This window comes from Notamacropus eugenii, chromosome 2, assembly GCF_028372415.1.
Source record: "Notamacropus eugenii isolate mMacEug1 chromosome 2, mMacEug1.pri_v2, whole genome shotgun sequence".
Classification (NCBI taxonomy): domain Eukaryota; kingdom Metazoa; phylum Chordata; class Mammalia; order Diprotodontia; family Macropodidae; genus Notamacropus; species Notamacropus eugenii.
Window position 1 is genome coordinate 493,848,470 of NC_092873.1, and position 254,701 is coordinate 494,103,170.

The 254,701-nt window shown below is 39.9% G+C and overlaps 1 protein-coding gene across 1 annotated transcript; it reads right to left on the reverse strand.

Annotated features, from left to right (window-relative positions):
• Window positions 1-105,764: 105,764 nt before the first annotated feature.
• LPAR3 (lysophosphatidic acid receptor 3) lies at window positions 105,765-225,464 on the reverse strand. Its single transcript, XM_072648903.1, has 3 exons — window positions 225,244-225,464; window positions 190,741-191,497; window positions 105,765-107,862 (listed from the first exon to the last, which is right to left on the reverse strand). The coding sequence occupies exons 2-3, from the start codon at window positions 191,474-191,476 to the stop codon at window positions 107,531-107,533; spliced, it is 1,068 nt and encodes a 355-aa protein (XP_072505004.1). The 5' UTR covers window positions 191,477-191,497; window positions 225,244-225,464; the 3' UTR covers window positions 105,765-107,530.
• Between the last annotated feature and the right edge of the window lie 29,237 nt (window positions 225,465-254,701).

Here is a 254,701-nt window from a genome sequence, read left to right on the forward strand (position 1 = left end):
CAAATCACTGTCCCTTCACTTAGACAACTATGTAACAGAATTAGAAATTCCCAAGAACCTTCTGAGCTTGTCATTCAGATGAATGTGAGGTATAACAAAAATTGAACATTACATCTCTGTTCGCCATCCACCTGACCTAAGTCTATACCTTTATTTCTCTGTCAGCCACAAAAATCTTGGCTTTTATGCTCTATTACAGTCAACAAAAATCTTCCGTGTCTCCCAACCTAAGGAAAACTTCAAGGTGGGCTGGATACTAGAGGACTATCGTAAAAATAAGGTCAAAATTTTTCAAAAGTGAAGGGATTTGGTACTGTCTCCTCAGACAAATAATTTGGTCCAGACCTATGATGTCATCTGTCTTGAAATCACAGGGCAAGTGAACAATTATGCTATATCTGGAATTTTAAATTTGATCAACTTAAACTTACAAGTGATATGAATTTCAATATTTCAATTACATGGAACTGAGTTCAATATAAATTTGCATATGCAGTATGATTGGAAAAGCATTTAATTGATATTGGTTGGTAACAATTTGTACATGTTAGTGCAAATGATGCTAGGTGGGAACAGTAACTGTGGAGTTACACCTTGGCAGCTGTCACATCTATATTAATGATTCAACCCTATAGTGGTTTCTGAACCCAAGCAACAAGCTAAGGAACATAAGCTGGGAGTATTTTTATCCATATACATGATTTAGAGATATTTTTAATGGCACTGAACTTATTACATTGATTATCATAAATCTTTGTTATACATTTTAATTATTTTTATGTTTTAATGAAAAGACCCACATTCCAAAATGTTATAGATTCACACAACATTAGAACTGGAAGAAACCTAACCATCAATCTAATTCAACCCATGTTCAAAGTGTTATAGGAGCACGGATCGGTGAAGTCTTTGCACAATATTTCCAAGGAGGCTTTGTGAGCCTTCCTCCTGAGATGCATGATAAAGGGCCTCTTTCCCATCCCACTTCAGAAAATGTAAAGATATTCTCTAGTTGTTTCATGTCCATTTACTGCATGGTGACAAAAAGACCTACAACTGGCTACTGAGCTAGAAATGAGTACACACAAAAGGCTCAAACAAATTAAACTCTCTCTCTTTCCTTGGGGTGAGAGAGGCAAGAACTGCCAGACTCTTGGTGGGAGAAAAGGTAACAGCAGCAGAAATGGCTGTTTTTGCTTCTGCTGTTTGCCACCAAGTTCCTCATCTTCCAAGTTGGCCACCACGTGTCGTTGAATACGTAGCATCTCTGGTTCTTCTGTCCCTATAGTAATGATGCATTTTTGACATTGGGTGAATAAATTTTGGAGATGGAGCAGTCCAGCTTATGACTTTGTCAATTTCCAAGAAGTCACAAGAGCCATCAGAGATCTAGTAACCTAAGGCAATTAAAGGGTCTTCTAGTGACCCTAACAGCCAAATCCAGAGAGGAGCAAACTATGAAAAGCAGACTGCTCTATCCAACCTAGCAATGAATAAACCCAGAATCCATTGCATTGTGTCTTGTCAACATGAGAGTGACTCATTCATCAACTATGTCATTACCAGAAGGGAATTTGATGGGGAAAATACTTTGTAGAAACTAATTTAAATTTGAGACTACTGTCCCCAGGGATTGAGGTTTGTAGAGGAAATTGTTTTCCTGATTTTGGATGCTGTTGTACTTTAGTCCTTGCTACATTGTATCAGTAAATATCTTTTTGTAAAAGATAATTGATGTTAACTGGTTAAGTGTTGGGGACTTGTTAACTGATACTAGGAAGAGCCCAGTGGATAAGGGCTCATGAATGATAATATTCAAGAATCCCCAGTCCTTCAGGGTTATCATGCGAAGTTTTTTGAAAAGTAAGAACCATGAGAACCCACAGAATAATGGAGTGAAGCAAATCTTCAACCCAAGACAAACCTGGAAGGTCGACAGGAAATGTTTATTGCGCCACACAGGGGGCAGGGGGCAGTCCAGTGTGGGCCGCACCTGCACAGACAGGACCTGAGCAGGCCTTGGGGAGACTGAATCTTTCATACTTGTGGTGGTTTCCAGATTTCATGACCCCAAAATGCTGAGGATCGCTTGGAAGGTCAGTGGGAAAAGCCTGTGGGATCAGTGCAGGAGTGGAATGATCTGGCCCCAGCCCCAGAGTAGCAGAGTGGTGAGAGGCAAAGGAGCGCACAGCAGCCACAGAAGCAGCAGGGGCAGCTGCAGCCACTGCTTCTGGAGCTCTAGGCCCACATATTGTGGGGGAATCAAGTGGCTGACAGTGCATGTCCCGCCCCACTGAAAACCGAGAACTACCTTGACAAAGAGCTCAAAAGTCAAGTAAATAGCTTGGAAAATGAGCAAAAACTGGAAAAAGTGTCAGCAGAATCTTATTTTGGTGACAGGGAAGATGAAAGCATGCAAACAGAAGAAAACAAAGTCAAAGCTCCTACATTCAAATCCTCCAAGAAAAATATGAATTGGTCTCAGGTCATGGAAGAGCTCAAAAAAGGATTTTGAAAATTAAATAAGAGAAGTACAGCAAAAGTTAGGAAGAGAAATGGGAGCAATGCAAGAAAATCATGAAAAACAAGTCAACTGCTTACTAAAGGAGACCCCAAAAAATGCTGAAAAAATTAACACTTTAAAAAATATACTAAACAAAATGACAAAAGAGATTCAAAAATCCAATGAGGAGAAGAATACACTAAAAAGAAGAACTGGCCAGATGGGAAAAGAGATCCAAAAGTTCATTAAAGAAAAAACTCCTTAAAGATTAGAATGGAATTGATGGAAGCTAATTACTTTATGAAAAATCAAGAAATTTTAAAACAAAACCAAAGAAATGCAAAGATAGCAGACAATGTGAAATATCTCATTGGAAAAACAACTGACCTGGAAAATAGATCCAGGAGAGACAATTTAAAAATTATGGGACTACCTGAAAGCCATGATCAAAAAAAAGAGCCTAAATATCATTTTTCATGAAATTATCAAGGAAAACTGCCCTGATAGTCTAGAACCAAAAGGTAAAATAAATATTGAAAGAATCCACCAATCACCTCCTGAAAGAGACTCCAAAAGGAAAATTCCTAGGAATATTGTTGCCAAATTCCAGAGTTCTCAGGTAAAGGAGAAAAATACTGCAAGCAGCCAGAAATAAACAATTTGAGTATTGTGGAAACACAATCAAGATAACACAAGATCTAGCAGCTTCTATATTAAGGGATTAAAGGGCTTAAAATATGACATTTCAGAAGTCAAAGGAGCTAGTATTAAAACCAAGAATCATCTACCCAGCAAAACTGAGTATTATACTTCAGGGGGAAAAGTGGTCATTAATGAAACAGATGACTTTTAAGCATTTCTGATGAAAAGACCAGAGCTGAATAGAAAATTTTACTTTCAAACACAAGAAGCAAGAGAAACATGAAAAAGTAAAGAGCAAAGAGAAATCACAAGGGACTTACTAAAATTGAACTGTTTACATTCCTTCATGGAAAGATAATATTTGTAACTCTTAAGGTTTTTCTCAGTATTTAGGTAGTTGAAGGGATTATATACATATAGACAGAGGGCACAGGGTGAGTTGAATAGGAAGGGATGATATCTAAAAAAATAAAATTAAGGGGTGAGAGAGGAATATATTGGGAGGAGAAAGGGAGAAATAGAATAAGGCAAATTATCTCTCATAAAAGATGCAAGAAAAAGCTTTTTCAATGGAGGAGAAAAGTAGGGAGGTGAGTGGGAAAAAGTGAAGCTTACTCTCATCACTTTTGGCTCAAGGAAGGAATAACATGCACACTAAATCTGATATGAAAATCTATATTACACTATAGGAAAGTAGGGGAGAAGGGGAGAAGTGGGGTGAGGGAGAATGATAGAAGGGAGGGCAAATGGGAGGAGGGAGTAATTAGAAGTAAACACTTTTGGGGAAGGACAAAGTCAAAAGAGAGAATAGAATAAATGAGAGGCAGGATAGGATGGAGGGATATAGTCTTTCACAATATGACTTTTATGGAAGTCTTTTGCATAACTACACATGTATAACCTATATTGAATTTATTGCCTTCTCATTGGGGATGGGTGGGGAGGGAGGGAGGGAGGAAGGGAGAGAAGTTGGAACTCAAAGTTTTGAAAGCAAATGTTAAAAAATTGTTTTTACATGCAATTAGGAAATAAGAAATACAGGTAATGGAGTATAGAAATCTATCATGCTCTACAAGAAAATAGAGGAGATGGGGATAAGGGAAGGAAGGGGTGTGATAGCAGGGAGGTCAGATAAGGGGAAGGGGTAATCAGACTGCATGGTGTCTTGGGCTGGGGGGAGAGGAGAGATGGGAAGAAAATTTGGAACTCAAAATCTTGTGGAAATGAATGTTGAAACTAAAAATAAATAAATAAATTTAAAAAAAAGAAAAGCAAGAACCATTGTCTGTGGTTCCAAAATGCTAAGTCTTGAGTGTGGATTGGGATAGTGAGCCCAAAGCCCATGAGCTACATTTATTTTATTTTAAACCATAATTCTATAGCAGAGTTTTATTTAGAGCTAGATGACTAGGACTTTGTTCCAATCACCCAGGCCATCAATCCTCCACAAACATATGATACACTTGCCCACATTTCTCCCCTTTTCCCTCTTGCTAAATAATGGCAAATGATGTTTTTGAGAGCAGGGAAAAATCAAAGAGTATTTATTTATCACCTACTATATGCTACATACAGTAGGGATGTACTAATAAAAATGAAAGAGTAGTTTTTCTCAAAGAGGTTGCCATTCTATCACGGAGAATTGTGTAAGGGTGGAAAATTTACCACATGGTAGGTAAGAAGTTTAAATGGCTGCTGATTAAGCCAATGTATTTCTCCAAAGAAGGAAGCAATGAAGCCTAATTGTGGGCTAGGACCACATGGAACTAATAACAAGATGGTGAAATTGGAGGTGGGAACATCTTACTCTGGGATTGCAGCTTGGATTTTCTCAGAAAAAGGTCAAAGCCAATGGAACCTAAACTCTGGCCTGGCCTCGGAGTGGGAGGGAGGCTATTATTCCTCCTCAGAGAGTTGGTACCCTAAGTGTAACCAGTGGATGACCTCAGTTTATCTCATCCACCAGGGAGATTAGGCAGCCCAGGCACTAGGGTTAGGATAGGAAAGGGCATCCCTCCCATAACTAACATGAGTCTTTGGAGATAATGTCTCTTTAGGGAGGGTGAAGGAAGTAGAGGGAAGAGAGAGAATGCTCCTGACCATAACTTTCTAGACCTACCTCTATATCCTGAACCCTGGATTGCTCTGGACTGATGTTTTGTCCTACTCATGTTCTCAAACTTTCCCAGGATCCAAAAACTAAGGTTTGGACAGGAGCAGCAAATTGTCTTTTCTATAGAGAGGGAGGAATCACTTTAGTAACAAAGAGACCCTGTGGAACTGGGGTGTTTGAAAGAAGGGAAAATACTTCCCTAAGTCTAACCTTTTGTCATGGTCTTCCTAGTGTTTCAGGTGTTGTAAGCTGGCCCCTGATTAAGGACCACAACTTTCTAGGAAAGCCTCTACTTATATCATCACTAGGACTTTTTTCTCTTGGCAGCTTTGCCTTTCCAAACTGATAAAAAAATTTTTTAAGGTCATCAGGGGAAAGGTGAGCTTAGCACAATGGAATGCCTAATAGATCAAGAGCTCTTTTCCTGCTCAGCTGCTTGGACTGAATCATGAAACCAAGTCCATTGCTTTAAAAGTTACAAGACTTCTATACCCCTGAAGGGACCCCAAATTTCAGCAAAGTAGCTGAAATATCATTGGATTAGGAGTCAAGAGACCTGGATTTTAGTCTGTATTTTGATACTGGGTCTTTGTTTCCTTCTCTGTAAAATGAAGAAATTGGATAGGATGTGTTCTAAGAGAGTAGTGTCAAAATCAAATGGAAATGGATCTCGGTGGCCCACATAGTGACCCAGTAACTAACTACAAATTAACATTGGCTATCCTGCATTGTATTTTTGTTTTGCTAAACATCCCTAATTACATTTTAATCAGATACTTCACTCAGACCTTCCACTGTCCCCAAGTAATCTGCCTTTTTGGATGTCAAGGTGAAGAAGCAATTAGTTTATTCTTGATAAGGTAACTAGGAATTTATTAACCTGCCCTCTTTAATCCAGAGCGTCTATTGTCATATAAAAAATGTTCTAAATCACTATTGATTAGAGAAATTTAAATCAAAACAACTCTGAGGTACCACCTCACACCTATCATATGAGAGAAAAGAAAAATGACAAATTATGAAAAGGATGTGGGAAAATTGCACTAACACATTGTTGCTGGAGTTGTGAGCTAATTCAATCATTCTACAGAGAAATTTTGAACTGTGCCTAAAGGGCTATAAAACTGCATATGTGACCCAGGAATGGCCTGAATCTGAAAGAGATCAAAGATAAAGGAAAAGGACACACACACACACACACACACACATATATATTTATACACACACACACAATCTTTATAGCAGCTCTTTTTGTGGAGGCAAAGAATTGGAACTTAAGATGTCCATCAATTGAGGAATGACTGAACAAATTGTGGTATATGATTATAATAGAATATTATTGTGGTATAAGAAATGATGAAGAGGATGGTTTCAGCAAAAAACCTGGCAAGACTCATGTGAACTGATACAAAGTGAAGTGAGCAGAACCAGGAGAACACCGTATACAGTAACAGCAATATTGTAATGACAACAGAAAGACTTAGCTACTCTGATCAAAACGATGATACAAAATAATTCCAAAGGACCCACTATGAAAAATAGTATCCAATTCCAAAAAGAGAACTGATGAAGTATGAGTGAAGATTGAAGAATAATGTTATACTATCTTTATTTTTCTTGCTTTTTTTTGCAACGTGGCTAATTTGGAAATATGTTTTTTATGATTCATGTGTAAAATTGATATCACATTGTTTGTGATATCACAATGAGGAAAGGACAAGTGGGAAGGAGGGAGAAAATTAAGAATCAGAAGTTTTTAAATGAATGTTATAAATAAATAATATTTTTTAAATTGTCCTATTTCTGGAGGATTAAGGGAATAGTGTAACAAAACATGTCCTTCTCATCAGTGGCCTTCAGTGTACTGGGGCATTTTGCTCCCCACTGGGGGAAGCATGCAACTGAAGGCAATTCTTATTCCACTTACCTCAGGCATGGTTAGAGGTGCTTGTCCCTCTACAAAAATTCCTTCTGAGTTGTGGTATATAAATGTAATGGAATACTATTGTTCTATAAGAAATGATGAGGGGGTAGATTTCAGAAAAAACTGGCAAGACTTACATGAACCAATGCTGAGTGAAGTGAGCAGAACCGGGAGAACATTGTACACAGTAACAGCAACATTGTGGGATGACCAACTTTGATATACTTAGCTCTTCTCAGCAATGCAAATGTAATTCCAAAAGACTCATGATGAAAAATGCTATCTGCATACAGAGAAAGAAGTATAGAGTCTGAATTAAGATGGAAGCACTCTATTTTCTCTCTCTTTTTTTTCTTGTTTTTTCCCCTTTTGTTCTGATTCTTCTTTCACAACATAACTAATGTGGAAACATGTCTAATGATTTTGTACATGTATAGCCTATATCAGATTGCATGCCATCCTGGGGAAGGGGGTGAGGAAGAAGGGGGAAATTTATTACTCAAAATCTTATAAAAGTATATGTTGAAAACTATACCTAAATAAATAAATTTAAATTTAAAAAAATTTCTTCTTCTTCTTTCTAGGATGTAAATCTGGGGGTAGCTCTTGGAGGTTAGCTCTTTCTAACCCAAAGCAATGTGTGAGCTCACTTTCTTTCTTCCCAGTTCTGACCAGCCTTGGCAGTTGGCTTCCCCTTTTGGCAATCATTACTCACCAAACACAAGAGACACATCCACATTTCTCCCCTTTTCCCTCTTGCTAAATTATGACAAAGCCCTTTTGATGCACGTTGGTTTTGTAAAGCAGAGCAAAAGGTTTCTAAATCACCGAACCAAAACCTTGGAAAATGAGAACAAGGAAAATAACATCAGAATTAGGGGTAAAAATTAATTAACAGTGGAGAATCTGGGATAATGAGTTTAGCTGACAGTAAGCCCTCCATCAGCAAATACAATAGGCTTCTGGTGTTATAAAAATGTTGCTGAGTCCTCCAGCCTGACGTCAACATATAACACAATGAGCTTGCTTGGATCTGAACAAAACCACACAGCCACATTCTTAAAACATTTGGCTATTCCTTGAAAAGCCCATTTACACTTCTCTTAAAGATGGTTCCAGAGGGGTCAGGCAGGGTTTTCTTTTCTTAGGATCACACATCTAGAGAGAAAAGAGATCTTAGAGGCCATCTACTGCAATCTTTTCATTTTATAGATGAGGAAACGGAAGCCTAAGTACAAAGTCATATAGTTAGGAAATACCTATTCCACAACAAAGATTCAAATCCAGCACCTATGATTTGAAATTCATTATTGTTTCTTATTTGACCAAAGGCTGGAAGGGATTTCAGAGGTTTTATAGTCCTACCCCCTTATTTTATGTAAGAATGAATGAGATCCAGAGAGATTGTCCCGAGGTCAGGCAAGTTTTGGGCTTTAGAGACAGGATTTGAACCTCTTTCCTCTGACTACAAAGCCAGTGCTCTCTAACGTTGTCTTATTTTGCCAAAGTTCACAAACTTCTAATTATGAATATTATATATGTATGTATGTATGTATATATATACAAACACACATATTATATTTATATCTATATATATGTATTAAAGAGAGAGAGAGTTGTGGAAAACCCTAACTGTATAGGACCCTAACTAGGTAACTAGCTAACTACATATCTATGTATATACTTTTTATTTATAAAAACCTTTTAGCTCCTGAAAATCTTTTGGATGTGGACAGCCAGACAGAAAAATTGGGAGATAGAGACAGCTTGAGGAAAAAACCGAAGAGTCTGAAAACAGTTCCTGAGGAGAATAGGAAAGAAAGTCATTTTGAGATGAACAAGAGGATTCCATGTAGCACTGATGGTCTTATTAAGGCTAGAAAAGAAGCATTTGTACTAGACGCCATCAGCTTGGATCATGGCATTTCTAGTAGTGCTTAACAGCAGGGGAGCAGCCATGGAGGGGATAGGTGGCAGGGAGCTGGGGTGGGTTGCCCAGTAGTAGGGAAAGGGGGAAATGGATTAAAGAGTGGAACACAGCATATAACTGAACATCAGCTTATGGGGTCAGGGCTGTGTATAAAGGAAAGTGAAATTGGAGCAAAGATTACATATTGAGGGAAGAGACAGGGAGGGAGCAACTGAAGATCTCAGTGAGGAAAGAGAAGAGAATTAGGAGGGAGAATACAGATGGAAAGAGGACAGGGTGGAAGAAATTCTTATAAAAGAGGGGAATTTTCCAAGGCACAACTACTACTGTAAGAGATAGATGGGGAATGAAGATGTAGGTCATGGAATTAGTGAGATCAAAGCAACGAGAGATCAGGGTTTGAGAGAACAGCAAACCTGAAGGCCCTAAGTGTGAATGCTGGAAGTTTTAATTTGTTTTTAGATCATAAAATCATCAATTCAGGATTGGAAGTAGTTTTCCAGGTCACCTAGCCCAAATCCCTCCTGTCCCATATGGGGAAGCAGAGGCCCAGTCATACCCAATGTTATCTTGTTAGTACATAGTAGAGCCAAGCCTGAGGGTGGGAGAGCCTCTGTCCAAATTCAATGCTTTTTCTTTCCTTTGTCCAACACTGCACCTCACGCCAGGCTGTCCGTTCCCAGGAGTCAGAGGCCTCTGGGTAATGTGTAAATCACACAGATCCCCCAATTTGAAGATAAAAGGTGGTGACGTCACAAGACCAGCAGGTCCCACGCTCTCCATTGACTTACCTTAGGCTGACCCCGTCTGATGATATGATTGGATGTTAATCATGGCCTTGACAGAAACATCCAGGATTGGCCAGAGAGATGTAAACCTCTGCCCCGTGTCTCAGAGTTTAAGAGCTTAAAAGCTTCATAGGGTATTGTGCTGTGCCTCTCCTTCTGGTCTTTACACAGATGGGCTGACTACTCAGCTGTAAGTGTGTCAGGCTTGTTCAAGAAGAAAGGGACCTCTCTGAGGCTGGGCAGGCTGGCTCTGGGTTGTAGTTTGACTTGTAAAAGTCTTTGTGTCTCCAGCTCTGCTTTAAGGGGTCTATACAGTTAGGGCTTCCCAAAAATCTAGCCTTGGGCTATTTGCACTGTGTTTACTCTTTTTGCCTATGGGCTACTGCTTATGGGATATTTTCAGTGGGTAATTTCACATGTCATAGTTCTGTATTTCACAGAAGACTCACAAAATCTGAGAGTTAGAAGGAACCACAGAGGTCATGCAGTACAATCCATACCCCAAAAAGGATTCCCTCTATGACATATCAGACAAGTGGCTATCTAACCAGTTTTTCTCCAAAGATCTCCAGTGAGAGAGAGCGCATCACCACCTGAGGTAATTCATTCTACTTTCCAATAATTCCAATTGGTAGGGAATATTTTTTCTAAATAATCCCACATTTATCCCTTTCTAATGCCTACTCATTCTTCTGGGATCCAACAGTACAAGAATAATTCCTTTTTTACACAACAGACCCTCAAATACTAAAAGACAACTTTCTTGTATCAGCCTTCCCTTCTCCAGGGTAAATACTCCACCACTTCCTTCAGCTGAGCCCCTTATGATCATCATATTGCTGTGAATAGCTAAGGCATTCATGGTTCTTCACCCTACATTACTGCTATTACTGTGTACAGTGTTCTGGTTCTGTTCACTTCACTTTGCATCAGTTCATGTTTTGCACAGAGTCTTCACATAGGATCTACCTAACGCATTGGAGGCTTTATATAGTCCAGTTTTTGAAGCATATCGACATCGTCATCATCATCGTTGTCGTCATCATAGCAAGAATTTATATGGTGCTTTTAAGGTTTACAAATATGATTTCATTTGATCCTCACAACAGGTAGGTCCTATTATTGCTCTACTTTATAGATTAGGAAAGTGAGGCTGAGAGTGGTTACCTTGCCCAGGGTCACACAGATGGTACGTGTCTAAGGTCACATTTGAACTCAGGTCCTCCTCACTCCAGGTCTAGCACACTATCCATTGTATTATCGACCCCCCCTCCATCTCTCCATCTCTGTCTCTCTGTCTCTCTGTCTCTGTCTCTCTGTCTCTGTCTCTGTCTCTCTCTCTCTCTCTGTCTCTCTCTCTCTCTCTCTCTCTCTCTCTCTCTCTCTTTCTGTCTCTCTGTCTCTCTCTCTCTCTCCCCCATAGTTCCTGAGAGCATTAAAAGAGAATGCGAATCTCTAAGACAAATTGGAGGGATGTGTCTTTAGTATTAATATAAAGTCATGATTTTACACCTCTGAGCCTATATGAATTTTTTGGTGAGAAGTATTTGAAGTATACACTGATTACCCCAGTCTGACCTGTCTACAGGAAGCTTCCATCCCAGGATTAAAAGAACCTTTGACATAAGCAATGTACACTGACTGGATAGAAAAGTGCATCTCTGCAGATAAATATACCCTCCCTTTTACTCTGGTACTGAGGAGGTAGGGGAGGAAGGGAGAGGAAGGGAGAAGAAGAGAGGGAAAGGGAGAGAATGTGTGAGAGAGACAGAGACAGAGAGACAGAGAGAAAAGTGGTGGGGAGAGGGGAAAGAGACCCTTGGGAAAAGCCATCTAATGGAGTACCTGGATCCTTTGAAAACTGGGATATTGTGAAAGGTGAGGCCCCAGATTCAGGCAAGGAGACTGGCTGTTTATGATTATCATTTCATGACATTGGCTGCTGGTTGTTTTCTGTTTCTGTATCATGCACTTTGCTGCTTGTTGGCATATTCATGGAATTTCATGGACTGATATATTGAGAATTGTTTCTGGGGATGTGGGAATGAATATCAATGATCTCTCTGAATAAGGGTGGGCACATTTGATGAGAGCTATCTGGGAATGGTGCCCTGATGTTTTAATTCATGGACCCTGCAAATGCACAGTGACTGTAATGACCAGTTCAGTTCCCCATTGCTGGTGGTCTAAGCAGCCCAGCTTTTGAATCAAAGGAGCTGAGCCTGGGTCTTACCTTTGACATTTCCTCTCTCCTGGATATTGAACATGTCACTTTCTTTACCTGAGTCTCAGTTTCCTCATAGGTAATAGGAAGGGGGGTTAGACCAGGTGACCTCTAAGGGTCCTCCGTTCCTGCTCTAGACCTACAATCTATACAATGTAGGAGAATGAGGGTTCCTGAGATCCCATTTCCATTCCACCCGTGCCTGATAGTCAGTCATGTCATGTGGGAAGTCAGATGGACCATGTCCTATTTTTCTATTTATTGTTTAGTCTCTTAATGTATTTGTTCAAATGTGGGCGAGTGTTGAGGGCAGCTAAGAGGTTAAAGCTATTTCAAATCAGAAGCAAGCTGGGGGCCAAAGACCAAACAGTCAATCAACAAGCCTTTATGAAGAACCTACTTCGTGCCAGGTACTGTGCTGAGCCCTGGAAAAACAAGGACAAAAATGAAACACTCCCTGTCCTCAATAGTTTTCATTTAAAAATTAGCATTATCTCAAATGGGTTATTCAAGGATAAGAACAGCACCAGTAAAAACAAGGAGTCAGGATGGGAAAGAGGAATGGAAGCCTTGGTCTTGATAACTGAGATTCATCGGAATCAAACAGGGGAAAGATAGTCACAGGGGGAAGAGAAGGAAACAAACATTTATCCGTCACCTGCTACAATGTGCCAAGCATGTTTCCAATATGATCTCACAACAACCCTGGGAAGTAGTCACCACCATTGTCCCCTTTTTACAGGTGAAGAAACTGAGGCAGATAGAGGTTAAATCACTTAACCAGGGGCACACAGGTAGTAAGTGATTTAGACAAAATATCTGAATTCTGGTCTTCCTGACTCTAGACTGGGTAGTCTAGGTCTGCATTACCTAGCTGCCTCTAAAGCCCCAAGGCCACAGGAATGGTAGAAGCACTGGGTCAGTATAGCTAGAGGGTGAACAGAAATGCAGGCAAAGTAGAAATATTACCAAGTCAATAAAAGGTTTATCCCTATGACTAGAGAGCTCAGTGGATAGACCTGGATTCCTCTTCCTGAGTTCAAATACAGCCTCAGATACTTACTCACTGTGTGATCCTGGGCAAGTCCTTTAACCTTGTTTGCCTCAGTTTCCTCATCCATAAAATGAACTGGAGAAAGAAATGGCAAACCACTCCAGCAACTTTGCCAACAAAACCCCACAAGGGGTCAAGAAGGGTCCAATATGACTGAGAAATGACTGAATGACAACAACCCATCCTACTGCCCCTGAAGTTTGGAACTGGCCACATGCAGGACTCTAGCAATGTATTCCAAAATATATCCTAATAATTCTAAAAAAGCAATTGAGGCATGACATCCAGAACCAAAGCTTGAATGACATTTGGCCAGGGTCAAAGGAAGGGCTATGCTCTTTAGTGTCCAGAAGACAGGAGGAGAAGGAGATCACCTTTCTAAATATAAAATCTTGCATTTCTTGGGGGAGGAGATCTTAGACAATGAATGCTCAGCCAGCTTATGCCTCATAACTGCTAGAACTATGCAGGTGCAATAAGTGCAAGTTTCTTCAGTTTTACTCTGGACACCAGACTGTTATGATGGAAGGAGGGATGGGGGGAAGGAAGAAAGGAAGGAGGGAGGGAGAGAGGGAGGAAAGGAGGAGAAAGGGAGAAAGAAAGAAGGAAAAAAAAGTCTATTAAGTGCCTACTACGTGCCAGTTACTGTGTTAAGCTCCTTACAAGCATGATTTCATTTGATCCTGACAGTGCTGGGAGGTAGGTTCTCTTCTTATCCTCATTTTATAGTAGAAGAGACAGAAGTAAACAGATTAAATGACTTCCCCATGGTCACCCAGCTAGTAAGTATCTGAGGCTGGATTTGAACTCAGATCTTTCGGACTTCAGGCTCAAACCTTTATCCACTGTAAGACCTAATTGCCTCTAACAACAGAAGTGGAAGGGGGCCACATAGGGCTGAGGGTCATTTTAAATATTTCTTTGTTTTCAGAATTGCTGTTGCCAAAAAACCCAACACATCATCTAGTGGCCAACTTATGAGCAGCTAGCCTTCCTGTCCTTAGTTGAGTAGCAAACAAAATCTGGGTAGGGAATATTCCCCCATGTTCTGTGGGCATGGCCTCTACTAGCCATAGGACACTGCTAGGCCAGGAGAAGGATTTTGGAGGGGGCTCCCATGCAAAACAGCAAGTAATTCAACCCTAGCAGTACTACTGGTCTCTATGGATCTCATTGTGTTCTGAAAGATTGACAGTCTGCAGTACCTCCAACGCTGTTGTTGATTCTCTGCATTTTGAAAGCTGTATATCATCTCTCCTACCCTCAATTAAGAAATAGCTTTGGCTGATAAACAAACAAAAAAAAGCCATTGTTTGTTCAGAAACCTAGAGAATGGAATGTCATAGGATCATGGATTTAAAGCTGGAAGGAGCCTCAGAAGCCAACAAGCCCAACAGTCTTGTTTTACAAATGAGGAAACTGTGACTTAGGGAGCTTGTGTGATTTCCCAAAGCTATGTGGGTAAAAAGCATCGAAGGCCAGAGTTGAACTCAGGTCCTCGGTGTCACACTGGGTTTTTGTTCAAGGAAGCTATTTAACAGTCTTCTTATTGCTCTTATATCATTGGGTGTGATTTCAGGGAGTGGCAAATAGATATGAATGCTATTTGGCCCAGACTGTGATACCACCCTTTCCACCTCTGATCCAAGGAAATCCTCAGTTAGATTTCTGACCCAAATGGGCATCTATCATCAACACCAATGAAGAGAAAAAGAAGAAACTGGTTGATGCAGCAAGCCTACTTGGTACCTTTCTTAAAATGAGGTGTTATCTATTCCCAGCCCCTCCAGCAGTTCTGAAAATTATTCAGTTCACGATCAGCAATGAACGGCTGCATAGGCAATGCAGATTTCATAAAGGTCAAGGGTATGTTGATGTCTCTAACCAGAAGCACTTGCTCCTGGAGCAGAGCAGCAGTCTGGGAGGCCTTCAAAGCAGAGGGTGCATGGGAGCCCTGGGTGCTGGAAGAGAGACTTGCCATGCCAGTGCTGATCAGCGGTCATGTGGCTGCCACTTGAACTAATGCTTTTCTGATTGCCTGCTGCGGGGAAATCAGTGGAAGTGCTAATGGACCTAATGAGCCAGCATTCTCAGAGAAGAGATTGAAGCCCCATCAGGTGAAATCATTTACAAGTAGAATGGGAAAAACACTTGGGAAGAGAATGTGGGGAGCCATCCAGCCCAGCCCAAGTAATGGACAAGACCTCTTTAATTTCCTTGAGTTACTGAATCCACAGGCTATTAAGCCAGCTCTCTAGCCTTGAAATACACAGAAATTAGAGCCAGAATGGACCTTAGAGATCATGTTAGTCCAACACCCTTATTTTGCAGATGAGGACACAGAAACCCAAGGTCACATAGCGAGTTTGTGTTGGAAATGAGATTTGAACTTGAGTATTTGACTTCCAACCACTCTTTCCAAGCATAAGTTAGTTTGTGGATTTCTGGCATAAGGAATATTAGCAGTTAGCCCCAGATTCTTCCCCAGAAATTAGAATTCTAGAATTAAAAAAAGAACTGGATTTATGGAAAGCAACTCCCATCATCTACATTACTCCATTTAAGCCTCACAACAACCATTTGAGAAGGGCAGCCAATCAATCTATCCTTCAATCAAGAACTATTAATTAAACTCTTAGTATGCCATGTACCATACTAGGTGCCACGGATACAAATCCAAAAATGAAAGTCTTAACCCTGCAAGAACTTATAGTCTAATAGGTACTACAAATATTCTGACCTTCATTTTTTAAAAGATATCAAGAAAAATTTATTAAAAATGGAGTTCAGCGGAGGTAAGGCCTTCTATATTCCTTCTCCTGAAGGAATGGGTACCTTCCAGCATGGCCACCAGAAGGTCTATGACCAGGTTATGACCTTCATTTTAAAAACAATAAGACTGAGACTTGGAGTGGTTAAGCAATTTTTCCAAGGTAATATAGCTACTAAGTGCCATGAATCTTCTAATTCTAAGTACAGACCATTCTCTACTCTGCTTTATATTCCTAAACTCAAATGAAAAAGTTGGGAGCAACAAGGAAGGAAAAAAGAATACATATTTTATATCTTTCATATTTCCTAAAATAAATAAAGCATAACAATAATTCACATTACTTTCCTTGCAACAACTCCCTGAAATAGGTTGTATAAACATTACTTTGGTAGATCATTCTCATGGAGATTTCATAAAGTGTGCATAGATATTGAATGTAATTGATATTTTCTAGAACATCTTAGGGGATATTAACAATGTTGATGATTTTTCTCGTTCTCCATAGCTTCGTCTCCTTCAGCTACGTTGTAAAGTGATCCCCCATGCTTTCAAGACTCCATTACCTACACATAGATTTCCTCAGGAAGCACTGATGTAGTCCTGTCGCTCTTCCCAACTTTGCCTTCTTAAGGTTCATTTCTACCCCTTCCTGTAGCATATTTGAGAGGCTGAAGTCCAAAGATAGTGGTGCCTCAGTCATTCGTTGATGGCAAAAATAGCTCTTGAGAAAAGTTAACAAATTTGTTCCAGTTTCCATCCGTTTGTTGTCTTCCTTATAGGTTTCATCTCAAAGGGCTCTTGGGGATGCTGTGGTTCAGTTGGGTCTCACACTAAGCTTTCAGAAGACTTATTTATGTTTCCAACACTTTGTGCTGTGTTATGAGGTAATATGGCTCATGATCTCCTGCCATCTCCCTCCATCATCCACCAAAGAGTTTTACAAACGAGTTTCTATTCTAAGCGGGTGTTGCCTTTGGCTGCTCTATCCCTTTTCTTGGCAGGGGGAGCAAGTGTTTGTTGGCATAGGCATCTAGGAAAGGAAGCATTATCAAAAAGACCTAGCACAGCTTCTTTAAGAACAAGTTCTACCAGACTTACTTCGTTTTCTTCTTTTGACAGTTCCTGGTGGATCCATAGACTGTCTTAGCGATAGTTTACCTAGATTTTAGCAAAGCATTTGACAAAGACTCTCAAATCATCCTTGTGTAAAAGATAGATGTGGGCTAACTGATAGTACAAGTAGTTAGCTTTGAAATTGATCAGATGACAGGACTCAAAGAGGAATCATTAATGCTTCGACATCCACTGGGAAGGAAGTTTTCTAGTGGAGCATACCTGATATCTGGCCCTATATTATTTAATATATTTTCAGTGGCTTAGATAAAGGTAGAGATGGCAAACTAGGGTAACTAATGCATTGGATTACAGAGCTTGAATCCAAAAAGGTTCTGACATGCTAAAACATTGAGCTCACTTTAATAATATAAAATATAATAGGATACACACATTTGGATTAAATATATTTAATTAATATTAAATTAAATATTAAAATTAAATATAATAGGACATTGTAATAGATACAATAGATGTAATGGAATATAAAAGGATAAATATACTTGAATTAAAAAAATCAACATCACAAATACAGAGGGGAGATGGGACTATATAGAATTTGAAAACCAATCTGGGAGTTTTTGCAGATTTCAAGCTTAAAATGAGTCATCACTATGTATGATGGTAGCCCAAAAAGGCTAATGTAAACACTGGCTACCTAAAGAGAGGCCTGGGACTGAGGTCTAGGAATGTGCTAGTCCCACTGTACTCTGTCTAATCAGATGATCTTTAACAATAATGTGTTCAGTTCTGAGAACTGCATTTTAAGGATATTAGTAAGCTGCGAAGTATCCAAAAGAAGGTGACCAAAGGACTTTCAGATAATGCTATAAGAGAATCTATTGAAGGAACCAAGGATATATTGCCAAGAGAAGATTTAAAGGAACATGATAATTTTCTTCTATTATTTTTAGGATTATCATGGGGAAGACTTGTCCCCAGAGGGTCCTATGAACTCAGATGGAAAAGATCCATCAGGAATTGCTAATAAGCTCATATGCAGTGCTCAGGGTCCTAGATGACTCTCTTTCCTGGTCTCACAGTTGGCCCTATAATTCTCAGACTCATCCTCTTCACAAGTATATGGGATTTACATATGGCTATATTCTGCAGAGTTGTTGGTTTTTTCCTTGATGGTAGAGTTCATATGTCATGGACCTTTCCTTATCCTGTTCATTCATTACCTGTCCAAGTGGAATGGGTTTGCTCATGTGTTGTATTTCATATTGCATTTTCTGTGAGTTTCTTTGGATAACCCTTCCTTAGAAAATTCACAAGAATATACTTTGGTGGTAGTTAGGGATGAATTTTTGCAATACCAGTTTTCTCATGGACCCCTTTCATGGCATGAGAATGAGCTAACAAGGTCTACTGAGTTGTTGCAGCTTGGTGATCAGTTTGGTGCTATAGTATGACTTGGGGACATCCTTAATTCAAACAACTTTTGTAGCTCATTGACTACTTGGATGAATGAATGAATAATTATTTATTAAGCACTTAATATGTGTTAAGTGACAGAGAAAAGGAAGACAGATCCTGGTCTCAAGGAGCTCATAATCTAATAGGACATAGCCCATACAGAAGGTTCTGGTTGCAAGTTAGATGGAAAGATACAATGGAAAATTCTATTCATGTATGTATCTTTAAGGGGTATTACCCCCTGTTGGGGTAATCTGGCTAAGTGGCTGTCCATCTGAGACAAGAATTCAGTGGTCTGGTTAAGTGGCTGTCCATCTGAGACAGGAATTCAGTGGTCAGTTCTCTTTTGTGTTAAAGTATATTGCCAAACTTGTTATCAATACTATGGTCTTATGTCTAAGATCATGGAACAATCTGAGTCTTTCCATGCATTGTAGACTTGTAAATCCAGAGTTTCATGTGCTCAGACCCTACAGATGTTCAAATTCAGTGCCTAAAATTAATTTTATCCCTATCAGAAGCCCACCATCCTTGTGAAAGTATAGTTGCATGTCTGACCCAGACCCCTACCGAGTCCTTATAAGAGGGCAAGTGTACTTTACTAAGAAAGTAACTCTACCTTTGACTGGTCTCCTTGGTGAGGTATAACTTTCTGTCCCAATTAATTCCTTCTTCCTCCACTTCCCCTTTTCCATTGGAGTCCATATGAAAAGCCCAGGATCTTATTACAATCATCTTTAATACCCTTGCCTTTTTCCATTTCCCATCTTGTGGCATAAGTCAGTCAGCCATAGCAACTGTTCATAGTATCTACTCATCATTAGCCTTTCTTCTAATTTGATGTTGATTTTGACATTTTCTCTGAAGAGTCTGTGACCTTACTGCAAATAATTTACTCTGACATGACTCCCACATCAAATAATCAGTCATATCTTGCCTTTTAATATATAATTAATTTTATGTTTGGGTGGGGGACTTTTGGTGCTTATGAGATTCTTCATTTCTTCTCCCCCCATCATTGTGGTAGTGTTAGAGAAACACATACAGGTGAAGGACATTTTTAAATTTTTATTTTTAATAGGTTTCCATATCCAAGAAATTCATCACTTAGTGGGCAATATATTATTGGTGATGAATTTATCTATTCTCAGATAGGCTGGTACTTGGACAACAGACTCTGTCACAGGAACTGTACCTGAAGACTTCTCATAATGTTTTCAATACTCTAGAACACAGCCTTTGAGAACCCATGGTAATTTCTATAACGTGATGAAGCACTGGAATAGGACTTTGTGAAGATGTTATCCCTATTCTAAATATGAGGAAACTGAGTCTCAAAGAGTCTGGGAGGGTCACTTGAGTAAAGAGAAATGGAATAGATTAAAAGGGGAAGAAGGAATGAAATAGCATTTGAGAAATTCAAGGATCAGAAGAGAATGGTAGAGGGTATCTGGGTAAATAACTTTCTGAGAAAGAAGTAGTTGCAATATTACCTTGGGACTAGTCTATGGAACACTTGGACATAAGGAAGAAATAAATGGGGATTTAATGAAATAGATCATTGGGAGCATGATATAGTAATGATGGGAGATCCAGTTATCTGGATTATCTTTCTCTGCCCAAAGTAAAAGAGCTAATGAATTCTTTTCCTCCTTAAATTATGGTTGCATCTTTTGGAAGGCAAGAAAAGTCAATAGGGGAAACTGATATTCTAGGCCTGATTCTGATGAAAAGCAATCCTTTGCTGAAGTAGGAACAAAGAATCTTGGGGGATAGATTATATTTCTCAATCTCAGGATTGAAGGTAGAGAAGAAAGGTGGGTAGAATCCAATATAAATTTTAGCGATTTGGATAATGGATTGCACGACTCCAAGAAAGAATTGGTTGGCCTACAACTCTGTGATTATATGTCCATGATCACATAGCTAGCAAGCAATAAAGCTGATACTGAAACCCAGGTCTTTGGAAAAATAGATGAAGCATTCTTTCTATGACAACATATAAACTATAACCAATGCATAATGTCAATTTTTACTACCCAAGAGCCACCATCCAAGAGAAGAAAGAGTTAAGAGTTAACCGAAGGTGTTTGCCAGTAAAACTTCTGTGTGAACAGGCCAGATTATGACTATGGCTTAAATTCCATAATTAGAGGCAGCCTTTATAATCATGAGCACTTGAATTATGAATTCAATTCAATTTAACAAACATTTTTTATATGCATAAGGGACTGCGCAAGGTGCTGGGGATAAAATGACAAAAATTAAATAGTTCTTGTCCTCAAGGATACTGATCACACTGAATTAAATACCCATCTATAAGAATGGGCAATGGGGAAAGGTATGCTAGTGTGGAATTATCTCAGAAGGGTCAACTACTGTATGGTCCCCATTTCAAAATGCCTAGAGAGTGGCCAACCTATGGAAGTAACTTCTTTAATGGAGATACAAATTAAAGAGATGTTTCTTTCTTGTGCAGTCACCAATAGATAATATATTACTAGTGTCCAGTAGCAAGAGTGGTACGGAGGAAATAATACTGAACTTGGAGTCACAGGACCTGAATTTGAATCTCAACCTCTCCATTCACTCTCTTTGGGATCATGGTCAAATTGCTTAACCTCTGTAGGCCTTGGTGTCCTCATGTGTCAAATGAGAAAGTTAGGCTTGATGACCTAATCTAGATGGATGATCTTATGAATTAAAAAAAAAGTTGCTTGCTGAAACCTCTACATCCTCTACCCAAAAAAGCCTCTGCTTGCCTCTCACCAATCATCCATCCACCATCTTGGTATCACTGATGGGGAAAGACCTGTTTCTGGCATTCCAAGTTTAAACTGAGAATACATTTTCCCACATATGTAATTAAGGTTAAATAACGATAAGAGGAAGTTGAAATAGGATTATACTTAATATATGTTATGAGATAAATAAACTATAGTGGGATTAGTTCTAGATATAAAGATTTTGGACTCTGCTATGTTGTGGTTATTGCTGTTCAGTCATTTTTCAGTTGTGTTTGACTCTTCATGATGCCATTTGGGGTTTTCTTGGCAAAGACACTAGTGTGGTTTGCCATTTCATTTCATTCTCCAGTTCATTTTACAGATGAGGAAACTGAGGCAGTGATTTACCCAGAGTGACTGTGAAATAAGGATAATTAAACCCATGGGAGTCAATGAAGTCATCAAGAAAGGGCAGAGGGAAAGTGAGGGAGAAGAGAAGAAGGCATAGAAGAGAAGAGAACTTGTACTCCTTAGGTGGAACACCCATGATGATTCAGCAGAGGAAACAGAGAAGGATCAGTCCTAGGTGTAGAGAAGAAGGACCAAAGAGAGAACAATGTCTTACAAAACAAGAGAGAAGAGGGCAACCAGGAAGAGAGGTAGTCAGCAGCATCAAAAACTACAGTGAAGTCAAATAGATTGAGCACCGAGAAATACACAATAGATATTTTTCATTACTTGCTATGGGGGAAAAATCACTTTGTGGACAAATTTCTGGTGACAAGCCTCTCTATGCCTAGGCTGGTCCTTGAGCTCATCAGTCAATCCTGTTGTTGGGACCAGCATTGCTTTACCATTCTTTGCAATATCTTAGTTCTACTGGATCATGGTTGAAGAATGTTGCCTACCTCCTGACAATGGAGTGATGGGGATAAGTTTTGCCCTAGGATTTGGGAATTCTCGGTGTCTTCATGGTAAGCTAGACCCAATGGAGTCTATAATGGGCTACATTATGTATTGGCATTCTTTTTTCAGAAAGAATTATGGATCTCCTATGCATCTTTAGGGTTTCAATGACTAGAGGATTCAATTTTCAATGTATAGGAGCTGCTTTGGAAAAATCTGTACATTGGTGCTGAGTTAAAAACTGTCCCAATAATCCATGGACTCATTAGCCCCCACTTTGCTCTGTTCACCAAAATTGTGTGTTTATTCAGTAGGGATTCAGCCCACCAGAAATCCTATTTCTTATTGCCAAAAAGGATGTCACCTTGGACCGAGGGCTGGTCTTTAATGGATTTGGGGTTTGCAGCCTCATTAACAGATTTTTGGTCAAGGAACAAGTGTGGGCAGTGTCTCCTCCAGTGTCCATGTTCTGCAGTGCTCATTACAGATAATTGGTGGAGAAAACTGGGCGGTCTCCACAACAATACTCAGTCTTTTGGGTTTAACATTGAATTGAACCTAATTGATAGGATCTGCCAGAGTCTATGCTCAGTCACCATGACCTTTTAGAAACCAGGATCACCTCCATTCTCTGATGATAAAAGAGAAGGACATTAGTGGAAGTTTCTACATTCATACTGAGGAAAATAAGTTATTTTCCTCACCTTGACTTTAATAGTGGTGCAGAAAAGAGTACTTGAACTGGAGTCAGAAGAACTGGGATTTGCATCACATATTTGTTACTTACCACCTCTGTGACTTTAGATGAATCATTCTGTGGGTCTCAATTTCCTCACTGGTAAAGAGAAAGGATTGAAGTAAATGAACTCCAAGTCCCTTTACCTCTCTAAAATCTACTGATCGTATGGATTCTGCAATAGCAGAACTTTAGAATTGGAACTCCCAAGGCTCTCTAATTCAACCCATGCACGAAAGGAATCTTCTTTACAATACACCCAAGGGGGCATCTCAACAGTCTATTTTGCAGAACTCTGTTTAGGGGCTTTCTACTGTCTACCAAGGTAAACCATTCCATTTACACTAGCTCTAATTTTTTCTTTCTAATTTCTTTTAAGCCAAAATCAGCCTCTATGACTTCAATCCATTGTTCCTAATTCTGGTATCTGGAGATGAGGGAGAGCAAGTCTAAACTAGTTTCCATATGTCTGAAGACCCCTGTCACATCCCCCATGTCTTATTCAGATTCAATATCTCCCTTTCCTTCCTTCATATGGCGTGATCTTAATACCCTTTGCCAATCTGGTTGTCCTGCTCAAGATGTTTTGCAGATCATAAGTATCCAGTAGAGTCAATAAGTATTTATTAAGCATCCACTATGTGCTAACTGGATATGATTTTGGAGGAATGCACTCATTATAAGGAAGACTGAGAAAGGTAGGACATCAGCTGAACTTTAAAGGACACCAATGAAACACCAAGACTGAACACAACATTTCAGATATTATCTGACCAGAGGACAGTATAAAGAAATTCTCACAATTATCTTGAGCTCACACAGTCACAGGATGTGAGCTTCAGAATAGACCTCTGGGGCTACCTTGTCCAACCCACGCCTGAATATGAATCCCTTCCATGACATACCCAACAAGTGGTTATCCAGCCTTTTCCTTAAAGACCATCCTTGTAAACTGCTTGTGGATCAAGGGAGTGATTCCTACATTTCTAGGAATGTAAGCAGATCCTTAATACCTAAAGAAGGGTGATCCTCAGAGTTCTCAATCAACTTGATAAAATTTACAGGATGCCACCCTTTGTTTGGAGGGTTTGGAGGGGACCTTGGCCTTTTTAAGCAAAGGTCTTTCCCAGGTCCCAATTTGACTGAGGTGATGCTCATTCATCCAGGACCATCTGCAGTTATCCGGATCTTACTGCTGGACCCAGATGGCTCCAGAGGAGAGAGTGATGTTGGTGACTTCCCATAGCCCTACTTCACAAATCCAATTCACTTGCAAATCATGACATGATCTTCCTGATGCCCTAGTCCTCTTTGAGAATGAAGGACAAACAACCCATAAACAATCTGAATGTTACCTCCAACATTCTAACTCTTCCTTTTACTTATTCCCACCCTTGACTTTGGCTTCCTCCATCAAGAGATGGGCTGGCTATGTACACTTCTCCTCCATACTCAAGTTTTTTTGAGGGGTTGAGGTCCAGGTGCTCAAGTTGCTCTTAGGAAACATCCAAATCTGCTATAAGGTTGATAGTTATAGTGATTTATTTTTAAGGGGAAAGAAGAAAACACCATGCACATATAAAATTTACAAAAATCATCCATCTGCAAAGGAAAACGGTCATATTTTTGCTATAAAACAGGAAAAAAAATTGTTCACAGCAGCCAAACCCAGTATGGGAAGGGATAATCTGATTTCTGGGAAAATATAGCTTTTTAGTACTGTCAATGTACTGATGATAAGGGAACAGATGTTAAACAGCTAGCATGCTCTACTGAGGCTGCACAAACATAGTTGGAGCTGAGAGAGTTACATGGCATGCTTTTGTTGTATGTTTAAGAAAAGGGTATATTTTCTTCCTTTCTCCCTAGATCAGGTATAGCCTTCCCTTTTCTGGAGCTGATCTCACCCTCCACATCAAAGCCATTTGTAAGGGATGGACTCTTCCCATCCACCTCAGGTGATGCTCTGATAAAAAATTGTCACAAGTGCTGAGGGTTTAATGTGTAAACAAGATGCTTTTGTACTCTGATTCCCTTATAAGGTACAAATACTTCTCTGATTGGGTCAAGAATGGAACGGCCAATTGGCTGTGTAAGCAGGTTAGCCATACCTCTTGGGGTCTTAAATGGCTGGACTCCGGACAAGTTTCATAGTCTGAGTATTGGAGGCAAGTATGGAAGAAGACTCCTGTGTTTGGACAATATTCTACCTCTCTTTTATTTTTAATTTATGAACTAAACCAAACATTTCCATAACATAATATAATAAAAGATAATTGCATATGAAACTGCATATCTATTATGTACAAGTTGCTATTAATTTTAAATATACAATAAAGTAATTGTGTACATTTTTTTCTTTTTCCTTTTTTTCTTCCCTCTCTGCCCCGCCCTGCCCTAAAGATGGCTACCATTAGACATATATATATATATAAAATTATTCTGTAAATACTACTATTTATCATTTTTTTCTCTGGATGCAGATAGTCTTTCTTCATATGTTCTTTATTTTTAATTTGTGTATTTATGATAGTCAAAATGACTTAGTCCCTCAAAGTCTTCCTTAAAACAATATTGCTGTTACTGTATATATTTTCCTACCTTCTCTTTATCTACACCTACATCCCTTTGGCCAGGTCATCAGAGCAACTAGACCAGTAGGAGTCGCTACATCCAAAGGGATGCAGAGACAATTCCAAAGAGAGAGAGAGAGACAGAGAGACAGAGAGAGAGAGACAGAGAGAGAGAGAGAGAGAGAGAGAGAGAGAGAGAGAGAGAGAAGGAGGGAGGGAGAGAGAGACAGAAAGACAGAGAGCGAGAGAGAGAATCACTCAAGAGAAAAAACAGCTTGGTATGACTCCAGACAGGCTGGGGAGACGAGACCTTGAAAATTCTGCATAGGACTCAACAAAGAAAGAAAAACTTATCAGGTAGTCCCGCAGTCCCAGGAACTGAAGCTGTCTTCACCATACGTGTAAACTACCCATGTACCTCACTACTATTATACTCAAAGTTGGTGCCCTCACTTTCCATGCACAGTGTGCATGTCTACAGGACAAGGTGTCCTAGTATTACAGCAGAAATGTTTTATCATTATTGGTTTTGCTGTATCATTCGCTAAGAATAAAGTTGATTAATAGATCAGCAGGCAGAAAGAACTAATGGGAAGGTGACGTTTGTCTTATTTACTTGGCCTGACACAGAACCAATCAACAAGCACCTACTATGTTCCGCTGGGACACGGTAATACTATGTCCTACTTTGCTAAGCAATGGGGATGTGTAGACAAACATGAGACAATCCTTGTTCCCAGGGAACTTATGTTCTATCAGTGAAGCACAAAAACATTAAAAAAAAACCCACAAAAACATAAAACAAGGTTGTTGTTGATGGTTTTGCGGAGTATCACTAGTAGGTGAAAGTGATCAGAAAAGGCTTAATAAAGAAGATGGCAGCACTAGAGCCAACCTTTGAAGGCCACTAGGATTTATAACAAAGATTAGGAGAGAAAGCTTTCTAGGGATGGGGGAAAGGGTAGGGAGACAATGCAAAAGCATGAAGTTTAGAGACACAGCACAGTCAGTTTGGCTAGACCATAGAATGGCCAAAGGAGAGGATCATATCACAAGCCAGGAAAGGTGAATTGGAACAAGGTTATGAAGGGCTTTAAACTTTAAACAGAGCAGTTTATGTCTGACCCTAGGGCAGTTTATTGAATGGGAGAGTAACATGATCAGACCTGTTCTTTAGGATAAATCATTTTGGCAGTTGAATAAAGAACTGATTTCAGCAGAGAGAGACTTGAAAACTTGTATGATACTACTTGTCTGACGCCTCCTGATGAAGCCCGATAAACAGAAACTACTTTTTGATTGCAAAGAACAAGAGCTAATAGTGTCCTTGAGAGACCAAACCAGACCAAATCACTTTCCTTGGAAAATTATTTCCTTTCCACATTATTTCTTTGTAGAATAGTCCCATTCCTTCTCTATCTCTCCATTTGCCCTATTGACAGTTCCATAAGCTATTTTCAGAGTCTATCATGAAATGGGGAGTGGCTTTTGGGGGGATTGTAGCAGAAAGGCGACTCGATTTGAAGTCAAAAGAGACCTGATTTTGATTCCCACCATAGACAAATTAACTGTGTGATCATGAGAAAGGGAACAAGCATTTATTAAGCTCCTACTATTTACCAGGCATTATCTCATTTGATCTTCACCATAACCCTGTGAAGTATCTCTAACATTATCCACATTTCACTGTTGAGGTGGTTAGAAGATAGAAGTTAAGTGATTTGTCCAGGGTAACATAACTAGCAAGCGACTAAGGCCAGATTTAAATTCAGGACGTTCTGATTCCAAGTCTAGCACTCTATCAACTGTACCCCCTAGCTGCCATGATCATACCCTTTCTGACACCCAGTTTCCTCATCTGTAAAATGAGTGTCATTGTATACTCACCTCACAAGGTAGCTGCAAAGGAAAAAAATAATGTGCATAAAATACTTAATAAATTTATAAACTTATTTGCACTAAATAAATATCAACCTATTAACACTAAATAAATGTCAGCTATTAACACTGTAACTTTTTCACTCATATAATTCACGCAGATTTGGGTCCAATTCATGAAGGTTTTTTAAATTTTGTAATCTAGTCAGTTAATCAACTCTCTTGGCTTTCTGGGTCCACTCAGTTCAACTGGGATGTCTAAGATCAGCTAACCTTAGTTTTTCTACACTAATAGACCAAACAAGTAATGTGCTTGACTCCCCTGGTTTCCCTTAAGACAGCTCAAACCCCACATTCTGAAGGAAACTTTTCCTGGTCCTCCCTGCTACTCATTCTTTTCCTTTAGAAATTATCTTTCATCTACTTAGTACATACCTCATGATTACCTACTTATTTACTTGCTGTCTCCCTCATTCAAACGTGAGCTCCCTGAGGGTAAAGGCTGTTTTTGCCTTTCTTTGTATCCCCAGGACTGAACACCATGCCTGGTCCATGGTACAGCATTCAATCAATGTTTTGTTGCCTTGACTGAACACTCATCGAAACAGCAAAACATTTCATTGATACTGAAACAAATAGTAAAATAACAAGGAAAGGAAAGGAAATACACATATATAGGTATGTATGTACACACACACACACACACACACACACATATATATATACAATATTCTTGAAGAATTAAAATGCCCTCCTTTCTCTCCTCATCTCTGAATACTGGGGAAACACTATCCTCCAAGATTCATACTATAGCAGTGGAGAGAGGGGCTTAGTTCATAATTCCAATAGTCGACAATAGAAGGTTAAGAAGGCCCTGCTACCCACCAGCAGCCCACTCTCTTGTTCCATGTCTCCAAGCTTTACTCAGCTTGGATGATCCTTGGCACTGTTCATCCAGGCTGCTCTCGTCTCAGTGTTCCCAAATGGACCTCTTTTCCTCATGACCATTAGCCTTTGTCATAGATACTTCATCACCAGCCATCACTTTTCAATCACACCGTATCACCTTGCATTCAGGCACACAATCTCATGGGAATTGAAGTCCTGGGATGTCCCCTAGGAAATGTTCCCATTCTGGGTCTAAGAATGCTGAGAAATTGCATTCTCTCATCATTAGACATGCTACACCATTATGTGCTAATTTTTAAATTACATTATCATGTCATTATAATTTGATTATCATTATAATTTGAAAATAATCTCTAGAGGTTCACAAGAGACCCACAAACTTTTTAGGAAAAAAGAAATAGTTGGTGCAAAAGTATTAACATTTAAAATCCTCCACCAAATCTTTGTATTTTCTGTCTTTCCTAAAAAGTCATCTCTTCACTCCACAAGTATTTATTTGTTGAGCATCTACTATACGCAAGGCAATGTGCTGTGTGATTTCAAAGATACAGACCAGAAGAAGACAGAATCTCAGCAGGGGAGAGAAGGCATGTCCACAAACAATTCCAATAAAAGGTATGATGCTAAAGTTGGTTAAGCAAGGTGCAAAATCCTAGGAAGTTCAGAAAGTCAGAAGCTAAGAGACACTATCGACAACTGACGGTCTGCCAGAGATCTAATTTGGTCATGACTGAACTACTGAACACTTTGTTGTACCCCAGCTACTTAGGGGAGTGCCCATGGTGACAGGCAGGCAGGAGGAAAGGTCTCAGCATGGCGATATTCAAGGAGTGTGACTAAACTAAAGAAACAGCTCTTTGTATGGCAGGACTAGATATCTGTTCATTTCAACTGGCTTTATTCCTGGAGGTTAACCTGACTGATGGACCACAGGCCTAGTATGGTGATCAAGAGCTTGAGGGGAACCAAGGAAGTAAAAAGTAAAGGAAAAAAATAATGATCAATTAAATCTTCCTCCAGAATCAGAAAATGAACAGACATTTTGACTTCTCCTTCTCAATGATGACAACATGAGATGATGGGAATTGGCGTATGTGGAAAGCAGGAGGTTCTGGGCCAAAAGGTTGAGAAAGGAATATATGTGCTGTGTGAGTGTCACCTTGAAAGATAGTGTTAGGAATAAAACTGGATAATATAAGCAGGGTCTTTTTCTAAGATAGAAACATCACTTGGGTGTCTTCTGATGTCCCTGACAACTTCTTTAGAGATATTCCTTGAGTCTATCTGGCCTTGTGGTTGGCTTGAGCCCATGGAAAATGTAGGACCCTCATCCAGGCATCCACATGGTTCACTGGAAAGATAGCATACACTTTTGTTACCTTTTATGTGCGGATTTGTATGAATGGATATGATCAGGTAGAGCACTGGACTTATCATCTTCATGTGTTCAAATCCAGCCTCAGAAACTTACTAGCTGTGTGATCCTAGGTAAGTCATTTACCTCTGTTTATCTCAGTTCCTCCTTTGTAAAAGGAGCTAGAGAAGGAAATGACAAGCCACTTTGCCAAGAAAACCCCAAATGGGGTCATGAAGAGTTGGACACAATGAACAACAAATGGATGAAGGGTTGAATTAAATTATTCAGGGAATTCAGGGAATTGAATCATAAGAATTATATGTAAAACTTAAAATTCCCTATTCAAAGAAGTCATTTGATAGGTTGGCATGTTTACTTTTAAATTTTTTTTTAATTTTTAAATTTTAAAACTCCTTTGTGTTGAGTACTACCCTGTCTTCAGGAGAAGGGTGTCTATGGATGATTAACTGGATGAATGCAATTTCCACAATAGGCTATTTATTTCCAGTTTCTGCAAGATCCAAGGATTTACAAGAGTAGTCTTGCTGAAGAATTTAGAGAGGAGTCTTCCGAGTAGTTCTGGGAGAAAACGCTAGTGTCTCCAGGAAAGTACAGTGCTGGTATGTGGAGCTTCTTTAGGGAACTGGACTTGAAGAAGACAATATATTTCCATCTTCTCAACCTGGAAATTCCCTTAGGATCCTCTAGGGTCTTTTCATCCTGGAATATCGTACCCTCCAGAACCTCCATTTTAATAAAGGGACCCAGGCCAGCCATCCCTCGTTCCTCTCTGACTTCTGATTCTGATTTTCCAGACTTTACTACCATCTCCCTGCATGGGCACCCTTCCCCCACCATCACCCAGTTTCCTTTATGTCTTATTTTTTCCCATTCGAAGTAAGCCCCTTCAAGACAGGGACTAACTATCCTTTTGGTTCACAGTTGCATCTGCAGTATGGAGCATGGTGCCAGGCATGCAATAAGCTCTTAAACAAATTTGTTGACTTGACATACAGATTTTTCTCCTTTGGTGGTCACAGGAACAAAGTTTACATCCTCCACCAGTCCCCTTAGGTTTCCTATACATATTCCACAAGCTGAGGGGAAGGCTCAGTGGGGAAATCTTACAGCTGATGCATAGCAAAGGAAGCATTACAGCAGCTGGGGACTGATGAAAATGCCAGAGGTATTTTTTAGCTGATTGTTTGGTCAAATGCTAGGAAGACAACTACACAGAGGAAAACACATTTAGTACTTTGTGGCAGATGGTGCTGGCCCAGCCACAGAAGTCCCCTAAAAAACAGTGAGCTCGGAGGTTGCCAGCTGTTTTAGGTTGATTAATTTAGGCATTCCTTAAGTCAGACCAGAAAATAAAAAGCTCATCCTGGAAGGAAAATGAATCAATAAGAGACTTAAAGAATTCTGAGTGACCTTCTCTCCTTCTAAGTGTTGTTACGTATCCCCCATCCAAAAGAATCCAACCTAGCAGGCTTTTAGACATCCAGCGCAGGATGCGAAGCACTGAGATTCAAAGACAAGATGAAAAAGTCCCTGCTCCCGGGGCATTCTTTTTCCACCATCATAAATCATTTGCAAGGTGGTGCAGTGGATAGAGGCAGCTAGATAACTCAGTGGTTAGAGCATTGTATCTGGAAGGAGGAAAACCTGAGTCTGCATCTTGCCTCCAACAATTTTAGCTGTATTACCCTTAGCAAGTCATTTAATCTTTGCCTCAATTTCTCTATTTTAAAATGATGATAATAGTAGCACCTGCCTCATAGGGTTGTTGTGAGGATCAAATAGAATATTTAATAAAAATCATAATAATGACTAATATTTGATAGAGCCTTCTATGTGCCAGGCACTATCCTAAGAGCTTTGCACGTGTTATGTTTCGAACATAAAACACCTTTCAACCTTTAAAGAGCTATATAAATGCTGGTAACAATTATTATCTAAAAATGGGAAAATGAATTTAGCTAGTAACATCCAAGTAGGCAATTCTTGGCTGAATTGGACTTCAGATTTCATCATCACTCCCTCCTCTGATGCCTACATATGTCATATATGGGCTCTGATGCAGAAGAATCAGTATAGCATATTTCTCATACCAGAATGTGATCAATCATTCCCTAAAACATGGAAAACCATTTTGCTTTTAGTGGGTTTTGAGCTTGTTTTTTTGTTTGTTTGTTTTTGCTACTACAAAGCATGCCACCATGAATATTTTGTTGTAGAGGGAACCTTTCTTCCTGTGACTGATATCCAAGTGGCAGAGTTAGATCAAAGAGAACATATCTGTGGCTTTTCTTGAATGATTCCACACTGAGTGAACTGGTTAATAACTCCATAAGCAGTGTATTATTATACCTATTTATCTTCTAACATTAGCTGTTTCTATCTTTTATAATCTTTGTTAAATAATGACTGTAGGTGAAATCTCAGACTCCTATTAATTTGCATGTCTCTTATTAGTGATTTGGAGCATTCTTTCATACGATTGGTGATAAATGGCAACTCTTCCTTTCAAAACTGTCATATTCTTTGACCACTGTTCTCTTGGCTCCTGTTCTTTTGCATTTCTGTTCATTCCCTCAATCTTGGATATCAGACTTTTGTCGGACATGTTTGACGGAAAGATTCTTTTCCCGTCATCTATCTTTTAGCTCCCTGATCTGGTCCATACAAAACTTTTAAATTTTATATAATTGAAATGGTTGGTTTTATCTTTTATGATCAATTATATCCACTATTTGCCTAATAATTCTCCATCTAGTCAAAAGTACCCCCTTTCATTTTCTTCCATTTTTATGACCTTTTATATTAAAGTTGTGCATTCATTAGACCTTATTTTGATATATAGTACAAGATGCAGATTTAAACCTATTTTCTGCCAAATTGCCTTCCATTTTATGGATTATCATTTTTCAAAGAACACTATACTAAAGACTGAATATAATTGGACTTTTCTTTGATCATTCCAAAGACACTTCAGGATGCTATAGTGTCTCTTGTTCATTACAATGACCATCAATTATCACTGGGTTGGCGGAGCACCAAAATGTTGGTTAATAGAGTTTGATAGCATGCTTGATAAAAGACTGCACTGGTCCAACTATAGATGAACTTTTCATCCAAATCTGGCTTGGATGAAACTTGACTGCAGCCTATATATAACTGTATTCCTAGGAAGAGAATGACAGTGAAAGTGATGAGGACAAAGGAACAGTGATGACTAAAATGAAAAGCAGAAATGCAGCAAAGTATAATGGAGCAAGCTTTGCATTAGAAATCAAGACCTGCCTTGGATACTTACTACATGTGTGATCTTGGACAAGTTAATTAATTCTATGAGACTCAGTTTCCTCATTTACTAAATAACTCTAAATCTCTGGTATTATAAATAAAACCTTTATCTGAATTGAAAGAAATACCAAAAAAAAGCTTTCACAGTTAATATATTTTCTGTTTATGGTAAATTGATACAATTAGTGACACTTGCATAAATGATTATAATAATTATTAAAATATAATAATGATGATTATAAATAATTCTAAGTGCAGTCCCTTGTTTTCTGTCCCTTCTCTCTCCGTGTTCTTGTTTTACATTTTTTCATGCCTCTTTCATCTCTCCCTTTCCATTGGCTTCTTCTCATTGGCTCATTCTCATATCCAAGTGTCTCCAATCCTTAAAAATCCCCCATTTCACATTTAGCTATTGTTCTACTTCTTTCTCTACTTCAAGGTCAAACTTCTTGAAAAAGTTGTCTGCCCCCTAAGCCCTACTTTCTTTTACCATCCACTCAAAAAACTAAGAGTTGGAAGCCATGCGGTCCAGAAGCCATCAAGTCTAGACCATACCAGACCAGTAATCCTTTCTACAATATTCTCCCAAAGTGATCATTCAACCTCTGCTAGAAAACTTCCAAGTAAGAGAAACCCATTCCACTTTTGCATAGCATGGCATACTAGATAGAGCTAACTTTGGAGTCAGGAAGGTCTATGTTCCTGTCCTGCCTTGGATACATACTCATTCTGAGGCTCTAGGCAAATTAATTCACATCTCAGTGCTCCAGAGTAATTCTCTAAAACTGTATGTTCGAAAGCAGGTACTAGTCTGTATTGGTAAGAGGATTTTTCTCACCAGGAGCTTCCCTAAAGCAATGAAATCATAGGCATGAACTGAAAAATAATCACTAGGAAGTTTTTCCTCACATCAAGTTAAAATCTCTTTCCCTTCAGCATCTACCCATTTCTCCCAGTTCTGTTCTTGGGAGCCAAACAGAACATCTAATCCTCTACCACGTGACACCATTTTTGAATACTTGGTACAGCTGTCATATCTCCACAACTTTTCTTTTCTCTGAGTTAAACATCCCTTGTTTCTTCCAGGTCTCCCAATGGGATCACCTTGCTACCCTTCGCCATCCTGATTATTTTTATCTACAGCACCTCTAAATTACCCAGGGAACCTCTTCTCAGAAAAAAATGTTGTTAAAATCATGAAATGAAATATATAAAATTGCAAAGAAAATCAAAGGTTAGGGAGACTAAAGATGTGATTTTTTCTCCACTTTTTTCATGAATTCTAGTGGTTTCTTGACTTCTTTCATAATCTGTTTTAACAAAACCAGACACAGATAATAGACTTACAAGATATAGACTTATCATTGACAAAAGAATGTATGAGTGGAGCCTCTATTCAATGAAATCTATCCACAAATGCACCCCGTTCCTTCGGACTCCAGTTTAAAATCACTGTCCTAAGGTATGGCCATTCTTAAGTGTGGTTGATGTAGGCTAGAGAAAGGTTTAATGGGAACTAGAGATGACAAAGAACTGGTAGACTGTGGTGTTCAGTGAAGGCGGAGAGACTGGAGTGGACAAGACAAGGAGACAAGTGCCGAAAATATTGGGGAGGAGGGAGGGTGACCTGGAGGCTCATAGTTGACAGCAGCAAGTATATTAGCAGAATGTGGTAGACTTTGCTATCACTAAGCAATCTTCTGCCCTGGGTTCTAATCTTGCTTGTACCCCATGTGCTTCACTTCCCTCACCACTCAGTGCCGTATACTTCCTTTTACTAACATAGTCCCAGAATTACACCTACAACCTCTCTTCTCAATGCTCACACCATGATCTCACACACTGTCTTAAGTTGGATAGTTGATTATGTAACAATGGGAATGGGTTGCTAAGGGATACTGTGGATTCTCTTTCCCTGGAGATCTACAAAGCTAAGAGACACATCTAACTGAATGTGTGAGTTTAAACTGAGCCTTACTTTGAGGTAGGAGGAGATATTTAACGAACTCTATGGGTCCTAAACGCCCCAGGGATTCTAGCATGTTCAATCAGGCAGTCCTCATCATCATCATCAACACTGGGCCTATCCTTGAAGCATTTCCAGCTTGATGGGAATTCACTCTTCCAGCAAAGCCTTTGAGAGCTCCAGGTCACAATTATAGATTTTACACTGAGCTCAGGAATTCTTAACCTTTTTTTTTTTTTTTTTTGGTGCTATGCACCCATTGGGAGCAGTCTGTTGAAGCCTATGAACTCTTTCTCAGAATAATGTTTTAAATGCATAAAATAAAATTAAGAGGATTAGAAAGAAAACCAATTATATCAAAACACAGTTATCAAAATATTTTTAAAAAAATAAACAAACTTCCAGACCCCAGATTAAGGACCTTATGGACCTGAGAGGTAGCTAGGTGGCACATTGGTCTGAGCTCCAGGCCTGAAGTCAGGAAGACTCATCTTCCTGACAAATCTGACCTCAGACACTTAATAGCTGTGTGACTCTGAGCAAAAATCACAGGTTATGGAAAAATGGAAGCAAACATTTCTTCTGTTAAGCCCTAAACCATTTCCTATAATTCACTGACAGAGATACAATTTTCTGTTCCCATGTCCCAATGTCTTAGTGATGAACATAATTAAAGCATGTTGAAATAATGAAAAAGAAGGAAAGAAAGTTAGATCAAAGGAATCTCCACAACTTGAAACCTGAAAGAGAATGGACTTCTCCCTTAATGAGAGTGTTTCCTAATGATTTGGATAACAGATGAAGAAGTCACCAGTTTCCTTCTCTGTGTCATCTATCTCAATGAACATTTAGGACCAGTTACTTCTTTGCTAATTTCAGTTTCTCTACTGATGGATAAAAGAGGGATGAGATTCATTATTTTGCTCTTTACATAGTAAGAAAAAAACTTAGCTGCTGATGTGTCATTTGATAATTTATTTTCATTCATAGAACAAATATTCATGCAGTATCCACTAGGTATGAAGCCTTTCCCCACTACTTACAATTCAGAAACAAACAAACAGCCAAAGGATGGGGCAACCCGTGGCAGGTGCCCCACAAACTGAGGATTGTTAAGAACAGCACAGAGCCAGGATTAAGGTCATCACTGGATGGGAGGGACCTCAGAGACCACCTAATCCCACCCCCTCATTTTACAGATGAGGAAACTGAGGCCCAGAGAAGCTGTCACTTATTCGAGGTCAGCAAGATAGTGTCCCAGTTGGGATATGAATCTAGGTCTTCTGGCTCAAACTTCATCTTTCTTTCCACCACACCATCCTCCAAGTTGACTGTAAGCTCCTTAAGAGTAAGGAACATTTTATCTTGGAGTCCCCAGCACCTAGAGCACAAAATAAGTACTTAATGTGTATTTGTTAGATTGGACTGGAAGAGGGAGGAGTTTGTTGGAAGTAGAATGGGTGTATAGTACCATTTGACTGTAGCTCCCATCTCTAAGTGGTCCAGTGATGAAAGAGTTTGGCTAGTTTTCCCAAGCATTAGGATAGTAAAGAGAATGAAGCAGACATCTGGGTCTGTAAATATCTGCTCAGTGGGTCGCCAGAGGTCTCATTGCCCTCACTTTCAGCATCACTTCCATCTTGTCTCCTTACATTGTCTATAGATGACGACTTCCTAGACAGAAGACTCATTGAAAAGAATGCTGTATCTAGAGACAGAGAACCTGAGTTCAAATCCAGCCTCTGACACCTATTAATTGTATGTGACTTCAGGTAAGTCAATAAACCCTTTGGGCCTCAAGTTCCTTGTCTATAAAATGGGAGGATTGGACAAAGTGACCTTGATGGTCTCTTCTCCCTTCTAAATCTATGATCATATGATTCTTCAGATTGCATAATAATAAGTAATAGCTAACATTATATAAGGCAGCTAGGTAGTGCAGTGGATAGAGCCCTGAGCCTAGAGTCAGGGTTCAGTCTGGCTTCTGACTCTATCTAGTTGTGGGATCTTGGGCAAGTCACTTAATCCTGTTTGCCTCAGTCTCCTTATTTGTAAAATGAGCTGAAGAAGGAAATGGCAAACCACTCCAGTATCTTTGCCAAGAAAATCCCAAATGACATAACAAAGAATAAGACCCAACTGAAAATAACTAAACAACAACAGAAGCAACATTTATATAGCACTTATTATGTGCTAAGCACTTTACAATTGCTCTCATTTAATGCTCCCAATAACCCTGAGAGGTAGGTGCTATTATTATCCCCATTTTAGAGATGAGAAAACTGATCACATGCTTGGTTTCTGGTCAAGCTTGGTGTTTAAGATCTTACTCCTGCACAAGGCCTTGGCCACAAGAGCTAAGTAAGGTCTGAGCAGAACAATTTTAAAAGTAAAATGTGGAATTTATTTTGTACTTTTTTAAAAAGTAAGTAGTATGAAAAGGAGATTCATTGTTTCATAGGCTACCATGTTTTCAGTTGTGTGAAACTTTTCTTTTTTGGATTTTCAGAATTTTTGAAGTGAAATCAAATTAAAAATAAAAAGAGATCTGGTGTCATTTGAGGCCTCTGAGCAGGGTCCTGGTGATGAGAGGCCTGGAACCCGGGTGCTTAGTAGTTGCAGAGGGCTGAGGCATTGCTATTTTTTTGTTGGTTTTTTATTGCCTTTTAGGGACTAGGTCTCCCTATTTCCCCTAGGTTGGAAGTACAGTGGCCATTCACTGCCCCAATCCCAATAGTGATCACAGGAGTTATGAGAGGCTCTATTTTCCTGACCTGGGTTGGTTTACTCTTTCTCAGGTAGTCTGTTGATCCTCTTTTCCCCAGGGCTCACCACGTTGGTGCTGGAGCTATACTACAGCTCAAGAAAGAGGAACTCAAGCCATTCACTAGCCTCCCCCTCCCTGGTCACAGGGATCACAGAAATGTTTCACCACTCCCTGTTAGTGTTGTTTTTCTCCCATAGTTTCATGAATTCAGGAAAAGTAAGTAGCACCTGGGCCCACAGCAATCAATTCAGCCTCCTGGAATCCAGTCCCTGAGCACAAAGTTAGTAAGACCAACAATAGACTTGTGATGAGGCAGAGGAGAAGAGATGCTGCCTCCATATTTTTCCCCAGGTGGCTGAAGTCCTTAAAGGTTAAAGTTCATCCATTGTACTCTCATTCAAGTGCTGGGTCTGGATGCTTCTGGGCTATTTCTTCAGATGCAGTCCCATCACGTAGTCCTTTCGTTTCTGATTCTGCTCCATCCTTTACCCACATATCAATGTCGCGTGTAATATTGTATATCTAAGTTATCTCTGTGTCTTATCCCCTGTTTACTTTCATTGTCTCCTAGATAATTATCAGAATGAGCAGCCAGGGTACATTTTCATCAACTCCACCTTTCCAGATAAGATGAAGATCCTACGGTGAATGATTCTCATTTTTTCTTTGATTTCCTGTATGACTTAGTAGAGGATAGTGTTGGTCCCTGAGACACACAGACACTGTTTGGGCAGCCCAGACAAGAGGATTCCTTTGCCTGCTTGGGTACTTTTTTTATGGGGTAGTCTGGCAGCATAAAATCCCAGGTTAGTGACTTGCTTCCCCTGCTATGAATCCCCCTGTGTGTTGTGAAAGGTCATCTTTGATCTTTTCTCTCTCCTTCAGCTCTAACATCCAATCTAATATAAAGTCCTATAAAATCTACATGTTCTCCATCTCTTACATCAACTCTTGCCTCAATCAATCTCTCTACCAGCATCATAATCCAACATGTCATTAATACCCACCTGGGGAGGGGGGCAGAGCCAAGATGAAGGAGTAACAGCATGCACTTGCTAGTGCTCTCCCCACAAACCCATCCAAATTTCTGTAAAAATGACTCTAAAAAAATTCTGGAGCTGCAGAACCCACATAATAATGGAGTGAAATAAATCTCCAGCCTAAAACAGCCTGGAAGGTCACCAGGAAGTGTCTAACACTCCCACGCTGGCAGCAGAGCACAGTCTAGTGAGGGCCACTTTGGCACAGGCAGGACCTGAGCAGGCCTTGGGGGGACTGAATCGGGTATCTGTGGCAGTCTCCAGACTTCACAACCCCCAAATGCCAAGGATAAATTGGAAGGTCAGTGGAAAAAACCTGTGGGACCTATGTGAAAAAGTGGAGTGGTCATGTCCCAGCCCCAGGGTGGCAAAGGGGGTGGAGGAGCCCGTGGCAGTGGCAGCAGCACTAGGGGCAGCAGCAACTTTTTCTGGAGCTCTTGGCCCATAGATCATGGGAGGATTGAGTGACTGCAGTACACCCCCCACCCCAACTGGAAGCAGAGAATTACCTTGTCAAAGAGTTCAAAAGTCAAGTAAATAGCTGGAAAAATGAGCAAAAACAGGAAAATGAATCAGACTGTAGAATCTTACTTTGCTGACAAGGAAGACCAAAGTATACAACTAAAGAAGACAACAAAGTCAAAACTCCTACATCCAAGAAAAATATGAATTGGTCTCAGGCCATGGAAGAGCTCAAAAAGGATTTTGAATATCAAGTAAGAGAAGCAGAGCAAAAAATTGGGAAGAGAAATGAGAGTGATGCAAGAAAATGCTGAAGAAAATAACACTTTAAAAAAGACTAGCCAAAATGGCAAAAGAGATCCAAAAAGGCAATGAGGAGAAGAATGCCCTAAAAAGTAGAATTGGCCAGATGGGAAAGGAAGTTCAAAAGCTCACTGAAGAAAATATTATCAAGGAAAACTGCCCTGATATTCTAGAACCACAGAGTAAAATAGATATTTAAAGAATCCACCAATAGCCTCCTGAAAGAGATCCCAAAAGAAAAACTCCTAGGAATATTGTAGCCAAATTTCAGAGCTCCCAGGTCAAGCAGAAAATATTGCAAGCAACCAGAAAGAAACAATTTGAGTATTGTGGAAATACAATCAGTTAGCAGCTTCCACATTAAGGGATTGAAGGGCTTGGAATATGATATTCCAGAAATCAAAGGAGCTAGGATTAAAACCAAGAATCTCCTACCCAGAAAAACTGAGTATAATACTTCAGGGAAATAAATGGTCATTTAATGAAATAGAGAACTTCCGAGCGTTCTTGTTGAAACGACCAGAGCTGAATAGAAAATTTGACTTTCAAACACAAGAAGCAGGAGAAGCATGAAAAGGTAAACAGGAAACAGAAATCATAAGGGACTTACTAAAATTGAACTGTTTACATTTCTACATGGAAAGATCATATTTGTAACTCTTGAGACTTTTCTCAGTATTCAGGTAGGTGGAGGGATTATATACATAAAGACAGAGGGCACAGAATGAGTTGAATAAGTAGGAATTATATCTAAAAACATAAAATTAAGAGGTGGGAGAGGAATATATTGGGAAAAGAAAGAGAGAAATAGAATGGGGCAAATTATCTCACATAAAGGAGGCAAGAAAAAGTTTTTTCAATGGAGGGGAAGAGGTGAAAGGTGAGAGGGAAAGAGTGAACCTTACTCTCATCAGATTTGGCTTAAGGAGGGAATAACATGCATACTCAATTTGGCATGAAAATCTATCTTACACTACAGGCAAGTAGGGGCAAGGGGATAAATGAGTGTTGGGAGGGATGATAGAAGGGAGGGCAAATGGGAGGAGGGGTAATTAGAAGTAAACTCTTTGAGGAGGGATAGGATCAAAAGAAAGAATAGAATAAATGGGAGGGGCAGAATAGGATGGAGAGAAATATAGTTAGTCTTTCACATCATGACCGTTATGGAAGTGTTTTTGCATAACTACACATGTAAAACCTATATTGAATTGCTTACTTTCTCAGTGGGGATGGGTGGGAAGGGAGGAAAGGAGAGAAGGTGGAAGTCAAAGTCTTGAAAATGAATGTTAACATGCAACTGGGAAATAAGATACAGGCAATGGGGTATAGAAATCTATCTTGCCCTATAAGAAAATAGAGGGGATGGGGATAAGGGAAGGGAGGGGAGTGATAGAAGGGAGGGCAGACTGAGGGAAGGGGTAATCAGAATGCATGGTGTCTTGGGCTGAGGAGGGGGGAGAGATGGGGAGAAAATTTGGAACTCAAAATTTTGTGGAAGTGAATGTTGAAAACAAAAAATAAATAAATAAATTTTAAAAAATACCCACCTGGGGAGTTCACAAAGGAAAAGATATTGTCACTGAAATCAAATCATGACTCTGCCTTATACTATCTACATGACCTTTGGAAAGTCACTTAAATTCTCTGGGCTTCGATGTCGTCGTTTGTAAAATGAAAGGTTTGGACTAGCTGACCTTTAAGGTGCCTCCCAGCTTTAAATGGCCTTAGAGTAACATCCTAGGAGATCCTGCCTCAGTTGTTACCATCTCTATCCATCCTTCACATCGATGCTAGGTTTATCTGTGTTATGATTTCAGTTGTACTTACTTATCAAGTTCCTGAAACTACTTAGAAAGCTGTATTTTCTGCACAATCCTGTAAAACAGATAAAATATTATCACCACCATTTTGTAGCCAAGGAAATTGAGGCTTAGAGAACTGAAATGGTTGGTGGCAAACAGCTGATAGATGGCAGAGCTATAATTCGAATCCTGGTCTCTCCTAGCATCAAATCTAGTTGTCTTGTTAACATGTCTTGTTGCCAAGTTATCAGATCTATGGGTTGCCTCAAGAGGTGATGGACTCTCCCTCACTAGAGGTCTTCAGACAAAGACTAGCTGGATGTCTGGTATATCAGAGAGGAGATCCTTTTGGGGATATGAGCTCTTCCATCTCTGAGATTCTGTGAGTCTTTTTGTGAAATAAGGAAGTATGAAATGTGAGATTACCCACTGAAAGTATTCCATAAGCAGTAGTTCATAGGCAGAAAGAGTAACACAGTGCAAGTAACTCAAGGCTAGACTTCTGGGAAGCCCTAACTGTACAGGCCCCTAAAAGCAGAGCTGGAGACACAAAGACTTTTACAAGTCAAACTACAACCCAGAGCCAGCCTGCCCAGCCTCAGAGAGGGCCCTTTCTTCTTGAACAAGCCTGACACACTTACATCTGAGTAGTCAGCCGGCTCCATGAAGTCCCACCATCTGTGTAAAGACCAGAAGGAGAGCCACAGCACAATCCCCTATGAAGCTTTTAAGCTCTTAAACTCTGAAACACGGGGCAGAGGTTTACATCTCTCTGGCCAATCCTGGATGTTTCTGTCAAGGCCATGATTAACATCCAGTTACATCATCGGACTGGGTCAGCTTAAGGTAAGTCAATGGAGAGCCTGGGACCTGCTGGCCTTGTGACTTCACCATGTTTTGTCTTCATATGGGGGGATTTATGTGATTTACACATTACCCAGAGGCCTCTGACTTCTAGGAATGGGCAGTCTGGTGTGAGGCGCAGTGTTGGACAGAGGAAAGAAAAAGTATTGAATTATCAGGACAGCAGTTTTCCCACCTTCAAGCTTGGCTCTGCTCTTTACTAACAAGATGATGTTGGACATGACATTCTGCTTCTCTGGACCTCTGATTCCCCATGTGAGACATGAGGAATTTGGGCTAGGTGATCTGGAAAGCCACTTCCAATCCTGAATCAATGACCTTTTGATCAAAAAGCAAATTAAAACTTCCAACATTGGGACCTTCAGTTTTGCTGCCCTCTCAAACCTGATCTCTCATCGCATCAGTCTCCTTAGTTCCCCTGATTTGGGAACAAATCATTTACCTCTCTGGACCTCAGTTTCCCCATATGGAAAATGAAGAAATTGGACTAGATTGACCTCCAAAGTCACTAAATTGATGCTTTTGTGATTCCATAAACAAATAATGTCTTCCAACATGACTATTTCCAGTAACCCCTTACATGTGTTTCTTCTTGAAGATCGGGTCTAATTCAGTCACCCAGAATTTCCAGTCACCTCATGATGACCACATTTCTAGCTGCCTTGTGTTTAAAATGCAAAGTATAGAAGCTGAAAATACTGCTCCAAGTACCCAAAACCTACTCAGCATCCCAGGTCCCATAAGGATAAGGGCTCCAATGGTTCTTTCCCCTATCCAATGACTGGTAAATCCCCAACTTCTGCTTCATTTTCCCTGGGACTCCCACTCATGGCCTACTGAGTTGAAAATCCATTGTTACCATGGCCATTTGGTCCACCCTCTCATCTTTGGCCACTTCAACTCTGGCCATTTATCATCTTGTCATTGTGGCCTCTGGAACCCCTAAACCCTTGCTAAACGATTTCTATCCTACATCTCTTCATTTCATTATGTTTCTGTCCTCTGGGGTTCACCAAAATCTGGTTGTTTATAGAAACAATGCACCCCTCTTTAGTGTGGATTTCTCTGTCTTTCAAGATCCTTGACACACCAGACCAGGAGGATGAGCTATGTTACTCCTTCACCAACTCCTGCTACACCTCACCCCCAACAGTTCCAGAGGTTCCTCTGGTCTGTCCAATCACTCTGCCAATTTCTCTTGGAGGTTCATTTCAATAATCTCAGTGATCCCATCTAGATCCTTGTTGCCATAATATAGGTCACTAATGTAACTAATATACAGATATAGATGGATACACACACATACACATATTACATCTCAGATATTATATAAACACATATAATACACTATATACATATACATTGTATATGTATGTAAGTAAATTCTATGTGATATGTGTGTGTGATATGTAATTGTAATATATGTACATTATATGTGAGTATATATGTATAAAATATATGTATGCACACATATATACATGTATATGTATAGATGGATGTATACATACACACATACACACACCTACACTGTTGTCCTTAATTTCTGAGTTTCTGCTCGTTTCCTTCCTTAACATATTTTTTTTCCCTAGTGGTTTCTTTCTAATGTTACCTTTCACTGTCTCCCTCTACATGTGTCAGTTTTGAGGACTGTGTTTCTCCATCTCTGGGTGTGTCTCTTTCAATGTGTCTGCCTCTCTCCCTCCATGTCTCTCTTTCTCTGGGCTTGTTTCTGTCTCCCTGTGTATCTGTCTTTCCCTGCATCTGTTTCTCCATATTGTGTTTTCCTCTTTCCCTGTGCCTCTCTGTGTCCTTCTTCTGTGAGTGTGTATGTGTGTATGTATAACTGATATTGCTTGCCTCTCTCTCCTTGTCTTTGTGTATCCATCACTTTCCCAGTGTAGGTCTCACTCCCTACATGTGTTTCTCTCCCTGTGTGTCTCTCCTTATGTTTATGTATGTCTCTCCCTGAGTTTGTATGTGTTTTTTTCTCTTCTGCTTGTGTGTCTTTCTCTTTGTGTATTTGTATATGTCTCTACCTCTGAATTTCTGGATCTCCCTCCCTGTGTTTGTGTGTCCCTTTTCCTGTGTTTCTGAGTCTGTCTTCCTGAGTTTGTGTTGTGCGTCTCTCCCAGTGTGTACTTCTTCCTCTTCTCCATGAGTCTCTCTTCCCCTCTATTAACATCTCTTGGTAACACTGCATTTCCCTGTCCCTATCTACATCCCACCCTCTTTCTCTTTGTGCCTACCACCCTTGTGCTGTGTGCCTCTCTCCTCCTCTGATTTATGGATATCTCTCTCCCAGTGGGCATCTCACCCTAAATATGGGTCCCTCTTTTACCCCATGTTTCTGTCCATGAGTCTCCTCATATCTCTGTCTCTGTCTCTGTCTCTGTCTCTCTCTGTCTCTGTCTCTCTCTCTCTCTCTCTGTCTCTATCTCTCTGTCTCTCTGTCTGTCTGTCTGTCTGTCTGTCTGTCTGTCTCTCTCTCTCTCTCTCTCTCTCTCTCTCTCTCTCTCTCTCCTGTTTATATCTCCCTCCTTCAAAAAGGAAACTTTCATCTTTACATCCTCAGCATCAAGCACACAGAAATTAATGGAAGGCTTGTGGATGAGTATGTTTACCCAGCTTTCTTTACCCATGTTTGCTTGTCTTTCTTTTCCCAAGTACATCTATCCTCTTCTCTCTCCATACGTCTCCCTCTCCCTTTATATCTCTTTCTCCCTGTATTTCTGTGTATCTCTTCTTCCTGTGTCTGTGTCCTGGTTTCTTCCCTCTCCAAACCATTCTTCACACAACTGCAAAATTGCTAGTTCTAAATGCCGGAGCTAATCATGTCATTTCTCTGTCCAAACTTTATTCCCCATGGCCTTTAGGATAAAGAACAAGCTCTTCTGTCCAGCTCTTAAAGCCCATCACAATCAGGCTCCCACTTATCTTCCTAGACTAATTCCCTTCATGTCCACTGCTCTCTAGTCAAACTGTCTCACTTACCCTTCCCCTTTCCACACATTCCATCTCACCTTTACATATAGAATCCCCTATTCCTAGCACTCTTTTCCTCCTCACCTCTGCCTCTGCGACCCCCTAGTTCCAGTGCCCTCTCCTTCCAGAGGCCTTTTCTTATGCCCTCCACTATTAATGCCTCCCCAGTCACTCTGTAATTTTGTGTCTCTAACCTTTATTTATGTATTTCCAAACTTGACAGATACCCTTAAGAGAATGGAAACTCCTTGAGCTCATAATAAATGTTTATTGATTTACTGATCATTTGCTTGAGGGCAGAGGTAGTTTGTTCCAGCCTTTGGGTCCCCTAGTGCCTAGCACAGTGCCTGGCTTCAAGCAGGAGCTGGATAGATGTTTGCTGATTGATTGGCTCCTTGATTGAGTCAGGAGACCTGAATTCCGGTGCGACACTGATTTGTAATTTGACCTTGGCTGAATCACTTAAACTCCCTGTGTATCTTTGCTCATCAATAAAATGTGGGGGTTGAGTTAGTTGGTCCCTAAGGTCCCTTCCAGGTGAAATATTCCTTGGTTCTGTGAATTTTATGATGCAGTACCACGTCCCTTTGCGGACTTGGCTGCCATAGAAGATTTCTGGAGCACCATCGCCCCCTAGTGCACATTTCACAGAGGATTAAGCTTTTTAATCCTTCTAGCAGTTTCCTGAACAAGCCCTGGGAAAAAGGAGAATTCAGACCTCCAGCTTTCAGAGGTAGCCAGATTTCCTTTCTGTCTGAGAACTGCAAACAGGATAGTTGGACTTTTATTATGTACAGCATCTTTGACTCCCCAGTCTGGCAATGGTCAGGGCAAGGAATTTCAAAGCAGGGTTCCTCATGTCAGGGGGCACAGCAGAGATGTGAAATTTGGGTTACTTCCCTGGTTCTAATCACCATCCATGCTACTTCTTCATGCTTTCAGCTGCTCCCCAGTTAAGACTCATTAAGCATGCATGCCATGTTTCCAACCCAGGCAGTTACCTGGGTGCTAGACACCTCCTGGTTAAAGCTAGAGCAGAGAGAAGGTTTCAAAATCCCAAAGCCTAAAGGCCCACCTCCACCTCTGCTTCTCCCCCCCCCCACCCCACCCCCCGTCCCTAGCTCCCAAAACAACAATAATCCAATATGTTAATTATATATATCTATGTATATTAAAAATCTTAGATTTTACCCTGTTCCCCAACTTTTCCATCTAACTCTCTATCTAAATTAAAAACACTTCTACCCTGTCTCTTCCCCTAGATTGGCAGCCTATGACTCATCTTTGACTCACTGTTTTGCATTTTGTTTCATCCATGCAGCCACTTGTCAATCCTAGCCTCTGTTCCCTGAAGGCCAGTCCTTGTGGGTGGCTCACCGTGTCTGGGAATGAAATTGTTTATGGGGTCGTAAGAGGACACTACTGCTTTATTCTCAACTACCTAGCAAACTCAAACAGGCATCAAAGACCCATCTGGCCGATAACCAGATACCTGGATTGAGCATAGGATCTGACAGTCTCTTATGCCATCCTTGTAAACAAGATACAGAAATCTAAACTGGTTAATAGTCCTGTTTAGAAGATTCTGAGATGATTTCATGACCAGATACAAAGCATACTGGATAAGGGAACTGGAGTTAGCCTAGACTAGAGAGTGGTCTCCTCTGGAAGGGTCCAGGCATCTGCCTTTTGCTTTACAACATTTTATCAATGATAAAGATGGAAGCATGGATGGAAGGCTTATTCAGTCTTCGTATGACACAAAATTGAGAGGGATAGGGAACACCCTGGACTATAGAATTGGGATCCAGAAAGGAAGGAAAGAAACCAGCATTTATCAAGTGTTTGCTGTATACCGCACATTGTGCAAAGTGCTTCACAATTGTCATCTTGATCCTCACAACAACTCTGGGAGGGAAAGTGCTATTATGATCCTCATTTTACAGTGGAGGAAACCGAGGTAAGCAGAAGTTAAGTGACTTGCCCAGGGTCACACAAATAATAAGTGTCTGAGGACATAATTTGAGCTCAAGTCTTCCTGACTCTAGGCCCAGCTCTCTATCTCTCTATCTGTTGGATCAACAAGTAGCCTTAGAGAAGGCATCTAAAAAGACCTTGAATGTTGAAAAGAATAAACTTAGCTGAAGAAAAAATTAAAAAGGGACAAATTTAAAATATTGCCCCTGAGCTCAAGAACCCAGTTGGACAAATAATCAGTCCATCAACAAACATTTATTAAATACCTACTGTGTGCTAAGCACTGGGGATATAAATGGAGTAGCATAAAACTTAACAACATTTCATGTGGAAAGGATTGGGGTGGTTTTCATGGGATGTAAACTCAATATGAAAAAAATATGGTTGGCCTTGAAGCCAGAAAGACTTGAGTTCAAATTCTGCTCTACCATAAACTAATAACTGGGTGATCCTGGGTAAGTCACTAAACCTCTCAGTACCACTTCCCACCCCAGGCATGTCTCTAAGATTATTTTATTTCCACTAGTAGAGAGTGTTTCCTCCCAGGGAATTCCTTGCATCAGTGTAATTTTGGGTCCAGTCCAAAAGAAAGCCCTGTATGAGTCAAGAACACCAGAGCCACAGAGTTAATCCTATCGTAGGCTGCCCTGAGTCCAGGAATTTAGAACAAATGGCAGGGATAGTCCCCGCCCTGTTCTCCATATCTGCAAACATGTGCTTCGTGTTGCCTAGCACATTTTAAAAAAGAAATAGATTAATCAGAGAGTAGCCAAGACAATGGAAGAGTTGGGAATCATATCCCAGAAGCATGGCCTGAGTAGAATTGCAGATATTTAACCTGCAGAGAGGATTCAAGAGTGACATGTTTTTACTGTCTTCATATATCTGAAGAGTCATTGCATAGAAAAGGGATTAGCCTTGGTCTCCTTGGCATTAAAGAATTGGGAACACTGGGTGGAAGTTAGAGATGTAGATTTAGGCTCAATGTCAGGAAAAAAATCCTAATAATTAAACCTATCCATAAGGGAAATGGGTAGTTTGGGGAGGTAATTAGTTCCCTATTACTGAAAGTCTTCAAGGATTAACAAAATGACTACTTATTAGAAGATGGTATAGAGGGTATGGGGGGGACCAGATGAGGGGTTCTCAACCTGAAATAGTATGTGGAGAGATTTCATGTTATCCATGGACTTAGATGGTAACATACATACTTTCTCTCTCTCCACACACACATATACATATATATGTGTGTATAGATATGTATACACACACATATACATATACATATATGACATGCATATATACCCACTCATGGTTCATTACATGTATGTATATATGTATGCATGCACACACATACACACATACATATGTATATATACACAACTAGGTAGTATAGTGCATACAGAATATTGGGCCTGGAATCAGGAAGACTTGAGATCAGATATGACTTCAGACATTTACTAGCTGTGAGACCCCACTTAATCTCCACTTGCCTCAGTTTCCTTATCTGTAAAATAGGGATAGTAATAGCACCTACCTCCCAGGGTTGTTGTGAGAATCAAACATCATAATTGTAATGGGCTTAGTGCAGTGCCTGGTGCAGAGTACTATATAGTTAGCTGTATAAACGTCAACTATTATTGTCATTATTATTACATATACAAATACATATAAACATATATATTTCAGGATAGTTATTTTCTGAATTTCGTTTTATTTCTGTAAAAACATCATTGTGAGAAGATATCCATGGGCTTCCCCAGACTACAAAGGGGTCCAGGACACACAGAAACCCTGGAGCAGATGACCTCTCCCCTTGGTCCCTTCCAACTCTGAATCTGTGATTCTGTGATAAGTATGGAGAAAGCAGCAAGCTTTTGTACAAATGCTCCTTGGCTAATCCACAAAGTTTCCCACGGTCTCTTTATTCCCCCACATTCCCCCCAATGTAAAGGGAATAAATGCCAACCCTTTGTCCATGTCCAGTTCTACAGGGTCAAAGCCTGTTCCAAACATTCCATCTGGTCACTAAGTCCTTGTGTGTATGAGACAAGAGCAGGTGATACCAGTGCCCATTGCATGGAATGGAGAGCCAAGGCACAAAGCTGGTTGGGCAACTTTCCTTGGGTATCAGAAAAGGAGGAGTGTATTTGCATATCGAAAAATTCCTCATTCAATCATGCGATGTTCAGGTGGTTGTTGGTTGTTTAAGTTCTGCATGAGGTGACATGGGCTCATTAATTTTCTACATGAACAGAAACACTGAGGAAGCCATTAATTAAATTGTTCATGCTTTAAATAGTTATTTCAGGTTTTGTTTTGCTCTTTGTTTTGTTTTGTTTTGTTTGTCCAACCAGCCGAAGAGCAGCACCTCATTTTCTGATGTTGTTCTGGATCCGATATTCAGGAAACACAGGTCTGAACATGTCACCCTCTTGCTTAGGAAATTTTAGTGGCTCCCCATGGCCAGTAGGATTAAATAAAAACTCTTTTTTTTCTGACCTTTACATCCTTTCACAATCTGAATTCAGTCCCTATTTCTAGTCTAATTGTACATTACTCCCCTTCCCTCCCCTTACATTCAAGTCAAACTGGACTGACTACTTGTGGTTCCCTATCCTCAACACATCATCTCCTACCTCTGTGCATTTGCCCTGTTTGTCCCTTTCCTAAAATGCTCTCACTCTTCATCTCCATCTCTCTCGGAATTCCCGGCTTCTGTCAAGGCTCAGCTCAAGTGTCATACAGACTTTCTGGCTCTATCTCAGTTGCTAGTACCCTCATTCCATCACCTCCTACTCACAAATTACCTTGTATTTCCTTTGTATCATTTTTTCCATGTACAAAGGAGAAAGTAAAGTCCCTGAGGGCAAGAGCTATTTCATCTTTGTTGTTCTGATGCCTAGCATAGTCTTCTCTATTAGAATGTAAACTGATAATGAAGAGAGATTATTTCTTTCTTTGTGCTAGTATCTGCAAGGCCTAACACAGTACCTGGCACATAGTAGGTATTGAAGAAATACCTGTTGGTTATTGTTTTTCCTCTTCCAAGAGGACCAAAATAATATCACCACGATCAAATGAAATTTCAGTGTATCCAACTGTGGCTGATCAGATCAATACGAACTCAGAATGCTCTACCACAGGTTGGGCACAGATAGTCTGTGTGAATATTTGGGGTGGATACTCCAAATTTGCACATCCTGCATTACTTTGTGCTGTCTCAACTCTGCTTTGCTCAAAGAGCACAGTACCCTTTCTGATGTGGACACGCCATGCTGAGCGGTCCTGTGCCAATGTCTCCCATGTTGCATAGTCAAATCCAAAGTTCTTGAAAGAGGTCTTGAGAGTGTCCTTGTATCATTTCTTGTGGCCACCATGTGATCACCTGCCCCATGTGAGTTCTCCATAAAAAAGTCTTTTTGTCAAGCTTACATCATGCATTTGAACAACGTGGCCAGCCCATCAGAGTTGTGCTCTCTGAAGCATAGTTTGAATGCTTAGCAGTTCAGCTTAAGCAAGGACTTCAGTGTCTGGTACCTTATCCTGCCAGGTGATCCTCAGAATCTTCCTAAGACAGTTCAAATGGAAGCGATTCAGTTTCCTGGCCTGGTGCTGGTAGACTGTCCATGATTCACAAGCATATAACAATGAAGTCAGCACAACAGCTCTGTAGACCTTCTGTTTGGTAGTCAGTCTAATACCTCTTCTCTCCCAAACTTTTCTTCAGAGCCTCCCAAACACTGAGCTAGCTCTGGAAATGTGTACATCAACCTCATTGTCAATGTGCCTGGAAAGTACACTACCAAGGTAAGTGAATTTATCCACAACATTCAACACTTCTCCATTTGTTGTAACCAATGGTTCCACGTATGGATGGTGTGATGGTGACTGATGGAGCACTTGTGTTTTTTTGGTGTTAATTATTAGGCCAAAATTAACACAGATAACAGAGAACTGATCCATAGTTTGTTGCATCTCAGCTTCAGAGACTGCATTGAGTGCACAGTCATCTGCAAACAAAAAATCATGCACCAATACTCTCTCCACTTTGGTCTTGGCTTGTAGCCTTTTCAAATTAAAGAACTTGCCATCAGTACGGTAGTTGACCTTGATGCCATGTTCATCCTTATTGAAAGCATTTGTCAACATGGCTGAAAACATGGGAGCAAGCACACAGCCCTGTTTCACTCCTTTGGTGACTGGGAAGGCATAAGAGCTTTGTCTATTATCCAGAACCTGGGCAAATATGCCATCATGAAATTGACATACAATATTGATGAACTTCTCCGGGAAACCAAATTTTGACATAACTTTCCATAAGTCCTCATGACTAACGGTGTCAAGGCCTTGGTCAGATCCACAAACGTTGTATACAGACCTCTGTTCTGCTCCTGGCATTTCTCCTGGAGTTATCGGTCAGTAAACACCATATCAACCGTTTCTCACCCTTTCTGAAGCCACACTGGCTCTCAGGTGTATGCCCATCTTCTAGGTGAAGGATCAGCCTATTAAGGAGGACTCTAGCAAGAATTTTGCCAGCAGTGACTAAGAGAGAGATCCCCCTGTGATTGTCTCAGGACAATCTACTCCCTTTACCATTATAGAGATGGACAATGGAGACATCCTTAAACTCCTGGGGGATAACCTCCTCTTGCCATATAACTTGGAAAATTTCAGTCAACTTTTTTATGAGCAATGGTCCCTCTACCTTGTAAATTTCAGCTGGTATAGAATCAGCACCAGGTGCTTTGCCACATGAAAGGAGCCTAATGACCCTCAAAACCTCTTCTTCAGTTGGAAGTTCAGCTAAGGAGGGATTGACTTCAACCTGAGAGAAACAGTCAATGGCCTCACCATTGATTGATGACGGTCTGTTGAGAATATTATGGAAGTGTTCCACCCATCTCTCTAGGATCATGTCCTTATCATTAATCAACGTGGCTCCATCAGCACTGAGTAGTTGTGATGCACCATAGGTTTTTGGTCCATAAATAGCTTTCAGGGAATCATAAAAGCACTTTGGATTGTTACTATCAGCATTAAACTGAATTTCATCTGCCTTCTTACTGAGCCAGGAATCCTGCATCTCTCTAAGCTTTGTTTGTACTTTGCTCTTGATGGAATTAAATGCTTCCTTCTTAGAGGTGGATGAACTATCCTGCTGGTAAATCCTGTGGAGTTCTACATCAAACTAATCTTGGTGTTTGGGAATGTTCTGAGCAAATGCAGTGGTGTACACTAAATCTCTGAAAACTGCCCATTCCTTTTCTGCTCCACTGTTGCCAACTGTATTTTGGCTCAATTTTCCCTCCAAGTTAGCAGCAAACTATTCACACTCAGAGAAGAGCTCTAATTTGTGGACATTAATTCTTCCGGTAGTCATTTTGCCTGGGGGGCAGTGCTTTTGATGAATGGGAATACTTAGCTTGGAAAGGATAAGTCTATGATCAGTCCAGCACTTTGCACCACACATTGCCTTTGTCACTCTAACAGCTTGTTTGTCTCTTCTCCTTACAATCACATAGGCTGTTAGATGCCAGTGTTTGCTGTGAGGGTGCATCCATGAAGTTTTGTTGCATTTAGGTAAATAGAAGACAATGTTAGTGATGAGATCATGTGACGGCACAAATCTTCAGCAGCAAATGACCATTGCTATTGCTGTTTCCAACTCCATTCCTCCCTGGGACTCACTGCCAAGTCTGGTAGTCTGAGCCTACTCTAGCATTAAAGTCACCCAGAATTATAAGTTTGTCCTCTTTTGGCACCTTGATGATAAGAGTCTCTTAAGTCTCATAAAATTTTTCTTTGATTTCATCAGGGTTTGTCATGGTGGGGGCATAGGTACTGATGATGGTGGCATGGCGTTTTCCTGTGAGTGGCAATCACATTGTCATGAAATTGTCATTCACTCCTTTTGGCAGGCATACCAGCTTACTGATTAGATTAGTTTTGATTGCAAAACCCATGCCAGCTTCGCTGTGCTCCCCTTCACTGTGTCCACTCCAGAAAAAGGTGTATCTAGCTCCAACTTTAGTAAGCTGGCCTTCGTTTGCCAACCTTGTTTCATTCAGGGCTGTTATTGAGTTGCAATGCCTGTTGAGTTCTCTTGCAACAAGAGCAGTTCTTCTTTCAGGTCTACTGGATTTTGTGTTGTCTATCAGTGTGCATACGTTCCATGTGCGGACGGTGAGTGGAATCATCTTTGCAGATGTTTTCATATATTTTGTACATATTTTTATGTTTCGACCACACAGTGGGATTCCCCACCTGCTGAGGTAATCAGGGCAGGGTTAGGTAAGTAGACAACGTTTAGGGTGCTTTTTCTAGCTCCCTTCCTTACACCAGGAGTTGAGCAGTGTGATCCTTAAAAGGCTGCTCAGACACCTAGGGGGCTGCCTGGTCCTACTGCTGCTTTCAGTGAGAAACAACCCTATGGCCTAGGCCAGCTGTGTGCAGGGTTGTGACTACAGCTCCCAGTGTATTCACATCTGCTGCTTCATCATTTGCCTGTTGCCACAGCACTTTGAGGCATAATAGTGAAATGGTATGGGTGATGTCTTTTGATTCATGCGTAAATTGGATTTAAGTGAGGCAGAGTTGCACAAAGTCATCAGTTTCACTCTCTCCTCCAGAGTCATCACAGTCCAATGGCAGGGCATAGTCAACACAGCTGAAGATGGCTCAGGATGCAGTGGATGACCTTGGCGTCTTTGATGTCTAACCAAGCTCTAAGCGCTCTACATTGCCTGCTTCATCTGCCTTCATGGCTGTTGGAACAAATTGTTCTCATCTGCCCATTCCACCAGATGAAGTCTTTACATGCTTGGGGTAGACACCCCCCTAACTCACCAGTGGGTTTGAGAACCCTTGGTTACCCTCAACCCCGTTTAGCCTGTCTGCTGAAATGGTTTACTGGGGTGTGGCCACTGAGCATGCTGCAGCCTCTTGGAGCCACAGGTGAGAATTAGGTGGAACAGGTAGACACCAAAGGTGGAAAGAGCCCCCAAAAGGGCTCAGCAGCCACCACATCAAAGGTACTGGTCCTCCCTGAATACACCCTACACCCCATACCTGTTAATTGATAGTTAAATACTCATTGAATTGAAGGAAAGTACATGATCTATACAGCCAATTTAGTTCACTTAAATGGTTAATTAATTAACTAATTAATTAGTTAATTAATTAACTAAATTATCTTAATGGGACTTTATAAGAAAAAAATTCCTTTACTTTATATATGGGGAAATGAAGGCACAGAAAAGCCAGGTATCTTGCCGAAAGTCATGCAGCTAGTTAGTGGCAGAGGTGTGTTATTTTGTATGAAGGAGGTGAGGAACAAACAGTTATCAAGTGATCACAATGTGCCAGTCACTGTGCTAGAAACTTTAGGAATATTATTTCCTATGACCCTCACAATGACTTTGGAAAATAAGTGTTTTTATTTGCCCCTTTTTATAGTTGAGGAAACTAAGGCAGAGGTTAATTAACTTACCCAGGGTAACAAATCTTGGTATATGTTCAAGGCAGGATTTGAATTCAGGTCTTCCTGATGCCGGGCTGAGCACTTCTTCCAATGAACCACCTAGCTGCCCAGTATGACAGTTACCTGTGTCTGACCTGGACAAGTGATGTAGCATGGAGGGGATCCTGGGTTTGCAAATGTTATGCCAGTGGAGGTCAAACTCTGACAGATTCAACCAAGATAGATATGCTTAGATCACATATGGGCCAGGGATGAACTGTGCACCTGCCCTCTGCAGACCAGCTAGCTAAGTCAAGAAAGTTCATCAGTAGGCTGGCCACAAAGTGATGGGTTGCCTTGTTTTTATTTTTGGTTTTTTTTTTTTTGGACACAGTAACTTTCAAAGACCATCTAACAAGTTGCAGAAATTTGTATACATGAAAGGAGTATGCAACTCAACAGCAATCATTATTTTTGTTCAGTTTTCAGTCATGTCCTACTCTCTATGACCCCATTTGGGATTTTCTTGGCAAAGATACTGGAGTGGTTTGCCATTTCCTTCTCTAGCTCACTTTACAAGTGAGGAAATGGAGGCAAACAGGGTTAAGTGCCTTGCCCATGGTTATACAGTTAGTAAGTGTCTTTAAGACTGGATTTGAATTCCTGAAGATGAATCCTTCTGACTCCAGGCCCAGTACTCTATCCACTGCACTACCTAATTGTTTATATATAGTTTCTCCCTTTCAACGTGAGCTCCTTGAGAGCAGGGATTGTTGGTTTTCTTTTGCTTTGTTTTAGATTTGAACTCAAGTCTTCCTGACTTTAGGCCCCAAACTCTATCCATTGCACCAACCACTGACCATTGGACCAGATGATCTCTCTATGTTCTAAAGTTATGATCTTATAATCTCACCAAGTCATAATCTCACCAAGTCTCATCAACCTGGTGTGGAGCTCATAGGCAATTCTGAACAATGGTGGTTCCCAAGTGAACCCCAGACCCTTGCCAAGGGGCAACCTGAGGTGGGAATCCCTCCACCCAGATGGACTTAATGTACTATGAAAGAACACTGTTCTCTTCCCTGTCAGAAACTGCCAAGCCGGCCAGTGTCCCCTGACTGGACACATTGAGTGCTTTTGTATTCTCCCTGGTCACCTGTGAGCTCTTCTCACCCACACAGGTCATTCTGCTTTTATTTTCTCTCAGAAAAGGCATTAACCTTTTTCATCCAACTATCTCTTTGTCATCACCTGGAAGACAACAGTCCCCGCTCTTATGGAGTGTGCCCCCTCGTAGCCCTATGAAGTAATGAGAAACCAGTACAGATGGCAGGTGCAAGCCAGGAAATTCCCAGATCCTCCTTGAATTGGACTATTTTTTATTTTTATTTCATTTTTGTGTGGAAAGTCAACACAACAACTCTCTGGCCCCAATCTGCCCACCCAAAGCCTGAATGTCACCTTTTGTGAAAGAGTCAAATTAAGTGAATTCTTTAGAAGCCTCAGATAGAGGAGGGCAGTCACCAAGTTGCTCAAAGCTGAATCCCTATAGCCTTCTTTTGCCATAAAGACTTTGTGTCTGAAGAACAGCTTCGCTTTGCCCTTAAATTCTGCTGAGTGATGGGTTCCCCTTCACAAGAGATCTTCAAGTAGTGGCTGGATAACCATGGTTGGGTAAACTGAAGTCCCTTGAAGACTCAATTCAAGGCCTGAGCAGGCCTTTCTGGATTTCCCCAGGTGCTAATGCCATCCTCTTTTAAACTGCCTGCATTTACTTTGTATCTGTCTTGTGTGTTTGTTGTTCAGTCTCTTTAGTCACATCTGACTCTTCATGACCTCATTTGAAGTTTTTTTGGCATAGATGCTGAACTGGTTTGTCATTTCCTTCTCCATCTCATTTTACAGATGAGGAAACTGAGACAAACAGGGTTAAGTGACTTTCCAAGGTCACACAGCTAGTAGGTGTCTGAGGCCAGATTTGAACTCATGAAGTTTCTGACTCTAGACCCAGCACTCTGTCTACTGCAACACGTGATTGTTTATATGTTTTCCCCCTTAGAATGTGAGTTCCTTGAGAGCAGGGACTGGGTTGTTTCTGTTATTTGTTTTGGGATTTGATTGTGGCCTTTTTTTTGAGGGGGGGGAGCTTTCCTTTGTATCCTCAGTGCTTAGCACTATGCCAGGCATGTAGCAAGTGCTTAACAAATGCTTAATGTCTGACAGAATGACTAGTGGGATAATCCTATGAGTATGAGCTGGACCAGACGGCCACTGAAATTCTTTCCAATTCTTAGTTTGGTAATTTAATGGAAACACTCCTCAAAACAGGCAAATTCCTAGACGTTATTTCTTTTTAAATTTGTTTTAGTTTATCATATTTTTCAATTAAGAAACAATTTAAATTAATCCATCCTTCCAATTACTGAATAAATTAAAAAACAACCTCCCACCTCCCCCAAACGGAGCCCTCAAAACATTGCGGAAGCTGTATCATTTGGTAAAACAGTTTCCTACCTTGCCAGATCCAGAACATCTTATTTCACTAAAATTTCCTTCTTCCCTCCTACCCACCCCTGCCTTTGGAACTAGAGTCTTTGTGAGTTTAGAAAGAGTCAAACAAAAGACTCTAAAAGCATTTGAGAAAGGAATTTGGTTTCTTATTCGTATTTGGAGAAGCTGTCTCCTTTCTAGAGCAGACCATGTTCCTCCTCCCCATCCTGACTTTATGTCAGTCAGTCAACAAACAGTGCCTATTCATCTCCATCATCACCCACTCTCATTTCCATCTCCTCAACATCAACTCTAACCAATAAGGACAGTCTCCCTCTAGTCCAGCAGAATCTGCATGATTCTCCTGTGTCCTCGCCTAGTCCTTGCCTCTTTAATCAATCTGGCAAATAAATACCCTTGACCAGTCTGTTTCCTTTGACTAGCTCACCTAACCACCAAAAGAAGGGCAATGAGAAAACAAAAAACAGAAACAGAAATCTTAAAACTGTTACTTACATTTGTGAATCAGAAAGTAGAGGCAAAGAGGTGTGTTTGCCTTTTCTCTGTGGGTCGGTTCCCCTCTTGAACATCCTACCCAAGACATTTCTCAAACAAAGAAGAAACCAGGTGGACAAGAATCAGTGAGATGTTTGCAATGTTTGTTTCTGTACCATGGTTACAACGGAGGTTTCTTGAACTAAATAAGGCTCTGGGGGGCTCTAACCCATTATTTACAACCAACTCTGGAGGTTACTGCCATCAACTGAAAAGCAGAACTGGGGATTCCACCTGGGAGGAACCTCTCTGTTTGGCTAAAAGGAATTCCTCAGTCTAATCCAACCCTAAAGACCTTTATTCAACACCAACTGTGCCAACCATCATCCTATATATTTGGGATACAGACACGGAAGTGAAAATGGAGCCAGTCTGAAAGGAAGTTACAATCCACTGTCTGTGCATGTGGGTGTTTGTGTGTACATAGAAGAAATACAACCTATAAACAAATAAGAATATATACTCAATTGAGGAAAGAGGAAATGCTAATAACCATGGGGAAAGGCCTCTCCTGGCACCTGAAATCCCTTTTCCCAAAACCGAAATACTTTGTGTTGTATTTCATTAGCTACAAGACATTCCAACAAGAGAAATCATTCTGGTGTCTTCTGAATAAAGGATACTCCAGCAAATGTAAGTGATTATTGATATTGTCGATAGTGGTAATTAATCATAACAGTGTCCACTGTTAATCATCCGTGAGACATCTAGAATGACCACAAGGAACAAGAGAATACATTTTGCTATCCTAGACACTGAGTAGAGCACCCATTAGGTACTAAAGTCTCAGGAAAGGGGTACTCAGGAGTATAAATGAGTTGATACACTTTTGGATAAGTCAGGGCAGGATACATCTAGTTTCCATTGTTTTTTTTTTTCCATAAGAGACATGACCTCAAAGGTAGGGAAGTGCAAATTCACTCAACGTCCTCAAGGAGGAGCTAGAGAGCCTTGGAGGAGGGAGATAAGGCAAGAAGGAAAAAGGGTAAGGCGTCCTAGTCATCCTCTTTGCCTCTAACAATCCGTTTGCCTAAAGTGTATCCACTGTTGGAAATGGGTAACCTTCACCAGAAGTCTTCAAGCCAAAGGCTACCTGCCAGGTGTGGTGTCAGAGAGGACATTCTTGCTTTAGTGAGATTTAGACTAAATGGTCAATGAGGTTTTTTTAACTCAAATTCTGCAGTTCCATTTCCTCAACTATAAAATACAGACATTCTAAAAAATTAGACCATTTGAAAAAATAGATCATCCAATCTCTAAAATATAGAATATAAAACAACCCATGGTTTTTATAATAAATCAAGGTCAGTCCTGGAGTCCACTTCCTGATCTTTTTTAAACTGAGAATTCTGAATGACTGATGGCCATGACTGGTTCCCACCCTCACCTCACTCTGACTTTGTTGGTCATTTCTGATTTGACAACTGAACAGGCTCCCTCTACATCATTATCACCTCCTTCCTAGCCAACAAGGGGTCAGGAACTGGCTCTGTGAGGTCAACAGGGTACGAGGAAAGGGGTAGGTAGTAGGGCGAAATCTTCAAATAATCCATATAAGGGTGAATTGAAAGAACTGGTGATGCTTTTGCCTGATGATGAAAAGGTATGATATGACACGGTGTGATATGATATGATGGTTTATGTTATTGATTTGATGTAATTGATGTATGACATGATGTGATATATCATATGATATGATATGAGCTATAATAAGTTTATATGATTAATATGATATGATAGTTGTCTTCTGTTACCTGAAGAGAAGTAAAATAGAGGGATTAGCCTTGCTGAGCTCAGATGGCAATGGGGAGAAACTTCAGAGAGGCAAATTTCAGCTTAATGTTCAGACAAACATCCTAATAATTTGATTCAACCAAGGGTGGACTGGGTTGTTTCAGGAAATTGTGGGTTCTCAGTCATAAGAGGTCTCCAAGAAAAGGCTGGATAACCATCTGCCAGGAATGTTCTAGAGGACTCTTGCTCAAGTATGGGTTGAACTACATGGTCCCTAAGGTCCCTGTGAAATATAACTTCCAGGAAGACTCCTGTGTATCTCCACTCCCTATCACAGTGCCTGGTGCATAGTTGGATATCGCCCTTCATCTTCAAAGAGGACCAAAATGACATCACCATGATAAAGTGAAATTTCAGTGTGTTCAGCTGTGGCTGATCAGATCAATATGAGCTCAGAATGCTCTACCACATGTTGGGCACAGATAGTCCGTGAAGACATGTGGGGTGGATATCCCAAATTTGTGCATCCTGCGTTTCCTTTGTGCTGTCTCAATTCTGCTTTGCTCAAAGAGCACAGCACCCTTTCTGATGTGGGCACACCATGCTGAGCGGTCCTGTGCCAATGTCTCCCATGTTGCATGGTCAAATCCAAAGTTCTTGAGGGAGACCTTGAGAGTCTCCCTCTATCATTTCTTCTGACCGCCATGTGATCACCCCCTCACCATGTGAGTTCTCCATAAAATAGTCTTTTTGGCAAGCTTACATTTTGCAATCGAACAATGTGGCCAGCCCTTCAGAGTTGTTCTCTCTGAAGCAGAGTTTGAATGCTTGACCATTCAGCTTGAGCAAGGACTTCAGTGTCTGGTACCTTATCCTGCCAGGTGATCCTCAGAATCTTCCTAAGACAGTTCAAATGGAAGCAATTCAGTTTCCTGGCATGGCGCTGGTAGACTGTCCATGTTTCAGAGCACAACAGCTCTGTGGACCTTCAGTTTGGTAGTCAGTCTAATACCTCTTTTCTCCCAAACTTTTCTTTAGAGCCTCCCAAACACTGAGCTAGCTCTGGCAATGCTTGTATCAACCTCATTGTCAGTGTGTACATTCCTGGAAAATACACTACCAAGGTAAGTGAACTTATCCACAGCATTCAAAATTTCTCCATGTGCTGTAACTGTTGGTTCCACATATGGATGGTGTAGTGGGGACTGATGGAGCACCTGTGTTTTCTTAGTGTTAATTATTAGGCCAAATTTAGCACAGGCAGCAGAGAATTGATCCATATTTTGTTGCATCTCAGCTTCAAAGGCTGCATTGAGTGCACAATCATCTGCAAATAGAAAATTATGCACCAACACTCCCTCCACTTTGGTCTTGGCTTGTAGCCTTTTCAAATTGAAGAACTTACTATCAGTACGGTAGTTGACCTTGATGCCATGTTTATCCAAATTGAAAGCATTTGTCAACATGACTGAAAACATCATACTAAAAAGCATGGGAGCAAGCACACAGCCCTGTTTCACTCCACTGGTGACTGGGAAGGCACAAAAGCATTGTCCATTATCCAGAACTCAGACAAACATGCCATCATGAAATTGATATCAAAATTGATGAACTTCTCTGGAAAACCAAATTTTGACATAATTTTCCATAAGCCTTCATGACTAATACTGTCAAAGGTCTTGGTCAGATCTACAAGCATTGTGTACAGACCTCTAGTTTGCTCCTGGCATTTCTCCTGGAGTTGTCAGGCAGCAAATACCATATCAATTGTTCCTCAGCCCTTTCTGAAGCCACACTGGCTCTCAGATATGTGACCATCTTTCAGATGAAGGATCAACCTATTAAGGAGGAGTTTAGCAAGAATTTTGCAAACAATGACTAAGAGAGAGATTCCCTTGTGATTGTCCTAGGACATTACCTTTACGATTATAGAGATGGACAATGGAGGCATCCTTGAACCTCCTCTTGCCATATAACCTGGAAAATTTCAGTCAGCTTTTTTATGAGCAATAGTCCCCCTACCTTGTAAATCTCAGCTGGTATAGAATCAGCACCAGGTGCTTTGCCACATGAAAGGAGCCTAATGACCTTCAAAACCTCTTCTTCAGTTGGAAGTTCAGGTGAGGAGGGATTAGACTTCAACCTGAGAGAAATTGTCAATGGCCTCACCATTGATTGATGATGGTCTGTTGAGAACACTATGGAAGTGTTCAGCCCATCTCTCTAGTATCATGTCCTTATCATTAATCAACATGGCTCTATCAGCACTGAGTAGTTGTGATGCACCATAGGTTTTTGGTCCATAAATAGCTTTCAGGGAATCATAAAAGCACTTTGGATCGTTACTATCAGCATTAAACTGAATTTCATCTGCCTTCTTACTGGGCCAGGAATCCTGAATCTCTCTAAGCTTTGCTTGTACTTTGCTTTTGATGGAATTAAATGCTTCCTTCTTAGAGGTGGATGAACTATCCTGCTGGCAAATCCTATGGAGTTCTCGTTTTTTCATTTAGCAGCTTCTGAATTTCCCCATAATTTTCATCAAACCAGTCTTGGTGTTTGGGAGTGTTCTGACCCAGATGAGCAAATGCAGTGGTGTCCACCAAATCTCTGAAAGCTGCCCACTCCTTTTCTGCTCCACTGTTGCCAACTATGTGTTGGCTCAACTTTCCCTCCAAGTTAACAACAAAGTGTTCACACTCAGAGAAGAGCTCTAATTTGTTGATATTAACTCTTCTGGTAGTCATTTTGCCTTGGGGGAGGTGCTTTTGATGCATGGGAATACTTAGATTGGAAAGGATAAGTCTATGATCAGTCCAGCACTCTACACCACACATTGCCTTTTGTCACTCTCATATCTTTTCTGTCTCTTTTTTCTTACAATGACATAGGCTGTTAGATGCCAGTGTTTGCTGTGAGGGTGCATCCATGAAGTTTTATTGCATTTAGGTAAATGGAAGACAGTGTTGTGATGAGAAGGTCATGCGATGCACAAGTCTTCAGCAGTAAATGACCACTGCTGTTGCTGTTTCCAACTCCATTCCTCCCTAGGACTAACTGCCAAGTCTGGTAGTATGAGCCTACTCTAGCATTAAAATCACCCAGAATTATAAGTTTGTCCTCTTTTGGCACATTGATGATAAGGGTCTCTTAAGTCTTCATAAAATTTTTCTTTGACTTCATCAGGGTTTGTCATGGTGGGAGCATAGGTACTGATGATAGTGGCATGGAGTTTTCCTGTGAGTGGCAGTCACACTGTCATGAAACTGTCATTCACTCCTTTTGGCAGGCATGCCGACTTACTGATTAGATTAGTTTTGATCGCAAAACCCATGCTAGCTTCACTGTGCTCCCCTTCACTGTGTCCACTCCACAAAAAGGTATATCCATCTCCAACTTCAGTAAACTGGCCTTCATTTGCCAACCTTGTTTCACTCAGGGATGTTATTGAGCTGCAATGCCTGTTGAGTTCTCTTGCAACAAGAGCAGTTTTTCTTTCAGGTCTACTGGATTTTGTGTAGGCTATTAGTGTGCACACATTCCATATGTGGATGGTGAGTGGAATCATCTTTGCAGATGTTTTCATATATTTTGCACATAGTTTTATGTTTTGACCACATACTGGGATTCTTTGTCTGCTGTGGTAATCAGGCTAGGGTTGGGTGAGTAGACAACATTTAGGGCACCTTTTCTAGCTCCCTTCCTTACACCAGGAGTTGAGCAGTGCGATCCTTAAAAGGCTGCTCAGACACCGGCTGCTGCCTAGTCCCACTATTGCTTCCAGTGAGAAACTACCCTATGGCCTAGGCCAGCTGTGTGCAGGGTTGTGACTACAGCTGTGTATCTGTACCTGCTGCTTCATCATTTGCCTGTTGCCATAGGACTTTGAGGCAAAATGGTGAAATGGTATAGGTGACGTCTTTTGATTCATGCATAAATTGGATTTAAGTGAGGCAGAGTTGCATGAAGTTGTCAATCTCACTCTCTCCTCCATAGTCATCATAGTGCAGTGACAGGACAGAGTCAAGACAGCTGGTGATGGCTCAGGATACAGTGGATGACCTTGGCGTCTTTGGTGTCTAACCAAGCTCTAAGCGCTCCACATCGCCTGCTTCATCTGCCTTCGTGGCTGTTGGAACAAATTGTTCTCATCTGCCCATCCCACCACAGGAAATCTTCACATGCTTGGGGTAGACACCCCCCATAACTTACCAATGGGTTTAAGAACCCCTGGTTACCCTCAACCTGGTTTGGCCCATCTGCTGAAACAGTTTACTGGGCTGTGGCCACTGGGCATCCTGCAGCTTCTTGGAGCCACAGGTGAGAGTTAGGTGGAACAGGTGGACACCATAGGTGGAAACAACCCTGAAAAGGGCTCAGTAGCCATCATATCAAAGGTACTGGTCCTACCTGAACACACCCTATACCCTACACTACACTGGTTCATAGTAAGCATTTAATAAATGCTTGTCTGTTGATTGATCTGAGCTCTGAGATCTTGAATGAGCTACTTGCCCTCTCCAGGCCTGTTTTCTCATCTATAAAAGAAAGTTAGAATAGGTGAGTTCTAAGTTCTTTTCCAGCTCCCATGCTTTGAGCCTACCATTCTAGTACATCTTTTTTCTAGGGTAACATCATAAGACAGCAGAAGGTGTGCCTCTTGGGTCACAGTTCTGCTCTTTTCTTCATGAATCCCAAATATGAAGGCCAAAATCTGGCAAGAGAGAAGGTAACTTATGGCATACAAAAGGCACAAGGTTTTCTAAGTGGCAAATCAAGACCAAACCTCCCATGTGGCTGGAGAGAGTGCTTTGGAGTTCTTGGTACCCTCTGAATTCCTCCTCCAGGCTCCCAGTGCCTCATGGGGGGAGGAGGGAGACTTTCTCCAGAATCTAGTCCCTCAAGGCTCCACTTAGAACGTTTGCAATTGTGTAACACCCTTCCCCATCCACTCTGCCATGGTCCACCTCTGGATACAGTGAGTGTCCCCTCCAAAGAAGCTTTCAAGGGCAGAAGAGATGGCCACTTGTCAGATATGATGGATTCAAAGCTGGAAGGGACATTGCAAGCCCTCTGGGACCCATCTCCTCTTTTTTTTCAAATAAGAAAATGGAGGCACAGATCAGTGAAAGGACTTGCCCAGAGGGTCAGAATCAGGATTTAAATCCAAGTCTTCTTTCCTCCAAGCCCAGGTCTTTATTTTGTGGAAAGAATTCTAATGTTTACAGGTTGGGTTTGAGAACTTGTGAGGTAACCTCCTACTCTGAGATTCTTTGAGTGTGTATGGAGCCCTGGTTTGCTGGATGTAGTGGAAAGGGCACAGAAACTGGAGTCAGGAGAAACCTGGGTTTAAATTCCACTGCTGACACTTACTCCTGAAGTCTATCCCTCCCTCCTTTTGTGAAACAGAGGATATAAAACTTTACAGGACTGTGCTAAGTCTCAGTTTTCTCATCTGTAAAATGGGAGTTAGATTACATATTCTCTTAGGTTCCAGCTCCAAAAGAATGACTGAAAAAAGCATTTATTAAGAGCTTACTGTGTGTAAGTTACTGTCAGAAGTACCAGAGAAACAAAGACAAAAACAAAACAATCCCTGCCCATAACATCATCACCCTCATCACCATCATCATCACCATCGTCATCATCATCATTTCTATGGTGTTTGAAGGCTTGCTTTACATACATTACCTCATTTGATTTTCACAACAACCCTGTAAGATGTGATAGATGAGGAAACTGAGACTGCCCAGGGTCACATAGCTAGTCTGGGGCAGGATTCAAACTCAGGTATTCCTAACTCCTCATCCTACACTCTTGCTGTACATCCTATTGATCATTTTCAGACAAGGTAGGACTGCCTCCATATTCAGTATCCTAACATCTGAGCCCTGCCTGGACCTACATGGAGTGTGTCTCCAGCTCCATGGATTCTTAATACATAAGTGAATCGATGAAAAAAATATTTATTAAGCTTTTATGAAGTGCCAAGTGCTAGGTAAACAAATGCAAAAGTGGGATAAGCCCTGCCTTCAAGCAGCTTATATTCTAATAGAAGGAGACCATGTATATATGGGAGTGGTGGCCAGACAAAGGTGTTTTAGTCAGAGAAGTCACAGATGGCAAATAGAGCTATGGTAGTGCTGAATCAGTGCTCCTTTGATCTTAAATGAGATAAAGTATGTGCAACATTTTGCAAGCCTTAAAGGACTGTATAAATGTCAGCTATCATTATAAATGAATGGTTACAATTTTATTTTAGAGTTAAAAATTCCCTATGCAAAAAAAAAAAGGTATTTGGCAGATTGGCATATTTGTTTACACACCACAATTTTGCCCAAGTAATAAATGTGGGCTTTAGTCCTATGCAGTTGATAAATACATGCTTCAGTTTTCAAGAAGAAATCTGTGACTGTGAGATTTATCAGGCTATAGTCTGTCAAGATAAGTGCTTTCCAGTGTCTTTGAGATCCAGAGCTTGCTGACTAGTTGTGCTGAAGAAGGAGGGGGGCCAGTCTCTGTGATGGGACAGCTGCTGAAGCTGAACATGGATGCCTGCTTAAGTCAGATTATCAGTTTCCAGAAGCTCTGGCCTCCCAAGCAGGCATGCTCTTAGGGAAAGGCCAGTAACCTCAGTACAAAGCTTCCAGCAGACTGGGCCTTCAGGCATGCATCTGGCAATTGACTGATTCCCACTTGACAGTCTGTTTGCCAGAAACCCTATAGTACCTACATCCACGATCCCAGACAGGCAAGATGTGCCCCTGGCAGGAATACTCACAGAGGGACATATTTTGGCTTCAGATAACAGGAAAGATGGAGCAAGGGCCACAGAAAGCTAACAGGGGAGGAATAGGCCATGGGACCTCAGGATAACTGTTACCATGGCAGCTTGTTGGGAGGGAGAATTGCTCAGCTCTCTCTCACACAGTGAATGACATTGTCCTTCATTCAGGAGATGGAAAGATAGCAACCAATTTAGAGAGGGTATAACAGGTGGATGATCACTGCTACATGCCTCAGAATCGTAGCATTGAAGAGTTAGATAGGACTCCAGAGACCATCTAGCCCACCCTGTACCAGAGAAAAACAAATCACCTCTGTAATGTACCCGGCAGGTGATCATCCAGGGGTGGGGAAAGGATTTGCCCAAGGTGACACAGCAGAAATGACAGAGGCCAGGATGACTCCAAAGCTAGCACCCTATCCACGGAACTCCTTTGCTTACCAACAACTGATAATTCTAATCTTTGTTTACAGACCTCCAGTGAGGGAGTGGGGATGGGGGTTGCCCTTTGCCCTTTGGGATAGCTCTAAATGTAGGCAGCTAGGTGGTGCAGTGGATAGAGCACCAGTGCAGGAGTCAGGAGGACCTGAATTCAAATCTCCCCTCAGACACTTGACACTCACTAGCTGTGTGTCCTTGGGCAAGTCACTTAACCCCAATTGCCTTATCCTGGGTCATCTCCAGTCATCCTGATGAATATCTGGGTCACTGGATTCAGATGGCTCTGGAGGAGAAGGGAGGCTGGTGACCTGCACAGCCCTCCCTCACTCAAAACAAAGTCAAGCGCAAGTCATGTCATCATTTCTCCGATGGCATGGTCTTCGGCAGCGAAGGACGAACACACACATGCAAGCTCTAAATGTCAAGAGGACCTTCCTTCCACCAAATTCGTTTTCTTGGTGATTTCTGTCCATTGTACCTGATTGTATTCCCACCACAAGATTGCTATTGATTACACCCCACCCCCACTCCCACCCCCGGTCTGAATACTGCAGGTGCCTAATGAATATTTTTGGAATTTAATTTGGTGACTTGCTGACGGAATAAAAGCTCTTTGAGAACAAATGCTGTTTCATTTTCTGCACTCTGGTCATGGAGCCCAACAGATCAAGAGTCTCCTTGGTCAGATGGGACTCAGAGCTCACACCAGTCCAACCCACAGATAACTAACTGGTTGATAAAACAGCAAATGTATTGTTATCTTTTTTTTTCTTTGCAGAGAGGGTTGTTTCTGTCTGAGAAATAGCACAGCCATCAAGAGATACAAGGTACTGTCCTCCACGTCCTGACTGTTCAGACATACTTATGTTTCCCAAAGCAAGAACTAAAAGACAAAGAGCCAAGTCCCGTCTCTGACACATACTGACGGTGAGACCATGGGCAAGTTAATCAATAAAATCAACCCAATCAATCAGCAACCATTCACTAACCACCTACTATGTTCCAGGCACAGTACTAGGAGCTAATCATTTAAAGATGAAAATGGAAGAGTGGCTACCCTCAAGGAGTTTAAATTTCATCAGAGGAAACAATGTGTACATACATAAACATATAAAAAAATGATTTCAAAGTAGTTAGGAGGAATCAGGAGCTTGTGGAACCTGAGCTGAGTCTTGAAAGAAGTACTTGATCCTTTTCTGTCTCAAGGACAGTCATTACCCACAGTGCCAGTGGGCTCTCATTCTTGGTCAGGTGTTGTACACTGAAGATCCCCATTAGTTAGATTTCCTATCATGCCGGTCACTTTCACATCACATAACCATGTACTGTACCCACCAAAAACATCTTCCCTTTCTATCTGTTCATGGCTATGATTTCTACCTCTCCAGAGGTTGCTTCACAGCCAACTCCTAATACAATTTCCTCCTTACACCAGTGGCCTCATGACCAATCGCTGATGCACAAAGATTGTCCATGCTGGAGATAAAAACATCCATGTGAATTATAAATAAGGAAATGGCTCCTTCACCAGATGCTACTCCTCTGCCTTTTCTTTTTTTGCTTGATATCTGCTCTTGGTCCAGGCTCGCAGGGCCCAGGTGTTCTGTTATAATATCAAAAAGGACTGACCAGGTGTAAGCATTTGGAGAAACCAGGGGCTCCTCAGAGAAGCAATGAAACAAATCACCAGTGGAAGGCCCCATGATTCTTGAATGGGCAGCTTTAATTGCTTTGAGTCCAGTTCCCTACCTCTCAGGATTTAATGGGGCATGTGAAATTCAAAAGCCAGGGGAATCAGTGCCAGGCTATCTATTTGGACATGGTGGATGGGTTAGAAGACCTCTCAAATCCCAGGAATTTAGAATTGGAAGGGGCCTCTTTAAACCTGTACCTGAAAAAGATTCCTCTCTACCAAATCCCTTACAAATAGCCATTTCAGTCTTTGTCTGAAAACCACCACTGAGTCCAAGCCCCTCACTCCCAAAGCAGTTCATTCCATTCTCGGCTAGCTTAGGAAGTTTGCTCTTGTGCCAAGTTGAACTTTGCCTCTGCAAATATTTCCCATTACTCCTGGTACTGTCTTCTAAGGCCAGACACATTTAATCCTTCCTCTATATGATAGTCCTGCATTTATTTGAAGATAATTACCAGCCTAGAGTCAGGAAGACCTGAGTTCAAATGTGACCTTATGAGGCTTACTAGCTGTATGACCCTGGACAAGTCACTTAACCCTCTTTACCTCAGTTTCTTCATTTGTAAAATGATCTGTTTAGAAGAAAATGGCAAACCACTCCAGTACCCTTGCCAAGAAAACCCCAAAAGGAATCACAAAGAGTCAAACACAATGGAAAACACACACACACACACACACACACACACAATAATAAAATTAGCATTGCCCCACCCTTCCAATCATCTCTTCCCCAGGTTAAAAATCCCCAAGTCCTCCAGTTGTTTGGGTACATGCTTATAATCCCTTCTACTTGGGAAGGCTGAAGTGGATACATAATTAGTTCCTGAGTTCTGAGCTATAGGGCTAAAACCAATTGGGTGTCCACACTAAGTCTGGCATGAATATGGTGAGCCCCAGGAACAGGGGACCATTAGACTTCCTAAAGAAAGGAGAACAACCTAAGCCTCCGTGGAAATTGTCAGTGGGGTTGGGCTCACGAATATCTAGTCTAAAGAAAATAGACAAAAGCTAATATCTTCTAGAACAACAATAACAACAGCCAACCAACACATGCCCAGCTACTTTAATCTGTCCATAGGCATGAATTCCAGACTCTTCATTATCCTGGTAAACCACCTCTGGTTGGTCTCCATTTACTCAACGGTCTTCCTAAACTGCAACACCTGAAACTAAACCCAATCCTGCTGACGTAGTATGACCAAGGCAGTCTTCCTTATACCTAAAAGTTATGCCCCACAAGGCAGCCTATGATCACCATACCTTCTTTGCCTTCCATATTTCACTGCTGACTTCATATTAAGTTTGCAGTCACCTAAGACCCCCAGCTTCTCCTCAGGAACTTCCATCTGGCCACATCTAGCACAGTGCCTGGTACATAATAATTACTCAATTAATGTTGATTGACCCACTAACTCGAAAGGTTTTCCTGATAACCCCCTGATACGACTGCCTCCCTCCCCCCAAAATTACCTCATTTATTTTATGTATGTTTACATGTATTCATCGCCTTTCCTGACAAAATGTCATCTCCCCAAGGGTAGGGATTGTTTCACTTTTGTCTTTGCATTCCTATTTCCAGCACAGTGCCTGGCATATATTAATAATGCAACAAATGCATGACGATTGATTGTGAGTAGGCATGATGCCTCTTTGTGGGAAAAAATCTGAACAATTAGAGCAAACTCAAAGGGGAGTGGGGTGCCCGAGGAAGTGCTGGGTTCCCCCTCCCCTAGGGACAGGGACCAGCAAAGGTTGGGTGATCACTCATCAGACATGGTTTAAAGGTAGATTCTTGTCTCTTGTGTGAGTCAGACTAAAGAATGTTCTCTAACATTCTCCTCCAACTCAGAGGTTCTGTGAATTGGGAAGAGAACAAACTTTTCATGAGAGCTGGGGATGGGGGTATCAGCTTCTTGTTACAAATTTCACTGGGTGACTGTGAAAATGAAGTATGGGGGGAATATTGGCCAGCTCTTGGCAAGCTTCTGTTTTTCTCATTTCCAGTATTAGAGGGCAGGAGGGGCAGGGAGGCACCCAGCCATGCTGCACTGCAGGTAATCAATTTCTCAAGGACCGCAATAATTAGGAGATACATTCATAAGCTTGAGTTTCCCTTTCTTTTGGAAGGATGAATAGTAGTAAGTACCAGTGCACTAAAAATAATAAAATACGTAAGGCCCCTGGAGAAAAAGAAGAAAACTCTGGTTAAAAAAACAACGCAAATAAAACAAAACAAAACAAAAAGAAAAGCCCCAACGCAGAAGGGGTTTCTTTACTCACATGAAAGAGTGACTCCGTCTCAAGCAGCTACAGAGCTCCCTGTGGCTTTTCAAAATCCTATCATCTGGACATGGGTTTTGTGATTTCCTTGTCTAATCTGTGAAGAGGACACAGGCCATGTTTCTCTGACTCCCCTGGGGAGCTGAACTTGGCAAATCCCACCATCCTAAACCTGGTGCTGGTGGTTTAAAGGGCAATGAAGGAAGGATTGATAAGCAGAGAGGAAAAGTGAAAGGCCTGTCCAATTTCTGCCTGCCAAAGGTCACTTTGTTTTCCTCCTAGACAGTAAGGCCATGGCCTCTGGGGTGAGGGACTGTGGCGAGGTCTATAGCTGCTCCAGCTGCAAAATGGCGGCTTTGAGATGACTTGCTCTCTTCCTTCTTTGTCTTGGCCACCCCGCAACAAGAACAATTGGCAGAAATGCCTCCAATTCTTCTTCTTCCACTCTGACCCTGTAAAATGCTGTCTCAAAGGCAGTCTCTCTCAGAAACTGATCTGTGCTTTCCCTGCCATTACTGTCAAATACTAACAGATTAAATGGCTTTTTTGGTTGGACACATGGGGCAGTCTAACTATCATCATCATTATTATATCATTTGACACATGGTCAGCCAGGCCAAGCTGCCTCAGATTGGGACTGTATCCCAACTCACTACAATAATAACAATTAACATTTTCTATATAGTACATCTTTCTAGCAATCCGAGGAGGTAGGTGCTATGATTATCCTCATTTTACAGATGAGGAAACTGAGGCAAAGAAACTTGAGTGATATACCCAGCTCAGAGCAGGTAAACTCAGCTCTTTGAAGGATAAACTGCTAACATATTTACAATTAGGTAATACATTAATACCTAATTATTTCTTTTATCTGTTCCTTGCTTCCTGTAATTGTCTGGTTTATGGGAGAGAGCACAGAAAGGATTAACTGGTCAGAGAAAAATAATCATACATACTCTCTCGCTTATGTATATATGTATATGTATATGTATTTATATATGTATATATGCATTGTGCATGTCTACATGTATATGTATATGTATGTGCAATGTATATATACAATTTAGACATGCATATACATACAATGTAAATGTGTGTATAGATATTCAATGTGTGTGTGTGTGTGAGTGTGTGTGTGTGTGTATACACACAATGCAAAGTTTTTTCCGTTTTGAAAGTGGCACAAATGACTAGGGGAATCAGGAGAGACTTTCTGGAGGAGGCAGCGCTTGAGCTGAGTCTTGGAGGAAGTTAGGAGTTTGCAGAGATGGCAATATGATGGAGAGAACTGTACCCCTCTTCACAAGGCATTCCAAGTATAGGGAAGAGACAGGAGATAGAATGCCAAGGGAAAAGAAGAGCACCTGGACTTCGGGGTCACATAAACAATAAAATGGGGGACTAGACATTTTCCCTGCTCTCTATAACATCTCAAACTGTCCAAAACATAAATTGCTCACCAACGATAAAGCAAATTCAGCTGCTTGCATGGTCTAGGGCACCTAGAATTCAAAAGAAGATAAACCCACAGCCCTGCAAAACTCAGGAACTGACCTTGACCTCACTCAAACCCCTCCCTCACCTCCCGCCCACTGAGGCCATACTAGCAGATCCGAGGACACAATATGGACTTAGATCAAAATCCTACATAGTTTTCCCTCCTCTCTCTAGTGCTATTAAGATCATGCCTCCAGGATAGGGAAGTTTGCTCAGGCCACAACAATCATCTTGACCACAGTTGCTTAGGAATAAAAACCTAGGAAGCTGAAATGCCTGTGTCTGGGAAAGCTGGCTCTGAACTTCAGTTGCCTGGCCAGAGAACTAAGGAACAAGGGGAGTCAGAAATACAGGACACCCTGTGTGTGGGGAGCTGGGCAATGTAAATGTAAAATCAATGTAAAATTGATTTTTTTAAAAAAATCTTGAGCCCACTCTAGCACAGCCCTGCAAAACAATTTCATTTTTGGTTTTTCCCATCACTATAGAGATAGAGTGACAGAGAGCCAACCTTGGAGTCAGGAAGATTCAAGACCAGCATCCAAATGGAACTGGTTATGACTACCCAAGAGTCAGCTGGGAGTGAAAACCTAGGCTGGTGAGCAACAAATTGACCAATGTGGGAGGAAGCTGAGATGCTTTAAGATCTAACCCCCAAGAAAACCATAATCAGAGGGGAGGGAGTCAGGAAGTGAGTGATAAGGAAAATAAGGGGGGAGGGGGAGAGAAAATTCAGAAAATACCAAAGATTTTAGGAAGAAGAAATCTCAAAGACAATGAACATGAACACTTAAATCTACAATAAAAATAGAAGGAATATGTCCTCCTGATCTAATAAATAAGTTCAGGAAGCTAAGGCTAAATACTGCAAAACAAAGGGAAAAGATGCAACATTTGAAATTTGAGGAGAACATGGAACCACAACTCAGTGTTCCCGAGTGTTTTAAAAGAGCAATGAGAATTAGGAGAGCTGAATTTATGGCCTACACCAAAAATAATGAGCAGAATAGAACCACTTAAACCTGCATTGGCAAAGATACAAAAGACAGAATAATAGATCAGGAATACAGATGTACAGAAGTAAAAGAACCTGGAAAAGAAGCAAAAAACAGAAATATTAAAAGAAAATATATTTGCTACACAAGCAAAACACGGATCTCAAAGATAGAATGCATAGAGAAAATCTAAGGATCACAGATCTATAAAAAGCTGCTGAGAAAACTAGTAAGCAGTCTGGCAGAAAGTAGGCTTAGATCAACACCTTACACAGTATTTTACAATACATTTATAATGGATGTGTGACCTTAAGATTAAAGATCATACTATTAAAAAATCAGAAGAGAAATAAAAGATATACTTCTCACAGCTGTAGGTAAGACATGTATTCTCAATGAAAAAAGAGGTAGAGGCAACTACAAAAGATGAAATAGATAACTTTGTTTACTTGAAACTGAAAAACTTCTGCACAAACAACATTAATGAATCTAGGATAAAAAAGAGTGGTTGAAAGAGGGAAAATCTTTGTATCAAATTTCTCTGATAAGGGTTTGGTATCCAAGATATATAAACAACTGATAAATATATATTAGACTAACAGTTGGCAGGCCTCTGCCACTGAGATGGAGGAAGACCGTCCTAGCTTTAGGCAGGAGATGGTAAGCAAGCTGCTGTTCTTATACTTTAAGGATGACTGATGTGGTCAGTGCAGATGCTCTGCAGCTCGTGGTGGAGATGCTGAAGATCTTTGTCAAAGAAGCTGCAGCCCAAGCAATAAGACAGGTGCAAGCTGAAGACCAGGATAAAGTTGACATTGAACGGTTCAAGAAGGTATTATCCCAGCTGCTTCTTAATATTTAGAAGCAGCAGTGATGGAAAAGATGAAGGTTATTAGATCAAGCTAAGCTACCTGAACCTTTTCAAGCCGTCTACCTGCCTCTCACTGTTCCAGGACAGGGAATCAACCTCATACCAACATTTGGGGTGGTGTCTTATTTCAATAAGAGTCCTAAGAGGCCAGATTATGTTTACTTCCTGACATGACTGAACCAAACCAAACAAGTCTGTAGCTGCTGTCTGCCCGAGAATTTCTACCACATCCACTTAGCATTAGGATGCGGAGTCCCTTTCTTTCCCCTCTGCCTGCATTGGAGAATAAGGAAGCCTGTGTGTTATCTTCCTGGAAATAGCTCAAGGTGGGAGGTGAGGGAGGAGAACAGGGATAGTGGATGAAGCACTGAGATCAAGAGTAAGAACTGAGAGGGGGCAAGTCAGGTCAGTCTGGAACAAAGTGATATGCTCTAGTACCAGCACATTTGTATTTCCTGCCCCCAGGGGCTACTTAGTTAAAGATCTAGGTGCTGGTGCTGCCATCCGTTCTCAGCTCCCTGGAAAACAAAGGCTGTATGTACATGGGGCTGAGGAGTCACCAAACCCCTGCCTTATCTCCTGCACCACCAGCCTTTGGCCTTAGCTGAGTTCCCCCAACTATGGCCCCAGGAGAAGCTCATCAAGCCCTCCAGACAGAGAGCTCTGAGTTCAGAGCCAGGTACCTGATCTTCAGTTTATACACAAATAGAGTCTGGTGCTTGCTTTCTCCCAATATTTTTGCTGCCATCTGATATCACAGCTAGTTTGTAACCTTTTAACCATTTGATATTCCTCTCAGAAGATGCTTTCCTGAGCTATAAATTTGTTCTCACAGAGCAATATCAATAAATAAGAGCTGTTGCCCCCTCCTTCAGAAAAAGACTAATAGTCATTCCCCAATAGATAAATGGTCAAAGGATATGAACAAACTATTCTCAAAAAAAACTGCAGAATATTCACAACCACTTGGAAAAAATGTTCTAAATCACTAATAATAAGAAACACAAATCAAACAACCCTATGATTTCACCTGAAACTGTGCAAATTGGCCAAAAATGACAACAACCAAAGTTGGAGGGATTGTGGGAAGAGAGGCACACCAATACATGTTGGTGGAGCTGTGAAATGGTAGAACCATTTTGGAAAGCAATTTAGAATTATGCAAATAAAGCAACTAAAATGTCTATACACTTTGAACCAGAGGTTTTATTACTGGGCTTATACCCCAAGTCAACCATCAATAAGAATTAAGTCCCCACATGCTCCATAACATTTATAGCTTTTTCTGATAGCTAAGAATTGCAAACAAAGTAGATGCTCACCAACTGTGATATATGAATGTGATGGAATGCTACTAGGCTGTAAGAAATGATGAATATGATGAACACAGAGAAGATGGAAAGATCTATATGAACTGATGCAGAATACAGTAAGCAGAGCCAAGAAAACAATATACATAGTAACTACAATGTTGTAAATGGAAAGAACTAACCACACACCAAAAGAATCAGAAGTAAATGAAACAAAATTATAAAGATCAAATGAGACTCCCCTTCAAGGAGGTGGAAGGTCAGGAGATATTATACAATGCATGTGTTTTTGGACTTTTTCAATGGATCAATCAGCTATGCTACTTTTTTTCTCTCTAAAAAAAATACTATTTATCATATGGGGTTGCTCTTGGGGAGGGGAAGGGAAACATGGAATACTCTGATGATGTAAGAAATAGAATTTTCAATAAAAAGTTATTTTTGAAAGAGGAGAGCAACTAGGCAAATTTCGCTGAAATGCGTAGTACGTAAGGGAGAAATCAAAATAGCTTGAAAATATAAACTAGAGCTAATCTTTCCCATTGCCCTTACCACTTTAGTCAGTGACACCCAGTTCTACCAACATTATTTTCCAAAATATTGCCTGTGGGAGGAGTGGACTCCCCAACTGCCATAGTTTTCATTTGTCCCTCCCTAGAATTTCGTGGTTCTAGAAAATAATCACAGTCTTAACCCCATCAAATTCCAAACACTTTCCATGTTATAAGGAGATGGGCAAAGGCCAAGGTGATATACAGTGGGGGAACTCTGTGTACTCTGAGATTATTATAGTAGCTGTGAAGGTCTGGCAAGAATCCTGAAATGCTGGCCAGTGAAGAGCACCCAGGCTATTGTAATGAAAGTCCTTCTAGAAATCCAAAATATAAATCAGGTGGCATAGGATTGTAACTTGGCTCTATTCAAAACCTATGTGATGATCAGCTTGGAGAACAGCAAAACAGCTAGTGTTCATTAGTGTTCCAATTCTACATTCTTTATTCTACATTGGAATAAATTAAAAACCCCAGAGTTCCAGCTACTGGAAATGCTTTAGTCCTGATGTTACTGACCACTAAAGTGGACAAACCAGAAATACACATGAAATTGACTGAAGGAATGAATAATTACACTACATGCCAGGATGATATCATTACAAAATTGGAAACAGATCCCATTGGTATTCCACAATACATTCTGAGGGGATTTATGGTGCCATTAGTAATGTGTCCTCCAGTCTTAGTCACACAGCAACACATTATTGACCCATGAAAGCAATCATTTAAAAAAAATCACATTATTCTTAAATCTAGATTAAACAAAATAATAGTTGAAATCAAGTAGCTTCTAAAAACCAAACAGACAAAACTTGAAGGGCGTAAGGCTGATGAAGAACTTAACTTACTGGAAACTTTAAAAAATATTATGAATGACAAAAACTGCACTGATACCTCAAATGATTTTGGAAAGAGATATATATATTTAAAATAGAACTACAGGGAGATTTCTTTTAAGTTTGTTGGCATAAAGCCATCTAGAAGACTTGAAATCAAAGCTGAATGAACAGAATACATTCAAAACAACAGACACCTAAACAATATCAGTTCTACGTATACTTTTGGAACTATAAAATAGACCATAACAGATTTGAAAAGCATCCTAACAAAACCCCTTATTCTGTCAACAAGACAATATTAATGACATCCATACAAAACTTTGCACTTTCTTGGCAAAAAGGAGGAAAAAAATTAATAGATATTTCTAGACCACATGGTAAATATGTCAAAAACCTACAGAAGTGCTTTTGGAACAAACATACATCATTTCACCAAGCAATAGGGAAAGCTGATGACAGGAACAGACCATTGGAGTTGTCAAGCACAACCAAAGGTGTTTTTCCTCTGGATGAAGCGTCTGAAATGATTAATATCCAAGACTGGAATCAAAAGGTCCCCCATGGATGACAGTTGTGTGACATCAACCAACACTATTCTGATAATGAAGCATTCAGAAAATAGCTGAATCACTTGGATTTGTTTATAAAGTAGAGGAGGACTTATGACAGCAATTCAGGACCAGGTCATTAGTGCCACTGGAAATTACAGAAGGATTATCTTTAAGAAGCCCCGGATTAGTGATCAATGTAGATTATGCAAAAAGTAGAAGCTACATAATACATCCCCAAAGACTATAAAAACTTAACACCTAACCAACACCCACCAAGACATGTCCTGCTGACTAAAATCACAAATGAAGAGTTCATTGCCTTCACGAATTAAAGGACAATAAATTTTCATATTACAAATATAGACCTTAAAATATTTGGGGAGATATGGACCAATAAATCACGCTTGAAGGGACCATTATCACAGACCAAACTCTTGACCACAATTGTCCAGTCATAACACTGATTCACAAAAAAAAAAAAAACTAAGAAAAACTTTTTAAAAATATGTAAAACCAAAACTCTTTATTACAGATAGCTTGCTTTCATACACACAGACACACGCAAATGAATAGATATAGATATTCAACAGGGCACCTTCAAAGCCGTCCTCCTTGTCTCTCTTTGTACTTCCTTCTGTTCTGTGTATTTAAAAAATGATTCAATGACCCTCCTTTGTTTCTCTTTCCTTTTTTGTTTTTCACTCTTTCTTTCTTTCTCTTCCTTTCTTTCTTTCTTAATTTCTTTCTTTCTTTCTCTTTTTTGTAATACCACCACTGGGCCCTCTTCTCTTCTCCCTCTATACTATTTTATTAGGTGATCTCATCAGCTCCTGTGGATTCAATTATCATCTCTGCACCAAAGATTCTCAAATTGACTTACCTCCTTGGTAAGCCTTGGGGAGCCTTTACTTCTCCTACCTATTTGACATCTCACACATGTTGTCCCACAGACTTCTTAAACTCAACATATTCAAAATTGAACTCATCATTTTTCTCCCAAATCCTCCCTCTTCCAAACTTCTCTGTTACTACTGAGAGTGCCACCATCCTCCCAGTCACCCAGGCTCACATCCTAGGTATCATGCTTAATTCCTCACCACAACTATATGGTTCTGTGGATAGAGCTCTGAACCTGGAATCAGGAAGACCTGAGTTCAAATGCAGTCTCAAACACTTATTACCTGCATGATCCTAGGCAAGTCACTCAATGCTGTCTACCTCAGTTTCCTCAAATGTAAAATGAGGATCATAATAACACCAACCTCATAGGATTTTTGTAAGGATCAAATGTCATAATATTTGTAACATCTTTAGCACAGTGCTGGTCATAAATATTCGTTCCCTTTTCCACTCTTTCCTCTCACCCCTCATAGCCAATCTGTTGCCAAGTTCCATCAATTTTAACTTTATAATATTTCTCATATGCACCCCTTTATCTCCTCTGACCCTGCCACTTCTCTGGTTTGGTCTCTCTTCATCTTATGTCTGGACTATTACAATAGCCTTCTAGCTGGTCTCAAGTCTTTTCCCATTCCAATTCATGCTCCATCCAGTTATCAAGGTGATCTTCCTAAAGTATAGATCTGATCATGTCGTTCTCCTCTTCAATAAATTCCAGTGACTCTTTACACCTCCATTATCCAATATAAAATTATCTGTTTGATCTGCAAAACTTTTCCTAACTTGGCCAAATCCTGCCTTTTCAGTTTTCTTATGCCTTATCCCTATGTCCTCTAGGATCCAATGATCCTCCTTTCAGTTCTTCAAACAGGACACTCCATCTCCCAACTCAGTGACCTCTCCATAAAGCCTTCCCTGGTTCCATCTTACCTCCTAATTCCAGGAAACAATAAAGGCCTGAGCTTTATTATTCTGAATCTGTATTTTAGGCAGTAAAAGAAACAAGACTCGTAGGTAGATAATTATCATACAAATTGGAAGATGAAGTGATCAGAAATGTAAAGAATGTGTTTTAAGAAATTTGAAGGGAGAGGTTTCCTTTTCAGCTTGGAAGTGGGGAGGGAGAGAGATATCAAGGAAGGCTTTAAAGTAGGGTGACTGAGTTGAACTAGAAAGGAAAAGAAGGGTTTGTGTGTAATGGTAGCCATCCCAAAGTGAGGGAGGGAGTGGAAGGAAGAAAAAAATTTACATGATAACTTTGTTGTAGATTTAAAAGGGATAGTAAGTTACACATAGTAGATCTGCAGTTTCATGTATAATCATCTTTTTAAAATTATACTGTTATGGAAATGCTTATTTTATTCCATAAATTAAAAATAAAATAAACAAATACAATTAATGGGGACTGGCAGAAGAGAAACAGGGAGAACATTCCATACGGCCAGCGGAATAGCAGAGTGGCTGGAGGAGACGAGGAGATTATAGCTAAAAATGATTAAGTTCAGTTCTCCTCAAAGTATTGCTTTGTGAGATCAAAGCAGGGAGTTATGGGGAAGAGGAAACACTTCGAGACTGTTCATCCAACACAGATGCTAGAGTAGGCTTAGTGTATCATACAGGGTATTGGATTTGCAAACAGAACACCTGGGTTTGAATTTCAGCTCTGTTTCTTGTAATTGTGTGGTTTTGAGCTACTTTGCCAGGCCCTATTTTTCTCACATATCAAACAAAAGAGTGTTGGAATGGATGGTCCCTTCTAGCTTCAAATCCTACTGAAACCTGTTTTCATTCACTTCAGTATTCATATGCACAAAGGATTCAGTGATGGGGTACTGATGATGATTAATTATAATTTTATCCTCCTGAACAAACCCTTACCCTGTCTTAAAGTGTAACCCATATTCCATTCAATTCTAGATTCATATAAAGTTCAATGTGAAGAAAATAGGGCTGATTTTATTTACCTAATCTAGATCAAGTCTCAATCCAGTTTTCAGAGTACTATTAAAAGTGATCTAAATTCACCTTTCATCTTCCTAACACCATGCAGGAAACATAGGTCTAAATAATAAAATATTTAATCATCATAGAATTGGGAACTAAAGCAACAGAAACACATCTCAACACCCATTCCTGATGATAAAATGAGATCATATTTGTAAAGCATTTGACATAGTCCCTGGCACATAGTAGGCATTTTAAAATGTTTGTTCCTCCCCTCGCCCTTATGCCCACCAGATTTTTCTAGGAATAAAACTACTCCAAGACTATGAATTGAGGAACGAGGGAATAGCTCTAACTTGAATGCCTGGGTTACCAGATCATCAGCCAATCTCCAAAACTCCACCAAGTTTAGAAGAGTTCTCCTTGTACTTTGGGATCTCAAGAACATCTAAGACTCTTGGTTTCTTGGATATTGTCATTGGAGCTGGTTTCTTTTTTTTCTGTAAGTCCTTCTCTCACCATCATCTTCCTATAAAAAAATTATCCCGTGCCACAGGCACACAGTCTCATGCGAAATAGAGTCTTTGGATCACTCTCCAGAGCCAGGAATTCTGAGAAACATAGTCCAGTCCTAAGAGATATGACTACATCATGCTGTGAACTATGTCCAATGTTTAATTAGAGCTGACATGTCTTGAATTATCTTTAGTGTTACCATTTTCCTTACACAGATCCCTTTGTTTCACATGTATGAAATGTGCCTCTGGTGGATTTATAACATAATATTGAGAAACTCTGACATACTATCCATAGAGTCAGGAAGATCTAGAAAGACCCAATTCTTTAAGACTTTACAATCTTTGTGCCCTTTCTGTGAGTTGCTTTTACATATCTGGGTGGGACAACTCTGCAGGAATTTAGGAGCTTAGATTTAGAGCTGGAAGGGAACATAAAAGCTGGCTAGCCCAACTCCTTCATTTTACAGATGGCTTAGAGATGATTTCGCTACCAAAACATAGATGATTATAAACTAAACTAAAATCTGCATTGGTCAAGGAATTTCTTACCTCCATGAATCTACAGACTCTCCTTCGAGGTTGTCTGCTAAAGTTCCATCCAAGCAGATACATTGTCTTCTCTAAACTTTGGAGCTCTCCCAACACTTGTAGCAGTGTACATCGAATTGAATTTCATAAGTTTTATACATTATCTCTCCAACCAGATTGTGAGCTTACATGCCACCTCATGCCTTGCACATAGGAAATGTTCAATACATGTTTTGTTTTTCATTGAAGGCACCATTTGTGTTTAGCCAGTATATTAACAGCTGCTATACCAGTGGTCAAAAGCATCTTTTTCCCCTTGGAGCTGTGGCTTGTCAGTCCAAGTGAGAGAAATTCAAGGATACACCCACCCCTTGGCTCTTTTCTCTCCTACATGTAGCATAGGAAGGGGTGTCACATGAAGGGACATTGTAAAAGACATTGTAAAAAACTAGGCACTTCGAAGGGTAAAAAGTCCCATATTTAATGTCGCCAGCCCTTGTAAGATGGGGCTGGTTCTCCTTTCCTCATCATTTTCCTTTCTTTCCCTTTCTACTCCCAACCCCAAAATCTATTTTGAACCTCCATAGACTACATCCTAGAACTAAATGTAACATGGGCTGCCTTGAGCTGTTTATTGATAGCAAAATCCAAATCACTCCAAAGTTCAGGTAAAGAACTTCTATAGTATCCCCATCATTCCCCAACATGTCAGTACAGCAATGGGCTGGCTCCATTCTACCTTTCAAATAATAGCTTATTCACACTGGGGAAAGGAATGAATCAGGGTTCCTTCAGGGCAATTTCAGAGCCCAGCACATCTGCCATCTGGGCAGCCCATTTCAAACAACCAATTAGCATGAGCCCCACAAAATGATGTGATCCAGTCCCAGCACCTGCCCCCACAGGAGCCAGAAGGGCAAGCATGTCTACATGGCAAGTGGGCTTGTTTTTCTCAGCAGCTTTGTTCCACTCCAAGGAACACACTTTGTTTCTTCCCTCCCAAAACTTGGCTTCACTTGACTTGTCAGATGAAAATGATGTGGAATTATAGAAACCAACTGCAGAGGAGAGAATGAATCTCCTTTAGTGCCTGTGAGGGAACAAGGTGGTGGTGGGAGAGATGGAAGGTGCTTGTGTACAGGGGTTTTGCTGCTTTTTCTCTTTTTTTGAAGCAGATCACTCAGCCTACTTGACATGCAAAATAGACTCTTATTCTGGGATAAGACAGTCATCATTTCCCAGGAGCACTGGTATTAGGTATAGAAAAGAGTAATACTAAAGCTTGCCCTATGATTCACTGCACCTTGCTAAGTCTTTCTTTATTTTTCTAGCTAAGATAGAGAAATCCGAGAATGAGACATAGTACAGCTCCTGGGACAGCTCCATTGTCTGAGGTGCAGGGTAATTTTTTTTAAGTGTAGTTTGAGTGATTGTGGGTGAGTTACTGAATCATCATGAATCACTCACTCTCTGAGCAAGAAGCAACGTGACCCCAGGAGAAAAGGAAGACCTAGAATTTATTATTCTGAATCTGCCTGCTAGTAATACTGTGGACCCATAATGTGGTCCAAACATGGTTCTCCCTGTTGCCATCTTGAAATATGGGGATACTGCAATGCATTTTGAGGAGTACTGGGAATTTGTGGGAAAAACATATTAGAGGATTTTATTCATTTTCTTTTCTTACAAATAATAAAGAAACTTCAAGGTATATATTTTTATTCTGTCTGATATCATGTATTGAAGGCTGACCTTAGGTTCAGGAAAATCTGAGTTCAAGTCTATCTCTGATACATTCTACATGTAACCATGAACAAGTCATTCAATGGCTCATTGGTCTAGGGAACTCTCAGAGATTCTAATTCACAATGGAGTTGTCAGTCTGCATCTAGCTTCTTTTAAGATTAAACTGAAGTGCTACCTTCAAGACCTTCCTGATTCCCCCTGTTATTAGTGCATCATTCCTCCCAAAACACTCAAAAAATCATTGTGTATTTTTTAAAAATCTTACATTTACTTATCTGTTACTTCCCTTGTAAAACATAAAGTCACTGAGGACAAAGATTCTCACACTTTTGTGTTTGTATGACACCTAGCGCAGAGCTGGGGATGCAGTGGGCATTTAACAAATATCTGTGGATTGATCCTTAGTGGGAGTTTCCACATCAGAGTTTTCCTACACTAAAGAAAACATAAATTCAGTCAAAATTTTCAAATTTCTTCTACACTTATTTCCTTCATATTTTGTTTTGATATTTGTCTAAACCTTGACTTCAGCTCTTTAAAGATTAATCTTTCATCAGTATGGGTATTTCCCATGTATCAATGCAGATCTCAATCCCTCCAGATTTTGTAAATGATGTTGAAGGGGCACTGGGGCCAAAGAATTCATGTGACTGACCTGGTAAGGAGTCTATGCAGTACGGGACAGTGAAAGGAGTCAGATGACATGTGTTCAAACCCCTGCTCTGCTATTGATTCACTGTGTGATTTTGGGAAAGTCACCGGACCTCTCTGGTCCTCTAGTTCTTCATCTGTAAAATAAGGGGTTGGACAAGAGGGCCTCTAAGTTCCCTTCCAGCTTTAAGTATGATCCTATGATCATCAAACTTAGCCAGATGGGTCCTCGGATGACAGACATACAGCCCATCACTGGGTCCAAAATGGAAGCCTTTATAGTGGGTTTGGTGGCTTCCTATTGACTGTCCAGAAGAAAATAAAAAACATTCAGCCTAGCATTTAAGGTTCTCCACAATCTGGATCCAACCTATGTTTCCATCCTTGTTTCATTTTATTTCTCTTGAAGAATTCTGCATTTCAGCCAAACCAGACTACTAGTTACTATGCAAATATGTTGATCTAATTCTTACCTCCATGATTGGGAATAGGTTGTCCCCATGCAAGGACCATATTCTGTCTTCTTCTCTACCTCTCAAGATCCTTATCTTACTTCAAGGTACCTCTTATTTTACATAGGGTGGTAGAAGTCAAAGGAGAGCTAGGTGGGGCTTAGAGGTAGGAAAAATCTTGCTTCAAGAACTATTTCTGAAACATAATGGCTATGTGACCTTAGGCAGCCAGGCAGCACCATAGTGCATACAGCACTGGGGCCTGGAGCCAGCAAGGCCAGTGTTCAAATTTGGCCTCAGCTGCTGTGAAACCTTGGACAAGTTACTTAATCTCTGTTTGCCTCAGTTTTCTCAACTGTGAAATGGGGATAATAATAATAGCTATCTCCCAGAGGTGTCATGAGGTTCAAATGAGATATTTGTAAAGTGCTTGGCATAGTGCCTGGCAAATAGTAGGTGATACAGAAATGCTAGATATTATTGTTACTTAACTTCTAGACAACTCTCCATGACTATAATTTATAGAGAAAGTGCTGACCTAAATTGGTAGAGAAAACCACCTCATTTGCAAGCTTCTTGTACCAATAAAATCACAAGAACAAGCCCTGACTCTACTTCTACACATGCTGTATCCCACCAGGAGAGGGTAAACTCCTTAAGAGAAGGGCCTGTTTCGTGTATATTCAGTCACTTCAGTCCTGTCTGACTCTTCATGAGGCCCTTTGGGGTTTTCTTGGCAAAGATATTAGAGTAGTTTGCCATTTCCTCCTCCGTACCATTTTATAGATGAGGAAAATGAGGCAAACAGGGTTAAGTACCTTGCCCAGGGTCACACAGCTAATAAGCATCTGAGACCAGATTTGAACTGAGGAAGATGAGTCTTCATGAGTCCAGGCCTGGCACCTGTAAGCACTTAATAAATGTTTGTCGATTTTGCTGTACAATTATGAGCCATGCCAGTCTGTCAGGCGCCAGATGCTTCTCAGTCAGTCATGGTTCGATCTAATTGTTTCAAACTGTGCTTTCTTCTTAAAGCTTTTTCCAGTCCTCTTTGCTAGAAATTGGCTCATGTTTGCTTACTCTACAGGAATTGTTGGAGCATTCTACAATGGTCTACTCTACCCCTGATCAGGTCTGGGCAGAGATTTGCTTTAGTCATGGTAGACCTGTTATGTACCAAGACCTTGCCATTATGAATCACTTTTTGTGATACACAGGGGTACAGTAAGGCTGCCAAAAACAAGCTGGAAAGTAGTGCTAAAGATCATAAAGTCTTAGGTGAAATGTTAAAAGAAAAATCTAGGGGCACAAAGGGCATCACAACTACCAGTTAAAGGCAAGGGTTTCTAAGAAGAAGGACAGACTTGGAAAATGAACAGCAGGTTAAGATAATGTCATATAAGAACTGGACTTGGATTCTAGATTATGACTTAAAATATAAGAATATTAGGCTCCTGCACAGAGATAGAGTGCTCCTAATAAAGGTTTCTTAGAATGCATCTACAGCATACTCAGAAGGAAGGAGAAGTCCTTAAGACTGAAATCCTGAAAACACAAGAAGAAACAATTTCAATGAGGAAGAAAACAGGGACATGGCTAAAGAGATTGATGTGGATGCACCAGGAGCTCACAGGTTGCCTTAGATTTTTAAAAGACATGTACAAAAGATAAAAGCAAGAGCAAATAATGGAATAAACAGAAGTGTGGCACAGCCTATAGTCATAATGTTGGGAGGCTAGAACTTGGAACAAGTTGAGACTGGCAAGGAATTAAACAGGAATTAAAGCTGTATTAGAGAAGATATGGTGCCCACATCTAACCTGGCATGTCTAAATAAGCAATAGCTTATTATTGTTGTGGTGGCTGTTGTTATTTAACAGAAGGGTTATTTCTTAGAGAGGAACTAACTTCATTCTGGGTGGCCCCAGAGAACAGAACATGTATAATGGGAAGAAGTTTCAGAAAAACAAATTCAAACTAGATATGAGGAAAGATTTCTAATATTTGGACCATCTAATTTTTACGAGTTTCTGAGCAAGTCAATTCACCATTCTAAATCTATTTCTTCAACTACAAAATGGGGGCAATGTCCCCAACCCATCCTTTTGTGGAGGGAGAAAGTCCAGAGATGCTACATATTTTCAGACTTTTTCAAAGTATTAATCGCTTGTACTGATTGTTTCCTCATTTCCCTTTTCTGTCTCTAAAAATATAATGTTTATTATAAATAAATATTTGTTATGTTTAAATATTTTGTCTCTAAAACATTATATTTATTAATTATTTGTTATATGGGATGGCTCTTTGAGAGAGGAAAGTGAAGAACACTGGGGAAACTACAGTGGTGTAAAAATAAGACATCAATAAAATTTTTTTAAAAAAACAAAACAAAATAAAATGGGGGTGATATCTTCAACACTTTCTTCACAGGGTTGTTGGGAGGCTCAATACACTATTCAAATCTTAATGTATAGCAAAAATATCTTTTTGTTATTACTATCGTCATTATCATCATCACCACCATCATCATCATCATCACCACCACCACCATCATCATCACCACCATCATCATCATCATCATCGTCATCATCATCACTAGCTCCTGACTCTGGTTTTCAGAATAGTGAACAGAAGCATCAGGCTGGGTCACAAGGAAAGGAACACTGACAACCAGCCCAAGTGCCATGTCAAAGGTGACATGGTCAGTTCCTGACCTGAGATGTTTGTTTGTTTTAATTTTTTAAAGTACTTTTCCTTTTTCCCCCTGTGCCATTACCACTCTTCAATGATGTCTCCCCTCCCCCCCCCATTCTCAAATAGAGCCTTCTCTTGTAATAAAGCAATATAGTTAAGAAAAACAAATCAATATATATGTCAGGTCTGAAAACATACATCTCACTATGCACCTACAGTGTCTCTGCCAAGATGTGGAAACAAGCTTCCTCATCAGTTCTTCGTAATCCTGTTTGGTCACTGCATTCAAGTTCTGAAGTCTTTCAGTGTTGTTTTCCTTTATGTTACTGGAGACAGCATATAAATTGTCCTCTAGATTTCTTCCAAGAACCTCCCTACCACCTTCCATCTTCTCACTTTGTGCTGTCTTCAATCATTAGAATGTAAGCTTCTTGAGGATAGGGACTGCCATGTTTAGTGTATTTGTATCTCCAATGCCTTGCATAGATCCTGGCATATAATAAACACTTAAGAAATTCTCTATGTATCTATCTACTATCTCTCTATTCATCCATCTATCCATCCATCCATCCATCTATCTATCTATCTATCTATCTATCTATCTATCTATCTACTCTACAGTTGAGGTAGTATTGTCATTTTTACAATATTAAAACTTTCTCCTAGATCTCTTCTTACCTGTGTAACCAATCTTCCTGGGTCCATTTCCTATGTCCTAAGAATGTGTCCCCCAAAACTCAGTCCTTGCCACTCTTTTCTCTGTACTCCTTCAATGAATGCACCTGTTCCCATGGGTTCGATTGCCTCTATTTCCAGATGGCTCCAAAATCTGTATCTGTTCCCTCAATCCCTCCTCTAATTTCTACTCACACATCACAAACTTCCTACTAGACATCTCCACCTGGGCGTCTAGTTGGCTTCCCAAGTTTAACAAGTCCAAAACAGAATTAATCATTTCCCCGTTCTAACTCCCAACCCATACTTACCTCTTATCAAGCTTTTCAATTTCTCATACTCCCAAGTCACCCAAGTTTATAGCTTCCAAGTAAGCATTGACTACTCTCTCCCTGGCCACCCTCTTCCCACCTCCAATCTCATATACAATCAGTTGTCAGGTTCCATAGATTCTACCACCATGTTTGCCATCTATCTTCTTTCCACTTACAATGTCATCATTATTCTAGTTCATACCTTTTCACCTTAATTCCTAGAATAGTCTAATTGGCCCTCCCAACTCCAATTTCTCCTTCATCTAAAATCCATCTTCCATACAACTGCAAAAATGATTTTCCTCAGGTAGAGTTTGGACCACATTGCTCTCCCTGATTAGAAACCATCTAGTGACTCACTGCTGCCTCAATGATACAATACAACTCCTTAGCCTGGTGTTTAAGGAAGGTCTCCATGATATGTCACTACCCTGTCTTTCCTGTTTTATTGCACATTACTCTCATTTTCATCCTCTCAGTTTCAGCAAGCTGATCTAGCATCTTTTCCCCAAATTCAAAATTCTATTTCCTAATACTGGGTTGTGTCCCCACCCCACCTCTAATCCATGACCAGAATGTATTTCTTTTTCAGTTAACCTTTTCAAAGTACTTAATCTCTCTTCAAAGCTAATTGTGGGTACCACCTCTGCCATGAATTGTTTCCTCATCCCCTTTCCCCAATTATCTTGTACATTCTATTATTTTTTAGTCATTTTCAGTTGTGTCTGAAACCCTATTTGGGGTTTTCTTGGCAAAGATACTGTAGTGGTTTGCCATTTCCTTCTCCACCTCATTTTACAAATGAGGAAACAGAGACAAACAAGATAAAGTGACTTGCCTAGGATCACACAGCTAGTAAGTGTCTGAAGCCACATTTATCCTTAGGTCTTCTTGACTCTTGGCCTGGCACTCTATCCACTGAGCCACTTAGTTGCCCTTGAAGCTGGGTATCTGGGCGCTAATCTTGCACACAGTAGTAATAAACGTTTGCTGAATGTATTCTTTAACTTTTCATTGTTTTCTTTTTTCACCGTATAGAGTTTAGAAGTGGAAATGCTCAGGCCTCATATCTGGTTCCACTTTTCTAAGCAAGGCTTTCTCCCTTAGACCTGGATGACCTGCCAAACTTAAAACAGACAGACATTATATGACTAATAGCATTACATCAATTTTAAACTAGTCACATAAAAGAAAATCCATTGGCATACTGGTAACAAAACACCTTGGCCATTGGTTCTAAATGATCGAAATTCAATTACTCTCCACCACCCCCACATCTCAGGGGAAAGTAATCACTGCCTACTCTGGTCTCACAATGCTTTTTCCTTTCTTACTGCCCCTTTACATTCTGCCCTGTCTTAGTCAACAAATTTAGCATTTGCAATGTACAAAACGCTGGGAGAAGTGCCAGGGGAGGTCTGAATAAATAAGACGTGTCCCTGCCTCCCAGGCACTTACAACGGCCATTTACGTCTTGCCAGACAATAATAATAATTGACATTTATATTGAGCTTTCAAATTCCCAAACTGCTTTACATCCATTATCTCATTTGAACGTCCTAATAACCTGGTGAGATGGGTCCTGGAGTTGTTACTATATGCCACATTGCTGCCTGGCACAGTGGATAGAGGCCTCAGTTGGAAATCAGACTTCTACCCAGGCCTAAGGCACTTACTTGCTGCATAAATTCATCTTTGTAAACCTCAGTTTCCTCATCTGTAAACCAAAGCACTGACTTCATAAGGTTGTGGTGAGGATCAAATGGCATACTATATGTAAAATGGTGCCTATATGTGTATACATATATGTACATGTACATATATGCATACATACACACATATGTGTGTATATGTGTATATATATTATATTTATATATACAATACTGTTATTGGCTCCATTTTACAGATGAGGAGACCAGGTCAGAGAGGCAAAACGGTAACATATCTACTAAGTGTTGGAGGCAGAATATGAATACAATTCTTCCTTGACTACAGATACAGCACTCTAGCCATTAACATCATGCTCAGAAAGGGCAATATGAACTGTAGGTTTCACGATTGTAGGGACTTTGCCTTCCTCTTCAATACGGAACCAGCGATGCTTTTGTGAATGATTTATGCCTTGTCAAGACTTCTTAGCGGCGTGTTCACAATTCCTTTCAAAAGGAAAGGTTTTCCTTTTACTTTTTAGAAGTCTAAAGATGCTCACTTACTAGGGAATGGCTAGAAATTGTGTTATGTTAGTGTAATGAAATATTATTGTGCTCTAAGAAATAATGAATTTGAAGAATTTGAAAAAGCCTACAAAGATTAATCTGAACAGATACAGAATTAAGAATGGAGAGACATGAGAGCAATATATACAAATGAAGAAATGTAAATTGAAAAATAAAACACATGAAACAAAGGTGTTAAATTATATTGACTTTAGGAAAGAGCTGAATGAATGCAATCTTCCCCTTTCTTTGCAGAAATGAAAGAACATGGGTGTGGGATACTGCTTCTACTCTCAAACATGGTTGATATGTTGGTTTTGCCAAACCACTTGTTATCTCATTCTTCTCTTTCTTTTCTAATCTTTTTGATGAAAGATAACTTATTAGGCAGGGGAGGTAGGTTAAGATATATTCAGAAATGTAAAATAAGAATGTAAAAACAAGATGTAAAATAACATTTTAAAGAGACTACCACAGTCTGCATTCTATTTCAGATCTGTGTTCTCCAAAATGTGGCTCATGGGCCATTAGTGGTCCAGAAAATGCCCATTGTGACTCATTTCATTACCACTGAAATTTCTTCAGTTCTGTGACTCTTGTCTTTTTGGTATATATTTAAGCTATAAAAAAGTTTGGGTGGATATTAAAGTAAAAAGAATAGAAGCATAGAGTTGAAAAGGACCTTAGAGGTCATATAATCCAATCCCTACCTATCATCAAAGTATATTTAATTGAACTGGGGAAAGTATACATTTTAAACTAAAACTAAATATTTTATTTTTTCCAATTATATTTAAAAACAATTTTAACATTCGTTTTTAAAAATTTTGAGTTTCAAATTCTCTTTCTTCCTAATTCCCCTCCCCTCTCCCAAAGATGGTAAGCAATTTTATATAGGTTGTACATGTGCAGTCATGGAAAACATATTTCCATATTAGTCATTCTGTTAAAGAAAACACAGACAGAAAAAAATCACAAGAAAAACCAGGAAAAGTAAAAAAATGAACCCATGCTTTTATCTGCTTTCAGACTTTATCATTTCTTTCTCTGGAAGTACATAGCATTTTTATTACAAGCCTTGAATCATTGCATTGCTGAGAAAAGCTAAATCATTCACAATTGCTTGTCATACAATACTTTTGATACTGTATACAATGTTCTCCTGGTTCTGCTCACTTCACTTTGCATCAGTTCATGTAAGTCTTCTAAGCTTTTCCAAAAGCATCCTGCTTATCATTTCTTATAGCACAATAGTATTCCATCACAACCATATACCACAACTTGTTTAGCCATCGCTTTAATTTTCAATTCTTTGCTATACAAAAAGAGCTGCTATAAATATTTTTGTAAAAAAAACTTATTTTTTATTTTTTAGGATATAGACCTAGTAGTGGTATTGCTGGAGCAAACATAGCTTGGATTTTTTAAAATGGTATTTAGGGAACGTTTCATGCTCTCCAATAAGTTGGAGGCTAGAGAGAAGTGTTCCTCAAATTCTTTTTTCTTCAAGCAAGGAGCTGTCTCATATTTAATACAAACATAACTGTTGAATGCTTCCAGTAGGAGGACAGCTTTTGTATATGCCTTGCAAGTCACTGAAAATATCACTGCTATTATTATTATAATTAATGACTAACATATATATGTATATATATGTTTGTATGTATAATGCTTCTACATACATTATTTAATTTCATCCTTGGAACATCCCTCTGAAGTAGATACAGTTACAGAATCACCACATAGAGAAATGCATATTGGCTCCAGAGAAAGAGGGCCTGGGTTCAAATCCCTCCTCTGATGTTTACAACCTGTGTAACTTTGGGCAAATCACTTAACCTCTTTGGGCTTCAGTTTTCTCACCTTTAAAGTGAAAGGGTTAGTCCAGATGCCCTCTGAGGTCCCTTCTAGGTCTAAGTCAGTTCCTCACCTTTTTTGTGTCAAGGACTCCTTGGTCAGTCTAGTGAAAGCTATGAACCTCTTCTCAGAATAAATGCACGATTACAGAAAAAAATAACAAAATCAGGACTTCAGTTTTTTCCCCATACTGTTCAGGGACCCCCATTACATTTATTCATGAAGCTCAGATTAAGAAGCTCTGCTCTGTATCTATGATTCCTGCTCTACCCCTTCTTTTTACAGATTAGTAAACTGAGTCCTAGAAAGATGACCCAAGTAATGTGGCAGAGTCTGGATTTGACCCCAAGTCATCCTGCTCCAAGTCTAGCCTTCTCCACTGTGCTGTAGAACCCCAGAATTTTGTGAGTGCCTCTGTAACATCTCACAATTAACTAACCATCCCGTAGCCTTTATTTGCCCAGATATTGTTGTTAAGACTATCTGTGGATTGAAGTTTTCTTGTATTTATTTACCCAAGTGAGAGTCATGAGCAATTAGCACTCCTCTTCTAATCACTCATCACAAACACTCTACATTATTAGCAAACATCAACTAAAATTTTTGAAAACCATGGACAGCTTCCTGCCTCTTCTCTTATTGTCACCCCCTCATCCCTGGGTCCTGGTCGACCAAAGAAATAGGAAAAATGATAGGAAAAAATCAGAAATGTTAAAGCTCACATGTAGCAATAAAAATATAAGATAAAAATAAATATAAAAGCGAACAAATATAAAACGAATAGTAAATAGAAATGCAATACTATAATAACAACATGCATATGTATATAACAGAGAAATGACATGAATAATCTGCACCATTTACAGAGAAAGATGGGAATCTCCTGTGAACACCCTTGCAGCCCACCTACCTTTGTGGTTTCTGGGAAAATGTTAATAAGCATCCCTGCTTTGCTGTTTGACTATTTTGCCCAAAGCAGTGCAGATCATTCATTCATTCATCAAGCATTTATTAGCTATCCCTTTGCTCAAAGTCTCTTCATAGTTGGTAGTCAAGAAATATTTATCAAGTTCCTACTTTGTTCCACGCACTTGGCTATATTCTTTATTGTATTGCCTCATATCTAATGAACTGATACTTTGATGGATCCATAACATGGATATTCATTCCAAAGGTGTAGTTTGCAACCTCTTCATACCTCATCCTGTTTAGGTCTTATCCATGTCCTCCTTTAAATTTTCCATATGGGATACACCAAATATACTGAGAAACTCCCTCTAGATCAGACAGAGATTTTTAATTTAAGGATCCACAGCTCCCCAAGAGGTTTATGAATCAATTTCAGAAGGTCCATGAATTTTGATGGGAAAAAATTACATCTTTCTTTATATCATCACTATTCTCTAACTGAAACTTAGCATGTCCTTCAATTACCTGAAAACATTATTCTAAGAAGTTCTCCATATTAGACTGCCAAAAGGGTTCAGGTCGCAAAAACATTTAAAGACCTCTGGTTGTGATGATGATGATGGTGGTAGTGGTGGTGGTGCTGTCATTTCAGTCATATCTGAGTCTTCATGATCTCATTTGGAGTTTTCTTAGGAAAGATACTGGAGGGCGTTGCCATTTCCTTCTCCAGCTCATTTTACAGATGAGGAAACTGAGGCAAACAGGATTAACTTGCCCAGGGACACTCAATTAGTAAGTTTCTGAAGTCAGTTTGAACTCATGAAGATGTCTTCCTGATGACATGCCCAGTTCTCTGTGTACTATGGCACTACCTAACAGCCCTCAAAAACTCCTGGTCTATATCTTTTTAAACTGCATGAATTCCAGTGAAGTAAATAGGCTGTCCATTCCTCATTCCTTAATCTAACTACATTTCTAATTTTAAAAGGAAGTTTTTCTTGCTCTTAAAGCAGAGTAGAATTATGATTGATATTTATTTAGGGTAGTTACCTTATAGCTTTTTAAAAAATAAATCTCTTGTTTTTATATCACCTTCATTTAAAAATATATCCCTCCTTCATCCTTTCATAGATTAGATTTTAAAAAAGGCTAAAAAGGAGCAGGGGAAAACAGCAAAGTTAATGAAAATTATAAAAGTATCTTGCACTGTAAGGAGTGTTCTGCACCCTTAGCCACCCTTCTCTGCAAAGAGGTAGAGGAGGTACCTTTATGTACCTTCTTTGGGGCCAATCTTGGTCATTACAATTTCACTGCTTTTCACATCATTTTGTTGTTGCTTTTTCCATTTATATAATTAAAGTCATTTTCATATTGTTTTCCTAGCTCTTACTTCACTGTGTCATTTCATATAAGCCTTCTCATGTTTCTCTGTATTGATCATATTATCTTTTCATGGTTCAGTCTGACTCCTTGTGACCCCATTTGGGTTTTTTTTTTGGCAAAAATACTGGAGTGGTTTGCCATTTCCTTCTCCAGCTCATTTTACAGATGAGGAAACTGAGGCAAACAAGGTAAGGTGACTTACCCAGGGTCACACAGCTAGTGTCTGAGGCCATATTGGAACTCAGGAAGATGAGTCTGATTCCAGTCCCAGATCTGTATCTATTACACCACCTAGGTGCCCCATTTTTTCTTACAGAGTAGTAATATTCCATTATAACCATGTATTACAACATTTTTAGACATTTCCCAACTGATGAGCATCTATTTAGTCTCTAGTTATTTGCTCCTACACAACATGCTGCTACATTTTCATGAAGATGGCACCTTTCTTCTGTCTTTGACCTCCTTGACGCATATGCCTAGCAGCAAGATCTCTGGGCCAAAGAGTATGGACACTTTAATCACCTTCTTAGCATAATTCTAAATTGCTGTGGTTGACTTGAATCTTGAAGAAACAAAGTTGTTTTTGATTGGGAATGTTAGCTTTTTAAAATGAAAACAAAGTTGGATATAAGTACATAGAAGTTACAAACAAAAGACAATGAGAGTTTATGGGAGTATTAAGCTTGTACCAAAGGAAAGGTATATTATCAGTCCTAACTAAATATACATTAAAAGAAATAGCTATAGGAAAGAGGGGAGCAAAGAGGAGGGAAAGTTCTCCAATCAGCAATAGTGGTCTATAGACAGATGGTACTTATTTGTCCTTTATCATCCATTATTTCTTTCACTGCTGTTGCCATGGCTACAGAAATTAACATTTTCTCTACTGGAAGAGTAAAATAAAGCCAGTAAGCATGAAAATGAAAGAAAGCTCATAATAGAGCATGCTATACAGGTACACAGGCAGGAAAAGATGCATCCCATTGGCCAAGGTGGCGTAAAACAGAGCTGTCATTGAGTGCACAAATCAAAAGTCCTATTTCCAAGAGAGACCAACTTACGAGGTGTGAACCATCAACATTCGAGTCTCTTTCTGAGAAAAGAGCAAAGAGGACGCAAATTAATTCTGTTGGAGTGTTCCATTTTTCCACATGTATCTTAACTATCTGCAGTAATTTTTCAATGCTCAAATAGACAGCTGTAAAATCGATTGGGTTGGAAGCCAAATAAAATAAAATATAGCAGCGCACTTCATCACTTAATACTGACTATTTATTTCCAGGCAGCCCGGTGTTGGGATATCGACCTTGAGATTAATGCCGGAGAAATATATATTCTGAGCTACTATAGACACATAAACACCACTAGCCATGGTGACAGATGATAATGAGCTTGCATTCAGAGGCCATCTTTTATCTCAATGGATCCCAACAGTGATCATTTTTTTAAAAAAGAAATAATGAATTGTACAAGCATTGCACAGATCATTTTGCCTAGCATTTCTCAGCACAGTACCATAGCCTTAGCAAGAAGTATAAACAGCCTCTAACCCAGAGTTATTATTTATTTCTTTTTTTAATAACCAGTTCACATGGTGGGTGGGAGTGGGCTGCTGCATATTACTGATGACAGTTTGTGCATTGGGAGTGGCGTGAAAGAAAAGGAAATGTATAATCAGACAGGGAGGTGAGAAAGTCATGTAGTGAAAGCAAGGAGTAACAGATGGGCATCTTGAATATTGCCTGGGTACCCACAGAATGTTAAAAGACCTAGAGGAACGTTTCCATCATGGTGAATAGATCCTCGAGGAAGAATCGGTGGACAAGAATGACACAGTTTAAGAATGTCGGGTTGGGTTGAAATCTGAATGTGTGAAGGAGAAAACCATATTAATGAACTTTTGGGTCCACTCAAGTGTTGCCTATAAAAAGTAGTATTCTTTTTTTTTGTTTATTTGTTTAGTCATTTTTCAGTCATGTCTGACTCTTCATAACTCCATTTGGGGTTTTCTGGGCAAAGATACTGGAGTCCTTTGCCATTTCCTTCTCTAGCCCATTTTACAGGTAAGCAAACAAAGTTAAGTGAGCTAGTAAGCCAGCAAATGTCTGAGGCTGGATTTGAACCCACAAAGATGAGTCTTCCTTATTCCAGGCCAGACACACTATTCACTGCACCACCTACCTGCCCTGCACCACTTTGCAGCCTCCGAACCTTCCATTCCTTCACTCACTAATCCTCTGCCCTACAAAACCCTCACCATCTTCTTCTCTAGCAATCCAATCCTTAAATATAGTTGGTGCTTTGTGGAATTGAATTGAATTCCTTCAATGCCTAGCCAGGTCATACCTTTTCCATAAAGCTACCAGTGACTACTTGAACTCACAAGGAAAATTCTTACTCTATAAAAAGGCACGTATTTCAGGGGTCTGGATCCCTTTAGATCCTATGGACCCTTTCTCAGAATCACAAGTTGTTTTTCTTTTAACATACAAAATAAAATACATAGGAAAAGAAAGGAAACCAATTATATTTAAATACAGTGATCAAAATATTTTTTAAAATGTTCATGAACATCAGGTTAAAAACCCTTACTTCTGTTATGTAATATACTACGTTATACTATCCTGCACTATTTTAACATATTATATTATACCCCCGCTGCAGGAAGAGACTATATCTTCCTCTTCTTTTGGAAATGTCCACTCACTTGCCCAGTAAGAACTTAATAAAGACTTGTTACAAAGGTAAACTCCAAAAGGAGACTGACCTAGATATAAAAGGTCACATCATAAACAAATTGGAGAAACATGAAAAAAAAACCAACTTATCAGATACATGGATAGGAAGGATGAAAGCATTTATTAAGCATCTACTGTATGTCAAACAGTGTGCTAAGCCCTTTACAAATACTACCTCATGTGATCCTCGCAACAATCCCGTGAGGTGTTATATATTATAATCCTCATTTTACAGTTAAGGAAACTGAATCAAACATAAGTTAGGTGATTTGTCCAATAGTGTCTGAGACTGAATTTGAACTCAGATCCTCCCAACTTTGGGCCCAGTGCTCTATCAATAATGCCATCTACCTACATAAAAGAAAATTCATCAACAAGAAATAGAACTAGCTAGTAAAAATAATAATAATAGCTTGCATTTATATAGTGCCTGCTGTGTACCAGGCACTGTAGTATTCACTTTATAAATATTGTTTTATTGAATACTCGCAACAACCCTGAGAGAGAAGAGCTATTATTATCATCCCTATTTTATAGTTGAGGAAGCGAAGTCAAACAGAAATTAAGTGATTTGTCCCAAGGTCTCACAGCTCAAAAATCTGAATTTGAATTCAGATTTTCTTGACTCCAGGCCCAGTCTCTCGAATCACTGTGCTACCTAGATCAAGAACATATAAGATAAAATGGATGATTTTGATTATATAAAATTAAAAAAGGCTTTTAAAAAAACTTATAAAGCTAAGATTAAAAGGGAAACAATTAACTGGGGAAAAAATCTTTGCAGCAAGTTTCTCTGATAAAGGTCTCATTTTTCATAAAAGGAATTGCTTCAGATTTATAAGAAAAAGAGCCATTTCCCAAATGATAAATGGTCTAAAGAGACAAACAGTTCTCAAGAGAAGAAACACAGGCAATTTATAGCATATGAATAAAGACTCCAAATCATTACAAATTAGATAAATGTGAATTAAAGCAATTCTGAGATTCTACTTTAATCCCTCAGAGTGGCAAGGATAACCACCACCACCCCCCTAAAAAGAAAAAAGATAAATGTTGGTAAGGCTGATGGAAAATAGACTCATTATTAAACTATTGGTGAACTGCTGAATTGGTACAACTTCTCTGGAAAGCAATCTGAAATTATCCACAAAATGCTAGAGGTATGTCCTTCGACTCAGCTACGTCTATACCCAAAAGAGATCAAAGAAAGAAGAAAAAGTCCTATATGTACAAAAAACATGTAGCAGTTCTTTTTATGGTGACAAAAAACTGGAAACCAATGGGAAATCCATCAGTTGAGGAATGGCTAAGTAAGTTGTGGTTATGGGAACGTGACTGAGTACTACCATGTTGTAAGAAATGACTTCAAAAAAGACATAGAAAGACTTATATAAACTGATGCAGAATGAAGAAGAAAGAAACAGAATAACTTGTACTATAACATCAATACTATAAAAATGAACAACTTTGAGAACTTCTATAAACTGATGATGAATGAACAATTTATATAACAATAACGGTATAAAAGCAAAACACTTTGAAAGCTGCAGGAACTATGATTAATAGTGACCATTCATGATTCTGATGATGAAACATGCCCTCCGTTACAGAGAGATGATGGATTCAGTGTACAGAAAGAGACATAGATATTTCTGTGTACAGCCATTGGGGGGAATTTGTTTTGCTTGACCAGGGATATTTATTACAAAAAAAATTTTGCTTCATTTTTATTTTTCAGTGCTATTGCAATGGGGAAAGAAAATCAATTTCTCCTTGTTTTCTTTTTTTTTAATTGAGGGGCTACAACAGATGTGAAATGTTGAATGAACTTTTAGGTGAATTCACTGTATTATTTTTACCTAATTGTTTTACTTTGATATAAAAAACCACTTGTGGGAATGATCTGTGGATATTTGTAATAGAAAAACAGTATATAAAGAAAACTAAATGTATAAAAATGAAATAAATTAAATGCTCTCTATACCTTAAAAAATAAAATAAATGAATGAATAAAAAATACAAATGAAATCTCTATTTTCCTCCCTACTAACTGGACACAGGAGAGGCAGCATTGCATAATGTTTAGAAAACTAGGCTCTGAGCCAGGAAAATCTGGTTTCAATCTTGTCTCTGACATATACTGGCTCTATGACCTTGGATTTAACCTTAACTTTTCAACGTCTTGGGTTATGACTCAAAATGGCAGAGTAGGTGCTAATACGTATTGAGAATGAGAGATCCCTCCTTGGAAATGTCCTTTACCAATAACATCACAAGGCGATTCCTCCCTTCCCTGTTGCCCCCTCAAATTGGACATATAGTTAATTGCTTTAAACAAATTAATGAGTGGCTCTAACAAGGCCTTCTCCTTAATAATATAATGGGATGAGAAGAATACTATTTCTTGAAGTAATTCCAGGGAGAGGATATGACAATATGATTCAGTGCGCCCTGTTTGATTCCAATACTAGGCTAGGACTTTTACTGACAGGCAGAAAGAAGACCACATAAACATTAAATAGCTTAACTTCAGTTGGATTTCCCCTGTTAACAACCAAGGTATCAGCTGCTGCCTTCCCACCTTGAGTGACCTGGAACTACTCTGTTCTACACTGACCCTCCCTTGACTTATTTTTAGAAAGGACCTCATGTTCAACCCAATGAAAGTACTTTTCACTACTTCCAATGTACCTCCTTGGCTTGGGAGCTTTGACAAGGGCACGGCCTGAGCATATTTTTAATCTTTAAGAAAGCTCACTTCTGGTGAATACTAAGGGGAAGTGAGTTGCAATCATTAATTAAGAAGCTGACACAGCTACCTTTCTCTTTTTCTCTTTATATGGCACAAGCCATATTGGAATAAATGTAGGCTGTCCCCCTATTCTGAGATTTCCTTGAAAGGAAAACAAAATGCATGTGTACATTGGAAAACAATTACACAAAATTGCTGCGTAGTTAAACACTGATCAATTTGGGAGAACCTTTTTTTTTTAATAAAAGTAAAATAGGAATATTTATAAGAGCTAGCATTTATAGAGTGCTTTACGTATATTATACGATTTGATCCTTATAACAACCTAGTGAGATGGACACTATTATTATCCCATTTTACAGATAAGGAAACTAGCTCTATAACTTACCAGATGAAGTCAACAAGCATATATTAAAGACTTTGTGCCTAGCACTGTACCACACTGAAGATCCAAGTAAAAGCAAAAAAGAAAGACAGTGCCTCCCCTCCAGGAGGTTACATTGTAAGAGGAGAAAACAACACACACCAGGAAAGGGGTGGGAGAGAATGTACCCAGATAGGGGAGTGACAGAAAAAGTCCAGAGAGTCAGGAACAGGGACTAGAGAGGGATGCATTGAAAAGTTATTATAGAATCACTTGCCTTGTCCATTCTTGAACAGGGAAGGCCTTCATCAGTTCACCGAATCTCTAAGTTGGAAGGGACTTTGAAGTTCATATACTACAATCCATATCTAAACAAGGATTTCCCCACCTACAACATATTTAACAAGGGATCATCTTCTGACACAGCCCGTTCTCCTCTGGGTCAGTTCTAATTCACACATTCACTGAATCCCAGAGTGCTAAGGGGCATTAAAGAACATTTTGTTCCAAGGTACACCTGAGCAAGAATCCCCCTGGCAAGTGCTCAGATAATCTTTGCTTCAACGCAGTGACAGGAAACTGGCTACCTCCCAAGGCAGCATATTCCATTTTTAAATAGCTATTTGGAAGTCTGTCCATACCTCAAAACCTACTTCTGTTTCTATGCAAAGTCTACACATAATTCTGCCTTCTGGGGCCAAATGGAATGGCTAGTATTTGAAGACAGTTATCCTGCCCTCCTTCACCTCCAATCTTCTCTGTCCAACTGAAAACATCTCCAGGTCTTTCAAATAATTCTAATATTTCACTGTTTCCATCTCTCTCAGCAATATAGTGTGTGGCTTCCCAAACTGAATATAATATACTTTATGTAGTGTATAAGCAAGGCAAGTATCATTGGCGTCATGCCTCCTTTTCTATTTTCCCCTGGATTCTATGGCTCTCTCAACACAACCTAAAATGGTGGTAGGCTGCTTGGGTGGAAGCCACACTGCTTAGAAAATCACAGACCCTATAGGTAATGAAGCATGCCACGCTTGGCTCATAGGCAAATCACCAGTTCACTTTCACATGAACATCAGTCTTCTAGGCGGACCAGAGGATTCTTCGAACCAGAATGTGGAACTCTACATTTATCCCTATTAAAATGTATTGTATTAGATTTGGCCTGTCTTTTCTGCTTTGTCTTAATCTGTTACACGATTCCTTTTAACATCATTCTTGGGACACAATTTATCAAGAAAAATACAATCTTCACCCCAAGTATTGGAAGATTATCCAGTGTTATTTTTTCCATTTCTGAAACAAGAAAATGAAAAGGCCCCCAAGTCAGGAAGGAAGGCCAAGGATCCAAGAAGCTCTCCTTCCATTCCTTCTGCTTCCTTTTATAATCCTCCTTACCCAGCTTTGCAATTCTTTGTTCAGGAATCCTATGTCCTTAGAAGAAACAGAACGCGAAAGTGACATGACCAGCATACTGTCTCTGCCCCAGAAGTCATAAATTGATGCCAGTGCAGATTCGAATCCAAAAGTTTTATTTCTTCTATAAGACATCCTCTTCTCTCTCTCTCTCTCTCTCTCTCTCTCTCTCTCTCTCTCTCTCTCTCTCTCTCTCTCTCTCTCTCTCGGAACTAGCAGCTATTAGATTTCAATCTTCAATCTTCTCTTGGACAACCCTCTGAAGTCAGTTGTCTTCTTCATGTTTAATGATCAAGGTAGATAAAAGCTCTCATCATGCTTGAAACTTTCTTCTGCCTGTATTACTGATAGAAGTATTCTTCTCGTTTCATAGACCATACCTATCGAACACCTACAGGCAGGGTCAGAGACTGAACAAAAAACTTAGATAAATTTAATAGGTCACAATCCACCTACCTCTTTCCCCCCAAATATCAATTGGCAATGTGTGAGACACAGGGTGATACTGAAATTCAAGATACAGGATTCACATCTTGGAGATTACATGAGTTCTCAGAACTGGCTGTGATTTGTTGCTGTTTGCTTTTGAATAAGATAATGTAGAGAGAGAGTAAGGATCTTTACTGGACAAAATACTTCTCTCAAAGCCAAGTTACTTTGTTATTATTGCTAACATACACACACACACATACACACACATGTATACATATAAAATAAAAAGAGATTGTGGTCTTGATGAGCAAAAGAAGATAGCCTTGCTTCCTTGCTCAGCTTTTGTGAGGACTTTTATTAATTTGCATGCCAAGCTGGAGAGAATCTTGGGAGTGAAGTAGACATCCTATCCTAGCTTTCACCTAGCTCTCGAGGGTTATCTTTAGCAGACACTCCCCCAAAATCATGTGGAGGTTAAACAGAATAATTTCTAATCCTAAATCATATAACTGTCCAAGATAACAGACTATGGATTCAGCACCACACAGCCAGACACAAGAGAAACAAAATAAAAACTTAATCATAGTCTGGGAAAATATTCTATATTAATTTTGCTTCCTCCTTACCTGGTGTATTAAGGTATGCAGCCAATGTTAGGGACTAAGGAGCTTGCAATTTGCCCTTAGCTATCCCCTGTATTAGATTGGAACTAAGATGGCACACAGATGACCCTAAAGAGACAAAACCAAAATGTGATAACGCAGAGCAGTTTAAAGAGCATGAGATCAGTAACTGTACATAGTAGAGTCAAGGGAACATTCCAGGGACAGTATAGTCAACATACTCAGTACTCTCTACCCTCTATCTCCCAGAACACAGTCAACTATATCTTGACCTCACAGTTCTAGTATTCCTTAAAAAGTTGCAGGGATACTCTTTTTATGGTGGCAAAGAATTGGAAATTGAGGGGATGCCCATCCATTGGGGAATGGCTGAACAAGTTGTGGTATATGAATGTAATGAAATGATGAGCTGGCAGCTTTCAGAAAAACCTGGAAAGACTTACATGAACAGATGCTGAGTGAAGTGAACAGAACCAGGAGAACATTGTACACACCAACAGTAACACTGAGTGATAATTAACTATCATACATATAGATTTTCTCAGCAATACAAAGATCCAAGACAATTCCAAGACCCGTGATGGAAAATGTTATCCACCTTTAGAGAAAGAACTGTGGACTCTAAAAGCAGATTGAAGCATGCTATTTTATACTGCTTTCACTTTGTTCTGATTCTTCTTTCACAACTTGATTAATGTGGAAATATGTTTAACATAACTGTACATATATAACGTATATCAGATTGCCTGTTCTCTTGGGGAGGGGAAAGATAAAGGAGGAAGGGAGAAAAATCTGGAACTCAAAATTTTAGAAAAAGAATGTTGATAACTATCTTTACATGAAACTGGAAAAAAATAAAATACTATTAAGAGAAACCCCACCAGAAAAAGAAGTTTCAGGGCCTCTTCTCTATATCACCTTGAGTCCCTCACTATAAACCGTCAGTGAATAATAATTGCTGACATTTATATAGTGTCTACTATGTGCTAGGCACTTTACAATTATTATCTCATTTACAGTAAGTGCTATTATTATGCCCATTTTATAGATGAGGAAACTGAGGCAGACAGAAGTTAAATAACTTGCCCAGGATGACACAATTTGTAAGTGTCTGAGGCCAGATTTGAAGTCAAAAGTTCTATCCACTGCACCACCCAGCTGGTTGGGATTGGGTCCTCATTTAACCAACTAATACTCATAAACTTTTACAAAGGGACACTTACTTCAATTATATGGCAAGAAAAAAAGTGCAAACATTCCCCTGTGTCTCTGGGGAGAGCACGCTCAAACATCACTTTCTACTAAGTTCACATCCAAAGGCATCTTTGCTACCAGATGAGTCCCCATCTCGGCCATTGCTGGGAATGCCCCTAAAGTCAGTTCTTGTTCCTCAGGCCATAGAGGTTTGGCTGGTAAAGCCTAGAATGGACTAGGCCCTCAGATCTGCTGGATCTCAATTGTCTCATTCTCTTGACCTTTTGAAATTTTCAAGGTCACAGCTTCCAAAGTAATCTCCTTCATCTTAAACAAAGGAACAAACCCAGAGGAGATACACCAAGACTTGTATTCGTAGGGTCGAATATTGGAGTGCCCAAGTCACCTATCTTTATAGAATGTCTCTCACTGGACAGTGTCAGTGGGAAAAAGTTACCCATAAAAAAGAGGCCATACCAGGAGAGAGAAGCCAAGGCTGTCCTTGGATAGTACATTCTAAATGTTACTCTTGGTTCTGCCTCCAAACTGCATTTAATCAGAGGGACTGCTATTCACCATGTGATTAGCTGACCTGAACCAGTTATGCCTTGTCTCCACCTGCTCCAGAATCTCTCTTCTGTGTACTTTCTCTAAATAGCCTCATAATTCTCCCACAAGCAGGCTTTTCAGAATTTCCCATGCCATGGAGTGGCATCTGCAGCACTGTGTGTGTCCTCCTTAGGTCTAGGCTCAGTGGTTAGTCCATTACAGAGGCGATTGGACCATGAAGCCAGTGGAACACCATCCTCATGAGTCCAGATCCAGCCTCTTACTAGCTATGTGACCCTCAGCAAGTCACTGAACTCTTTTTTGCCTAAGTTTCCTCATCTGTAAAATGAATTGAAGGAAAAAAAATGGCAAACTACTCCATTATCTTTGCCAAGAAAACCTCAAGTGGAGTTGGGAGGAGAATTGGACATGACTGAACACCAACAAAGTATTTTATCTCCTTTGAATAATGATACATTGTGGATAATCCCTACACACACACACACACACACACACACACACACACACACACACACACACACACACACACACACACACACACACACACCTTAACTGCAATCCAGATTGATAAATTCTTCGCTTTACTCAGAATTTCAACAAGCTCCAATGACTAATTGTTTTAAGTCTTTACTTTCAATTAGCCAATCTATGCTATGGACCAAATTCTACTTATCAGTAGACATTTATGGGAATTCTCCTGCACAGTTCTCAAAATTCTGAACAGAAGACAGCCAATCCTCAGGCTTGGATGAGGAGTAACAGGTCTTCTGGAATATGAGTTATTTTGAAGGTGCCAAAAAATATTTTCTACTAGAGTTTGAATAATAATATCATCTTGAAAACTTCAGGGTTGGTTAAGAATTCTGAGATCTGAAGGGAATAAACCTTCTGTTAGTCTTATACCTACACATGGAGAAGTGCTTATTAGTTGATTTGTTGAATGTTCCTAGTGGTTTGTGAGATGTTTTAAACAGAAGGAATGCTAGATTTAGAATCAGAGAATCTGGATTCAAATCCTGCCTCTCTTATTACCTGTGAGACTTTGGGCAAGTCACCTAAGCTTCTTGAACATCAGTTTCCTCATCTGTAAAACTGGAGTGGTGGGGGTGATTAGATTATCTAGCCTCTGAGATTTTTCCCAGTCCTAAATCTAGGCACCTACGATCCTAACACCTGTCATTACTCAAACTTGGAGGGACCCAAGATCAGAGAGAGCTAGACTTAGCGATGAGAGGAAATTCAGAGGTTATTAAATCCTACCCTTTCATTTTATAGATAAGGAAACTGAGACACAGGGAGGTTGTGACCTGCCCAAGGTTATTATACAGGTATTAAGTGTCAGAATTGGGACTCAAACTCTATGAACTTCTTAGTTAATGATCTCTCACTACTGAAACCCAAGGAGGCTCACACACACTCAGAAACACAAACAAAGAAGATCATTCCAGTTCAAGCCACCATGCTTTGAATCCTCTCCAGACACCAGCCTAAATATGACATGGTTGTTGCTGGAGGGGGGAAAAATGGTTGTTTCCTTGAAATAAAACATTTAAAGATCCCTTAGTGGCTATTCAGGGACTGGAATTCAATTTCCATCCTCCACCCTCTGGCCAGCTGCAGCTCCAAAATGCCAACATAAAACATCCCGAGACTGCATTTTGTGGGAAGGATGGATTTTTCTTATGCAGTGGAAACGTGCTGTCATTAACACCGATACATTTTCATTCCAAAAACAGACAGAAAAAACAACAATGACCACTAACAAAGGAAAATGGCACCTGGCTTTGAAGAAGTCATATTTTATTAGGGGGTTGGGAGGAGAGCAAGGAAGGGTAGGTTTGTAAATGATCTCACAAACTCTGTACCTGTTTTTTGGGGGGAGAGGCAGGTTGGGTGGTGGTCTACACCACTCTTTATTAGATAATCTAAGAATGTCACTTTTCAAATCTTCTTATTCAAAGAAGTTTTTGTTCATCCATGCCAAAAACAAAAAAGTAAACTTCTTACGCAAACCACATAAATACTAAGACAACTAATTTGACATCACACTTTTAAAAAACTGGAATGCTTTATATCTAAAAAATTGTGCCTATGGCCTACCGTATCTTAAATGCTCTAGACTTTGTAACAAACTTCCTTGGTACAGGACATACAGGGATCATCAAAGGAGAAAGCTCAGAATCTAACTCTGATTGGAATTCAGTCCACAGGTAAAGCAACCACTTGAAGCCTGTCTGCAGTCTACTGGAAAATGGGAGGGGCAAAGAAGTATCCTGAGAGACTCAGACAGGATAGTGATTTCAAAATCACCATCTGGAAACAGGGCCTTCCATTCAGGGAGCATGTCAGACCTAAGGCCTTGAATCAGAAGGCACCCTGCAAGTAATGGATTCATCTTGATTCCCAATGTCACTTCTATTCTCTTTTCCTGAAGTCACATCATTGGGGGGTCTACTGGTTACAGCCCTTGTTGCTGTAACCTTGTTCACCAAGGGTGAATCGTGCTGAAGAATGTATACAGCCCCCTAAAATTGGTGGCCTGGGAATGCATCCCAGTGTTTAGATTAAAGAATCTAAATGCATACATATATATGTACAAACACACATGTGCATGCTAACTGAAGATAATTTCTATTTTAAAAGATTTACTATTTCAGCTAAGCAATCCATTTGGAACCCAGCAATTACATTTGATTATAATTAAAACGAAGAAAACAAGCTTGTACCTGGGGTCTACACTGATTCTCACGGCAGGCAGGGTTCCTATTAAAAGTTCAGCTGTTGGTACTAGTTTCATTTGTAGAATTATGTTTCAGCACTGAAGCATTTTTTAAAATGTTAAATGCATGCATTTACATAGGTCTGGCAAGCAGATAGAGAAAATGGGTCAAGAATCATCCTTTGGCCTGAAGAACAGATTCTTCATTTCGTGTGCATGTGTGCCATGAACGCCTTTGGAATTCTCCTAACACTTATGGACCCCTTCTCAGAATCTTCTTTTTAAATGAATACAACAAAATACATAGGATTACAAAGGAAATGAGTTATATGGATAGAAAGATGTAATTTTTTTGCCATCCAAATTCATGCCCCATGGGCCCCTGAAATCTAAGGGCCGTGGACCCCAGATGAAGAATTCTCAGCCTAACATCTCTTGATTTCATTCTTTGAAAACATAAAAGAAATTAGTTTAAAAGAATGACTTCCCAGGCAGGACACAAGAATGCACTTGATGGGAAAAAGAGGCAATAGAAGCACAATTCTGCTATATCGTTTGCTCCTCTTGGGGTATTTTCTAAATGGCTTGTGTCCTCTCTTTATGGCATACTTTGTATGCTTTTAAAACTACACTGATTTATTAAGACTTCAAATGATATTGTCCTTGGTCTCTATTAAAGACAAATAACCACTTATAACATCTATTTTTCTAAGGAATTTCCTCTGTGCAGTGACTTTCATTCACGCATTAGAAAGAGAGAGGGGGACATCCCTGGAGCCAGGATGGTGAGGGTTTCCCCACACGTGGCACGCACAAGGTGAGTTCCGAGCTCAGGAGGGTCCTTTGTTACATATTGTCCCTTGGTTAATACCATCTTCCATGTACTGACTTGAGGTGTCGGTACTCCTGCTCAAGACAGTGGATGGGATCCTGGAAGATCGCCTCTCTGGGGTTTCACCGGGAGCACAACAGCAGATCATCCGCTTCATGGTGCTGTACATCTCTTCATCTTTGTAGGAGTAAATGACTGGATTCATGACAGAGTTGAGTAGAGCCAGCAGCAGAAACCACCTTTTGACGTGCTGCACACCACAGCGAGTGCAATTTAGACCATCCAGGAGCAGGACTACTAACCCAGGAGTCCAACACACAACGAAAGCTCCTAAAGGAAGAGAAGAAATGGTAAGATTGGAAAACCTGGGTCTTCCCATTTCCCAGCTCAGTTCTATGCACTTCTCTATGGGGCCACACTTGAAGTCACACTGGATCACAGATACCTGGTTCAAAAAACTCTGGACAAGCAGGAACTTTGGGTTGATATTAAGTCTTACACTTGTATCCCCAAACTTGACTTTCCAAGTGAATTTAGGAGAGGTATGGTCAGGCAGTAATTTCTCTGAAAAGATTCGGGGGTATGTAAATAGGGGAAGAGGAATAAAATAGAGGAGAAGGTTAGGGAATTTTATCTCACATACTCAGGGTATATAAGTAATTATCTACTATACAAACAAGGAGGAAGGGAAGCGGGTAGGCGTGAGGGAAGCTGACTCCTGGACCTCATTCTCATCTGAACTGGTCAAGGAGAAATGAATATTCAAACATACAGACACACACACACATATACACAGGTGGATATAGCTGTACATTTTATGGCAACAGAGAAATAGGAAAAAAGGAGAGAAGAGGGAATTAAACAGAGGGTAAATTAATGGAGGGATTAGCTCTAAGTAAAATAAACTCTGGGGTAACTAGGTGGTGCAGTGGATACAGCACTGGGGATGGAATCAAAAAGACTCAAAGGTCAAATCTGACCTTAAACCCTGAGCAAGTCACTTAACTCTGTTTGCCTCAATTTCCTCATCTGTAAAATAAGCTGGAGAAGGAAATGGGAAATCACTCCAGTATCTTTGCCAAGAAAAACCCAAAGGGGGTCAAGAAGAGTAGGGCACTACTGGAAAATGACTGAACAACAAAATAAACTCTAAGGATGGATAAAAATATTTATTGCAACTCTGTTTGAGGTGGCAAAGAATGGGAACCTGAGGAGATTCCCATCAACTGGGGAATATCTGAACAAGTTGTAGTATACAAATGTGATGAAACACTATTGTGCTATAAAAAACGACTAGTTTCAGAAAAACCAGGAAAGACTTAGATGAACTGATGGAAATAGAAGTAAGCAGAACTAGGAGAACAACGTATACAATGATAACAATATGGTAAAGACAAACAGCTGAATGAATTAGGAACTCTGAGCAGTTTAATGACCAACCACAACTTCAGAAGACTCATGATGAAACATGCTACCTACCTTTTAACAGAGAGATGAAGTGAGGATTCAGAGTACTGAATGAAACATACTGTTCTGAACTTGGCCAATGCAGAAATGTGTTTTCTTGACTATACATATTTGTGACAGGGGTTTTATTTTTCTTTTATATTTAATTGGGGGATAGAGAGCTGAGGTGGGAGGGTTAAAGAACGCAGATTTTTGCTGATTAAAAAATTACGTAATTTGTAAAAAGGATCTGTCAAGTTTAGTAGATTGTAAACTCATTGCCTACAAAAACAGAAGAGTTCTTACTTTGAAAGGGCTTACATTTCATTTGAGGAGAACAGCATGAACATGGCTAAGTCAAATGTGGCGGGGGGAGACACTAACAACTGAACAAAATGTACACAACAAGTACATAAAAATTACAATGCAAGTTAGAATGCAATCATGACAAGAGAGATCAAAAAGAGTCGTGTGAGAGAGAAGGGTTATGCCAACTGGGAGGAATCAGGCAAAAGCACCATGGAAAAGGTAGCCCCAGAGCTTGGAAGGATTTGAATAGGCAGAAATGGGGGAGGGGGAGACTCTTCCAGGCCATGAATGCAGAGAGTGAAATTCAGAAAGAGCTTCAGGTCAAGTCAATAAGTATTAATTACATTTTTTTTTCCTATGTGCCAAGCACTGTGGATACAAATATAGGCAAAAAAAAAAAGGGGGGGGGGAGCTTATATTCTAACGGTGCAGAAGACCAGACCCAGAAGAGAGCTGAAAAGGGGAAAGAGCAACTGATAGAGCAGTATGGTGGCAAAGATTGGTACAATGGTAGCTCTGGATCCGTCCTCAAAAAAGAGGTTTTGAGAATTCACCAATGAGAGAAGGGGTCCAAACGGGCAGACATCAAATGCTTGTCCATAATTTAGGAACCTCCAAGGGGGTAGAATACCATGAAATGGGGGTAAGAAGGTAGGTCAGATCTAGATCAGGTCAGTCAGTTCATTTTTTCTTCAGTAAGGACAATAACGACTCACATTTACAGACCACTTCAAGGTTTATGCATCTTTTTCAGTGGACATTTGGGAGCTATTGAAGATTACTGAGCAGGGAGGTGATACATTCATCCTGCCTTAGTGGTCACGTGATGGACAACTTCAAGGAACAAGACATTTAGATGGAAAGACCAGGTAACAGACTATTTTAACAGAGAATTGAAGGAGCCTTCATACACTAGCTAAGCCAGCCCTGACTTGACCAACACTGGCCTCTTTCTCAAGGTCACAGAGCTGGTTTAGAGGGACAACTGAGATTCTTTTCCTAGCACCAAGTCTAATACACTTTCTACTCAGCAACACTGACTCCTCTACACCAGGCAAGACCAATGTTATACTTTTTCTGCATAGCCCATATATAACATCTCAATCAATACCTTTATTCACAATTGGAATTCAATAAGTATTTGACTCTCTGATTAATATTCAAAATAGCAGACTCAGCAGACTCATCATCAACTCAGAGTACCCTACTTCCCAAATATTCTGCTTTGATGAAGTTTTACTTCAGTTCATTAGGACAAGAAAAAACAAACATATTTCATCTACAAATGCCAGTAGGACCTGCTTTCGTTGAGAAAAAAATTTCCAACAGGATGACACCCAGGAAAGGGGTATTATTTATGATGTCAGGAGAGTAAAAGAACTAGATGAGTCAGACTTTAAAAGCTCTGGTTACTACAGTTGATGTTAAGGGTCCTTCACCCCCACTACCCCCTTACAAATTGAATAATTCCTCAAAATCCCTATGGGAAAAGAGTGCATTCCCTGCGCAAGCAGCTACTTTCCAGATGTCAAAATGTCAGACCATTGTCTGGAGACAAGGTTTTTACTAAAGTTACCAAACTTGGAAAAATTAAAATGTTACATAAGGTCATACAACTAACTCTGAATTGTCCGGTAATGGATTGTACGGGGCCCCTGTTTCCTGCTTCTGCTTCCTACTTTCAACCAATCAATCCATCCCATCCATCCTTCCATCTATACACATTGAGAGTTCCCTAACTGTACAAAAACAGTCACAGCTACAGCTTCATTTGTAATAGCAAAAAAAAAATAATGATAATAGCAATCACAACTGGAAACAACCCATATGTCCAACAATTGGAGAATGAGTGAATAAATTATGATGCAATGGAATTTTATGGTGCTGTAAATACCCACACAGAGTATATAAGGAAATATGGAACAATATGAAAAACAAGTAGAACCTAAAGAGAATAACCATATTAAGCATAATTATATGTGTGTATATAATATATACAATATACATAAATGTATGTCTGCAATATATAATTACATACGTGTAGCATATGCAATATACATAACCAAGCATAGTTCCTTGGACATAGTAGGTACTTAATAGATGCTTGTTAATGGGAAAATGACTCCATGTTTACCCCAAGGTTTACCCAGTAGGATGTTTGCTTGCTCATTGAGTGGTGTTGCATATTTTGAGTTCACAGGACTGATATGTTTAAAAAAATATATTTTTATCCAGTCCCATTGATGTGCCTAGTCATGTCCACTTTTAACCATCTTAACTGCAGTTTAATACTTAGACTAACACATGGGTAGGTTTAAGAAGATAGCAAAGTTGAGCTTACTGAATTTTCAGTATTGATTTCCATTCATCTCATCATCACATTGAACCATGAATACACAGTCTGGAACCAAGAAAGGAAATAAAATGAAGTCCCGCTGTCTATCAGTGAACTTCTACCAGGAGTGGGTAACCTACAGCCTTGAGGCCACACATAGCCTGCTAGGTCCTCAAGCATGACCCTTGGACTGAATCCAAACTTCACAGAATAAATTTAGGGTTAGGATTAGATTCAATTAAAGAGTTGCCCTTGAGGACCAAGAGGGCCACATGTGTCTTTGAGGTTGCTGGTTCCCTACCCCAATCTACTCTATAGTAATGACTGTAAGACCCCAATTTTAGGTAATAGTATTTTATGGGAAGTGATTACAAATTGAAAATGACAATGGGAATAATGAGTCCAAGTCTTCTCTGGAATTTTCAGATTCAGTTGCTATGTAACCTAATTCTTAAATATGAGTTTGCTTAAATGAATATGTACTCTCTTTGATTTACATTATGTTCCCTCCAACATACAGATCTCAAGTCCTTTTATGCTTCTTCATCTTGAAAACTCTTTTCTGTAGCCTTGTATACATTTCCCAGAAGGGGTCCACCCAGAGTACTTGGTGCCTTCCTTGCTCTCTCTTAATGTAACTTGGATACAAATGGTAATGTCTACCTGGTATTCCCCCATCTTCTCTACAGTGGTGCAGTGGATAGAGTGCGAGCCCTAGAGTCAGGAAGATCTGAGTTAAAATCCAGCTTCAGACCCTTCCTAGCTGGGTAACCCTGGGCAAGTCATTTAACCTCTGCTTGCCTCAGTTTCCTCAATTGAAAATGGGGCTAATAGCACCTACTTTGCAGGGTTGTTATGAGAATCAAATGAGATAGAATTTGTAAAGTGCTAAGCACAGAGTCTGGCACATAATAAGTACTTTAAAATGTGTGTTCCCTTCCATATGACCAGCTCAAATTTTATACCATAGATTTCCCTAATGACATCCTTTTCCCCAGTTTTTCAAAGTTCCTCATCTGTTATAAGTTACCGTCAGTAGTGCATCCATTATGTGCTTCTCCATGTGATACCCATTTTCAGTTCATTTCTCCATGTGATACCCATTTTCAGTTCATTTTAGGTGCTATAATTATTTGGAAAGGCTTTGTTTTCATTAAAATCCTAGTTTCCAGTAAAAAGTAATTTTCAGGAGCAGTGTAGATAATAGTCAGAAAGATCTGGGTTCATATCCTGCTTTAAACATGGACTAGCTGTGTGACACTGGGAAAGTCACTTAACCCTGTTTGCCTCAGTTTCCTCATCTGTAAAGTGAGGGAGTTGGTTGACCTCTGTGGCCCTTTTCAGTTCTAAATCTATTACCTTGTAAGATATTGAAAGTAAATCAACAGAACTCAGAATGACCTTGGAATGACCTGATCCATTCTCAAAATAAGATTTTTACAGGAAAGTCAGTTTTAATGACTAGAGCCATTTTGAAAATAATTTACACAAATGATAACTTTTTCCTTTGCTAACTTTATAGAGTCTATTAGTTTCAGCAGGGATCCTAATAAGTGCTAAATGGTGAAGCCTAAATTTAGCATAATTTCACAATTCTCTGTTTAGAAAAATCCATAGTGAGTCTTTTTTTTTCTTTTCCTCTTTACCCTGAAAAAACAAAGAGTTGACTAGAGTTCTGGTGATCGATGAAAGTTCTTGTTAATGAAGCTTTTTATGGTTTGTTCTTCCAGAGGGTATCAATCAATGCTATTTGAACAAAAAACTGGATCCTTGCCAGTTCATTCCCCGTGTGATGTCTGTGTATTCCAAACCAGCTCTTGACAAACAGTTCTTGAGTCAGGTTAAAAGAATAACTTATCCAGCCTGAAAAGGAAGAAGGCGTTTGTCCTATCCATTTGTCCCACCTTCATCCTACCCAAGCCAAAGGTGGGCCTCAGGGTGAGACCAGACTGACAAAGTGTTGACCTTATCACTTCAACTTTATCATTTTATCTTAAAAATCATAGGATTTTTAACTGGAAGTTCCCTAAGATAACATCAGACCCTTCTTCCAAAGAGAAACAAAAGGCCATGCTGACTGTACAGAACTGCCCTATTAAACAAATGAGCAAAGCTCTTTGAGAATACTGACTTTGAATGATCCTTACACTTCACTGCAGAGTTGGTGCTCCTATGCTACATTGTCTTTGAGACAAAGCTCTAAACGGATGGCACTATTTACCTGATAGGCCATCCTTTCACTAAATGCCAGTATATAGCTTTGAGATGTATAGCTCTGAGCCCCCTACCCTTCAGCATAGAAGGGAGGAAAGGAAAGAAGGGATGGATGAAGGAAGGAAGGAAGGAAGGAAGGAAGGAAGGAAGGAAGGAAGGAAGGAAGGAAGGAAGGAAGGAAGGAAGGAAGGAAATATGATTTCATACTGTTTAATATTTTTATCAACTTTGAATGAAAACTAGAAATTAGATTTCTCAAGGTCACAGATAATACAATAAACAGTTATTAAGCACCTACTATATTTTAGGCTCTATACTAACTGCCCTGAGGAAGCCTACAATCTAAAGGAGGGAGCACAGGAAGGGCAGCCTCCTGGGGGTGGAGGTGGGGGACCAGAAGGTACCTGGAGCACAAGGAAGGAAGGAAGGACAGAGGGAGAGAAGGAAGGGAAGAAAAAGGAAAGGAAAAAAGAAAGGAAGAAGGGAAGAAAGGAAGGAAGGAAGGAAGGAAGGAAGGAAGGAAGGAAGGAAGGAAGGAAGGAAGGAAGGAAGGAAGGAAGGAAGGAGAGGGAGGGAGGAAGGAAGCATCATGATCATAATTTCATTATTCTTTAAAAATCTTTCCCCCCTCATCACACCAATATCTCTCCACAAAAATTTTTTATCAACAGGCATTTTGAGTCCACCCCACTCCCAGGTATCCTACAGTCTAATCAGAAAAGAATGAGCCTGCTGTAAAATGAAAAACCTGAACTCCTCTCTAAATCTTTGTCTAGAGCCAGCTCACACTTTAATGGTTTATGTATTTTTGTAGATAATAAAACAAGTTCAGAGATATAAAGTCATTTGCTCACAGTCAAAAGCCACCAAGTATTGGACATGGAATTAGAATCAAGCCCTATCTTGATTTTACATGCAGAATACTTTCTGCTAAGTCAGAGCTGGGACCTATTTGGTCCTGGTAGATCAGACGCAAAGCCAGAGACAAGGTGTATATCGGTTTCAGCTAAGCTTTTAAAATTTAGTTTGCCATAATAATTCATAGATAAAAGTGTGAAATGTAGGCTATGTGATAGTACATTTAGAAAGATTTATAGAAAATGGGACAACCGTATTCAACAAATGTGGATGAATGGAAAGTTGGGAGGGAGGGTATGCAAGGTCTTGAGTAGACTGCCAGGGCCCTCTGTGCTTGATTTCATATTGTTTAATTTTTTTTATCAACTTTGAATGAAAACTAGAAATTAGATTTCTCAAGGTCACGGATGATACAATAAATACAACAAACAGTTATTAAGCACCTACTGTATGTTAGACTCTACACTAACTGTCCTGAGGAAGTCTACAATCTAAAGGAGGGAACACAGGAAGCGCAGCTTCCTGGGAAGGGGAGGGGGGGGGGGGAGGACCACAAGGTACCTGGAGCCTAAAAACAATTTTGGAGTCAAAAGCAAGCAGAGCAGTTGGTGGTAAATAAAGAAAGAGCCAGGTGTTTTGTTGGGTTTTTTTTTTTTTGCAACCACTATGAAAAGAGGTTATGGGAGGAATTTTTTTTACTCTACCCTCCAGCCCTTTAATCACAGGGACAGAAGCTAGCATTTATAAAGCACTTCAAAGTGTGCAAAGCATTGGATAGATGTTATCTCCTTGGGTCTTTACAACAAAACTGTGAGAATAGAAGCCATCGTTAAAAGTATTAACCTACCCCAATGCCTGGAATATTAGGCACCAGTAGGCACTTAAGAAGTGTCATTTGATCTTCACAACTGTCCTCTCATATCAGCACTACAACAATCCCCTTTTTATGGATGGTGAAACAGAGACATGGAGAATTAAGTGACTTATCCATGGTCACAAAGCTAGTAAGTATCTCAGGAGGGATTTGAGCCCAGCTCACAGATGGTCTTCTCAAGTCATAATGTACTCTCTCCTCACCTTCACCTCTTGGAATCCATAGCTCCCTTGAAAACACCACTCAGGCATCACATCCTATAGCAGGTCTTTCCCTATCATCATATTACTATCACCACCCCATTTGTTAATGCTCTCTTTCCTTTAAACTGTTTTATTATTGTACATTACTTCATATTTACTTATTTTTACTTTTTACATTTTTATGTTTACTTTTAGATGTGCATATAGGTCTTAAGATCATATATTTAGAATAGGAAGGGATCTTAAAACTCACTGAACCTGATCCCCTTCATTTGGCAGGTGAAGAAAATGAGAGTCACAGATTAAGTGGCTTGCCAGGCTTTCATAACTAGTCAGCATATGGAGAGGGAACCAGATCTTCCTGACCTCAAATCCAGAACACCATCTATGACACCCCTCTGCACCTGATCTCTCTCAGTCTCAGTTTCCTTAACTGTAAAATTAGAGAGTTGAACTAAATCAAGGGTTCTTATCTTTTTTGTTTTAATGTAATGGACCCTAACCCTTTGGTTGTCTCGACTTGTTTTCAGAATAATATTTTAAATGCATAAAATAAAATATATAGTATTTCAAGGAGATCAAATATATTGAAATACAGTTATCAAAATATCTATTTTTAAAGTTCATCAACCCCTGAAGTTACTGCACAGGAAGGGTTCAGGGACCGCAAGTTAAGAACCCCTGGACTAAATGATCTTTAAGGTACCTTCTAGTTTGAAATCCCAAGAAATGCTTGAATAAGTATCATCCAGACAAAGGAAAAGACTCATTCATTCTCAGCCCAAAGGGGTATAAGTTACTAAAGGTAAAAGTAAGGGAAATCTTTTCTATTGAGTTCAGGTGCCCGATGGCGGAATAGGATGCCCTGGTACAGAGTTCCCTCCCCTTGCCTGGGGGAATTTAGGTAAGAGGTAGATGGCTATCTGTCAGGGACACAGTAAATGTACTTTCTTCTCAGGTGGGATGTGGAATTAGATGCCTTTTACCAAGTCTTCCAAGTGTACAATTGGACAATTCTATGAATCTATGAATTTCAACCCCCACACACAGCTCAGATCCTTTTGAGTTATTCCTCTCCAAGTCACAGGGTATATTTGGAGGAAGATTTATAAGGTGCTAAAAAGCCAGAATTGATTAGAATAAAATCTCTACATCCGTCCAAAACTGCCTGATGCAGCTGGCCCTGATTACTGATACCCTGGAGTCCTCACTGAACAGACTGAAGAGCTTCTGGTTATTTCTATGGACTCAAGAAAAGAGGACTGAGGTGCTGGGAGACTTTTAAAAAGATAAAATAAGCAACCCCAGAAATTACAGGCCATGTTGGAACAAATTATCCCAATCAATGTAACGGATACCAGGAGCCAAGCTTGACTACTCACTGTTCCCGAAACATGCTGTAACCACGTCTGCCTATTTCTTTGCTCAGACCTTGACTGCCCTTCACTCTCATCTCCACTCATCTAAGAGTCTTCTTTCTGGAACCAGATCATGTCCCATGTCCTCTATATAACACCCTTCCTTATTGACCCAACATTCTGTAGTCACTCTGAGATATGAACTCCCTTGGAATTTAAGAGGTAGAAAGACCTGTGGAGAGGTCATTGTAATCAGCCAGCAAGATGGTAACAAGGGCCTGCAATGGGGTTGGGGGTGAAGGAACATAGTTGCAGAGAGGGACACCTTAGATCTTGCTAAAAAACTCAATATGAGAGTGAAAGTGAGAGAAAAGAGGTAAAAAATAACTAATAATCAGGTAATGAACTTTGGAGACATGGGGAATGGAAGCACCATGACAGAAACAATAAGGTAAAAAGAAGTGGGTTTAGGAGAAGATAGGTATACATTAAGTTTGAGGTTTGCTTCTTTGGGTCTCAGACCAGGGTATTTGGGTAGAAAGATGTAGGAGATAATTAGAGATGTAGGTCTAGAGATCAGAAGGGGAGTTGGCTCTATGGATGTAGATCTGGAGTCCTCTTTATGTTCAAGGGCTAAATCTGTGGGTGACAAAAGCTGACAAGAGAGTGAAAGTAGACAGAGGAAAAAAGAAGGACAAAGACAAATACTTGTGAGACACCCACATCAAAGAGTTGGGGAAAAGATGAAAATCGATCAAGGAAGATAGAAAAGAATAGTTGGAAAATTAATAAAAGAACCAGTGAAGAGAGAACATCCAATAAGCAAGGTTAGTCAGCAGTATCAAAACTCCATCAAAAATTCTCAAGGAGTACTGAATTAAAAAAAAATGTAAAGGATATTGTGAGGGCACCACTGGCAACCTTTGAGAGAACATTTTCAATAGAGTGGTGTTTGCAAATTACTCTCTACTGAGCAGATTAGAATGGATGTTAAATTATAAGGGGCTGAGAAGAAAGCATCTATAGCAAAAGTAGAAGAGTGTAGACAACTTTTCCTAACAGTTTAGCTGTGAAAGGCAGGAGAGATATAGAATGATAACCAGACGGGATAGAAGGGTCAAGAGAAGGCTTAGGAAAAGTCAAGAAACCTAAAGAATTTATAATTGATTCAAGAACCATACTTAGCAAAGTTATCTAGGCTTCAAGGTCTATGAAGTGGTATTATTCCTAGCAATCACGAGAATTCAATAGCCGCCATTTAAAATAGCACTTTATAGAAGCAAAAGCACTTTCAGGTTCGTTACTACTTGACATATTCATGATATCAATCAATCAACAAGCCTTGATTGATGATATAACAATCATAATTATGAACACAGAACCTGATGATTAAGTTATTCAAAACAATCTAGAGATGGTTAGTATTTGAGGACAGCTCCAAAAGATGCACTCTTTTGTTTCCCTCACTTGTCAGAAATAATAAAATACTACTACTGATAATAGCTAACATTTAAATACCACTTAACATGGCATGTGCCAGACACTGCGTGCGAAGCACTTCACAATAATTATCTCATTTGGTCCCCACAACAATCCCAGGAAATAGGGGCTACTATTATCCCTATTATAGATGAGGATATTGAGGCAAACAGAGGTTAAGTGACTTGCCTAAGATCACACAGCTAGGAAGCATTTTAGATCAGATTTGCACTCAAGGCCCAGTGCTTTATCCACTGAGCTCTTTCTTATACTACTGCTAGACTATAAACTCCATGAGGACAGGGGATGGGTCTTACCTAAACTTTGTATCTCTCTCAGAGCCTAGCAGAGTCCTTTGCACATAGTAAAGATTTAAGAAATGCCAGTTGAATCAAAGTTGAACATCATTAAAAATTAAAATAATGCTGACAAGAGAAATGAATAAAAGGAGGCCTAGAGGCATCACATCATTGAGAGTTCCAGATGTGTGGTTAGGGCATCTGGATTTGAATCCAAGGTCTTCCTTACTTCTTACTCATGCATCTGAGGGAAATATAAGGAAAATATTTTGCAGTATGGTAGAAAGAACACTGGGTTTGGAATGAAAAGAACTAGATTCAACTTGCATGATCCTGAGCAAGGCCCTTAACCTCTCTGGCCTCAGTTTCTTCATCTGTAAAATGTAGGGGTTGGACTATAGTACTTCTAAGAGCCCTTCCAGCTCTATCTATGATCCTATTAGTCAGGAAAAACTAGGCTTGAATCTCTTCTACCCTACTCATTAGCTTGTAGGACCATGAACAAGTCCCTTACCTTCTTTGAACCTCAGTTTTCCATATCAATAAAATGGAAATGATAAGATCTGGGATACTTTCCTCATACAGTTACTGGGAGGTTCGAATGACAAGTATATAAAAGACCTTACACATCTTAAAACACTACATGTGTCAATTATTATTTTTCTCTACATGGTCCTATAGTTAGACAATCAATAAATCCTTACTGGAAGTTACCATAATATTTTATTGAAGGCCCAGGTTAACATTTTCCCATGAAAATTGTGACAACTCTCTTCCCATATGGCAATAAGGATGACTTCACTGAATCTGATCAAATTTCACATTTCAGAATTCACATGATGACGACCTAAACTTATGCCTGGCATTTTAAATCCTATAATTGGCCTTATACCTTTCCATTTCATTTAGCAAGGCTTGAAACCATATTCTCCTTCCATAGTATTCATTATGCAATTGTATCCTGAGCCATCTCCAGTCATCCTGATGAATATCTGGTCACTGGACCCAGGTGGCTCAGGAGGAGAAAGTGAGGCTGGTGACCTGCACAGTGCTCCTTCACTCAAAGTCAAGTGCAAGTCATGTCATCATTTCTCTGATGTCATGGTCTTTTTCAAAAACAAAGGATGAACACAACCTGGTGTATATAATTTAAAAACCCATCTCTGATCAACGCAATGAACAACCAGAACTCCAGAAAGTCAATGATGATACATCTTCTGCCTACTCATCATCTTTCAGGGAGAGGTGATAGACTTAGCGGGGCAGAATTATATACATATACACACTTGTGTGTATGTATGTGTGTATGTATGTACACATATAAATATATGTATGTATATATGTGTGTATAAAAATATATGTATGTATGTATGTATAGGTATTGGGGTGGTGACATGGCCAATGGAGAAACATGCTTTATTTTATATATATATACATATATATATATATATATATATATATATATATATATATATATATATATATATATTTTTTTTTACAAATAATTTTTGTCCCTTCTTTCAATGGGATAGGGGAATGAAGATAAGAAGGAAAGAATACAGATTTCTATTATTTTTTTAAAACCAAATCTAGTCATGTGAGTGACACATAAGTCATTTTTAACAATTTTTTAAAAAAGGTTTTGTGCTTACTGTAGATCTTGTTTCATATTGACTCTGACCAAAGCACTAATTTCATCAAAGTGAACACCCTTTAAATAAGTTCAGTCTGGTTTCCTTTGTTTCTTAGTTCAAGGGAAAGCAAATAGACCCCAGTGATAATGCCAACCTCCCAAGCCACAAAGGCTGTCTGATGCCCTGAAATAGAAAATTATAACTCTCCATAAAAATCCAGTTGTGGACTCCATCTCAAGAAGCTTTCTCCTTATTTGAAAAGGAATTTTCCCATGATTGTTTTTAAAATCCTGCCTAAGTACTACCACCCAGTAATGCAGAATAAATCGCGCGCTAACGGCGAGGAGATACATGTTAAAATACTCACCCATTGCTCAGGAACTCGTGTACAGCTAAAAAGCTTTTCAAAGTGGCTTGTTTAAAAAATGTTGTGCAAGCTCAATACTTCTGTAAGTGGGTGGCTTGATATTTATGCAGAAAGTAATTAAAGGATGTACACTGAATGAACACAATTGTTATTTACAAGCATACTCAGAAAGACAAAGAGCAAGCTAAGATTCTATTAGAAAAGGAATGATTGGGAGATGTAAGATTTCATAAATGATGCATTTGCCATTACTTAACTCGGCTGTTTGTACAGTCAGATCCTTCAACGCTAACTGCTAGTTTCACGCACTTGTTTTGAATTTGTGGTTAGCGCTTGGAAAATTGAAAATCTCTGTGCCAAAGGCTTCTGGGTGAAGATTTAAAGCAGAGGTGTCCAGTGCGGCCAAGGCCTAATTCTAGTCATTTAACTTGGGCCTGAGCTGGAAATCATAAACTGTGGAAATAGGCAAACCCCGGGATCTATCTTCTTTACCTCCCTCTTTTAAGGATCACTCGTAAGGAAATATTGCAAGCTTGGGATCAAATGTTAGCTGTTGGACTGAAGGCTTTAACAGCTGGAGGAAAAGAACAGGGCATTCCAATGTGGAAGAAGAGTAAGACTGTCAATATTGTGGGAATTGGGTGGGGGGGGGGGGATCACTGCCAAGACCTCGTGAGCTGCAAGATAAGGCAGATGAGGCATGAACAGGGCCCAAAGACTAGACATATTCACCAGGGTGGGTACCTAGCAGTGCAAGCTGGGAAGAGGTAATTGTTGGAGGTCCAGGCAGTTCAATGGTTGATAGGAAAGGGATGTCCAGCATAAGAGTGGTAGGAATATGGTTTCCTAATCAGTCACTCAATAGGCATTTATTAAGCAATACCGAAGTGCTAGGGACATGAAGATAAACATTGAAGACAAAAATCCACCCTCGAAGAACTTATATTTTATGAGACAAAATGTACAAAAATAGAGAAGGATAAGAACTGAACCCATAGTTTCATTAGCTTAAGGAGCTTCCTCTGAAAAACTTCTGTCAGTGCTGGTCAGCACCTTCAACTTATACAGAGCTGAATACAGCATGGAGAGTGAAATGACTTGCTCAAGATCACAAAGTCAGTGTGTGTCACAGGTAAGACTTGCTCAGGTCTTCCAATTTTGAAGGAAATGAGGAATTCTAAAAGGTACAGTTGAGATGGGAGTTCACAGCAGATACAGGGGACAGTCAGGACAAAGGAACAGAGGTGGGAGATGAAGTATCATGTGTGAGCTGATCAGTTTATTTGGGCTTGAATTTGGAAAGGTTAATGGGTACTCAGTTGTGAAGGGCTTTAAAAAAATAAAGAGAGTTTATATCTTGTCCCAGATGCAATAGGGAGTCATAGGGGAAGTGATGTGGTCTGATCTGAACTTTAGAAAAATCATTTGGGGAGTTTGTGGAGGAAGGAATGGGGAGGAGAGGGACTTGAGGTAGGAGACTATTTAAATAGTTCATGCTAGACCTGAACTATGCCCAGCAAGCAGAAAGTTAAGATTGTGTGGGCAGTGGTAGTGAGGGATGTTCAAGGTGAGCATAGAGCCAGGGAAGTCTGAGACAAGAAAAGAAAGACTGTTGTTCAGGAGTCAGGAATTCTGTCTTGCAAAATACTTGCAAAAACAAGGTAGGATCCCAGTACTGGAAGAACTGAAATGTAGGTAGGGGCATTAGGATGCTGATTTGAGAATAAGGATACAAAAAACAGAGACAGTTATTAATTTGGCATAAGTGGTGAAAGACTTGGTTACAACAAATAAAAGAATCCGGTTGTCCCTTAGAAGTGAGATGACAAAGAGATCATGAGGAAGAAGTAACTTGATGCTGACTCTCTTGAGTAGGGGTAGGGAACAAACCTATGGCCTCAGGGTCACATGTGGCCAATGGGCCGCACTTGAAGACTTAGAGGGCTACATTTGGCCTCCAGGACATAGGTTCTCCATCTCTGCAGTATAAAGCTATGAGTCTTAATCTCAAGCTCCCTATGAGTCAAATTGGTTTTAGAATCTGGGAGAGGATTAAGAGTACACATAGGGGTTAGCAGGTAAAAGAAGGCATATAGTTATTATAGGAGGCTTACTTTTGTGGGAGGTTTTTGTTTTTAAGACTTGCAGTTTCATTGAGGTAGGGAACTTCCAGTGGGGAAAATACCTTTTCCAATGCAGATCACCAGGCGATCTGAATCTTATAAAAAGCAGCCTGAGACACTGAAAGGTAAAGTGATTTACTCAGAATCACTCAGGCAATGAATGTGTGAGAGAGGATTTGAGCCCAGGTCTTCTCAACTCCAAGGTCAGCTTTCTATCCACTCTCACTATTCTGCCATAGTAACTGAAATTCCTATCTCTTTAATGTAAATCCTCTGGCTTAAAGTGTTGTCTCCAGAAGATCTTCATTGCAGCTGGAAGGAATGATACAAGGAAGGTCAGATGCTATACAGAATATGATATTATCACTTAGGGCCATACAGGGACTGACCACAGACCACAGACATGGCATAGCAACTCTTCATGAATAGGTGGTGACAGTGTCTAGAGTCTCGGTTTTGGAGTCAGAGAAAATCTGGGGGTATATAAGGACAAATAAGGGCTCTTCTACTACTGTTTTTCCAATCACATTCAATGCTAACATTCATTTCATAAAACACAACAGATAATGAATTATGAAGGAGAAGCAGAGTAGAGTTCATTGTCCTCAAAGAAATATATAATCAAAAAAAGAAGATGGAGTAGATGCAGGGAGAGAGGCAAGGAATAACAATTGGACCACTTATATGCCCAATTGCATCCTCAGGATGCCTCAGGAAAGCAAGGAAAGCCCCCCCGCCCAAAAGGCAGAACCCCTCTGTGAAATGTGAGGACATGGGCAAAACTTTCAAGGGATGGATAGGCCTAAATGGATTGTAATTTGCATTAACTAGAGGAAATGCTCATATTGATGGCAGCTAGGTGGCTCAATGGATGCTGGAGTCAGGAAGACCCAAGTTCAAATCTAGCCTCAGACACTTATTAGCTGGACAAGTCACTTAATCCCTGTCTGTTTCAGTCTGGCCAACTATAAAATGGGGAAAATAATAGCATTTCCCTAACAGGGTTGTTGTAAAGATAAAATAAGATATTTGTAAAGCATACAGATATTAGGTAAAGCACATAGTAGGGTCTTAATAAATGTTTATTTCTTTCTTTTCTTGCTGAGAACACAAAACCACTGTGAATACCATGGGACCAGAAGTCAAAAACACTAGATTTTACTCAAGTTGTTGCCATGATGTGACACTTGCCAAGCCTTTATCCTCTCTATGTTTCAGTTTTCTGACCTGTGGATGGTGAGCCATTGTGGTTAAGAAAAGAGTTTTTCTTCCTAGCTCCAATATTGAATGATTCGAAGCTTCCCAGTAGTTCTGTATAGAGAGAGACTTTAAACCTATTATATTATGAAAGTTACCATGATCACAGTCAACAGATAAAGCCGGTTTTGAAAAGTGAAAAGAAAATATCGATTTCAATTTAGTTTTGCAGACAATTACTAAGTGCAAGTAACTCAGGAGAAAGGCAAATATGATTGCTTCACCTTGTACCAAGTCAGAGATCTAGCTTAATAGAATTAAAACTCAAGCTCCATTTCCCATAGTCCAGGAGAGACCAGAGGCTAGATGAGGTCCTCAGAAGTTTCCTATGATCCTCAATATTCTACTGTGGTCCAATAAAGAAAAATCACTAAATGATGTCAAAAAGCTGATTCAATTCAATGACCCATCTTGAGTATAGAAGACTATAGTAATTCATAGCCCTAGAGCTTGAAGGGATTTCAGAGGTCATCTTCTATAACCCTCTCATCATAGAGATGATGACATTCCAGATAAGAGAGATGGCTTATCTAAGGTCACATGAACAGAATCAGGATTTGAACTCAGGTCCTCAGAACCATTGTTCCTCCCCATGACACCAAACTACCTCTGATGATGAAGAAAATCTTGTTCTTCTTAATAGAGGCAGTAGACAATAGATACAGAATATTTCATACCCTTATCAGATGTGGTTGTGGGTTGGTTAATTTTGCTCCATTGGTTTGTTTTGGGGATATAAGGGAGGATTCTAGGGAATGGGGTGGTTACTGGGAAAAGACTATGATCTAAAAACAAAAACAAAAATTAAAAAGAGCCAATATAACTTTTCTTAAAATCTTGTCATCGTACTTTTCTAACCAGCTACTTATAGACAGAACCGAAAGACATTCAGTTGTTCTTCTTTGCCCAGCAGTTAAAAGTCATAAGAGAAATCCTGTTTTTAAATGGAAATACAAAGACTTCTGGAAACATACAGCATGGGTGAAGATGATGGGGAAAAAAATAGGTCATGGTTTGCCCTTTTTTTCAAAGCTTTCCAATTCTAACTCCTCCAATCCATAGTCATACATCTCTAGAAGAAAGTCACTCAAGCTGGAACTGAGTGCCCTGATGTAGCCTGTACCACTCAAGATGAGGGAAAAAGTCTCTTCTATTTAAAAGTAAGACACTAAACAAAGTACCTTGCTTCCAATAAGTCCTCTCTGCTGTTACTTAAATCAACAAACCCAAAGGAATGTTCTAGAATTAGTATTCAAGAGCCATGTAGGGGCCAGATTAGAACATGGTGAGAAGAAATGAGAAAGCCCAAAAAAATCCTGACACACCACTTGGAAGGCATGGAGGTAATATGTCAGTATAATAGGGCTGCATTTCCCAAACAGTGACCTGCAGACACCTGCCATTCTGTACACATGAAGAGGGCTCAGGGAGGAAATTGTGGTGCTGACAGTATTCAATGTGAAGCTATGTGTACACCAAAAAATATTAAGGGTGGTGATTTTTCAGTATGAAAATAGGCTTAATTTCCTCTCTTTTGCTCTGAAATTTCCTGACCTCCCTTTATCCATACCATCACACCTACTTCCACCCCCAGTACCAATTATTATGGGGTCTATCAATATAATTCAAGTCCCCAGAGAGTTCTGTGGCCAAATTAGTTTGGGAATTCTGCAGTATAGTCTTGGTCACTACAACTTCACCAAGCAGAGCTTGTCAACAGTGCCTCATAATGACCCTTGAGCCCTAGTGCTTTCCTCAAAAGTAAAAGCCAAGCAACCTCCATGAAGACTTATTTATCAGGCTAGCATTTTCCATTTAGATTAAAATCCAGGGCAAATATATTCCAGAGAATTGTGACACTTCCTTATTTAGTTTCTGTCTTAGGTTTGTTTTCATTAGTTTCTCCTTCAAACCTCTGCTCATGTCATCGCCTAAGTCTTAAATGCCCTCCACTTCATGAAGCTCAATGCATTCCTCTAGACTAAACCAAAGGCCACTTTCTCTAATGAAGACTCCACAATCACTAACTTCCTCTCCCTCAATAGATCTTTTCCTTTTAGACCTTACCTGTTACCTTAACCATACAACTTGATCTAACATGTTGGATGGATTATCTTTGGCAAATTTGTGGAAGCTCATGGACAAGAATCACACAGAGTGAGAAAAAAAACATGCCCTAGCAGTATCTGCAAAGGGAGGGCCTATGCAGATGGGATCACAGACCCATCAAAGCAACAAAGGATAGAAGGATCCTCTGTTTAGCAAGACAGGCATATTAGAGAAAAATTTCAGTAAAAAACAAAAGGTATACAATTTTAAAAATTAAACATCAGTGGGAAATATGAGAAAAGAATGGCTAGACCTCAAATATTACAAAGCGGTAATTATCAAGACTATCTGATAGTAGGTAAAAAAAAATAGATAAATGGGACAGAACAGAAATTTCCAAAATTTAGCATATAATGAATTAGTGTTTGTTAAGTTCCAAATGATCACACTGTTAGAATTGTATGTCAAATAAAAGTCAATAGTTTAAAATGAAAGCTTTAAGAGTAAACTGTACAGGTTTCTTTAAATTCAATTTTATTGTTTTCAGGTCCACATTCTATTTCTTCTACTTCTAATACCCTGCCCCCCCAACTGAGAAAGCAAGAAAAACAAAAGCCCTGTTACAAAACACGTATAGCGAAGAGAAACAAATTCACAAATTTGCTACATTCCCCAAAAAAGTCTCCATCTATTCTGAGTCCAGCAGCTGTCTATCAGGAGATGGGCAGCAAGTTTCATCCTGAGTCCTCTGGAATTGTGGTTGGTCATTTTTTGATCAGCGTGCCTAGGTCTTTCAAAAGTGTTTGTCTTTACCAAACTGTTGTTACTATATAAAATATTCTCTTGGTACTACTCACTTCACTTTGCATCAGCTCATACAAGTCTTTCCAGGTTTCTCTGAAACCATCCTACTCTGGGTATTTTGTGATAACTACTTTTACTCAAGGACTCTTTCTGGATTAGGACTAACACTGAAGTTGCTTTGAAAGAATAAGCTTTTTCAATGAGTAGGACATCACCGTCTACAGATATGTACATTAAATAAATTTAAGGGAGTTGATAAAAGATAACCCTTATCTACATGGGTTAATGTGACTTTATTTTCAGTCTCCACGAAAGAGGGAAATCTTCATTCAACATCATTATTTGGGGGAGGCGGAATATAAAGCAGAAATTCTATGATGTCCCAAATTTCAGAGTAATTTCCAAGTTCAGGTAACTCGAATTAAGGAGAAGAAAGATTAAATACATCTCTCTATTTCTATTCTAGTCCCAGAATAGAAAGCATTATCAGACACTGAATTAGGAAGGAAAAAAAACCACAAATAAGTTTTGATGACATTTTAACAACATTGCCCTGCAGGAAAACTCATTTTAATATTTTTCAAGGTCCTGTAGCCAAGAGGAAAAAAATGGACTCCAAATTAGAAAAACATGTACAGTTATAACTTGGGGATGAGTATGAATCAGAGTACCCGGCAAATTCTAACAAAATACCTCCTGCTCCTTACTTATGATCTTATCTCATTTCTCCCCCAAGCAAGACAGCTAACATTGACATTTGTCACAGTTTGCTGGAAAGTCATGAACATGACACACCTCATTTGGTAGCCAAGGATTTCTTAGGTATAAGTGTCATTTGAAAAACAGGGATAGCAAAGACTTATTGTCTGATCAAATCATAAAAATTGAACCAAAATATAAAATGTGTTTGTGATACCTGAGTCAAAGGGCCAGGCTCTCATTATTTCCTGAATTGCTTTTGTATCCTCCTAATGGCATCATCGTCACTTGTCTTTTTCCACTCTTATCCATTCTACAAGATGCCAGATAGACTTTCCTGATGTACAGTTTCAGCCATGTCATTTGGGGTTCAAAAGTCATGAATAGCTCCCCGTTGCTTCTAAATGAAGCCTAAATTCCTCAGCACTATTTGAGGCCATCTGTAATAAGGTTCCAAAGTGATCTTTCACATTGTACCAGAAGTGTTGAATACATGGCCCTCTGGCTGCATTGAGGCCCTCAATACTCAAGTATAATCCAAACCAAATTAAATGCAATTGGGACATATTTAACAAAATAAGTAATACAGTAAAATATTGCTAAGACTATATTTCAAAAGTGCCAACATGTAGCCTGTCTGGATCTTTTATGTATGGATTGGTGGACCCCATTTCTATCTGAGTTGGACTTAACTTGTCTACACTAGAGGTATTGAATTCACTGTCCATCTCAAGGTTCACAAAACTCCCAAGAGCCTAAAATGCAATTGAGAAATGTTTAACTAGAGTTCAATACCACATAGATAATGTTAATTTGTGGTTTTCTAAGTCAATATGCAGCCTACAGGGATGCTTTTTATTTGTCTACACTACAGCCACTCTTTATTTGCTCTTCTCTAATCAGGCTCAACCTTTCTCAACTTCCACACTTGTATTCACATTCTTCCTTACTTCTAGAAGATCCTGCTTACCTTCTCCCATTTCCTTGCTCTTTCCCGTTGAAATCCCACCCTTTCCTTCAAGCTCAGCTCAAATGATATCTCCTTCACAAGGCATTTCAAGCTCTTCCCAAGCCCAAAAGGCCTTCTCCTGACTCTGAATTCTTACAAAATACTTAGGCTTTTCTATATGGGATTAGAGCTATTTGTGAGTGTGCTTCTCTCCCACCCCTGACCCCATATCTGCCAATAGTTTTACACTTTATACATCTTGTTATCTTCCTGAGCAATAGTTTTTGGGCAAGGTGTACACTCAGAGCATGTTTAATATATACCTATGACACTCCCTAGCTTCATTGAAAGCTCAGCTCAAGTACCATGTCCTACATGAGGCCTTTTCTGATCCTCCCTCCTTCTCCCTGGAGCTGCTAGTGCCTCCCTATACTGTATTTCTATTATATTATTTCATGCCATATCATAATATATCACATCACATATTTTAATATTTCCTATTATATATGATATCCTGTTCTCTTAAGCTGTATTTGTTTAAGTACTTATGTATACAGGTTATTTCCCCAATAGAATGGAATCTTAAGGGAAGGCACTGATCCACTGTGGTCTTTCTATCCCTAGCACCTTGGACGGTGACCAGCACATAGCAGGTGTTTAATAAATACCTGCTGATTGATTGCTTTTGCTATTATTATTCAGTCATTTCAGTCATGTTCAACAATTAGTTACCCCAATTGAGATTTTGTTGGCAGAGATACTGGAATGGCTTGCCATTTCCTTCTCTAGCTCATTTTACAGATGAGGAAACTGAGGCAAACAGGGTTAAGGGACTTGCCCAGGGTCACACAGCTAGTAAGTGTCTGAGGTCAGATTTGAACTAAGAAAGATGAATTTTCCTATCTCCAAGCCTGGTGCTCTATTTACTGTGCCACCTAGCTGCCCTGTGGATTCATTGCTAGTAGTTGTTTAGCAACTGTTAAATTGAGCTGAGTTCCCAATAAAACCCTTTCTCATTTCTAGCCTAAGTTTGGAAACACCACTGACATCCCATGACATGTAATCACTCTCACTTAAAGTCTTAATCCCTCATCAAAAATACTTCTATCCACACACCATTAGTTTTGTTTGAGGCAATATATAAACAGACTAGCCTAGGGGCATCTTCTGCCCTCAGACTAAAAGGATGCCCTTAGATTCCTTTTGCTGGAAATGGGAAGTTGTAGAATTGTCACCCACCTTGGAGCATCTCTACAGATATCTAGAGATATGAAAAGTGAGATTCAGTAACTCATGAATGGCATCACATCCACAGATCCATATACATTGCCATTTATCAGCCAGGGCTATGCAAAAGTTAAAGAGGTCTGGCTAGAAAAAATAGCTAAAAAAGTGTAAGAAAAGCCTGACAGGGAAGGGGAGCACAGGAGAGTAGAAAAGGAAGAGAGAAAGGGGGAGGGAAAAAGGAGGGAGGAAAAAAAGGGTGGAAGGAAGGAAGAGGAAGGAGAGAGGCAGGGAGAAAGGAGAGAAGGGATTAAATGATGAAAAAGTAAGTTTGCTCTCTGCTGGGTCTTCCCAATGGCTCATTTCCAAGGTCCAGTCCAAGCTGAGTGCTTTTGAAGCAATCGGTCATCATTATCCTTCTGCAGCATTGGGTTATGTTTATGACCATATTACCAGAGGCAGTCTTTAATTTACAAACTTATTCAAAAACAGGCAGAATTCCAAAAAGTGCTTTTGTTAGTTGATTGTTTAGCACTCAGAACTCATTTCCCATTAGAAACAACAGTAAAGTAGCTCCCAAGCCAATGCAGAAAAGCTTCTTTAACTGATATATAGCTGAACTTTGTCTTTGAGAATGATTATCTTGAGACAGTGCAGAACACTAGGAAAAATCAGACTGGGGATTAGAGAGTGAGTTCGGAGACCAAAGCTACAGTCCTGGCTGAACCCTTGAGGACCTGTATGACCTTGAGTAAATCATTTAACTTCTCTTGGCCTCAGTACCTTCATTTGTAAAATGAGGGGTTGGAAATTTGGGGTGCTGTGGTATAATCTAAGGAACAGCAGGTATAGAGTTGGAAAACTTGGGTTCCAAAACTATCACTGTCCCATGTGTTTGGCCTTGGGCAAGTCAAACGACCTTTAGGGCCCTTAGTTTTGTTTGGTTTTATTTAGATGGATGACCTTTGAGGAATCTTCTGGCTATAAATTTTTACGACTAGATGATTACTAGATTGTCTTAGGGCAGCTAAGTTAACAGTGGATAGAATACCAGACCTGGAGTCAGGAAGGTTCATCTTTTCTGAGTTCAAATCCAGCCTCAGACACTTATTAGTTTTGTGACCTTGGACAGGTCACCCATCCTTGACTGCCTCAGTTTCCTCATCTGTAAAATGAGCTGGAGAAGGAAACACAAAGCACTCCAGTATCTCTGTTAGGAAAACTTCAACTGGAGTCATGAAGAGTCCAACACAACTGAAAAATGACTAAACAGCAATAGATAGTCTCCCCCATCAGAATGTAAGCCTGTTAAGGACAAGGACTGTCTTTGCTTTTGCATTTTATATCCTCAGAACTTAGCTCAGTATTTACCACATTGTAAGCATTTAACAAATGTTTTTTCATTCATTCATCTGTAAGGATCAAAGAGCCCCATTTACAGGTAAGGCTCAGGGTCAGATGAAAGAAATGGACCAAAGAGAAGGTTGACCTACTCAAAATTTATCTAGCCTTTATTTTTTATTTTTTATTTCCAGTGCCAAAGAGTTTTACAAAAACCTTTGGATCTGAAAGTACAGGGCAAACAAGAGGGAAGTGAAACCCAAGAGAAGCAAGAAGATGCTAGGAAAACAGCTTCTAATGAGTCTAAGTTACTAGGTCCAGACAAACTATATTGCAGAGATCAGAAAGAGCTGGCATTACTAATTTGCTATTGATGACCTCTTACAGAGCATGGGGAAGAGGAGAGGTGCTATTAGAAAAATGCAAACAGTACTTGGAAAAAAAAAAAGAAAAAGAAAGCAGAGTGAAAGCTGTAAGTCAGCCACTACCAAGTACTAGAACATGTAGTTAAAGGCATCACAGAGCAGTGGACAGAGATTCTGCCTTGGAGTCAGAATGTCCTGAGTTCAAGTACCACCTTTGACCCAAGCTACCTAAGTGATGTCAGAAATCACTTAGCCTGGTAGTGAGTGTTCCAGGTAACTTTCCCAAGTCCTCTATACATTACAGAACAATTGCTGATTTGTAATGGTAGAAGGAAGGAGAATCTTTTATCCAGAAGTTTCAACTATTGATGAAATAACAGATCAAGACCACCACCTTCCCCCTTTAAAAAAAAGGTTTAGGAACTTAGCATACTGCCTGACATACTATAGATTCTTAATAGATGTAGCAAGCAGTCATGAATGGTTCAATATCAACCTCCAAAAAAGTCTCTAGGAAATAGCCCCAGGGATTTGGACATGGCTTTGGGTTGATGAACATTTTTCTCAGTGACTAGGATAAAGGAAGAGATTTCTTACTCATCAAATCTGTAAGTAACATAAAACCGAGAGGGTGAGCTGACACACAAGATGAGAGTCAGGATCCAATGGACTTGAACTCTCAATGGACTTGAACATTGGGCTAAACCTAATAGGAAAAAACTAACAGAAGTAAGGATAATATCCTTATGGATAGGTTCAAAGAATCATTTTCACAAATATAAGATAGAAGGGGAAGTATGACCAGATAAGGAATTCATGTTTGGGTAGTGATAAAGTCGGAAAGGTTTAGGAATTAAGAAGGAGGATGTAATGAGAATATAGCCCTGATGGAAGGGAGGGGGACAAAAGACATTCCACACAGGGGACTTTTGATGACTACCACCATCCTTACACATACAAATTTACCAAACTTTTCTTTAATCCTGTATTATACTCAACTATTAAAATGCAGACAGGTCAGGACAACTCACTATGTACATTTCACCCAAAGGGATTATAGATCTTGTCCTAACTTGTACATTTGGGGCCTGTTTCTCTTACTCTGACATTTGCATGTTTGATTTTAAACAGTGCCCCAAAACAAAGGTGTTTACACTCCCTTTACATAGTCGCTCTATTTTCCCTCTTTGGAGAAAGGAGACTCATCGAAAGCATAGACGATCACAGTTTAAAATTACCTTCTTCTGAAAAGTTCCTTTTGCCATGTCAGTTCTCAAAAGAGATGAAGAAATCAAAATGTACAAAGCATAGCTAGATAGTCTGTAAACTTGGAATCAGTGAGACAAACATGCTGGGCCACGGAGAACAGAAATTACATAAATATTGATGCTAACGTTAGCTCTTTCCAAACTTAAGAGAAAGAGACAGAGATTACCCTGGTACTAGAGACCATATTATTTATCTACCTACCCCTGTTAAAGCTACAAGGAAAGCCATAGACTACAGCAACCAGAAAGGCACTTTGGGACAAAAATTCTAACTAAAGAGACTTCCAAGTCAGAGGATCATAGAATTTAGAGCAGGAAAGGAGTTTCAGAGACCACCTAATGCATTTTTGAGATGAGTCCCATAATGGGAATTGATTTGCTTCAGGTCACATAGGTAGCTGGGTAGTTGAGTTGGGATTTCAACTCTGGCTGTCTAATCAGAAAGCCAGCTTTCTTTCCCCTCCACAATGCTTCAAGCATAAACACAAACAACCAAAAGACCATCCTCTTTTAGCTCAAGGCTTTTACTTTTTTTTTCTTCCGGTAATGGAAACATTAAAAATTTCTCTCAAAGAGAAAGGGATGAGGGAATTGGACTAAGTACCCAATACTCTCTAACCTCCCGGGCTTCTAGTTACAAATTCAATTTGAACTGGCAGAGTTAAGTTGAGTTTATACTTGGCAAACTTGGCAGGTGTTGCTGGTAAATAGGAAGGAAAGAGAGGAGATGTTCTTGTTGTCTGGACCCTTGACTTACGGCTCCTTTGCACCTATTTTTATTTTTTAAGGCACTGCGGCAACCTTGAGATGAATGATCTTATTGGCACAGCACTTCAAATGAAGAGAGCTGGGGCAAATGAATTTTGTAGCTACTCTGGCAAGATCATTTTGCTTTAGGGAGATGCTGGATGTATCCTAATACTGCAATGTCTCTTTCCCAGAAAAACAAATATTGGCTCAACTTATGCCTCTCGACCCCAAATCCTGTACCTATAACTACATCCCAAGGTAATGAAGGAGATGGAAAGACGAATCCCCAAGAATGTCAGAAATCATCAAATTTTAGATTTGGAAAGGAAACTAGGCATTATCTCATCCAACCTCCTATCCAGGGTAAAAACCCTCCTCTGAAACATTCCTGGAAGACTGGTCATCACCTCTAGTAATGGGGAGCTCACCACCTAATCTCAGTAGTCAATTTATTTCTTTCCTGGACAACTTCAGTAAGGAAATTCAAAATTAACTTTACTACACCTTCTGCTCTATGTTCTAAAAGTCCTGCCCACTGAGGCTCCATAGAGCAAGTGGGACTTCTCTCCTACGGACAGTCCTACAGGGATTTAAAGCTCTTCCATGTGGCCCCTAAGTTATTTACCTGTGAATACAGGAAGAAGCAGGGATTTCTTCAGCATGGAAACTCCCTTCACCAACACAAGTCCTGTCTTGCTTGTGTCTTAGTGAATAAAGAGCTCAGGCACAAAGTAAAACAATTTACCAGGGAGGGAATCAGGCAGTAAGAGTTAGAGGTAGGGGTATGAACCCACATCTTCTTAACTCCAAACCTACTCCTCTACCCATTACGATGGAATGTTTCATTCATTCATTTATGTCCAGACCTATGATTTGACTAGTATAAGAAATTTCTGGTGAGGATCAATCAACAGCCATTTATTCATTCATGTAACAAACATTTATTAAGCACTTGATGCGTGCCAGGAGCTGGGGACACAATGACCTAAATACAACTGCCCACTCCTTCAAGGAGTTTAAATTCTACTGAAGAGAAGTAACAAATACATGGAAAGGTAAATACAAAACGTTCACATTGCACTTTTGGAGGGCACACTAGCAATGGGGATATACAAGTTAGACTTTCTGCGGGAGAGAGAGCTTGGAAGGAAGTGAAGAATGCTAAAATCCCACAGTTTACAGTCAGAGAATTGTCTCAGAGGTGTCATTGGGAGGTTAAACGATTTCCCCAGGGCCAGGGCTACATAGCTGATAGGCGACAGAGATGGAACTGGAACTCAGGTCATCCAACACTGAGGTTTGCTCTTTGTCCACTCTCCCAACTCACTTTTACTCCAAACCAAATATACCCCAGTCCCTCTCTAGACTTCTCACCATCCTGGTCGCTGTCCTCTGGACAAGTTCTAGCACCTCAATGTCCCTTTTAAAATGGGGCTCTAGGAACTGCATACAATCATTCAGAAGAGGCAAGATGGTTAGGACCAGCCCCTGCCTTGATCAATCCTACCCTCATAGGCTATCTTTGCAGCCTAAGGCCATGTTGTTTGTTTGTTCTCAATCAACATGCCACTTTCTTTTGTGATTATCAGACTGTCTACTAGCACTTAGAGAGGCTGGGGTCTGGGTCAGCTGAAGCTGAAACCTATGGAGCACTAAAGTATATCCTACTCTAGTCTACTATTGAATCAGAAAATTTGGAAGGGATTTCAGGGTTCCTTTAGCCCAAGCCACGTCCAAACAAGAACTCCCTGAAATATCCCTGAAAGTGAAGGGATCACCAGCCTCTGCCTGAAGATCTCCAGTGACCAAAGGGCAGCTGTGTTGTCATCATCAGCATCAGCATCATCGCTAGCATTTCTATAGCAATTTAAGGTTTGCAAAGCTCTTTATAGACATTATTTCATTTTAACCTCAAAACAATCTTGAGACATAGAAGGCTATTAATAATACTGTTTTACAGAAGAGGGAACTGAGTCAGAGAGGCATTAAGAGGTTTGCTACACATTTGAATATAGGTCTCCCTGATGCCACATCCAGCACTCCATCAATTGCACCACCCAGCCCATTCTAATTTTCAGTAGCTCTAATGGCTAGCAGAATTCTTCTAACAAGCAAAAACTTAGGCAGTGGATAGAACCCTGAACCTGAAGACAGGAAGACTTAAGTTCAAATCTGACCTCAGACACCTACTAGCTGTAGGTCAAGTCTCTCGATAAATCTTATCCTCAGTTTCTTCATCTGTAGAATGGGATAATAATAGCACCTACCTCCCAGGGTTGTTGGAAGGATCAAATGAGATAGGGTGTCAGGTGCTTTGCAAACCTTACAATGCCATATAACTATTATTGTTAACATTATTATTTTAAAAATCTATCTCCCTCCAATTCTACTTCTTGCCTTCTGGATGCAGCAAACCGAATCTAACCACTCTTGGATGTGACAGTTGTTTCAAAAGTTGAAAACAACTATCATGTCTTCCTTAAATCTTTTCTTCTCCAGAATAAATGTCCCAAACTGGTCTCACTGATTCTCCTATGATGTAGTAACAAAAATGGTGATGATTGTAACATTTACATAGCGCCTACTATGAATCATTTACAAATATGATTTTCTCCTCACAACAACCCTGGAAGGTAGGCGCTATGATTATCCCCATTTTACAGATGAGAAAACTTAAGTCCCCTCACCACCCTGCCTGTCCCCAACCAATTAAGAACTTTTTAAGTACTAATTATGTGCCAGGCACTGTGCCAGGTGCTGGGAATAACCTGCCCTTGAGGACCTTATGTTCTATTGGGGGAGATAACATGTTCGCACAAAAATACTTGCAGAATATATACCAAATGAAAACAAGGTAATTCAGGGAAGGTAGGCATCTGGAAATTGGGAGTCAGGAAAGATTCAATGAGGTTGTACTTGAATTGAATCTTGATAAAAGGAAGGAGTCTGATGGTATGTGAACATGCCTCACTTTGTGAATGTCTATCCTAAAATGTTATACCCAGAACTGAATTCAATATTCAAAGTGGTCTTTTTCACAAAAGTTTATTTTTTACATGACCTATTATCAAGCCAGGTCTCCTCCATCTTGGGCTTTTACAATTGATTATTTGAACTTAAAATGCAGGAGGTATTTGTGGTATACTCCTTCTGGCCTTCACTATGTCTTTTCTAGACCTACTTCTATCAATCTTTTTGAATTCTGATTCTGTCTTCTATCATCTTCCCTACTCAGCATGACAGCATGCTGTCAATTGCAAATTGGATAAGCATGCCTTCACCATCTTCATCCAAGTCATTGATAAAAATGTTGAACAGCACAAGGCAAAACTCCATGGGATGCCACAAGAGGAAGCCCTCCAAATTGACATCCATCCAAATAATCAACACTCTTTAGGTCCAGCCAGCTAATGGAGTAATCCACCCCCATTTCCCCATTTTGTTCACAGGGAGACCATGAGAGACTTGGCCAAATTCTTACTGAAATTTGGAAACAAGGTGGCAGCAGAAATGACCAATCCAGCACCGACAGTCTGGCATACAGTGGGCATTTATGGATACTTGTTGAATTGGATAAATGAATTTTCCTACTTAACATGGTAATAAATTGGTTTGCCTCAGAGAAATTGTACTGCAGCTTGGGGAATCATTCTTCCCTTTCTTAGGAACTCATAAACCATGTTTAATAAGCTGAGGTAGAATTTTGCCAAGAATCCATATCAGTTCTCTTCATCATAGGCTTAATAGAGAATACACTTTACAGCTTAAGCTCAGGCCTTTCTTTACTGATTTATTTCAAAATTTCCAATCAATTTTGTGTTTGTTAAACATACAAAACCCTCTAAGGTGGATATAAACAATTAGATGTAATGTCACTCTGTTTTAAAAACAACTGTATTACACTGTTTTCATGTTAAGTACATTGTGTCTTGGAGGCCTTTAGGGGGAAAGAGGATGGAGATGGAGAAGATGAGGGAGGGAGGAAGGGAGAATTTCTGCCTAGCTTTTTATTTTCAGGTAGTTACAATGAATTAAATGGAATTTACTTTAGAACAAATTCCTAAAACTATTTGTCTCGACCTTGAATTCAATTGAATTCTACAAATATTTACTAAACTCCTACTACGTGCCAGGCACGGAGAATATACAGGCAAACATAAGGTAGTCTCTGTGCTCAAGAAATTGCCATACAGGGGGAGGAAGGGGGAGACACCCCATGAACACAATTAAATAAATAGAAAATGAATGCAAAGTAAAATACCATAATTTCGCTAGAGAGTCAGTCAAAAGCATTCATCAGAAGCCATGTGCCAGGCACTGTGCTAAGCACTAGGGCTACAGAGTGAGGCAGAAGATAATCCCTATGCTCAAGGAGAAATTCTTGCCTCAAAGAGATTACAATCTAATGGAGGAGACAAGTAAATATGTATATAGAGATCACTTACAAAAGGGAGGTTCATGGGATTGGGGGAAGGGTCAAGGAAAAGGTCTGGTGTAGGAATTGGCACCTGAGCTGTGCTCTGTAGGAAGCTAGAGGGAGATTCTAAGAGTTTGAGTTTGACAAGGGAGCGCATTCTTGGCACAGGTCACTGCCTATACAAAGGCAAAGAGGCTACAGACAATGTCATTGAAGGGGGAAAGTTTGACAGGAATAGATAAATCATGAAGGTGGGGAGAGGTAGAACAATTTAAGATCCAAAAGGCAAGAGTCTCTTTAAATGGAAGGCTAAGGAATTCATATTTTTGAATACGGGAGTTTGTTAAAATGCTTGATTTGCAGATCAAAAAAAAAAGCCAAAAACCCATAGTTTTTAAATTATATAATAGCAATAACTAGAATTTATATAGTCCTTTAAGTTTACAAAGCACTTTAAAAGTTATCTTATTTGATCTTCACAACACGCCTTTGCTATTATTACCCCATTTTACAGATGAAGTTGCTTCAGCAATCAGAATTTTTTATTTGCCCAAGGTTGCATAGCTAGCAAGTGTCTAAGGCTAAATTTGAACTCAGGCCTTCCTGACTCCAACTACAATACTCTATACACTGCATCCCCTAGCTACCTTTATATCACACACAGCAAGAGTTCCCAAACTTTTTGGTCTCATGACCGTTTATGCTCTTAAAAAGTATGGAGGACCACAAAGAGTTTTTGCTTATGTGGGTTATATCTATTAATATTCATCATATTAGAAATTAAAATGTCTTAATATCATTATAAAAATAATTTTAACCTCATGTATCCCTTGAAAGGATCTCTAAGGTTCTCAAGAGTCCCCAGACCATACTGAGAACTATATGTATGTGTATCTTGAATAGATATATTTTTTCATCTGTAAAATGGGAATAACAATAGACACTACCTTCCAGGGTTGTTGTGAGGATAAAATGAGATAATTGTAAAACACTTAGCACAGTAGCTGGGACATAGATAGCACTAGATAAATATTAGCGATGATGATGAGAATGGTGATGGTGGCGATGGTGATGGAGATGATGGTGATGATGACGGTGTTGAGGGTAATAAGGGTGATGAAGGTGATGGTGATGATGATGTCTGAGAAGATGGGGAGCTGCTGCTATCTGTTCTACAGAAATGCCATGGTCACCAAAACAACAGTAGAGTGGAAGGCACAGTAGCTTCAAGTCCCAAGACCTTGGTTCAAGACTTACCTCTTCCAGTTATTAGCACAGTGCCTCAGGCATGTTACTCAGTCTCTGTGAACCTCAGCATCTTTATCTAAGAAATGAGGCTGATAATGATACTTTACTGCCTCCTTTACAAGGTTGTTCTGAAAATTAAATGAGGTAATGTGTGTAAAATACCATATAAATAGAAGCTCTTATCATCCTCAAAGTCAGTATTACTTGACCTCAAATAAACAACCTGTATGAGCCAGAGAACTCTAGGCACAGGTTAGTCACTCCTAACTACCTTAAGTGGGTCCCACCCTACTTAATGGTTTTTTTCCCTTGCTACACCTCTGTCGACAAAGCCCAGGGTCCTGCCCTCTCCAGACTTAATGCCTTCATCCAGGCACCAACATATCATCATTTCTCTCTTCTTTTGCACCCTACCAACTCTACTCCCTCTTCCATTACAACCTAGTCAAAAGCTAATTTTTTTCCAAATTAGAGCAAACCAGTAAAACCTAAAGAAGCATCATGGGCAGTGGGGAAAGGGTTGCCCTTGGCATCAGGGGATCTGGGTTTAAATTCTGACTCCATCGCATGCTTCCTATGTAAGCTTGGGCAAATCATTTAACTTCTGTCCGACTCAGTTTCTTTTTTGAGCTCATTCCTTTTTTTGACAGAATTACTCATCTGATAGATGAGAGAAGTCACGAGGATGCAGTTTACTTAGGTTCTAGCAAAGCTTTTGATAGAGTATCTCATGTTCTTCTTCTGGAGAAAATAGAGAAAGATGGCTAAGATAAGAATACAATTAGTTCTTTTTTTCTCCTCTAAAACAGGAGGGTTGAACAAGATGGCCTCTGTGGTCCCATCTCTGAGTCCATAATTCTGTTTCTCACTCTGCCCCACCCCCCTTGGTATCATGGGATCCATATTTTATTTTGTTTCATATATATTTTGATGGAGCCATGATTTCATTAGACTGTATACTCCCATCTATTGTCCCCAAACATCTCATCTTGTGTGATTCTTCTTCATTCTTTCCCATAAATTCTCCATACACGTGGCCTTCTCATGGTAGCAATGCCTCCTCGTCTACACCCTTCTTTAATTGGTAGACTTGTCTTTCAAATGTCCATTTGAGAAAGTGCCCATATTGGCCATGCTTTCTTCAAATTCAACCCAGCACCCAACTCTCCATACTTTTTAATGCCTGTTTCTACCTTTCCACCTCGGTGACTTTTCAGCTTCCATATATGCTTTATCTCCCCCCATTAAAATGTAAGTTCCTTGAGGGCAGAACTGTCTTGTTTTGCTGCTATTTGTATTACCAGTGCCTAGCACAGAGCTTGGGGAGCCACTTAATCTATCTATCTATTTATCTATCTTTGTATCTATCCACCCATCTATTTCTATCCATCTATCTGTTTTTACATATTTACCTATCTGTATCCACCCATCCATCTATTTCTATCCAGCTATCTACCTATATTTCTATTTCAATCTACCAATTCATTCTTCTCTCTACTTCTATCCATCTAGCAATCTATTTCTATCCATCTACCTTCTTATTTTTTCTATTTCTATCCACCTATCCATCCATTTATCAATCTCTCTATTTCTATCCATCTGTTTCTATATACTTACCTATCTATATCCACCTGTCCATTTATTTCTATCCAACTAGCTACCTATTTTTCTATTTCTATCTACCTATTCATTCCTCCATTTCTATTTATTAATCTATTTCTATCCAACTATCAATTCATTTCCATATACTTATCTATCTCTATCCACCCATCCATTTCTAACTACTTTTCTATTCTATCTACTTACTCATCCCTCTCTCTACTTCTATCCATCTATTTCTAAATATATCTACTTTTCTATTTCTATCCACCTCTCCATCCATTTATGAATCTATTTCTATCTGTTTCTATTTACCCATACACCTATTCTTATCCATTTGCCTATTTCTTCCTATCTACCAGTCAGATCCTCCCCACATGCCAGGGAAGTTCCTCTGGTTCTTTAATAATAATAACAACAGAGAGCACAGCTCACAAATACACAGCACTTTAAAGTCTCCAAACTCTTGACATCCATTCTCTAGTTTGATCCTTCCAATAACACTTGTTTTGCTTCTGTTTTCTCTTCCAAGGAGAATGACCTTTGTACTAAAGATGACAGAATAAAATGACTAATAGGGAGTTGAGATCCAAGATAAGTAGGAAGATAGTAAGAAAGTACCTAGCCACCGCCGATAAATTAATGTCACCTGACCTAAGTGAATTCTATCCTCTGTCACTGAAAGACCTGACTGTCAGCTGTGATAACTGAGCTACTTTCTGTGATATCTGAAAGATCACAGAAAATGGGAAGTGTACCAGAAGACTGGAAGAGGGCAATTGTCCCAATTTTCAAAAAAAGTGAAGAAAACAGAGCTGGGAAAAGCTATGGGCCAGTGAGTTTGACTTCAATTCTAGGAAAATTCCAGAATAAATCAGTAAAGAGGTGATTGATGAACTCCATAGAAAAGGTAGCAGTGACTGCCAAGAACCAGCCAGCATGACTCCATCCAGAACAGGTTATGCCAGACTGACTTCATTTCCTTTTTTGGCAGTACTGTTAATCTAGCAGATGAGGAAAATGCAGTGGATATGGTTTCCCTAGATTTTAGCAAAGCTTTTGATCAAATATCTCATACTGTTCTTGGGGAGAAGATGGAGAAATGTGGAGTAAGTTAAAATATAATCAAATGCATTCAATCAATCAATATTTTTAAGTGCCTACTATGTGCCAGGCACTGTGCTCAGCTTTGGAAATACAAGAAGAAGCAAAAAATAGTCTAGTGAAGGTATTTATGATCTAATGGAAAGACAATATGCAAATTTGTGGATTCAGTAAAATGTTTCGATTTCCACATTAGTTTCTAATGCTTCAATGTCAACGTAGCAGGAGATGTCTAGTAGAAGACCAGAAGGATCATTGTTTATCTTGTTCTAACATTTTTTTTTTAATCAATGAATTAAATCAAGACCCAGATGGGGTGATTACTAAGATACCTAATGACAGAGTGAGGAAACAGTGGTGTGTCTAGTGAGATGAAATGTCAAAGGTGTGAATGTAATATCTTACACTTGGTTACAAAACACTACCTTCACAAAACAGTACCATAAGTCCAAGGTAGGAGAATCCTACTAGACAGTAATTGTTTTCACAAAGATCTGGGGGTTTTAGTGAACTGAAAGCTCCCCATGAGTCAACAGTGGGATATGTCAGCCAAAATGTGATCTTTAACTGTAATAAGAATGATATAACTTCTAGGAACAGAGAAATGAACTGCATTCTGCCCTAATCTAACTTCAACTAGAGTCTTGTATTTGGTTCTGGGCACCAAGGTTCAAGGAAGGTATTGATAAGTTGGATAATGTTCAGTGGATGGAACTCTGGTGATAGGGCTTGGTGTCCATGTCATATGAAGATCAGTTGAAAAAACTGAGAATATTTAGCCTGGAAAGGGGAAGATTCAGGACATGATAGCTGTGTTCAATTATTTGAAGAGCTGTTCTATTTGGCTCCAGAGGGCACAACCAAGGGGGAGGTGTTATGAAGAAGAGAATTTAGGCTGGATATTGGGGGAAAGTTCCTAACAATTAGAACTATGTAAAAGTAGAAAGGTCTGCCTTGGGGGGTAGTTGGTTCCTCCTTCTTACAGATCTTCAAGCAGAAAATGGATGACCATTGGTGGGTATGGCACAATGAGGATTCTTTTTGCGCATGAGTCAGACCAGATGGCTACAAAGCCCCTTTCAGTGGTCAAGTGCTATAATTCCATGAATAACCCTTTGAGGAAAGTACTATTATCATTCCCATTTTCCAGACTAGGAAGCTGAGTTTCAGAGCAGTCCTGAGATCATAAGAGCTGGCAGGGACTTGAGAGACCATTTGGTCCAATCTTCTTTTATAAATGGAACCTGGTTAAGTGATTTGCCCAATGTCATACAATTAATAAGTGTCAAAGGGAGGATTCAACTCAGTTACCCTAGTTCTAAATCTACTACTCTATGATGTAGATATAGATACAGATATACACATATATAAATATAACATAAGATATGATATAATATAATATACAAGAATATAATTTAATATAACATGTAATTTGAGATGATGTAATAATATATTTGTAATGCAATGTAATATGATATATAATATATTAGTATCTCTTAAGTGTTCCAGCATACCACTTGGGATATCCACTTGATTTATCTTTCTCAGTACATGACTGTCTCATCTCTTTTTCTGGTCATGCCTATATTTGATATCTTTTATGCTACCCATAAGTCATCACATCACAGATTTAGAGTTGAAAGGGGCCTGAGAAGCAACTCAGTCCAAACCACTGATGCTCCATTTTGCAGATGAAGAAACTGAATCTTAGAAAAGTTACATAAGCAGTATCAACATGACCTGAACCAGGGACCTGTGATTGAAAATCAAGCACTCTTTCTATTAATATGCTCCAGCCTACTTGGCTTATCAGCCATCTCTCCATTGCCCTGAGGCTTGTTTGTCATTCTGAGTCTTCCAAGAGCAGGGTATTCAAGGACTCATGACCATTAACACAAATGCATATATGCCTGTCCATGCACTGCCAATGGCCCTGAGGGGATGAGGAAGGGCCAGCAGTAATGCTCTTCCTAGGCAGTGCAGCATCTTTTATTCATATTTATGCACGTGTAAGTTTGTATACATACATGTGCCTATATAATATAGGCTAAAAAATATGTAAGATATTATATGTGCATGTATATACATATACACACATATATACATACACATACATATACACACGTACACACACACACACATATTATATATATCCCACTGAATGTGAAGGTAGGAAGACTCATCTTCCCGAGTTCAAATCTAACCTCAGATATTTAACATCTATGTGACCCTAGACAAGTCACTTGGTCTAGTTTATCTCAGTTTCCTCATCTATAAAATGAGCTGGAGAAGGAAATGGCAAACCACTCCAGTATCCTTGCCAGAAAAACCCCAAATGGGGTCACAGAGTCAGACACAACTGAAAATATATACATATGTGTGTATGTGTGTATATTTTACAGAGAGAGAGAGAGAGAGAGAGAGAGAGAATACAGTGCTGGATTTAGAGCCGGGATAACCAGTTCCAGTCCTACCATTGACACTTATGAGTTGCATGACACTGGACACATCATGTAACTGGATCCCATCAACAGAATGAGGATATTGGGCTAAATATCCTGTGGAGTCCCTTCTAGTTCTATGATTTTATGGTCCCATGACCTTTCCGAAACTCAGCTCCCTGTTCTTTAAAATGGGGGTGATAATAGTTCATCTGGTTTCAAGGGATTATTCATGGAATCATAACATTTGACAGCTGAAAGGGATCTCTGTGGCCATCTGGTCCAGCCCATATCCAAAAGTAATCTTCATTGTAACATGCCCACCAAATGGTCATCAGTGTTCTCTATTTGAAGACCTGTAAGGAGGAGGAATACTTCCACCACCACCCCCAAATCTCCCAAAGCAGTCCTTTCCTCACATATATATATATATTATATATAACATGTTATATATAATATATAAATATATATGTACATACACACATCCATATGGGGAAAGAGAAAGAAAGGGAGGAAAGAAAGGAAGAGAGAGAGACAGAAACCATATTACACTTAAGTGTAAATCCAAAGAACCTTAGCTATTGTCCTCAGCAAGGAAAAACAATTAACAAGTTAAGACGGACAGCTAGGCAAGGCAGCCACAACTGGCACAGTTGTCTATAATCTTTAATTATTCTCCAGACTATTTAAGAAATATTAATGTGTTCCTTTGTCGCTGGTGATCTTTGTTTATAACATATTTATGTACGTAGTTTGTAGTCTACCAAGGGCATATATTTTGTCTTCCCCACTAGACTGGAAGTTCGTCCCACTCAAAAACATACTCTAATTACATTCATCCATCTACATGGCATCTATAGAAGGGCCATCCACACAGTGAATGCTCGTGAATATTTGTTGAGTGTGATGATGAATACAAATAATTCATAAATGATTCAGGAAAGAGTGATTTTTTTCCCTTTCCTCACCACCATACTATTAAGATGATGGGGATAACATAATAAATAATGATCACACATCACAGTTACAGAACACTTTTCAATTCAATTCAACAAATATGTATTGAAAAATCTACTAAGGCTACAAAGCCAGAGAAGTAGTCTCTGGTCTTGAGAAGCTTGTGCTCTACAAGAGACGCCATAAACACAGAGAAAGCATAGCTCAGAATAGGGAATGGAGGGGCAAAAAAGAAACCAAATTGCCTTGGAACCAGCTGAGAGAATAACCCATGAATCATTGGGGATTCACGTATCATTCAGGAAGGCAGGAGCACCTGAAGTCTTAAAAGAAGATAAAGATTCTGAAAGGCAGAAATTTAACAAGAATGAATTCGATGGGGATGAGAATGCATTGAACCCAACCTGTCAGGTTCAGGTTTCATTATGTTTGGATGGAACGTTGGCAAGGGGGTAATGTGACAAAAGGCTGGGCTGAAAAGCCCAGCAAAGGCATGTACCTCAGGGCAGCTAGTTGGCAGAGTGGATCTCAGAGAACAGGGCCTGAAGTCCAAAGACCCAAGTTCTAATGCAGCCTCAGACTAGCTGTGGGACCCTGGGCACTAAACCTCTGCCTGCCTCAGTTTCTTCATATAAGATGGGAATAATAAGAGCGCCCACCTTCCAGGGTTGTTGTGAAGACAAGATGAGGTCATAATTATATTGCACTTAGTGCAAAGCCTGGCACAAATAAATGATATATAAATGTTAACTATTATTATTGCTACTTTTTTATGAAAAGGGAGTCACTAAAAGTTTTGGGAAGAGAGCTAACATATTCAGACCTGTGACTTAGGAAAATTATTTTGTCAGTTGTGTACAGGTTAGTTAAAAAGGGGAAGTAGCTGGTGGTAGAGACACCTGTTAGAATGCTATTCACGTAGTCCAGGCAAGAGTTAAGGGCTTGAAGTAGGGTGGTGGCAGTGAGAGTGAAGTAGATGGTGGTAAAAATTAACAGAACGTGGCCTCAGATTATTCATGTGGATTGAAGGAAAGTCAAGAATCAGTCAATATTAAGAATTTGAAAAACCAGGAAGAAGGTGGTCTAGTCCAGGGATGGTGTCCTGCAGACTCGAGGTCACATGTGGTCTTCTAGGTCCTTGGGTGTGGCATTTTGACAGAGTCCAAGTTTTACAGGATAAATCCTTTTATTAAAGGGATCTGTTCTGTGAAGTTTGGATTCGGTCAAAGTACTGCACTTGACTACCTAGAGGGCCACATGTAGCCTCGAGTCTGCAGGTTCCCCACCCTTGGTCTAGTCAAAGGGAAAAAGGAAACTGAAGGAGGGGTTAGTCAGCAGGAGGGTCTTGGAATATGATAAGTTCATTTTGGGACACACTGACTTTGGAATGAAGACAGAAATCCAAGAAAAAAATGTCTAATTAGCATCTAGAAATGCAGAATTACAGATCAAAGAAGAGATTATAGATGGAAATATTAGTCTGGAAGTCATCTGTATAGAGACAATAACTGAACTCAAGATCTTACGTTCAGGGCAGTTTTAAACCAAAGGTACCACCTTTAGCATATACTGGCTGCATGACCCTGTCCAAGTCATTTAACTTCTCTAGGTCCCATGTAATTTTCTAAGTCAAGGAATCGCAAAGTAAGTGCCAATCTGCATTGGTAGAGGGAGTTTCCCCACTTACACAAGATCATAGGATTGGTCCAATTCCAAACCAGAAACTCAAATCACTTATAAAACTGAATGGTGATTTTTAAGCTCATTTTAGAGGCAAAGAAAACTGATACCAAGAAAGAAAATAACTGTATCTAATATTTTTATATCACAGCCAAAATTAATGGATTCTATCCCAAACCTATCTCAATAAGCATTCACTGAATTGGTGTAATTCAAGGGCCTCAAAGCACACACATCCCCATACACACATACTCATAATATTAACAAATTTTCCTCAAAGAAATATAGGAGAAAAATAATAAATTTCCTTCCTTATCCTCTAAAGAGAAAATTACTAAGAAGTATCTGTCTTAGTATACCAGTTATCCTACATAAAGGTGGAGTATTGATATATAAGCACACAAGACCCAAATAAAACCACCAGTTTTACAAATATACACTGCTGTTGTTCAGTCATTTCAGTCAATTTCTGTGACACCATTTGGGGTATTCTTTTTTTTTTTAAATTAATTTATTTACCTTTTAACATTCATTTTCACAAAATTTTGGGTTCCAAATTTTCTCCCCCTTTGTCCCCTCCCCCCACCCCAAAACACCAAGCATTCTAATTGCCTCTATCACCAATCTGCCCTCTCTTCTATCATCCCTCCCTTCCCTTGTCCCCATCTTCTCTTTTGTCCGGTAGGGCCAGATAACTTTCTATACCCCATTACCTATATTTCTTATTGCCTAGTAGCAAGAACAGTACTTGACAGTTGTTTCTAAAACTTTGAGTTCCAACTTCTCTTCATCCCTCCCTCCCCACCCGTTGCCTTTGGGAAGGAAAGCAATTCAATATAGGCCATATCCGTGTAGTTTTGCAAATGACTTCCATAATACTCGTGTTGTGTAAGACTAATTATATTTCCCTCCATCCTATCCTGCCCCCCACTGCTTCTGTTCTCTCTTTTGATCCTGTCCCTCCCCAAGAGTGTTGACTTCTAATTGCTCCCTCCTCCCATTGCCCTCCCCCCCCACCCTGCTTATCCCCTTCTCCCCCACTTTCCTATATTGTAACATAGGTTTTCATACCAAAATGAGTGTGCATTTTATTCCTTCCTTTAGTCAAATGTGATGAGAGTATCTTCATGTTTTTCTCTCACCTCCCCTCTTTTTCCCTCCACTACAAAGTCTTTTGCTTGCCTCTTTTATGAGAGATAATTTGCCCCATTCCATTTCTCCCTTTCTCCTCCCAATATATTTCTCTTTTACCACTTAATTTCATTTTTTTTAAGATATGATCCCATCCTATTCAATTCACTCTGTGCTCTCTGTCTGTGTGTGTGTGCATGTGTGTGTGCATGTGCATGTGTGTATGTGTGTGTCTGTGTGTAATCCCACCCAGTACCCAGATACTGAAAAGTTTCAAGAGTTACAAATATTGTCTTTCCATGTAGGAATGTAAACAGTTCAACTTTAGTAAAGTCCCTTATGACTTCTCTTTGCTATTTACTTTTTCATGCTTCTCTTCATTCTTGTGTTTGAAAGTCAAATTTTCTTTTCAGCTCTGGTCTTTTCATCAAGAATGCTTGAAAGTCCTCTATTTCATTGAAAGACCATTTTTCCCCTGAAGTATTATACTCAGTTTTGCTGGGTAGGTGATTCTTGGTTTCAGTCCTAGTTCCTTTGACTTCTGGAATATCATATTCCACACCCTTTGATCCTTTAATGTAGAAGCTGCTAGATCTTGTGTTATCCTGATTGGATTTCCACAATACTTGAATTGTTTCTTTCTAGCTGCTTACAATATTTTCTCCCTGACCAGGGAACTCTGGAATTTGGCCACAATGTTCCTAGGAATTTCTCTTTTTGGATCTCTTTCAGGCGGTGATCAGTGGATTCCTTGAATACTTATTTTGCCCTCTGGTTCTAGAATCTCAGGGCAGTTTTCCTTGATAATTTCATGAAAGATGATGTCTAGGCTCTTTTTTTGATCATGGCTTTCAGGTAGTCCCATAATTTTTAAATTGTCTCTCCTGGCTCTGTTTTCCAGGTCAGTTGTTTTTCCAATGAGATATTTCACATTATCTTCCATTTTTTCATTCTTTTGGTTTTGTTTTGTGATTTCTTGGTTTCTCATAAAGTCATTAGCCTCCATCTGTTCCATTCTAATGTTTAAAGAACTATTTTCTTCAGTGAGCTTTTGAACCTCCTTTTCCATTTGGCTAATTCTGCTTTTGAAAGCATTCTTCTCCTCATTGGCTCTTTGAACCTCTTTTGCCAATTGAGTTAGCCTATTTTTCAAGGTGTTATTTTCTTCAGCATTTTTTTTGGGTCTCCTTTAGCAAGGTGTTGACCTGCTTTTCATGCTTTTCTTGCATCTCTCTCATTTCTCTTCCCAGTTTTTCATCCACCTCTCTAACTTGATTTTCAAAATCCTTTTTGAGCTCTTCCATGGCCTGAGCCCATTGAATATTTATTTTGGATGCTTGCGATACAGAAGCCTTGATTTCTATGTCTTTCCCTGATGGTAAGCATTGTTCTTCCTCATCAGAAAGGATGGGAGGAGATATCTGTTCACCAAGAAAGTAACCTTCTATGGTCTTATTTTTTTCCCTTTTCTGGGCATTTTCCCAGCTAGTGACTTGACTTCTGAATGTCCTCTTTACACCCACTTCGCCTCCACATCCGCCCAGCCAGTGCTTGGGGTCTCAGATTCAAATGCTGCTTCCCAGCCTTAGGGCTTTTGGTGGGGGCGGGGCTATTATTCAGTGTGGGATTAAGTTCAGATGCTCAGGTGGGGGCAGGGCCACCACAAGGGGCTCAGTTCCCTCAGGGGGTTTACAAGGAGACCTTCAACAATGGATCCGAGCTCCTGCCTGCTTTGGGAGCCCCTGTCCACTGCTGCCTCTGCTGCTGCCTCCCGAGGGGGCCTGAGTTATGGAGACACCCCGCTCCCCTCTTGGCCAGCCAAAGAGACTCTCTCACTGACCTTTGCCGCCTGTGGGTGGAGGGACCTGCTCAGCTGCTGGAGATTCCATCCCTGAAGCCTGCTTGGATCTGTTCCTCTTGGTGCCGTGCGGCCAAGGCAGGGCTGGGCTCCACTCCAGGTCCAGGGCGCGACGGACCTTTCACGTCAGTTTTTCAGGTTTCTCTGGAACAGAAATCTCCTCCAACTCCGTTGTTCTGTAGCTTCTGCTGCTCCAGAATTTGTTAGGAGTTCTTCTTTACAGGTATTTTATGGGCTGTGGGTTCGGAGCTAGCATATGTGTATCTTTCTACTCCGCCATCCTGGCTCCTCCCCCCATTTGGGGTATTCTTGACAAACATATTGGAGTGGTTTGCCATTTTCTTCTCCAGCTCATTTTACAGATGAGGAAACTGAGGCAAACCGGGTTAAATGACTAGCCCAGAGTCCCATAGCTAGTGTTTGAGGCTAGACTTTCTGACTCCAGACCTAGCATTCTATCCACTTCACCACCTAGCTGCCCTACAAACATAAAAACACAACTTCTAATACGTTAACATTCTAACACCATTAGAAAAACCAAAAAAGTTACATTTATCATGAAAATTCCCCAAGCTCAACTTGCCTCATTAGCCATGGAAGAATTCCACCACCATGACCACAGGCCAGTGGCTTTCATTGGGTCTTCTCCAAAGCAAAGCAGATGTTGCTAAAACAAGAATTTTGTTTGGGAACAGATGTAACCAAACAATTCCACACGGTGCCTGGACTTTGCGGTATAGGAACAGCATGGCTTGCCAAGGCACTGGGCTCATGCTCTTAAGACTTCTTGGAGTAGTAGCTTTGTTTGCTGAAGACAGTAGTAGCTAATTCTTCCCCAGGGAGCTAGAGAAATGGTGCTAAGTCTGATCCAGCCCCTCCATTAAACAATCCAAAGATGGCCCAGTGAAAGACTATGAATATTCCAAGGGAGAAAATAACATCCTAAATTATTACTCCAATCCAATTTAATAAACATTTATTCAGCATTTACTGGGTACAAAGCACTGTGCACAACTTTAGAGACAGAACAAAATGAAAAACCACCCCTGCTCACTTGTAGCTTATATGCTATCATGGAGATGTAACGGGGAAACAGGTAAGTCTATTCATGATAAGTATATACAATTTTAAGTTGTAAACTTTTGTTTAATTAGGTATTTTCCAGAGATATAAAAATATTTCTCTCTATCTAAGATAAAAAGTATCAAAAGTGACCTTGCCCATAATAGGTGCATAATAATTGTCTGTTAGGACACCGAGGGGGCAAAGTGATAGGGTGCCAGAACCAGAGTCGGGAAGACCTGAATTCAAATCCAGCCTCAGACACAAGCTGTGTGACCCTAGGAAAATCACTTAGCCCTGTTTGCCCTAGTTTCCTCATCTGTCAAATGCGCTAGAGAATGGCAAACCACTCCAGTATCTTTGCCAAGAAAACCCCAAATGGGGTCACGGAGAGTTGGACATGACTGAAACTACTGAACATTGTTAAGAAGGATTATCATGTAATGAAAAGGAATCCCCCTCCTAGGTTTATTGGTTGCATGGGCGGGTTAGTTAAACAGTGAGTCAGTCAGTAAACATTAGTAAGCACAGACTCTCTGCCAGGTCCTATGCTAACTGCTGGGGATACAAAGAAAGGCAAAAGACAGTCGCTTGCGTCCAGGAGCTCACAGTCTCATGGGGGAAACCACTTGCAAATAGCTATGTACAAACAAGATATATATGAGGCAAATTGGAGATAATCAATTTTTACTAAGTGGTTACTATGTGCCAGACACTATGCTAGGCTCAGGGATACAGAGAGGCAAAAAGTCCCTTCCCACAAGAAGTGTACAGTCTAATTAAGGAAACAAGACGCAAACAAATATACACAAAGCAAGCTGTATACAGGATAAATGGGAACTAATTAATGGAGGGAAGGCACTAGAATTAAGAGGGGACTTCCTCTAAAAGATGGGATTTTAGCTGGATCTTAAAGAAAGCCAAGAAAATCAGTAGGTAGAAAAGAGAGAACATTCCAGGCATGGTGGACAGCCAGAGAAAATGCCTGGAGCCAAGAGATAGTGTCTTGCTCACTGAACAGCCAGGAGGCCAATATCACTGGGCCAAAGAGTATGTGGAGTTATAAAAGAGGGTGGAAGTTATAAAGAAGGCTAGAGAAGTAGGAGAGGGGCTGGGTTATGAAGGTCTTAGAATGCCAACAGAGCATTTTGTATTTGATCATGGAGGCAATAGAGAACGGCTTGAATTTAATGAGCACTGTTGTTCAGTTGCTTCTGACTCTTTGTGACCACATTTGGGGTTTTCTCAGCAAAGATACTGGGGTGGTTAACCATTTCCTTCTCTACAGATGTAGAAACTGAAGCCAACAGGGTTCAGTAACTTGCCCAGGGTCACACAGCTAGTAAGTGTTTGGGGCTGGATTTGAACTCATGAAGATGAGTCTTCCTGACTTCATGCCCAGGGCTCTGTGCAATATGGCCCTACCTAGCTACCCATTTAATGAGTAGGGGAGTGGTATAGTCAGACTGACACTTTAGAAAAATCACTTTGGTGGCAGAATGGAGGATAGATGGCAGTAGGGAGAGACTTGAGTCAGGCAAACACACCAACAGATTATTACAATAGTCCAGGCATGAGGTGATGATACCTGCACCAGAGTAGTATCAATGACAGAAGAGAGAAAGGAGCATGGGTACGAGAAATATTACAAAGGTAAAATCAACGGGACTTGGCAGCAGATTGGACTTGGCATTTATTATGCCACTAGTCTTTGCCCATTGCTTAAGTTCCCTGTGATTGAGTTTCCTCATTTGTAAAATAGGCTAATAATACCTGAAGTACTTACCCCAACAAGGCCATTGGGATGATCAAATAAGGTAATAAAGGGTGCCTTAAAGTCTCAGTGCAATCCCAAGCTATTAAAGCTTGAATAGAATAGTTTCTCTACCTTAAGTAAATATCAAAACTAATATGTTTTGCGTGATTATATGTATATATATACATACACACACACACACACACACATATATATATATATATATATATAAAATCTATTTCCAATGGCTTGCCTTACTCAAGGAGGAGAAAGGAGGGAGAAGGAGAGAGAATTTGGAACTCCAGATTTTAAAAAACAAATGTTAAGGAATGAGGGTAAAAAATAAAATATTACGTTAAAAAACAACAAAAACAAAATACATGTTAAAAAAAATTTTCCTACATGTAATTAAAAGATATAAAGGAAAATAGAAAGAAGAGAAAAATAATCTTTGAAATTAATTTAATTTAAATAATTAATAAAATAATCAAATAAAACACTTAATTAAAATAATCATTAAAATTAATCAGTACGCCAATGTCAGTTATTATTACTGTTGATAAAAAGCTGAAGTGAAGTAAAATCTTGATTTGGACCATCTGATTACAGTTATTCTAATACAGATTTATTTAATTTCTTTTTTCAGTTGTTTTCTATGCCAGGCATTCTTTCAGTCTCTGGGATTAAAAAGTCAGCAGAACAAAGCTTCTGAGAAAAAAGCAAATACTCAGATCTCATTATGAATAAAACAGTGAAGATAAAAATCTCTAACTTTCAGTTTCTATTATCTTTTCTTTCTTTCTTTCTTTTTTCTTTTTTGGTTCATATCCATGATTTCATCAGTGCAAGAAACTCCAATCACTGATTCATATCAGCACCTCATCTGTAACATATAATCAGCTGCCTGCGGTGCTGAGAGGTTAAATGATTTACTGATGGTTACACAGCTGTTATGTGTCAGAGACCCAAGTCCTCGTGATTCCAAGGCCAGCCCCCTAGTCATTATGCCAGGCTACTCTCATTACTATAGATATGAATATAAATAATAAATTTTCATATATATGAAACACACACAAGGCTTGCCAGCCTCAGGCGATGAATGACCCACTTATCCCAAGCAATATTTGAGACAACCATTATGATGAAGGAATTTGGACGTTCCCTTAGTGTCCACTGTAATGAGAATTTGCTAATACATGTAGAACTTGGGATTTCATCAGCTTACAAAACTCTCTATATGGAAACTCCTTCCACCAGGAAATCTAGACTGACTGACTGCCCTGGGCCCCTTTCTCGTCACTCTCTTGGTTACCTCATCAGTGTAACATTATCTCTGTGAAGATGACTTACAGGTCCAGGGAGCCAGCCCCTCAATCTAACACATTTCAAACCAGATGTCCCATAGAAATCTTACACATGTCCAAAACTAAACTCACTATCTTTTCTCAGAAACTCACCCCTAATCAGGACTCCATTTTTATGCAAAATATCATCATTCTTCCAATTCCCCAGGTTCCTGAGTTCAGCATCATCCTTGACTTCTCATCGTCCATCATCCTACATATCCAATCATTTGCCAAATTTTGCCAAGTTTTTATCCACATCTGTCACATCTGACCCTTTCTCTCTAGTCACACCTCTTACTTAGACTACTGTAATATCCTCTCAATTAAGTATCCTACCTCAAGTCTTTCCCCACTCCAATTCACTCTCCACACAGATGCCAAAGAAATTTTTCTTACTTGTAATTCACTTTGCTAATCAATAAACTCCAATAGATGCTTACAACCCCTAAGTAGGATAAATTACAATAAACACTTGTGTTTAACTCTGAAAGCCCTTAACAACCTGGCCCTAACTAACCAGTCAAGCCTCATTTTACATTAACCCCGCTTCTTGGACTTTATACCAAGTTTAAGACTAAACTGGTCTTCTCTCTGTTTCTCCAATATGGCTTTCCATCACCCAATGGCCATCCCCCATGACTGCAATGCACTACCAACTCATCTCAGCTTCATAATATTCATCTCTTACTAAGACAAACTCAAGCATAGTCTTCTCCCAGAAGCCTTTCGATTGCTGAAATCTTCCCTGACTACGCTGCATTTATTTTGGATTTATTCTGCATATATTTCAATAGGCAAGTGTTTCCGTTATTAGAACATGAGGTCCTTGAGGGCAAAGACAATATTGCTTTTTGTCTTTGTATCACTAAACACCTAGCACCGTGCCTAGAACACAGTAGGTTCTTGATAAATGCTTACTGATTGGTTGCCTGAAGCATAAGGGAAACAAAATAGGAAGGAAGGAAACATTTATTAAACACCTACTATGTGCCAGCACTGTGCTGCGCTCTTCAGAAATAGTATTTCATTTTCTCCTCACAGGTAGTTGCTATTATGATCCCTATTTTACAGCTGAGGAAACTGAGGCAGATAGAGGTTAGGTAACTCAGGGTTACACAGCGATTAAGTGTCTGAGGCTGGATTTGAACTCAGTTCTTGGTTCAACTTGGTGGATAAAGTGTCAGACCTGGAGTCAGGAAGACCTGACCTTAGACACTTATTAGCTGTGTGACCTTGGGCAAGTCACTTAACCTTGTTTGCCTCAGTTTCCTCATGGAGAAGGAAATGGTAAACCACTCCAGTATCTTTACCAAGAAAATCCCAAAATGGGGCCACAAAGAGTTTGAAAAGACTGAATAACAACAACCCAATAAATTGAAAACAAATGCTAAGTCACTGGTCAAAGACTCACCATTTCCAAAGAGTTTTGATAAATTCTTCAATAAACATCCGTTGCCTTCTATGTGTGAGTCATATTATTTGCTGGAGAAACACAGTGAAATCAAGTAATCAATCAATACACAAACATTAAGTGCCAGGTACCATGCTAAGACCTGGGGATACAAGAAGAGGCAAAATAAAGGCCCTGCCTATAGGAAGCTAACAAAACACTTCGTATAAATACGAGTAAATAGAATATATGAGTGGTGGGAGAAGGGGAAGCAGCAGCAGTAAAGGTTTCATGTGGAAGGTAGTGCTTAGACTGAGCTTTGGAGGAAGCTTTGGAGACTCTAAAAGGCAGAGACCAAGAGGGAGTGTGATTCAGGTATGGGGGACAGTCTAGGGAAAAGCACCAGAGTGGAAGAGAGACCACCATGTATGAGGACTGTTCAGCATATCAGACCCAGAGAAGTGGGAGCTCCCTTCAATTCTCCGTATCTAAAAATGTGATTTGATTATTATGCAAGCCACAAAAATGGTTGAATCACATTTGGGAAACTGGTATTTTCAGTGATCCCTAGCTGCTCTCTGCCAATGTCAACATTCCCCCAATAAGGGGAATCCCAAAACAGAAGGCTCAGACATGAAGGTGATTCAATGGGCAGAATCTGTGAAAACGAAGCTGTCTGTTATCAACATTGACTAGTGTGCAAGAAATTGTGTGGAAGGTACTGTGATAACTTTGAATTTAGGATCTTCTAAGTAGAATTGGAAAGAATCTTTTTACAATCATGGGATCACAGTAGGCTAAGAAGAGACCTCAGAGGTCAGCTAGCCCAAATGACTCATTTAATAGGAAATGGAGGCCTCAGAGGTCAAATGACTTTCCCAGGGTCACCCAGGAAATCATCCATCAGAGCTGGGATTTGAATGCAGCTTCTCTGGAGTCTCTTTTTGTTGTACAAAATGTTTTCCTTAAATTTCCATCATGTGTAGGAATGAAAATTTTAGTCAGATCATGGTACAGTAGAAAGGAAATAGAGATTATAGTTCGACCAGGATCAAACTCCCAACGCTGCTTCTTAGGACCTGTGGGACCCAGTTCATTCTCTGCACCATAGTATTCTCATCTATAAAATGAGTGGATTAGATTCAATGATCCTTATAGCTTTATAGCTATGACCCAGCGATTTTTAGTGTTGTTGAGTCATTTCAGTCATTGGACAACTCTTTGTGACTCTACTTAGGACTTTCTTAGCAGAGATACTGGAGTGGTTTGCCATCTCCTTCTTCTGCTCATTTTACAGATGAGGAAACGGGGGCAAACAGGATTAAGTGACTTGCCCAGGGTCACACAGGTAGTAAGTGTCTAAGACCAGATTTGAACTCATGAAGATAACTTTTCTTGCTTCCAAGTCCAGTACTCTATCCACTGCACTGCTTAACAGATGCATTTTAATAAAGGAGAGAAGGCACATGGCATGGTGGAACTCCTTGAGGGCATGGATTGTCTTCTTCATGTTTGCATTGCCAGAGTTTAGCGCAATGCCTAATCACATATTAGGTGATTAATAAATCTTTATTGACTGACTGATAGATGAAGAAGTCGACTTGGAGTGAAGAAGACCTGGGTTCACAACCTACCTCTCTATGTGGCCATGGGGCAAGTAAGTCATTTAACATCTCTGAATCTCAGGCAGTTCTCTAAGATAGAGTTCACTCAATGGGTATACATTAAGAAGAGTATTATTTAATTTGATCGATCAATTTACATTCTGTTAAGAGTGAAGAGCTGTTTTAATGACCTGTGTTGGTGAAAGGGGTGTCCTCCCCTGGGAGTTCCTTGTGCCAGAGAAATAATAAGTCTAGCCCCTATCCGCTTTCTTGATATGGTTGTTGATTCATACATGGTAGATGAATAAGGGATCTGTTTCTAGGTGAGCGTGAGGAAGGAGCTCCTTCTAAAAGCTAACTAATCCCGCCAATTAAAATCAACATCACACTTGCCACACATTTCAAAGTCCGACAGTGGGGGCTGTCTTGTTCTCAAAGAGGTTTTTCTTGTTTGGACCCTATTGCATAAGAAATTTGGAGGAAAGAGAAGGGGGAAAAAAATGAAGATTCCAATCAGCTCTCAAAACAAGTTAAGACACAAAGGAGTCTAGTGCAAAGGAAAAAAGCAACCATCAAAGAGTCAGTGACCAAACCTTCATACAAAGCTTAAAAAGGTGTCCTTTCCCTAAAAAAAAAAAAAAAAAAAAAAAAAAAAAAAAAAAAAGCAAAAGGTCAAAGAGTCAACAAAACAAAGGTGATTATTTCAAGACAGAGAGTATGGTTTGAGTGCCTGTATGTTTGGTTTCTGGTCTGTGTGCCTAAGAAAATAAATTCCCACAGTGAGCAAGAGGAAAAGGGCCAACTAGGTCCTCATCATCATAGCTCTTCCAGCAGGTTGGATGACCGTTTGATAGATATGTTCAGTTTGAGGTTGGACCAGTTGGTCTCTGATGCCCCCATCCAGCTTGGAATTTCTGTGCTTCTAAAACCCAGTCCTCCAGCGGTCTACTTCACTCCTCCTTTCCACCATCATTACTTATCCATGGCTTCCATTGTTTCATTCTTCATCTCCATATCTATTCCTACCTCCTGCCCATCCCTACTCCATAGAATGTAAATTCTTGGAGAGATGTTATTTGGTCATTTTTCAGTCATAACTCTGCATGACCCCACTATAACTGGGGTGGTTTGCCATGTCCTTCTATAGCTTGTTTTACAGAAGAGTAAACTGAGGCAAACATGGTTAAGGGATTTGCCCAGGGTCAAATAGGTAGTAAGTGTCTAAGGCTGGATTTGAATTCAGGAAGATGAATACTGGCTCCAAACCCAGTGCTCTATCTAGTTCAACACCTGACTGGCACTTAATAAATGATTGTTGATTGATTGGTTGATTACCACCATTTTTACTCTGGAATAACTATTTAACCCCTGGCTGTCACTGGTACCAGCAGGTAGACAGGCAATAAGCATTTAAGTGCCTAGTATATTCTAGGCATTAAGCCTATATTCCAAATGTCATCTCACTTTGTCCTCACAACAACCCTGGGAGGTTATTGCTCCCATTCTACAGCTAAGCAGACTGAGCCAGGTGGATGTTAAGTGACTCTTCCAAGGTCACAGAGTTAATAAGTGTCTAAGACAGAACCTGAACTGTAGCCTTCCTGACTACAAGACCAGCTCCATAGCCCTGAGTGACTGAATTTCTGCAGGTAGAACCCAATGGAGGTTTCTGCTTTTGCAAAAAATTTTTTTAAAAAGTTGGTTTTTGGCTAATGGTTTCACTCTCAAATAGCATCACAACATAGTTGAGGACAGGCATAGGTGCAATCCTGCAGAAAGGAAGTGGCATCCATCCAACCTCAGGAGACTTATCAGTCTTACCTCCTGTGTCCTACTTTATAATACATTTTGCACGCTTCATGAACCTAATTTTGATTCAAGATCTGCAATACTGTCGGGCATAGAAGTTCTGCAAAAACAGGATCTGTCTGCACATCTGAAGAGGTTCATTGATTGATTTTGATCACTGCTAATTCCTTTTGACTTTTAACAGAGTCCTTCTGAAAAGATCAAAGCCTTTTATAAAGTCATTCATCTAAACTGAGAGCAAACTGGAGAGACAGAGGAGTTAAGTGTCCTGACAAGCAACCTCTAGCAAGTCAGATGCAAAACTTCAGAAAGAAATAAAAAATTGCTAAACATCTCAACCTCTGACAAGTGAAATGTCATAGTAGCTAGAGACAGCTGGCTTTGGAGACAGGAAGATCTGTATTCAAATCTTCCCTCCGACCAATAGTGGCAAGTCACTTCTCCTCTTATTGGACCAGGAAATTCTCAAAAACCCTAAGATGTGAAGGAATTACTGATTTGCAAGCCAGAAGGGAAGCCCCACACCAAGAGCTCCCCAAACAGATGATCCCCAGTACAATAATCAGTCTCAGTCTTCTGACTTGTGCTCAAACTATTATTCCCAAAGCAGATATCTATAGGTGTTATACTAAAGAAAACAACAAAAGTCCCAAATAATTTTATTTAATGTTGTTTATACTCTAGAGGTAAAAACTGTTCACAGAGAAAAAGGCTTAGGTTCATGTGTCCCCCATACTTGGAATGCCTTCCTTGCCTTACCTCCAAAGCATAATCCTCAGTTTCCTTCAAAACTCAACTCAAATGCCAATCACCAGCCAATGCCTTCCCTCACTTCCCCTAGTTCAGAGTGGTTTTTTCTATTATCTTGCATTTATTACGTACATATTTGATTATATGTATGTACAAAGGCATGTATATACGTGTGTGTGAGAATGTACATGAAGACACACATCTATATTGCCTACTCTCGTAAAATGTAAACTCCTTGATGGCAGGTATTAATTTGTCTCAGCATAATGCCCAACACATAGTAGGTGCTTAATAAATTCTTGTTGATTCAGAGTCCCAGAACCATCAATAACATATTGATCACTGTTTCTTAGGTGTTACTTAAACTTCATCCATAAAAGAAGAGGGCAGCTTCTAACTATCACTGAATTTATTATAAAGTGGAATTGAGACACTATCTTTGAAATGCCTTGAAAATGTTGGGAAAAAAACATGTACTAAGCAAATGGAAGACACTTATTATACACTTATGAAAAGTACAGTGCTCCTTCCTGAGATCAGATGGAGTAACAAGTCATGGGAATGGAAGGAACTATAAGATTAAAAGAAGAAGAAGAAGAACAAAAAGAAAAGGTCTTTTTCTTTGTGCTACAAAAATGTCATTAAAGGATACCATACGTGTAATTTAATTGTAAGTAAATTATATGATTTTATGAGCTGATTATATAACAAAAAGAAGGGATATCAGGGAAAGGAATACACATTAAGACTCTGGAGGAGAGGGAGGCTGATGATTTGGACTTTGTTCACTTTTTGCTTCCTTCAAATCCAATTCACCCAAAAGGCAAGACATCATGCTTGGGATGTCATTGGTCCTCTTAGAGAACAGGGCCACAATAACCACTATGTGCCAGGCACTATGCTAAACACTTTCACAGATATTGTCTTACTTGATCCTCACCACAAGGTCAGTGCTATTATTATCCCCATTTTACAGTTCAGGAAACTGAGGTAAACAGAGATGAAGTGATTTGCCCAAGGTCACACAGATGGTAAATCCATTGCATTACCAGCTGCCCCAGTGTACCACCAGCTGCCAGGATACCAGATAATCTGGATGGTAGAATGGTTTCTGTAAAATATTAAGAGACTTAGAAAATAGTCTCTAACACATTGTATAAGATCCCTTAGGAAAGATTTTCCAGTTTGAGATTTGCAAGGCACCTCAGTGGTCAATTAGTCAACATATACTCAAAAGCAATCCCCAGTATCCTTTGGAAAGTGCATGGATGAGTATTGTTCAGAATGAGAAGGCATAGATAGACTGTGGATTCTCAATGGTGGAGGGAGCTCTCCCTCTCCATCTATCATTCCAAGAAAATCACAGACCCAGCAATGTAGCCAGAAAGTATATTCTTTTATCTTGAATGAAAACCAGAAATTGGAAGAAACTAAGCAAATCCCTCAAAATAAACAAATGAAAACCCTATGATTTCATCAGTGTGAGAAGTTCTACACTAAACACAGATGGCAACCGATTCATAACTTAGTCTTAGAAGGTTGTTTGAGGTTCAGACTTGTTCTGGGTCACATCATTCATAAGACCTGAATCCAAGTCTCCTTAATGTTAAGTCTGACGTACTTATCCCATTCTGTCTCCCAGCACACAAGACTTCAGAAAGAAGAAGAAGGGAATCTAAATGTTAATGAGGCAAACATGCTTGATCTTTGGAGGCATGGCAGGGGAATGAGCCCTTTATAAAAATATGAACAGAAGGTCCATCAAACCATAGAAAGTGAAACTTTTACCCACCAAGAAGTTATCTCTCACAATTGTTGGTGATAGTTGTTTTACACTGATATACAAAACTGTCAGCCAAAGTATTTGCCCTGGATAATACAGTACAAACAGTAAGACTTCATTTCCAACAGAATCATTCAACCGTGATCTCAAAAGCAATTTTTAGTTAATGTTATCTCTGTCAAAGCTTCAAACAAGAGAGCTCATTAGTATACAGGTGGGTGGGCTCCCTCAGACAAAAACTATGTATTTTACTATAAGCTAGACCAAAAAATTTTATAAACTTTTTTGAAAGTCACATGCCTAAGTAATGAAATCATTAAAATTGTTTGTATGGTAGTAGTTGGGTAACTGATCATAAAGATACATTTGAAAGATTTCTCTGAATAATTTCCTTAAGTATCAACAGATGCTCTTAAATTTAAAAAGAAAAAACAATTAAAAATCTTTCCAGATGAAAAAGGAGTACCATCAACCAAAATCCCCTTAGGAATTATATTAAAATAACAATTGCACCCTCCCCTTCATTCTCAACTGTCCCCAGTGAGAGCTGAGGGGTAATTACAAAGTATATCTTGGCTAAATAAATGGCTCTAGAGCCAGAAAAGACCTTGTCACCAGCATAGTACACCCAGTCCATATTCTTTATATGCTTATAAAGGGACTGCCGCTGAGACCATGTAGTCTAACCCTTTGGGGCTAAGGGACTTGCCAAGGTCACTCACATAATAAATACCGAGGCAGGATTTGATCCCAGGCATTCTGACTCAAGAAACAGGGAACTGTCCAATAACCTACATCTCAACACAGACCCAGGGCTAACTTGATTCTCTTTTAAACTCTAATTCCAAGAAGAACACAGACCCCAAACATCTCCATCCTGTTGAAAAGGAAAATTTTATATATAAATATATATGTGTGTGTGTGTGTGTGTGTGTGTATGTATATAGGTGCATGTGTGTATATATATGTACACACACACATATATATATATATATATGTATATATATATATATATATATATGGAGAGAGAGATACTTTTATTTTCAATGTGATAGGTCCTCTAGTCAAGCCCTTCTCAACACCTCATCATGGTATGGGGGTAACCATGGCTTCCCCAAGGGTTGGCAGGTAGGATACAAGATCTAACAGATCCAACCAAAGTGGGAAGAGTTTTGAGCATAGCCCCAGCTGGAATGCCCTGCTGTCTACCCTCCAAGGTCCATCCTAGCCCAAGAATGAAGAAGGATGAAGTTATCAATGTGATCACAATCAACCTCTGTGGAAGGAGTAGTCTGTACCAAGAACTTAGAGCTACCTGCAAAATTCAAGTAAGAGGATAGGGTCATATATATTTTTATCCAATAAAAAAACACCGGTATTGAAGGTAGGATGTCTTCATCTAATTAATTTGAGGAATCACTGTTTTCCACTTAAATATCCCTACTCAAAATTCCTTGCTTATCTTTCTGCATCCTTCACAGGTCTCTAAAACCATCCCAGGAAAGGGTTTTTTCATTCCTGGTCTTCTCAAGAGTATAATAACATGAGATGTGTGTAGCTTATGGGGTCAACAGGAGGGTTTTGTAAGTTGTTGGCTGGAATTAATAATCTCAAGTAATAAATATCATTTTCTCTTTCAGTCCATAACATTAAATTGTTTTACATGGCTCACATAGGGTTTGTTTGGTCCCAAGTAAATAAGATTTGATATAAATGTAGGTTAATTTTATGCCATGGAGAAGTACATTTGTTAACTAAAAAATAGAACTATATGACAAAAATGTTTAAGGTGAAAAAATGCTGAGAGAGAGAGAGAGAGAGAGAGAGAGAGAGAGATAGAGAATGATTTAAGATAGTAAAAAGAAAACTGAATATGGATGTGGAAGGAAGTAGAACACCTAGATTCAGATCCTAGTTCTCCTACTAATTAACTTGTGTGACCCTGGACATAACTCAACTATAAAATGAGGGGTCTGGGTTAAATTATCTCTGAAACCCACCACCATTATAATGTATAGGCCTGAACAGGTTACTCCCCTGCTCAAGAAGGTCCAGTGATTCCCTATTCCCTTTGAGATAAATGAAAATCTCTTCTGCTTAGCATTTCAAGTCCTTTCAGAATCCAGCCCTAGCCTGTATTTCGAGGCTCACTTCTTACAGCTCCTCTCCACACACTCTACATTTTTACTAAATTGGTCTATTTGCTGTTCCCAAGACATAACATTCCCTAGCTCACCCCGTTGCCTTTGACTTGGGTTGTCCATCTGACCTGAAATGCTCTCTCTTTACCTGGGCCTGCTGGAATATTCCAGCTGTACTCAGGGCTCAGGTTACCACTTTCTATACCTGCAGCCCCCTTCCCATTCCTCTCAATTATGAGTAGTACTTCCCTCTCCTCATCATTGCTATTGTATACACATGTATTTTACATGTTTAAATTTATATACAAAACAGAATGTAAGCTTCTCGAGGCTGAAACTTTTTGGTTTTGCCCTTCTGTTCTCAGCACAGCACCTAGCACAGAGCAGGTGCCTTAGTCAGGTCACAAGCATTTATCAAAAAAAGCTTCATGAACAGAAGTGAACAAACTAATATCTTCAATATTTATCAAACATAAGTGTCTTTACCTCAAACAAACCAAAGAAAATCATCCATCTAGAAAACATCTGAAATTGATTTTGAGCCCACCTACTGCGTATTTTCCTGATGTAAACAAGAGATGTGTTAAGAAGTTTCTGAAGGTTTTAAATGCATTTTCCTGTTCCCTGATTATATCTTAACTGGTTCCTATTCTGGGCTCCCTTAATCCTAGAAATTATTCTCACAACCGCCCAGGCTCGAGAACTGAGAAGTCATCCTTCATCTTCTGCCTCTCTTTCTCCCCAAGTCATCCTACACATTCACATCTATATCATCTTTTCCATTTCCCCAATTGAGGTCCATATTAATTCATGCCCTTAACACTACAGGAGGCTTCATTTCTCTGTCTGTCCTTCATGTCTTGACATCCAAAGCATCCTCTCATCACTTGATAGTCGAACAAACTCCAGGACTGTCCATAATCAGTAAATATTTATTAAATACCTACTATGTGCAAGGCACTAGTCTAAGCTGGAAGGGGCTTCAGAAGTCATTTTCTCCAACCCCTTCATTCTACAGATGGGGAAACTGAGACCTACAGAGGTTAAGTGATTTTCCCAAGATTAGACAAGTAGCAAAAGACAGAGCCAATATCTGAACCCAGGTTCACTAACTCCAAATCCAGGACTCTTTCCATTGCATCTCCACCTCTGCTTTACCACCACAGCTAGACTCAGTGACATAAACCATGGCTCAAAGTACAGCCTTTCAGCCCCAAAGTTGCCTTTAGTACTTCCACTCTGCCTATAGTCCAAAGTCCTTAGCTTAACATTTAAAGCAAAAATCTAGTCCCTACTTACCACTAGGCAGTGAAGTGATACAGTACATATATCTTTGGGCCTGGAGTCAAAAGACTCAAGTTCAAATCTGACCACAAACAATTCCTAGCAGTATGACCTTGGGCAAGTCACTTAACCTCAGTTTGCCTCAGTTTCCTCAACTGCAAAATGATGGATTTTTCTTAATAGCATCTACATTCCCAGGGTTGTTTTAAGGAGCTAAGGAGATAATAATTGCAAAAAGCTCTCAGGGCAGCCTGGCACATAGTGGGTCTTATATAAATGCTTATCCCCTCCTCTCTTCCTATCCAGCCTTATTTCTCACTATAGCTAGGGTTCAGATTAGTGTGAATAATGAATAAGGCAGTTTCATTATCTGGATCTGCATGGCATGTTTCCGTCGAGTTGGAACCAATTACCATATTTTACATAATTACAACTTCACAGAGTGAGAATTCTAATACATGCGACCCCTTCAAGGGATTTTTTTTTATTCACCCTACTGTGGTCCTGGCTGTATTTGGCGCCAGTTTGCTTATGTAGTTTATATACCTCTTATACGTCCCAGCTCAAATTCCACTTTCTCTATACTGGAGTGCCAAGGAAGAGGTCTTCCCTCCTCCAGATCCTATGAATTAAATACGTACTGGAGGCTGGAGACCTCTTTCCTTACTTTTCTTTCCCAGGCTCTCCGGGATAGTCTGATATAGACACAGAATCAAGGGACTCCCCTCTGTCTTGAATTCTCTTTTCTCAAAGGGATAAGGTACTTCCAAACTCATCTCTGGAAGGCAATAGGAAGTCAGAAGTTATGCTGGGTAAAATTTTGAAGTTTTGATTGGACATACTAGACCTGGGACACCAGGCTAGGCACAGAGTATACAGGAAACAATCTCTTGAAACTTACAGTCTAACTGGAGATCAATCAGTACATTAAAGAGAATTTATTAAGCACCTACTTTGAGAATAGCAGAAGAACAAAGGAGAAACAAGTTTCAAGGCAGTCAGTCAGTCAACAAATATCAATTAAGTACCTTTCATGGGGCCACGCACTGTCTTAAACACTGAGCGTGCAAAGAAAGGCAAGAGATAGTCCCTGCCTTCAAGGAGAGACCAACATACAAGCAACCACATACAATCAAACTACAGGAAAGAATAAACAGAAAGTCATTAATGGAGGGAAGACACTAGAATGAAGAGGGAGTATGAAAGGGGGAGTATGAAAGGCTTCCAGTAGAAGGTGGGAATTTAGCTAGGACTTGATGTGAGTGGGGGAAGCTGGGAGAGCATTCCATATGTGGGGGACAGTCAGGGGAAAATGCTCAAAATAAGAAGATGGAGCGACTAATTCCAGAAGCAGCAAGGAGGCCAAGGCCACTATTTTGAAAAGGAGGCAAGAGGGATAAAAGGTTTAAGAAGGCTGGAAAGGTAGGGAGAAAAGGGCTAGGTTAAGAACAGCTTTGATAAGATTTTATATTTGATCTTGAAGGTGATGGGAAGTCATTGGAACTTATTGAGTAGGAAGATCTATAGGGACAGGCTGAAACTTTAGGATAGATCAGAGTGGGAAGAGATTTCAAGCAGGCAGATGCACCAGAAGGATTTTGCAATAGTCCAATGTGAGGAGACAGGGACCAGCACCAACATGGCAGCAGTATCAGGAGGAAGAAGGGGGCAAGATGGGACAAAGGTAAAGTTGACAGACCTTAGCACCAGATTAAATATGGGAGTGAGAGACAGTGAGGAGCAGAGGATGACACCTATGTTGTAATTATGAGTTCTTGACAGTAATAGGGAATTTTGGAAGCGGAGAGTGTATTGGGGGAAAGAAAATGAGCTCAGCTTTCAACATGTTGAACTTAAGATGTCTACTCAACATCCAATTCAAGATATCTTAAAAGCAGTTGGAGGGGCAAGACGATGTCAGCAAAGAGGTTAGGGTTGGAATAGAATGACTGGAAAATCAACAGCATAGGGATGATAATTAAATCCATAGCAGCTAATGAGATACACTTGTGAATCAGTGTAGAGAAAGAATAGGGCTGAGGGCAGAATCCTGTAAGTGGGACATCCACAGTTAGTGGGATGATCTGGATATATTTTTTAGTTATGTTTGACTCTTTGTGACCCGATTTGGGGTTTTCTTGGCAAAGATACTGGAGTGGTTTACATTTTCTTCTCTGGTTCATTTTACAGATGAGGAAACTGAGGCAGACAGGCTGAAATGACTTGCCCAGCGTCACACAGCTAATAAGTGTCTGATGCCTGATTTGAAATCAGGAAAATGAGTCTTTCTGACTTCAGGCCTGACATTATCCACTGCACCACCTAGCTACCCAATGGCTCTCTAAATGATGGAATTTGGGCTGGTATGGAAGAAATATTTTGGAGGTAAAGGGGATTTGTGGGGGATGGGGGAGAGCAGGGCTGGGGGCAGGCAGTATTGACAAAAAGTGAGAGTATTCAGATGTCTAGGCATCTGTCATTCATGATAATTGAAAAAGTTTTAAAGAGAGCTCAGAGAATCTTAGAATTGTAAAACATTATGAGTTGGAAGGGATGGTCCCAGATATCATTTGATCCAATCCCTTCATTTTATAGATAAGGACACTGATGTTCAGAGCAGGGGAAAAAGGACTTTGCAGCTTTCCAGCCTTGTCAGGTACATCTGAACCACCAGTATTAAGTCTTCTCTCCTTGGAAAGGAAGATGCCTGTCTAGATCAAGACATCAACGATTTAGAATAAGCAGAATTTAATTTTAGGAAAATGTTTTACCTTACCACTGTGTTTCTTCTGTAATGATTAAGTAGAGTATAATTACCTAGTAAATTAGAAGCCAAGTCACCTAAAAGGAATTGGAAAGAGACTAGGCTTTGTAAACTCTTTTTTAAAAAATAGGAATTTTCTTTCTGTCTATAGGAAAAAACGATCTGTAAACCTTGAAGTTTTCATTTTGATCAGGAAAAGCGATAGTTTTGCAATTAATTTGGTATTGTGTCAGAAACTCATTTGCAAAGGAGAGACTAAATGGAGTGAAGGAAGCTAGTTCTGAGGATAGGCTTGGGAAAAATAAAGCTGTGAGAGAAAGAGGTAGTGAAGGCAAATGAAATATTAAATCTGAATATGGAAAGCAAAGTCTGAGGAGATTTGGGTATCTCACTGATATAAGAGAAATATGGGAAGATCTAAAAACCTATAAATTAGTGAGCACAATTTGGAGACATGCCCATTAGAATTAGTTTTTGAGATTTTTCATGATCTCTGAGTTTTAGCTTACCAATGTGGATAATTTTGTGGATATGAAAAAAATAGCTGGAATCATAGAGCAAGACTTAAAACTGATAGTAATCTATCCAATTACATTTACCAATTGGAAAACACAGAAATAAATTTGTAGCATGGAATTATTTGACTATAGCACACTAAAATTCTGTCCTTGAGGGACCAATAGAAAAGTATATTCTAATCTTCATATGGAAAATTTTTGTTCAATTGTTTTTTGGTAGCATCTGACTCTTTGTGACCCCATTTGGGGTTTTCTTGGCAAAGGTATTAGAGTGGTTTGCCATTTCCTTCTCCAGCTCATTTTATAGATGAAAGAAACAGAGTTAAGTGACCTGTCCAGACTATCAAGTGTCTGAGGGCAGATTTGAACTTAGGAAGATGAGTCTTCTTGATTCCAGGGACAGCATTCTATCTTCTGTACCACCTAGCTGTCAAGGTAGAGAATATGCACACTCATAATTTCATTTGTATGTAACAGAGGTTATATTTGCAATTTACACATTTCAGAATAACCTCACGCACCCCAAAAGAAGGAAATGAGAATGCAAGGCTACCATGTTAATCTCTGGCAGCATACTTGCTGAAAGGAGTATGTCTTATAATTTGAAGTGCTGGCAATAAACAACCCTTGATAAAACTCAGATTTTGTACGGTACCATGGAACTGTAGAATGATTGAGTCTGTCCCAAACAAAATTGTAATGCTGCCTTATTTAAAGTGAAATGTGTTTTTCCTATTAGGAAAATTTTGATATTTGACCTTCGATAAGTAAATCAGACCTTAATGGAAAGTACACTTAAAATCTGTCAATAAGGAGATATATTTAGAGACTGTAAAAATTAGAATTATAAGGGTAAGTGGATCAAAATCACTCTATTTTGTTCTCTGAATGCAACCTGTATAGAATACCAAATCTGATAGGTAGATAAAATGATTTTCCATTAAGGTAATTTTTAAAATATGTTCAACTGAATTGATGCAATTTAACTGGCCAATAAGTTTTGTCTCATCTTTTAAAGTCCATCATATCCTTAGTCGTATTGCTTCTAATTTTTTCTTGCACTGGGAACTTCTAGCATAAGAAATGCTTTTAATAGAATGATGCAACAACAACATTAGAAAATTAACTACTCTTTTGATGTGAATGCTGTGAAATTATGAATTTGAATTATCACTTACTCGAGACTTACTGTGATATTTTGACTAAATGAATAATAATTCATTAGTAATAGGAATTTTAATAATAAATTAGTAAGTGATAATTCAATAAAAATGAATACTTACTTTGGGGAAAAACACAAGAAAGACCTTGTAAATTCTCATCGGTAAAGTTTGGGGGGGACTTTCCAGGTCCAGCCTTAGCAAGTCATAAAATTTAAACAATCTGAAAATAAGGATTTTTGAAATTCTGCCTTGAGACTAGAAGTAATTTGAGTCATTATCCTACAGAGGTAGTAAGTACTTCCCCACAAATATACACAGCCTAAAATGGGGAACAACTTGTTTTCTATTTATGTGATGAATTATCTAACCACTCATTCTAAAATTTATGAAATTGCATTTGGAACAGTGTGTATTATAGTTACATCTTTGAACCAACATAGTTTGAAGGGATGTTATTTTTAGGAATTATCGAAATACCTTAATACATCCAAGCTAACAGTGATCAGTAGTTGGATGGGGGTTTTTTTGGGGGGGAGTTGAGGGAGGGGAAAGTATAGTCATTTATCTTATGTATAAAACTCCAAAATGTAAATGTTTTCTTAATTTCTTCTTAATCGATTTTTTCCATCAGAACGTGTTTAAACTAGAGAAGTAAAATGATGACTGAAGGTGGTTAGCTTGCAAATGTTTCATTCAACTTTCAGATGAGTTACAGATAGCTTAATTTGATATTCTCTCTATAGCTCTGGGGTTTATAAGGTTAACTCCAAAAGGTTTGACATGGCTTTCACCAGAAGAGCTAATTACTGAAAGGCCAGCGTGTTTAGATTTGGTAAGGCCCTACCAAATTATACTAAGTCTTTTTGCTAGCAGATTTAAGTAGCGATTAACGAGGAAACCTCCATAAGTGACCTGGAACCTGGAAAGTTGATCTGATGGAAGGAATCCCTCTATAAATATGCCCTAGAAATAAGGCCCATTCCAGGTACTGTTAACAGTTATAAAGACACTGATATACTGATTTAGGGATGCATGTCTCTTAGTTTCAGTGGATCACATTGGACAATTTGAATACAGTGGTCAAGAACACAGATTTTCTATGGAAAGATGTTTCCCAGAAGCAGATGACTTCATGACACAGACATCTAAACCCAAGACAACAGAATAAGAAATCTGCTTTTTAAGTGGACATTGACTAAATTGTTGCCCTTTGTGTTTGACCAGACCCTTAGTATTTGTAAGTACCTAAATTGTATTGGAAAATTAGGGAAAGGACAGGAGATATTAAACACAAAGAGTTTAACATCATTTAACACAAATATGCCACAGAGACTGGGACATTTGGGGTTGGTTAAGGAAGTTCTGAAAAACCCTACAAATAATTATTGTATTAATTTTGTTTTATTGTGATACTCAGTGTTTTCAAATACTTATATCTGCCTATGGAAATGACTGCTAGAAAACTTATATTAAGTTATCCCAAGAAGAAAAGGATATCCCAAGAAGAATGTGTTTGGAGATGGACATAGGTGATCTTTGACCAAATGGGAAAACCACACATAGAAAGAATTTCTGGCTCAGAAGTCTTATTGCCACTGTGATAAGGAGGAAAGATGTGATAGGAAAGAATCTCAGACCCCAGTCCCTATTTTGAGCTTCCAGACATTGTTCCTGGAAGCCCAGAAGGTCACAACTCAGGCAGAATCAAGGCTGGGAAAGAAACCATGACTCCTGTTTTGACAAGCTGGCAGGTATCATTATCTTCTCTCTTCTGTGACTTGTTCCCAGACATGTCTACCCTTATCTTCCCCTCCTGCTCTCTATAAAATTCCTTGTTTCTATGACGCTTATTGATTCACATTTTATACAAGGTTCCCTACTGCCTACAAACATGCCCATGTCTCCCTCATCCTTTAAAAAACCCTCCCCTGATTGTACCATCCCTGCTGACTATCAGCCTATATTCCCCTTCTGCCCTTTGTGGTCCAGCTCCTCAAAAAGGACATTTACACCAGATGTTTTCCATTTTCTCTCCTCTTACTCTTTTCTGAACCCCTTCCAATATGGTTTCTGACCTTATTCCACTGAATCTGTTCTCTCCAAAGTTACCAGTGACCTCTTAGTTGCCAAATCCAATGTCCTTTTCTCAATTCTCATTCTCGACTTCTCTGCAGCCTTTGACCCTGCCAATCAACCTCTCCCCCCTGATACTTTTTTCACCACTCTTTCCTTGTTTTCATCCTACCTATCTAACCACTCCTTCTTAGTCTCCTTTGCTGAATTCTCATTCAGATCACTGGAAGTGCCCCTCAGGAATCTGTCCTTCTCTTCTCCCTCAGTACCATTTCACTTGGTGATCTCCCCAGCTCCCAAAGATTTAACTACCATATCTATGGTGATGATTCTCAAGTCTACCAATTCTGTGCCAATCTCACTGCTGACCTCCAGTTCAGCATCTCCAAAGGTCTTTCAGATACTGAGCTAGATTTCTAGTAGATATCTTAAACTAAGTGCATACAAAACAGAACTCATCTTTGCCCCCAAATTGTACCCCACCTTCCCTATCACTGTAGTATGCAACACTATCTTTCCAGTCCCTCATGCTCAAAACCTAGGAATCATCCTGGACTCCTCACTCTTCTCACCCTACACACCCAATTTATTGCCAAAGCCTATCAATTTCACCTTTGCAATATCTCCCCAAACACCCCATTCTCTGCTCTGACACCACCATCCCTCTAGTACAGGTTATTCTTACCTCATGCCTAGACTACTGCAATGGCCTGCTGGTGAGTCAGCCTGCCTCAAGTCTCTCCCCACTCCAATCCAACCTCCATTTAGCCACCAAAGAGATTTTTCTAACATATAAATCTGATCACATCACCCCTCTACTCAGTAAACTCCAGGGGCTTCCCCTCACTCCCAGAAACTATTACAAAATTCTATTTGGCATTCAAAGACCTTCATAACTTTGCCCCCTTCTACTTTCCTAGTCTTGCTTCCTACCATGTACTGTTCAATCCAGTAGCACTGACCTTCTACTCTTCCACAAACAAGACACTCCACATCTCATTTCCAGGCATTGTCTCTGATTGTAGCCCGTGCCTAGAATGTTCTCCCTCCTCAACTCCATCTATTGACTTCCCTGGCTTACTTCAAGTCCCAACTAACATCTCATCTTATGGAAAGTCTTTCCCAACCCTTCTTAATTTTAGTGCCTTTCCTCTGTTAATTATTTCCTATTTATCCTGTATATAGCTTGTTTGTATATATTTGTGTACATGTTGTCTCTTCCATTATAGTGTAAGGTCCTTGAAAGCAGGAACTATCTTTTGCCCCCCCTTTTTTTTAATCCCCACAGTGCCTAACACATAGTAGGTGCTTAATAAATGTTGATTGATTGATGCTCTGGGCTCTCTGACTTACTTTTTCCCCTAAAGAGGGGTCTATGCTCCAAGAATAAATAAACTCTGCAGATAGCTATCTCTGGGTCATTGATTCAGTGATTGACAGCAGTAACTAATCAATTGGACCCTCAGAGAATTTTTACCTCAAGTGATATAGAAGGGAAACAGTGGTTAGGGCCAGCAGGAGAACAGAAATCATAAATAGTTCTAAAATGGCTTGGCCTCCTATGATCAGATATTTAATTCTTATCAATACTGCTACTTTCTCCCCTCCCAACATTCCCTTCTCCTCAGTTCCCCCTCAGCAAGTGAAAGAGAAAGACTGTAAACAGTGTCCTTGGAGGGGGGTGGGGCAGCAAAATGGAAATAATTACACTTTTTGCACTTAGTCGTAAACATCTTGTCCTGGAGAGAAATGCCTCCTTCCCCCAGAAAGCTGCTCTCTCAGGAATTAAATAGACAGTGTCTCAAACAAAGGATCTTCTTCTTCTATGAGCCGCTTCAAGAGAAATGGACTCAACGCTATTGTACTAAATGTACCAAATCTCCGGACTCGGACAGATTGGCAAGGAGCGAGAGGAATCAGGCATTCTTTGTCTGATAAGGCTATCAGTATTAGCAGTCATGAGAGCTTGCCTGCTTGCTCTCAAGCCTTTGGATGGCTGAGCTCACAGCCCACACTCCTCGTTTTTAAACATCTTAAGTGCCATTTGATTATTAAGGACTCTACGGAAGCAAGCACAGTTTGTACCAAGCCCAAGAAAGCCTGATCCTTAAGAGTTCCAGGGTCTTGGGTTGGTTTCCATAGCACCCAGTAGCCAAGTTCAAACATTTTCGGAGTTTTCTGAAGGGCACCTAAGGGCAAGTGTGGTGTAGGAGGCAGAGAGCTAGATTTGGAGTCCAGGGCCCTAAGGTTCAAATTCTGGCTGGTTCTGCTGCTTGCTCTCCTTATGACCTTGGGCAAGACAAAGGATAACTCATTTCCTCTCTCTGGGCCTTATCTATAAAAACAAAGGCATGGACCTCTGGTAGATCTGTGAATCAGTCCAGCCATTACGGAAAATCATTTGGAACTATGCCCAAAAGCATTTAACTGTCCCTACCAGCTGACCCACAATAACACTACTAAACCTATACTCCAACTAGATCAAAGTAATAGGTAAGGAACCCATACGTACCAAAAATATTTTGAACACCTCTCTCTGTAGTGACAAAAACTGGAAACAACCTATCAACTGAAGGAATGGATGAAAAACTGAAGTCTAATGGAAAATTATTATGCCATGAGAAATAATATAAAAGACGGTTTAAAAAAAATCTAGGAAGACCAGATGAACTGAGTGGAACCAAGAAAACAATTTATCCATTAACAACACTGTAAAGATAAACAAAAATCTCCGATTAGTGCAATAACCTAAAAATTGCAGAGGACCAATACAGAGCAAGCAACATGTCTCCTAATGGCAAGATGAAAGATACAAGATACAAAATGAGATGAATTTATTGGCTAAGTCCAACACAACATTTTGCTTTGCTTGCTTACGTTTGTTACAAGGACTATTTTCCTTTATTTCTCTTTTTCAAAGGAGGTAGAAGTGGGAGGGAAAGAAAATAAATGCTTGTTCATTGAAAAAAATTAAAATTGGAAAAAATAAAGTTGATCTCCTAATTGCCAAATCAAATGGTTTTTCTCAGTCTTCATTCCTCTTGACCTCTCTGTAGCCTCTGGCATTATCACTCTATTTTCCCTGACACTCTTCTCTCTAGGTTTTCACTTTCTCCTGGTTCTTCTCTTACCTATCAGACTGCTTCTTCTCCATCTATTTTGTTGGATCTTCATTCAGGGTGTCCTGCAGGCTTCTGTCCATGGTCCTCTTCTCTTCTCCCTCTAAACTACTTCACTTAGAGACCTCTCCAGCTCCCATAGATTTACTTATCATCTCTCTGCTGGTCATTCTCAAACATGACTATGAAGCCTTACCCTCTGTCTGCTAGACTTTGGTCTAGTAATTGCCTTTCAGCCATCTCAAACTGGATATCCAATAGACATCTTAAACTTAACATGTCCAAAATGGAATCTTTTCCCCAAACCCTTCCCCCTTCCACATGTTCCTATTATTGTCAAAGATGTCACCATCCTCCTCCCAGTCCCCTAGGTTTGTGATGCACCTCCTATAGACAACCTGTTTCCAAGGTCTGTCGATTTCATCTTTACAGCACATCTAGAATATACCCTTTCCTCCCCTCTGATACTGCAACCACTCTGATGCAGACCCTCCTCCCTCATCTCCTCACACTTGGATTACTGCAAATTATTGCTATTGGGTCTTCCTGCTTCAAGCCTCTCCCCACTTCAATGCATCCTCCACCCATCAAAATGATTTTTCTAAAGCACAGGTCTGATCTTCTGTCTGTCTGTCTGCCTCTCTCTCTCATACACACACACACACACACACACACACACACACACACACACTACTCACTAAACTCTAATGATTTCCTATCACCTCCAGAATCAAATACAAAATTGTCTTTCAGAGCATTCAAAGCTCTTCACAACCTACCCCACCTCTACCTTTCCAGTTGTCTTACACCTTCTATCTTTCACATACTCTTTGATTCAGCAACACTGGTCTCTGCTATTCCACAAACAAGACACTGCCTCTCTCAGCTCTAGGCATTTTCTCTAGCTGTCCCCCATGCCTGGAATTCTCTGCTTACTCATCTCTGCCTACTGATCTCCTTGACTTCCCTAAGTCTCATCTAAAACCCTACCTTCTACAGCAAGCCTTTCCTAATTCTAGTGCCTTCCCTCTATTAAATATTTCTTATTTATCTTGTATATAGATTATATACATTTGTATGTTGTTTTCTCCAGTAGATGGATAGGTCCTTTAGGGCATGGACTGTCTCTTACTCTCTTTTTAACATCCTAGAGCTTATTTAGCACAGTGTCTAGAACATCTCAGGCACTTAATAAATGCTCATTGACTGACTGATTGACTAGATGCCCTCATGAGTCTCTTTTGAGTCTAAATCAATGATTCAATGATCTTACCTTTTGAACTGGGCACTTGCCTTCGTGCTTCTCACATGCATGCTGATAGTATGGCTAAGTCTGAAAGAGCTAGGCTCATATTCTGCTTCTGATATATACTACCTGCGTAACTCTGTACAAGTCACAACCTTTCAGTGCCCCTGAGGCAACTCCAGCTGACTGTAAATTGATCTTCAGTCCAGGCACCCTTCCTTCTTCCTCCCTCGTACCACTGCTTCTCCCCCATCATACAAGACATACATAAAGGAAGTGTCTCTAGTCACACAGTCAACAAACACTTATTAAGCACCCACTCTGAGTAAGGCACTAATCAATTGATTTCACTGGTAGAGTCCTTGGCCAATGTCAATGGACTTGATTTCGACATAGAATAAATCACTTTAACCTCCCAATTTTCCCTTTCCTGAAACTCATCAAAATAATCACAGAACCAAAGAATGTCATGGTTGGAAAGGACCTCAGAAACCATCCAGTCCAATCTACACCCCAAGCAAGACTTCATCTGGCATAGCCAAAGTCTTGCCTACCTACCTGCCCAACCCCATGGGGGGGAGGGAGCACAGATTTAAAGCTACAGGCTCTTGTTTGTTGCTACTGATTGAATGGTTCTTTATAGAAACCTGTGGGTAATTCAGCATTATAGCTATTTTCCTTGGTAGGCACTGAACCACATAAAGAGAAGCCACATGCATTCACCTTATACCTGTCATTTCCAACATAATAAATGCCATTTTTCACAGTAGGACTTATTCATGCCAAGGCCCCTCCATCTCCACTGTCCTTGGATGAAGAGACCCCAACCAGACACCCAGGCAGATTTTCTCTCTTGAATCAACTCTGTAAGGCTATAAATAGGACTGGCTCCCCCAGGTGGAGTGTTTTTTGAGGGCTGGATTGCTTTCATTTTTGTCTCTGTAGCCCCAGTACTGAGCATAGTGCTTTGAGTTTGACATCTATAAGCACTACACCATGCTGGCTCTTTCCACATCAAGTTTTTGGTAGTGATCACTGAAGAGTCAATCACCCATGCAGGTCTCCACAATAATATTGCACCAGTGAAAAGGGAAATGGCCACAGAATCATAGTGTGAGAACTGGAAGGAGTGTTCAATGCCTTCTAGTCCAGATTCATCATTCTACAGAAGAGTGAAATAAGTGTCAGAGAAATGAGGTGATCCAAGGGCATATGAGTAGTAAATGGTAGCATTTGAACTCAGGTCCTATAACCCCCAAACTCAATTATCTTTTCCCTTGTACCACTGGTCCACAGATGTTGTCCAGTGATCATCAAAGATGTTGGGAGACAGGCCTATCTAGGATGGTCACTTCCATGTCAATTGGTGGATACAGGTCTTCTCTCCAGGGGAAGAGTGGGCAAGACTATAGCAAGAACTCTGGAGAGTTCTTAAGATATAAGGAATGGGGGAATTCTATCTTCAGAGAGGCCACTAAAGTCACCATTTACCAGTCATTCAAGGGCCAGATTAGTTCTGTTCTGAAAAGTTCATCATGAAGATGGCCACAGAGCTCTTTCTCTTCTCGCCTCTCCCCCTTGATTATAGCAAATATCTACCTAGTCGGAGAGAAACTGATCTGTGCTGATGGAAGGAGTATCCTCACCAAGGCAGATGAAACTGAGGCTCTTTCAAATACTAAAGTATAATTTCTTATAAAGAAAGTGCTACTGATATGTTTGTATATTTTTATGGCCACATTATTCTATGCTAATGCTACTGCATAAGCGGCCAGTGTCTTTACTTGTGATGTTTTATTCCTAAGTGCTCCAAGAGTGAATTGAATTATTAATGCAGAGACTATCTATCACTAAGAGGATTCATTAAACGGATTTCAGGGGAAATGGGGTAATTTATTGGACTGGCAATGAAATGCAGTCTTTTTCCCTAGATTAGATCATTGATGCTGGTCTGGCTCGAGTCCTTGGTATTTAAGACTTGACAGCTTTGTTGGATGGCCTGTGCAAAGGAAGTTTGGTCAGCTTCTTTGGGGCCAGGTATCCACTCCACAATTTGGCATCAACTTTCCTTTTCAGCCTTATGTCATACTGTTTCCCTTCACAGCCTCTACGTGCCTGTCAAAAAGAATGGCTAGCTATTCCCTGAACTCAAACTTCCCACTCTTATCTAAGTACCTTCACTCAGGTTTGTCTCCAGTGCCTGAAAATGATATCCCTTCCTCAGATGTCCTTCTCAGAATCCTTATTTCTTCAATCCTCAATTCAGGCATAATCTCGTCAGTGAAGGCTTCATTAAGACCTCCCTCACTCTCTGGTGCCATGTTTATTTATGTACGTTAGAAAGACTGTGGTGAAATGCATCAAGTCTGCTGCATGTGGAAGTCAAAAAGATCTAATCTTGAATTCCTCTTCAGACATTCATTATCTAGGTGAACCAGGGCAAGTCAGTTATACTCTACCTGCCTCAGTTGCCTTACCTATAAAATTAGCATAATAACAATAGTCACCTTACAAGGTCATTGTAAGGATCTAATGAGATAATCTAAAAGTACATGGTTAGCTATAAAGCACTATAGATAGATGGGTGGATGGATAGATAGACAGATAGAGAAATAGATATGGAGAGGTAAAGATAGAGATAAATGATATAGAATGATATAGACAGATGTGGATTAATAGATAAATATAGTTTGACATATAGAGCTAGATACAAAGATAAATAGAAGAAATAGATAGAAATAAAGAGATAGAAATAGAAGCTAAATACTGGTAGAATGATAGAGAGATTGAGAGATAGATAAGCTATGTAGTATCTCCCTACTTCCTCACCAAAAGTAAACTCCTAGAAGGCAGGGTCTGTCTTTGTTTTCCCCATATCCCCTGTGCCTGATACACAGGATTAGGTAAAGGAACTGAACCTATGATTTCATGGGAATTCTTGGAATTGAAATTTTCTCTGCCAATGTAGGTCAGCACCTTCACTGAAATTCATTGTTTTAGAGTATCCTTGAACATAGAGGAATTAAGTTGCTGGTCCAGGGTCGCATAGCCAGGATATATCAAGGGCTAGATTTGAATTCAGAGTCACCTAGCTACAAGGCCAGCTTTCTATATACTATACCAGGGCTGTCTCTCACTATGGCACATAATAGGCAGTCTGCAGAACTGAAATTAACTGAATTAAAAAGAAACGAACTGAATTGTCCATATTGGCCCTGACTCCAATTCCAATGACTCTCTATCTGTGGTTCCATGACCTGCCCTAACTGGTATGAATTGGGGTGAGGTAAGGGAAGCTGGAAGAGCATATTTCATTAATATTCCCTGTGTGTGTTGAAAGCATTAGTTTTTCTGTTTCAGGTCTCTTCTGAAGAAGAAACCTGGCAAACCACATCCTTGCAGAGAGGAAAGGGCTTCTAAGGATAACTCCTCAGTCCCAGAACAGGTGGAACAGACAGCTGGGTTGGTGGATCGATCAATCTATTAATCAATAAAGCATTTATTAAGCACCAAAGAGCCAAATGCTCACCGGCCCCACAGTGTCAGTTACATTAGCTCTTGCATCAGTGCCAATGAGCTGGTAGCCAGGAGAAGTCCACAGAGGGCTATAACTTTCAAACAGAAGGAAACGAGTTTTCTTGGGTAATTGGAGGGTTAGAAGAGAGAAGAAACCTGTGCTAGGCCATTTTGATTCACTGAAAAGGGCACGGACTCTGGAATCAGAAAACCTAGGTTCATATCCTGCCTCTGACCTGAGTCTCAGGTCAACAAGGAGGAAGGGGGTAGAATTAGGTGCTCCAGGGTCTCTTATAGCTTTGGATCCTATAAGGATGGCCACTTGAGGTCCAGGGAATGGGATCTAGCCCCAAATCTTAGTCTCCAGAGAACATGGAACCCAGGGACAAGTCAAGATGTTCTTTCAATACTTTCTCAAACTTTACTGCTGCTCTGGCTTCACTTTTGTCCCTTCCCCACTGAATCTACAGTTAACTAGCTCCATTCCACACTGTACTGTTCTCAAAACTCTCATTCTATCACTGTCCATGCCCTTCCAAACCCTACCTCTGGATGCCTCCCATCATCCCCCTCCCTCCATACCTACTCAGAGTGTGGCCACTCTGTTCCTCCAGAAACAGTCACACAAACCATCTGGGTCCACTACAAAATCTAGGCCCTCCTATAAAAATCAATCCTTTTCCTCCTCCCCAGTTGATTTCCTACCTCATAGAGGCTGCTCCAAAGCTTCCCTTCTCCTCAAACCTTCCAATCTCTCTCTCTGTTGACCTCACCTCTTACTTTAGTGAATAAAAGAGAGGCCATTCTCCATGACCTCCCTCTTCTCTTTTTTCTTTATCTCCAAAAGTAGAGGAATTGATCCTCCATCCTCTCCTCCTTTGTTCCAGTCTCTGATAATGATGTGTCCTTTCTCTTGACCAAGGCCAACCCTTTTCTACATAAGTCCTTGATGAGTCAAAGAAAGGGAAATTGACACAAAAAGTATCTAGTTCTGGGATTCTTAACCATTTTTGTGTTCTGGAGTCCTAAAGATCCCTTCTCAGAAGAATGTATTTAAATGCAAAAAATAAAACACAGTGGATTACAAAGGAAGCCAATAGGCTTGAAACAGAGTTACCAAAATATTTTCCGTGCACATAGGATCAGGATGAACTATTAAGATTCCTTTGTTTCTTAACTAAACCCCTTGTATGTATCCATATAATGTTTAGTAGTAAAACTCTAATTTTTTTTTTTTTAATAAACTAAAGAAGAGATAGGAACTGCTTTCAGGGAATAGAGGGAAAGTGAAAGCCTGTACCCTCTCTAGCAAGCAAAGTTGAATCCAATTGAATTTAATTCATTCACCATTTATTAGGTACCTATAATGGGCAGCTAGATGGCTCTGTGGAGAGAGTGCCAGGCCTGGAGTCAGGAAGACTCATATTCCTGAGTTTAAATCTGGCCTCAGACACTTACTGGCTGTGTAACCTTGGGTCCCTCTTTGCCTCAGTTTCTCATCTATAAAATGAACTGGAGAAGGAAGTGGCAAACTACTCTAGTATTTTTGCTAAGAAAACCTCAATACACTTGGAATTATAAACTCCTTGAGCTCAGGCTTTTATTTGTTCTTTTTATATTTTGTTTGTGTATTGTTTCTCCCATTTGAGTGAGAGCTTCTCAAGACTAAGAACTGTCTTTCACTTTTTTTTTGTATCCCCACAGTGTCTGGCACATAGTAGGTACTTAACAGATGTTTATGGACTGAATGATCTAATGCAATGCCTGGCACATTGTAGGGGTGACCCAAATTCTACATTTCTCAGTAGAAAAACAGTGGGACTGCAGCCTTTAGCACCAAAGTGGCTAATCATATTCCCAGGGATCAAATAAGGCTAAAGTAGGAATTTTTCTTGAATACAGAATGGGGCTCTTCAGATCCACTGGAGGAAGAGCTGCATGACGCAGTTATGCAGAGAATATTCATGCAGAGAAGAGAAGACATCAGAGCCTTCTACTTAAAAAACACTCAATAGCCCTGAGGACATATTGGAGTTGCTGCAAGCAAGGGAGGAGGTTCTACTTCCTCACAGAAACAAGCATCCCCCAATCAGACTGCATTTTAAATGTTTGCTCTGTTACTGATTAGTCCAACTGCTTAGATTCTCTGGGCCTCAGTTTCCTCATTTGTAAAATAACAGATGATATATCTACCTTACAGGATCACTGAGAGGATCAATGTGATTGTGAATGCTAATATGCTTTAAAGAGGCATTATGGAAATTTGGGGCACCCTTTTCATTAATTAGAAATAGCATGGAGTACTAGAGCCATAGAGTTGGCTGTGGTGCTGGCAAAAATCTCTGATGTATATTGGATATGTGACCTCGAGTCCCCCAAACAACTCCCTAACACAGGGGTGGGGAACCTGCGGCCTCCAGACCACATGTGGCCCCCTAAGTCCTCAAATGCGGCCCTCTGACTGAATCTAAATTTCTCAGAACAAATCCCCTTAATAAAAGGATTTGTTCTATAAAACTTGGACGTGGTCAAAAGGCTGCACCCAAGGACCTAGAAAGCCACAGCTGGCCTCAAGGCTGATGGTTCCTTTCCTCTGATAGGCAGTGTTATGTAAAATTTGAATTCAAGGCATCTACTCCAGGGCCAGAAACCTTTCCTTATTACCCCACAAAGATAAGAAGGAATCAAGATTAAGCTGGTTGGGGAGACAGGAAAAAGAAGATTCCAACTCCTTCATTGTTTTTATCACTTTTTAAAATCATCTGAAGTCCTGAAAGTCTATAAAGTAAGTTTCTCTTTTTAAAATATTTCACTCTTAAGATAATAAGCCTTTACCTATAAAAGGGGAAGGGGGAAGAGATAGAGAGGGCAAATGAAGTGGATTTTATTTTTCCAAATCCACAGGTCATAATTCTCTTCAAACCTTTTTTTTTTTCCTTTAACATTTCAAAATAGAAACATGTCCCTCCCACTTCAGGTATGGAAACAAGAAACTTCCCTGTGAGCATGTTCACAGTGTTTTACAATTAGGAAGGCGTTTCCACTTTGGTCAAGTTGTGTATTTTGTGACTTGATTTATTTAACTAAAGGATATCAAAATGCAAGGCTCTTCATGGTGACTGAATTGACCTCTGGAAGGCAAGGTCAGGTGTTTGGTCTTGACTTTCAGACAAGGATATTCCCAGAATCACATGATGTCCAAGAAGGAAGAAACCTCAGAGGCTGCTTTGTCTGGACTGATTTTTCACAGCATTTCCTTCTATGAGAGAATCAGAGAATTTCAGAGCTAGAAAGGACCTTGGAAGTCAACTCTTATCCCCCAAAAGAATCCCCATTGAAACATACCAAAAAGTGATCATATACAGTCTTCATCTGAAGAATTCTAATAAGATGAAACCTGCTTCCTCCTGAGGCAGTCCCCATTTGGGGATGGACAAGGGGCAACCCTGCAAAGTGGACAGTGGCCGGGAAAGACAGTAAACACCTGTAACCTTTGCTACTGGAGAAGGCTGAGGTTGGTGGATTACCTGAGTTCAGGAGTCCTGAGCTACAGTGACCTAAGCCAGTTGGTGCCACAGTGGAGAAAGTGTGAGACCTGGAGTGAAGAAGACCCGAGTTCAAATCCAGATTCAGACACTTACTATCTGTGTGAGCTTGAATAACTTTCTTCAGCCTCAGATTTTCTCTGAGCCTAGATTTGAACTCAGGTATTCTTGAGTCTAGGTACAGAGCTCTATCCACTGTGCCACAGAGGTGCTTATTGTATAAGGAAGACAGTAGAGAGCCTGTGTGGGGATAAAATTTTGGCCTCTCCCTCATCACCCTTCCCCAATCTATGAAGTATTCTCCAGTGAAATATAAGTTCCTTGATGGCAAGTCTAGATAGTATTTTTACCCCCAACAAATATCAGGGATCCAGGCAAGTGGGCCCTTAATAATTGCTTTTTCCTTCCTTCATTCATACCACTCCAGGATTGCCATCTCTTCCATCTGCCTCCCATTAGGGAACCTTGGACTCCACCCCTGACTGGTGACTTTTCAGGATTATCCTAGCCTGAAAGGGGCCTCCAATCCACTATACAGACCCCCACCTTAGATTTCCAACTCCCTTCCCCCTCATTAAAATGCAAGCTCCTGGGAATCAAGGATTGTCTTGCTTGCTCAGTCTTTGCCATCCCTGGTACTTAACTTAGTACAATGCCTAGAACATTTTAAATGCTTAACATTAACATGTTAAATGCTTAACAAATGTTCTATCTACCTATTTATCTTGGACTATTGGCTCCCAACTCTCACAAAGAGCGGTGTCAGCTTCGCAGTCTGAAAAAATCATGAGAGCCATACATTTACATAATGTGCATTCAACTGACACCATCACACTTGAACTTTAAAACTCCACCCAGTGAGATAAGTACTATTATTAGTTCCATATCGCATATGAGGAAATGAAAAGCTAAAGAATGACTTCTGCTCCTAGAAAATGTAGGAGACAGGATCTGGCTTCAGGACTCTCTTGCCTCCATCTGTGCTCAGTGATTCTGTCTACCCAACTATTCCTTCCCGATCTCACTTGGTGATCTCAACAGCTACCACCAATTCAATTATTTCATGTCTTTTCAGTCAGAGTGTGATCTCTTGAGGCATAGAGACCAAAGAATCTTCAAATTTTAAAGGACCCTGTTAGATCTGATTTATTCCATCCCCTAGATGGTTTATAATGTTTTTAATGCCCCAAACATCTACCACATACTCCACTCATGTTCACATTCAGTAACCACCATTGTTGATTATTTCATTCCTAATGAAATGGTGTTCCACGGTTCATGACGAGCACCTAGGAAATTTATTAAGAGATAGATCAGTGCAAAACTTTCATTTGGGTATTTGAAGTTATGTGAGTACAAAATAAGTTTAAAAACCAAAAAAAGTGAGTTTAAAACAAAATCAGTTCACCCCCTTGTACTATTGATTTTGAACTATGTAAGACCTCATCATTCAACTGAAACTTCCGTCTCCTAGGTTACCAAGAATTCTAATTACCTAATCATCCAATCTAATGGCCTTTTTTCAATTTTCATCCTTCTTGACCTCTATGAAAACAAAGAGACTGTCACAATGAAAAAATGCAAGTCACCCCCAGAGAGAGAAGTGATGAACTCAGAATGCAAATTGAAGTAGTTTTCTCACTTTATTTTTTCTTGCTTTTAAAAAAAATATGGCTAATGTAGAAATGTTTTGCATGACTTCACTTTGCATGATATAATTAATATCATACTGTTTGTCTTCTTGGTGGCAGGGGAGAGGGCAGAGAGAATTTGGAACTCAAAATTTTAAAAAGAAAAGGACATTTTCAATAAATAAATAATAAAATTTAAAAAAATAAAGTCCTAGCATGTAAAGCCTCTTACCTTCCTCTGCTTTGCTCCTCTCCACACAATCTATGGTCCAGCTTTGCTGGTGTCTCTGCTGTTCCTTGAATGCCACATGACATTCTCTCTTCTAAGTCTCTGCCTGTTTTGCTCCTCAATTCTTGACCTCTTTCTTGAGAATCAGGTCAACCGCCACCTTCTACAGGCAGCTTTTTGTGATCTGTCCATTTCCTCCCTCTCCCCAAACTCCACCGTTAGTGCCTTCCCTGAGGTTGCCCTCCAGCTATACTAAATGTATCTTGGGTGTACTATTTACTAATAGAATTAATCAATCAACCCACAAGAGTTTCTTATGTGCTAAGTGCTGGGCATACAAATAAAAAAGCATAAAACAGACTTGCCTTCAAGGAACTTACAGTCTAATTTGTAAGACAACATATAGAAATCAGAACATATAAAATAAATAAGGAAGAGAATGTGAGCTCTTACAGGCAGGAACTTTTCTGCTCTCCTTTGTATCCCCAATGCTTAGCATGGGGAAAATGCTCTGGAACTTTCCCAGTCACCAATGGAGTCAAACTGGACCATATGCTTGTTCCCATGTTTTTTGATCATGATGTTTTCAGCAATGTTGTCAGACAGCAAGGACAAAAACAGCATCAAAGTCAGCTACAAGCCAATGTACCTGGAACATTTCACGGACTTGTTGACTGACAGGAATCCCATAAGGATTTTGCCTTCCTAAGATGGCACCAAATAACTAGAAGACGACCCCACACACATTGAGTAGACTACTAGTGTTGGAGGACACAGACAAAATTGTACATGATGAATGGGTCAAATCTGCCTGACTAAAGAGAATGCTCATATTGGTGAGATCACAGCACCCTTGGAATATTAGTAAATTATGCTAGGTAGGTTGTTCTTAGCAAATGTAAACATTTTATTCAATTTGATCAAGGCCTGACCCTCCACTCCTACCTACCATCAACTGGAAACTACAGGTCTTGAATATTCTGACAGTGCTGGACATCTTGTGCTGGCGGCTTCCCCAGTAACACATCATGCACAGACATATTTTATTTCCCACCTACTCTCTTTAATTGCCTGGAGTAGAAACATTGAGTTTAGAAACTGAAAAGGATAGAAGAAATGATCTTGTTCAGCCCCCTCATTTTACAGATGCAGAAACTGAGCCTTAAGGTCACACAGCTCATTAGTGAGAGTGTTGGGAATAGAATCCCAGGTCTAATTCTTAGTCATATAGGTTTGATCTTACAACACTCAGGGAAACAGTAAAAGAGAAACCAGATGACTTGATGAGTTCAAATTAACAAGCCCAGACAAACTGTATCCCAGGGTACTGAAAGAAGGGGCAGATATGATCGCTGAGTCACTCTCTGTGATCTTTGAAAGGTCAGAGAATGGAAAAGGTACCAAGGGGCTGGAGAAGGGCAAATGTTCTCCTGACTTTTTCAACAAAAGAATCACAGAATCCTAATTTAGAATTGGAAGGGTCATTAGAGTTCACCTAATTTAATCGTCTCATTTTAAGTGAGGAAACTAAGACCCAGGAAAGTTATGCGACTTGCCCAAAATCACACAGATGAACAACAGGAAAAAGATTTAAACCCAAGACTTTTCACTCTAGAGCTAGAGTCTGTTCTACTTTGTTATGAAGTAGAATCTAAAAATGATCAAACTATTAAAGTAAACTTGCTGCCTGGGACAATTCTAGAGTCCATTATTTAAGTGATGGTGAGCAAACATCTCAAAACGAAGGTGATTATCTGAAGACTAACATGGCTTCACCAAGAACAGGTCATGCCAGGGCAGCTAGGTGGCACAGTGCATAGAGGACAGGCTCTGAAGTCAGTAGAACCAGAGTTCAAATCTGGCCTCAGATACTTACTAGCTGCACAACCCTGGGCGAGTCATTTAACCCTGATTGCCCCCCAAAAAAGAAATAAAGAAACAGGTCATGCCAAGGATTTCTAAGCTACTCAAGGGCATTCCATAGCCAAATTTTACCTAGATTCAGCAAAGTATTTCACAAAGTCTCATATGCTTGCCTTCTGGTAAAGATGGAGAGATGGGGACTGATACCTGGAACACTTTCCCTTTGCATTTCGGACACCTTGAATCCTTGTCTCCCTTCAAATCTTAGCTAAGAGCCTACATTCTGCAGGAAACCCACATAAAAGTATACATACATACTTGTATATATGCACACCCCCACACACTCCCATGCATGTACATAAGGTATGCTGTCTAGTCATTTTCAGTTGTGCGTGACATCCTTTCTCTCTCTCTCTCTCTCTCTCTCTCTCTCTCTCTCTCTCTCTCTCTCTCTCTCTCTCTCTCTCTCCATATATATACATATATGTATGGAATATATAAGATATATAGGTGTGTGTATAAGATATAAGATATATGCATATATACACACACACATACATATATTTGTCTGTACTGAGCATAAAAATAAAAAAGTAAAAACAGTCCCTGACTTCAAGGAGTTTTCAACCTAATTTGCTTTTCTGCATTCTAGCAGTCAATCAGTCAGTCAATTAGCATTTATTAAGCACTTACCATGTTTGAGGAACTATGCTAGGCACTGATGATACAAAGGAAGGCAAAAGACAGTTCTTGCTCTCAAGGAACTAGCCATCTAACGAGGAAACAGTGCCTGGCACACTATAGGCACTTAATAAATGCTTGTTGACTTGATTAGCTGATAATACCACTTAGTGAAGCTATTTGGAACTGGCTAAATGGCCAACTCCAAAGAAAAGTCATTAATGGTTGCACTACAATGTGGAAGGAGGTACCTGGGGAAGAATCGTAGGGATTGGAGCTTGGGCCTGTAGTGCTTTCCATTTTTATCAGTGATTCAGACAAAGGCATAGATGTCATGCTCATAAAATGCAGAGATGACTCAAAGTCGGGAGGGAGAACTAACAAATTGGATGAAGGAATCAGAATTCTGAAAGCTCTTCATAGGCTTCCCACAAGACCAAATCCAATAAGACTATAACTAACCTCTGGGGTTCCTTCCACTGCTCAGTCTATGATCCCAAGATGAAAGTAATAGTTTTAAATGTAAAGTCTTACATTTTGGTTCAAAGAATCAGCTTCCCAAGTATAAGAGAGAAGCAGATCTTGAGACTAGTTCATCCGGAAAAGAGCTAGAAGTTTTGGCAGACAGCAGATACAATACCCCAAAAAGCCAATATGATCTTGGGCTACATGAAGAGGTGATCATCTCTGTTCTGGTCCAACCACAACTGGGACCATATTGAGTTCTGGGTAGTGCTTTTTAAGAAGGGCATTGATAAGCTTGAAGGCCTTCAGAGAAGAGTCCCAGAGAGCAGAACTAGGAGCCAAATGTCACATGAGAAAACAAACTTCCCATAATTAGTTACTGTACAGGGGCATGGGCTTCCTTGGGAATTGGGGGTAAGGAGGTTGCCCCTCAGGGATGATCTTCAAGCAAAGGCCTTATGGTTGATGACTCATATGAAAGCATGTTCTAGCAGAATGGTGTGGTAGACATCAAGCTGGACTTGAAAAATTGAGGCTTGAATCCCATCTCCAAAATGTGTCAGCTCGTTAAAAATAGGCAAGTTACTAAATGTCTCTAAAATTCCGATGTTAATAACGTCTCCCTCATTGTGAGATTCAAATGATATGATATCCACAAGAACTTTGTAAACTACAAATGCTACATGATACTAAGTAAATGTCAGCAAATAATAGTTTGGTAGACAATATCCTTGTTCCTGCAAAGTTTGGATTAGCCAGACTTTGAGGGCTCTGACAACACCTGGAACGATCCTATGGAGTTGGAAAAGGAGAGAGAAATCTGAACGAGCCAGACAACATGGCTCCTCACTTTCATTTCCTCCATTCTTTCATGACCCATCCTTTGCCAGATCCCTCTGTCCAACCACTAGAAAATTCCTTGTTCCTCTAAAAACCAGACTTCTCCCATCATCAACCAATTTTCCCTACTTCCTCTGACTTCCAATCCCACAACTTCTCTAATCTCATTCACCAACTTTCTTGTTTATTCTGATCTGTCCCTTCCCCAATAAAACACACACCAAGAACTAGAGATCTTTTTTTTCTCCTTTCCCAGATTCAGTTAAATGAGAAATTGAGTATAGAGATAAGCTTTCCCCCATTAAGGAACTTTGGAATGTTTAACAAGCCTTTTAATTCCCGTATCTCTAATTCTCCTTTATGTTTAACCTATCTCTACTTCACTGAATATGATGAGACTTAATGTTAGAGGAAAAAATGGGATATTTGAAAACAAATCACCCACAGTCAATGCTTGCTTGTCCATGAAGCTGTAACAAGGATGGGGCAGCTAGGACTTTGTCCCAGGATGCCAAAATTCAGGGATTCTGATAAGAGTTTTTACACCTTCAATCAGGTTCCAAGTTGTTCTCTCCTCCAACAGCCAGCATTACTGAAATATCCAAAATTTTTCCCCACAAGGGTCCTCAAATCCTGGGATTTTCCTCTCAGGTCTCTCTTAGGTCTAGCCTATGGAACATTTTGCGATGCTTGTCTTAGGTCCCAGAACTGATTATCTATGCTAAATAGTATCTAAAATCAACCAATCATCTCCAAACCTCACTTTTTAAACAAAAACCTCAATCCCCCCTAAAGACAAATCTTCTAAAATCATAGCGGAAATAATTTTAATCTTATCCTTTTATTCCTATCCATGTTCAGGTGCTGTTTCTAATGGATAATGAGAAGCTCTAATGAGAAATAGCAATAGAGATCTTCCATAACCAATCCTTTTATTTTACAGATGAGGAAAGTGGCATACCTAAGTTGAAGGGCTAGTTATTTGCAGAGTTGGGACTAGAGCCCAGGAATCTTAGTTGGATCAAGGAAAAGAGTAAAGGCCTGAATAAATCACCAACTGAATCAGCATCTGCTAAATGGGCAGTGTTTTTACAATTATATTTTGAAGTCTCTGACTCCAAAATGATGCCAGCTGCATACCAAAGAAAACATACATAATAATACTAGCAAACATTTTATGTAGCATTTGAAAGTTTTCAAAGTGCTTTACAATATCATCTCACTTTTATTCTCGTGCAACAACCCTGAGAGGTAGGTAGTATCGTTACTGCCATTTTAGAGATGAAGAAATTGAAGCAGGCAGACATTAAATGACTCATCCATGGCCACACAGCTAGGAAGTATCTGGAGCTGGATTCGAATTCAGGTCTTTCTGACTCCAGGTCCAGTGATCTATCCATTGCACCACCTAGTTGCCTCTTAGCATTCCTTTTATGGTCTATACACCACTCCATACAATCCATGGGTTCTCTAGGAAGCACTTGCTTTGCTAGAATACAATAGTGGACAGAATTCTGGACTTGGAATGAGGAAAACCTGAGTTCAAATCCAGCTTCAGCCATAAACTGGCTACATAACACTTGGCAAGTCACTTAAGCTTTCTAAGCCTCAGTTTCTTTGTCCGTAAAAGGGGTATAAAACAACTCATGGTGCCTACTTCACCAAAGTTTTTGTAAGGATCAAGTAAGAAAATGTACGTAAAGTGCTTTGAAAACCTTATAGTGCTACTTAAATGTAAGTTATTATTAATGTCTTTGTAATAACTCCTTGACCATTCTTGGTATCTGTCACCATTACCATCTTGAGAAATGGCCTGCATATTATGGAATATTAAGGTCCTGGGAAACAACAGAACAGATGCTTGTATGCACATCTCACTTGTGGGCAGAAAGTTCAGCCTTTCTGTAACTTAGAGAGAAGCCTTCCATCACAGGACTCCCTATCCCAATAAGTTAGTCATGGCAGACTTGCCTTCGACCTGTTCTCTTACCTAAGACAGTCATCACGGTCTTCATGAGCTTCATCGGTGTTCTCCGGCGACTGATGGACCCGCTTGTGTGCGGAGACAAGACGTTGGTTTTCCTCTTCACATACATGTAGATACGCAGGTACACCACCACCATGATGAAGAAGGCCACAAGGTTGGACACTGTCCAGAAAATGAGGTAGCTCCTGCTATAAATGGGAGCCAAGGAGGAGCAAGTAGAGATGTCACACAGGCAGTTCCAGCCAAGAGTGGGGACTGCCCCCATGAATATTGCAATTGCCCAGATGAGCAGGATCAGCAAGGTCACCCTCTTCTTGGTTAGATTGCTATGGATTCTCATTCTCATAATGGACATGTGTCTCTCCACTGCAATAACCAGCAGATTTGTTAGGGAGGCTGTCAAGCTGGTATCCAGGAGCCCCTGGCGCAAAAACCAACGGTTGACGGTCAAGGTTTTGGAGACAGGGCCAGTGTTGAACATGAGGAACACATAGGCAATGCCAGCAAAGAAATCTGCAGCAGCGAGGTTAGCCAGCAGGTAGTAGAAGGGGAAATGAAACTTTCTGTTCTTGACCACAGCTGCGATGACCAGAGAATTAGAAATAAAGATAAACAGACAGAAGAAGGTCCCAACGCAGAGAACAATCACAAGCTTGATCCCCGTCCATTCATCTACAGTGTCAGTGTTGCTCCTGTTATAGAAAAAGTCCATGCGTTTATCATAGTGGCACTCATTCATTATGGAAGAGGGCTGGAGAGCCTAGGAAGTAAACAGAGCAAAAAAAAAAAATCAAATATGTCAATATAGAAAAATGAATAAATGAATAAACAAATTAAAAAGCATTTATGGAACATTTTGTGCAAAGGAGGATACAAACAGAAGAGCAAGATTAAATTGTAATAAGTTCCTTGAAAGCAGAGGCTGTCTTTTGCCTCTTTTTGTATCCCCAGGGCTTACCACAGTGCCTGGCACACAGTAGGTACTTAACAAATGTTTCTGGTTTGATATCAATTGATTGAGATAATCCTGGCTCTCAAAAAGCTCACATTCTAATGGGGAGAGAAAGCATATATACATTTCAACTCTATGTTGGAAAGACCTAGTGGTCAGTCAAACAAAAAATATTTACTAAATTCCTATTGTATGCCAGGCAAAGGTCTACCTTGGCAATTTATATGCCTTTGGATAGAGGGAGAGATACTAACTTTTTATGATTCTGCTAAAAAGTGCAACAAATAAACTCAAGTTACAATGACTTTGAGAAGGAATTAAGGAGAGCTAAAGATTGCTGCAGATGGCAACCGCAGCTATGAAATTAAAAGATGCTTGCTCCTTGGAAGTAAAGCAAAGCAAACTGGACAGCATACTAAAAAGCAGAGATATCACCTTGCTGACAAAGACATGATTCTTCTAGTAGTAACGTATGGCTGTGAGAGCTGGATTGTAAGGAAAGATGAACACCACCGAATCGATGTTTTCGAATTGTGGTGCTGGAGAAGACTTATTAGAGTTCCTTGGGCAGCAAGGAGAGCAAATCAGTCAATACTGAAAGAAATTAATTTAGACGATTCACTGGAAGGTCAAATACTGAAACTTAAATACTCTGACCACATAATGAGAAGATGGGAATCATTGGAAAAGCCCCTGATGTCGGGAAAAATTGAAGGCAAAAGGGAAAGGGGATGATAGAAGATAAAATGGATAGACAGTATCATGAAAACAATGAACATGACCTTGCACAGACTTCAGGAAATAGTGGAAGAGAGAAGAAGCCTGGTATACTACAGTCCATGAAGTCACGGAGAGTTAAACACATCTGAAGAGCTAAACACCTTCCCAGAGTTGCTGAGTTTGTTATAAATAAAGTATTTTAACCTATATAAATGCCAGTTATCACTGTTACTCTACATACTCAGATAGAAGAAGCACATTTCTAATTTTACATTTACTCTTAAACTCAGGTCTGTTTTCCAAAGTAAAAATACGTCAAGGCTTCATGTGTCGGCAAGCCTTAAGAACTAACAAAGTCCATCCCAGAAACTGGGCTGAAGGAATCTCGTTTTCAAATGTATCTTAGCATTTAAATTGCGGTCCTTAGAATTTGTAATTACATGATGGAATAAAACCTCAATGTTTTTCATTTAGTTAATCTTCAAACCTAACCCTCCCCATAAGAAACAAAAACTCAACACCTTTGAAAGCATGTTTCAGTAAAAATGATCAGGAAGTTTTACAGTAGTGTCTGCTTATAGAGATTATAATGAAAGCAACAGCAATAATATTATTAATTGACATGTATACACCATGTCCCAAAAGTCTTAGGGCAGTTTTAAGCTCTTAAAGCTTCAACCCTGAGACCTTTGGGACACCATAGATATGGACATATGTATACATGAACGTATGTAGATAGAATGTATCTATGTAGACATAGTGTACATATATATCTACAAATATAGATATAGATATATGTACACACTCCAAGACTTTTGAGACACCATGGATGTGTGCATGTGTCCATATATGCATAAAAGCAGAACACTTTATATATATTATCTCATGTAAGCACTATAGCACACAACTCTTGAAGGGGCAGCTTTTATTTTTTAGGCTAATATTTCTCAACTACTCAAAAAAACCAAAGGATGCCATTTCTATTCATCAAACTAAAATAATTAAACAATTATTTAATTAAAAACTAAACTTTCCATCCATACCACAAAGGGAGTTACAAAATACTAAAATTTTTGAAATATTAGGGTGCACCTAGGAATACCCAGGACACCTGGTACTTGTGCCTACGTTTCCACCTCTTTCCTCTGTTTTGTGAGATATTACTCATCATCTTCCTCCATCCTTCTGTATGTTTTGCAAGAGAATACACACCCTAAAAAATGTTGATTTTGGCTTTGATGTCCCTCTACTTGGCAAGGTCAAGCATTTGCTGACTGTAGCAATTTCTGGGTTCTTTCCCCTCCTGCATTGTGGCAATCATTTTATAATGGTCATCCATCTCAAAGAGACGGCAATAATCAAAAGTCTATGTTTCTGCTTTTAACCATTTGCCATTTGTCACAGTCCACAGGTTATTTAAATAGGTCAGGCTGGAGCTATTGAAAGTGCAAGCTGTAACTTATCATCATTATACTTTCTTCTAATTCGATGTTAATTTTGCCCTTTGCTCTAACCAGTCAGACATCTGACTGCATACAGACAGGCGTTCTGACATAACTCCCACGTGAATAACCAGTTATTTCCATTCTGTTAAGCTACAGTCACTTTTAGTGTGGGGGGAAGGGGAAATGGAGAGAAGGAGAAGGACAGGGAGAGGGAGAGGGAGAGACAGAAATTTGGTACTACAAAACATCACAAATAAAGCAAAATGAAGACAGGAAATTCCTATGACCCAGGCTTCTACATTTTTCTTTCGTATTCTATTCTACTGGATACCAAATATACTTATTAGAGTACTAAATATTAACAGTAATGACTAGCTTTGTTCACCTCAAAATGATCAAAGCAGAGAGTTTCCATAGACTCAGCCATTTATGACAAATGACTGACTTCTTACTGTACGTGAAATGCTTTCCCCCACTACGTTGAAAGCATATTTTAAGAGCTGTGTGTGTGTGACTTAAAAGTCAATTAAATACTTCCACTGAGAGGGAAGTGTTTGTCGAGTACTTTCAAACTTCAGCACAAATCCAAAACTTAGACCACGTCCCCAGGAGAGAAGATATAAATGGTCACAATGACAACAGAAAGACAAAAAAAGAATGATCTGATAATTATATTATTTACTACAACTATTCACATGCTAAATAATTCTCACTATAGTCAGCATTTATATAAAAATACAAATTTATTGTGAATAAGTTTACATAAAATTACATACTTATAAATTTGTAATGAAGTTATTTTATTTATAAAATTTGAATTTATGTAAATATGTTTAAATATATAACTCTCATTATAGGTAGTATTTAACATGCATATAAAATAAATTTATTTTAAATATAAAATTGTTTATAATTATATATGTATATAATATCTATAAATATAAGTTTATGATTTATATTATAGAAACAATAGAGATACATAAAACTCCCATTACATTTAGCACTTCTATAAATATCAGTCTATTTAAATACAAGCTCATATAGTTATATATTTATAAATATATTTTTCTTAATATAATTTATATTTATGTAAACATCTAAATAAGCATATAAATAGCTCTGATATTTAGCATTTTTATGACCATATAATTTTAAATATTTGTTATACATTATCATGTATTCATAAGTATACAAGTTATATAATTTACATGTAGTTGATAAAATTTAAATTTACATAAACATTTCTATACATGGCAGTTAGGCGGTGCGGTGGACAGAGTACTGGATCTGAAATCAGGAATATGAGTCTCCAAGTTCAAATCTGGCCTCAGACACTAGTTGCATGACCCTGGGCATGTCACTTCACCCTTAGTTTCCTCATCTCTAAGATGAGCCATAGAAAGAAAAGGCAAACCACTCTAGTGTCTCTACCAAGAAAACCCCAAACGTGGTCATGAAGACTCACACAGGACCGAAAACAACAACAAAATTAAACTTCTTAAACATATTTCTATAAATATATAAATAACTGCCAGCTAGTATTCAGCATTTATATAACTATATAAATTTACTTTAAATATGATACATGATTATATATTCATAAATACATAAGATATAAATGTACTTTTATATCACTTAAATTTATATTTTTATTAATATATAAATAACTCTCATCATGACTAGCATATAGCAACCCCACAGGGTTGTTTGTGAAGATTAGGATTGTAAAGTTGTTGGTCAACCATAAAGCATTGTGTAAACGCTAATTAATATTATCATTAACTGTGTAATTTGGGGGCTCTATTTAATTTCTAAATATTTTGCATGTTATGTAATATTACAAAACACACTTTTACTAAAACACATTTTCTTTTGGTTTTTTTTTTTGGTTTTTTTATTAAAATCCAGTCACACACTGCTCAGATTTAGGATCAGTTTAGAGTCAAAGTTGTCAAACTTGCATCCTGCCAGTTGCTAAACTTTGTTTTTTTTTAAATATACTGAGACTCAGAAGGTTTGACCAGACTGATCCAGGACCTTCTAAAGCTGCTAAAGATGCAGGGTGTTACCACAATGTCAGAGCTGGGCAATTAAAGACTTCATAAAATGATGGTTTAGAGAGTCTATATATGGCGCCCAAATGAAAGCTGCACAAGCAAAGCCTTCATTTAGACTCTCCCAGAACATGATTCTCCAAGAAAACAGCAGACTAGCCTGTAATGTGGAAACAATTATGAAAATGAGGTCCTTTGCAAACCACTTGAGTGACTTTTATATCCTGCAAGACAACATGTCCTCCTACTCTCGACTGACTTACAGGCACCCTATTCTCTTCCCCCTAACAGAAAGGTTGGTGTATCTTTGCAAGAAAATTTCTGTTTAAATCACCAAACTCTCAATTAATGGCTCTAAGTACCAACTCTCAGCAGAACTATGCCTGACCTCTGACTTATTATCTGATTGGCTAGGGAAAAGAGATCAAAAATACAAACATACAGGAATATCTGAGCACAACCTGAACCAAAAAGTAAAGTGGCAGAAGACAACCTCAGGACACGTTTCCCCAGCCAGCTAATCGCTTGTCCCTTAGCCCCAAATGTATCTGTTCGGAAGCATACACTGCTAGCCATAAAGGCAAGAGCAAGGCTTCTCTCCATCACTGCAATGAAAGGACAAGGGGTTTCTCAGCCTGTTAACGTAAAGGTCAACTGAGCACTTAGATCTGTGCGCAGATCTGTGGGAACTTTGTAAGTTCCCAATTTTCTATCTGGGTGGTGGGCCAGGCAGGTGGCTTAGCATTATAATCTCCCACAAATTAAGTCTAAATCTGAAAAGGTCCAGAATTGTTTGGACCACAGGCTACATACAAGACATATAGATGTCCATTAATCAACAAATATTAATTAAGGGTCTACTATGTACCAGGCATTGTTCTAAGGGCTGAAGATGCAAAGACAAAAGGAAATCAGCCCCTCACACCTCTGCCTTGAGAGAAATGATTCTTATTAACCAATGATTTAGGGAGATTCAGAGGTGTCCTCTTTTTCTAAAGTCCTGATTTTAACAATTCAATCTCCCCAAGGAGAGTATTAATAATGAGATTGGACTAGCTTTCTTGTTCAGACCATCCAGGTGGAGAAGCCATTATACTCTACTCAGGTCTGGGTGGGGATCAATTCTGAATAGATTACCCAAGGCTAAGGGTAACTTAGATTTGAATGATAAAATCAAAGTTTATTTGAATAGGTCCAGCCCCTCATTGTAATATTCATTCTCTGGTTGTTAACCAACTAGAGTTGATTGCCATCCTCAGGACCACCCCTCTTCCAAGGGGCATACAAGCCATGAGCCTGCTGCCATGTGTTTTTGGTCTGGGAGAGAGGTGGCCAAATGACCACCCTTTTATTAATAAAAATGCTGGCAGTAAGAAAATGATTAAATTATCCAGAAATTATGTCTCTAGAACCTATTTAGAGGTCACAGTTTCTGACTTTCTGAACTTTATTCCTCTTTGTCAGCTGCAGCATCACCCTGGAACTTTCCTTGTCTAGCCTCCAGCGTAGCCTTCTCACCCTCTGGCCCTCTCCTTTTGCTGGCCAATTCTCCCCAAGGCCTCTATTTCGGGGAAAGGACCAGTCCAGCCAACCTTCATTCCTTTCCTTTCTCTGCTTCTGATTTTCTAGATTTCCATTCCCCTCTCCCTCTTCAGCATCTTCCTCTGTTAGAATATAAGCTTAGCATGGTTTTTGATACACAGTAAACTCTTCATTGCTGCTTGCTCCCCAAGAGAGATTCAAGAAGCAGGGATCCAGGAAGATATCACAGTGATGCCTCCCCCCTCCAAATCCAGCTGAGGTATCACTGTGATATCTGTGCCAGGCACTCTGCTAAGCACTAGGGATACAAACAGAAGCAAAAAAGAAATATAGTCCCTGCCCTCAAAGAATTTGCATTCTAACAGGGGAGCTGAAAGAGGGTAGGAAAAGGGAGGAGAAAGAAGAGAAACCAAGAAAAAAAGAGAAGAGGAGAGGAAAGGAGAGTAAGAAGGAAGAGGATCAGAGAAGGAAGGAAGAAAGAGGAAGAAAGGGAAAAGAGAAAAGGAGGGGGAAGGTGAGAAAAGAAGGGAAGGAAGATGGGAGAGAAAGGGAGAATAGGATGGAAAGAAGGGGATCAAAGAAAGAGCGATATGGGAAAGGGAAGAGGAGGAGAGAGAGGGGAAAGGGAGAAAGGAGAGGAGAGGGAGGGGTGACAAAGGGAGGAAAGGAGGAAAAGGGACAAAGGGAGAGTATGAGGTCAGGAAGGAGGGAAGGGGAAAGAAAAGGGGAAGGGAAAAGAATAGGAGGAAGGAGACGAGAGTAAGGGGGGGAATGCATATAAGAGGATGGGTGGAAGAAAACAAATCAGCAAAGGAGAATGGGAACAAATGCTTTTCATCTGTTTTCTTTTCCATAGATCAGCAGTCAGCAAGATTTTGCTCTCCACTAGGGTTTTTTAAAAAGTTTTTTTGGGGGGGAGGGGAAGGGGGGTTGTTAAACATAGATAGAATTTCCCTTTTCATCCAGAGGGTCTAAACTTCCTATGGCATTGAGTCAGCTGGTGGCAAGGTGAATACAGCAATGGCCCTCAAATCAGGAACATCTGAGTACAAATCCAACCTCAGACAGTTACTAGCCGATTGACCTTGGGCAAATCAGTTAGCTTCTGTTTGCCTCAATTTCCTCAACTATGAAATGAGGTTAATAATAGGACCTACTTCCCAGGGTCACTGTGACAATCAAATGAGATCACATTTGTAAATCTCTTAGCACAGTGCTTGGCACATGTAGGTACTATATAAAGCTAACCATTTATTATTTATTTTATTATTATTTTATTGTTATTAATAATCAATAACAATAATACATTTCAAGCACTGGAATAAAAAGGGTAGGTTGCCTTATGTCTTTCCCTGACTTCTCTTCCCCTCTCCAACTTCCCTGATTCCAAACAAAATGGCGGCTTTGTGTATCATGATGACAAGGAAGGGAGTGGATATCTTTAGCAAGCTAAGCTAATGTAAAAGAGAAGAAGGAAGGGAAAAAAGAAAAATGAATGGGGCAGGGAAAAAGAAAGCCCATATCTACATTAAAGCTGAAAGGTGGCTTTGAAGTCCTTGAGCTCAATACCTTTCTCTTAGAAATGAGCCAAAGGAACACAAAAGGTCAAGTGACTTGTCCATAGCAAACAAGTGGCAAAGATGAGTTGCTAACTCAGGTCCTCTGCATTTAGGTCCTTACAGCATCCTGTTGTCTTTTGGGAAAGAAAGAGGACAAGCAGAGAGAAAATGGAGAAAGGATGAGAGAATCAAAAGCAATGAAAGGAAAAAAGAGGGAGAAGCAAAAGCAAATAGAAGATCAATAGGAAGGAAGAAAGGATAAATGAACTGGTCTAGCTCTGTAAATAGACAGGGTGTCCTACAGTGTCTTATTGCATCACAAGTGAAATTTTAAGTTTTCAAAAACAGAAAAACTACATTAAGACTTTTGAGATATCTTGTATTTTGGACCAATTCTTTGGATTTCTATAGAGGACTTCTGATGAGGAAAACTACCTTCACCAACAAAGACCTGTGCCTTTTCTACCAGCCAATTCAGATTAATTGGGAAACGTTTCATAAAATTGGTATACAATAAAAATGTGGATAATGTTAGCTTGTGGTTTTCCAAGTCAACTTGGACCCACAGGGATCCATTTCTATTTGAGTATGACACCACTGCTCTAGGAAACTGCAATTGTAAGTGACCTTCCCAGGGTCACACGACTAGTATGTAAGGAAGGCAGAACTTCTGAAGTCTGAGGCCAACTCTCTCACCAAGCTGACTTTCATTCATGTAACCGGGAACCACAACAGCTGATTTCTGAGTCCAGGGATGTGATCTGACAAAAGACTCTCAACATGACCTCTTGAGATTTACTTGCTTAAAGAGTATTTCCTTCTGTGTGACCTAACTATCTTTAGAGAGCCACTCACAACATTCACTGCCTCAGAGAACTAGTGACCACAAGTGCCTCTGTAAGAATGAGAGAAGAAACATTTGGGGGTGGAGGACGGGAAAGGATTATTGACTATACTAAGCATTTTAAAACTCTAAGATCAATTCATTAATCACACACAAATTTCAAAAAGGATACTAAATGGAGATGTAGTTTAATTGAAATGGGTGTTATAACATTAAAATGATGCATACATTTGCCCTCATTTTAGGTAAATGGGGTGACAGAACCATTGATTTAGAGTTGGAAGGGATTTTGGTGCAACCTTCTCATTTAACAGATAAAGAAACTGAGGCACAGAGTAAGTAAATTATCAGAGGTTGTTCAGGTGATAAATGAAAAGGGTGGAAGGTGTAACCAGATTCTTTGACTTTGCCTAAAACCAGGGCTCTTTCCATACTGCCTTCTGAGTTTGACAGAAGACTCAAAATTTCTATCGCCTTTGCATAAAGCTAACATTTATAGGGGAGGGGAGGAGGGAGTGGGTTATTATTTATTACTCCCAGTGCAGTGAGAAGCAAATTAAGTTCTGATTCCTAAGAAGCAAGATGCTTCCTCAAAAAGTTAGATTCCCTAATTTGCAGCAGACCAGATAGTTGAGGGTCATTCTTATAATGGGTACATCTAGTGTCCTAAAAGGATCCTATAATCTTATAACCCTGACCCTAACTTGCTCTTCTGTTCACCACAGGCTAGCAAGGCCTTTCTGGCAGACCAAGAGGCTTTGGTCCCATTAGCAAAGGATATGGACTTGTTGATGAAAGACAGAAAAATGGTGTGATGGTGAATACAAAAGGAAGAAGGATGAAAACCAAAAGGCTAATAGAATCTCCAAACTCGATTCCATCTTCTATTCCTCAGCAATCTTTGATTTCATTTGTGCAGAGATGCCCTTCACCAGGACAGAAGGCAGCCCCTCCATACCTTCTCATCTTGGATGATTCTTATCCAAGTCTTTCAATAAATCCTGCATAGACAATCCACTCAACACATTGGGAGTTCAGGCTTTGGGCTGGCCATCTGTGATTTGGCCCTCACCTTTGCTACATGACCAACCCACCTCTTTTTCGGCTTTCACATCTCTTACACTATTTCTCAAGCACGCAACGTTGGTGATATGCAACTTACACCCACTCTCTGCTCTTTGAATCACCCATAAACAATCTAAAGTTGGCTGAACTTTTAAAAAAAGAGCATCTCTTGAAGAGTCTTAATTATAAAAAAGAAGTATAAATATTTTCTTCATCTTCACCAGTAGAATGGAAGCCTTTGCTGGTGGAAACAGTCTGTTAAAGAGAGTCAGATGTGACTTTCTGCAGCCATCACACGGCCTCCATGAGGATTTAATAGTTGATGAGTTCTTTAGCCATATTCTATGAAAATCTTACCACAGACACGAGCTACCCACGTCAAATGCCTTTTTCCCATAAAGACTGGGAAGATATGCAGAAAATGACAGTATGCTTGCCACAGCTTAAATCCCAAGAAATGTTTAATAAACAATTATAAGCAAATGCATTGTCTTCTAGATGCTACTGAGTTTACTAACAAAGTCTTTAGCGATGGTTTTAATTTTGGTCCCAAAATGCGAGATTTCTTCCATACCACCCCTCCTTCCCATCAGTATGGAAAATCCTACCCCTGATGAAGACTCAGGAAATTCATAACTTAGAGTCTTCAATAGCTGCCCAGAGCACTGAGAAGTCAGATAATTTGTCTGTCATCACACAGTCAATATAATGTTTCAAATGGAAGACCTGAACCCAGTTCTTCCTGATGCTAAGGCCAGGTTTCTATCCATTGCCCCACACTGCCTCTCTCTTCTCACCATACTATGAAACTAGAAAACGCCTAGAAAACAGGTGATAAAAGGTTATTAGCCCTTCTGCTAGTTTTCTGACTAATTTTGCCCAGATGTAGCAAGGGTGCCTTTTACATGTACGTGCCCTCCCTTGCCTCCAGTAAAAAGGAGAAATAAGCATATAAATCCTATTTCCTTCATTGCTTATGAGACTGTAATATCCTCTATTTCCTTGGTGGTGAATGAATGGCACTCCTCATTCTTTGACTCGCATCAGAGGAAAGATGCACCAACATGTTTAAAACTGGATGTCACTTCCATACGATGTAGACAGACTGTGGGTCGTATTTCTGCAGTACCATCTACCAAGTAACCTTTAGACATCTGTCGTGTAGCTGTGCTTCTGGGGTTTTCTTGAGTTTGGAAAAAGTCTTTCCACTGAATTCCAAGGAATGACTAAGTTAGGTAGTGTGTGAGCTCAGGGAGAAAAGACATGCTCCCCTCCCTGATCAGAGAAACTTTGCCTATTTAAAAGAACATTCTGTTTGAACTAAACATTACAGTTTTTACTCATTGCCAAAGATCCTCATGCCCCTTCCTCAAAAAAAGGAAAAAAAAGAAATCGGATTCTATTTCCATGAAAGATTCATAACTGATAAAAAAGATTTGGTTTTTTAAAAATGCATTCAGTTTTTCCTAATACTTATATACTTACACAATGCTTTAAAGTTTAAAAAAATACTTTTTTTGTGCACTATCTCATGTATACCCATAGAGACTGTGAAACAGGTCAAGGCATTCTTACCTCGTTTTTACAGATGAGAGGACTGAAGTTTGTTGAGTTTCAATAACTTGCCTGTGATCACACAGGGAAGATACCTGAGAAGTGGGATCTGGGCTAAGAGTTTTCTAGTTCAAGACCCAGCACACCATAAACTATACCACCCAACCTATTGGAAGCCTTCTTTGGCATGGAAGTGACCATGGGCTCTTGAAGGATAGGCCAGGGAAGAAGCAACTCTCAGGTGGCCTAATAAGTCTGGAAAGACACCACATAAGCCCAGTCATGGATTCTCCATTGGCCAAAGCAATCACTCCATAGTCTTCATTTATCTAATGTTTTACATTTATTATTTCATTTGACCCTCCCAACAATTCTCTGAGGTGAGTACTACTAGCCCCATTCTACACATGAGGAAAATGAGGCTCAAGCATTAAGTTAAGTTCTCAATAGTCACAGGCTGCTTCTGAGGGAAAGATCTGAACTCAAAACTTTCCAACTCTCGGCCCAGTACTCACTCCATCTACTACACCAAGTTGCTTGTCATAGAAAGAGCTTACCTATATATGTATTAATTCATGGTTCGCAAAGTGTTTCATATGCAAGTCAGTGGTTAACAAACCTACACTCTGCCAAGCACTGGGGATACAAAGAAATGCAAAAGACAAAACTGAGCCTTCACTGCTTATAGTCTAATGGGGAAGAAAACATACCAACAACCATGGACAAACAAGATAAAAACAAAGTAAATAGGGGTAGTCCTAAATTGAAGACACCAAAATTAAGGAGGAAAGACTTCTCAGAAGGTGGAATTTTAGCTGAGACTTGAGGAAGCCAGAAGTGAGAGATGAGGAAGGAGAATATTCCAGGCATGGAGGGAGTGGGGGTAAAGAAAGAGAAAGCATTCAGATCTGAGCTCAGAGACCCCTATAGGCTGACCCCCTCACCTCAACAATGAAAAAACTGAGGCCCAAGGGAAATGAGTGACTTGCTTATAGTCATAGGGTAGTAAATATCAAGAGGTGGGAAATGAACCCAAGACCCCTGACTCCAGAGTCTGTCCTCTTTCTACTGACCTACACTGTCTCCATTAGATCCTCATTGGTTCCTCAAATGAGATAGTCATGGCAACTTGGAAAGACCATCAACCAAGTCATGAAGTAGGTCATGATTTGAATCTGTAAAGAGAGACCCTGTGCTGATGAAATCAGGGATTGCTGGAATATTTCATTTCCCTAGTCCCAAGGAATTCAAGCTAATTTAACAAGTGTTCATTACTGAACATCTACTATCCTATTATGGAAGACTGGGAACCCTTGGAAGTAGACCTCCAAAAATCATGCCCCATGTCCTGGGAAAGTTATTTCACTCCATTTTGTTGCACAACTCTGGGTTTAAGTTGGCTTAATTGAGGAGTAAGTATAAACTCTCCTAGTCCACCACATCTGACCAGTTCTATACCAGACTTACCAATTAGTACAGTACCTGGAATATAGCAGGCACTAAACAAGTATTTATGGATTGACTGCCCATGCTTCATATCCCATTCAATCATCTAGCCAGACCATCTTGCCATCTGCCCCACTGTTGCATAGCATAACTCATCACCACCACAATAATAGTTAACACTAAGGCACTCTAAGGACTGTAAAGCACTTTACGAATCTTAACTCACCAGCAGCCCTTTCTACCTCTTGCTCTGGGCCCGGCAAACAAATCAATTGACTTCCCTAAAGATCAACCATCTCTGTTGAGTTCTTAATTGGAGTCTATGAATTTTTTTTTAAAAAAGTACGTTTCAATATAATTTATTTCCTTTTTGGTGCTATGTATTTTATTTTATGCATGTTTTTAAAAGACTGATTTCTCTATCTTACCCAGTGGTCACTGACAGACAGTTTCTACCACTGATCTGCATGGAAGCCTTGACCTGTTCTATGTCCAACCTGGGCAGGATCATCCCTTCTTACACAGCCTATTGACCCTCCCAATCCCAGGGGTTTGCCATACTGGTGCTAGACTTAGTGCAGAAGCCCAATCACCTTTAGTCCTGCTAAAGTACAGAACTCCCAAGCTCAAACAATCAGCCTCAGCTTTCCCAAATTGCAGGTTTGCACTATCATGTCCAACTCTATCATATGTTACTCTGAGAAACGGTCCACACCCAACTGACAAAGGGATCCAGGATATAAAAACAAGCAAAGAACCACTGCCCTGAACCAAAAATCTCTCCCTTCGCTGCCACTCCACTAGATATGTTGTCTTCCTCAAAACAATAGAAGCTGCTTGAAGGCACAGACTATCTTCCCCTTGTATTTGTATCACCAGCCCTTAGCACAATGTCAAGCTTTAGCATTTGTTCGTTCATTCATTCATTCATACGGAAAGGTACTTTACTCAGGCTGGTACTGATTCTGGTAGAAGTGATGGATGTATCCGCATATTCTCCTCCACACATTCTCCCCCTCCCAATTTTGAGAAAGATATTGAAGATTTTTTTATCTCTCCACATAATTTTTCTGAAAATAATTTTGCCCCCATGTCAAGCTGCCATTATTAACAGCTGCAGGTAAATAGTGATTGGAAGTGACTCTTTCGTGCTTTGCTGCTTTAAAAAAAACAACAGACCACACCACAGCAGAGTTTAGTGTTCCTGTGGGTTCCAGTCAATGCTGAAAATGATGTTCCTGTCTTCTGGAGAGGAAAATTGCTGTCCAAAACACCCCACCTGTGGTGGGAAGCAACTACTCTGATCGATCCTTGAGGCCGGGAAGGACACTGCTCACTGCTCCTTTGGAGACTAATAGCCTGCAGGGGGAGGCAGTGGGGTATGGTTGAAAAGACTGACCTAGAAGACAAGAAATCAGGATTACAGTACAGCAAGTCTCCTCAATTCCCTAAGCCTCAGTTTCCTCATCTGCAAAATGAAAGGAATGGACTATATGACCTCTAAGGTCCCTTCCAGATCAACTTCAGTGACTTTATCATCGGTTCCCACCTACATGAAAGGCTCCAAGAGGCAGGCAACATAGTTTAGTGGGGAGAGGGCTGGGCTAAGAATTAGGAAGGCTGGCTCAGATTCTGCCTTTTTCACTACACTGGGTGTAAAATCACAGGTGAGTCACTTAAACTTGAGTCTCATTTGTCTTAGTTTCCTGAACTGCCAAATGAGGATTGAACATGATGATCTGCAAGGCTGCTGAAAGCTTTAAATCTATGAACATAATATCCATGTGACTGGGGGCAATTCACTTAATCCAACCCCTTTGAGCCTTGGGTTTATCATCACAGAACAGATAATAATACTCCTAGAACCTAGTCAGAAGGTCATCCTGGATGAAAGGAAATGCCTCATGGTAGCAAAAAGACCTCTACCGCCTCTGATGATGTCCCCATGGCTATGTCTCTGTATTAGCAAACACCCTAGCACACCCAAGATGGCCTGCTAGCACAGGTTCTTTAATCTGTTTTATAAAGGAAAGACAGCTTCAAAGGGGTTAACGAACCTTCTTTAATTAAACATATATAAGTCATTCACTAATTCAGGGGAAAGGTTAACACCCTAAACATGAAGAAGATACAAACAGAGAAAATACAAGCAGTGAAATTAGCACAAAGATCAACAGATAGGGCTCCAACTGTCTGACAAAGTAATAAAACCACCTACATACACTACCAGATGGGGGAGCACCAACATCTAGGGGGAGGCTCTCTTAACAAAAAGTTTCTCAGAGTCCCATCCAGGGACAAAAGGTCCTTCTCATAAGTGAAACTCTGAAAGCAAAATACTAACCTCTCAGTGTATATAGTTTTCAACTAATAGGCTCAGAGCCAGAAGGCATCACAACCCATGTGACCCAGCACAGCTGTGAATTACCCTTCAGATGTTTTGAATTTTGTCTGAGCCTAGGAAAGTAAGAAAAAAAATCCAACTTTGCTTCCTCTTACAGTCTCTTAACTGAGAAATGCCTCTAGCTAATTCTCAAAGACAATAAGTTACATTTGGGTTGTTGACCACCTGGAGGGACTTCCATACCCTGAAGAAGTCACAGGTCTGGATGACTCCTTAGCTACCAAGGCTATTAGAAGGCTCCAAGAGATTAGCACATGTAGCAAGAAATAACACTTGGAAAGTTATATAAATGTCATTTATCATTAAAGCATAAGTGAAAGACATTTCCCAAGATAAGGAGAAAGGCAATCAATTACCAGGTGACCTGATAAAGTCAGCATCCCAGGAACACTGAATGCAGACTCAAGTCAATAAAGTAGAAAGATTCTAATGTGAAAGAAACAATCTCCTTTTTCCCTGTGCGTCCAGTGAGGAAGACTAAGCCCAAAGGGTGGAAGTTACAGGAGACAGATTTCACTGAGAAACAGAGATGAATTTCCGAACATTTATTAGTATACAAATGTATAATGGACTGTCTTGGTAATTAGTAAGCTACCTATTCCTAGAAGTGGTGAAGCAGAGGTTAGAAGTTGGACAAGGGATTCATGAATGACAGGAGTTTGAATTAAATGCTATTAAAGTCCATTCCAGCCCTCAGGATTCTATACTGACCTTCAGATTTCCAGAATGGCCTCAGTATAGGAAAGATGGTTCCATCAGAAAAAGGAAGTCATAATTAAAGTTAGACATTTGCATGAAATTGACCTACCAGCATTGGGACCTTATGTTCTGGATTTTCTCAGAGGGGCAGGGGGAAAGGAAGAAGGAGGAGAAGAAGAAGGAGGAGAATTTTTATTTTTACAAAATTTTGTAAGAGTAATGTCTTTTATTATACTGTTTGCCCAGGCTTTGGGGGTCAAAAAATATGTTCACTATACCTGTTAGCTATATTTTCTCCCCCAACCCTCAACGAAGTGGGTTATCTAATCAAGAACTCTGTGCTCAGTCCTTGGGAGACAAAATTGCAGTACAATAAGTCTACTCAACAAACTTACAACGTCTAAAAGGGAAAATAAGGGACATATACAAATCAGTATGATAAAGATTAGACAAAAGGAAAAGCTAAATAAATTGGAGGGGAGAGAGTTCACATCCCAATGAGGAGAATGAGGAACAGCTTTAGGAAGAAGGCTGCATCTAAGTGAGACCTTAAACAAAGGGATATCCTTTGTTATTAGTGATGGATTTTTAGGAACAGGGAAAGGGGATGATAGAGGGGTAAGCAATAGAAAAGTAAAAAAAAAAAAAAAAAGATATCCACATTTGTTTTTAAGGACAAATTTCCCTAAGCAACTATGGGAAGGAAGCCCATTCTAAGCCTGAAAGTTGATTGCATCACAGATTTAGGGCTGGAAAGGGATCTTTGTGATCCTCTAGCTAAGGGAAAAGATGTGCAAAAACCAGAAGTAAAAAAGGAGTTGGTAAAGATTAGGGAATGCTGATTAAGTCCAGTTTGGATAGTACATTCAATGGTTGAAGGGAAATTGTATGAGAAGAGGAGAAAAGACAGATTATGGAAAGACCAGATGGTAGAGGGCCTCAGGTGTCAGGTTAAAGAGTTCATATTTTATTCAGCAGGCATTGGGGAGTCACTGAAGGTTTTTGAGTCGGGGAATAAGATAATCAGAGTGGTATATTAGGAAGTCTTAAGGCACAACTGTGTAGTAATAAGACAGATTCGATCATCAGTATGAAGAATGGGTTGGAGTGGGATGATTCAGTAGGCATACCAACCAGGTAGAAGGCTGTTAAAATTATTCCTGGAAGAGTCTGAATTTAGATAGCTTCACAGTTGGAAGGGCTCTTAGAGGCCATCAAAACAATCTAAACTGCTCATTCTGCAGTAGAAAAAGATACTAAGGCTTAGGGAGGATAGAGTTCTGGGGCACAAAACAAAATCAACTTTGTAAGCAATAGAGTAGGAGGAACCTGGTTAGACAGCAGCTGTCCTGAAAAAATATTTGGGGATTTTAGTGAACTGAAAGTTCAGTAACTTAATGCCATGATGGGCAGTCATGAAAGGACTAATTTGATCTTTGGCTCTATTAAGAGAGGCATAGCTTCCAAGAAGAGGAAAGCTGTACTTTTTTCATACTGGTTGGGCCACGTCTAGAGTACTGAATTCAGGTCTTAGTGCCACAGTGTAAGGAGGACATTGATAAGCTGTAGAGTGTCCAAAGGAAGGCAACCAGGTTGGTGAACTGAAGGTGGGTCAATTGAAGGAAACAGGAATGGTTAGTCTGGACAACAGAAGATTCAGTCTTAAGTATCTGAAGGACTGGCAATGTGGAATGAGGACAAAATACATTTTGTTTGGTGGCAGTGGGGAGAACCAGCAGTGATGGGAGGACATTGCAAAGGAATGAATTTAGACCTGTCCAAAAGTGGAATAAGCTACCTCTAGTAGTATTGAGTTTCCCTTCCTTTGAGGTCTTCAGGCAGAGACCAGACAACCACTTACTGGGTTTGACTAGGGATTTCTTCATGTATCTGTTGTGCTGAACAGCCTCTTGGGTCCCTTTCAATTCTCCTATTCTGAATCTGTGATCTTGTCTGACTTGCCCCAGGGCATTGTTGTTGTTGTGTGTTCATCCTTCATTTTCAAAGAAGACCATGACATCAGAGAAATGATGACATGACTTGCACTGGGCTTTGTTCTGAGTGAGGGAGGGCTGTGCAAGGTCACCAACCTCACTTTCTCCTCCTGAGCCATCTGAATCCAGTGACCAGATATTCATCAGGATGACTGAAGATGGCCCAGGATGCAGTGGGAGACCTTGGTCTTTTCAGGTACTCACTTAGAGAGAGTTAATGCCCATTGAGTGAACAGGCCTCTTTAAGAAGTAGACAGGGAATGGACCTTTTAATGAGCAAAGGAAAAAATAAAACTAAATCAAACTGGGAGAGAAAGAGAAACTGTTACTATTGATAATCATTCTAAGCCAGAGTGCACTGGGTTTAAGGGGAGGGAGGGAGGGAGAGAGGGAAGAAGGAAGGAAGGAAGGAAGGAAGGAAGGAAGGAAGGAAGGAAGGAAGGAAGGAAGGAAGGAAGGAAGGAAGGAAGGAAGGACATCTAGCCAGTAAACCCCAAAGGAAGGGGAGAGGGAGACAGAGGGGAGAGCATGAGCTGGATTACCCAGCTAGCTGGGCCCCCACTCAGGCAGCTCAGTCTGCTCACAGGTCAGATAGGTAGTAAACACTGGAGGCCAGAAAGTTAAGTGGTGGAAGGAAGAGTAAAAGGCTAAAGATAGATAAAAGATGAGGGAGTGCCAGAAACATCTACAGGACTTGGTAATTTACTGGACATGGTTGTATAAGAGAGGAAAGAGTCGTAGATGCCTGAATGATATGACTTAGAGAACAGATCAGTCAATAAGCAATTAATAAGCATCTAATTTGTGCTCCATCTACACTGTACTAGGTGCTGGGGATACAAAAATTTTAAAATGACCCAATCTTTGCTTGCTCTCATGGCACTTGCATGACTGTACATGGAAGTGTGGGGCATAGGAGTCAGGAGTAGGAAACCAGTGATGGAATTTGAAACCTAGTACCACTAAAAGAAATAAAAAGTCTCAAGTAAGGCTATATTTAGGATGGAAATATGCCCTTATTCATGAGCATCAGCATGTGCCCAGGCGAGGCCAGAAACAAGAGGACCAGAAGTTTGGTAGAGACTGTCCTTTATCTCTCTCCCTGCATTCCTCCCTCCTAGGTGAAGCTAGCTACCTCAAACAGCATGACAGAGTGGAAAGAATGCCAGGTTTGGGATGGGAGAGCCTGAATATAAATCTCACCTCCTCTGATACTTATCACCAGTCATAACCTTGAGTACTCTCTCTGTGCCTCCATTTTTACAATTGTAAAATAAGACATTTGAAGTAAATGACCTCTGAGATCCCTTTTAACTCTTAATCCATGACCCTTTAATTAGAAAAATGGTGGCCCCATTATCAGAAACAGGAAAGTTGGAAAAAAAGGAAAAATGCAGGACACAGGGAGATGATGAGAACTTTTTTTCCCCACATGTTGAGTTTTTACATAGAGGCCAGTGGACCTCCAGGTGGAGATTGCTTAGGAATCACATACCAAGTATAATTAGAACAGAAAGGGCCTCAGCTATTCATGCAATGACAAAATAAACACCCTCTGGTATTTAAAGTTAAAATTATAGTCCACCACGATTATATCTTATCCAGACCAGTTTTTTCAAGCTATAGCTTAAAGTAATACCTTAACAACCGTGTCTCATAGGGTATAGAATTTCAGAGGTAAAAAGGTCATCAAGACCAAACCATATCCAGATCATGAATCCTATTCACAATGTACTCATTCAGTGGTCATCCCACCTCCATTTAAACACATGCAGCAACAGGAAACTCACTCTCCCCTGAAGTGGCCCATTCCATTTTTGGAGAGCTCAAAATGTTTTCCTTATACCTTGTAGCTTCTAAAAAGTAACTGAACTTCTGCCTCTTGAAGTCAAGCAGAGCAAATACATCCCTCTTCCCTATGACAATATCTCCCTTGGAGACAGCATGGTGTAATGGAAAGAATGCTAGATGGAGAATCAAAAGACCTGGGTTTGAATCGCAGGTCTGTCACGTGCTACCTCTGTGACACTGAGCAAGTGACTTAATCTCTTTGTGCCTCATTTGTAAAACTTTGAGGTGGGACTAGCTATCTCTAAAGTCCCTTCTAGGTCTAAATCTATGACTCCTCAAATACTGAAGATCACTGCTGATCCCACCCTACTGTCAAGTCTTCTTTCCCAGTTCCTTCTTTCAATGATCCTTCTAAGATATTATCTTGAATTCTTTGACCATGCTAGTGGTTATTCACCTCAGGACACTCCAGTTTGCAAAAGGTTTGACCTCCCACAAGGTACATGCATTTAAAATTGTAGGATCGTAGATTCTGAGCTGGAAGAGACCTGAAAAACCATCCACAAAAGCCATCCAACTCCCTCATTTGAAGGATGAGGAAATCGAGATCCAAAAGCTTTAAGTGACTTAGCCAGGATTTGCATTCAGATAGTCTAGCTCCAAATCCAGGACTCTTTCCCTGTACCATGCATTACTGCATTTGATCCCCACAATCATCTTAGGAAGTAAGAAGAGGATGTAGCATCACACCTATTTTATGAAAGAAACCTGAGGCTGGGGCTGAGGGAAGGGGTTGAATCATTGACCAAATGCCACCCAGTTAGATTCATAGGATCATAACTGGAGAACAGTAAGAGATTGCAGGGACTGATGTATTCGAATCCTCTCATTATACAGCTAAGAAAACTCAGTTTCAGGAGAGTTCATTGAGCCTGGGAACAAATTAAGAACAGGGACTCTATTTTGGTTTAATTTGGTTTTGGGGCTTGGGGGAATTGCCTCTTTTTATATCCCCAGCATTTAGCACAGTTCCTGGTACACAGTAGGCACTTGACAAATGGCAACTGACTGACTAGCAAAGTATTTCAACTAATTTCTTCATAAAAATCCATGGAGGAGGTAATAATACAGGCATCTCAGGATATGTGACCTGCACAGGGTAACACTGCTAGCATCTGAAATAGGACTCTTTAAAAAGTTCATTTCACATTCTATTAAATTACAGCTAAAAGTGGACAAATAAAATTCTACCCAATCATAAATAAATTAGTAATTGGTCAAATGGAATTTGACTTCCCAAAAGTTTTCATATATGGACGGGACAGATTCAGATTAGAAAAAAAAAATCATCCTGTGCCTTATTCCTTAACAACTGAACCTGAACCAGTGGACAGACTCTAAAACAGTTTCTCCTTTACAACCAAACTGATATAAGTTTTTGTAAACTGTTCCCAATGACCCGAGAGAAGATGAAGCTGGGTTAGTGGAAACCTGGGATTCTCTTTGCTAATTCTATTGGTTTAGATATTCATGGAATTTGTGTCAGAATACAAATGACTAATTTCCTGTGTGCTGAGCTATCCAGAGGGACATAAAGTGGTAAGTCTTCTCATGCCAAATCACACCGAACTGCAGGGCTGGGAATGGAGACCACATAATTGTTTAGAATTAGGTTTACGATAGATAGAACTAGGTTGTTCTAGTCTTCTGAAATTCAAATGAAATTCACAGGTTCTCAAATAGGAATTAATAAATCATCTAATCCAGGGTTCTTAACCTTTTTTGGATCATGGACCTGTTTAGCAGTCTGATAAAGTCTATGGACCCCTTTTCTGAGAATCAAGTTTTTAAATGCATAAAATAAAATATGTGGGATTACAAAGGAAATCAAAGTAAAAATTAAAATGTGTTTTTTTAACCAGTATATTTACCAGTGCACATTCACAGACTCCTTGAAATGTATCTGGGTTGTTCAATCATGTCCAAGTTTTTGTGACCTCACTGTGGGGTTTTCTTGGCAGAGATACTGGAATGGTTTGCAATTTCCTTCTCCAGCTCATTTTACAGATGAAAAACTGAGGCAGAGTTAAGTGACTTGCCCAGGGTCACACAGCTAGTAAGTGTCTGAGGCCAGATTTGAACACAGGGAGATGAGCTTTCATGACTCCAGGCCTGGCACTCTGTGCATTGTGTCATTCAATGTATCTATAGATCCTATGTTAAGAAGCCTTGATCTAGTATAATCATTTCATCTTGTCAATAAAGAAACAGGATTAATTAAGTAATCAATAAGTAAGCATTTATTAGGTACCTAATAGCTAAACGCTAGAAAAGACAGACAATTCTTGTCTTCAAAGGATTAACTTCCAACTGAGGGGGGAGGAAGGAGAGTAGATAGAAAAGGCAAGATATAAGGATGAAGATTGGACCTCTGATGTCCTAGGTATTGGGAATTCCCAAGAAGAAGACTTGGAATCAGTCACTCCCAGCATGGGAAGAGTAAGCAGTGACTAAGTGGACCTGTGATTTCACTGGCATAGAGAAGAACCAGGCAGGGAAAATCATTCTTCCAATTCAAGGGAGCCCCCCCCCCTTCCCATTTATAATCTTAGAAAGATGCCTACAGTCACCCAGCCAACAGGGGAAGCCAAAGGGGAAGACTTGAATTCACGTCCTCTAGGCTTTGAGGCTATCTATTTCCCTATTCACAGTGATTCCATATGACCTAAGAAAAAATAATATATGTATGCATGCACATGTGTGTGTACGTATATGTATACATATATGTATACATGTATGTATGTGTGTTGCACATGTGGGGATTGTATGCATATATACATGTGCACATACATGCACATTATCAAAGTTACTTTTTCTATAACAGTTCTATAAAAGAAGTGCCTTAGGCAACCCAATCTATACTTGAAAAATTAGGAAACAGATACTTAGAGTGTGTGTGTGTCTGTCTGTGACATTCTCTCTCTCTCTCCATTCTTCCTCCCCCTTTCTCCTTCTCTCTTTCTCAATCTCTCTCTTCTCCCTCCCTTCTTCCTTCTCTCTCTCTGCCCCATCTATGTGTGTGTATTATGTATATATGTATATTGTTCACATATACATATGTGTGCATATATACACTTTGTGTAAATGTGTGTAGGTATATACACATGGCATATACACACATGCATACATACATGAATCATGAGTATCTATGTGTGCATATATATCATGTGTGTACATGCATGTGTGTATACATACACACAATGTGGGGTGATTTCAGATCAGAGGAAAGATTTCAGATCATTAGGGCTGGAAGGAACCTCAGAGGTCATCAAGCCCAACTCCATTATTTTATAAATGAGGAAACTGAGGTCCAGGGAAATTTAATAACCTGCCCAAGGTCACACAAGCATTAGGATTTGGACCCTGCAGCTCCAAATCCAGCATTCTTCTCACTGAATAGCACTTTAGGTATGATGTACTGGAAAGAACACTGGATGTGGAATTAGATTCATATTCAAGAACCAATGCAATGCTCCGTGACTCTGGGGAAGTCACAACCTCTCTGAGCTTCAGTTTTCATATCTGTCATACATATCTATTAATATCTTCATTCCTACCTCACTAGGTTGTTGCAAGTATCAAACACAGTAAAAAAAATTTTAAAGGAAAGTGTTTTGTGATGTTGGCTCATTCTACAGATGAGGAAACTGAGGTGAACAGAGTTAAGTGATTTACTCAGGATCACACTGCTAGTAAATGTCTTGAAGCCAGATTTGGAGTCAGGAAGACCCTAGGCAGGTCACTTAACCCTGTTTGCCTCAATTTCCTCATCTGTAAAAAGAGTCAGAGAAGGAAAAGGCAAACCACTCCCATATCTTTGCCAAGAAAATCTTAAATGGAGTCAAGAAGAGTTGGACACAACTAAAATGACTTGACAACAACAACAATTGGACTCTCCCTCCTCCTCCCTCACCTGACTTGTCTCCCCAAAAGTTCATTTTAGTCTTTTTTCTTTCCAAGTAAAATTTTAAACTCAATTGGACTGGGATTATAATTGTGTGTTACTCCTAACAGTGCTAGACATATAGCATTCAATAAATATTTGTTGATGATAGAATAAAATAATACAAATGTCTCATGGGGTTCATTATAATAGGATTTAAAAAAAAATTCTATTACACCAAAGCAATTTGGAAGTTATGAGAAATTTTTATAAAAGGATTTTTACCAATATTTTCTTAGCTTGTCACAGGGAATGATTTTAAAATGGGATTGGCTAATAGAAAAAAAAAAAGAGGGCATTATTAAATATGAGAAGGCCACATTTTTCAGGTTGACTACAATTCCAATAGGTCTAACGATCTTGGAAAATTATTATAATTATAAGGTTATGAATTTAAGAACTTCACAAAACAGACCAAAGTTGGCCAACCAGACAAAGTTCAGCAAAGAACCCACAACTCCCCTCCCCCATCCTCTCTTAAAGTGGCTTGGTGAGAAAATACTGGATTTGCAGACAAAAGATCTGGGTTCAGAGCCCAACTCTGGAACTTATTGGCTAGGTTACCTTGGACATTTCATTTCTCTGAGCCACAGTGGTTTGTGTGGTTTTTTTTCAGTTGCAAAATAGGGAATTCAACAAATGCCACAAACATGTACCAAGTAGCTATTAAACACTAGGGGAAGTACAAAGTTTAGATAAGATGCGCCCCTCCCATGTCCCCATGTAGCTCACAGTGGTAGGGGGGGAAGAGACAAATGCAATTATGTAAATATGGTTAATTACAAGATAAGTGAATTAGAGAGGATGCAAGAATGTGTGTGTGTGGGGGGAGGTAACGCCCTATGAAATTGTAAAGGAAAGGTCATTACCAAGGGAAGGGGAATGGAGGAAATCAGGGAAAACTTTATGTTCAGTGTTATTTTGGTTGGATTTTAACTAATGGGTAGGAATTCAGGAAGCACAGAGGGAGAAGGAAGATATTTCAAGTACTGGCATGTCAAGGGTATGGAGTAGGCCAGTTCAGCTTGTTGTAAGTGCATAGAGAACAGAATCATGAGTCAAATCAAATTGTTTGGTTGTTGTTCAGCCATTTTCCAATCACGTCTGAGACTCTTTTTGAGCCCATTTGGGGTCAAGATACTGGAATGGTTGACCATTTCCTTTTCCAGCTCATTTTACAGATGAGGAAACTGAGTCAAGATGATTAAGTGACTTACCCAGGGTCACACAGATAGGAAGTATCTAAGGTCAGATTTGAACTCACAAAGAAGAATTTTCCCAAGTCCAGGCCTAGTGTTCTATTACTCTATCACCTAGGGGTTGGCTCAAGTCAAATTAACAAGTATGTATTAAGTGCCACTATGTGTCAGGCACCATATTATGAGCTGAGGATACAAAAATGCAGAAAACAGTCCCTACCTTCAAGGATCCCACAGTCTAATGGAGGAGACAAACAGGCAAGTAATAATGTACAAAACAAGGTATATAGAGAATAAATTGAAGATAATCAGCAAGAGAAAGTCACCTGCATCAAGGAGGGCAGGGAAAGCCTTCATATAGATGGTGGGATTTTAGATGGGACTTGAAGAAAGCCAAGGAAACAGGAGATAGAAATGAAGAAAGAGAGAATTCCAGACATGGAAAACAACTAGTGCAAACACCTGGGGTCAGAGGTAGAGTGTCTCTTGGAGGAACATCACTGAAATGAAGAAGTGTAACAAGACTGGAGAGGAGCATTCTACTGAGGGAGGCCTGGAATGTCAGGTAAAAATAGCTCAACTTTACTGAGCAGGCAGTGGAGGATCTTTGAGCAAACAGGTGGCAACATGACTATTTGTTAGAGAACCAAAGTTAGTTTTTTGGCAGTATATAAAAGACAGACTAAAGGAGGAAGAGAAGGGAATCACAGAAGCTGAGAGTTGGAGGTACCTCATCAGTTACCCAGTCCTTTCTACATATGAAAAGAATCCCTTTCCCTCCATAAGTAGGCATCCAACCTCTCCTGGAACACTTTTAAGGAGGGGAAAATTACCAGTTCTAGAAGCTACCCTTAATACTTCTGGACATCTCCTTTTAAGGTTTTAGACAAAACCTTTTAAGAGGCTGCAGCAATAAGGTAGGTGGGTGGTTATGAGGGGCTTATCGGGTGGCAGTGAAAATAGAGGAGACAGGTGTAAGAGAGGATATAGAAGTGGAATGAAGAGGACATGCTAATTGCTCAGATGTGAGGGGTGAGAGGAAAGGACCAAAGACACCACCACTGTTTCATTCAGGGAAAAATCAGTGAGTAATGTCACTGAGAGAACTCATGAGGTCAAAAGGATCAAGTTTAAGGGGAAAGACAAGTTCTATTTTGGACCTGCTGAGTTTGAGGTTGTGATTCAAACTTAGGGACCAGTCATCCTAACCTATGTCTGGCCGATGACTCTGAGGAAAGAGTGAGGCTGATGACTTTGCACAGCCCTGCCTCACTTATATCCAATTCACTTGCAACTCAAGACATCACCCTCTTGGTATCATTGGTCTTTTTTGAGAATAAAGGACAATCAATTCAAATTTAAAGGATAAGAGCACTCTTCATTTGATAAATGATCAAAGATATAAATAGGCAATTTTCTGATAAAGAAATCAAAGCATTAAAAAAAGTTCCCAAACCTTAAACAAATAAATACACATTTAAAGCAATTCTGAGGAAACACCCATCATACTGCAAAGTTAACAAGAAAGAGAAGAAGGGGACAGAAGTTTGAAGTGGCTATAGAATGTCCAGGTGGAGATACCCAGAAGACAGACAGAGAGGTACTGGACTGAAACTGATGAGAAGTCAGTTTTGAAGTTCTGTGCATTCAGGTAGTAGGTGGAGCGGTGGTAGTGGATGAGAGTGCCAAGGGAAGGACCCAAGGCCAGAACCTTGAAGAATATCCACCAAAAAGCCTAAGGGGAGAGGACCAGGGGAAAAGAGACAGACAGACACAGAGAGAGACAGAAAAGGGAAAATAGAAAGACAACCAATCAAAAAAACTTGTTAAATCTGAAACCGAAGGAAAAGAATACACAGTAAAAGGGAAGAGTCATCAATGTTAAATGTTGTGGAGAGGCCATGGAGAAGGAAAATTTAAGAAGGGGTTGGTCTCCATGACCTCTGGGGTCTCTTCTAGTGCTGAATCTATGATCCTATGGCTACATGACTTCCAAGAGCCTTCCCTCCTCATAGATGACTCTTCCTTTGGGGTCACCATTTTGGACAGATTCCTATGCTTCACCTTCAGAATTCTCTTTCTTCTCAACTGCTGCACTGCAAGACCCTCTCCCCATTTGTTGTCTTCTGCAGAATGTAAGCCCTATGAGGGTAAGGACTGTCTTGCTAGCTTGTATTTGTATCCTTAGTAAAATACCTGGCACATAGTAAGCATTTGATAAATTATCTGTCTATCCATCATCCCATCTATCTATTGTCTATCTAGTATTCTGTCTATCCATCTATCTGTCTATCCTATTTATCCATCCATCTATGTATCCATCTCCTATCTATCTGTGATCTTAAATCACACACACCCCTGTAGATCTCAGTTTCATCATTTGTAAAATGAAGGAATGAACAAAGTTAGCTTGGAAGCCACCTAGCCATAGGATCATAGATTCAGAGCTAGAAGAGACTAACCCCCTTATTTTACAGATAAGAAACTGAGGAGCAGAGAAGTTAGAGGATTCCTAGAAGCCTAGGATTGCGCATCTAGGTAGGAGTATTCAAACCCAGGTCTTCTGACTTGACTCCAGGCTTCTACCTTTACCCACTATATCTTTTAAAGATAAGGAAACAAAAGTCCACAGAGGTTGTGACTTGCCAAAGGTCACACAAACAATGACAAACAGACAAAAGCAGGATTTGATCCCCAGTACTCTGACTCCAAAGTGAGTTCCTTTAATAGCTAGGATATATAACAGCTAACATTTATGTAGCATTTGAAGGTTTGCAAAGCATTGTATACATGTCATTGTAAAAGCAAGCACCATGACATACACAGGAGGGTCTGCTGTCACAGGTTCTTAGATGTGCATCTCTAAAAGGAAAGCAACTTTTGAGGGGTCAACAATCACTTTAATCAAGGATAGAGATAGAGATGATAGAGATAGAGATGATAGAGATAGAGGAGATAGAGATAGAGGAGATAGAGATAGAGACAGAGACAGAGACAGAGAGAGACAGAGAGAGACAGAGACAGAGAGAGACAGAGACAGAGAGAGAGAATACACTTTGTTCAGGGAGAAAAGTCAGCACCCTAAACTTCAGAGAAACAAAGGTCAACCAACAGACTGGGCTTCCAACTGTCTGACCATACATCACAGATAAACAGACAGGTAACTGTCTGAGCATACATAGTTACCAGAGAGAGAAGCACCAACATCTAGGTTTTCAAAGGGGAGGCAGAGGGGACTCCATAGCAGCTTCCCAGAATCTCATCTGGTCAAACAAACACTTCCAATGAGTAAGCCCGAAAGTAAAACCTCATCTCAGAGAACTGATACACTTTTCAGAGCCAGAGGGCATCACAACCCTTGAGAACCAGTGCCTCATTAACAAAAGATGTGGACCTTCCTACAAATCTCCTACAAATCTTCCTACAAATCAAACTCCTCTTAACAGTCAGGGCGGGGAAGATCTCTAATCTCATTAGCATTACAGTCATCTCCTTAGAGCATCACATCAGTCCTGAGTGGAAGGTGCTATTAGTATCCCCCTTTTACTGCTGAGAAAACTGAGGCAGAGAGAGGTTAAGTAACCTGCCCAAGGTTACACAGCTAGTAAGTGTATGAGAAAAGATTCAAATTCAGCTCTTCTTGACTCCAAATCCAATATCCAATCCACCACTCCACCTAGCTGCCTAATTCATCTTGCCTAAGAAATGAGTAGCAGAGTAGAGATTTAACCTAGGTCCTCTTTCTACCAAGTCTACTGAAGTCTTTCTGCTGCACAGAGGGAGAAACCTATACTTAGCAGCTGTAAGCCTGGTATTGAAGGGGAGGGAGAAGGAAGAAGGAAGAACAGGGGGCAAGTATAATTAGGGATTTCTTAGGAAAGAAGAAAAAAACTCATACAGCCATTTGGAGAACAAGTTGGAGAGTCAATCAAAGTAGAATTGACAAATTGTCTGGCAGCAGTAAGGGCACAGACATTTGTGGTCATTGAGACTAGACTGTATTGCCTACTATCTGTCCCAGGACTTCTAGAAGGATAGAATGAGATAATAGCTATACTTTAATGCGCTGGGTGAATATTAACCATTATAATTATGACCCCATGCAAGAAAGCTTTTCTTTCCATGTTCATTCTCTGGGAGGAACCTCATTCATCATCAGTCATTCCTCCCAGAGAACACATAGGAGTGTTTTTGCTCCTTCACGCACCGGGAACTGAGCTGACCAGGCGGTACAGGTATTTATGATCTTGTGCTTGAGAGCACAGGCATAAAGCAATCTCAGTTGGGCATTTATCACATCTTATATTCTCCACATAGTAATTTTTCTTCACCTTAGCCAGGAGTCCAGTACAGAAAGGAGGGAGAGGCTCCCTCCAATATCACTTACAGCAATGAACCTTTTACCTAGTCTACCTTGTCTATATCTTCCATATATATTTCTGCGTGTACATTGTTCACCCCATTAGAATACAAGCTCCTTGAGGGCAGGAACTGTGTTTTTGTCCATTTTCTTTCTCCTCAGAGTTTAGCATGGTACCTGAAACATAGTAATGTGCTTGGCAAGTGCTTGCTGAGCCAATCTATTTCTCTTTTTGTTGGAAATAAGTGACTATGGGCAGGGAGTGGGGGGCATCACATACATAGAAATGCCCCAATGTTGTAGAAAAAGACTAGGAGCATATTTGGAAAAAAAAAAAAAAAAAAGGAACTTCATTGCCAAACCTCTTGAAAAAGTTGCCTATTCTTGGTGTCAGCCCTTCCTCATCAGCCACCCTCTCCTGGATCCTTTCCCCATCAGCCATTGTCCTGATGTCTGCTAACCTCATCTCAACGTCCTACCTTCAGAGCCTCCAGAGTAACCTTGGTTCCTATATGTGAAGAAAGCAGAGAACCACAAACCCAGGAGAACAAAATAGACACATTTGAGGCTGGAGGAATGAGCAAGCAGATAGTAAACAAAGCAACACCTAGAAAGGGGTGACTAGCATGAAAAACTATTAGCCCCACCAAGATCCTGTACACTTAAGTTTTTTTTTTTTAAAGATGACAATTTTCACTCACTCCAGATTCTAGCTGTGCAAATATGGTTTTGCACCCTTTGAAATGAGGGCATATTTGTAAAGGGCTTAATACAGTGCCTAGCACACAGCAGGTACCTAACTAAATCTTTGTTCCCTCCCATTCCCTTCTCCATACTTACAGATAATTTAAGTACAACTTTGATCCATTTAAAAAAAAGTTTCTAGCTTTTTTTTTTTAATGTCCTGGTTTCTTTGCGGTATGGTGAAGCTTATGCACTCCTCAGAATAATGACTTTAAGTGAATAAAATAAAATATATGGGATTACAAAGGGAATCAATTCCATTGAAATAAAGCGATCAAAACATTAAAAAGAAAAAAGACAAGTGCATAGATAACTGAGTTAAGAACTCATACACTAAATATTTGCACAGTTCACTTTTTTGTAAGTTTCTTTACATCAGTGAGGCCATGTGGCACTCTGGACTTAAAAGTCAGCACACCTTACAAGGATGTGGAGTCAGGAGAGCTGGGTTCAAAGCTTGCCTCAGGCATTTATTACCCTTGGAACCAAGGGCAAGTCCCTTATAATTTCTCAGAACTTTAGTCTCTTTGGAAAAATAGGGGTAGTGTCATCTAGACTACAAGGTCATGAAAGGGAAAGCACTTTGTAAATCTTTAGGATAGAATAGGATATTGTCACTTTGCCCACCAGACCGCAGTCCTCACCTTTTAGAGACTTATCATCTATACGTCTCCACCTTCTTTCTCAATTCCCTCAACCTTTCCCTCTCAAAAAAAATTACTTTTGTATTATTTTATACATTTTAAACATACTTAAACATGTATGTGTTATATTCTCCAATAAATTGTTAAATCTTTGAGGGCTGATATCATTTCACTTTTTTGTCTTTGTATTCACAGTGCCTGACACATAGTAGGTCGTGACAAATGCTTTTTGACTAATAACTCTAAAATTGGGATAAAAATTGCACCTACCACACAGGGCTGATCCAAATGAGATATAATTTGGAAAGGTCTTTGAAAACTCTTTGATTGCTAAACAGTTGTCCACTATTGTATTTTAATTATTTTTCTTATTTTCTTATCATTGTCTGGACATTACAGAATGGTGACTTGGTACAGAGACAAAAAACCAACATCTCCTTTAAACAGCAGAATCCATGATCAACAAAGCTCTCCACTCACTTAGATTTTAGTACTAGGCAACTTCTGAAACACAAACACCAAAACAACCAATGATTTTGAAAAGCAGATGATTTCTTTAGGGGCTTATACTAAAGTCTGGTTTTCTTAAAATCGAAATTTCTTTAAAGAAGTTCTAGGAAATCACAACACTTTTGTTATGCTCCAAATCATCAAAGAACCCCAAGACACATAATTTCTTTGAACTACATAAAACAGGACCCCCAAAAAAAATCCAAGTCACATAAGTCCCCATCTCTGTGCCGGCACATGAAACCTGCAGATGGTACGAATATATTTAAGCCTAATCATCATATTATACATAAGCTACAACAGCTAATTCAACCTAGCTAGAACTCATTTCAAACCAAAACCCCACAGCAGCCGAACAAGTAATGGACAATTACACTCGTCCCTTACGCTTATAGTACTGCACTCTCAAGACAAATGCTAAAGAACCCAGAGAGAGAAAAAAAACAAACCCAGCATGTCATCCTCCTCAATACATTACATGGAACACACACAAAGGATAATCACACCTGTTTTATCCCATCTTTATTCTGTGTTCATGGAAAATGTATGTAAATTGGTACTAGCAACTATCTGCTGGGACAGCCAGCCATCTAAAATAGGCAAGGCACATTCAGAAGAATGCAGTCTTTATATTGAGATTTATTTAATTTGTCTGATTTGGAACAGATGATTAGTCCATTGCAATTAGCTTGAGATTTCACAAAGTTAGAAATGCAAAAGACATAAAAGAGAAGGGAAAAGGCAAAATAGACTATGTTTCCCGTGATGCATTAGGTGACAATATAAATACTATCTTTACAGCTGGATAATTCTCTGTAATAGCACGTCTTCATAAACAGATGCACGGTACAACAAACACTCCTGTCAATTTAGCCATTAGGGGTAAGCCCTGATTGCTGATTTTAAAACTGGCCCAGTTAAGTATTGGGCTGAAGGCAAGGCTCTTCTGTGTATCTTTAGGGACCTGTGAGCATCCTACAAGGAAACTAGCTGCAGAGTAGTCCCATAAGTACTACCACCACCCCCAAACACATCAGACAGCATTTCCAATCCCACAAATTTGGATCCTTTATCAGTATATATGTCCCACAGATTTGCACCCTCAATCCCAGTGGGATTGGTTTGGAGACAGTCTGGGTGGGTCAACTGTACTCTTGGCAAAAATAACAATGCATCCAGAATAGTAGGACTTTTGTAAAAGGTGGGGGGAAATCGACTTAAAAAGCTGTGTGTAGGGTAGATATTACTTTCTTCTTTTACTTAATAAAAACAAACATCTAAAATATAACTGTCAACCTTCCCCTTACTGTGCCAGTAAACATTACTGGGTTACGATGGATTTTTTTAGTTTTAAACATATATGTATTTGTCAATAGGTGAAGTAGAAGAAATACCAAAACATCAACAAATTATAGGGGGGAACATTTTGTGGAAATTCATTAAAAAGTTACTAACAAATCACCAAGTATTTGGTTTTTAATGACTACCTTTACATGACTAAATCATTCCAATGTTTCCAATCACTTCTCAGATTACATGCCGGAAGGGAGTCTAACTTTGACCAGTTCTACTTGTCCTGATGTGGGACAGCTGTAAAGTAATATTACTAGAATAAAAAAACAGTCTTTTCTGACATTTTCAAAGGCAACATTATGGAAGTAGATTCCACTGAGAAACTGGCAGACATATAAGGCTGCACATGGAACCAGAAAGACCTGAGTTCAAGTCCAGCTTCTGACTGATGCTAGCTGAGCAACCCTGGCCAAGTGTTTTAACTTTTTAGTTCTTGGAACATAGTTGCCATGCACTAACCACCATAATAAATACTATCCAGACCCTAACAGCTGTGTATTGAATAGTGTGACATGACACCTGCTCCTTTCAGATGAACCGAAGTAGAGAAGAATCCTATCTTTCCCCCCATAATTTCTCCCTGGTGCATTAAGTGGTGCAGTGGGTAGAGGGGTTGACCTTGGAATCAGATAGATGGGGCCCAAGGCCGCCTCAGACGGATACATACTAGCAGCTTAAGCAAAGCCAAATCCTTAACCTCTCAGTGCCCCTGGCAACTCTCTGAGACGAAGTTACAGAGTAGTCAAGCTCTACCAGTGGAGGGAGTTTCCATGCCATGAATCTCCCCCACGCTGATGAAACCACAGGTCCGGATAAAAAGAATGAGAGTGAGGACAATAACTTGGGGAAAGAGTAGGCTGAGGAAAAAGTAGGAAAGGCGGAGCTTGGTCTTTTCCTGGGATAGGTTGAGGCTACAGCCCGTGTAAAGAACTTTAGGTCCCAAACTGCTTTTGGCTCCTGGAAATGTGAGTCAGAGGACAAGGTAAATTATCCACTTTGCGCCCTGTGTAACACAATCTGCACTTTTTATTTGTTTCTTTCTTTTTTTCTGGGCTCCTAAAAATGGTGCTGTATAAGAACCAATTATGGGCAAATTACCTACAGACTCAGAGGGGAACCCAGGGTGGGTCAGAGAGCTGAGGGACCTACGGACCTAACCACCAAGCAGGCGTGCAGGCAGGCTGGCAAGCACCCTGGGACACTCTGGGAATCAGTTTTCTCCTCTGGGAAATTGGGAGATTGGACCTGATGCCCTCTAAGAATTGTTCCAGTCTAACACCTAGCATTCCTTAGGTATGTCTTCCCCATTCATGGGCTGGGACAGCTCCCTCGCCTTTGGACTCCAACCGGGAGCTCCAGGAGCCAGGGAGGGGAGCCCGGGGTCGCCAAGATTGACCAGGAGAAACGTCCACATGCTACATCTTGCCACGCCACGGGACCTCTTCGTCCTACCAGAGTTTCCCAACTTCTCAGCAGGGGACGCGGGGCTTCTCCCGCAATCCTCAGCCCTTCCTGGGCAGGCGCTGTCTGCGGGCACTTGCCCATCCACCAAGGGGCGGCGTGACCTCACAAGTCCACCTCAACCACAGGCTGCCTACCCTCCTGGACCCCGCACCCAACTCACCGCTCACGCTCGCCCCCGCCCGTCTTGGGGCGCTCCGCTCCCTGTCCCGGACCCCGGGAACCGGGTGCCCGCAGTCTGGCCCGAGGACTGCTGCATGCCCGTGTGTGAGTGAGTGTGAGTGTGTGAGTGTGCCCGTGCCCCCCGCCCTCCCTCCAGATGGAGGAGGGGAGAGAACGAGGAGTAGGAGTAAGTCTACTGCAGAGCAGAGGCGAGTGGGACCGGAGAAAAAGTTTGGCCCAGGCGAGGGCGGGGAGCTGCCGGAGTAGAAGGGGCTGGGCCTCGCCTCCCCCGCCCCTCCCCGTCCCGTCCTGCCCCACCCCGGCTCCTAGGCTGGCCTGGCGCCCGGGAGCGTCTAGGCGGTTCCCACGGGATAGAAAGAACTCCCTCTCTCCCCCCTCACCTCCTAGGAGGAGGCTGGGCAGCGCGAGCAGCCACCTAAGGGGCAGCCAGCTGTGTGCTCCAGCTGCTGCCACCTCTGCTTCCCCTCCACTTCCCCAAGGGCATGCAGGCACCCAACTTCCTGATATCCCAGCCCCCCCCCCCCACTGTAACAGCCCCCCTCAGACCCTTCAGTTCTGGTCGTTCCTTTCTGTGCCTGAAGGAAAAAGGCCGGGACTAATTTGACAAGACCCAGAGGAAACAACAGCCCCGCCCCGCAGTCACAGTAGGCAAGGAGATGCTTAGACATCCTCCCCAACTCAGAAGTTGGATCCTAACAAACCCCAAACTCATACATCAAAATTTCAGTGAGTCTGTGTTCAACCACCTGGATACAGGCTCCAAAGCCTCAGAGGGCAACTCCTCTGTGCCTTGTACTTCTTTACAACTCTTGTCCGGTGTCCTTCCATCAGTTTTCTTTAAAACATCTACTCAGGCCCTGGAGGTCTTCTAGGTTTTCAAATATTCCCTCCACCAATCCCAAGACCAACCTAAAACTTGAGGACTTAACATAAGCTACAGAGATGACCTAAAACGAAGGACAGGGGGGGGAAGTGTGGTATGCACAATAGCCTAGTTTAAAAGCGTATCCTAGAGTATGACCCAAGCTTACATCCTACTGGTCGCCTCCCTCCTCTGCTCTCTGAGAAGCCATTTAAGTAAAAAAAAAAAAGAAAGAAAGAAAGAAAGAAAAAAGTAAACAGTTTTGAGATTTTTTTTTTAACAGCTGGCATAGAAAGTCTCTGGTGACCCACCATCCAGGCAGAAGAATAACTAATGAAAATGATTGCAAGGCAGGCTCTGTTATTATCTCTGAGCTCTGTAAATCAAAAACAGGGTGACAAAGGTGCAAAAAGGAAAAAGAAGAAATTCTCCTCAGCACCTCAAGAGGACATTATATCAGAAGAGAGGGCAAAATAATCCTGTGGAGGCGCGGGATGAGAAAGGTCACTTAGGAATTGAATAATGTAAATTAGACCTTCTTTGAAACCCTTAGAGGATTAAAGAATATGCAATTAATGTTCCCTCTCATTCATTCTGAAAATAAAACAAATGGAAAACTTAAGTCTAAGGTGTAATAATATCATCCTTCTGACCTGCCCAAATTACCACGGGATCAAAAAATTCAATTCTTCAAAAATTCATCAGGAATGGGGAGGGTCTTTGTCTGACATTCATTGATAAAGCTCTCCTGCTTTATCTCATATTACTCTTCTTGCATTCTACACTCAAGCCAAATTGCATCACTCTTTCCCCCCAACACAGCCTTTCAGTAATTTGATGCTGACCTTTCTCTGTTCTCTTGACTTGAAATGTCTCCCACACCACCTTCAGCTAGCGAATTACTATTCATCCTTCAAAATTCAAGTCCAGTGCCATCTTCTCCAAGGAGTTTTCCCTAATTCCTCCCCACCACTGCCTCCCTTCTTTCCTTAGAGAGATAATAACTGATATGTACCTTTTCTCACCTAGTACTTCATTTTGCAATTCTCTAATGCGCTTATCTTGGGATACTGTGTTATGTGTTTCTATCTTTTGCCTCTACTAGACTATAAACTTCACAAGGGCAGAGACCATATCCAATCTAAATTTATATGTCCCCCCCTCAGTATCTAATATAGAATTCTGCATGCAGGTGGTACTTAATAAATATCCTTTGAATCAATGAACTTATCTACATAGAGAAATGTATTTGATGTGAGTCAAATTCCACATATATCAAATGTATGTGTATAAAACAACAAAGAATGTGTTATGCCAGGTTAAAAGAAGCCAGACATAACACATTGATTGTATGAATTCCTAATACTGTAAAAGACATAAGAGACCTAATATGGAAAGAGTCAAGAAATAAAGTGATACATCAGTAATTTGGCCCTAAAATATGCAACAGATACTTACCCTAAAAAGTTATCATTCAAAATAATTATTTGTCCAGCAGAAATTCTGTGTTGATCACTGCTTGATCACTAAATCACAGGACCAAGCAGTTTTATCAAGTTGAATCCCATTGTTTTGCAGATGAGGAGAATGAGAATCAGAGAGGTTAGATGTTGTTCCCAAGGTGATGAAATGGGGGAATACAGAAGCATAGAATGCAGTCTTTGTACCAAAGGAGGTTAGAAGAGCCTAACACACATGAAACAGATGAAACACATGAATAGACTAACACACATGAAACAACTAGCAAACATCTAACAGTATAAAACAAAAATGCTAAAGCTAAGGAACTGTGACAAAAAGACCTCTCCCCATTATCCAAAATGGAATGTGAATCAAACTGTGGTCCCAGACAGAACCAAAGTGAATATCCTCTATAAAGTTCAGTTGCATACTCTGCCTTCCCTCACTCACCCCAAAATTAGCATACATAAAGCGTATAAACCATAATGTTGTATAAGTTATTATTTTAACAATAGTCTTCTTAGTCCCTCCCCCTCACATATACTTTGTAAAGTAACCAAGCTGATGATCTCTTTCCCATCATTTCATTTCTTCTCTCAGAAAGATAATAACAACTGATATGGATAAAATGCTTTAAAGTTGGCAGACTTTAGCACCTCACATATATTACTTGTTTGACCCTCCCTACAACTATGTAAAGTAAGCACTGTAGGTATTAGCCCCATTTTACACATGAAGGAAATGGCTTGGAGAAAGTAAGAAATTTGGCCTTGGTACATAAGTGGTAAGTGTTGCTGTTGAATCGTTTCAGTTATGTCCGACTCTCCATGACCCTATTTGGGGTTTTCTTGGCCAAGATATTGGAGTGGTTAGCCATTGCTTCTCTAGCTAATTTTACAGATGAGGAAACTGATGCAAACAGGGTGAAGTGATTTGCTCAGTCATACATCTAGTAAGTGACTGAGGCTGGATTTGAACTCATGAACATCATTCTTCCTGATTCCAAGCCCAGGCATTTCTATACACTATGGTGCCACCTAGCTGCTCCCCTAGCACAGTGCCTGGCACATAGTAAGCACTTCATAAATGCCTGTTGATTAATTAATTGATTGATTGTCAGAAGCAGGATATAAACCCAAGTCTTCCTGACTCCAAAGTCTAGCACTATCTACTATAAGAATTCTTCCCCCATTTTTACTCTGACTTTCCCTACTCAAATTTCAATTAATTCTATTTTAGGGTATATCTTATTCTCAGATACTTATACCACTTTCTCAACTATTTTCCCCTACTCTCTTCCAGATCTTGCTTAATTATTTTTTAGGAAAAACTTATCCTCTCCCCCTCCATCACATTGATAAGTCCCAAAGAAATCGTCCTAATCCTGACTGATAATAGGAATATACTTGTGTGAAGAAAAAAGAAACAAGTTTTTAAATGAAATCCACATAGTATGGAATGTCATCAACTGTGAAAGCCCTTAAAATTGTCCAGGAGTTTGCTTAAGATTTACCACAAGCTTCTTTCGGCTCCAATTAAATCTACTTCTCATCAAGCAACAACATTCCAGATACAAAGAAAGTTATTTCTTCTTGTTTTCCTGTTCTTTAGTCATCTTAGTCACCTTACACACTAAAGTTCTAGTCTGATACATCATCCAGGCCATATTCATTAAGGATGGTGCTGTCAGAGTACAAGTGATGGAACAGAAGATCTCTGAGGGTAAGACTGATTGACATACCTCAGGGGGCACTGGAGCGCTGACTCCCCCAGAATAGCTCTCCCAAGTCTCATGAGTCAGGACAAACAGGTAAATAGGGTAGGGATACCCTCTGGCCTCCAAGATCACCACCTCCTCTGTTCCAGTACTGGGTAAAATATAAGCAACTTAGAAAGGCAAAGGTTGAAGCTTAAAAAAAAAAAAGAAAAGAAAGAAAAAGAGTATCCTATGACAGAAAATGCCATCCACATCTAGAAAAAGGATTATAGAGTCTGAATGCAGAGCAAAGCAAACTATTTTGTTTTTCTTTCTCATGGTTCCTCCCATTCATTCTAATTCTTCTATACAACATGACTAATGTCAAAATATGTTTAATAGGAATGTATATGTAGAATCTCTATCGGATTGCATGCAGTCTTGGGGAGGAGGGGGGGAAGTTAAAAACTTACAGAAGTGAATGAGGATGAACATGGCATCAAGGTCAGCTGCTGTACTAATGGTAAGTTCTTCAATTAGAAAAGGCTACAAGCCAAGACCAAAGTGGAGGGAGTGTTGGTGCATGATTTTCTGCTTGCAGATGACTGTGCACTCAATGCAGCTTCTGAAGCTGAGATGCAACAAAGTATGAATCAATTCTCTACTACCTGTGCTAATTTTGGCCTAATAATTAACACCAAGAAAACACAGGTGATCTGTCAGCTGCCACCACATCATCCATATGTGGAACCACTGGTTACAACAAATGGAGAAGTTTTGAATGCTGTGGATAAGTTCACTTACTTTGGTAGTGTATTTTTCAAGGATGTACACACTGACAATGAGGTTGATGCACGCATTGCCAGAACTAGCTCAGTGTTTGGGATGCTCCGTAGAAAAGTTTGGGAGAGAAAACTGACTACCAAACTGAAGGTCTACAGAGCTGCTGTGCTGACCTCATTGTTGTATGTCTGTGAAACATGGACAGTGTACCAGCACCATGCCAGGAAACTGAATCATTTTCATTTGAACTGTCTTAGGAAGATTCTGACGATCACCTGGCAGGATAAGGTACCAGATACTGAAGTCCTTGCTCGGGCTGAACTGCCAAGCATTCAAACTACACTTCAGAGAGTGCAGTTCTGATGGGCTGGCCACGTTGTTTGAATGCAAAATGTATTCTTGCCAAAAAGACTATTTTATGGAAAACTCACACGGGGCAGGTGATCACATGGTAGTCAGAAGAAGCAATACAAAGACACTCTCAAGGTCTCTCTCACGAACTTTGGATTTGACTGTGCAACATGGGAGGCACTGGCACAGGACTGCTCAGTATGATGTGCCCACATCAGAAAGGGTGCTGTGTTCTTTGAGCAAAGCAGAATTGAGACAGCACAAAGTAAATGTAGGATGTGCAAATTTGGAGTATTCACCATAAATATTCACACAGACTATCTGTGCCCAACCTGTGGTAGAGCATTCTGAACTTGTGTTGGTCTGATCAGACACACTGAAATTTCACTTTATCATGGTGATATCATTTTGATCCTCTTCAAAAACAAAGGACAACCAACCCTATGTACAGCCTACATCATATTTCATGCTATCTTGGGGTGGGGGAGAAAATTTAAAACTTATAGAAGTGCATATTGAAAACTAAAAATAAATAAACCTTAAAAAAAGAATACCATGAATGGGGAAGGGGAAAACAGAGGAACCATTCCCAGAAAACTATTGTCCTCTAGCAAATAGGTGCTGATCATCCCTGCCAGTTCCCTACTAACACTTTATGAAAATGAGGCACACTCGCTATGGAGAGCATATAGTCCTGGAGAAGCATTCTCCCTCTTGAACAGGAAGCAAGAATTTTTTTTTGGCTTTGTGATCAATTTTTTAAAAAAAATATTTTCCCCCAATTACATATAAAAACAAGTTTTAACACTTGCTGGGGTTTTTTTAAAGCTTTGGGTTCCAGATTCTGTCACGCCTTTTCTCCCCTGCCTCCTCCTTGACATGGTAAAGAATCTGATATAGGTTATATATGTGCATTCATGTAAAACATTACCATATTAGTCATTTTGTGAAAGGAAGGAACAAAGAAATGCTTCCTTCTCTACTCAGATACCATCATTTTATTCTCTGGAGGCAGATAAGCATTTTTCATCATGAGTCCTTTGGGATTGTCTTGGATCTTTGAATTGCTGAGAATAACTAAGTTCATTGTACAATATTGCTATTTCTATGTGCAATGCTCTCCTGGTTCTGCTCACTTCATTCTGTGTCAGTTCATGTAATTCTTTTCAGGTTTTTCTGACATCACCCTGCTCATCATTTCTTATAGCACAATAATATTCCATTACAATCATATACTACAACTTGTTTAGTCATTTGTCAATGGATAGACATACCCTCAATTTTCAATTCTCAGCCACCATAAAAAAAACTGCTATAAATATTTTTGTACAAATAGGTTCTTTTCTCTTAAAAACAATCTTTTTGGGATACAGACCTACTAGTAATGTCACTAGATCAAAGAGTTTTGTAGTCACCAGGTATTCTTTCAGATGATGCTCTTGTACTCCATTTCAACCCCTCCCCCAACACAAAATGACCCACAACACTTTCAATTTGGTTCTACCTTAACCCCAGATTCTGGGCTTCAAACAAAGTACGAGGAACCAGGGGAAAATAAAGGGCCCCTAGCATCAGAGAAAAGTAGGATCACCCTTCCAAAGGTTGAAGGGAAGGGGAGGCCTTTCCTAGTCTGCGATAGTCTCTGGCCTGACCCTTCCCCATCATCAAGCAGTTTTTGTGTCATTGAGGGGGCTGTAGCATGAAGGTGTGTTTACCTTCTTGAAGGTCTTAACATATTTCTCTCATCTCAAGGACCTATCCAGAAACCTGGGAAATACATCCTTTTGCACATCCTGAGGCTCCCACTTAAGAAGAAAACCCAAATTAAATCCCTAAAGAACTCAATGACCCAAAATTTGTTCTGTCTTGTCTGCTACAGTTGTTCCCTCTCAGAGGGTTCCCCAATGTCACTTCCAGCACAAATCAGATCCTCCTTTCTCATTTAAGATTATCCCTCGTCTCTTATCTAACCAATAGGTGACTTGATGGAGACTGATCATCTCTGCAACTCAATGCCTCAAGTTGTCTGGAGCTCTCCCCAGTCTAACTGACTATTTAAAATGAGTCTGAGAACTCCTCCTGATCTAACAAATGACTATTTTTTTCCTTGCAGTCAGTGGTCACTTTTGTATTTCAGTGTTATACAGGTTATTTGTAGTTGTCCCTCCAGGCAACCAACCAGATTAGATTGGGAGCTCCTTTGTTTTTGTTGCTGTTTGCCATTTTTTGTATTTCCAGTACTTAGAATGGAGCCTCAAATATAAAAGATGCTTATTGAATTAATTTGACATTTGTCCTGCACCTTACTGCATCCTCTGATTCATGCCTTACCCTACCTAGTCTGGTGTGTCCTTTCCCAAAGAACCTGATCACTCCTTTGTCTGCCAAATGCTTCTTGGATTGCTTTTCAATCTCTATGGGTCAGTGGGATGTAGGACATAAATTAAATATCCACAAAAGAAAAAAAAAATAGAATAGCAATAGACATCATAGTTTGTACTTATATTTTATAGCATTTTGTTCCTCCTCTGTTCATTCAAAATTTCCTTTAAATCCATGCAGAGTGATTTCATATATGTCTCTAAAGCACAGAATACTATGTTCTCCATAGAATCAAAATTGTACATGACTCAAAAGTCTATAGAGGGTTTAAGTAAGATGTAGAAAAAGATTTAGGATGATTCACACAGAAATCGCCTCCAAAGTTATCGACAAAGAATGTTTGGTTGGAAGAGGTGGGGTAACTGTGTAAAGAGAGTGATATCAAATGGATGGTCTGAGTGCCATATTGGATCCATGAAAAAGGAAAAGAAGACCTCCAGCACATCAGGTAGGACTTACATGGAAGATTTCTAGAAGGAATGGATAAGAATGGAACTGGACAAAGAGATGATGATGGATTGTTATCTGCTTCAGAGGACACTGGCCAAGTTGATGAAGGAGGTGACTGCCAAGCAGGCATCATTCTGAAAGGGAAGTGAGACCCAGAGCACTTATGTGTGCTTACTGACATTTTTACATATGTAAGGTGCATATTGTCTATGTATGAAGTATAGGAAGTCTAAACATATAAAGAGGCAGTTCAAGGGAAAGGATGGATAGATATCTTAGGAATCTTTGCCACCTCCCTCCAAGGAAGACTGATTCCTACTTTGAGGGGAGGGTACCATGAGTCTGGCAGCTTTGCTCTCCTCCAAGAGAGGGGAAAATGACCCCCTAAATACTTCAACTGAAAAGGAAGAGGTAGTAGAGCTTGGAGTAAGGAGGTTAGAGTCGTTGTTCTCTGCCACATCAGACCACATCTGGAAGAGTAAGTTCTACATCTGGACTACATTATAGGAAGATTGTTGACAGTCTGGAGGAGAGTGACAAGGATAAGAAAGGGGGCTGGAAACTATGCCACATTAGGACAGGAAAAATAGAAAACAAGCCAGAGTTATTTAGCCAGGAAAAGAAGATTGGGGGGAGGGGGCAGGAATTGGGGGACTAAGTTAAGGGCCATCTTATAGAAGAGGAATTAGATTAAGTCTACTTAGACCATGAGCTTTTCTTAAGATCCTATGTACCTAGTCTGAAAGGGAGAATTAGAAGTGATGGGTGAAAATTCCTAAGACAAGTTTCTGTTTGATCTAAGGAAAAACAAACTAACATTTAAAGCTTTCAAAAAGTGAAATGGGTTGCCTTGGAAAACAGCCGGTTCTCTCTCCCCAGAAGTCTTCAGCCAGACTGGACAACAAGGGTGGTGGCTGAGGATGTAGAGGAATATGTGGAGCAGCCAGCAAGTATTAACTGAGAGCTTCCTACACCTCAGGCATGCTCTTAAGCAATGAGGATACAAAAAAGGAGACTTTCTAGGTACGGGTTGGACTAGATATCTGGTTGGACTAGGTATCTGAGGCCCCATCCAACTCTGAAGTGACATTAAAAATGCAGGGTGAGGCCTGGATTCTAAAGTCTGCTAGAACTTTCCTTAATGAGGCTGCTATAATGATGCAGTACAGGGGGTATGAGTCAGACTTGGAGTCAGGCTAGACCTAAGATCAAATCCTGCCTCAGACCTTTGCTAACTGTATGATCCTGGACAAAGTCACCTCAGTTTCCTCATCTATAAAATCAGGACAATAAAAACATCTACCTCACAGGGTTGTCATGAGGATCAACCAAGATGACATATGCGTAGCTTACAAATCTTAAACTAAATAAAAACTAAATATTATTATTATGTACTCTATTAGGAAAAAAACAACTCTAGTAGATCTTATCAGAGTAATCATTTCCTTAATGTTTATTTCTTTTTACTAACTTCTTACAGGTCTACTCAAAATCCAGGTTGCTTCTTTTTCCTTACAAAATTTTCCTATCTGGTTGCCTTTTTCCTCTCTGGATTTACTTGTGCCTACCACCCCTCAGCAGACCCCTGACAGGAGCTAATCAACAGCTAAGAGCGTCCTAGTAATGAAAATGAAACAAAATTAGAAACTTCTCCCTCTGAGGGCTATTTTCCAAGACTGATATTCTTGTTTACGAATCAACTGTTGTATTAGGTTTATAAATCCACCTGCAAAATTAAAAGATTCGGGGATTACAGCTGGCTTCAGCTCTAAGATGATAAGATCTCTGATTTGAATAAGGAAATGCTAATTTCTTGTTGTTCTTTTCCAAAATGAAGAGCAAACTGTCAGCCTCTGAGCTTTTGCCTTTTCTTCTAAATGAACCAATTGAATTGGATTGAACCAATCATCTCTTGATGGACTGGAGGTTAACAGCACTAGCCGTTTCCTCAATGCATTAGCATTCTACAGTGTTGTGCTATGCCTTGGATTGTACAGACGTTAAATATTAATAGGGTAGGAATGCATCAAATCCAAGAGGTAAAAATCAATAACAAGAATGAAAGTGTTTGCTTCAGATTATAATTTTTTAATTGCAGAACAGTAGTGACTGACATTTACACAGTATTTTTGCATTCATCGTCTGATCAGGTCCTCACAACAACCCGGGAAGGTAGGTTATTCTTATTTTAGAGATGAGGAAACTGAGGCTCGAAGGGGTTCAATGGCTTGCCTGACATTATACAGCAAATTTGTATCTAAGAAAGGATTTGTACACAGCTCTACATCTATAATCCAGTGACTTACAAAACCAAAAACTATATTAAACACGGAATGGTGGTTAGAGGACCACTTGAAGCCAGTTAGACTTGGGCTCAGCTGTCTCTGACACTTAATAGCTGTGGAGTCACAGCTATTACAATACCTTATCTGATAGCTAGTTACTTCACTTAATCTTTCAGTGTTCCAGGTAACTCTCTAAAGTGGAAGTTACAAAGAAGCTATTGGAAAAAATCTCCAAAGCAGAAGCTCCTATTGAGAGACAGAGAGACAAGATAAAGGAGAAGAGGGAGAGAGGGGGAATGAGGAGGGCTGGGAGGGGGTATATATGAGAGGTAAGGAGGAGACTAAGGTGGGGGCAGACATGAGGGAAAGTAAACATGAGAAGGGGTAGACATGAGAGGGGGCAGGGAACAAGAGGGGAGGGAGATAAGGATAGACCTTGGGATAAATACAGATTTATACAAATGCTGATGTAGACAGATATACACATAGTTACAAGGTATAGATATAGATATATACAAGGCAAAATTGTTAAAAAAAAAAAAAATAACTAAAAAGAACTCTATCAAGTCCCAGACTAAGTTATGCCCAACCTCCTAATCTAAATTGTTTTGAGAACCTACCCCTCACACATTACCCCACCCCCACCTCACCCCCCACCCCAGTCTAGAGTTCTGTGGCTTACCTTTATTATGATTCTCCATATTGGGAGATAGTTAGTCTTTGACCAATCAATTTCAGAAACATCTCTCCCCACCACTAGATGATGTCACAGAATGCAAAGGGAAGACGTCCAAGGTAAGAAAATTAATGAAGTGTTAAATTAATTGTAAAGATGATAGTGAAAACATTTTTCTAATTGAATTGGAAAAGGAGTTTGGGACCTTCAGGCTGAAAATTGGACACACCCCTGGGGGCCTTAAGCTCAGCCAGCCTTTGTTGAGGTTCTGAGATTGAGAATACAGAGCAGGAGCAGCTATACGGAGGAGACTCCATCCACCTCTGTTAAAGGACAGTAGTAGGGAAGGAGAGGATTTTCAATTCTCCTTCCTCAATCGCCATAGCATGTAGCAACAGAGCTACTTACCCAGTGGAAGAAAACCCTTTCGCAAGTTCAAGAAAGAGTTGGTCATTTCTAGAGAGTTTAAGGCATATTTTAGGGACCAGAATCAGATACTCTCTAGTTATAGATGGACATGGAGAGACAGTGGTTTGAAAGAAAGCAACTTCAAAGAGAATGATACTTGATAGGAGGAGGAGAAGCAGCCATAGAATCTAGAGAGAGTAGACCCTGGAAGCCAAGACGAGCAACCTGCACAGCTGGGACATTGTGCTTAGGAGAAAGTTTCAGGAGACAAAAGATACTGGGAACCAATTTGATATGACCATATGTGTTGCCTATATTTGGGCTTCCCCATCATTGTACTCTAAGATCTTTGCCCATTCTTCCCATGGATGCTGAGTATTTGCAGGAAAGTGAACCCTCAGGCTTATTGGGGAGATGTTTTATAAGAACAATAGCCCTACTATTCCATGTTAGTAAATGCTTTTGATTAGCTAATTGTGCCAACAGCTAATAGGTGGTTCCGACCCACTGTATACCCTTTAAATCTGAGAATGTCAGCTGCTCTCTGGGGACCTAACCTCAAAATCTGAGTATAAGTTGAGAAAGGAACCCAGAGATGGGAAATAGGGGTAGGGTATGTGCATGGGGGAGGGGGAGACAGGGAGGGACTACATCTTCCAGATTTAAAATCTGGCTCCAATACAAAAATGAACCCTTCACCCCCAAGACTCCCCCATACCATTTGACTGATTTGCCCCATTTACTCTCTCCTTTGTGGATTTCAACTGTTCCATTGGGTTGAATTAATTCTATGCAGATGATTCCCAGATTGACATCCCCAGCCACCTAAGGAACATTTCCACCTGAATATCACATTGGCACCTCAAACTGGACATGTCCTCAACTGAACTTACCATTTTCCCCTATGATCCTGTGCCTCCTCTCAACTTTCCCGTTTTTGTTTTTGTTTTTCCCCTAATGATGGGAATAGGAGATATGGAAACGAGGCTAAAATTTCCATTTCATTGATAGATAGAATACGGGATTCTTGCACGACATATCTTTCTAGATCATATGTTCCTGACATCCATACTGGATTGATCAAGAGAAGAGAAGTATGATGAAATGATGAAAATGACAATGATGAAAAAGACAACACTTTCAAAAAAGGTGCCACTAGGGAGAGGTTTTTAATTTTTTTTCCTTTAGAGTAATAATAGTCAAAGTTACATAGCATTTTAAAACTTGCAAAGTGCACAAATATTAATATTACTATTGACAGCCTATTGAAACTGAGGAAATTGAGGCTCAGGTAGGTTAAGTAACCAGCCCAGGGTCACAGATGTTTCTGTCTTTATTATTCTTGGGAGATTTCTACCCTCCATGAAATTTTAAAAAAGAAAATAAGAAAACTAGTCAGTAAGATTAGTGAGGTACATAAAGCAGATTGAAGATTATTTCAATCATCCATTATCAAGCATTTATTCAATGCCCTATATGTACCAAGCATGGCCCTAGGAACTAGAGATCCAAAGACAAAAGTGAAAGAATCTTACATTCTTCTTTGGGGGGGAAGGGGACGTGCAAAAATATAAGCCTATATAAAAATGATGTAAGATTAAATACAAAGTAATTGGATGAAAGGGAAGCCCCAGTAGCTGGAGGAACCATGTCAAGTAGAAAATAGTACTTGAGTTTGCAACTTCTTCCACAGACTACCAAAAGCTGGAGACAGTTCAGTACAGTCAAAAGAATGCTGGCTTTCCAATCAGAGGAGCCAAGGTCAAGGCTTGACTAACCAATGTGACCTTGAACAAATTGCTTAATTTTCTGAGCCTTAGTTCCTCATCTGTACAATAAGGTTTTTTGATTGGGTAACACATAAAAATCCCTTCAGCCTTTAAACCTACAAGAAAACAACCAGCTGAATACAAATCTTTTAGCTAATAAAGAAAGAAAAATGTTCCATTTGGACAAGAAGTCAAGTCTTTGGTTTTGACTCCATGAATGAAAAGTTAGTTCAGATAAATGGGAGTGCAATAATTACCAAAGTATTAGGCAAATACTGAAAAGACTAAGGAGAGAGGAGCAAGGCAGAGCTTGGCAAAATTGGGGTGAGAGAGAAGGAAAAGCAGGGTGGGCTAAGATCTTAGGAGGTAGAAGAGCAGTGTCCAGCATATTTTAGATTATTTTGAACAGAGTACTTGGTGCCTTTTCAAGATGTTTGGCAACTTTTGTGAGAAAGCATGGTGTAATAGAAAGTTGAACTCAAAATTAAAGTGTCCTTCCTGACACTACCTAAGTCCTTCCCCCTCTTCAATATGGTCATAATAATACCTGTAAAATATTATTACAAAGTGGGCAGCTAGGTGGTACAATGGACAAAGTGCTAGGCCTGGAGTCAGGAAGACTCATCTTGCTGACTTCAAATCTGGCCTCAGACACTAGCTGGGTGACCCAGGGCAAGGCACTTAACCCTCTTTGCCTCAGTTTCCTCATCTGTAAAAATGAACTGTAGAAGAAAATGCCAAGTCACCCCAGTATCTTTGCCAAGAAAACCCCAAATGGAGTCACAAAGAGTGGGATGAAACAGAAGAACAAATTATTACAAAATCACAGGTTTGTTGTGATGATCAAATGACACACTATTTGTAAGTTACCTTACAAACCCTAAAGTACTTTATAAATATCAGCTATTATGAATTAAAGAGAGATGGAACAAGTGAAGAAATGGTCAAGTGAGAAGTTATTTCTGATCATCCCCACTCCCTCAACCACAGATGTGCAACCTCTAGAAAGAAAAAGAAAACAAGCCAGAAAAATATTGAACCAACAAGAGAGAAATCAGCTATCATTCCAATGATTTTTCTAGTTGTGACAATGACCTGTTTTCTAGAATTCTATAACAGTGGAATATATGGCTCATTTTATGAATTGTCTTGCCCCATTAGAATGCAGAAAGAGGCTGTCTTTTTTTTCTGCTTCTATTTGAGTTCCTACCATTTTGCACAGTGCATAGGCACATAGGAAGTCCTTAATAAATGCTTGTTGACTCCGTGACACAAGATCTGAAAGGTTCTGCTAACTTAGAAACATTTCAGGGGCGGAGCCAAGATGGCAGAGTAGAAAGACGCACATACACATAGCTCCGAACCCACAACCCATAGAACGGCTACAGGGGAGTAACTCACGGTGAATTCTGCACCCAGAGGCCACGGAATATTGGAGCGAGGGAGATTTCTGTTCCAGAGAGACCTGCAAACCTCTCGCGGGGGGTCCTTCGCAATGCGGACTGGGCGCCAGGACTGGGAGCTGAGTGCAGCCCTGCCGGGGCCGCGGCACCAAGAGGAAAAGATCCGAGCGGGCTTCAGGGACAGGATCTCCAGTGGCCACGCGGGTCCCTCCACCCACAGAGGGACCTGCAAACCTCTCGCAAAAGGTCCGTCGCGCTGCAGACGCAGAGCCCAGCCCAGAGCTGCCGCCGCTGCGAGAAACAGATCCAAGCAGGCTTTAGGGACGGGATCTCCAGCGGCCGCACAAGTCCCTCCATCTACAGGTGATGGGGGTCGGTGAGAGAGTCTCTTTGGCAGGTCAAGAGGGGAGTGGGGTGCCCCCATAATTCAGCCCCCCCCCCCAGGTAGAAGCTGAGAGGTGGCAGCAGACCAGGACTCCCCAAGTGGGCGGGAGCCTGGATCCATTGTGGAAGGTCTGTGCATAAACCCCCTGAGGGAACTGAGCCTGAGAGGTGGCCCTGCCCTGACCTGACCACCTGAACATAATCTCATACTGAATAGCAGCCCTACCCCCGCCAAAAGCCCTAAGGCTGGAAGCAGCATTTGAATCTCAGACCCCAAACTTTGGCTGGGAGGATCAGGAGGCAAGGTGGGTGTGAGGAGAATATTCAGAGGTCAAGTCACTGGCTGGGAAAATGCCCAGAAAAGGGAAAAGAAATAAAACTATAGAAGGCTACTTTCTTGGAGAACAGGTATTTCCTCCCTTTCTGATGAGGAAGAACAATGCTTACCATCAGGCAAAGACACAGAAATCAAGGCTTCTGTGTCCCAGCCCACCCAATGGGCTCAGGCCATGGAAGAGCTCAAAAAGAATTTTGAAAATCAAGTTAGAGAGGTGGAGGAAAAACTGGGACGAGAAATGAGAGAGATGAAAGAAAAGCATGAAAAGCAGATCAGCTCCCTGCTAAAGGAGACCCAAAAAAAATGTTGAAGAAATTAACACCTTGAAAACTAGCCTAACTCAACTGGCAAAAGAGGTTCAAAAAGCCAATGAGGAGAAGAATGCTTTCAAAAGCAGAATTAGCCAAATGGAAAAGGAGGTTCAAAAGCTCACTGAAGAAAATAGTTCTTTAAACATTAGAATGGAACAGATGGAGGCTAATGACTTTATGAGAAACCAAGAAATCACAAAACAAAACCAAAAGAATGAAAAAATGGAAGATAATGTGAAATATCTCATGGGAAAAACAACTGACCTGAAAAATAGATCCAGGAGAGACAATTTAAAAATTATGGGACTACCTGAAAGCCATGATCAAAAGAAGAGCCTAGACATCATCTTTCATGAAATTATCAAGGAAAACTGCCCTGAGATTCTAGAGCCAGAGGGCAAAATAAATATTCAAGGAATCCACAGAACACCGCCTGAAAGAGATCCAAAAAGAGAAACTCCTAGGAACATTGTGGCCAAATTCCAGAGTTCCCAGGTCAAGGAGAAAATATTGCAAGCAGCTAGAAAGAAACAATTCAAGTATTGTGGAAATACAATCAGGATAACACAAGATCTAGCAGCCTCTACATTAAGGGATCGAAGGGCGTGGAATAGGATATTCCAGAAGTCAAAGGAACTAGGACTAAAACCAAGAATCACCTACCCAGCAAAACTGAGTATAATACTTCAAGGGAAAAACTGGTCTTTCAATGAAATAGAGGATTTTCAAGTATTCTTGATGAAAAGACCAGAGCTGAAAAGAAAATCTGACTTTCAAACACAAGAATGAAGAGAACCATGAAAAGGTGAACAGCAAAGAGAAGTCATAAGGGACTTACTAAAGCTGAACTGTTTACATTCCTACATGGAAAGACAATATTTGTAACTCTTGAAACATTTCAGTATCTGGGTACTGGGTAAGAGTACACACACACACATGCACACATGCACACATACATGGAGACAGAGTGCACAGAGTGAATTGAAGAGGATGGGATCATATCTTAAAAAAAAAAAATGAAATCAAGCAGTGAGAGAGAAATATATTGGGAGGAGAAAGGGAGAAATTGAATGGAGCAAATTATCTCTCATAAAAGAGACAAGCAAAAGACTCACTAGTGGAGGGATAATGAGGGGAGGTAAGAGAAAAACATGAAGTCTACTCTCATCACATTCCACTAAAGGAAAGAATAAAATGCACACTCATTTTGGTAGGAAAACCTATCTCACAATACAGGAAAGTGGGGGATAAGGGGACAAGCAGGGTGGGGGGGATGATAGAAGGGAGGGCATGGGGAGGAAAGGCAATTCGAGGTCGACACTCATGGGGAGGGATAGGATCAAAAGAGAATAGAAGTAATGGGGGACAGGATAGGATGGAGGGAAATATAGTTAGTCCTATACAACACAACTATTATGGAAGTCATTTGCAAAACTACACAGATTTGGCCTATATTGAATTGCTTGCCTTCCAAAGGGAAGGGGTGGAGAGGGAGGGAGGTCAAGAAGTTGGAACTCAAAGTGTTAGGATCAACTGTCCAGTAATGTTCTTGCCACTAGGAAATAAGAAATACAGGTAAAGGGGTATAGAAAGCTATCTGGCCCTACAGGACAAAAGAGAAGACGGAGACAAGGGCAGAGAGGGATGATAGAAGAGAGAGCAGATTGGTCATAGGGGTAATTAGAATGCTTGGTGTTTGGGGGGGGGAGGGGATAAAAGGGGAGAAAATTTGTAACCCAAAATTTTGTGAAAATGAATGTTAAAAGTTAAATAAATAAATTTAATTAAAAATTAAAAAAAAAAAAAGAAACATTTCAAAACACATTTCAAAATATCACATTGGTGATGAACTATCTCCCCTTGACCTTTCTGCGTCCTTTAATGCTCTTAACCATATTTTCCCTTCAGAATACTCTCTCCTTTATGAGATTTCAGGACACTGCTCTCTATTGATTTTCCATCCTGTTTTCTGAGCCTCCTTTGTTAAATTATCATCCATATTATGCCTCTTAACTATGGATGTACCTTTCCAACGTTCTCTCCTGGGCACTCCTCTGTCTATATACTCTTACTAGGTGACCTCATCAGCTTTCACGTGCTTAATTATGTATCTGAATAGAGAAGGCTCCCAGATCTATGTATCAAATACAAATTTCTCTTCAAAGCTCCCATCCCACTTCAACAGCTGCCTAGGGGACATTTCATATTGGATGTCTCATAAAGATCTCAACATGTCCAAAACAAAATTTATCACTCTCTCAAAATCTATCCCTCTTCCAAACTTTCCTATTTCTTCTGAGATCATCACCACCGTCCTCCTAATCACCCAGGTTTGCAAGCTACCACCCTGGTTCAAGCCATCATAACCTCTCACTTGGACAGTTGTAATCCTAATTTGTCATTATGCTTTACTCCTCTCCCCACTCCAATCCACCTTTTATAACACAGCTGATTTTCCTAAAGCACAGGTCTGACCACGCCAACATACCACACACACACACACACACACACACACACACACACACACACACACACACACAGAGAGAGAGAGAGAGAGAGAGAGTCAATTATTACCTCTAGAATAAAATATAAACTTATCTATTTAAAATTAAAAACTCTTCACAACATGGTCCCACCCTCCCTTTCTAGCCTTATTACACAGTGCTCCCCCCCACACACCCTATGGCCCAGTCAAAGTCACATGCGATACTATATGGACAATCTTTCTGTGCCTTTATGCTCCTGGAATCCCCTCCCAGAACATCATATTCCAAGCCCTTTGATCCTTTATGCAGAAGCTGCTAAACACTGTAATCCTCTTCACCTCTGCCTCTTGAAGTCTCTGGTTCAATTCTAAACAGCTCAGTAATCCCACTTTGAAAGTCCCAGGAACTCTGATCAGTGATCAACCACAAGTTGATTGAACAGGCTACCTAACAGAGAAGCAACAGACTCACAGTGCAGATTGAGATTTGGGGGGATAGATGCAGAGGGGAATGTCAATGCAAAAATTTGTTTTGTTTGACTCTTCATGTTTGCAAAAGGGACTTTTGTTTTTATTGCTTTCTTAATGGTGTGGGAGAGAGAGAATAGATCCTCAGGAAAAAAAAATGGGTTTTAAAATCAGCTCAAATACTACCTTATGTATATAGCCTTTTCTCCCCACCCTCAGTTACTAATGCCTTCCTCTCTATGATTATTATATATATCTTTTGGTTTCTATGTGCTTTGTCTATAACTCTGTGTGTATAAATTATTACTCCATTAGAATATAAGCTTCTTGGGAGCAAGAACCCTTCCTCTTTCTGTTTTTTGTATCCTTAGTGCCTAGCCCAATACTTGGCACATTAGGTGCCAGTTAGATGCTTAATCAATTCTTGCTGACTTACTGATTGTTCTTTTTGGCTTGGAGGACCAATTGAGCTTAGCTCTGAGGAGTTTCTCAGCAAGTTGGCTATAGAGTGATACATTTTTCCCACCACATCAACTCTTGAAGACCACCTTTTCCAAGGAGTTTAGTCTGCATTTACAGAGAGAGTAGCCTTGACCAAAAGGATGTTGATAAACCATGAGTCTTTGAAGTTGTGAAATAAAGATAACTAAAGGGAGAGACTAGGAAAGAAGTGTATGTTGACTCAGGAATTAGAGATGACTTGAAAAAACACTGAGGGACAAATTATAATAGATACTAGATATCCTGAAATAAATGAGGGGAGACATGAACTCCTCTAAAAATACACAAGAGGAGATGAAAGAACCTAAGAGGCCGGCAAATAACACAGAATAATTATAAACACCATTAGAGGTAGTGAGAAGTCGAATCAAAGAACAAGGGATGGTGGAAACAAATTAGGAGGACAATCAATCACACAATTTAACAGGACTAAATCAACAAATGATTGTGGAGCAAGAGAAAAAGCAACTGACAATGAAAATAAATCCACAAGATCAAAGCTCAAAATAATAGAGATCCCAGATGAGATAGAGAAAAAGAAAAATGGATAAATAAAACCTGGATGCAAAATGTAAAGAAATAATTGAGAACAACTCTGGGGAGCTATGAAGTACAAACAACAGTCTGGAAAAATCAGGGCTCTCTAGTCCCTTTAAGAAACTAAGGTTAGAAGCCTCAAAGGCACACAGGAGAGGATGTTCTGGACTTAGAATGAGAAGCTCTGGGCCTGAACACCAGCTTGGACACTCAAACCACTCAGTGCCTCAGTTTCCCCCATCCAAAAATAACCGGATATTTTCTACCTACCATATAGGGTTAAACTTTTAAGGTGCTATGCAAATATGATTTATTATGGTTACTATTAAACTCTTAAACCAAATACATACATATCCTTCAAACACTGAAAAAAAGCAAAAATTATATCAAAAGATTCAGATTAGATTTGTATCAGATTATTGTAACCAAAAAGAAAAACGGAAATAAAATACGGATGGTACAAATCATACAGAAGGCTGAAAAGACATAGGAGTACGGATTTAGAGCTGGAGAAAACCTTAGACCATCTAGTTCAATCCCTCTGTTTTACAGATCAGGAAACTGAGGCAAGAGACATTAGATTATTTGCTAAGGACCGTATTAATAACAATTAGAGTCAGGTTTTACATTCAAGTCTTCTGACTCCAAAGCCAGTGCTCTTTCCACTGCAGTGCATTTCCTTTGATAGGATTAGATGCAAGAATCAGTTTCCCAGACAATCTTTTGAAGGATGGAAGAAAAAAAATTGATTGAACAATCAATAGACTTTCAAACAATTAACCAAAGAAAGCACCTGAGGGAAAAAAAAATCCTTACTGTTAGAATTGGAGCACCACCTTGTCATTTAGCTGTCTAGATCTTAAGATACTTACTGAAGACAAAAGATTTCCATAGCTCATTTAATTGGCAAACAACTGCAAAAAACAAGCAGTTACCCAAGTAAGGAAACCAGGGCCACTGTGGGGTGGCAAAGCAATCACCCTGCGGAATGTAGCAGCCCTCTGTCCCATGGGGAGGTTCTTAGGATCAGAGATCAAAAATTGGAAGGGACTTTAATGCCAGCAAGTCCAACTCCCCCTCATTTTACAGATGAGGAAACTGAGGCACAGGGAGTTTAAACCACTTACCTAAGGTCACACAGATAGAAAGTACAGAGGCAGAAACCAGAATCTCTGATTCCTGAGGCAATTCCCTATCCCCTACTGCCTTTCTAGTAGTGTTCGATAAATCGACCTATTCTACTGAGGTTGCAGCACTAAATGTCTTTGAAGAAGAGACAGAGAAACAGAGTTTGAGAGACACGTAGAAAGAACAAAGACCTCTTTGCTTCAGTGCCATACAGTTTTTTTAGGTGTATATACTTGTATGTCCTTGTTTCATACATGTTCCTTGGGAAGTACTTAGCTTATTAGGAGCTGCCTAGTTCTTAGGCAAAGAGAACATCTAAGACTCTATGCCATAAGGTCAGGACGAATTTTAGCCTTGAAAAATAACACCTCAGCCATTTACTATTCTCTTGGAAATCCCTCACTGTCAAGAGACCCTGACAATCACCATCCCCTAACTTTTTGCCTTTGCTCTATCCTATATGCCTAGCATTTACTCTCACATCACTTCCACCTCTTAAAATTCTTCTGTCAAATTTCCCTTTCAGCACTATCTTCTACGTGATGTCTTTCCTGATACCTCCTAATACTCCCCTCAAATGACTTTGCATTTAGTTTGTATATATTCTCTATAGACTTATTATTACATACAGGAATGTCACAGTATGTATTATCTCTTCTAATGGAATATAAGCTCCTTTAGGTCAAAGGTCATTTTATTTTTGACTATCTCCAATCACCTCTATCAAGAGACCCTGACAATCACTTAGTAATCACAAAGAAATATGAAAAAATAAATTAGAGGAGTATACACAGGAAATAGAAAGAGGAAAATGACACTATTTACAGATGACAAGTTAGTTTTCTGAGAAAAACCAATGGACTAAATCACAAAGGTAATGAAAATAATAAATGATTTCAGCAAAGGAATAAAATCCAAGGTATGCCCACAAAAATGATTTGATTATACATATGGTAGTAAGCACTGAGAAGAATTAATAAAAAGAGAAATTCCATTTATAATAACAACCAGAAATATCAAATATCTTACCAAAGTGTTCAGGAGAATTTTATGAAGAGAAACTCAGGTTCAGAACTCTAGATTCATCTTCAATGCTCCACCTTCATAGCCAGTTAGAAGATTTTGTCTTTCTACTTCCACAATATTGGTTATATATTGGGGAAAGGACATAGGTTTAGGAAGCAAAGGACCTGTGTTCAAATCATACCTCTTGATACTTTTTACCTGAATGTCTCTGAGCAAGTCCTTGGGTCTCGGCTTTCTCATCTATAAAATGAGGGCAACAGACTGGATGACATCTGGGATCCCATACAGCTCTAGAACTCGTAGAATATAGGTCTGGAGTTCAAATCCAGCCTCAGACACTTACTATCTGTGTAACTCTGGGTCATTTAACCCTTTTTTGCTTTAGTTCCTCATCTGTAAAATGGGGAGAGTAATAGCACATGTATATGTGTGTGTATGTGTGTATGTATGTATGTATGTGTATAGATATATATGTATATATGTATGTGCGTATATATATGTATGTGTGTGTGTGTGTGTGTGTGTGTGTGTGTATGGGTAATAAAGTAGATGGAATTATCCAACCTGGAATCAGGAAGACGTGAGTTCAGATCTTGCCTCAGACACTTACTAACTGTAGAACTCCACTTAACTTCCATTTGTCTCTGTTTCCTCATCTTTAAAATAATAGTACCTACTTCCCAGGGTTCTTGAGAGGATCAGATGAGATAATTACTGTAAAGCAATTAGCATAGTACTTATAACATAGTAAGAGTTATATAAATATTAACTTTTATTATTATCTCTTGCATTGAGGCCCTTCTCTCCACTCATTCAACTTCTACCCTCATTCAGGTTCATAAATGTAGAGTTATAAGGAATCCTTGAGGTCAACTAGGTCCTTATGAGCTCTCCACCAAACCAGTATAATGGTCTCCTGAAGAGTCTTCCTACTCCCAGGCTCTTGCCTTTCTAAACCACTCTTCACATAGCTACCAAACTGATATTCCTAGAACAGATCTGATCACCACTCTTCCCTGATAAAGAATCATTATTGCCTTCCTACTGGCATTGGGATAAAACACCTTAGGATTCAACCTTCCCATTTTATAGATGTGAAAGAGTCCCACAAAAGCGTTCTGACTTGTCCAAGGCCCTTCAGCTGGTAAAGATTTTGAGCTTAATAAATGATGATTAACTCATTGTAGAGACAGCCCTGGCATGTTCCCTTTGAGTTGTGATATCTGGTAGCCTCTCCTTAGCTCTCATCCTTTTAACACCATATGACTGTCATCTGCTAGCTGCCCTCTCATCTGAGTGTTTGTTAATACCGTGTCTTCTTGGTTCTTCTCCTACTTGTCTGACCTCTTCTTAATCCCCTTTACTGGATTATTATTTAAATCATGCTATCTGACTACAGCTATAGCTCAAGACCCTGTTTCAAGTCGCTTTCACTTCTCTTTCCATACTCTCATTTGGTGAGCTTATTAGCTCCCATGGGTTTAGTTATCTCTGTATTTATTGGGGCAGCTAGGTGAACAGAGCACCCAGCCTGGAGTCAAATCCAGACTCAAATATTCACTACTAGCTGTGGGATCCTGGGCAAATCATTTAGCCGTGTTTATCTCAGTTTCCTCAACAGTTAAACGAGCTGGATAGAGGAGGAAATGACAAAATATTCCAGTATCTTTGTCAAAAAAAAAAAACCAAAAAAGGGGTTACAAACTGATATGACTAAGCAACAGCAAAAAGTGCTTATTACTCCAAGTTCTATTTATCCTTTATTCACTGCTCTTGTCTCCTTCTGGACATTTCAAACTGGTTGTCCCATCGACACATCAAATTCAACATGTCCAAAATTGAACTTATCGTCATTCTTCCCAAGCCCTCTTGTCTGCTAAACTTCTCACTTTCTCTACAGCACCACCGTTCTTCCAGTTTCCCAGGTTTGTAACCTTATGGCTATCCTTGACTCCTCAATCTCCCTCACCCCACATTCCAATGGGGTGCCAAATCTTTTCATTTCTGTCTCCATAATATCTGTTGCATCAACTCACTTCTCTCTACTTCCATGGTCACCATCTTGGTTCAGGCTATTCATTACCTTTCACCAGGACTAATGAACTAACCTGCCCCCAACTTTTTTTTCTCCCCTTCAGATTATCCTCTACACAGCTGCCACAGTGATTTTTCCAAATGCGTAGGGTTGATCTTTCATTCCTTTTTACTCACTAAACTGCCTTTAGAGAAAAATATAAACTCTTATTTGGTTTTTAGTACCCAACCTACTTTTCTATTCTTACAATTCTTTACCTCCTCTTCTCACACTTATGATCCAATCAAATTGGACTTCTCACTATTTCTCACATACCGCACTATTTCCCATTTTTTGTTCTTGCTCTGTCCCCATATACCTGACATTCATTCCCACCTAACCTCCACCTCTTAAAATCGTTTGTTCTTTCAAATTTCTATTTTAGCACCACTCTTTAAAATGAAGTCTTTCCTGGCACCTCCTAATTCTTTCCCCAAAATTACTTTGCATTTAGTTTGTATATATTCTGTATAGACTTATTATCACATATAGTAATGTAGCACATATGATCTCTTCTGATGGAATGTAAGTTCCTTTAGGGCAGAGATCTTTTCATTTTTGTCAGTATCTCCAATGTCTAACACAGATTCTGGCTCATAGCAGGTGCTTAATAAAAGCTTTTTAATTGATTGATTGTCTAGGCCTCAGCTGACTGTCATGCGATATCCTAATAAAGATCTTCCATAACATTGGTATCCATTTATGTCCACAGATGGGTAAATTGCAAGGCTGGAAAGGGTCATTTGGATGTTACTACTGACCAGAAAGATGATAACTTAGCTTGACTATATTGGGAAAAGTCACTCAACTAGAGGCCCTGGTCTGTGCAGTTCTGGACTTTACAACCTGACCAATTCAAAGTTGACTGATTGTATCTCCAGAAATAGGCCAGTTGGAATCTCGAGTGGCTGCAAAGGAATCCTAGTTTATAACCCTTGACTGGATTAGTTAAGGCTAACTTCCTTCCAATCAAAAGGGGACCCACCTTATAAGTGAGTGATCAGCAGAGTCCTTATTGCACTGATGAGAGAGAGAGAGAGAAGAGAGAGAGAAGAGAGACAGAGACAGAGACCCTCTTTTAAAAGTCACGTGACAGGTCAATGGCATTTCAATGTGATGTGAGCAGTATCTTTTTGAGTTTGTAATAAATGATTTGGGGATTTGAAGCTCAGACAGTTCATTGCTTTCAATATCAGAATCTAAATAAGATTTAATGAACCAAGACTTGCCCTACCAGATTTAAAAAACCTCTAAAATGACAACCATCATACTATCTGGCATCTAACAGGAGAACAAAAGAGAGACAGAGTGACTCACAGACAGAGACAGAGAGACAAATTCAGAAAAAGAGACACAGAGAAAAATCAATAAAACAGTTCAGATATCTCAGAAATAAAATCAAATGTCCAAAACATGAATTTTCAAAAAATATTCTGATTCTAAACATGAGAAAGGATTTTTTCCTGATAGAACGAAGTCTATTTTTCTGTGACCATACAAGATACATCATACAAACAACACTTCCTCCAGTGGGTAGAGAAAGAAAAGAAGTGAAAGTAATGCTAAAGGGAAGATTTGGGTTTGGGGGATGATGCAGTGAAACCATCTCCCAGGGAGCTGTTCTTTGTAGCTCCTGCTTCTGTGAAGGTGTTGACAAGATACACTAATTGCCGATTTGATGCCAAAACAGATAAGGAAAAACATCCTATAAAAGTGGCTGCTCAGTAGCAACAAATCCCAAGATAGAGTGAACAAGTAGAGCAGCTTGCCTTGACTGGAAAGAGTTGGGGAGAGCCAAAAAGAACCAAAGATTCTATTCTCAGCACATATGTACTAGAGGAGAAATCCCAGTAGCTTTCAGGAATTGTTTTAATGTTTGTGTTTCTTCCAAGGGTAGCTGCCAACTTTATGTGCACTAGATGCTCTAGGTGGCCAAAAGATAGAGTGCTGGACTTGCAGTCAGAAAGACCCAAGTTCAAATCATGCCTAAGACAGAGGAGCTGTGTGAACCTAAACAAATCCCTCAACTCATATTGGCCTCAGTTTCCTCATCTGTAAAATGGAGATGAGTACCTCCATCACAGGGGAGTAAAATGACAATACTTCGCAAACCTTAAAAGTACTATATAAAAGCTAGCTACTTAGAGATGAATTGGACTCCATTTCAGAGGAGACACCCTGCAGGAATAACGCTCTTCTGCTTATTATGAAAAATGATAGAATGTCCCAACAAGAAAAGGAGTGGGGGAGGACTCTTTAAAGGTGGAGAAAATATCAGTCAATGCCAAGAGATTGGAAGAGTGTGACAAAGAATTTGAGAGAGGAGGAAGGGAAGGAGAGAGGGAGAAGACTGAACCATTAAGTCTTTATGAGGTTACATGACCCAACCCTCTCATCTCAAAAATGACTAAATTAAATCCGAGAGTCTTGAACCCCATGTCTTGTTCGAGTTAATACAAATAATAATGTAGAAGTGGAAGAACTAAAATCTTTGTATTCCAAATTGAGAATTACGATGTATATACACTAAAATTCCTTCACGACCCTTTGCCCTGCTAGCTAGCCAATCACCAACATGCGCCCTCCTCCACCACAGTCCTTGCCAGAGAGCTAGACTGGACAAAACTGGACAATGGACCACATAGCCATAGGCATAAATAAGGCATGGGCCAAGTGAACTGGTATGCCCCAGGGAAACATTTCCATTGGCCTTTGCCCTGTTGAGGTCAAGATGTAGTGCAGAACCTCTGAAGTCTTCTCAAACGAGATGACCAGTTTTTACTTTTTGCAATGATGTGCTAATGAATACTACTGCTAAAAGAAACTCCTAGGGAATCAATGATAATGCATACTAGTTAACAGATTCAAGGTGCAAAATAAGATTTTTTTTCAGACACAAAATAGAGATTTGTTTTGCAATGTATATGTTACAAAGATTTTCTTTTTTTTTTTTTTCCTGCTGGTGGGGGTAGAGTAGGAGAGAAAAGGAGGTAAGAGGAAGAGGCTGGATGAATGATAGTTTCCAAAAAGAGAAAAAGAAAGAAAAGGAAAATAAAAGAGTCACCGAAGCATATTTTTAAATGCATAGAAGAAAACAGAAGTCCAGAAGGAATAACAGACAGCTAGAACAACTTTGAATGTTATATATTGAACTTTTATATACTTAAAAAGAAAGTAACATAGCAAAGATTGAAAGTTTCATGTACAATACTCTTTTTTTCCCTAACATACACACACACACACACACACATATATGCACATACATACATATATATAGTAATGCTAATTTTATTTGTTGTTTGCTAAGTTCAGGAAAAAAATAAAGCAAAAGTAACCTCTAAGCATGACATCCAAAGCAGGACACCAAGGGCCTTGAGGCCACAGATGGTATTTTCATTACTGCTAATGATTGAAGGTCACACAGATTTTAGAATAGAAACGAGGTGATGAGGTATGAACAGCTGGCTAAAAAAAATGGTTTTGGAAAATGAAATTTGGCTTTTTGGACGATTCTAATTAAGATTCAGGAATTATGGGGTTTGGGCCAGGGATGTAGTATGTCTAATGGGAGCTAACAAGAATGGATTTGTCTGAAGACTCACTGGCTTTAACCAGCAGACTTTTTTCAGCTGAAAACTTAAGAGGGGAGTGGGAAGGGAGGAGAACATTATGCAAACACCAAGCCAAACCAGACACTCATGGGATGAAAGCCTTGTCTTCTAGGGTCCCCTGAAGGATCTTCAACTGGATGGCTTCCTGCTGGTTCCAGCAGCAATCCTCTTGAAGGAAGATGGCCATCTCCAAGTCATGGGGAGTAAGAGATATTATATAGAATCCCTGGGTAGCCCCAAGACATGATGGGGTAATGAGGGACACTGAGTAACATTATAGAGCAAGGAGATAATCTCTTTTTTAAAGCATTTGAAACAATGATTTGCAAGAAAAGTAATCATTCTTACTGAATTCATGAGTGACCTTTTCATTCTTTATGCAAAGACACTATAAGTCTCTCCAGGCTAGACTCCATCCAAATCAACAAACATTTATTATCTACTATATATAAGGCACTGTTCTAGTGGGGATACAATTAATAAAAAGATAATCTATGCCCTCAAGGAGTTTACAATCCAATGGGGAAGGGGGGGAGTGGAGAAAACACACAAAAGAAGGCAGGAAAGGAAATGGGAAGACCAGAGGGTACCTGGCTCGAGTATGTCTTGATCCATAGAACTGAGACCAGGCAGAGCAGCAGATACCAAGTAGCACTGAGGCAGAAAAGTCGGTTTCTTCCCTCTTATGAAGGAAGGCATTGGGAGGAGTTTGGTGCTCCACCCCCCAGCCCTCTAATCAGAGAGAAGAGCAGGCTGAGGAAAGTGGTTTTAATTAAGTTAGCAGCATAATGAAGAGATTAGAAGTGATGAGTTTAACCTGGGAGGGGCACCTTGTTTCTCGGAGTTGAAAGCAGGCAGGGCAGCAGATGTGAAATGGAGTGCCAGAAATGGTCTCTTTCTTCACTAGAACTTGTTAAAATTCCCAATCCCCTTTAAAACTCTGCCTAAACTTTACATTCCACATAAGACCTTTCCTAATCCCCTCTCTACCACCAACTTTTCTTGTACTTCCTTTTGAAAGTTACCTTGTATCTTACATACATTTATACATAACGTACATACACACACACACACACACACACACACACATTTTGTGCTTTAAAGGAGATCAGAGTTCAAGGGAGGAAGAAAAAACATACAAATAACTATGTACAAAGAGATTAGACTGGGGAATAATCTCAGAGGAAAAGCGCTAAAATTATGGAAGACTGGGAAAAAACTTCTTATAAAAGATGGACTTTAACCAAGGGTTGAAAGATGTCAAGAGGCAGAGATGAGGAGAGAGGGATGCAGGCATCTTAGACAACCAATGAAAACACTCAAAGTTGGGAGATGGAAGAGACACTGTGCCAAGTAGTGCTTTTTTTTGTTTTGTTTTAAATATTATCTCATTTGATAGCAACCCTGAGAAGAAGGGGCTATCATTGTCCCCATTTTACAGTTGAGGAAACTGAGGCACACAGAGGTTAAATGTCTTTCCCAGAGTCACACAACTAATAAGAAGCGATTCCAGAGCAGAACTTTGGAGAACATCTATGTTTAAGTGTCCAGGCATGACCTGGATGAAGATCTAACAAAGGAGAACAAGAATGAATGGTCCAAAAAGCAGAAGGACAAGTCAGAGAGAAGAGTATGATAGACACCCAGCCAGAAGACAATATCAAGGAGAACAGGGTGATCTGAAGAGTTTCAAAGACTGCATAAAACTTAAGGAGAGTGAGTGAGAAAAGGCTAGGAGATTTGGCAATGAGTAGACTACTGGTAACTTTGGAAAGGGTAGTTTCAGGAAGCCAGTTTTCAGTGAGTGCAAGAAGATGGAAGGAGTAGGGAAAGGAAAAGGTTTAAGATAAAAGCAACTTTGTTACCTATGGAGCAGGAATTCTAGAGTGCATGGTAGAAGATCGAGGTAGTGTTCGAGTATACTCTGGTGGGGATGGGTTGAGGGGATGAGAATAAGAGGAGTGGTCAGTTTGGTCAGTTCACCAGGGTCTGAACAATGGCAACCAGGGGGTCAATATCCCTGGCATGTGAAGGGAATTATGAAGTGGGG

Excerpts from the sequence above, each read along its gene's own strand:
- LPAR3 (XM_072648903.1), bottom strand. The coding sequence starts at position 191,476 with ATGAATGAGTGCCACTATGATAAACGCATGGACTTTTTCTATAACAGG. Across the intron at positions 107,863-190,740 it reads GACCGTGATGACTGTCTTAG|GAGCTTTCGTTGTGTGTTGG; the intron begins GTAAGAGAACAG and ends CTCTTCCTTTAG.